General features: G+C 14.3%; 1 protein-coding gene across 1 annotated transcript; it reads left to right on the top strand.

Annotated features, from left to right (window-relative positions):
* Positions 1-159,885: 159,885 nt before the first annotated feature.
* HO133_000021 (uncharacterized protein) lies at positions 159,886-161,573 on the top strand (the record flags this gene model as incomplete). The annotated part of the gene is made up of 2 exons (XM_037290961.1): positions 159,886-161,332; positions 161,458-161,573. The coding sequence occupies 2 exons, from the start codon at positions 159,886-159,888 to the stop codon at positions 161,571-161,573; spliced, it is 1,563 nt and encodes a 520-aa protein (XP_037157835.1).
* Between the last annotated feature and the right edge of the window lie 126,785 nt (positions 161,574-288,358).

The following is a 288,358-nucleotide window of genomic DNA, read 5'->3' as shown; positions in this document are numbered from 1 at the left end:
TATTATAAATAAATTTATTATAAATAAATTTATTAAAATATAAGATAGAATACTTAGTTATATTAACTATAGAGTTCTATAGAAAAAAAAAGTAATTAAATATAAATATACTAAGGCGTATTATATAACTATATTATATAATTATTAAGATATCAAGAGTTATATAATTCGAATTCTAATATTCCTCTTTATATATATTCTTTTATACGCGAAATCTAATAAATACGAAGTTTAATACTAACGATATTAATATTAAGTAGATAAGATAAAAATAATTTAATTAATTTTCGCTAGAGTTTAGCGTTAAGTAGTTAAAGTAAAGTTTAAATTAACTAATTAAAGTAAAATTTAAATTAAATAATTAAAGTAAGTTTTAGTATTAAGTAATTAAGATAAAGTTCGAGTTAAATAGCTAAAGTAAGTTTAGCGTTAAATAATTAAAATAAAATTTAAATTAAATAGCTAAAGTAAGTTTAATATTAAATAATTAAAGTAAAGTTAGAGTTAAGTAATCCAAGTAAGTTTAGCGTTAAATAATTGGAGTAAAAAATTAAAATCTAAAAACGACTATATTAAATCCCAAATTCCACTTTTATTAAAAAACGGTTTTTCGAAAATTTTATTTTTAGGTTATTTAATATATATTAAAAATCGATTAATTTAAGATTAAAGGATATTTATAGAGATAATTAAATAAAATAATTAGAAGAAATTCTTTATTTTATATATTATAATTAACTATAAGACTTTTATAAAGCTATTTTAAATATTTAATTTTTAATAATAGTAGTTAATAGTAATAGTAATATAGATAAGAGTATTTTAAAAAAGCTTTAAAGATTTAATAGCGATAATAATAATAGTATTAAAGAAATAACTATTTTAATATAAAATAGCGAGTTTATATTAAATCTAAGACTCGATAAGCGATTTAAATAAATTATAAAAATTATAAAAATTAATAAAATAACTTCTTTAAAGTCGAAGTTAGCTTCTCTAAATAGATAATATTATAAATAATATTTTAATCTAATTAATATATAAAACTTTTTAAATTTATTTTTAAATAGTATCTTAATAAGTTTATTAGCTATTTATTATTTAATAAAAATATATTTAAAAATGATAATATTAATAATAACTTATTCTTATATATAATAATACTATATATTAATATATTTAATATATATATAAAATTAAAGATTTTTAATAAAAGCTATAATATTCTAATTATTATAATAAATAATAATAATTTATATATATTTAATACTAAAATTAAGTTAATTAAAAAGTTTATATAATTAAATTATCTTATTAATAATCTATATTTAATTAATATATTTAATTCTATAAAAGAATAGCGCTTTAATAGACTATTATTTCGATAATTAATTAATAATAATATTATCTATATTAAAAATATAATTAAAAATAAAATATCGAATATTTTAATTATTTATTTAATTCGCGTTTATATAATTAATAAATAGTTTTAAATCTCTTTTAAATATTAATTATTAATTCTTAATATTATTTAATTATTAAAAAATAGTCTTTTAATAATATTTATCGAGATTTAAAATATATCTAAAAATTATTAATATAATAAATATAAGATTAAATTAAGTATCTAATATTATATATATAAATAATTTTATAATTAATTAATAAATATAGTAAGATTAATTAATAGAAATAAAAATATCTTTAATAATATAAAACCTATTATTATTAATAAGAGTAAATAATAGTATAAAGTTTAATATATTATATTTCTTTAGAAATTTCTTAATATAATTTTTTTAATTAAGATATAAAATTCGATTAATATAATTTTTAATAATTATTATATTAAAATAATAGATATAAAATTCTAAATTAATTATCTTAAACTTCTTATTAAATTTAGTCTTAATAATTTATATTTTAATTTTATTAAGATTTATAAATAAGATATTATTTATATAAATAATAATAATAATAATAATATTAGTATATATAGAGAGATTAATAATAATAAATTTAAAATCTAACTTTTTTAAATAGATTATAAAGATATTATATTAAATTTTAGAGGATTATTTTAAATTATAAAGTATCTTAATAAGCTTATATATCTTATTCTTTTAATTTTTAATTTTAAAGTTAATAAATTAAATAATATAAATTATCTTTTTAATATTACTATATAAAAAAATAATTTTAATATTTATTTATTTAAGCTTCTAATTTAAAATAGTTATTAATATAAAAATTATTTTATAACTTATAGATTTAATAATAAAAATAAATTTTTATTAAAATAAATTTCTTCTTATTATTTAAAATTATAAATAATTTAGCGAGCTTTATATTATATAATCTTCTCTATAAAATTATACTTCAATTTATAAATTTTTTAATTTTTTAAAATATATATATTTAATAGATTATACTTCAATTTATAAATTTATTAACTTTTTAAAATATATATATTTAATAAAAGATTTATTAAAGTTTAAGTCTTATTAATAATAAATAAATAAATTTCTTTTTTTATAATAAATTTCTAATATATTTTATAGTAAGAGTTTAATATAATTTTTTTATAAATTTAAGCTTAGTAGAGTTTAGAAGAGAAGGCTTTTATTAATAACGTTAGAGGATTTAAAAAGAGTTTTTTATATATTTTTAAAATATCGAATAAACGATTTATCGCTAGAATTAGATTATAATTATTTATAAAATAAATAATAGATTTAAAAAGTATTATTATAGAGATTATAGAGAGAATTTTATTATTAAATATATTAAATAATTATTCTTTTAAAGATTTTAAATTAACTAAAATTATTAATTGAATTCTTTTAAAAATTTAAATAAAATTAAATAAATTATTAATTTTATTTTTAATAAAAATTATTTATCTCTTTTAGCGATTTTTCTGTAAAAACATAAATAAAGAGAGAAGATAATTTTTAAAATAATTAATAATTTTAATAAGTCGGCGATTATTACGATAGATCATTATTTTATTATTATTATATATATTCTCTTTTAAAATAAAGAATATAGATTTAAAAGAAATATTTTTAAATTATTTAATATTTAAAATAATAGTAATTTTATTATTATTTAAAAGTATATAATAGAAATAATTTTAATAGTTTATACCTTACGGGAGCTACTACATATGGAAATTTACTATTAATAGAAAATAGATAAACTATTAGCGATAATAATACGATTTGTATAATAAGGACTCTACACCGGATATATTCAGATTTTACGTTCTATATAACGTACGTCGAATAGAGTTATATAAAACTTTCTATTTACAGAAGATTAAGTTGAATTTATTATCAATGGATAGTTAATGGATAGTTAATGAAATATAAAAAAGATATCGATTTATTATTATTTTAATACGACGCTATAATGTAATACATTAATATATTACTAGTAGAGAATTAATGAATAGCGGTAATTTATGAAATTTTTCGAAAATTTCTCTAAGTCCCACAGCCCTATAGGGCTATATATCTTACTTATATATTAAATTTCGCGAAAAATCGAAAAATCGAAAAATAAATCACGTGACGTTGATGAATAGGCTATTATAAGCGAAGCGAGATACTCGAATTAGTGTAAACCTTAATATATAATAAGGGAATTACTAAATAACTATCTATTTATTTCGAATATCAAATAATTTACTATTATAGAAAATTTAGTATTAATGAAAAGTTGATTGAAAGTTGATTGAAAGTTTTAACAAATATCGAGTTGACGATATAGTCACGTGACATACCCTAATCATATATTTCCTCTAAGGTAAGTTATCTTTTAATTATATAATTTTAATACTTTTTTTAATTAATAACTTTAAATATAATTTAATAAAAGTTTATTTATCTAATATAGAGTAAAATTATTTAAAAAGATAATTATAAATATATAATCGTTATAAAAAGTATTAAATAATCTCTAAAGATTAATATAAATTAAATTATTTTTTTATCTTCTAAAAATAATATAATATTTATAAAGTTTTATTTTAAGATTAGCTACGAAGTATAACTTATAAATATTATTAAAAAAAGATTTAAAGAAATTTATTTCGATATATATTTTAATTATCTTTTTAATATTTTAAGTATTTATATAATTTATATAAATATATTATATATATAAAATATTCTTATTAATTTAAGACTCTTATTTATTAGAGAGCTTTATAGATTTAATAGGAAATTTATTATAAGTAAGAATTTCTCTATTAATAATATTTAAGATTAATTTTTTTTTTTAAATATTAAGCGTATAAAAATAACTTTAAATATATTTAAAGAAAAATTATTATTTTCTATAAAAAAATCGCTAAGAATAAAAGAAAGCGAGTATTATTATTTTTTTAATTATTTTTTAGAAATTAGATTAAAGCTATATTTAGATATATATTAAATATTATTAAAAGTCTAAATATACTTAATATTTTTTATTTTATATTTAAAATTAATATTATTAAAATTAATAATTATATAATTATTATTAATAAGTTTATTAATAAAATAAAATTTTTAAAATTTAAAAAAGATTTTAAAGATTAAGAAATTATAAATAATATATTAAATATAAATATAATTATAAAGCTAGAGAGATAATATTATTATTATAGTAAAAAGTATAATAATAAAAACTCTATTTAAAAAATTTATTTTAAAAAATTTATAAATTTTATTATTTAAAATTTAAGAGTTAATAATAAATATAATAGCGATATAAATAATAAAGTAACGCGTTATTATAAATTAGATAATTATAATAATTATCTTAATATTAAAAAATTAATTTTTCTTTTTTTTTAAATTTTTTAGATTTAAATTTAATATTAATATTATTATCTTTTTAATTACTTTTTTTATTTTAATTATTATAATCTTTATAATCTTTATATTTAGAGATTTAAGATTCTTCGTAAATACGCTTATACTTTAACTATTTAAGATACTTTTTAATAAAATAAAAATTCTTATTATAAATAATATAGAATTTATAAATTTATATTTAGATATAAAAGTTAATAGAATTAATATTATTTTAAATATAATATTTAATTAATATAGATATTATAGAAATAAAGATATAAATATCTATTTCGATATAGATAGCTATTATATAAATATTAAAGAACTTAATAAAAATAGTAGAATTAGAAATAGTATTAAGCTATTATATTTTAACGTAAATTAATATAAATTTAAAAGATTTATCTTTATTATAAGATTTATAATTCTAATTATAAATTTTATAATACTAAATATATTAATTATTTAAACTTTTATAAAAATAATAAATCTTTTAATTCTTATTAATAATAAAGATTTTTTTTTTAAATAAGCTATTAATCTTATATAATAGATTAATAAATAAATTAATATATATTTATAGTTTATTTTTATAGATAGTAAGAGTAAAAGACTTTAATCTCTAAATAATAAAGCTAAAAATATCTAATTTATAAAATTTAAATTTTTTAAATTTTTTTTTTAAATAATTATAATATTAATATAGCTTTTAAAAAAATTATATAAATTATTTTTATAGCGAGTTTTTATTATAATATAGAGTTTATAATATACTTTAATTTATATTATAATATAGAGTTTATAATATATTTTAATTTATATTATAATATTTATATTAAATAATAATCTTAAAAATATTTTTTATAAATTATTAATTAATTATAATTCTTATAATAATCGCTAGAAAAAAATTAATTAAATTATATTAATTTTAATATAATACTAGAGATCTAATAAAATAAAGAAATCTTATATATCTCGCTTTTATTTATAATAATTAAATATATTTTTAAATATAAGAATTTAATAAAATTAATTTAAATTAATTAAAAATTTAATATTAATATATTTAGATATAATACTATTTATAAAAAATTAATTTAATTTTTAAGATTTAATAAAATAAAGTTTTAATAAAAATTTAAATTTAAAAATAAGATTTATAATATAATAGAGTTTAATAAAAAAAATAAAAAAGATAAAATTAATAAAATTAGTTTTACTATAAATTTAAAAAGCTTTTTATTTAAGATTAATTCTAATAATAATTTAAGAATAGATTAATCTAATATAATAATAAAATTAATATAAAAAATTAATATATACTTACTATCGATATTATTTATATCTAAAATATTAAAATATATAAAGAAAGTTTTATTAAGCTTTAAAATTAGCTTAATATAATTTAAAATATAATTTAAAAAAGAATTTTATATTATAATTTATAATATAATTAATAATACTTTAAAGTTTTAGACTTTAATTTATAAATATTAAAAAGAAATATAATATAAATATATAAGAATTTAATAAAAAATTTTTTTTTTATACTTAAGAGAGAATTTAATTAAATTTTATTTTTTATATTATTATCGCGATTATCTTAATCGCTCTCTATTATATTTATAATATAATATTATTTATTAATTAGCTCTTTTATTAAAAAAATTAATTAAGATTAAATATAAGATTATTTATAATTTTACTTCGCTCGCTTATTAAATCTAATTAAAACTTCTTTATAAAATTATCTTATTTTTATAAATATAAAAAATAATTATTTTTTAATCGCTATAATAGAGGGTAATTCTTTTTTATATATTAATATACTTAATATATAAGATATAAGTTATTTTCTCTTTTAATATTACGCTATTATCTTAGACTAGATTTCAACCTCTATTATAGAAATTATATAATAAAATATTAAAGTTTAATCGCTTATTATTAATTTTTAATATAATAAAATATAAAAATAAGAATATATTATCTTTTATCTTTAGCGTATTTTATTTAATATAGAGAAATTAATAATATTTTAGCGATTATAGCGATTATATAATAAAAAGATATAAATATATAATACTTTATTATAATATATAATAATTTTAATATATAATAATTAAGTATAATATACTTTAATTTATTTAAAATTATTTTATATTAAAGATAGCGCGGAAGTTTATATATTAAATTATTAATATAATATATTAATATATTAATAATTTCGATATAGCCTCTCTTACTTATAATTCTTATTCTTTTTATTAAAAATATATTTAATATATATTATCTAATTAGAATAATTATTTTAAAATAAAAAATATTTATATTATAAAGATTAATAAAAAAGATTCTTCGCGATTATAATTATTATTATTTAATAGATATTAATATAATAAATATATTAAAAGTAATTATAATTATGATAAATAATAGATAAATCATAAAATAATTAAAATAGTTATCGAGTAAAGTTTAGACTTATAATTTATTAAAATATAAAATAAAATACTTAATTATATTAATTATAGACTTTTATAAAAAAAAAAGCGATTAGATATAAATATATTAAGGTATATTACGTAATATAATTATATAATTACTAAGACGCTAAGAGTTATATAATTCGAATTATAATAAAATTTATTTAGATCTTTAATAGATATAATAAAATTAATATAGATTTTTTTTAAATAATATATAATATAATATTTAAAAGTATATTTTTTATAATATTTTTAATAATATATAATATAATATTTAGAAGTATATTTATTTATAATATTTTTAATAATATTCAATGAAATATTTAGAAGTATATTTATTTTTAATATTTTTAATAAATCTATATCTATCGCTATAATTAAAATTTATTTAGATTTTCTTAACTTAAATAATTTATATAAATATATATTAGAGTTAATTAATTACGTTTAAAAAAATTATATATTATTAATTTATTATATAAATTATTCTAGAGGTTAAGAAATTATTAATATTTAAATTACGTAATTATTAGTAATTTTCATCTATATTAAATTACTCTCTACTTTTATAAAACTTTATAATAAATATAAGATAAGTAAATATATTTTATTTTATTTTTATAGATTTTAAACTCGAATTATATTATAATTGTTATTTATTTTTATATCTATAACTATTTTTAAACTTTTAAAATTTATTTTATAATATTTAAAATTTATTATATAAAAATTAGAATCGCTATAAATATCTTCTTTTAATCTTTTTTTAAATAACTATAAATTTAAGCGAGTATAATCTATTAATAATAGAAAAAATTAAGAATTACTTTTATCTCTATATTAAACGAATTAAAATATAATATATCTAAATAAATTTTAAAATTTATAAAATTTATTAAATATATAATTATATAATTGTGAAAATATAAGATAAGATACTTAGTTATTTTTAACTATAGAGTTACTATAAAGAAAAGAGTAACTAGATACGAATACGCTAAGACGTATTACGTAATCATATTACGTAACCGCTAAGAGTTATATAACTCGTATTTTAATACTCCTTTTCGCATATATTCTCTTATATACGAAATCTAGTAAATACGAAGTTTAATACTAAAACTAAATAAATAAGATAAAATAATTTAATTAATTTTCGTTAGATTATTAAAATATATTAGCGTTAAGTAATTAAAGTGAAATTCGAGTTAAGTAGCTAGAATAAGTTAGCGTCGAGTAGTAAAAGAAAAATTAATATTAAATAGTTAAGGTAAGTTAGTACCGGGTAGCTAGCGTGAAGATATACTTTTTATACTCTCTATATCTTCTTTATTCCTACCCCTCTCATATAAACGAAATTAAAAAATATAAGATTTAAAGTTTATAACGTTTAAAATAGAATAGATAAAGTAAAAAGTCGAAATCTAAAAACGACTATATGAAATCATAGCCCCTATCAAAATTTGACTTAAATTCTACTTTTTATTAAAAAGTAATTTTTCGAAAATTTTATTTTTAGATTATCTAGTATATATTAAAAATTAATTAATTTGATATTAAAGAATATATATAAAAATAGTTAAATAAAATAATTAAAAGAAATTCTTCTAGCTATATATCACCGGCTATAAAACTCTTTATAAGAGTTATTTTAAATATCTAATTTTTAATAATAATAGCTATAATAGCAATAATTTAAGAATATAATATTTAGAATATTGATAATAAATAGATATAGATTTTTTAAAAGAGTTTTAGAAATTTTAATAGCGATAATAATAATAACGCTAAAGAAATAGCTATTTCGATATAAAATACTGTCCTGGCCATTATTAAAGATATATTACCGTTATATAACGATTCTATAACTAATAACCGATAAATAACCGATGTATCACCGATGTACAACCGACATGAAACCCTATTCATACTCGTTAGAAGAATTATTCTAACTCATGATATCACATCGGTTGTTCAACGGTCACGTGACGGTCACGTGTCGTTCACGTGACAGTTGTCGAACGGTTGTAGAACGGTTATACGATTCTTATAGAACTATAAATAATCTATATAATAACTAAAGATAAATTTTAAATTTTAAAGTTCTTTATAGGGCTAAAAATTCGCTTAGTATATATAGGCTTAAATATCAACGCTAGTAATTTAAAATTGGTTTTTTTCAAATTTTTACGAAATTTGTATATTAGAAGATATATTATATAATACTACTAGCCTATTCGAGACTTAGTAAAAAAATTAAAATTAAAATATATTATTATAACGGTTATAAAACGGTTGTAGAACGGTTATAAAACTATAACCGTAGTGGGTTCTAAGGGAAGAGGTCTATAGTTTACGACGGTTGTAAAACGATTATAAAACGGTTGTGAATCGGTTCTAGAACGGTTTTCCAACTAGCATAGAATCGTTATAATACCGTTTCATAACCGTAATACGCTAGTTCTATAACTTTGCAAACGGGCAGGACGGTAGCGAGTTTATAGAGTATTAAATCTAATATAGCGACTCGATAAGCGGCTTAAATAGATTATTTATAATATAAAAATTAATAAAATAATTTTTCTAAAGTAATTAATAGTAGATAACTTCTCTAGATTTAGATATAAATATTATAAAATTATTTTTCTATTAGATATTATTAAATTAAGACTATATTAAAATAGTAATAAAATTAATAATAATTAAGAAAATAAATAGATATAACTTTTACTCTAAAGATATTTTAAAAAATAATAGATTTATCTAAATAAAGAGTCTTAATAAATTTATAAATTATTTATTTATTAATAAAAATATATTATATATTTATAGTATTATTATTAATCTTTTTTTATATAAAAGAATAAGTAATATTAATATATTTAATATAAATATAAAATTAAATCTTTTTTATAAAGATAATTATATTTTAATTATTATTAATTTTTTTTTTAGATTTATATTATTAAGATAAAGAAATTAATTAAATAGAGTCTTTAATTAGATTACTTTTTTAATAATCTATATCTAATTAATATACTCTATTTTATAAATAAATAATATTATAATAATTTAACGCTTAGATAACCAATTAATTATATTATTTTTTATATTAAAAAAATAATTAGATATAAATTTTTAAATTATATTATTAATCTAATTAAAATTAAAATAATTAATAAGTTCTTAAAGAGAGCCTTTATATACAAATTTATAGTATATTATTATCTTTTAAATATTAAAACATTTAAATAATTATATTCTAATACGCTAAAATTAACTTAATTAAATAATAATTTATTAATAATATTATATAAATAATATTAACATAGATATCGAATACAATATATATAAGAGATTCTATTATAGATTAATAGTTTTTTTATAATTTTCTTAAAGCGATATAGCCCTCTTTAATTAAAATTAATTTATAACTAATTTTAAAAGTCGTTAATATCGAGATAAAGTTTTAATAGTTAAAATAGTTTAAAAATTAAGTAGTATAAGTCTCTTATCTTAAATAAAGAATATCGCTATAATAATTTCTTTTAATAATTATATCTAAATAATAAATATATAATTTTAAATTTAATATATAAAACTTTATATTAAATTTCTTTTTAATTTATTAAATCTTAATTTTATTTAAATTAATAATTAAGATATTATTAATATAAAGCGCTATAATAATATTCTTTTTAGAATTTATAAATATATTATTATTCGATTTAATAAAAAGAAAATCTAGCTTCTTTATATACTTCGAGAAATATTAATATTAAATTTAAGAGAATTATTTTAAATTATAAAGTATTTTATTTAGCTTATAAATCTTAATATTATCTTTATTAAAGCTATTAAATTAATATATATAAATCTCTTTTTTTATATTATTATATATAAAAGAATAAGATAGAATTAAATTAGAAAATCTTAAATTTATATATATAGCCAATTATAAATTCGAGTCCTCTACGCTTTTTAACTAGATCGACTGAGTTATCGCGGGTAAATAAATTAGCGTCCGCAACTATCAAAATGTCGCCCTCCCGCGCTTTCTTATTAAAAATTAGATATATATTATTAACATATAAAATAACTTTTTTATTTTCTATAAAAACCTTGAGATTCTTTTTTTAATTATAGAACGAAATATGGGCTTTTAGATAAAAAAAAGAATGCTTAAATTTAGTCTTATAATTATTAAAGCGTAAGGAATTCAAATATCGCTCACTAAAGTTCGCTCGACAGCCGGATAGCTCGCTCACCAAAGTTCGCTCACTAAAGATCGCTCATCTATTTACTCGATAGTCTTGATTAAAAAAATGATTATAAATTTAATTCATAGGTCTTTACTCGTTACTATATAGAAAGATAATTTTAATATCTATTTATTTTAGATTCTAATCTAAAGCGATTATAAATATAAAGATCGTTTTATAATTTATAAGCTTTATTATTAATATAAAAGTATTATAATAATTATAACTCTTCTACTATTTAAATTCTTAAATAATCTAGTATATCTTATAGCGAATAATTTCTTTATTAAGATTTTATTTTAAGATACAAATTTATTTATTTCTTAGGATATAAACCTTAAAAAGCGCTTAAATAAGATATTAAGTATTATTATTTGTAAGAGATTTATACTTATTTTTTATAAAAAGTTTTTAATTTATTTAGAATAGCTAATTAGATATAATTTATTTATAAATAATAATTTTAAACTATTTAATTTATTAATATAATTTATAAATAAGATAAATATTATAAAGATATTTAAAAGAGGATTAGAGAATAAATTTTATAGATTTAAAATTATAAAATTTAAATAATTATATAAATTTTTTTAAAATAATATTTAATTTATAATCTTTATAAATAATTTATATAATTTTAATAATAATAAATAATAAATCTAAGTTTAAAGAAATTTTTTATATAAATAATATAGATCGAATTATTAATATAAATATAAATATAATATTTAATTAAGTAATTTATATTAAAAGAGTTTAAATTAAAGACTATCGCGTAATTAATTTAATATATTATATTAAAGATTTTTATATAAATCTTTATAAAAATATCAACTTATTAATTAATTACAAAAAATTTAATTTTAATTTTATAAATTTAAAAAATTAATAAATTATTAAAGATTTAATAACTATTTTAATTATAAATATAATATCTTCTAATACTTTTTTAAATTTAATATCTTTCAAAATATTAATAATATATTATTTATTTAATATTTTCTTTATAGCGAATGTTAATATTATTAAATATTATTATTTATTTAAAAGTTTATAAATCTTAATTCCTTCTTTAAAGTCTATAATTAGAGATTATTTTTTTATAAAATATACGCTATTAGTGTGAATAATTATCTTTTTAATAAAATTATATAATTAGAAGATATACTTTTTTTTATATTTTAATAATATATACTTTTTACTTTAATTTATAAACTTTTTTTAAATTTATTTTATTATATAAATAATAAGATTAATTATATATAAATAGAAATTAATAAAAGATTTTAAAAGAGATTATAATAGTTTTAATATTAGATAATTATATTATTAAATAATTAATAATAATAAAAATTTTAAATTAAAAAGATTTATTAAAATTAAAAATTAATAAAATAGAATATATTTTATATAATAGAGTCTATCTAAAATATTTAATTATATTATTTATTTAAAAATTATTAAAAATAATATCTTATTATTAGCAGTGGCCCTAGGCTCTATTTAGATTTAAATAGAAGTATCTAGCTATTAAGCGTAAATACTCTCGAAACTAGCTTTTTTAACTAAGTTACTAATAATAGTATTCACACTTTATTTCGAGTTAATTATAGTCTAAAGAATTTAACTACTCACCTTAAAGCGATATTAGTTATTATTAAGAATAATATACTTAATTATTAAAAATTAAGGGTTAAGAATTCAAAAACACTTAGATCCTATTATGAACTAAGTCATGATGTGGAAAGAAGATTTTATTATAAAGAAAAGAGTAATTAGATAGTAATACGCTAAGGCGTATTACGTAACTATATTACTTAATCGCTAAGAGTTATATAACTCGTATTTTAATAATAATTAAATAGTTAAATGAAATAATTAATTTTTTTAATTTTTTTTAATTTTCGCTAAATTAATATAATTAATTTTATATATTAATTATTAAATTAAAGTAATAATATTAGTTAGAAAGAGCTTTAAAAAATAATAAAAGTTATTTAATATTAGTAAATATATTTTCTAAAAATAAAAGTAATATTATATAATTAGCGAATTAGCGTTATATAGAATTTAGATTTTTTAAATTTATAATATCTAATACTAGCGTCTAATATTATTTTAAAAAAAATTATTATTAATTTAATAAATATATAAATATTATATCTAAAATAATAAAATTTAATTAATTTAATTTTTAATTTAATATCTTATAGACTTTAATAGTAATAAGAATTTTAAATCTATTATAACTAGATTATTTATATTAATTAGTTTATGTTATATATAATATATTAATATAATATATCTATTATTTATATCTATTATTAATTTAATATAAATTATTATCTTTATTAGCTAGTACTTTAATAGATAGTTAATAAAAAGTTGATAGTAAAATAATATTATATTAATTTTATATTAGCGATTTATTTCTTCTTAATATATTATAAATAATCATATATAAATAATATTTAATATCATTAATTATATATATACTAGATCGTATATCTAGATAATAAATATTTATTAAATTTATTTATTTAATATCTCTTAAGTTTATTATCTAAATAACTAAAATAAATATTATATTATTAGTATATATAATAGAATAAGATAGAGCTGAACTAGAAAACCTTGAATTTGTATGTGCAGCCAATTATTAATTCGTTAGGTCTACGCTTTTTAGTTAGATACCGCGGGTAAATAAATTAGCGTCCGTAATTATTAAAAAAATAGGTATATATTATTAACATATAGAAAAACTTTTTTATTTTCTATTAACTTTTTAAGATTTTAAATTTTCAATTATGGAGCGCAGTCTGCGCTTTCCGAATTTTTAAGAATTTTGAAATTTGGTCTTATAATTATTAAAGCGCAAGGAATTTAAATATCGCTTATCAGAGTTCGCTCGACAGCTGGATAGCCCTAATTAAAAAAAACCAGATACACATTATTTAATTTTAGAATAACTTTTTTATTTTCTATTAAAATTTTAATTTTTTCTTAACTATAGAGTATAATGTGGGCTTTCAGATAAAAAAAAGAATTACTAAATTTAGTCTTATAGATATTTAAAGATAAGGAATTCAGATATCGCTCATCAAAGATCGCTCACCAAAATTTACTCGACAGCCCCGATCAAAAAAAATGATTATGAATTTAATTCATAGGCCTTTACTCGTATTATTGATTAATATAATATTTTTATATAACGCTATCTCTACGTTAAGCTTTATTTATATATTTATCTATATATTAAATAAGTATCTTATAGAAAATATACGATTAGAGTATATCACGTGATTATATCATTAACTCGATATTTGTTATAACTTTTAATTAACTTTTAATTAACTTTTAATTAACTTTTAATTAACTTTTAATTAACTTTTTATTAATATCAAATTTTCTATAATAGTAAATTATTCGATATTCGAAATAAATAGATAGTTGTTTCGTAATTCTCTTATTATATATTACGGTTTATACTAACTCGAGTATCTCGATTCGCTTATAATAACCTATTTATCAAGGTTATGTAATTGATTTTTCGATTTTTCGATTTTTCTTCGAAATTGAATATATAGATAAGATATATAGCCCTATAGGGCTATAGGACTTAAGAAAAAAAATTAAAAAATTAAATAAATTACCTCTATTTATTAATTCTCTACTAGTAATATATTAATATATTACTTTATAGCGTAGTATTGAAATAGTAATAAATCGATATCTCTTTTATATTTTATTAACTATTTATTAACTATTTATTAATAATATATTTAACTAAATCTTTTATAAATAGAAAGCTTTATATAACTCTGTTTAATATACGTTATATAGAATATAAAATCTAAATATATTCGATATATAGTTCTTATTATATAAATCGTATTATTATCGCTAATAGTTTATTTATTCTTTATTAATAGTAAATTCTTATATATAGTAGCTTTCGTAAGATATTATATAATATAAATAAATATACTTAATCTATTAAAAGAAAAAATAATATTATATTTAATAGATATACGCTTAGAATAAATAATTTATAATACTAACGCGCTACTCTTTTTTTAAATAAATCTCTATTAAGATTAAAATAGCTTATTATAATATTTATATATTTTATAATATTAGTATATAGAAAAGAATAAGGTAGGGCTAATCTAAAGAATCTTAAATTTGTATGTGCAGCCAATTATAAATTCGAGTTCGCTACGCTCTTTGATTAGATCGGCTGAGTTAGCCCGATAGCCCTTTCGAGCTCCCTTATTAAAAAAATAGATATCTTAGAGGAAATATACGATTAGGGTATGTCACGTGACTGTACTATCAACTCGATATTTGTTATAACTTTCAATTAACTTTTAATTAACATTTTACTAATATTAGAATTTCGATAATATTAAATTATTCGATATTTGAAATAAATAGATAATTATTTCGTAATTTCCTTATTATATATTAAGATTGAAACTAGTTCGGGTATCTTACTTCGCTTATAATAGCCTATTCATTAACGTCACGTAATTTATTTTTCGATTTTTCGATTTTTCTCGAAATTTAATATATAAGTAAGATATATAGCCCTATAGGGCTATAGGACTTAAAGAAATTTTCGAAAAATTTCATATATTACTACTAGCCATTAATTCTCTACTAGTAATATATTAATATATTACTTTATAGCGTAGTATTAAAATAGTAATAAATCGATATCTCTTTTATATTTTATTAACTATTTATTAACTATTTATTAACTATCTATTAATAATAAATTTAGTTAAATCTACTATAAATAGAAAATTTTATATAACTCTATTCGATATACATTATATGAAACGTAAAATCGTATTATTATCGCTAATAGTTTATCTATTTTTAATTAATAGTAAATTCTTATATATAGTAGCTTCCGTAAGGTATATATTATTAATATACAAAATAACTTTTTTGTTTTCTATTAAAATTTTGAGTTTTTTTTTTAAATTGTAGAACGAAATGTGGGTTTTTAATAGAAAAAGAATTTCTAAATTTAGTCTTGTAATTATTAAAACGCAAGGATTTCAAATATCGCTCACCAAAGTTCGCTTACCAAGCTTCACTCGACAGCCCTAATTCAAAAACAGGTGCACATTATTTAATTTTAGAATAACTTTTTTGTTTTCTATTAAAATTTTGAGATTTTCTTTTTAAATTATAGAACGTACTGTGTGATTTTAGAAAAGAAAAGAATTTCTAAATTTAGTCTTATAGATATTTAAAGGCAAGGAATTTAAATAACGCTCATTAAAGATCGCTTACTAAATTTACTCGACAGCCCTAATCTTAAAAAATGATTATGAATCTAATTTATATGCCTTTACTCGTATAATATAATAATATAATAATATATTACAATAGTTAAATAGAATAGTTAAATAGAATAGTTAAATAGAATAGTTAAATAGAATAGTTAAATAGAATATAAAATTGTTATATAACTTACTTTAATACTTGATTACTTAATATAATTATAATCTATTAAGTAAAATTCTTTATATTCTTTTATTATCTAATTAAATATACTTAAAAGTACTCTAAAAGATTATTCGCTATTATTAATATATATTAATTTCTTATTTTTATACTTAATATAAAGATTTAAATTAGATAATAAAGTATTATATAATTAATACTAGCGAAAAAACAGAAATAGCGCTAAATATCGAAATATATTATCTGACTAAATTAGAAGGATAGCCGAGGCGAGAAAGATTTATCGAGGTTTAACGATATATATATTTATAATACTCTTTATAATTAGATCTAATTAATTAAATATTTTATCTATTATTTTTAATAGATTATAAATTTAGATTATAAAATATTTATTTAATATATTACTTATAAGCTAGCTAGTTTATTAATTAAGTATTTAAAAAATAAAGGAAAACTCTATTATAATATTATATCGTTTAGTAATATTATTATAATATTAAATATTTAATTAATTTACTTTAAGATAATTTAATAATACTCTTTACACTTTATTAATTTCTAAATAATAAATTATACTTATTATATAATAATTATAACTCTTATAAAAATCTCGCTATTATTATCTCTAGTCGCTATATTAAAAAGTAGAGAATTAAAATAAAAAGCTTAAATATTAAATTAATTAAAAATTTTATTAAACTAATTAATTAATTAAGTATTTTAAATAATATTAATTTTATCTATAAAATACTAAATCTATAAATAAAAATAATATAATTATAAGAAATAGTATATAAAGAAATACTCTTATTTTTTAATTAAAATATAATTATATTAATTAAATAAATTATAGCGAAATATTATTATATTAATATTATTAATTACTTAATTAACGAATTATTAAATTAATAATTAAATATTTAATTAATAAAAAATATAATTATTATATAAGATAAAGAGTATAAATTTTTTTTAAATTTTTTATTTAATATAGACTTTATATCTATCTAATTATCTTTAAATTTAACTATATTTTAAAAAAATTCTTTATTTAATTATATTAATTAAGATAATATTATATATCTTAAATATAATTATATATTAACGCTTTCTCTTAATTAAGATAATATTAAATACTCTAGATATAATTATTTATTAATACTTTTCGCAGTTTAAAATAAGCTTAAAAATTATTATAAATTATATACGCCTATTATATCTTTAAATATTTTTTAAAAATAATTTTATATATTATATAATAAAGTATACGCGGATAGATATATCTTTAAATATAACTTTTTTTAATATAACTAAATATTAAATAAAGTCTAATATTAATTTAAAAAGTATTTAAAAAATCAAAAATATAATTATATATTTATCTATCTCTCTAATAACTTTATAACTCTTAATAATTTAATTTATAAATTATCTCTTAAATTAATTAATAATAAAAATCTTTTTAATATTATTATATAGTCTATTAAATTTATTAAATTTAATCTCTTTATAAATTCTTAATCTCTTTATATTTTAAATAATATATTAAAATTAAAATTATATTAGAAGAAATTAATTTAAATATAAAATTTAATAAGTTATTTCTTTATATTATTAAATTTAAAAAATTTAAAAATCTTTAAATATAATAATAAGATATATATTAATATCTTATAATATAATATTTTATTAAATTTATTAAAATTAAATAAAAAAATCGCTTTATTATTTTTATCTTAATTAAAAATATACTTAATATTAAAATTATAAAGTTTATTAATATTATTAAAAATAAAGTTATTAAATATAAATTAAAATATAAATTAATTATTAATATTATTTAGAGTTATCTTAATAATAATCTACTATTAAATTTAAAAAGTAAAATTAATATTTATCTCTTATAAAAGATTATTATTATTAATAATAAATTTAAAAATTTTAATACTTTTAATAATCTCTATTATTAGTTATTTAAATTAAATCTTAATTAATATAAAGATATATTAAATTTTATAACTCGCTTTAAAAGTATTTATATTAATATTATTAATATATTATCTAAATTAAAATTAAAAATTAACTTTTTTATTTTTCTCTTTTATATTAGATTAGATAAGACTTATAATATCTATTTTATCTATTATATTTAAAATTATAAGTCGATAAATAAGATAAATATAGAGTTTATCTTCTTATTAAAGTATATTATTACTCGATTTATTTAAATAATTATTAATCTATCTTCTAAACGTATTAAATTTAATTATATCTTTATTATTTAATATCTTTATTATCTTATTTTAAATAATTTAAATTTTATTATTATTATTAAATTATAAAAAAAAATTATATTTAATTTTAATAATTATATAATTTAAAAATAAATTAAATATTATATTTATTATAAGAAGTATTATTATATTAAAATTAAATATAATTAATTTATTAAAAAGAGTTAAAATAAAAATAATAGCGATAATAATAATAATAAGAATAATATTTATAATAATAATTTTAAATTTAATAATAAAAAAATAAGAATAAAGATTATAAGTTTAATAAAAAGTGTTATTATAATTTTATTAATATTAGAAAAAATATATATATATTATATATATAGCTAAATTTAATAGCTCGTCTATATAATAAACTTTAGATTATATCTATTTATAATACTTTATTTCTTATTAAAATATCTTTATTAAATATTATCTTTTTAATTTTATAATTAATAATATTTATCTAATTAAGAATATTAAAAACTTTTTTATCTTTATTAATATTAATAAAGTATATCTTAATATTATTATCGATAATAAAAAGAAGAAATTAATTTTTGTTAATATTCTTTATCTTTTTAGATTATCTTTTAATTTAATTTTTTAAAAATAATTAATATATAATAGCTTATCTATAAAATTCGTTTTTAATAATATTAAAATTAATTATCGCGATATTATTACTTAGCTATAAAAAAATAATCTATATATCTTTTATATATAGAAATTAAAATCTATATTAATATCGTTTAAAGTTAAATTAATATTTATATTAATATCTAAATAATAAAATACAAAATTCGCTATACTTTAAATTATTTTAAAATATAAAAAAAAAGTTAATTCGATAAATAAAGATATTTTTATTCTTATTAAGTTTAATATTTTTAATTCTAATTTTAATTCTAACTCTAATAAAATATCTTATAAAATTAATAAAGAAACTTTTAATCTTTAATATATTTATATAAATTATTTAAAATATTAAAATATTTAAAAGCTCGCTAAATTATTTAAAAGTATAAATCTTATTAAAAAAATTATAAAAATGAAGCTTTACGCTTTATATACTATTAAAAAAATAAAGAATATATTATATAAATCTTATATTCGCCTTAAGAAAAGATTAAATAATTTAATTTATATTGATATTTATAGCTTTATTATTTCGCGTAGTTTTAATAAAGAGAAATACTTTATTATCTTTCTAAATAATTATAATAAATATTTTAAAATTAAGATTATCGAATAAAAGAGCGATATCTTTATTACTTTTAAGCGCTTTTAGCTTTGGATTAAATATAATAATTTTATTATTAGATATCTATAAAGCGATTATAAGAGTAAATATAAAAATTATAATTTTGATATCTATTATACTAATTATAAAATTACTTAAAAATTAATTTAATTAGAGAATCTTAAATAAAATAAAATCGCTAAATAATTTAATTAAATCTTTTTTAGTATTATTAATATTATTATAAAGAATATTAATATTAATTAAAAGTTTTAGCTAAAGCTTATAATAGTAATAAAATATTTTTATAATTATAACTCTATTATAAGCTATAAACTTACTTTATATAAGATTTATATTAAATATAAATCTTATCTATTATATATTAAGCGTATTAAAATTAAAGATTTCGCTATAATAAGAAGATTAATTACTAAATAAAAGAAAGAACAATATCGCGCTTAAGAAAGTATTCTTATAAATTATAATAATAATTATTTTTATTAAATACTACTATTAGATAATAGTATTATATATTTATTAAAAATTATATAAAATAGAGAAAAGAATAAACTTTTACTTAATTTAATATCTTTCTAATTATTAAATAATTTAATTATAAGAGAGAATATATTTAGATCTATAATATCTCTCTTAGTTAAATTTTTTTTTAATAAATATAATAAATATAGATAAACTTATTTAATTATTTAGATTTATTTTAAAGCCTTTAAAACCCATAATAATTTCTTTTAACTTCGATATATATATTTCTATTATTACGCCTCGATCTATCTTAACGATATAAAGTAATATATCTTTATATCTTAATTATCCTTATTTAATCCCTCGAAATCTCTCTTTAAATTTTCTTATACTCTATATTATAGTTATTTAAATCGTAAATATAAAATTATATAAATCGAAGATCTATAAAGAGATTATTATAAATAATTCTTTTTATAAATAATAAAAAGATAGTATAATCGAAGAATTCGAGTCGCTAAAAGAGAATAATATTTAGGCTCTTATCGATTTATTTTATAGATATATTATATTTTATAATAGATAGATTTATATCTTAAAATATAGATTTAATAGTAAAGTTACTCGCTATAAAACTCGTCAAATAATATATAATTTTAAATAATATAAAGGCTTAAATTATAATAAAATCTTTATTTTAATAATTAAGTCTATATTTTATAAAGCTATTTTTATCTTAATTACTATCGAAAATTAAGATCTAGAATAAATAAATATTAAAATTATTTTTCTTTATAAGAATATCGAAGAGAAAATCTATATAAAATAATTTATTAATTTTATTTTAAAGAAATATTTTTAACGAGTTTATAAGCTTAATAAGGTACTTTATAGTTTAAAGTAATTCTTATATATATAATATAATATCTTTATTAATTATATATAAGAAATCGATCTTATTCTTATTAATATCGATTATAATATATTTATTAATCTCGATATTAATATTATTATCGCTTTTTATATAAATAATATTTTTATTATCAACTTTTCTTAGTCTAATATTTAATAAATTAAAAATATATTTAATATTAAGTTTAAAATAAGCGCTTTAAATTTTTATAGCTATTATTTAGATATAATTATAATTTATAATTATATTAATTAAATATTATATTTAAATTAATTAATCTATATTAAATAATTTCTTAAATATTATAAAATTTAAAAATTTAAATTATAATTTACTTTTATAAAAATTAATATATAATTACTTTTTATCGAGAATAATTATATAATATTTATTAAATTATTAAAAATTTATTAATTAGCTATTAAATCTCTTATATATATTATACTAAGTATAAAATTTATTGAATATTATATTTACTATATTAATAATCTTATAATATTTTTTAAACTCTATTAAAGCTTATTATATAGCTATTAAATATATCTTTTAATATCTTAAAATAATTATTTATTAATATCTTATTTATAAAGATTCACTTTAAAATCTAATTAGCTATATCGATTCCGATTAGATTAATAATTATAATATTTATAAATTAATTTTAAATTATATCTATAATTTAAAAAGTAAAATAATTAATTAATCTTTTAAGTAATAAGTTATTATTATATTATCTATTTATAAAATTAAATATATTAATTAGACTTAAATTATAAAGAAAGTTATTTAATTTTAAAAATTATTTAGTTAAATGTATCTTAATAAACTACTTTAAATAATTATTATCTTTAATAATAATTAAGATATAATCGCTTTAATAAAAAATCCTTAGTATTATAATCGTATTAAATATATTAATATTTAATATTATTAAATACGCGGCTAAATTACTAATGATAATATAGATTTTAAATATATTTTCACTAATAAGTAGATAGTTGATAGGCTTATTAAGGCCCTATATAGGGATAAATTTAAGCTTTTTCGAGAACTTATTAGGCTAAAACCTCGTCTATAGAATAACTATTTCTTATATTCCAGCGATACGCTTATTATTAAGAAAGAGTTGACTTTAATACTTTAAGGGGTAAATGAATTTCGAGTAAATTAAGTTTTTCGATCTTATTACTTATATAAAAGCTTATTTTTAATTAATTCTTATATCTTAAATAATCTACTTAAACTATTTATCGAGTCGCTATATTAAGGTAAATACTTTATAAACTTATTATTTTATATCGAAATAGCTATTTCTTTAGCGCTATTATTACTATTACTATTAAATCTTTAAAACTCTTTTAGAATATTTTTATCTATATCTTATTCTGTTAATATATTATATATTAGATATATATTATTATTAGCTATTATCGCTAAGAACTAGATATTTAAAATAACTCTATAAGAACTTTATAGTCGAATATATATATATATAAGACGAATAATTTCTTTTAATCGAATTTATTCTATTTCTACGAATATTCTTTAATCTTAAATTAATCGATTTTTGGTGTATATTAGATGGCCTAGAAATAAAATTTTTAAAAAACCGCTTTTTAATAAAAAGTGGAATTTTTATATAGGGTAAATAGAACTTTTTCTATATATATATTTTTTTTATCTTTATTACCCGATATTTAGATATAATTATTTACTCGAATAGAGAGAGTAAGAGAGATAAAGATATTTTTTTATTTTTCTACTTATTTAATTTAAGCTGTATTTCGAGTATATAAAAGTATCGAAATATATTATTTAATTGAATTAAAAGGTTAGTTAAGGCGAGAAAGATTTATCGAGACTTAGTAATATATATATTTGTGATGCTCTCTGCAGTTAGATCTAGTTAATTAAGTGTTCCACCTACTACTTTCAACACTAAAAGCATATTTTCTAAAAATTTCTCGATATTCAATAACCGCCTAGACCGAGATAATAAATTAGCGTAATTTTTCTCCGCGTCTTAACTACGCGACTTTTTTTATTCTTTATAATAACTCTACTATATTAAATCTAATATAATTAAAATCATTATTCTATTTACTTCTAATAAGAAAGAATTAAATTAAATTATAAAATATTAGAAAAAAGATATCTAGATTAATATAAGAAAGAAGAAATTTAAATAGCGTAATATTCTTCTTTAAAGTATATCTCTATTATTAGAGTATTAATTAATAAAAATTAAGTATTATATAACTATTAATTATCTTTTAAGCGATATAAAAATTACTTTATATATAATATTTAATTTTATATAAATTACTATTATCTAAAATATACTTTATAAAAATATTAATTTATATATTTCTCTATAGAGTACTTCAAATTCTATTTAAAAGTCTATCGATATTCTAAAGTTAAAATTTTTTATTATTATTATAATCTATATAAGAATCTTTTATTTTTTTATTTTTTATAATTATTAAAGAACTAATAAAATTACTTTAATAGTTTTATTAATTATTAAGAATATAATTCGAAATCGCTATATTCTTTTTCGAAAATTTATTTATTACTTAGATTCTATTAAAGAGAATTTTAGAATTATTAAAATAGATAAATATAAATAATCTATATAATATAAAAAGCTTTAATTATTTATAAATAAGATATAAAGTAATTAGAAGAAGCTTTATACTTTAAATTTTTATATTATAATTAATAAATATATAATTAAAAAGATAAGATATATATATTATTTTATAATAATTTATAATAAGTTAATTAAAAATAAATATAAGTTTTTTATAATTAGCGATAAAGGCTATCTCTATAATTATATCTAATATTTTTCTATATAAAATCTTAAAAATAGATTAAAAATTAAGAATTTTAGAGATATATTAGCTATAATATTTAAATTAGCTATTAATATATTATTTTATAACTCTATTCTCTTTATAAATAATTATTTTATTAAATTTAAGCTAACTATAGCTCTAAAAGATAGAGAAATTATAATATATAAAATTATAAAGCTAAATTAATTAAATCTTCTAAAATTACTTATAAAGATAAAATAACTTTTTATAAGAGATATTTTATACGAAGTTCTCGCTATAGTAATTTAGAATAATATATTAATAATAATTTAATAAGATAATAATCTTATTTTAGCTTTAATTATTATATATAATAATAAAAAAATAACTTTATTTTTAAAAAGAGAAAATATTTTAATAAGATTAATATAAATAGTTATATAGTTCTATCTACTTTTAAAAAGAATAATTAGAATATATAAAAGAAGAAGTTTTAAGTTTTTAAGCTTTTCTACTATTATAATAAATATATAAGAGAGATTAATTAATTTAATACTTTAATAGCTATATATTCTTCTTAGCGAGTTTATAATTAAAATTAAATATCTCTACTTTATTAATATTTAAATAAAAGTTTTTTAAATATCTTTAAGCTTTATAAATTAATAGAAATATTTTATTAGAAGTATTAGAAGTTTTTTAAATTAATAATAATAAGATTACAAAAAAAGATATTTAATTTTAATCGTCTTTTATCTCGATTATTACTCTATTAAAATTACTATAAGATAATTATAATTAATAAGATTTAAATACTATTTAATAATATCTTATATATTATTTTAATATTTAAAAGAGATATTTTAATAGAGAAATTAGTAATAATAGTAAGAGAGTATTAAAGATTAGAGGGGAATACGCTATATATAAAGTCTCTTTATATTATAAAGGAAATTATATAAAATAATTTTATAATAGAAAGAATTAAATAGAGTCTATAGAATAGATTTAGATTATTAAATATAGATTATATAGTAGTTATAAAGTAATAATATTAATAATAGTAATAGAAATCGCATTTATTACCTTCGGGCGATTATCGAATAGATATATTATCTAATATTATTTAATTTAATTTAGAATAGCTATTAGAATAAATATATAGTATATTATTAATATATAATTAAAATAGCGAAGAATATAACGTAATTATATATCTAAAAATAGAAGAAATCTAATAAAAAAAATTTAATATTTCGAATTTAATATCTATAATATCTATATTAACTATATTATTCTACTTTCCTCTCTATTATAAATAATTTTATATTATTATCTTATTCTAATATTTTATAAGATTTTTTTTTTAAATTATATCGTCTTTCTTATATTTATATTATTATTATTATTATACTATAATATAATATCTTTTTTAAATTAATAATAGAATATATATTACTTTAACGATTTATGTATTTAGCTTATTTATTCTATCTATCTACTTTAACTAATTATAAAAAAATAGATATATACTTTCTATTTTATCGTCGTTATTATTATATTAATTTAAAATTCAAAATTCAAAATTCTAATTAATCTAAGATTAAAAATTAAATTATTATTATTATAGATAAAATTTATAAAATTTAAATATAGATTAATTAATATATAATTAATAAGAAAACTAAAGAAATCTAGAAAAAGTAAAAAGAGTTAAAGATATCTATTAAAATATAAGATAGAACACTTAATTATATTAACTATCGAGTTCTATAGAAGAAAAGAGCGACTAAATATAGATATACAAAGGCGTATCACCTAACTATATCACGTGACCACCAAGACGCCAAGAGTCACGTAATTCGAATTTTAATAATATCTTTAAAGATAAATTAAGATACGTAATATATAAAAATATTACACTATTATTAAAATCGTTAATAATATTTTTATAAAGCTTCTATATTTTTTAATAAGAAAATATATATTATTTTAGAATATTTAAAGATATTATTAATTTACGAGTAAAGGTATATGAATTAAATTTATAATTATCTTTCTAATTAGGGCTATCGAGTAAATTTAATAAGCGATCTTTAATAAGCGATATTGAAGTGCCTTATCTTTTAATAATTATAAGACTAAATTTTAAAACTTTTAAAGTATTTAATAGCGCAATCTACGCCCTATAATTTTAAAAAAAATTCTAAAACTTTAATAGAAAATACTAAAGTTATTAAATGATTAAAAATAGAATAAGAGATTTTAATAATTGCGAACGCTAATTTATTTACCCGCGATAACTTAGTCGATTTAATCGAAGAGCGTAGTAACTCTAAATTTATAATTAACTATATATATAAATTCAAGATTTTATAGCTTAGCTCTACCTTATTCTATTATATATACTAATAAAATTATAGAATTATTTTATTAATTAATTTTTTTATATACTTTACTACTAAAAAAAAAGCTCTATAATTATATCTAATATTTTATCTATATATATAAATTATACTCGCTAGATTTCTATCTTTTAAAAAGATTATAGTTTAAATTATAGTATCTAAGAGATAAGTATTTATATTACTTTTTATAAAAAAAAAGAATATTATTATCTATTATATATAAGTCTTTAAAGAATATAGAGTTTAATATATTTAGAAGAAGATATTATAAATAGAAGAGCTTTCTAGCGTTTAAATTAATATAATATATTCTTATAATAATATCTCTACGCCTCTAATATAGACTTTATTTAAATATATCTCGCTTATTTTTTTTCTAGATATATTACTATATATAAAAGAGATCTTCTATTTATTTTCGCTATCGATACTATTTATTTAGCTAAAAGAAAACTATTAGCTTAATCTAATATTTATATACTATATTAATTATCTAATTTAGATTATTATTATTATTATTAAATATTCTATTATATTAATTTAATAGATAAATAAATAATTATTTAATAGTAGAATTATAATTATATAATTTAAAGTTAAAAATCTTTTAATAAACTTTCGTAAAGCCTATTTATTATATATTTTAATATTTTTAAATCTTATTTATCTAATCTAGGTCTATACTATTCTAATTTATATTATTCTTATACTCTATTTAAAAATTAATCTAATCGCTACTCTTATAAATATATTTAAAAATATTATTATAAATTTTAATATTAATATAAATCTTTATATTAATATAAATCTTTATATTAATATAAGTATTATACTTAGTTAATAAATAAGAATTATAAAATATTATTTAATAATTCTATTTAGATTTATTATCTAATATTTTAATAGACTTATATCGATAATATATAAAATACTTAAAATCTAATTTAAAGATAATATAATCGCTAAAGTCCTTCGGAAATCGCTTATTATATATATTTTTATTTAAGTCTTAATAAGATAGATAATATCTATTCTACTAATAATATATTAATTATAATTTTTATAAAATATATATCTAATAATAATTATATAGAGATTAAAAAATAGACTTTAATTAGAGATTTTAATATTAATAGCGATATTTATCTTAATAATATTAAAAAATTAATCTTTAGAGTATAATATAATAAGAATATAGATATATAGTAAATTTAATTTTTAAAATTCTATAATATAAATATAGGTAAGAATTCGATTTATCATCTATAAAGTTAATTAGAATTAAAATTAATCGATATTTTAATTAATTATACTTCGCCTTTATAAGAGTAAAGAAATTTTTTAAACGATATTATAAAGCTAATTAATAGAAATTACGATATATAGAAAATTAAATTATATTAAAAGTACTTTTAAAGATTATTATTTATATTAATTATCTAACTAATATATTATTTAAAGAGTTATTCTATTAAATAAAAAGAAAAAGAATTATTATATTATAATAAAGAGTAAGAAGAATAAAAGTATATTTAATATTTTTTTCTTTAATATATTATTTATAAAAGCCTTTAGCTTTAATCTAAATACTCTAATAATTAGATTAAATTGATTAATAGCTTATCTTACGAAAGCTACTATATATGAAAATTTACTATTAATTAAAAGTAGATAAGTTATTAGCGATAATAATACGATTTATATAATAAGAACTATATATCGAATATATTTAGATTTTATATTCTATATAACGTATATCTAATAGAGATATATTAAACTTTCTATTAATAGAAAATTTAGTCAAATTTATTATTAATGAATAGTAAATAAATAGTTAATAGAATTTAAAAGAGATATTAATTTTTTATTATTTTAATATTACGCTATAAAGTAATATATTAATATATTACTAATAGAGAATTAATAAATAATAATAATTTATGAAAATTTTCGAAAATTTCTTTAAGTTCTATAGCCTTATAGGGCTATATATCTTACTTATATATTAAATTTCGAGAAAAATCGAAAAATCGAAAAATAAATTACGTAACGTTAATGAATAGACTATTATAAGCGAAGCGAGATATTCGAATTAGTATAAAGCTTAATATATAATAAGAAAATCACTAAATAATTTTCTATTTATTTCGAATTTCCGATAATTTATTATTATAGAAAATCTAATATCAATGAAAAGTTAATTGAAAGTTGTAATAAAGATCGAGTCAATGACATAGTCACGCGACATACCCTTATCGTGTATTTCCTCTACGATATTTACTAGATAAGAGATTTTTAATAATCTTAATTTATTTTAAATTATAAATAAAAGTTATAAAGAGATTTAATTAATTAAATTTAATAAATAGAGTAATAATATTTTAATAGAGTTATTTTATAAATTATAAATTTTTTTAAAAAAGAAAAAAAGAATCATATATTATTTCTTAATTTATTTATTTATACTAATTTTATTAATTTAAATATTAATAACTATTTAATAGATTCTAATTTAGATAATCTTCTAAATTATCTTTAATTAATAAAATAAATTAATTTTAATAGTTATATAAATATTATAAATAAAATATTATAATAATCTATCGTAATAAAAAAGATAATTAAACTTATTAAAACGACTTTATATTATATATTTATAAGAAATTAATATTTAATAGAATAGAAGAAATAAATAATATAGATTTATAATATAAAAATAATATTATTTATATAGAGTTATCTTAATTAATAATTTCTCTAACTTATAAAACGACTTTATTATTTTTATTTCGCTTAATAAATTCTTTTTTATTAATATAATATCTATATTAGATATATTATTATTCTATACTAATTTATTAAATAAAAAATAAGAGAATAGCGTAGAGATATATAGATTAAATATTAATATAAAATACTAAATTTATTATAATTTTAAGTCTTTATTAATATATTTCTAATTTTAAATATATCTAATAGATTATTAATATTATTTTTCTAAAATAATAATAATTTTATTTAAAGTAAAATAATTATAATTATATAGATTATAATACTATAAACTCTTATAAAATAACTTATAATCTTATATATTTAAATTAATCTTTAATCTTTTAGATATTAAATTAAAATTATTAATATAAAAATTAATATTTTTAAAAATTATATTTATTTTATAAAAAAGTAAATAATAAATATAATTATAATAGCTATATCTAATAAAATAAATATAAAAAACGTAATTAAAAGAAAATTATATCGTATTATAAATTACTTTAAAATATTATTTATAATATAGATTTCGTTAAAAATCGATTTTTCGCTCTTTAAAGACGCGAGAGTAAATATATAAATAATTATTATTTTCTAAACTTTATATATATATAAAAAGCGATTAAATAAATAATTATAATTTATTATATAATTATAAGAATTATAAGAATTATAAGAATTATAAGAATTATATTATTATACTAAACGCTATAGCGATAAAATTCTTTATAATTGTTAATAAAATTTAAAGTTTCTTATATTAAAGAATAGAAAATTAAATTTATAGTATACTCGCTAAGATTAATTAAATAGATTATAATTATTTTATTATCTTTATATCTTTATTTTATATCGTCTACTTTTTAATTAATATCTATTTTAAATATATTAATTTTAATCTTTTTATTATTATAATATTATAATATTATTTTATCTTTTTAAAATATAATATTATAATAATTATAAAATTATTTTATAAAATTTAAATAATATTATATAGATTTTATAATATATAGATAACGCGCTATATAGTTAATAAACTATATTAAGAATTAACTAGAGTTTAAATAAGAGTTAAAAGATAAATTAAAATTATATAAGATATTAAAAGAGTTATTATAAAAGAAATCTATTAATAAATTTTATAAAAGAGAATCTTCTATAGCGTCTTTCTCTTATTTAAAAGCTTCTTTTTAATAATATTTAGAATATAATACGCGGTAAAAGATTTTAAAATAAGAAAAAAAAGAATAGATAAGAAAGAAAAGCGTATTTTAAGAGATAATATCGCTAAATTAAAAGATATTATTATTAATTTAAAAGAAATATATATAGAAAAATAATAGCTATAAATTTATTTAAGTTCTTTTTAAAACTTTATTAATATATTTATAAATAATAATAGATAGCTATTAAGCTCGCTTATAATCTCGATTACTAATAATAGCGAATATATTAATAAATAATTTAAAAACGTTAATAAAGACTCTAAAAGGCGAATAAAAGAGATATATATATTTTAGATATTTAATAATCTTTAGACGAGGGATATCGATAATAAATATATTTATATTAATAGAATTAATAGAATAAATAGAAAAATAAAAGAATAATAATCATATAAATAGATAAAAGGATTATTCGATTTTGAACGCGTTTTATATAACTATATTTAAATATTACTTCGCTTTATAAATAGTAAATTAAACTTTATAATTTTTATATCGTTAGAAAGCGTAAAGCGAGTATCTCTTTCTTATTCTTTTATATCTATTAATTAATAACTGAAAAGAAATAATTTTTAATATAAAATTTAAATAATTTTCAAGATATTATTTTAAAAGATATAAGATATTTCTAATTTAAGTCGATATTTTATATATAACTTATAGTATTTTAAAATAGTCTCGTATAAAATAAACTAGTTAAGTTATAGAGCTTAAAGAATTAGAAAATTCTATAAATAGATTATAAAGATATAATTTTTTTTAAAAAAAAATTTAAAAATTAAAGATTTAAAAACTTTTATATCTTTTCGACTAGTAGCTTAGCTCTATCTTATTCTTTTATATATACTAATAATACTTCTTTATAAATATAATTATTTTCTTAAATAAGATAATAAGAAATAAGTTTATTAATCGAAAAAATATAATATAATATAATATATTAATTTACTATATTATAATATAATATAATATAAAATATTAAGATTTATATAATTTTATATCTAATACGATATAATATCTTAACGATATATATTACGAGATAATATATTTATATTATTACGAGTAAAGGCCTATAAATTAAATTTATAATTATTTTTTAAATTAGAGCTGTCGAGTAAATTTTAATAAGCGATCTTTAATAAGTGATATCTAAATTCCTTATCTTTAAATATCTCTAAAAGCCTATATTTCGTTCTATAATTTAAAATAAAAATTTTAAAATTTTAATAGAAAATTAAAAAGTTATTCTAAAATTAAATAATGTGTATCTATTTTTGATTAAGGCTGTTCGACTGTCGAGCGAACTTTAATGAGCGGACTTTGATGAGCGGACTTTGGTGAGCGAACTTTGATAAGCGATATTTGAATTCCTTGCGCTTTAATAATTAAAAGATTAAATTTAGAAATTCTTTTTTTATCTGAAAGCCTACATTTCGTTCTATAATTTAAAAAAGAATAAGATATTTTTAATAGTTACGAACGCTAATTTATTTACTCGCGATAATTTAATCGATCTAATTAAAGAGCGTAGTAACTTTAAATTTATAATTAACTATATATATAAATCTAAGATTTTTTAAGCTTAACTCTATCTTATTCTTTTATATTTATTAATATTATAAAATAGTATATATATAGAATATCTCGATTAGAATTTTTATATTTAAAAGTATAATTAGTTATTTTAATTATTATTCTAGTTAATAATAACTATTATTATTATAACTATTACTATTATAGCTATTAGTACTATAACTATTACTACTATAGTTATTATTATTATAACTACTATTATTATTATTATTATTACTATCTTAACTATTATTAAAATATAATCTTCATATATCTTTATTATCGTATTTTTTAATTACTAAATTTTATATTATATTTAAAATCTAATCTTTAAAAGATTCTAGAGAACTAATCTATTTATTTTATATATTATATATCTAATATTTTAATAGCTATTAATATTTACTATTTAAATAATTTATTATTATATAATAGTTATAATAATAATAGCTATAATAGTAATAGCTATAATTAATTAGAATAATAACTAAATTAACTATTTATACTTCTAAATATAAAAATCTTAATCGAGATATTTTATATATATATTATTCTATAGTATAATATTCTATAGTATAATATCTTATAATATATATTACTAAAATCTAGAATCTAGATTAAAAAAAGATATTATATTTAACTTTATTTATATTATATTTAAATATAATATAATATTACTTAATATAAAATATTTTATAAAATATATTATATCTTTTCGACTATCTTAGAGAAAATATACGATTTAGATATATTATATAACTATATTATTAACTCGATATCTATTATAACTTTCAATCGACGCTTAATTAACTTTTCGTTGATGTTAAATTTTCTATAATAGTAAATTATTCGATATTGAAAATAAATAGATAATTATTTAGTAATTCTCTTATTATATATTAAGATTTAAACTAGTTCGAGTATCTCGCTTCGCTTATAATAGTCTATTTATCAACGTTACGTAATTTATTTTTCGATTTTTTAATTTTTCTCGAAATTTAATATATAAGTAATATATATAATTCTATAGAGCTATAGAACTTAAAGAAATTTTCGAATAATTCATATATTATCGCTACTTATTAATTTTCTATTAGTAATATATTAATATATTACTTTATAGCGTAGTATTAAAATAATAATAAATCGATATCTCTTTCGTATTTTATTAACTATCTATTAACTATTTATTAATAATAAATTTAGCTTAATTCTCTATAAATAGAAAGTTTTATATAACTCTATTCGATATACGTTATATAGAATATAAAATCTAAATATATTCGATATATAGTTCTTATTATATAAATCGTATTATTATCGCTAATAACTTATCTATTTTCTATTAATAGTAAATTCTCATATATAGTAGCTTTCGTAAGGTAATAAATAAATAATAATTATTATTATAAAGAAATTTTATTAATATATATAATAGAATAAGATAAAGTTAAGTTATAAAATCTTAAATTTATATATATAATTAATTATAAAATTTAAAGTTATTACGCTTTTTAATTAGATCGACTAAATTAGCTTACTAATTCTTCTAAATTTTCTTATTAAAAATTTATATATAGAAGTTTTATACTTTAAAATAATTAGCTTTTTATAAATATTATTATTTTATAATTTCGTAAATTATAAAGCTTAATTTACGCTTTCTAACGATATAAAAATTATAAAGTTTAATCTATTATTACTAATAAAAAAAATATTTAAATATAATAATTATATTTAATATATTCGAGATTAAATAATAATTCTTTTATCTATTTATATAATTATTATTCTTTTATTACTTTATAATTAAAGGCCTATAAATTAAATTTATAGAGTTAAATTTTTTATTTTTCTAAGTTAAATAGAATTTTAGCCTTAGCCCTAAGTTAAATCGAACTTTAATCGCTTACTATACATTTTTAATCTACTTCTATTATTACGAAATTAATAAAAAAGATAAAATCTTAATTTTAAATTAAGTCGAACTTTACTTACTTTCTATACGATATTTAATTTATTTCTATTATTATAAATTATTAATTAATTATATTCTTATTTAAAAAAAGAGTATCTACTTAATAATTTTATTTTTAATATATTTTATTAACTAAGTAAATTATTTTTTTAATAAATAGTTTAAAGCTATAATTAATAAATCGACTTTATTAATAATTCGACTTAGAGTTATATATAATTAGTTATAAATAAATTTTTTAGAATATAAATATAAAATAATTTATTATAATAATTAGCTTTAGAATTTATTAATTATTATATTAAAGATTAATTAAATTAAAAATTAAATATATTAAAAGAAAGTATATAAATTATTAGAATTAAATAAAGCTAGAGAAATATATAATATATAATATATAATATTATTATATTCGTCTTTAAGAATATAATAATTAAGTATTTTAAATCTAATATACTTAATTTATAAATATATTTTATTATATAAATTTATATATTATTTTAAATTTCTTAATAATATTATTATATAATTCTATTTTAATTTTAAATAATAAAATAAAAGTAAAATTAATTTAAAGATATTTATTATTTTAATAGATAGAAGAAAGCTATCTTTCTTATTAATAACTTAATTTCTACTTTTATAAATAATTTTAATTTTAAAAAAACTTATTAAAAATTTAATTATTAAATTAAATAATATTCTTATTAAAGATATAAAGAATTATTTTAAATATATAGAAATTAATTATTTAATATAAATTAAAATTATTATAAATAATATTAATTAATTAAATAATAAAGTTATCTAATAGTTACTCGATAGATTAATTAATACTCTTTTATTTTTTAAAACTTATTAAAATATTATTATCTATATCTAATAGTTTTTAAATAAATTTCTTTATATTAATTTAATCTTAATTAATTAAATTAAAACTTTGAAGTTTTATATTTTTTATAAATTTAAAAATTTAAATATAATTTTAAAGATAGAATATTTTTAATATAACTTAAGTAATATAATCTAATTTAATACTCTTAATAATTAAAAAAATTTAATAAAAGTTATTATAGAAGTATATAACTATATTATTAAAAGAAGTAGAGTTTTTTTAAATATTTTAAAATATATAATCAATAATCTTAATATTATAGCGATTTTATATAAAGATTTTATTTTAGAAAATAAGCTTAATTATCTCTAATAATTAAGTTAAATTAAACTCTATTAATATATTATAATTAAATTAAATAATAATATTAAAAGAAATTTTAAAGTAAGAATAAATAATAATATTATTTTAAAGAAGAATAAAGATAATATTAAATAAAGTTATAATAATAGCTATTTTAAAATTATTTTATATTTTTTATAATATAATATTCTAAAATATAATTTTATTAATATCTTTATAGTTATTAAGAAAAAAGAGTTAGTTATTAAAATAAGAGATCGCGTTCTAAATAGCGTTAATTATAATAATTTAATTATTATTAAAATTTATTTATATTTAATTCTAGATATTAATTTAATAGCTATATATTTCGTATAGAAATCGATTTTAATTATTAATATAATATTATTTATAATTTTATTAAATTATAAATAGATTAAAGCTAATAATAAGATTTTTTTTTATAAAATTAATATTATTATTTTTTAAGCGAATTTAAATTAAATAAAGATAGAAGTTTTTAATAATAATTTATTTATATTATATATTATTTAATAGAAAAAAAGTATAATATTAAGTTTAAAGAATATAAATAAAATTATTAAATAATTTAAATAAAGAATAATAAGTATTAGTTAAGAAATATATATAAAATATAAATAAAGAATTAAATTATTTATAAATAAAAAAAGAAAAAATATATTTAGCGTGAAAAGTTTTAATAATTAAAAAAAGAATATTATATTAAAAAAAATTATAATATTTTAAAACTATTATTAATATAATAATCTTCTTATTTTATAATTTAAAATATTTTAATTTATTAAAGAAATTATTAAGAAAAAATATATCTAATATAAAAAGTTTTAATATATAAAAAAAGAAATATTATATTAAAAAAAGTTATAATATTTTAATATTATTATTAACGCGATAAGCTATTTATATTATATTTAAAATATTTCTATTTAATAAAAAAGAAATTATTTATATATCTTAATTTATAATTATTTTATAAATTTAGAGAATTATTAAGCTTATATTATAATAGAATTATTATAATTTTTTTTATAAATAATATTCTCTTTTTTAAGTTACTACTTTATTTAATATTTAATTCTATTTAATATTATTATAAAGTAAATTTTTTATTATATAAATATTATAATAAAATAAAAGAATATTATTATTTATTATATATAAATCTTTAAAGAATATAGAATTTAATATATTTAGAAGAAAATATTATAGATAAAAGAGTTTTTTAGTATTTAGATTAATATAATATATTTTTATAATAATATCTCTATATCTCTAATATAAACTTTATTTAAATATATCTTTTTTTTTTTTTTAGATATATTATTTCGATAAATCGATATAGAAAAAATCTTCTATTTATCTTCGCTATTAATATTATTAATTTAATTAAAAAAAGATTATTAGCTTAATCTAGCGTTTATCTATTATATTAATTATTTAAAATAAATTATTATTATTATTAAATATTATATTATATTAATTTAAAAGATAAATAAATAATTATTTAATAGAAGAATTATAATTATATAATTTAAAGCTAAAAATTCTTTAATAAACTTTTATAGAGCTTATTTATTATATATTTTAATACTTTTAAATCTTATTTATTTAATTTAAATCTATATCGTTTTAATTTATATTACTTTTATACTTTATTTAAAAATTAATTTAATTATTATTCTTATAAATATATTTAAAAATATATTTATAAATTTTAATATTAATATAAATCTTTATATTAATATAAGCGTTATATTTAACTAATAAATAGAAATTATAAAATATTATCTAATAATTCTATTTAAATTTATTATTTAATATTTTAATAAATCTATATTAATAATATATATTAATAATATATAGAATATTTAAAATTTAATTTAAAAATAATATAATTACTAAAGTCCTTCGAAAATTATTTATTATATATATTTTTATTTAAGTTTTAATAAAATAAAATAATATTTATTTTATTAGTAATATATTAGCTATAATTTTTATAAAGTATATATCTAATAATAATTATATAGAGATTAAAAAATAAATTTTAATTAGAAATCTTAATATTAATAATAATATTTATCTTAATTATATTAAAGAAGTAATTTTTAATATATAATATAATAAAAATATAAATATATAATAAATTTTATTTTTAAAATTTTATAATATAGATATAGATAAGAATTTAATTTATTATTTATAAAGTTAATTAGAATTAAAATTAATTAATATTTTAATCGATTATACTTTATCTTTATAGAAATAATTTTTTTTAAATAATATTATAAAGTTAATTAATAGAAATTATAATATATAGAAAGCTAAATTATATTAGAAATATTTTTAAAAACTATAATTTATATTAATTATCTAATTAATATATTATTTAAAAGATTATTTTATTAAATAAAAAGAAAAAGAGCTATTATATTATAATAGAGAATAAAAAAAATAAAAATAAATTTAATATCTTTTCTTTTAGAATATTATTTATAAAGATTTCTAGCTTTAATCTAAATACTTTAATAATTAAATTAAATTAATTAATAACTTATTTATCGAATAGAAGATTTTTAATAATTTTAATTTATTTTAAATTATAATTATAAATTATAAAGAGATTTAATTAATTAAATTTAATAAATAGAATAATAATATTTTAATAGAGTTATTTTATAAATTATAAATCTTTTTAATAGAAGAAAGAGAGAATAATATATTATTTATTAATAGCTTTATTAATATAAATATTAATAATTATTTAATAAATATTAATTTAAATAATTTTCTAATTTATTTTTAATTAATAAAGTTTATTACTTTTAATAGCTATATAAATATTATAAATAAAATATTATAATAATTTATTATAATAAAAAAGATAATTAAATTTATTAAAATAACTCTATATTATATATTTATAAGAAGTTAGCGATTAATAGAATAGAAGAAATAAATAATATAGATCTAGAATATAAGATAAATAATATTTATATAAAGTTATCTTAATTAATAGTTTCATTAATTTATAAAATAATTTTATTATTACTATATTAATAAATAAAAAGATTTTTATTTAATATAATATCTATATTAAATATATTATTATATTATAATTATTTATTAAATAAAAAGATAATAAAGTAATATAAGAGTATATAGATTAAATATTAATATAGAATATTAAATCTCTTACTACTTTAAATCTTTATTAAGATATTCTTAGCCTTAAATAAATTTAATAAATTATTTATATTACTCTTTTAAGCGATAATAATTTTATTTAAAATAAAATAATTATAAATATATAAATTATAATATTATAAGTTTTTATAAAATAATTTATAATCTTATATACTTAGATTAATCTTTAACTTTTTAAATATTAATTTAAAAGTATTAATATATAAATTAATATTTTTAAAAATTATAGCTATTTTATAATAAAGTATTTAATTAATATAATTATAATAGTTATATTTAATAAAATTAATATAAAAAACGCGATTAAGAGAAAATTATATTATATTATAAATTAATTTTAAATATTATTTATAATATAGATTTAATTAAAGATTAATTTTTCACTCTTTAAAGATATTAAAATAAATATATAAATAATAATTATTTTCTAAATTTTATATATATATAAGATAATTAAATAATTAATAATAATCTATTATAAGATTATAGAGATTATATTATTATACTAAACGCTATAGCGATAAAATTCTTTATAATTATTAATAAAATTCGAGATTTTTAATATTAAAAAGTAAAGAATTTAATTAATAATATACTTATTAAAATTAATTAGATTATTTATATTCATTTTAATACTCTTATAATCTTATTTTATATTATCTATTTTAAATATATTAACTTTAATCTTTTCGCTATTATAATATTATTTAATTATTTTATCTTTTTATAATATTATATTATAGCTATTATAAATTTAATTTATAAAATCTAAATTATATTATATAGACTTTATAATATATAGATAACACGCGATATAGCTAATAAGTCTTATTAAAAGCTAAATAAAATCTAAATAAGAGCTAGAAGATAGATTAAAAGAATATAAACTATTAAAAGAGTTATTATTAAAGAAGTCTATTAGTAGATCTTATAATAGAGAGTCTTTAATAATATCTTTCTCTTATTTAAGAGCTTCTTTTTATTTAGAATTTAATACGCGTTAAAAGACTTTAAAATAAGATAATAAAGAATAAGTAAGAGAGGAAAACGCGTTTTAAAAGATAGTATCGCTAAATTAAAAGATATTATCGCTAGCTTAAGAGAAATCTATAGAAGAAAATATATTTATTTAAACTCTTTTTAAGAGTTTTTTAATATATTTATAAGTAATAGTAGATAGTTATTAAGCTCGCTTATAATCTTAATTATTAATAATAGCGAATTCGTTAAAAAATAATTTAGAGAAGTTAGTAGAGGCTCTAAAAGATAGAAAAAAGAGATATATATATCTTAGATATTTAGTAATCTTTAGACGAGAAATATTAAGAGTAAATATATTTATCTTAATAGAATTAATAGAATTAATAGAGAGATAGAAGAATAATAATTATATAAATAGATAAAAGAATTATTCGATTTTAAACGCGTTTCGTATAATTATATTTAAATACTATTTCGCTCTATAAATAGTAAATTAAATTTTATAAATTTTATATTATTAGAAAGCGTAAAATAAGTTTTATAATTTAAGAAATTATAAAGTAACTATATATATTATAAGCTAAGTACTTTAAAGTATAAAACTTTTATATATAAATTTTTAATAAGAAAGCTTAAGAGAATTATTAAGCTAATTTAGTCGGTCTAATTAAAGAGCGTAGCGAACTCGAATTTATAATTAACTATATATATAAATTCAAGATTTTCAAGCTTAGCTCTATTTTATTCTATTATATATACTAATAAATAACGATTTATAAATTAAATTTATAATTTTTTTTTTAATTAGAGCTATCGAGTAAATTTAATAAGCGATCTATAATAATCGAACTTTAATAAATAATATTTAAATTTTTTACGCTTTAATAATTTTACTCTATATTATATATATAAGTTATTATATTTAAAAATTATCTTATATAGAATAAACTATACTCGTTAAAGAATTTTAAAAATTATAAAATTCTATAAATAGATAATAAAGATATAAATTTTTAAAAAAAGAAGTAAAAGTTAAAAAATTTTAAGTTTAAAGAATTTATATTTTTTCGATTAATATATACTATATTACTATAATTACTTTCTTAGTTTTAACTTTAATTTTTAAATCTTTATATATAAAGATTTTAGAATACTTTTTTTTTATAATCTCTATATTAAAAGCGCGAATAATTAGAAACTTACTTTATTCGATTTTTTTTTAATTATCTTTCTATAGCTAGAAAACTTTAAGATTTCTTTTTACTTTTAAATTTTAATATAAAGATTAAATAGATAATTATTTAACTAATTATTTATGCTATTAAAAAGATTATTAAGATTTATATTATTATTTAGATAAATTAATTTAATATATAAATTAAGATTACTATCTTTATATAATAATAATATAATAAAATCGCTATTAAATCTAATTATAATAAATAATATATTACTATTAAATTAAATTAAGATATATAAAATAAAGTAGTTATAAAATAAATTATTAATAAGAGAAAGTATTTAATTTATAATAAAATGCTAAAAAAGAAAGAAAGAGAGAATATCTATTTATTATTTTAATATTTTAATATTTATCTAGCGTTTTATTAGCGAAGTCTATTTAATTTAATTTATTAAAATACGCTATATAATATAATAATTATACTTTTAATTATTATTATAATTCTATTAATTAACTTTAAAGATATTTATCTTTTAACGATTATATTAACTCTATTATAGTTTATATTATAATTTTTAATTTACTTTTTAAATTATTATATCGAATAAATTTAATTAAAATAATATTTTTTAATATATTAATTAATATAAATTAAGACTTTTTATTAATATATAATATTTTTTAAAACATTTATATAAGTATAATTAAAGATTAATTTTTTTTAAGCGTTAAACGCTTAGTATAAAGTATTAGAAGATTTATATCTATCTTATAACTATATATTAGAATTTACTTACTTTAAATTTTAAATATAAATATCTTTATTTTTAGATAAAATAAAGAAGCTATAGATTTAAAATCGAATATTATTAAGAATTATCTATTATTTTCTATTATATTTTAACTATTTATAATTATTAATATACTCGCTAATAAGAAAAATGCACTATTACTATATAAACTTAATCGCGATATTAATACTAAATTTAAAAATAAAAGCTATTAAATATAGAGATATTCGTTAATAAAAAAGATATAATATTATTATATAAATTTAATCGCGATATTAATAATAACTTAAATATTCGCTAATAAGTAAGATATATTATTATTATATAAATTTAATTACGATATTAATAAAATTTTTAATAATTAAAATTATTAAATATAGAGATATCTATTAATAAGAAAGATATATTATTATTATATAAATTTAATCGCGATATTAATAATAACTTTAGAAATTAAAGTTATTAGATATAAAAATATTCGCTAATAAGAAAGATATACTATTATTATATAAAGATAATCGCGATAATAATAATAATTTTAAGAATTAAAATTATTAAATATAGAAATATATATTAATAAGAAAGATATATTATTATTATATAAATTTAATTATAATTTTAAAAATAATTTTAAAAATAAAGATATTAGATATAAAAATACTTATTAATAATAAAAATATATTATTATTATATAATTTTAATTTTAATATTAATAATAATTTTAAAAATTAAATTTATTAAATATAGAAATATAATTTTAATTTAATATCTATTTTAAAATAAGAAACTTCTTTTATTAAAGTAATAGCATTTTTATAAATATATATTTATATTTAAATCGATTTAAAAAGTTTTATTTTATAAATATAAAATATATAAAGTTATTAGATTAAATATAATAGTTAAATATTATTAATTAAGCGTAATAAATAAAATAATAATTAAAATATCTTACTCTTAATCTAGAATAGATTTTCTTTTCTTTTATTATTTTTTTTCTTTTTATAAAAACTATATCTAGACTTTAATAATATTATATTATTATTTAAAAACCTATTTTTTATTATAATTTTTTAAGAAATTATAAATTTTTTAATTATAAAATAATTAAATCGCTAGATATTCGTTAATAATTTTCTTAATTTTTTATTATTAATAAATAAATTATATTATTTAAATTACTTATTAATTTTATTTTTATAACTTCTATTAAAAAAAGTTAGAGTTTTCTTTAAATAAGATAAGACTAAAGTCTTAATAAGAAATTACTTACTTAAAAAATAGTTTCTTTATTAATATAATTAGATTATATTATATTAAATAGATTATTATTTCTAATAACTTCTTAAAGTATAATTAATATAAAATAGTAAGTTTTAAGCGAATTAATTAAATTTAAAGCTATATAAATTAAGATCTTCTTTATTATTTAAATAAAAATAACTTAAAAATAATTAAAATAATTAATTTTTATAATTCGCGAATTTTTCTTAATATATAGACTTTAAAACCTATTTAATAATAATATAATAATTATATATAATTAATTTACTATTCGATTTAAATATATATAATTAATAAATTTATATATCTTTTTATATATATCTATACTTTTTAAATCTTACGTATAATCTTTAAATTCTAATTTTTATAAAGTTTTATTTTTACTTCGCTTTAATAATTTAAATAAATTTAAATAATTAATTATTAAAGTATTAAAAGCTTTTTAAATTTCTATAATTATTAAATTAATAGATTTAATAGATAATAATATTATATCTAAATAAATTATAATTAATATTATAGTAAATTATTATATTAAAAAATATATCGTTTTTAAATATATACTTATATTATAAGAAAAATTATTATTTATTTAATTTAATCTAATTATAAAATACGAGTAAAGGTCTATAAATTAAATTTATAATTTTTTTTTAACTAGAGCTATCGAGTAAAATTAATAAGCGATCTTTAATAAATAATATTTAAATATCTTACTTTTTAATAATTATAAGATTAAATTTAAAAATTATTTTTATATCTAAAAGCCTACTTTTTATATTATAATTTAAATTTTTTTTTAGAATTATAATAGAAAATAAAAAAGTTATTTTAAAATGAAATAATATATATCTATTTTTTAATTAGAGCTATTCCGCTATCGAGCGAACTCTAATAAATAATATTTAAAATTCTTACGCTTTAATAATTTTAAGACTATATTAAAAAATTATTTTTCTATTTAAAATCCTATATTTCGTTCTATAATTAAAAAAAAATCTTAAAATTTTAATATCTTATAGGGGCCGATAGTACGAAAGACGATATATTTATATATAGTTCATATAGCATAGATAACTCGTTTTTGAAATCTATCGTCCTTACTATTTAGTTATAATAGACATTTTCTCGACTAGTTAATAGACTATTTCGTGTAATATATATCCCTTCAGTTAGAGAGTCGAATAGGTTATTTTCAAAAACCTTCTATTGAGATAAATTATTCGTCTTAAATAACTCTCCGTTTTGTTTGACTCTATAATTTATATAACTCTATATTTAAATAATAGTTATCGACTTATCAAATATCATTTAAAAATCTATTAAAGATCTATTGAAAATCTGTTAAAGATCTATTAGAGATCGTTTAATTCTATCTTCGCAGATATCGAATTATTTAAATTAAGTGTTATTTTTATTTTATATAATAAATTAGATCTAATCGATATTAATTTATATACGCATCTTACATATTTATAATAATTGCTATTATTTATAAAATACATTATATAGATAAAAGTAGTTATTCTCTTCGTATTCCTCTAGTCTTATTTATTTTATTTTCTTATACGCCTTATAATATTTATCTAATCTCTAGCTATCGTAAATTAATTAGTAATCTTTTATTAATAGAATACTTATAAAGCGATATATCTAGAATTAAAAAGTGATATATATTTAATAATATTTATATATTTTTTATATTTACTAGATTAAGTAGTTAGTAATATTAAAGTATATATAATAAAAGCGTAAATAAATTATATATTTTAATTATATTATATTATTTATATTAAATAGAATTTTATCTATAATTTAATCGCGTTATAATTAATATATCTCTTCTATTTATAATATTAACTTATTATATATTAAGAGACTCTTTAAGCTTTAAATAAAGGCGCGCTGAGAATAATAAGATAAAAAGGAATATATAATAGAAATATAATATTATTAAATAGGCGATATACTAAAGAGAGAGCTAATTTAGAGAATAAATAATTTAATATCTCCGTCTTATCTATTAATTTAATTCTTATTAATAATATAAAAAAATATATCTACTTTTAAGTAAGTAGAAAAGAGAAAAAAAGCTAATCTATTTATAATACGAGATTAGCTATTTAGATTATTATATCGTATAGACATTTTTAATATATCTATAAATTAGGCTTATAAGTTATCTAATATTATATAGATATTTTTAACGTATTTATAAACTAGACTTATAAGCTATCTACGTCTTCTATATCTTCATTATAATTAATCTATCGCTATTATATAATCTAGAATAAAGAATATTTATATATAAGTCTATTAACGCATCGATATTTATCGCTATAAATATAAATTATAATAACTAATATCTCTAATTATCGCTAATTTAAGAGAAATATTAATTTAGATATAATAATAAAAGATATAAAAGTTAAAAGCGTAAGAACGCTATATAGCTATTAATAAAATATAAAAATATTATTATATAATAGAGTATTATTAGCGAATATAAAGATAATATAAAAGAGTAAGAATAAAAGAGATATCTTAGAGATAACTTGGGAATAACTTATTATACGTTAGGAATATCTTATAACTACTTATTATATTTATCTATATAGCTAGATTATAAATTAATTATATCTAATTTTTATTATTATAATATTAGAAAATCTAAAAAAGAGATAGCTTATTTCTCTAATATCTTCTATTTTAATTTATATTAGAATTATTATATAACTATAATATTTTATAATCTATTATCTTCTAATTAGATAGTTTACTTATTCTTAACCCTATCTAATAATATACTATACTCTCTATAAATTTCTAAATAATATTTTTATATCTAAAGATAATTAGATTAAAGATATCTCTATTAAAGTATTAATATTCTATTTTAAAAAAGCTCTCTTTAAAATAGATTATATAAATTTATAATTTCTACGCTCTAACTATCTTAAATAAACTCTTCATTATTATTCTTTAAATAATTATTAAAAATAAAATTAATAGTAGAATAGAGACTAATAGATAAACTTTATAGATAAAATAAAAAGTTAATAATCTAATACTATAACTCTATAAAGATAATAACTATATTTTAAAAATATCTATATATATGTATATATATCTAGAGAGATAATAAATTTAATTTATTAATTATATAAAGACGTTAATACTATAATAACTAGTTTTTAAAAAAAAGAAATATCTTAGAAAATCGCATTACGCTCTTCGTATATCTAATAAAAAACTATTTAAAGTTGGCTCTATTCTTATAAGTCTAATATTTTAAGCCTGTTTCTTTGCTAGATTAGTTAGTTTATAGTAGATAAAGTATAAATATAAGATAGAAATATAGAAAATTAATAAAGGGCTTATTTATTTATATTATTTAATTTATAATATACTTAATAACTAAGATATATTTAGTAACTTCTATCTTCTTACTATTCTTATCTCTAAAATATCTTATTTAAAATAAAGTATTATCTAAGTTAATAGCTAATTAAAATATTTAAAAATAAAATATTTAACTTATATATTAATTTAAAAATAGATTTATTAGCTTATATAAATTAAATATTATAATTATAATTTAATAAAAGAGCCTAACCACCTCTCTTTAAGCCTCCTTTAGTTTTATTATTATACTTTTTATAATTTATATATAAAATATAATACTTCTTTATATCGATATTTAAAAATTTAAAAATTTATATTATCTTCGATAATTTCTAATAAAAAATTTTAAAAATAAGATTAAGCTTTAATTCTTTAAAGTTTTATATTATAATTACTCTAATAAATAGTCTAATATATAGTCTAATATATTTCTTAAAAGTTTATATAAAAAGATATTATTAATTTAAATTAAGTCGAAATTTTAAATAATAATAAAATCTTTAATACTAAATATAATCTAATACTTAGATACTTTATTATAATTTATTAATAACTATTTATTCTTATAATTATTATTAAGTCTATATATATAGATAAAAAATAGAAATATAAAAGCTATCGAAATAAGGAGAGTTAGATATTTTATTAATTCGTAAAGTTAAATTTTTAATATTTTTATAATTTAATATATCTAAATAAAATAATATTAGACTCTTTATAGTATATTTTATAAATATTTTATAATAGTATTAAGAATAAATTATTAGGAGTAAGCTAATTAAATTATAAAGACTATTTTAAATTCTTTATAATATATCTATAATCTAGATATCTTAGCGTTAGCGATTTTTTATAAGCTATATTTCTAATAATTATTATTTAAAATTAATTTCATTTTTTTTTTTTAGTATTTAGCTTAGAGTAAAGTAGTAAGTTAATTAGAAGAATAAAATATTTTAAATATATTCTTATTATCTTTATAGTTAATCTAGACTTAATAAATATATATAAATTAATAAGAATAAAGTGTAAAGTTTAATATAAACTCTTTTTATTAAGTAAAATCTTTTTTATATCTAAAAAATTAAATTAATTTATTATTTTTTTAAAAAATCTTTTTTATTAAATTAGTATAGAGATAATAAATAAAGCGAGTTTTATATATATATCTATATTTATCTTTATCGCTAAAAATAATATAATTATTAGAAATAATATATTTTATTATTATATTCTTATAATATAGAGTAATATATATATTTAGATATATTATAACGTTATAAAATATTATTATTTACTTTATAATATCGCCTTTAATCTTAAAAGTCTTTATTAAATGTTTATATTCTAAACGATTTAAGTGCTATAACTCGCTATTCTTAAATATGCTTTCTACTTCGAAATTATTATTTAAGAGATTAATTAATATTATTTACTTAAAGGAGATAAAATAATTATTATATTTAAAGTTTTTAAAGTAAATAAGAGTAGTATATTAATAAAGTTTTTAAAATATCTTTCTTAATTATAATAATAGCGATATTATATTCTATCGATTTATTTAGTTTATATTTTATATTAAAATTATAATATTACTTTTAATTATAATAATATAATATATAATAATTAAATTAATATTATTAAGATTTAATATTAGAGATATTATTACTTCTATAATTTTTAAATATATAAAATTAATTAATTTAAATTATAGTTAAATTTATAAAAATAAAAATAGAATAATTAAGAGTTTATTATATTTTTATATTTAATAATTAATAAAATAATATTTAAATAATTATAATTAATTTTAATTAGATAAAAAGAGAAAATATTAAAATTTAATATAATAGATATTAATATTAGCGTTAATAAATATAATAATAAATAATATATATTACGCTTATTTAATAATCTTAATATATTTCGAATATATTATATCTTTAGATTAATTATATATAATATTTAGAGATAATATAATAATAATTAGCGAAGTCTACTTAGATCTCATTTCTATACTTTAAAAGAATTTAATATTATTTATAAACGCGTTATTTTTAATTTATTTATATAAAACTCGATAATAATAGCGAGTATTAAGTATAATATTAAAAGTTAAATTTACTTTTTACTTTTTTATAATTAGATATTTTAAGTATTCTCTATTAATAATTAAAGATATAAAGTTAGAATTCTTCTACTATTATTTTATATCTTCTATAAAAGCTATAGTATAGATATATATAAATATATTTACACTATTAATATTAATATTAATATTATAATTTAAAACTATTAATTTAAACTCTAGAATTTTAATTATATTTTCGAAGTTATTAATATATAAATTAAATATTAAAAATAATATATTAGCTCTTTATTTCCTCTTTTACTAATTTAGGCTAGCGATTATAATATAGACCTCTATTAGAGATTAATATATATTTCGATATAAATTAAATATATTAATAAAGATAAAAAGAGAAATTAAAAGATATAAAGATATAGTAAAGCTAGTTAAATATATACGCTTATATATATTTAACTTTAATATTTTATAAATAAACAAGTAAAGGCCCATGAATTAAATTCATGGAGTTGGATTTTTCTAAGTCAAATCGAATTTTAGCCCTAGCCCTAAGTCAAATCGAACTCTGATCGCTTGCTGTGCGTTTTTGACCTACTTCCATTCCACCACTATAAAATTGATTTAATCTATGTGGTATATAGGCATATATGTGCGGAGAGAGGCGCGCTAAGGCCTAATTAGGAAGGTGTATTGAGTGTGGAGGATTGATCCGTAATAATTGCCCACAAAAAACAGAGAAAGGCCATATCCTTATGGCAAGAAGTATCGAAATACCGGAAAGAAATGGAGACAACGTGCTAATTAGTGGTGTGAATCCCACAATATCTCCTGCCGCAGTGAAATTTTTCGAATAATGAAATAGCTGTAGATATCGGACGGTTTCAATTCGTCTAAATATGCATCGTTCGATGTTCCTCCTATAGAGGCCTAATTGGCTGTGATCGTCGCAGTAGATCCTCCTCTTGTGACGTTATTGTAGTGATGTATTATATCAATATAGTGGGGATGACAGGCCAAGTTGCAGTGGTGTTCTCCGCTTGCTGAGTGATGATTTGATGTGGAACCGTGGAGAGCATATGATGTGGGATCTTGGAGAGCTGAGCCGTGTTCTTGGTGCTGGGGGCCTTGTTGCCGCTTGGTTTCTCCGCAGTGTTCTCCATAGTGTTCTCCGCAGTGTTCGTGATGATTTGATGTGGAACCGTGGAGAGCATATGACGTGGGATCTTGGAGAGCTGAGCCGTGTTCTTGGTGCTGGGGGCCTTATTGCCGCTTGGTTTCTCCGCAGTGTTCTCCGCATTTGCCTGTTGTAGTTCCTCCTCTTGCTCCTCCTCTTGTAGAGTATCAGACTGAGTGGCTAGCTGAGTGGCTGACTGAGTGGATGACTGATATAACGTGGGATCTTGGAGAGCTGAGCCGTGTTCTTGACGATGGTGGCCTTGTTGCCGCTTGGTTTCTCCGCAGTGTTCTCCGCAGTGTTCTCCGCATTTGCCTGTTGTAGTTCCTCCTCTTGCTCCTCCTCTTGTAGAGTATTAGACTGAGTGGCTAGCTGAGTGGCTGACTGAGTGGATGACTGAGTGACTGGCTGACGATCTAATTGAGTGGATTACTGAGCTGATAGGGTAGGTAGTGTTGATTGAGCGGCTGGTCGAGTAGTATGTAGGGGAGGACGATGGCTGTGAATCCGTTCGGGCTCTTTTTGAGGGCTTTCTAACGCGTTTATGAGCAGTAGTAGGTAGCTGTTGGGCTCGCTTGCGGCCTCGATTGCCAGCAGTAGCGGATTCGCGTCAGTAGGGGCTCTAAGAGGCGGGCAAAAGGGGTGTACGTGCCTGAAGCGTTTAGTAACGTTTCCGCGAGGGGTACCGAGGACGATTGTGTTCATATTGGTGGAATTGATAGAATTGGTAGAGTGGTGGAAGAATAATGGTTACACATCCGATCCCGGACGCGTTTGGTGTGACTACCATATTTGAATGTCCATTTAATCCACCAATAGTAGGCCAAACTTCAAAATTTTTACATCGTTAGAAAGCGCAAACTGAGCTCTACAATTTACGAAATTATGAAGTAACAGCATCCGTAGGGAGCTGGTTATTTCAGAGTGTAAAACTTCTACACACAAATTTTTGATGAGGGAGCTCGGGAGGGCTAGCGGGCTGACTCAGCCGGTCTAACTAAAGAGCGTAGTGACCCTAAATTTATAATTGACTATACATACAAATTCAAGGTTTTCAAGCTCAGCTCTATCTTATTCTATTATATATACTAATATAAAGAGCTATAATAAATAAGTACTTTTATTATTAAATTTAAAGATTTAATATATTATAAATCTTAATTAATATATTAATATATTTTTATTTAATTTAATATTTAATTTTTTATAGTAATAATTAAAATATATATTAACTTTTTTAATATAAACTTATTCTTAATTTAAATAAAGAGTTTTTTATTTTAAAAGAAATAGTTTTTTAGCTATTAAATATATCGATATTAAAAAATTTAATTTTTTTAATTTAAAAATACTTATAATATAGAGCGAATTTATAAAAATTCTAATTTAATTAATTATTTTTTTAATAATTTTTTTATTTTTATTAATCGCAGCGATATGAGCTATATAATATTTATAACCATTTTAATAGAAATAGTTCTCTTTCTTATAATGATAGTAGATAATATTAAAAAAAAAATCGAAGTTTAATTAAAATAGAATATTTTTTTTTTTAAATAAGATTTAATAGAAGAAGTTTATATTAAAGAGTAATAAAGCTTAAAAAGTTAATTAATAAAATATATTATTTTTATATAAATCTTAACGCGAAATTTAGTTAATAAAAGTATAATTTTAAATAACTTAATAAAATTAAAGAAATATATTATATTTTTTATAATTTAATTTTTTTTCTACTTACTCTATATTAAGAATTATTTTTATATTATATTTATTTTCTAACGTTATAGTTATATTAGTAATAGCTATATATTAATATATTTTTTAAGAGTTATAATAAAATAAGAATAATCTTTAAATATTTATAAATTTTTAAGAAGATTAAATATCTTTAATAAATTTTAATAATTTTATTAACTAATACTAGATGTCTTATATTATAAATCTAATGTTATTAAAAATATTTTTATTTTTTAACTAGCTTACTTATATAATACTTCTTTTAATAAATCTATTATTAAAAAATAATATAAAAATAATAATATACTTTTATTAGAGGATATAGTAAGCTCGTTCTGAGCTAGCTTATCGAAGTTATTTAAAAATTCTTATTAAGAAGATTTAGAAGATAAGAGGAGACTAGATAGCGTATTAATAGAGATCTCTAAAAATAAAGAGTTAAGATTACGATATTAACTAAAGCTTTATAAATAAAATCTTTTACTTTTATATTTTTTATATATTTAAATAAATTATTAATAATAGAGATAGTATTTTTAAAAATTAATAAAAGCGTATATATTAATATTAAAAATTTATATTAAAGTTATTATTAGTAATAGTCTTAAGTAATATAGATATCTTATCTTATAATATAATTTTTATAAACTTTATAAACTTTATAGACTTATTAGACTTTATAAATTTATTAAATCTATTAAATATATTATTATTATATTTCTACTCTTCGCCTTTATTCTCTTATTTAAAATTATTTAATCGTTATTTAATAATATCGAATTTAAATTTTAAAATAGAATAATATAATTAAAGTTATAGATTCTTACTTAATATTATAAACTAAGTTTATATTTTTTAAAAATTTATATTTATATATATAATAGTAATAAATTTTTAAGATAAAGAATTATAATTATAAAAGCGAAGCTTAAATAAATAATACTATTAAAATTATTAGAAAAGTTATATAAAATATTAAGAAGACTTAAAATAGCGAAAAAGATTAAGAGAAATAAAGTAAAATAGAAGATTTTAAAAATATTTTAAAAAATATTAAAAAAAGTCTATAGATATTTAAGCTATAAATTAAAATATTAAATATTAATATATATAAAAGAATAAGGTAGGGCTGAACTAGAAAACCTTGAATTTGTATGTGCAGCTAATTATTAATTTAGGTTCGTTACGCTCTTTGGTTAGATCGATTAAGTTAGCCCGATAGCCCTTTCGTACTTCTCTTATTAAAGATTTATATATAGAAGTTTTATACTTTGAAGTATTTAGCTTACGATATATATAGTTACTTTATAATTTCTTAAATTATAAAGCTCGCTTTACGCTTTCTAATGCTATAAAAATTATAAAATTTAGTTTACTATTAGTGAATTAAATAAATATTCAAATATAATAGTTATGATAGTTATATTAGACGCGTTTAAAATTAGATAATAATCCTTTCACCTATTTATGTAATTATTCTTCTTTTATTATTCTATTAATTCTACTAATTCTATTAATTCTATTAACGTCTTCGATATCTCTTATTTAAAGGTTACTTTAGATATGTATACCTCTTTTATCCGTCTTTTAGAGCCTCTATTAACGCCCTTAGATTATCTCTCGATAAATCTACTACTGCTAGTAATCGAGGCCGTAAGCGAGCTTAATAGCTATTTATTATTGCTTATAAACGCGTTGAAAGGCCCTTAAAAAGAGTCCGAATAAGTATATTCTTCTTTATATACTTTTCTTAAGCTAGCGATAGATGGATTAAACTAATATTTAAATATTATAATTATATTAAACGCGTTCGATTTAGATATATATATCTCTTTTATTCGCCTCTTAGAGCCTCTATTAACGCCTCTAGATTATCTTTAGACGAATTCGTTATTATTGATAATCGAGGTCGTAAGAGAGTTTAATAACTATTTACTATTACTTATAAACGCGTTAAAAGACTTTTAAAAAGCCCGAACGGATATATTCTTCTCTATATACTTCTTCTAAGTTAGCGATAGATAGGTTAAACTAATATTTAAATATAAATATTGTAGTTATATTAAACGCGTTCGGGATCGAATAATAATTCTTTCATCTATGTGTGTAATTATTCTTCTTTTATTATTCTATTAATTCTATTAATTCTATTAATTCCAATATAAATATATTTATTCTCGGTATCCTCGCACTCAGTTAAATAAGAGAAGGATCTATAATAGATATAATAACGTTATAAGAGAGAGATCTACTACGATAATTATAGCTAATTAGGCCTCTATAGAAGAAATATTAAACGATATATATTTGAATAAATTAAAATCATTTAATATTTATAGCTATTTTATTATTCGAAAAATTTTACTACGGTAGAAGATATTGTGGGATTCATATTATTAATTAATACGTTATCTTTATTTCTTTTTAGTATTTTAATACTTCTTGCTATAAGAATATAGTCTTTTTCTATTTTTTATAGATAATTATTACGGATTAATTCTTTATACTTAATATATCTTTCTAATTAAGTCTTAGCGCGTCTCTCTTCGTATATATATATCTATATATTATATAGATTAAATTAATTTAATAGTAGTAGAAGTAGGTTAAAAACGTATAGTAAGCGATTAGAGTTTAATTTGACTTAGGGCTAGGGCTAAAATTCTATTTAACTTGAAAAAATTCAACTTCATGAATTTAATTCACAGGCCTTTACTTATATATTATAAATAGATACTATTATAATATTATTAATCTATATTTAATATTATTATAATATTAAAAAAAATAGAGAAAATATAATTTTATATTTTAATCTCTAAAATCTAGAGATATTTATATTTTATTTTATAATTATAGAAATTTATAATATCTAATTATTTCTATAGCTATTCTACTTATTATTAATCTCTTATAATTATATTTTATATATCTAATATCTTTTCTAATAATAGATCTAAAATAATAAATAATAAAAATAATTAGATTTTTATAATTCTATTTAAGAAATAGATTTTTAAAGTTTATATATAATAGTTATACGTAGACTATTAATATAAATACTTCTCTACTCTTTAAATATATTAGATCTTACTTTTTTTAGATATATATTAAATAATAAAAGATATTATTTTTAATAGAGAGATAATAAAATATTAGAAAGCTAATAGAATATAATTAATAATTTATATAAAAATATTAGATAGCGCTAGAATAAGAGAATAATCTAGATATTATATAATAATAATATTAATAATATAACTACGATAGATAAAAAGATATTAACGCTATTAGATATAAGAAAAAAGCTAATTATATATTTATATTTAAATTTATTAAAATAAAAGTAAGTAAAAAATATTCGAGTTTTTTTATCTCTCTAACTTCTTAATTTATTATTTTTATTCTTTAAATAGAGCTTATATTACTTATTTATATATTTAAAATTTAATATATAAAATCTTTTATTATCTCTATTTTAATATATTTATAATTTTAAATATATTAATAAAGAATATAGTAAGAAATTTTTTTATTTAATCTTAATCTTAGTTAAATCTTATCTTCTTTAAATTAATCTCTAATAAGAGGCGTTAGAAGAATATATCTAAGATTAATACGAAGAAGTAAAGAATTTAAACTTTAGATTAAAAGAATAAATATTTAATTTTATAAAAAAATTATTATATATTTTTATTATTTTATTAGTAGAAGATAGATTCTAAGAATAAAAATAACGATAATAACTTTAAGTATACGCTTCGGAATTTTACTATAAACTACTTAATTTAATTATATTATTAATAAAAATTAATTTAAATATTTAGAATTATAATATATTATTAAATAAAAAAAAATAATAAGTTTAATAAATTTAAGATAAAGGTCGCTTTATTAAAAGATAGCTCTACTATTTAATCTTTAATATTTATCTTTAATTTTAAAAAATATAAATATCTTTAATAATTTTTTTAAAAAAACATTAAATAAAGTTAATAGTATCTCCGCTAATATATATATAACTTTTAATAAATTTAAGATTCATTATCAATTTATATATCTAGTAAAATTTAGAATAACTTCTTATATTTCTATTATTAGAGCTATATAAGAAGATAATATTATAAAATAAAACTAAAAATAAAAGAAGAGTAATAATAAAATTAATTGAAATAAAAGTAATTAAAAGATTTATTTTATTTAGAATATATAGATATAATTCTTAGCTTTATATTTATTATAATATTTATACTAATAATTTATAGATTAAAAATTAAAATTATATTAAAAATAATAAAAATTATACTTTTAAAAATATTTTAAAATATATATTACTTATTAAATTCTTTATTTTTAAATATTCTTTTAATATATTTAATTAAGTCTTCGATTTTATAAATAAATATATTAATATTATAAAGTCTAATATAAAACTAATACTTTATTTTTATTTTAAAAATAAATTCTTTTATTTTATTTTCTATTTTTTCGCTATATATTTATTTCTAATATATCTTAAAATATATAAATTAATTTCGCTATAAGAATTAAGCTTTATATAAATTAAGTAATAAATTTATAAATTTTATATACTTTTAAATATAATTAAAACTTTTTTTTAGCGTAGATCTTCGTTATAGTAAAGTCTAAAAAGTATTATATTAATATTAAAGATTTTATATATATTAAATTAAAGAAATATTATTCTAAATATAAATTTACTAATTTAATCGAATTAAATAAAAATATTAATTATCTATTTTTAAAAACTTCGCTTTTAAAATAAATATATTTATTTATATTATAAACTCTATCTTAATTTAAAAAATATATAATTTCTATTTTTTTATATTCTATATAACTCTATCTACTTTCTTATTATAATTTTATAAAAATATTATATTTTATTATATATTATTATTCTACTAAGTTAAGAAAATATTAGATTTTTAATAAAAATATAATATTATAATATCTATAATATATAATATTTACTTTATAAAATAGATATTTCTTAAAATATATATTTAGATCTTTTTTAGATAAGTTTAATTTTATAATATCTACTTAGTAAAGTAAGTTTATAATATATATAAAATTAAAATATTAATTCGAAAAAAAATTATTTTTAAAGAGTATTCTTATAGATTAAGTAATTTTCTTTTATTATCTAATATTATATTATAGAACTATATTTATTATAAATTAATTAATATAATAAAATATATAATTATTAAATCTTTTTAGAGTAAGATTATTAAATATATTCTAATTATTATAGAATTATAAAGAGTATTTATTTAATATTATATTAGTTAATATAATATATTTAAATAATAAGAACGTCCTTTATAATAGTAATGTATTTTATCTCGCTATCGTTACTATAGAATTATATCTAATATCTATTAATCTTATCTATTAATCTTATCTATTATATTTACTTAAATCTTATCTTTAAGCTTTAATATTCTCTATACATTTCTATAGATATTAAATTTCTTTTTTCTATATAAAAAGATATAATATAGATATTAGAGGAGTATATACTATTATATATTTTAACTTTAGTATATACTCTATTTTTTATAATTAATTTATTCTAAATAGGTATCTAATATAATAAGATAGATTATTTTATAAGAAACGTCTCTTCTATAGATAATATGTTTATATAATTAAAAGTACTCCCCTATATTAGAGATAACTCTTAGAATAACGATCTAAGAGTATTATTCGTATCTCTATCTACTCTATCTCTATAAAATAATCTTATAATTTAAATTAAGAAAAATATATAAAGCTAGTTATAATCTTTATTTTTTCTTTTAATTAATTACTCTAGCTAGATCTAGAGATAAAATCTATTATTATAAGCTACTACTCGCTTAGCCTCGATTAACTTACTATATATTCTTTATTCTACACTATACGCTAATAGAGATATATATAAGGATAGCACAATAATATTCAATAATATATTTTTCAAAATTATATCTTAATAATATATCTTATTTAACGTTCTATTAATATACTATTTAATTAAAGATATTATTATATAAGATATAATATTAATAGACTTCGAAAGTAACTCGAGAAGTCTAATAGATTTAGAATAGATTTCGAATAGATATACTCGGCTAATCTTTCTTATACGAATTATTTAGTTTTCGCCTTATATATAGATAAGCCCTCTAAGATAGAAAATAAAAAAGTTATTTTATATATTAATAATATATATTTAATTTTTAATAAGAGGATATAAAAGAGCGAGATTTTTATAATTATAAACGCTAGTTTATTTATTTATAATAACTTAGTCGATTTAGCTAAAAAGCGTAGCGAACTTAAATTTATAATTAGCTATATATATAAATTTAAGATTTTCTAATTTAATTCTATTTAATTCTTTAATATATATTAATAGATATATTAATTTTATTATCTTTAGATAAAAATATTATTATAAAAATAAAAGATTTTAAAAAAGAAGAGAGTAAACAAGAAAAGAATAATATTAAATATTTATTATTAAATTAATTAATAGTATATAACTAAAATCTTATTAGAATAATATATTATTTAAAAATAAATTAAATTTAAATATTAATTAGAAAGTTAATTAGAGAAAAAGTTTTTTATTATTAATATATATCGTAAAGCTATATATATATACTTCTTTTTATATTTTAAATATACTTTAAATATCTAAAGTTATATATATATACTATCTTATATTATATATATTTCGATATTTTATATATACGTAATATACTTATAAAAGAGAATCTTATTAATTTAATCAATTTCTATTTAATCTTATATTTATCGATTATAAAAAAAAATTTTAATTTATTATTTTAATTTTATTAATCTATTATTTTTAGATCTTAATTTATTTATTAATATATATAAAAGAATTAAATAGAATAAAGTTAAAAAATCTTAATATTATATATATAATTAATTATAAATTTAAATTCGCTACGTCTTTTAATTAGATTAATTAAATTATTATAAATAAATAAATTAACGCTTATAGTTATTAAAATCTCTTACTCTACTTTTAACTCTTTAATAACTTTATTATTTTTTATTAAAGTTTTTAAATTATTTTTTAAATTATAATCTATAACTTACGCTTTTTAATATCTTAAAAATTTTAAAATTTAATTTTATAATTACTAAAAGGTAAGACACTAAGAAATCGCTTATTAAAGATCGCTTATTAAAGATCGCTCATTAAAGATCACTTATTAAAAATCACTTATTTAAGATTACTTATTATATTTATTTAATAATCTTAATTAAAAAAAGATTATAAATTTTATTTATAGGTTTTTACTTATAACTTATAATTAATTAATAAATTTCTTTTTATTCTTCTATTATAAAGATTAAAGATACTATTTCTTTTTTAACTTTATCTTTAATTAATATATTATTAATTTTTTAAAAAAAGATATTAGTTTAAAGATAAGATTTTCTAATTAAAAGTAAAGAATATAATATTTTATTAATTTATCGTTTAAATAAAAGATATTATAATATTATTTAAATAAAATAGAAGCGTATTAATAAGAAAGATTTAAGAATTTAAAAATAATTCTAATATAATAAAGATTTAGTTTTTATATATAGAAAGTTAAATAATAATTAATCTAATTAATTAATTTATTAAAGTATTTAAATTAAGATTTAATTCTATATTAATATAAAAAAAATTTAATTTAATAGTTTAAAAATATTAATATATATTTTTATTAATATAGCTAGTAATTAGAATATTAATTAAAGAGATTTAATTTTTAATTCTAATATTAATATATAAAATAGAATAAGATAAAGCTAAATTAAAAAATCTTAAATTTATATATAGTTAATTATAAATTTAAGATTATTACGTCTTTTAATTAGACTATTTAAACTAGCTCGCTAATTCTTTCGAGATTCTTTATTAAAAAATAGATATACGTTATTTATAAATAAAATAACTTTTTAATTTTCTATCAAAATTTTAAGATTTTTTTTTAATTTTAAAGAGTAGTTTATTAAAATTCGATTTTATAATTATTAATAGATAAGAAGCTTAAATATCGTCTATTAAAGATCGCTTATTAAATTTATTAATAGCCTTAATTAAAATATATATATATATTATTTAATTTTAGAATAACCTTTTTATTTTCTATAAAAATTTATTAATTCTTTTTTTAAATTATAAAATATAATTTTTACTTTTAAATAAAGTAAGAGTTATATAGTTTTATCTTATAATAATCTAAAGATAAGAAATTTAAAAAAAATTAAAAACTAATTTAATTTATAAATTTAAAGTTATTTAGAATAATATAATAATAAATAAATAATATTAAAGTAAATTAAGTATATTTTATATTAAGTAGAAAAGCGTTAATAGCTAAGCTAATTAAATTATTAAATTAATTAAATTAAATATTTATTCTATATTAGCGTTATTATATTTTTTTAAATATATAATTATTAATTATAATATTAATTAGAAAAATTAGTTTTTAATTTAAATATTAGAAATAATATAGCGATAGTTTATTTAAATAATATAAACTTCTATTATAATAATTTATATAATAGAAGTTAATTTATATATTGAATATTAATCTTATTTTATTTTTAATATTTTATATATATATATATATATCTCTTTTAATTTCTATTTAAATTTTTTAATTTTAAAATATTATTTAAAACTTTATCTCGCGTAGTCTTAGTTTTTTTAATTAATAATATTTAATATAAAATATTAATTAATATATTTTAATATAAAGTTAATAAAAATCTTATTTTCTTTTAAATATTAATAATAAATACAATAAATATAATAATAGATAAAGAGAGTATAAAATATATATAATTAGTTTAGATCTAATAATAATTATTAGCTTACTTATTAATACTTAATAATTAAAAAATCTTAAATATAAATATAATTTAATAAATATATACTTATCGATTTCGAGATATTATTTTTTATTTATTATTATTATTATAATAAGATTTTAATTTATTTAATTATAGATTATATAATAATTAATATAAGAGTATATATTAAATTTAGAAAATATATTAAAAAATCTAATTTAAATATTTTATAATAAGTTAATTTTATTAATAATTATTAAGATTAAATATATTTTTAAGTTAGATATTATAGATTATTTTTTAATTTCTTAATAAATAACTCGCTTAATAATAAAAGATTTATATTTTTAAAAAATTTATAATATAATTATTACATAGTATATATTATTTAATTAATCTTAAAAAAAACTTCTTAATAATATTAGATCTATTTTAATAAATATCTTTTTTTCTAAAAGTTAAAATAATAAAGAAAATAAGAATTAAGTTTAAATAAATATAATTAATTTATTAATAACTCTAATAAAAATATAATATTTCTTATTATTATTGTAATTATTATATTATTAATTATTTTAAGAGTTAAAAAAATATTATATATATTAATATTAGCGAGTAGTATAAGAAAGTCTTTTTTTATTATAGATTAAACGACTTTAAGATAAAAATACCTTAATATTAAACGAATATTAAACTTCTAAAAAAAATTATTAGAAATATTTTTTTAAGCTTTTTTAGAATATTAAGACTCGTTAAAATTTAACTTATTAGATATTACGCCGCGCTCTACTTCTTTATATCGATATTATATATCTTTTAAAAAATAATTAATTATCTACTTAAAATTAAAAAAATTAAAATTTATTATAAATAAAGATAATAATTTAGATATTTAAATAAATTTTAAATAACTATTAATAGATTTAATATTTAATTTAATTTATTAAATTTTTCTATAAGTTTATAAAATAATTAAAAAGAGAAAAGAAGATTATAATTTAGTTTATTTTTAATATTTAGAGTTATCTCTTTAACTATATAAATAAAAAGCTTAAAAAATTAAAAAGTATAGCGAACTCGAATTTATAATTAGTTATATATATAAATTTAAGATTTACTAATTTAGCTTTATTTTATTCTATTATAAATATTAATAATAAGCTTATTAAAAGTACTTCGATAAGTCTAATATTTATTAATTTATTAAGATATTTTAATAATACTTTATAATATTATAAAAAAATAATTAATAGATTTATAATTAAAGAGAATTAATAAATTTAATTAAATAGATATAAATTTAAAATATTAAAAAAATCGCGATATAGCTAAGTAGAAGAAGAGTAAAGAAATCGAGAAAAGAATAAATAAAAAGTTCATTAAGTTTATCTAACGCGATAAGATAAATATATAAATAGAGTTAATTATAGAATTTTATTCTTATAATATTTAAAGATTTAAAATTTTAAATATTTATTTATATTAAATATTTTTAAAAAAAAGAATAAAAACGCTTAAAATTTTAGTTATTATTATAATTATTACTATAAATAAATAATTAGATAGTTATTTTAAATTACTTTTTATCTTCTCTCTCTTTTAATAAGAAATAAATATATTATATATATCTACTTTTAATATTTTCTCTCAATTAATAAAGAATAATAAATCTATTCTAAATATTTTAGTCGAATTAATTTATAAATATAGAAATTCTAATCGAAATAGTTTATATATATATTATATTATAATATAATAATTTAAAAATATTATCTTATAATATTTATCGCTAAGATCTTAAATTTATATTAGAAAAAAATATAATATTTAACTCTATTTATATTATACTCGAGTATAATATAATATATCTTATAAAATATAATATATCTTTTTAATTAATAAAAAAGACTTTTTAACTTTTTAAACGTATATTTTATATTATTAAGTTATAAAAATAATCTTAACTTAATATCTTTTTAACTCTTTTTAAATATTTTATTAAAGAATTTATAATCTAAAAATAATAATAAATAAATTTTTAATAGAAATTTATAAATCTTAGAAAGACTTATATATTATAATAGTCTTTTTATTTTAACTACTCTTAAATTATAATTACTCTATATTTATTTATAGCGATATTTATAATAAATATTATAAAGTCGAGATTACTTACTTTAATAATTATTTATTTTTCTTTTAAATTTATATAAAGGCTATATATTATTTAAATTAATTAAATACTTACTCTATATAATATAAATATCTCTTCTTTATATTAAAATAGATAAGACTATTATTTAAATATATTATATAAAAATATTTAATTAATTTAGCTAAGATCTTATTAATATAAGCTTAAAAGATTATTAAGATATTAATTAAGTTAAATAATATTACTAGATATTTAAAGTACTTATAATATATACGAAATAATATCTTTTCTTATTATCTTTATAAATTTATAAATAATAATAAGTATTCTTTAAATTAAATTTTATATATTATTTAAAGTTATTTAAGCGATTAATCGTCTCGCTAATTAAGAATAAATAATAATAGATATCGACTATTAATAATTATTATATTTAGTTTTCTTAGAGACTTAATAATATATATAATAACTCTATATTATAGTATAAAGAGAATACTATTTATATAGAATTATTATAAGTATAAGTTTTATAATAAGATAGAAAGATCGAAAGGCCTTAATACGCTAAGTTTAATTAAGTTATAATATAAATAAAATTATTAAAATCGTAATATTACCCTCTCCTTTAATTTAAAACTTTAACGATAATTACTATATAATAGATATCGATCTTATAAAAAGTATATCTAAATATATATAAAGTAATATTCTTAAATATATTAACTTAGTATTTCGTAATAAGTTTAAAATCTTTTTATAAGTTAATATAATTACTATAAATTAATAGCGCTAATAGAGAAGATTATTCTAAAGATCTTTTAAATAATAAATAAGAGTTAATAACCTCGAAGTAATAATAATAAAAGTCTACTATTAGATTCGAATATTCTATTATATTTATAAATAATTATTAAAATAGATTTTTTAATCTTAAAGTCTCTATATTTAATTTTATATATTAGATATTCTCTCTTACTAGTTAAGAGATTATTCTTTTATTTATCTAATTTAAATTAAACTAATATTATAAATTTTATTCTCTTTATTAACGTTAATAGATAGCGGCGAAGACTCGATCTATTCTAATAATAGGTTATTATTATTAAAATATAATAGCTATAAATAAAAGATAGAGTAGATATTATTTATAAAAGTTAAAAATTTTAATTTATAAGCGAAATTATTTAAAGCTTTAATAATTTTAAATAATTTAAAATTCTTATAATCTAATACTTTATTAAGACGTATAATTTTAATATTTCTTTTATTAAATATAATTATATCTTTAACTCTAAATTTTAATATCGAAAGTTAATAATAATTAGCTTACTTTTTTTATAAAGCTTATAATTATTTAAATTAACTTCTTAGATAATTTCTTATAATATCTATCTTTTTAATAAATCTATTAACTAATTTAATATCTCTCTTTACTCTTTAATTAATAAATTAATTCTAAAAAATAAAGAATTTTATTTTTAAGTAGAGAATATATTCTTTAATAAGAAGAAATAATAATATATTTAATAAAGCGTTCTTATTAAAGTTAGCTTCGAACTCTAAAATAATAAATCTATTTAATTATCTTAATTATAATTAATATAAGCTCTAAGATATTACTTTAGAATAGCGTTAATATTCTCTATTTATTTATTAATTTTAAGATAAAATATAATAAAAAGTTTAGATTTAATCTTAATTCTTTTATATAATCTTCTTTAGAAATATATTATAAATTAAATATCTTAATCGAAAATAATAATAAATAAATATTCTTTCTCTCGTTATATAAATTCGATAAAGACTTATATTATTTTCTTTACTTCTAGAAAGTTTAAAAAAATAAATTTCTTCTTCTTATTAAGTCTATTTATAATTGTTATAATATATTAATAAAGATATTTATATTTAAGATAAATGAATAATAGTATAATAAAGTTAATAGAAATATTTTATTAGTATTATTTAGAAATAGAAAGAGATTTAAATAAATCTTATTCTTTTTATAAGTTTTAAATTTTTATAAATATAATAGCTCTTAATAAAGCGGGTAATAAAATCTATTATTCTTAATTAATAGTAAATTATATTTACTCTATTAATATAATTTTTAAATAAAGAGTTATAAATATCTCTAATAATTTTAATTTATAATTTAAGAATATTTAATATATATAATCTATTATTAATATATAAGAATCTATTATAAAGATAATAATTATTTAATTTTAATTTAATATTATTTTTAATTATTTTAAATAATAACTTTCTCTATTTAGATATCTTTAATTAAATAATATTTTAAGCGATAATATTATAATTATAAGTATTTTTTATTTAATATAATAATTTAAAAGTATTAAAAATAAAGACTTCTCTCGATTCTTCTAAAGATTTCTCTTAAAATATATATAATATTATAGTTAGAGAAATAATATTTTCTTTTATATTATCTAGAAATATAATAATAAAATATATAATATTCTTAATATCTTCGTTAAGATTATTATTTTTAAAAATTATATAATATCGATAATAAGTATAATCGTTATTCTTATTTTTAGATAAATCTTTTACTTATCGAATAAGACTATTAAATTTAATATTTTATTTCTCTAGACGTTAAATAATATAAATATTAAATTTAAAAAAAACTTTATTTATCTTATTTAATAAGAGTTAAATTATATAGAAAATAGAAAATATTATAAATTCTTATAATTTAAACTAATTTTAATAAGATTCTCGATAGAGATATTAATTAGTTTAGAATATTATTTCTCAAAGATCTATATTATAATTATAAATTTCTTATTATAAATATTATAATTATACTCTATAGAAGATATCTTTTTAAAGAAAAATATTATAAATCTAAATATTTTATCTTTATTTTCTTATAATAGAATAATAATAATTATAAAATTAAACGCGTTTATTTCTAGCTATATCTTTTTATTTAAATTAAAATAAATAAATATAAAGATAGTAGTAAAAGCTTTCTTAAGTATTTTAAAAATAAATTATTTAAAATATTCTTAAATCTATAGATAGATAAAATCTTTTTTCTATTAAATATAAATAAGATTTATTAAAAATATAAAATTTTTAGAGTATTCTATAATAAACTTTCGATAGAAATTAGCGAAATTTAGAAATATTTATATTTTTTAATATATTTAGATTTCTTCTATTAAGTAATAATCTTAATTTTCTTTATATTTATTTCTACTTCTTTTATAATAATAATTAATTCTAGATATTTAATTTTAATAATATAAAAGTTATATTTATTAATATTAAGATAAAAATTAATTTATTAAAGTTTTTTTAATATCTTTTCTATATATTAAATATATTTATTTTTAATATTATTATAAATAAAAATATTATCTAAATAGATAATATAAAATATATCTAAATATTTATATAAGATATTATTAATAAATATTTAAAAAGTAAAAAAGATCTTATATAATTTAAAAGATATTATTATATATTCGAATAAGCTATATTAAATAAAGAATATAATTTTTTTTATAACTCTTTTTTACTCTAATTTCGTTAAAAGCGATTATAATATCGAATTTATTATATATTCTTATCGCGTATAATTTAGCGAGAATCTCTTTAATTAATAAAGAAGTATTTTAATTAAAAATAATAAGTACGTTAAAGATTCTATAATTTATATATACCTCAAATTCTCTATCGAGTTTCTTTATAATTAAAATAAATATTATATAAAAAGAAATACTTAATCTAATATAGTCTTTCTCTAATATCTTATTAATATATTTTTTTATAATTAATATCTAATCTCTAGAGAGTCTATAAGCCCTTTTTAATAGTAAGATAACTTCTTTTTTAAAATTTATTTTATAATTAATAGAGCGATAAAGAGAAAAAATTTTAATTTTAATAGAATTTTAAATAATTAGTTATTAATAATATATTATAAAAATTTATTTCTATAACTATTTTATAGTTAGAGATTTCTTTTTTAACTTATAAAAGAATTTTTTATAATCTTCTATTATAATAATAACGACGTTAATAATAAACTTTATTTTCTTATTAATAAAATTAGAAAATTATTTAAAATCTTAAGATTATATAATAATAATTTAATTTTTTAATTTTTTAATTATCTTAATAAAGATATAGATAGAGATTTTTATTATATTCTTTTTTTTTAAATATAATCTTTACTATATAATTTAAATTCTTTTTTAAAAATTTATTATTATTTTAAATAATAATAGATTTATTATATAATAAATAGTTAAATATATAATAATTTAAATTAAATATAATAATTCTAGATTTAAAATATATATAAGAGTTATATTATTCTAATTATAATATATTTAAAATAATATTAAATTATTTTAATAAGATAATTAAGTATTAAAGTTCTTCTATATAATCTTTTAAGGCGAGTTTTATTAAGATTATATATATAATATTAAGTATAAAAATAGATTTATTATTAATTAATTATAATTTATAAAGTTATATTAATACTACTTTAGATAATTTATTTATTTTAATAAAAAATATATTTATAAAGCTTAATATTAAAGCTTCGATATTTAAAAGATAATTAATTTTAATTTATCTTTTTAATATAATTTTTTTTTTATAAAAGTTTAATTAGTATTTAATTTATAAAGAGACTTTAATAGTAATAGTATAAGCGAATAGAGAGATAGAAGCGAGTATCTTTTCTCTTTCTAACTCTTTAATCTTTATATATAAGATTTTTAAATCTCTAACGACGACTTAATTAGAGATATTTAGTTTTTTAAAAATATTTAGTTTTTTAATTCTTATAATAAATCGATAGAGATATTCTTTTTAATAATAAAAACGTTTAGAATTATATTAACTTATTCTTTTATTAATAAATCTATATTTTTATATAAGATATTATTATTATTAAAATAATATTTAATCTTTAAATATTTAAAATATCTATCTTCTTTTTAAATTCTATTTATTAATAATTTAAAATATTTATATTTTTATATATAGAAATTTTCGATAGTAATATTATTATTTATTTTAATAAAGAAAGTATTACGCTAATTATTTAAGAAAGTAAAATTTTTAAAATTTTTATTACTTTTATTAATTTATTTTTTATTTTTTAAATTTAATATATTATTAATAGTCTAAAAATTTATATTTAATATTTATAAAAAAATAATTAATTTTTTAAAAGTATTAGAAGATTATTTTAAAATTTGATATTTTAGATATATAGAGATTAATTATTTTAAATTAAATTTTTTATAAATATTAGTAAATCTTAAGAGAGTAATAATTATAGAGAATTATACGTAGAAGTTCTTAAATAATTTCTTTTTATTTATTACTTCTATATTAAATTTAGAATTAAATATCTTAATATTTAATTTAATAATCTTATCATATATTTCAAATATATTATTTAATATATTAATTATTTTTTAAGTAATTTAATATAGATCTAAAATATCTTTATTTATTTTAATTTTAATAATATTTTATATAGTAGATTTATAATAATCTTATATATAATATATTTTTTTAAATTTAAAAGAGAAGATTATAGCGCTTTATTTAAATTTTATTTTAAGATATTAACGCTAACTATCTTACTTATTTCGATTATTAATATTATAAAAATTTAAAATATTAAGATATTATTTATTTAATTTTTAATTTTTTATATAATTCGTAATATAAGTATAATATAAGTTTTAATAGATATTATTAATAGAAATACTCGACTAATAAGATATAATCTTTATATCTTTTTTATCGAAGTTTTTTAAATTAGCTAATATATAAAATTATTACTTTTTTAACTATTATTCTTTATACTTTAAATCTTATTTAAATTTCTTATTTTTTTTAATAAATTCTATAATATTAATATAATATCTATTATATAAATCTTAAAATTTATTATTAATTTCTTATTTATAAAATAATTTATTATTATTATTATTTAGCTAAATAATAATTATTAATATCTTTATTTTAACTTAAATAATATTCTAATTAAATTCTTTATTTTATTATTAAAGTATCTTAATATTACGATTAATAGTTCGAAAGCTCTCTATTAAAGTTTTTAATCTATTATATTAAATATTAATAGCGCTTTTTATAAAATTCTATAAATTAATAATAGATATAAAGATTATAATTAACTCTTCTTTAATAATATTTATAAATAATATTTTAATATAATTTAAATTAAATTTAATAATATATCTTTTAAAGATAGAATACTTTTTTTTATATTATATAAATAATATAGTAATATTTAAAACCTTCTTATTAAAGTTCTTAAATTCTTCTAAATAATAATATATTTATAATTTATCTATAATAATTTAACTTTAAATATTAACTCTAAATATTAATAATTAATATAAAGAATTTTTTTTTATATTATAAATTAAATAACTTTAAAATAAAAATATTTTAATATTAAATAAATATTAATCTTCTAAAAAAAAATTATTAATTTTTTTTTTTAAATTCTTTTAAAATATTAAAATTTATTAAAATTTAATTTATTAAATATTAATTTATATTTTACTTCTTTATATTAATATTATATACTTTTTAAAAAATAAATTAATTATCTATTTAAAATTAAATAATAAAAAATAATTATAAATAGAAATTATAATTTAAGCGTTTAAATGATTTTTAATTAATTTTTAATAAATTTAGTATTTAATTTAGCTTATTAATTTTCTTTATAAATTTATAAAATTAATAAATAAAGAAAAGACAATTATAATTTATTATATTTTTAATATTTATAATTATTTATTTAATTATATAAATAAAAAACTCGAAAAATTAAAAAGAAAGAGAGTTTCTTAAAAAAAAAACTTTTTAAAACTTTTAAAATAATTTATAAAAAATTAATTATTTATTATAATTAAATTTAATTAAATTTAAATTATTTATATAAATAAATTATACTTTTATATTTAAATTATAATAATATAAAATTAAAAAAATTAAATTAAAAGATTAATATTTAAAAAAGATTATAAATAAAGATTTATTAAAAAATATTTAGAAGAATATTTTAAAATTATTAAGATATTAATATAAATAGTTAATTATAAAGAGTTAAGTAAATAAATTAATTAAATAAAAATATATTTAATTAAATAATAAAATTTAAGATTAAAAATTTAAATAATAAGAATAAATATAATTAATTTTAATAATATAAAAATAATAATAAATTTTTTAATTATTATTCTAATTATAATTCTACTTCTAATTTTTATAAAACTTTTTTTAATTTTAAAATAATAAAAAAAAATTTAAATTAAAATATATTATAATCGCTTAAATAGCTTATAATATTTTTTATTTTTTTATAAAAACTATTATATATAAATAATACTTTTTAATAATTAAAAGATATTATAATATTTAGAAATAATATTTATTAATAATATTTTATATTTTAATAATAATTTTTTATATAAAATAATAAAAAAATAAGTTTAAATAAGTTTAATTTAATTTTAAAGAAGATTTTAATATATTAAATTAGATTAAAAAAGTTAATAATATTTTATATAAAAATTTAATTAATAATTATAATAATTATATTAATAAAAATAATAAATTTATAAAAAGTATTTTAATAAATTTAATATTTATAAATTTATAAAGATATATTATTAATATTTTATAATATATAGAGAGATAATTAATAGATTTATAATTAGAGAGAATTAATAATAATAAATTTAATTTTAATAAAAAGATTTTAAATAATTTAAAAAGTAAATTTATTTATAAATAATTAATAAATTTAATTAAATAAAGATAGATTTAAAATATTTAAAAGAATTATAAAAAAAATAGAATAGAAGAATAATAAGAATTTAAAAAAAAAATATAAAGTTTATTAAGCTTATTTAACTTATTAAAAAAAATATCTTTTATTATAATAAAAATTTTTAAATAATAAAATAGTTATAAATATTAAAAGATTTTAATTTATTTAAATATATATTATTTAATATTTCTTTTATAAAGATTTAATTAATTAAGATAAAAATAATATATTAATTAATAATATAAATTCTATATTATTTTTTATTATAATAAAATTTTTAAATAATAAAATAATTATAAATATTAAATAATTTTAATTTATATAAATATATATTATTTAATATTTCTTTTATAGAGATTTAACTAATTATAATAATTATAATAATTTTTCTTTTATAATATTATTATAATAATATATTATATTAATATAATAGAGATAATAAATTAAATTATAATAATATTCTTTACTTATTAAATAATAATTTAATATAAAATTATAAAGAGTATATAATATAAAATTTTAGAGAGTTAAGTTATATTTTTAATAATATTAATTTTATTATTATTTAATTTCTCTATAATATATTCTTTATATTTACTTATTATAATATCTTCTTTTATATTAATTAATTAAATTAATATAAAATTATAAATAATAAATTTATTATATTATTATTATTATTAATTATATTTATAATAATTTCTTTTTTTATTTAATTAAATATTTTAATTAAATAGCTAATTAAATAGCTAATTAAATAAATAAATAATTAAATAACTTAGTAATTAGTTAATAATTTAATTAAATAAATTATTAAGCTAATAAAATAGATAGTATTAATTAAATAGCTAATCGAGTATTATTAATTTAAAAAAAATATATAAAATAATAATAATAATTATAAATTTTTTTAATTTTTTATTAATTTTTAATATATTTATAAATAGTAATAAATACTTATTAAGCTCGCTTACGATCTTAATTATTAATAATAATAAATTTATTAAAAAGTAATTTAAAAGTATTAATAGAGACTTTAAAAGATAAATAAAAAAAATATATATATTTAAAATATTTAATAGAATTTTCGCGATAGATATTAAGAATAAATATATTTATATTAATAAATTAATAGAATAATAAAAATTATAAAAATTATATAAATTAGTAAAAGAATTCTTAATTAATTTTAAATATATTTTAATATAATTATTATATTTAAATATTTATTTAATTTATTAATAGTAAATTAAATTTTATAAATTTTATAATATTAAAAAATATAAAACGAGTTTTATAATTTAAAAAATTATAAAAAAATTATATATATTATAAACTAAGTATTTTAAAATATAAAATATTTATATATAAATTTTTAATAAAAATATATAAAAAAATAATTAGATTAATTTAATTAATTTAATTAAAATTATAATAAATTTAAATTTATAATTAATTATATATAAATTTAAAATTTTTAAATTTAAATTTATTTTATTTTATTATATATATTAATTAATTATAAATTTAAAATTATTATATTTTTTAATTAGATTAATTAAATTATTATAAATAAATAAATTAATATTTATAATTATTAATTATTAATTATTAAAAAAATAAATATATATTATTTATAAATAATATAACTTTTTTATTTTTTATTAATTTTTTTTAAATTATAAAGCGTAAATTATACTTTTAAATATTTTAAAAATTATAAAATTTAATTTTATAATTCTTTAAAAATAAGAAATTTAAATATTATTTATTAAATTTACTTAATAATATTAATTTAAAAAAAAATTATAAATTTAATTTATATATTTATATTTATTAATTATTAAAAAAATTATAAAAAATTAAAATTTTAATTAAATATATTAAATATATTAAATATTTATTTAATTTATAATTTAATAAATAATATAAATAAAATCTATTATATAATTTTAGATATTTTTAATTTTATTAATTATTAATATATTTTTTTTTTATTAAATTTCTATTTAAATTATAAAATATAATTTATACTTTTAAATAATATTAAATTTATTAAATTTAATTTTATAAATATTTAAAAATATTTAAATAATACTTAAATAATACTTAAATAATCTTTATATAATACTCGATTAATACTCGAATAATACTCGAATAATATTCGAATAATATTCGAATAATATTCGAATAATTTTTTAAATAATTTTTTAAATAATTTTTTAAATAATTTTTTAAATAATTTTTTAAATAATTTTATAAATAATTTAAATTTTAATAATAATAATAATAATAATAATATTAAATATAATTTAAATAATTTAAATAATTTAAATAATTTAAATAATTTTTAAATAATACTTAAATAATACTTAAATAATATTCGAATAATACTTAAATAATATTTAAATAATACTCGAATAATACTCGAATAATACTCGAATAATATTCGAATAATATTCGAATAATTTTCGAATAATTTTCGAATAATTTTCGAATAATTTTCGAATAATTTTCGAATAATTTTTTAAATAATTTTTTAAATAATTTAAATTTTAATAATAATAATAATAATAATAATATTAAATATAATTTAAATAATTTAAATAATTTTTAAATAATACTTAAATAATACTTAAATAATACTTAAATAATACTTAAATAATACTCGAATAATACTCGAATAATACTCGAATAATACTCGAATAATACTTAAATAATTTTTAAGTAAATTTTAAGTAAATTTTAAGATAATTTTTAAGATAATTTTTAAGATAATTTTTAAGATAATTTTTAAGATAATTTTTAAGATAATTTTTAAGATAATTTTTAAGATAATTTTTAAGATAATTTTTAAAATAATTTTTAATCTTTTTTTATAGATTCTATAAATTCTATAAATTCTATAAATTCTATAAATTCTATAAATTCTATAAATTTTATAAATTTATTTTATTTTATTAATTAAAAAAAAATCTTAAAATATTAATAAAAAATAAAAAAGTTATTTTATATATTAATAATATATATCTATTTTTTTAATAATTATAAATATTTAATATTTATAAATATTAATTTATTTATTTATAATAATTTAATTAATTTAATTAAAAAGTATAATAATTCTAAATTTATAATTAATTATATATATAAATTTAAGATTTTTAAATTTAACTTTATCTTATTCTATTATATATATTAATATTTCTTTTATAATTCTATTAATCTATTAATTATAAATATATTTATTCTCTAAATCTATTATAAATATATTTTATATTTTTAATATATTATTTAATTTTCTTATATATTTAAATTTAATATATCTTAATAGAGATATTTATTTATTATTTAATATTTTTCTTTTATTTATATAATTTAATATTCTAATTATCTTATTTAAAATATCTATATTAATATTATATTTATATTAATTTTAATATTATAATTAAAATTAACTTATTTATTTTATTTTTATTAATAAATAAATTTAAAAAAATATTTTAATAAGAATTTTAATAAGAAATTAAGTTAAATTATTATATCTCTAAATAAATCTATTAAATAAATAATTTAATTTTAAAGTAAATTAAATTTAATAAATAAAAATTAGAAGATAAATAAGATATTAAATTATTTATATAATTAATAAATTAAAAAAATATAGCTAATATTATTAAAATATTATTTATAAATCTTTTTATATATAATTTTTTTATAAGATAAAAAACTTTTTAAATAAAGTAAGTATATTTAAAAAAGTATTATTTAAAATATTTAAAATAATTTTAATATCTTAAATAATTAAGAGATAAATATATTTAATTTTTATAAAAAAATATCTCTTAAACTTTATAATAGATTTTTTTTATTTTTAATATTAAATAATTTTAACGCGTTTTAAAGAAATTTTATTATTCTCTAATATATCTAATATTTCTAATATCTATTTTTTTAAAGTATTTAAATTTCTCTTTATTTTATTTTAAATTTTCTTTTTTATAATAAAGTTTAATATTAAAAAAATAAATTAAATTTTAATAAATATTATTTTTATTAGATAATATAGTTAATAAGATAGATTTAATAAAAATATTTTAAAATATTATTAATATTTTATAATTATAATATTAAATTAAATATTAATTTAATAAATTTATAATTATATTAAATAAGATTTATTAAAAATAAAATAATTTTTAAAAGATTATTATTTAATAATATATCGCTATAATAAAAAAGAATTTAATTATTAATAATTTATTTTAAATTTATAAAATAATTAAAAAGATAAATTAATTAATTTAAAATTTTTAAAAAAATATAATTTCTTTATAATAAAAAGTTAATAATTTTAATTTATAGTTAATAAAAGATTTATAATTATTTTTAATTAAGAAAAAATATATATTTAGATATTTAAAAGAGAAATTAATTAAAATCTTAAATTTATCTCTATTTATTAATAATATTAATTCTATTTAAAATAATTAATTTTTTAAAATAAAATAGAAATTTAAAATTAATAGCGATTATTATTTTATAATTTTTTTTAAAATAATTTATATAATCTTATAATTTAATAATAAGATTATATAATATATTATATATAAAAAAATTTAAAATTTTAAAATTTATATTAATTTATTAATAAAATTATAAATAAATAAATAAATAAATTAATATTTATAAGAATTTAAATTAATATAATAATATATAATATAATATATATACTTTATAATAAGAAATTTAACTCTTTATTAATTTCTATTTAGACTTTATTTAATTAGATATTATTTTTAATATTAATAAAATTATTATAATAGAGTATTATCTCTTAAAAAAATTAAAAAAAAATAAAGAAATTTATAAAAAATTATAAGAGAATTTATTATTTTAAAAATTATAAAGAAATATTTTTAAAAATTAAATGACTTATATTATATTAAATATAAAGATAAAAAATCTATAAAAATTATTATTAAGTTAATTATTATATAAATTATAATTAATATATATTTTATATCTATTATTATAGTTATAATTATTATATTTTTAAATATTAAAATTAATTTAAAATTAAAAAAATTAATATATTATAATTATAATATAAAAGATTATTATTAAAATAATTATATAATAACTACTTAAATTAAAATTAATAAAAAATCTTTAAAAAAATATAATTTTATATAATAGATATAGATAAAGAATTTAAAATTAATAATATTAATATTATAAATAATAATAATTTTTTATTAAATTTAAAAAATAAATAATTTCTTTTAAAATATATCTAATAAATACTTCTAATAACGCTTTAATATATTATTCTTTTTATATATAATATATACTTTCTTTATAAAGAAGAATTTATTTATTTAAAAATTCTTTTATAAATAATAAATATATTAATATTTATATAATTATAAATAAGTTTTTAATCTTAGTAATATATAAAGTTTTATATCTAGAATTAATCTTATTATTATAATTTAAATTATTAAAAAATTATAATAATTAAATTATAAAATAATTAATTATATATTATTTATTCTTTATAATAATAATAAAAAAATATTAAAAAGAAATATATCTAATATTAATTATATTATTAAAATATAATATAATAATTAAAAAATTTTAGATGAATAAATATAAGATAATTTTTAATATATTATAAGATAAAATACTTTTTTTATTTAATTAATATAATTATAATAATAATTAAATATTAATAATAAATAAATTTCTTTTTCTATTAATTTTAAAGCTTTAATTATTTATATTATTTATTTTTTTATTTATTATATTAAAAAAATAAAGTCTTTTTCTATTTACTTATAATAATAAAATTAATTTAAATATCTTTTTATTAAATAAAAATAAAAATAATTAAAAAATAGAGTTTAAATTTATTAATATTATTAAAATTAATATAGTAATTTACTACTAATTAATTTATAAAAAAAATAATAAACTATTTATATTAATAATAAATAAGATTTATAATAACTCTCTATCTATATTATATATATTTTTTATTATTTAAATATCTTATAATTTTTATATATTAATTAATAAATCTTATTTTTATAATTTAGAAAAGAAATATAAAAAATATTATAATTTTAATTACTTTATTTAAATTAATAATATAAATAGAATTAATTTTAAAAAGATAAAATTAAAATTATCTACGAAGTATTATAATTATCTTAATATTTTTAATAAAATTAAAATAAATATATTTTTTTTATATTATTTTTATAATTATAAATTAAAATTTAATAATAATTTTAATAAAATAAAAAATTTAAAAAATAAAATTTATCTAATATTAAAATATAAATTAAAATAAATAAAAAAGTATTTAAATAAATATTTAAAGAAGAAATTTATATTATTAAGCTATATATTATTTACTTTATTTATATTATTCGCGAAAAAATAAAATAAAAAATAATTTTTTATATAAACTATTAAAAGCTAAACGCTATTATTAAAAAAAATTAATATTTAATTTTATTAATAAATAAGATTTTAATAAGAATTTAAGAATATAAATATTTTATTTAATTAAATATTATAGTTATATTTAATAAATTATATATATATCTTAATAATAAAAATTTTTTTTTTTTTTTTTTTTTTAAATATATAAATATTAAATTCTCTTCTTTAATCTAATTAATAATTTAATTATATATTAATAATATATAAATAATATTTTATTTAAATATCTAAATAATTTCTATTAAATTTATTTTAATAATATATTTATTTATAATAAAATATTTAATATATTAAATATATTTTCTAGAAATTAAAAAATATCGATTTTAAATAAATATTTTTAAATATAAATTTTATATTTAGAAAATTAAATTTTTAAATTTATTAATATCTATAAATAAGTTATAAATAAATTTTATTAAAATTTAAATTATTATTAAATAAATTATATTTATTTATTTTAAAAAAATATAAATCTTTATTAAATTTTATAATTTTTATTAATAATTTATTAGAGATTTTTTTAAAATAGTTAAATTTATAATAAAATTTATTATAGAAGAGATTATATTTAATTAATCTCTAATATATTAAGAGATTTTTTATTTTCTAAAAATAATTATTATTAAAGTCTTAGTTCTATATTATTTTAATAAAATAAAATAAATTATTTTAAAAATTAATTTTTTTAATTATATTAATAAAGATATTTTCTTTTAATATAATAATAAAAAAATATTTTACTCGATAGTTTTTTATAATAATTTTTAATTCTAATTAAGTATAATTATTAAATTTATAATAAAAAATTATTAATAATTATTCGCTATTTAGAATATTAATATTTTAAATTAAAATATATTAATATCTTTATTAAGATCTTTACGAATTATAAAAATTTAATATACTTTATTAAAGAAAAAGATCTTAATTATTATTAAATTCGCTATTTAAATATATTATTTAAATTTAATATAAAAATTATTTATTAATTTAGATTTTAGAATATTAATATAAATATATTTATATAAGTAATTAAATATAAATTAATTAATTTTAGAGATAAATAATTATATTAATAATATTAAATAATTCTTATCTTTAATTAATTAGAATTAAATAGCGAAAGTATTAATATATATATAATTAATAATTTTATTTATTATAAAATAGTAAAAGTTAATAAGAAAGATAATTATTATATAAAAATTTATAACGCTATTATTAAAGATAAAAATAAGTTTTAAGAAATTATTTTTAATAAGTACTTTATATAAAATAAAGTATTTTATTATAAAAATCGTTTATAAATATTTAATAATATATATATTAATATTATTTAAGAGATTTATAATTAATTATTTTATAAATATCTTAAAATAATATATATTTATAAATTATTTAATAGAAAATATTATTAATAAGATATAAGAGTTACTATAGTTATTTATATTAAAAATTATTATATTTATTAAAAAATTAAAATATTTTATAATCAATAATATAATTTATTATAGTCTTTATTAATTTTATAAAAATAATAATAAAATATATTAATTAATTTTATTATAGATTTATTTATATCTAATAATTATAATACTATTTAAATAATAATTAATTAATTTATTAAAAAATATTATTATATAATCTATTTTAATATTAATAAAGATATTATTACTAAAAAAATAATTAACTTATTATTTAAAGAAGTATTTCGCTTATATAATCTATTAATCTTAATAATATTAAATTAAAACTCTTAATTTATAAATATTATATAAAAATCTTTTTATAAATAATTAAATATTATAATTAAGCTATTAATAATTTTTTATTTTAAAATTAATAAATAAATTAAATAAGTAAATTAAAATATAGAGTATTATTTTTAAATATATTATAATTATATATAAGATAATTAAATAAGATAATTATTTATTATTAAGTTCGCTAATAGTAATACTATCTTAGCGATTATTAATATCTTATCTTTTCTTATAAATAAAAAATTTTACTCTTAAATAAGTTTTAATTTAAATATTATTAATTATAAGATTACTTATAAGTATTTTAATACTATTTAAATAAAGAATATTATAAATTATATAAAATAGATTTTTAAGTATATTAAAAATAATATAAATTATATTTAAAAGATTATAATTATATAAGCTAATAAATATTAATAAAAGATTACTTTTTAAATAAATAATAAGATCTTTTTAAATAGTAAGAATATTATCTTTAATTAATCTTTTTATAAATTAAATTATAAAAGATTTAATTTATTTAAGATTATAGATTTTATAAAATTTTTATATTATCTAGAATTTTTATTAAATATAAAAATCTATAATATCTTTTATTTTAATCTTTTAAATTTTATAATAAATAAATTTTTTACTAGAATATATTATTATTAATAATTAAATTAAATAAATTATTAAAAAAATATTTATTTTTAAATTTATAAATAATTATTTTAAATATAAAAGTAAGTAGAAAAGTTTTAATAATAATTTTATTTAATATAATATAAATAACGATAAATTTAAAAGTTATTAAAATCTAGCAAATAATTTCTATAAGAGATATTTTAAAATATCTTATTTTTAAAAAATTAATTAATAAAATAAAAGTTTTTAATAATAAAAAATTCTTTAAATTAAAACTATCTTAAATATCTTATTTTTAATTAAATTAAAATTATTTAATATCTTCGCTATAATCTTATTTTTTTATATTTATAAATTAATTTCTTAAATTTATATTACTTAATAATAATACTATATTAATTTTATTAAATAGATTTACTTATTAATAAATATTTAAATATCTTTTAAATCTATAATATATTATTTATAAATTTTATTATTATTATTAATAATTATTATTAATATTAATTATATAATATCTTATAAAGAAATTTATTATATTAAATTAGAATTTTTAATATTTATAACTTAATATTATAAATATAATATACTTTAAAGAATTTTTACTATTTAAATAAAGATTTATACTTTTTTAATATTTTAATATAATTATTAATAATAAAATACGTTTTTTTATAATAAATAATAATAATATTAATTTAATTTTAAGTATAGCTTAAATAGTTTGAATAAATTATTTAATATTTAAATTTAATAAAAATTTAATAAGAACTTATAATTCTTATATCTTTTCTTATATTTTTTCTTATATAAAATTATAAATAGCTTATAAAATTATATTCGAAGAGTTTTTAAATATAATATACATATAAATTAACGTATAAAGATATATATTATTTTTTAAAATATATAATTATTATAAATATAATATTATAAGCGTATTTTATATTCTTAATATATTACTTAACTCTTTTATTTATTTAAATTTAATATATTTTAATAAAAATATTTATTTATTATTTAATATCTTTCTTCTATCTATATAATTCGATATTTTCTTTATTTTATTTAAAATATTTATATTAATATTATATCTATATTAATTCTAATACTATCTTTTATTTTTATATTATTAAATTTATAAAATATATATATTTTTTTATTCGCCTCTTAGAGTCTTTTTTAATATTTTTAAATTATTTTTTAATAAATTTATTATTATTAATAATTAAGATTATAAATAAATTTAATAATTATTTACTATTATTTATAAATATATTAAAAAAAATTTAAAAAAAATAAATAATTTTTTTTTTTTTATAGATTTCTTTTAAATTAATAATAATACCTTTTAATCTAATAATATTATTTTTTAAAATATATTTTTCTTTTTAATATATTTTTTATTATTTTATTTTAAAATCTCTTAATATATATTAAATTCTAAATATTATTAAAAAAAAAATTAAATAAAAGAAAAATAATATAGAAAACTCTTTATTATAAAATTTATTAATAAATTTTTTTAATAATAATTCTTTTAATAGCTAATATTCTTTAATTTATCTTTTAATTTTTATTTAAATTTTATTTAATTTTTAATAAGACTCGCTAGCTATATTATATATTATTTATATATTATAAAATTTATATAATATAATTTAAATTTTATAATTTAAATTTATAATTATTATAATATTAATATATATAAAAAAATAAAATAAAATTAAATTTAAAAATCTTAAATTTATATATATAGCTAATTATTAATTTAAATTCTTTATACTTTTTAATTAAATTAATTAATTTATCGTAAATAAATAAATTAGCGTTTATAATTATTAAAATCTTATTCTTTTATAATCTCTTTTATTAAAAAAATAAATATATATTATTAATATATAGAATTACTTTTTTATTTTCTATTAAAATCTTAGTTTTTTTTTTTAAATTTTAAAGTATTATTTATACTTTTTAAACTTTATAATTATTAAAGCGTAAGAAATTTAAATATTATTTATTAAAATTCACTTATTAAAAATTATTTATTTATTTATTTAATAATTTTAATTAAAAAAAAATTATAAATTTAATTTATAAATTTTTTTTTATAATATTATAAAAAGATAAGATAATTAAGTAATATTATAATAATAAAAAAATTAAAATTAATATATCTAAAATAGATAAAATAGATAAAATAGATAATATATAATAAAATTATAAAAGTATTAAAATAAGTATAAATAATTTAATTAATCTTAGCGAGTATATTATTAATTAAATTTTTTACTCTTTAATATTAAAAATTTTAAATTTTATTAATAATTATAAAGAATTTTATTATTATAATATTTAGTATAATAATATAATCTCTATAATTTTATAACAATTTATTATTAATTATTTAATTATTTTATATATATATAAAATCTAGAAAATAATTATTACTTATATATTTATTCTAATATTTTTAAAAAATAAAAAATTAATTTTTAATTAAATTTATATTATAAATAATATTTAAAGTTAATTTATAATATAATATAATATTTTTTTAATTATATTTTTTATATTAACTTTATTAGATATAATTATTATAATTATATTAATTAAACGCTTTATTATAAAATAATTATAATTTTTAAAAATATTAATCTTTATATTAATATCTTTAAATTAATATTTAAAAAATTAAAAATTAATTTAAATATATAAGATTATAAGTTATTTATTAAAGATTTAATAATATATATAATAACTCTATATTATAATATAAAGAGAATATTATTTATATAAAATAATTATAAATATAGATTTTATAATAAAATAGAAAGATTAAAAGATCTTAATATATTAAGCTTAATTAGATTATAAAATAAATAAAATTATAAAATTATTAAAATTATAATATTATTCTCTTTTTTAATTTTAAAATTTTAGCGATAATTACTATATATTAGATATCGATCTTATAAAAAATATATCTAGATATATACAAAGTAATATTCTTAAATATATTAATTTAATATTTTATTATAATATTAAAATCTTTTTATAAATTAATATAATTATTATAAATTAATAATATTAATAAAAAAGATTATTTTAAAGATTTTTTAAATAATAAATAAAAATTAATAGTCTTAAGATAATAATAATAAAAGTTTATTATTAAATTTAAATATTCTATTATATTTATAAATAGTTATTAAAATAATCTTTTTTAATTTTAAAGTTTTTACATCTAATTTTATATATTAGATATTCTCCCTTATTAATTAAGAGATTTTTTATTTATTTATTTAATTTAAATTAAACTATTTCTTTAATATTATAAATTTTTTTTTTATTAATATTAATAAAAGATAATAAAGATTTAATTTATTTTAATAATAAATTATTATTATTAAGATATAATAATTATAAATAAAAGATAGAGTGAATATTATTTATAAAAATCGAGAGTTTTAACTTATAAGCGAAATTATTTAAAATCTTAATAATTTTAAATAATTTAAAATTTTTATAATTTAATAATTTATTAAAATATATAATTTTAATATTTTTTTTATTAAGTATAATTATATTTTTAATTTTAAATTTTAATATAAAGAGATAATAATAATTCTTTTTTTATAAAGCTTATAATTATTTAAGCTAACTTTTTAAATAATTTTTTATAATATCTATTTTTTTAATAAATTTATTAATTAATTTAATATCTCTCTTCGCTTTTTAATTAGCGAATTAATCTTAAAAAATAAAAGATTTTATTTTTAAATAAGAAATATATTTTTTAATAAGAAGAAATAATAATATATTTAATAAGATATTTTTATTAAAATTAATTTTAAACTTTATTATTAATAATAGATTTATTTAATTATTTTAATTATAATTAATATAAATTTTAAAATATTACTTTAAAATAGCGTTAGCGTTTTTTATTTATCTATTAATTTTAAAATAAAATATAATAAAGAATTTAAGTTTAGTCTTAATTCTTTTATATAATTTTTTTTAGAAATATATTATAAATTAGATATTTTAATTTAAGATAATAATAAATAAATATTTTTTCTCTCGCTATATAAATTTAATAAAGACTTAAATTACTATCTTTACTTTTAAGAAATTTAAAAAAATAAATTTTGTCTTTTTATTAAGTTTATTTATAACTATTATAATATATTAATAAAAGTATTTATATTTAAAATAAATAGATAATAATATAATAAAATTAATAAAAATATCTTATTAATATTATTCGAGAATAAAAAGAAATTTAAAAAGATCTTATTTATCTTTTTTATAAATTTTAAATCTTTTATAAATATAATAACTCTTAATATAATAGATAATAGAATCTATTATTTTTAATTAATAGTAATATCTACTTAATTTATTATAAATTAATAATTTATTAATATAATTTTTAAATAAAAAGTTATAAATATCTTTAATAATCTTAATTTATAATTTGAGAATATTTAATATATATAATCTATTATTAATATATAATAACTTATTATAAAGATAATAATTATTTAATTCTAATTTAATATTATTCTTAATTATTTTAAATAATAACTTTTTCTATTTAGATATCTTTAATTAAATAATTTTTTAAGCGATATTATTATAATTATAAGCGTTTTTTATTTAATATAATAATTTAGAAGTATTAATAATAGAGACTTCTCTTAATTTTTTATAGACTTCTCTTAAAAAATCTTTATTAAAATCTCTAATAATAATTCTTTATTAAATTTCTTATTATTAATATTATTTTATTTATTAAGTTTATATAATATTATAATTAGAGAGATAATACTTTTTTTTTATATTATCTATTAATAAAATAATAAAATATATAATATTCTTAATATCTTCGTTAAAATTATTATTTTTAAAAATTATATAATATTAATAATAGATATAATTATTATTCTTATTTTTAGATAAATCTTTTACTTATTAAATAAAGTTATTAAATTTAATACTTTATTTTTTTAAGCGATAAATAATATAAAAATTAAATTTAAAAAGAAACTTTACTTATTTTATTTAGCGAAAATTAAATTATTTAAAAAATATAAAATATTATAAATTCTTATAATTTAAAATAATTTTAATAAAATTTTCTATAGAGATATTAGCTAATTTAGAATATTATTTTTTAAAAATCTATATTATAGCTATAAGTTTCTTATTATAAATATTATAATTATACTCTATAGAAGATATCTTTTTAAAGAGAAATATTATAGATCTAAATATTTTATTTTTATCTTCTTATAATAGAATAATAGTAATTATAAAATTAAACGCATTTATTTCTAATTAAGTTTTTTTATTTAAATTAAAATAAGTAAATATAAAAGTAATAGTAAAAGCTTTCTTAAGCGTTTTAAAAGTAAATTATTTAGAATATTTTTAAGTTTATAAATAGATAAAGTCTTTCTTCTATTAAGTATAAATAAGATTTATTAAAAATATAATAATTTTAAAATATCTTATAATAAACTTTTAATAGAAATTAGCGAATTTTAAAAATATTTATATATTTTTAATATATCTAAATTTCTTCTATTAAGTAATAATCTTAATTTTCTTTATATCTATTTTTACTTCTTTTATTATAATAATTAATTTTAAATATTTAATTTTAATAATATAAAAATTATATTTATTAATATTAAAATAAAGATTAACTTATTAAATTTTTTTTAATATCTTTTCTATATATTAAATATATTTATTTTTAATATTATTATAAATAAAAATATTATCTAAATAGATAATATAAAATATATCTAAATATTTATATAAGATATTATTAATAAATATTTAAAAAGTAATAAAGATATTATATAATTTAAAAGATATTATTATATATTTAAATAGATTATATTAAATAAAAAATATAATTTTTTTTTATTTTAATTTCGTTAAAAGTAATTATAATATTAAATTTACTATATATTCTTATTATATATAATTTAATAAAAATCTCTTTAATTAATAAAAGAATATTTTAATTAAAAATAATAAATATATTAAAGATTCTATAATTTATATATAATTTAAATTCTTTATTAAATTTTTTTATAATTAGAATAAATATTATATAGAGAGAAGTATTTAATCTAATATAGTCTTTCTCTAATATTTTATTAATATATTTTTTTATAATTAATATCTAATTTCTAAAGAGCTTATAAGTTCTTTTTAATAATAAAATAATAATTTATTTAAGATATATTTTATAATTAATAAAGCGATAAGAGAAAAGTTTATTAATTTTAATTAAGTTTTAAATATTTAATTATTTATAATATATTATAAAAATTTATTTTTATAATTATTTTATAATTAAAGATTTCTTTTTTAATTTATAAAAGAATTTTTTATAATTTTTTATTATAATAGCGATAATATTAATAATAAACTTCGCTTTTTTATTAATAAAATTAAAAAATTATTTAAAGTCTTAAAATTATATAATAATAATTTAGTTTTTTAATTTTTTAATTATTTTAATAAAGATATAGATTAAAATTTTTATTATATTCTTTTTTTTAAATATAATCTTTATTATATAATTTAATTTTTTTTTAAAAATTTATTATTATTTTAAATAGTAAAAAATTTATAATAAAATAAATAATTAGATATAGAATAATCTAAATTAAATATAATAATTCTAAATTTAAAAAATATATAAAAGTTATATTATTCTAATTATAGTATTTTTAAAATAATATTAAATTATTTTAATAAGATAATTAAATATTAAAGTTTTTCTATATAATCTTTTAAAATAAATTTTATTAAGATTATATATATAATATTAAAAATAAAAATAAATTTATTATTAATTAATTATAATTTATAAAATTATATTAATATTACTTTAAATAGCTTATTTATTTTAATAAAAAATATATTTATAAAGTTTAATATTAAAATTTTAATATTTAAAAGATAATTAATTTTAATCTATTTTATTAATATAATAATTTTTTTATAAAAATTTAATTAATATTTATTTTATAAAGAGATTTTAATAATAATAATATATATAAATAGAGAGATAAAAGCGAGTATTCTTTTTATTTTTAACTCTTTAATTTTTATATATAAGATTTTTAAATTTCTAATAGCGATTTAATTAGAAATATTTAATTTTTTAATTTTTATAATAATTTAATAAAGATATTCTTCTTTATATCGATAACTTTTAGAATTATATTAATTTATTCTTTTTTTAATAAATCTATATTTTTATATAAAATATTATTATTATTAAAATAATATCTAATTTTTAAATATTTAAAATATCTATTTTCTTTTTAAATTCTATTTATTAATAATTTAAAATATTTATATTTTTATATATAGAAATTTTTAATAATAATATTATTATTTCTTTTAATAAAAAAAAGATTACGCTCAATATTTAAGAGATTAAATTTTTTATAATTATTATTAGTTTTATTAATCTCTTTTTTACTTTTTAAATCTAACGCGTTATTAATAATTTAAAAATTTATATTTAATACTTATAGAAAAATAATTAATTTCTAAAAAATATTAAAAGATTATTTTAAAATTTAAAATTTTAGATATATAGAGATTAATTATTTTAGATTAAATATCTTATAAATATTAATAAATTTTAAGAGAGTAATAGCTATAGAGAATTATACGTAGAAATTCTTAAATAATTTTTTCTTATTTATTTCTTCTATATTAAATTTAAAATTAAATATCTTAATATTTAATTTAATAATCTTATTATATATTTCGAATATATTATCTAATTTATTAATTATTTTTTAAATAATTTAATATAAATTTAAGATATTTTTATTTATTTTTATTTTAATAATATTATATATAATAATTTTATAATAATTTTATATATAATTAATTTTTTTAAATTTAATAAAAAAGATTATAATATTTTATCTAAATTTTACTTTAAGATATTAATATTAACTATTTTATTTATCTTAATTATTAATATTATAAAAATTTAAAATATTAAAATATTATTTATTTAATTTTATATTCTTTATATAATTTATAATAAAAATATAATATAAATTTTAATAAAGATTATTAATAAGAATACTTAATTAATAAGATATAATCTTTATATCTTTTTTATCGAAGTTTTCTAAATTAATTAATATAAGAGATTATTACTTCTTTAATTATTACTCTTTATATCTTAAATCTTATTTAATTTTTTTTAATAAGTTTTATAGTATTAATACGATATCTATTATATAATTCTCGAAGTTTATTATTAATTTCTTATTTATAAAATAATTAATTATTATTATTATTTAGCTAAATAATAATTATTAATATCTTTATTTTAATTTAAGCGATATTATAATTAAATTCTTTATTTTATTATTAAAATATTTTAATATTATAATTAATAATTTAAAAGCTTTTTATTAATATTTTTATTATTAAAATATCTTAATATTATAATTAATAATTTAAAAGCTTTTTATTAATATTTTTAATCTATTATATTAAATATTAAAAGTTTTAATAATACTTTTTATAAAATTTTATAAATTAATAATAAAGATAAAAATTATAATTAACTCTTTTTTAATAATATTTATAAATTATATTTTAATATAATTTAAATTAAATTTAATAATATATCTTTTAAAGATAAAATACTTTTTTTTTATATTATATAAATAATTTAACTCTATTAATATTTAGAATCTTCTTATTAAAATTTTTAAATTCTTCTAAATAATATTATATTTATAATTTACTTATAATAATTTAACTTTAAATATTATCTAGATTTAAAATTAAAAGATTTATAGTTAATATTAAATTAGTAAAAGTATAAAGAAAATTTAATTTAGAGTTTATTTCTTTTAATATATTAATTTTAAATTTTTAAATTTTTTTTTAATTTAATTAGATTAGTCTTTATATAAATAAAAGATTTTTTTTAAATAATCTTTTAAATAGTAAGCTTCTTTAACTATAGCTATTAACTTTTTAATAATATACTTTTTTCTTAACTATATATTTAATATAATTAATAAATAAATTATTATTACTTTAAAAGAAAAATAAATAATATTATATTAAAGACTTAATAATATATATAATAACTCTATATTATAATATAAAGAGAATACTATCTATATAAAATTATTATAAATATAGATTTTATAGTAAGATAGAAAGATCGAAAGGTCTTAATATACTAAGTTTAATTAGACTATAATATAAGTATAATTATTAAAATCGTAATAAGTTTACGATAGTTAATATAGAAATATAGATTTTTTTATAGTAAATAAATAGAATTAGAGTTTATATTAGACTCGTAAAATATTTACTCTAACTCTTCGCTAAGACTTTATTAAAATCTATTCTTAATAATATAACTTTATATTAAATAAATTATATAATAAGTTCGCTATAATTTCGATAATATATTTATAATCTTTATATAATAATAATCGATCTACTTCTTTTAATAAGAATATATTTTTATATTTCTTTAACTTATTAGAAAATTTAAAATTAACCTTTACGCTATTTATATAAATACTTTATATTTTCATTATTTTAATTTTATATCTCTTATTTATAACTAATATTTAAATATTAAATTTAATCTTTTATTCTTATCTTAATTCGCTTATTAATTAAAATAAAAAGATTTAGTATTATTAAGAGACTTTTATTATTAATAATATAGAAAATATATTTTTAACTATCTTATAAGCTATAGATAATTAAATAGATATTATAATAATAAATTTATATTATATTTATTTATATAGATTTTAATAAGAAACTATTAATTTTAATTAGATTTTACTTAATTATATAATATTAACTTAATATATTTACCTCTATTCTATTATTAAAATAGATTTTAATAGAAGGTTATAAATTATCTTAAGTATTTAAACTTACTCTATTTTTATAGATTAATAATAAAATAAATACTATTTCTATCTTTATTCTCGTCGTTAAAAATTATTAATAGAAATTTCTTTTTTTTATTAAATTAATTATATAAAGCTTGTAATTATTAATTAAATTAGTTAATATTCTATTAATTCTATTTATTTTCTATTTTTTTAATTTAATATAGATATTAGTATAATAAGCTTTTTCTCTATAATTATAATATTTTATATTATTTAAATAAAACTTATTATTTATAAACTTATTCTTAGATTTATAATCTTAAGTCTATTTATTTTTTAGATTAAAATTATTCTATCTTCGTAATAACTACGATTTATTATATTTAGAATTTTAATTTTTTTAAAATTAACTTTTTTATAAAGTAGAAATATTACTTACTTTATACTATCTCGAAAAATCTTACTTTTATTATTATTCTCTAAATATATTATAAATATAAAAGCTTATCTAGTTTAATTAATATAATCTAAATATTAATTAATTAATAGCGAAGATTTTAATAAAGCTTTATAATTAAGTTATTAATATATATAAAAAAATAAAATAAAATTAAGCTATTAAATCTTAAATTTATATATATAATTATTTATAAATTTATTAAATTTACGCTTTTTAAAAATATATCGCGAGTTAATAAATTAATATTTATAATTATTAAAATCTCTTACTCTATTTTTAATCCGTTAATAACTTTATTTATCTTTATTAATTTTTTTAAATTTCTTTTTTAAATTATAACTTATAACTTATAGTTTTTAATATTAAAAAAACTATAAAATTTAATTATATAAATTTTTAAAGATATAGAATTTAAATATCGCTTATTAAAATTTGCTAGCTAAATTTACTCGATAGTTAATAATCTTAATTAAAAAATAGATACATGTTATTTAATTCTAAAATAACTCTTTCATTTTCTATTAAGATTTTAATATTATTTTTCTAAATTATAGAATATTATTTAGACTTCTAAATAAAATATAAAATAGTAAATTTAATTTTATAAATATTTTTAGATAAAGAGTTTAAATATAGTTAATTAAAAGCTTATCTATTTTATTAAGAACATTTTTTAATATAAATATAGATAATTAAATAATAATAAATTTAATAAAATTTAAAACTATTTCGCTTTATTCTAAGTTCGAATTTATAAATCTCTCTTATTATAAAATTGTAAAAATTATAAAATTAATAAAAATTAAATAAAGTAATATAAAATAATAATAATAGATAATAAAACTAAACTCTTATTAATTAAATCTAAATTAATTTAAAATTAATTAATTTCTTAGAAATTTATTATAAATATAACTTTCTCTTTTTCTATTAAAGTTTTTAAATTATTTTTTAAAAATATAAAGTGTAACTTACGCTTTTAAATAGAAGTAAACTTTTTAAATTTAATCTTATAAATATTTAAAGATAAGAAATTTAAATATTACTTATTAAAGAGTTATTTACTTTATTTAGAATATCTTTTAATATAAATTTAAATAATTAAGTAATAATAATTATAATAAATTTTAAAACTATTTTATTTTATTCTACGCTTTTTAATGAGATAAAATAAATCGAGATTTTAATAAAATAAGATAAGATTAAAACAAGGTTTTTTCATCGAGATAATAAAGTATTTTTTTTATTTTCGTTAAGTTTATTAATTAGATTAGCTTAAGATTATTATTTTTATAAAATCTATTAACTAAATTAGCTTAAAAGTATTATCTTTATATTATCTCTATAATCTTCTTTTAAATATAATCTTATATATCTTCTAATTATCTTTTTAACTATTTATATCTTATACTCTAATTTAATTTATAATATTATATTTTATATTCTATTTAAAAAGACTTAAAATTTTCTAAAACTATTAAAGTATATATTAAAATTATAATTCTAAATCGAGACGAAATCGAGATTTTAAGAAAATTCGAAATCTTAATTTAAAATCTTAACTCTATCATAATTCCTTCTTAAAATCTTATTAAGATTTCTTATCTTATTAAGATTTCTTATCTTATTATATAATACGAGTAAAGGCCTATGAATTAAATTTATAATCATTTTTTTAATTAGGGCTATCGAGTAAATAGATGAGCGAACTTTAGTGAGCGGGCTGTCCGGCTATCGAGCGAACTTTGGTGAGCGATATTTAGATTCCTTGCCTATTAATAACTATAGAATCAAATTCTATAATTCTTAAAAATTTAAAAAGCGCAAACGACGCTTTATAATTTGAAAAAAAAATCATAAAATTTTAATAGAAAACAAAAAAGTTATTCTATTCGTGAATAATGTATACCTATTTTTGATGAGGGAGACGCGGGAGGGCGAGATTTTGATGGTTGCGGACGCTAATTTATTTACCCGCGATGATTGAGCCGGTCTAACCAAAGAGCGTAGTGACCCTGAATTGATGATTGGCTGTATATACAAATTCAAGGTTTTCTAGTTCAGCCCTACCTTATTCTTTTATATATACTAATACTTTATTTTTAATTTAAATATATTCATCTCTCTTATAAAAATATTATAAAATTAATTAAAATTCTATAAACTATAAAAATAAAAATAAAAATAATTAATTTAAGATAATTTTTTATTAATTAAATTTCAATTAATTTAAAGTTAATTAACTTTTTAAAAAACTTATTAATAATATAAATTCTCTTTTTTCTATTAGAATATTTTAGTTTTCTTTTTAATTTTTAATTTTTAATTTATTCTTTTAAATAATAAGAAAATAAGTTTTATATTTAGCGCTTATAAGCTCTTTAACTAAAGCGAAATCGATTTAAAAATTATATATTTAAAAGTTAATTAAATCTAAATCTATTTAAATAAATTTTAAAACTTAAAAAAATAACTTAATTAATTAATACTTAGTATTATATTTTTAAAAGTAAATAATATTTAAAGAAATATATAGCTTATCGCTTCTTCTATATTCTTTCTTTTTAAATAATTTTTTTATTAATAATTAGAAAGCGTAATTATCTATTTATTATTTAATTCTTTTTTAATTATTCTAGAATTCTACTATTACTAAAATCTTTATCTTATAAATAAACGCTAAATATCTAATTAACTAATTCTCTCTCCGCTACTCTTTTAATTCTTTTATTCTATAATAAATAGATTTATAAAATAAATTTATAATCTATTTTTTTAATTAGAGCTATCGAGTAAATTTAGTAAGCGATCTTTAATAAACGATATTTAAATATCTTATCTTTAGAGAATTATAAGATTAAATTTTAAGAAAAATTTATAATTAAAAAGCGTAAATTACGATCTATAATATGAAAAAAAAAAATTATTAATAATACGAATATTAGAATTAGAACGTATATTAAATATATTTAAAGATATTTTAAAGAAAAAAATTATTTAGTTTTAATAGAAGATAATAAAGTTATTAAATAATTAAAAGTAAAGAAAGAGATTTTAATAGTTATAAACGCTAACTTATTTATATTTAAAAAGCGTAAATTGCGATCTATAAATTGAAAAAAATTATTAATAATACGAATATTAGAACTAGAACGTATATCAAATATATTTAAAGAGATTTCGAAAAAAGAAAATTATTAATAATATGAATATTAGAATTAGAACGTATATTAAGTATAATTAAAGAGATTTCGAAAAAAGAAAATTATTAATAATACGAATATAAAATATTAGAATTAGAATATATATTAAATACGTTTAAAGAGATTAAAAAAAAAGAAAATTATTAATAATACGAATATGAAATATTAGAATTCGAACGTACATTAAGTACGTTTAAAGAGATTTCGAAAAAATACGAATACGAAATATCAGAACCCGAACGTATATTAAGTACTCGTACTATCTAAAAGTAAGTTCTTTAATAGAGCGAGGATACTAATAAATTCTTTCACTTAGTCGAATATTAATTAATCTATTAATATCCTCGCTCTATTAAAGAACTTACTTCTAAATAGTATAAGTACGTTTAAAGAGATTTCGAAGAAAATACGAATACGAAATATCAGAATTCGAACGTATATTATGTACTTTTAAAGAGATCTCGAAAAAATACGAATACGAAATATCAGTACTCGAACGTATATCAAGTACGTTTAAAGAGATTTCGAGATTGAAAGTTCTACACATACGCTAAAACTCTTAGCATTCTTGATATTTTTCGACATTTAATAAATTTCTTAAATAGCTTTATTTTTTATTAATAATTCTTTATATAACTATATATATACTTATTAGCTCGCTTATTTAAATTATATAGTCGTATATTCTCTTTAAAACGATCTTTTCTATACTTATTATCGTCTTTTAAATAAATAACTTTAATAATATATCTAAGTATATATTCTATCTACTTTTAAATCCTCTCTTATAAAAGCTTATATTTTTAGCAATAAGTCTATTATTTTTTTAGCCTCTTTTTAAATTATTATTAGATTATTTTATCTAAGATTAATATAGCTTAATATAATTTAGATTTAATAAGTTTTCATATTATAATAATCTAAGTATATCTATAAATATAAAGATTAATTTTTAAAACTTTAAGATATAGATTAAGGCTTTATCTTCTATAACTACTATATTAAATCTATTCTCTTTATATTTCTAGATAAATTTTAAAAGTAATAGAAGAAGAATCTATATCTAATTAGCGAAAGAAGTTAAAGAATTTAAAGAAATATATATAAATAGATTTTCTTTTAATAACGATACTAATTAATTTCTTCTTTCTTCTCTATAATAATAACTTTTCTAATTTCTATTATAAATCTTTATTAAGACTTTATACTGGAAAGATTATATAAGTCTATATATCTTATATCGCTCTAAAGTTCTTACTATAATTTAGTCTTAAACTTTAAAATCTTATTTATAGTAGCTAGTTTCTAAATATATTCGTTCTTTTTAATTATTATTTTAACCTTTTAAATATAATATAAACTCTTTTTATTATATAAGAAATATCTTTAATATATAAACTCTATAGCGTTTATAAAATAACGTTAAATAGCGAACTTAATATAAATCTTAGCGGGCTAATATTATTATTATATTCGTTTTTATTAAGAGTTTAAGATTATATTAGTCTTATCGATTTAGATTATATTCTTTTAATTCTCTATAATTTAATCTTTATATCGTAAAGCGAATTAATAATAAGCTTTTATTTAGATTATTAAAAGAGGCGATTTTTTTAATAATTTTAATTAATCGAAAGTTATTATATTTAAATACTTATAAAATTATTATTAAGAAGATTTCTTATTCAATAATTAATATAAAAGAGATTTTTTTATAATTATAGCGATTCTTTTATATAGTAATTAAAATAATACTTTTAAGCTTAGACGTAATAATAGAGAGCTATCTAGATTTAAAGATATCGAATATATACGATAATAATAGCTTTTTAAATATAGTAAGATTATATTCTCTATTATAGACTTATTATTTTAAATAACTAATAATTTAATAAGAGACTTCTATAATAGCTATAACGATCTTTATTATAATATTATATTTAATTAAAATAAATATTTAGAATCTAATTTCGTTATTATAATTAATACTCTAAGTATTAAATATATTAGAATTAAAGAGTAATAAGAAGATATTTACTTACTATATTAGATATATATTAAATATATATTAAAATTCTTTATATTCTTCTTCTATTTCTCTATTCTTCTATTAGCGTAAGTATATATAATATTAATATCGCTATTATATAAAGTATTAATATTTAAAATAATAAGAATATTTATTAAGAATACTAAGAGTTTTAGTATATATATAAAACTTTTAATATAGATCTCTATACGTTTAAAGAGATTTCGAAAAAAATACGAATACGAAATATTAGCACTCAAACGTATATTAAGTACGTTTAAACATATTTCGAAAAAAAACGAATATCAAATATCAGCACCCGAACGTACATCAAGTACGTTGAAAGAGATTTCGAGAGAAAAGGATACGAATACGAAATATCAGCACCCGAACGTACATCAAGTACGTTGGAAGAGATTTCGAGAGAAAAAAATTCGAATACGAAATATCAGCACCCGAACGTATATTAAGAGATTTCGAGAAAAAAAATACGAATATAAACTATCAGCACTCGAATATATAAAGATTAATATTAAAAGTTCTAGATAGCGTTAAAATACTTAACACTCTTAATATTCTTAACATTTTCTATATAGTTATATTTATTTAATAATAATACTTTATATATTTATATATATACTTATTAGCTCGCTCGACGAAGTCGTATAATCGTATATTATCTTCTCTATAATCTTTTCTATACTTATTATTATCTTTATAATATATCTTAATATTTACTTTATTTACTTCTAAATTCTCTTTTAAATAAACTTATAATTTTAATAATATAGTTATTATCTTTCGACTTTCTTATAATTTTAATATAACGTTTTATTTATAATTAATAAGACTTAATAAATACTTTAATTTAAATTATATTATTATAATTAATACTTTAAGTATTAGATATATAAATAAAAAATAATTAAAATAGAGAATAATAAGAAGATTTCTATTTATTATACTATATAAATAAGACTTATATAAATAATACTTTATATTCTTTCTCTATTTCTCTACGCTATAATTAATATTTTAATATTATCGCTATTATATATTCTATTAATATCGCTATTATATATATACTTTATATATATATATTACGTTACTCTTATATAGAGTATTAATACTTATTAAAATAAAGAATAATAATACTATTTATAAATTTTAAAAGTATATTAAATACTTAGTTCTATTTAAATTTCTATCTTAATATACTATTTAGTCTATCTATAGAGTTTTATTTTAAGTAATTAATAGTTAAAGATCTAACTAAGTAGCGATTAAGTAATAATTAAATACCAATTAAATAGCGATTAAATAACGGTTAAATAACGGTTAAATAGTTAAATAGCGGCGAAATAGCGATTAAATAGCTATAGAATAGCTAGTTTTGTAATTATTACTTATAGATTTTTAATCGTAGACTAATCGTTAAAAAACTTATATCGCTTCTCTTAAAATTATTAGCGATTAAATAACCTTAATAATATTTTTAATTATTCGCTTATTAAAGAATAAATAAAGGCGATTATTTAATAGGCGAATAATCGTCTCTATTCTTATATAACTAATTATAATTATATAGTCTATCGTAGTATCTTTATCGTATATTAATATTATAATCTCTTATAATCTCTCTTACTATAGATAATTAGTGACTTGTTTGTTCTTATATATATATAAGTATATAATACTTCGTTGAAGCCTTTAGTAATATAAGTAAGCTTACTCGTCGAGCTCTTATAAGTATATTACTTTTTATATATATTTTAAATAATACGATTTATCTAGCTAGTCTAATTTGTTAAAAATATCGATTATATAAATAGTATTATAATGTAAAGCTGGTAATTCGTATATATACTAATTTATTTATTATCTATATATTAAAAGATCTAGCACTATATTTAGTATTAAATTATTTTTAATATTTTTTAGATCGCTTTAATATAGCTCTATTATAATATATACGATAAGAAAAGCGTATTTCTTTTGGTAATAGATATACGTAAAATATTATAGTAGTTAATTCTTTCTAATATTAATTTATATATAATTATTAATACTATATATATATCGTTGATTAGCTCTATAAAAGACTTCGTTAATCTATTTAAAAAGTATATATTACGCTTTACTTATAAATCTATATAAATAATTCTATGATATTATTTTAAAGTAGCTATATTAAAGTTTAATATATTAAGATTATATTTATTTTTATAGGCGGCTATAAAGTGCTAAATAAAGCTATATTATAGATTAAATCTTATTAGATTAATTATTATCTTAATATAAAAGAATTTATTAAGTATAAATTCTCTAAGCGAGATCTATATAGAGTAATACTCGCTATCTCTTATAACGCTATAAAAGTCTTTTATATTATTCTTATCTAGATCTTACTTATCGATTAAAAGAAAGCTCTATATTAATATTATATATTAATTATTAAATAATCTAAGTGCTTTTATTATATCTAGATAGTTATAATCTTAAGTATCTATTAAATTTAATTGTAATAATTATTATATTATATTCTTTATGAATAGATAATCTATTAAGTTTAATAACGTCGTAATATCTACTATATTTTTAAAGACTCTAAGAGTAATTATTAATAATTACGATTATAAGAAAAATAGTATAAATAACTTATACTTTAATTCTCTCGCTAAAATATTCGAATTTATAACTATTATATATTCTCTAATATTATCTATAAGATAAAGATTTATATAAATATTCGAAAGCTTAAAAAGCTTCTTAAATTTATTATTATAATTCTTTTTTTATTTTTTTATTTTTTTTCTTTTTCTTTTTTTTTCTTTAGTCTTAATTAGCTTAGACTTTAATATATACTATAATATTTCTATTTTTAAATTACTATATGCTACATTCGAAAAAACTTTCTTTAAAGCGCTTTTATCTTCGAAATTATTTTTATTCTTATTAAAGTTATTAAAGTTTTTTATAATAGGCGTTATATATATAATTAGCTTTTAATAAACTTTATATATATTTAGAATTTATTAATATAGTATAGTTAACTTAGTATATCTTTAACTATTAATAACGATATTAGATTAAATAATAAATTTAAATATCTATACGATAGTCTAAAGTAACGTTATTTCGAAGGTTATAATTTTTTCTATAGTCTATAAAAATAAGAGATAAATTTATTTAATTATTACTTTACTATATAGAATTAATAGCGCTAATAAAGTAGCTTTATTTATCTTTAAAAGTAATTATAATTAAATATAAAATATTAAGCTTTAAATACGCTTTTATTTAGAAGAGAAGTAAAATTTCTAAAATATCTTAAAATAGATAGTAGATTTACGCTTAATAAGAATCGTAGTTATTAAAAATCTTTAAAGAATTCTCTTTAAACCTCTTTACTTTAAGTAAGAAATATTATAAATTTTAGATTAAATAAGATTTAAAAATAGCGCTAGCTTCGCGATTAAGGGAGTATCGAATTATATATTAATATCTTAAATAAACTTCTTAAGTTCGATATTATCGAGATCTTAAGTAAATTTATATTATTAAATAATCTTTTAATAATATCTATTATTCTCTATAATATTAAAATTTAAATTCGCTTTTTATTTTTTTTAAGTAATAGTAAGTGCGATAGTTTATAATAGCGATATATCTTATAAAGCTATTATTATTTATCTACTAAGATATATCCTTAAGAAAAATTAAGGCGAAAGTCTAAAATATATTTATAACGCTATTAACTTTAAGCTTTATTTTATAATTTAAATTCTATATAAATTTATAAAAAGCTTTTACTACGTTCTTAATATTAGTATTATAAGATTCTAAGAATAGAGTAAATATATTTATAAGTTTTCTACGCTCCGCGTAATCTAGATATATTAAAATAAAATAAAATACTTTAAGTATATAATATATATTTCTATAAATATTAAAATTATTAATAAAGAGAAGATAGAGAAAATTAATAGAAGATTTTATAATAATAACTTCGAGATAATTATAATTAAAATATATTATCTCGAGCTCGCTATAAGTTAAATATAATTAACGTAGAGGCCGTATAGTAAATAAATTAAAATTAAAATTCTTTTAAATAAAATAATAATTATCTAAATAGATAATCTTTTCTTTATCTTTTTTAAAGTTATAATTATAATAAATATTAAGATATCGAATAATAGATTATAAAGTTTACTCTAATAAAATATCCTCTATAAAAAAAAGTTTATACTTATTATTTAGATTTAAATTAAAGTTATTAAAAATAGATATTTCTTAATCTATAACTACCTATAATATTATAATAATATATTCTATTATATCTTATCGATAATCGCGATTAATAAATATTATATATTCGATATAATATAGAGATAAATAGATTTATATTAGATTTCTAGAAATAATAAATATTCTTTTTTAAGTATAATAAACTTTCTCTAATATTAATTAAATAAAAGATTTTTATATATATAACTATTAAAGCTCTATCGACTTATTTATATACTATATTATCTCGAAGAATATTTTTTTATATAAATATATCGCTAATAGTATAATATGTATAAGATTTAAGAGTTTATATTAATATTACTATACTTAATATTTAATACTTTATTATTATATATTCTTCTCTTATTATAATAATAATAGCTATTTCTCGATTATAACTATAAGAGGCTTTTATAATAGTTATAATAAGAGAATATATTAATAAATTTATTGCTTTAATATATCTAGCTTTAATAGAAGGATATATATATCTAATTTCGAGTTTTTATTCCCTTTCTTAATTATAAAGCTCTTTACTGCTAAAGACTTTAATAGCTAAAAAATCTCTTATAATCTTATATAGTTTACTCGCGATTTACTCGACTTCTTAAATTATAGATCTAATATTAGATATAGTAGTAGAGATAGAGTATTTTTCTTATCTTATTAGATAATTATTTTAAATAATAAAATTAGAGAGAAAGTCGATAATTAAGCTTAATAAGAAAGAATTAATAAAGATATTTACTCTAAATTCTACAATTTTAGACTTAATAATAAAAAAGCTAGTTATTTATTCTTATCGCTAAAAATATTAAGGTTTTTAAATAATTTAAGAAAGATAAGTAATCGAGATTCTTAAGGTATTCTACTAATTTTTTCGATAGGCTATATAATAATTAATACGACGATATTATATTTTAGGGAATTAAATATAATAAATAAATCCTTATTATCTTTATCGTCTAAATTCTTATTACTATTTATAGCTATATATATCTATCTCTATTTCTATCTATATATCTCTTTGTCGGAATCGTAAGATAGTAAATCGATGTTTATATTGTTATTTATTTACTTATTACTTTCGTAGTTACTAGAGATTATAAATAAAAGTATCTTATTATAGAAGTTTTTATTAGGCTATCTAAAGGGATCGCTAGAGGCTATAAGTAAAAGTATCTTATTATAAAAGCCTTTATTAGACTATTTAAAGAAATCTTAATTATCTTAGAAATATCTAGTAGAAAAGTTATTTATAAGAGTAAAGTTATTAATAGAAGAAAGATTATTAATAGAGGAAAAGTTATCGAGAAAGCTAGTAGATATCTTATTATTAATTATATTATCGCGGATATAATAGATAAAATTTAAACTTAAAGATAATAAAGATTAATTATTATCGTTAATATTTTAATTAAATACTTATAATTAATTTATCTTACGAGATTAAGATGTTATTCTTTAATAAGGAATTAATAGAATAATTCTTAATAGGTAATTCTAGATAAATATAGATTTACTAAAGACTTTAAAGAATTAAAGAGTTATATAAACTCTATTAATAAGTCTTAGCGTATCTCGATAGACTATTAATAATAATATATAATTTAAATTTATAATCTTTAATTAGATATTTAGTTATAATAGAAATATCGATTATTAGTTTAGATAAATTATATAAATTATTAAGCTTCTTAGATATAGTACTAGATAGTATATATTATATTTTTAATATAGATTTTTTAGACTTAATTAATAAATTTGCGAGTATAAAAAGTTCTAATTAAATTTATATTTTTGCGACCGCTATATATATATATAATAAGAATTTAATATAATCTATATTAAAGTTATTAATTTTTTCTTTAAAGATTATTATAGTAGTTTTTAATTATTATTAAAGTATATAGATTATAATTATAGATTATAAAAAGAAAAGAAGAGTCTCTCTATTAGAAGCTTTAAAGATATATTATAATTAAGTAATTACTATATCTTTAATTAAAGATATTACTATAATATATTTTCTATTATAGATTTTATATTATAGATTTTTATATATTATTTATAGATAGAGAAATTAATAGAATAAAAGCTTTTAGTAGAAGGATTTAATATATCTAAAGAAGGATTTTCTCGCCTTTTCGCTATAATAGAATATATTAAAATATCTTATATAATAATAAGATATAAGATCTATCTTACTTATTTTATTTAATTTAATTATATCTTATTATCTTTCTCTTCTTAAATATCTATTCTTTAAAATTAACGATAAAGTCTTCTATATTATCTTCGTCGTTAAAGATTTATTAATTTAATTTCGCTATTATCTACGATATAGCCTTTTTAATATTTCTCTAAATTATTTAATTATTAAAATTATTAATAATATAGTATTTATATAATTATATTACTACGCTTAAGTTTTTTATATATATTATATATTCGAGAGCTTAGGTCTAGATATTTAAATTATATATACACTCGATTATATAAACTCTCTAATATATCTATTATAGATTTAAATTAGTTAATCTTATCGCGTATATTATAATTAGAATTTAAGTCTAATTAATATACTTAATAAACGTTATAATAATAATATCGTATTCTTCTATCTATTAATAAATATTAAGAATTATATAATTAATCGCGAGAAGTTAAAAGATTATAATAAGAAGTATTATAATAATTAATAATTAATAGAAGATTAAGATCTTCTTCTAGTTTCTTACAATCTATGGCGAAATTAGCATTTATGAAAGATTACTATAGAGAGATATCTATAGGAGACTATTACGGAAGTCTACGGTATAAAGCTTATAGCATAAAATCTATTATAGAAAGCCTATTATACACTTATAGAAATAGAGATTAAAGTATATATATATCTAATTGCGAATATTGCGAAGTAGAGTATATAGCTTTAGCGTACTCTTAAGCAATTTCTAAAATAATAAACTCGAGTTCTCTATACTCGATTTTATATAAGTTATAAACCACTTAAGAAAGAAACGCTTTTTATTAAAAGTTCTTTTTATATTAATAATCTTTAGATTCTAGATCTTATTTAAATTAAAAAGATTAATTTATATCGTTAATAATAGTAATTTACGCTATATCGCTAGCGATTACTTTATTAATTTTATCTCTTCTCTAGAGATAAAAAGCTGGCTAATAAGTTTCTTTTTAAATTTAATATATTATCCTCGCTCTTTTTTATTAAATAAATAATTAATAATAGCGACTTTAATACGCGGTAGAGAATTAATAATCTTACGATCTATTTTGAAAGAAATTTGACTTTATAAGATATAGCGAATTACTAGCTTTTTTTATATCTTAACTATTTAAAAATCTTACTCGATAAAATCTATTCGATAAATAAAAATCTAATTCTTTATAGCGCGAATTATAAACTATAGCTTAACTATTAAATATTTATTAGAAACGAAGAATAAATCTTCGTTATTTCTAAAGTATATCTTTATAAATAATCTCTCCGACTATTACTTATTAGCGTTAAATAATTAAATAAAGAGTATATAATTTAATTAATTATTAATATTATTAAGAATAAAAGTAATATTAATTATAATATAGCGTAAAGTATTTAATTATAATATCGAATTAAAGATATTAATAGAGAGAGATTTTAATAGATAGTATTTATTATTAATTATTAAGTTAAAGTAATTTTCTAAGCTTTCTTTTTAAAAAGTATTTATTTTAAAATAAATTTTATTAGTCTTTATCTTCGATATAGTTAATTTATTAATTCGATATTTTCGAATAGTTATGGAATTATAGCGAATTGCGAATATTATATAATTACTTATAATTATAGCTTTAGAACGCTACTTCTTTTTATCGAATAGCTTATATATATAATAAAGAGTTTTTATAATTACGCGCTTATTTATAATAAACTTCGAATATCGAGAATCTCTATAATATTTATATATTTCGAAGATATTTAGAGTAATAAAGTTAATAGCTTTAATCTACTACGATATAAGAGCTTTAGATATTAGAATAAAAATTAATTTTATAAGAGATTAATTCTTAATAGAAATATCCTTATAAAATTTCTAGAGTTAAATTAATAGTTAGTGAAAGCTTACTACGAAAGCCTATTATGAAAGTCTATAGCGAAAGTCTATAGTAGAAAGCCTATAATAGAAAGCTTATAATAAGATATATATATTAAAAGAAAGAGGCTTACTTATAAGAGATAGCTAATAATAATCTATATTTTCTCTAGATCGATATAATCTACTAGAAAATAAGCTTATAAATAAGACTATAAATAAAATTTAATAATCGCCTTTATCGCTATTAATTACTAAAACTTAAGCTATTAAAATAAATTTATATTAGATATATAAAAGATAATCTTATTATTATATTAAGATATATAAAATAAATAATATAAATTCTTAAGATCTTTTTATTAATAGTCTTTACTATTAAAGTATAACTACTATATATTAAAATTCGTTATTATTATATTATTTTATAATTAATATTAAATAATATCTATTTCTTAATTATATATAACTTTATTAAATTAAATCTTTTAATTATAATTTATAATATAAATAATAATTTATTTAGCTAGTTTAAGACTTTCCTTAAAAGCTCTTATATTATTATTCTTTCGAATTAACTCGTTAATAAGCTATACTTTTTAAAATTACTTCTTAATATTAAACTTTCTAGCTCTATTCTTAATCGCTATTATTTAAATATTTATTAAAATCTTAATCTTAATACTATCTTTATTCTTTTTATTAATATTATAATTAAATTTAAGTTTTTAATTATTTAATTATATAACTTTTATTTATTTATTAAATTATAATATCTCTTAATTATAAATAATATTTAATAAAAAATTAGTAATAAGCTTAATTCGAGTAAATTGCTTATTTTTAAAAGATTTAGAACATAAAAGTAATAAAGAAGTAAGTTAGAGAGAGGTTATAGGAGGCTATAATAATATATTACTCTACTCGAGATTAGTATATCTATAAAAGAATACTTTCTAAAGATTATTATTATAATTAAGTATTTATCGAATAATCTAATAGATTTAAAGGCTATAATAATATATTATTCTATTCGAGATTAGTATATTTATAAAAGAATATTTTCTAAAGACTATTACTATAGCTAAGTATCTATTAAATAATTTAATAAATTTAAAGGCTATAATATTTTATTAATCTATTATAAATTAATTAAAAGTTTATATATAAATAAATACTCGCTAAAGGCTATAATAGCTAAATACTTATTAAACGCTCTAACTTACTCTCTATAAAAGAGTCTTTTATATCTTTTAATAGACGACGTCTAGAGAGAACTTAATTATACTTCTTATATTTAATAAATAATTAAACTCTTAAGTTAATTTACGCCGACGAAAGTTCTTTATTAAAGAATAATCTCGAAGTACTCTTAATATTAATATAATAAATATTATATATTATATAGATATAATAGTTTATTTAATCTTAATTAGATTTATTAGAAAATAAAGTTAAAAATTTATTAGACTCTAATTACTTTTTAATAAGTATATACTTCTTAACTATAATAAATTATAGCTCTTATCTATAAGATATACTTATATATTTTATAGCTTTTTACTACGATAATATTTAGATATAAGCGTAGATTTCGAAGTATAATCTAAATCGATTATTTTTAATAAAGCGTTTTATTTTATTTATATCTATAAATTCTAGTTCTATATAAAGATCTTTATACTTATAAAAAGCTAGCTCTTTCTTATAAATTTCGATTAATAAAAATATTATTATAATTATAGAAGGTTTTAGATATAGAATAATAAAATAGGCGGGTTAATTTATAGAGTATTTATCTATCTATATAAGACTTCGATTAAACTAGATTATAGTCTCGTATAGAGCGAGTTATAATAATAATATTAAAGTAAGATAATTAAGGACTTATAAAATTAAGATTTTAAGAATTAATAAAATTTATTTTATATCTTTTTTATAAAGAGTAAATTTATAACTAAGATAGATATAGAAATTAAGTAATATATAAATAAATAATAACTCTTATTTTATATATATAGAGAGAGGCTCGTAGTTATACTTTTATAATTTTATAATAATATTTAATTTAATCGATAGACTGCTCTATAGTAGCCTTCTATAATAAAATCTATATCTTTAAATATATTATTATTTATTAATTTACTTATTTTTCTTAAGTTATAATTAGAACTACGAGAATTAAAGAGGATATAAAGATATATTTATTCTATAAGAGAGATAGAGAGATTAGATAAATTTTAATATTAAAGTCTATCGCGAATATTTAATTTAGCCTAAAGATACTTTAGATAGCTTCTTTTATAACGAGATATATAATTTATTTAAGTTCCTCTCTTCTTTAATTATTATAGCTATAAGAATATTTTATTAATTACTTTTATAATAATAGATAAATTAGCTATTTAGCGTAAATTATAGATATTAAGCTTTTAGCAGCTTAAGTCTAGATTTAGAATATATAATATTATATTTGAGAGATCTTTTATTTAAAATAGCGAGTCTAGAGATAAGCTAGTGAGAATAATATTTTAATATAATAAATGTCGATATAAATAATCTCTTAACGAGTTAAATATAGAAGAGATTAACGATATATTTTTATATAGTAGCTTTACTAAAGTAATACGTTATTTAATACTTCTATAGCTCTCTAAATTAATAATTTTTTTAAATTAAGAAATTTAGTATTTAGACTATATTATAGACTTTTAAGTATTTATATATAAAGTCTTTTATAGCTACTATATAGCTTATATTAAAGACTTTAAAGATTTTATATCTAAAGTCTCTTATAGCTACTACGTAGTCTATATCGAAGACTTTAAAGATTTTATATTTAAAGTCTCCTATAGCTACTATATAGTCTATATTAAAGACTTTTAAACCTCTATATATAAAGTCTATTACGATTATTATTAAGTCTTCTATTATTAAGCTTATAAATATAACTTTAAAGATTTTAGTAGAAAATATATAATATATTATAAGTATAGAGAATAATAAGACTCTTAATAGGGAGGAGAGAAGTTGAAGTAATTTAATAATAATGTTAATATTTAGAAGTAATTCGTAAAGTTAGATAAATAGATATAATATTATTATAAGTTAGTTTAGTATTATAAAAAGAAGAATTAAAGACTCTACACACTCGTTAAAGTTTAAAGTAAAGATCTTCTCTTAGTTAAATCTATTAATTAAACGCTATTTTCTTATTTTTCTATTAAATACTTATATAAACGAACTCGTTTAAACTATCTTTTTAGATATAAAAAATAATTATTAAGTATATAGAGAGGTTAAGTATTATATTTAACGTTTATATAAAATATAAAAAAATAAGATTTTTAAGTAAGCGCTATAGTAAATATAGCGATAAATTAAGAGTATTATAGATCTAAAGCGTTAAGCGCTACGCTCGAAATTATCGATATTTATAGATATTAAAATAAAGGTCTATAAGAAATATAATTCTAAATAGCTAAAGAGTGTATTTAGATTTAGAATTAAAATAGTAGATTTCGAGATAATTATCGAAGATAAGCTGAGATTTCTTAAATATAAGTTCTCTACTATATCTATTTATAGGTCTATCGAAGTCTACTACCTAGATATCTTTCTATAGCTTATTATATATTTCTATTTAATAAAGCTATATCTTAAGAATTTAATTAATTTATTATTAATAAAGTATATATGTAAGTACCTTCTAGATTTATTTAACGCTCTTTATTAGAAGAGTAGATTCGAATATTAATCGCTCGATTTTTATTTTAAGTATATAATATCTCGTAGTATATAATATAAAAAACGCTTGAAGATTAATATTAATTAGAATTTAAACGTAATTATAAAAGAATTTAATATTAATATAAGTGAGAATTAGATATTAGATATCGACGACGATAAGAAGAACAATAAAATAATCTCTAATAATAGAGAAGATGATAATAGCGGTTAGTGATGGTGTGTTGAAGGCTTTAGTAATCTATATATAGCTTTACTATCTATAACTTTACTATCTATAGCTTTACTATTTATAACTTTACTATCTATAACTTTACTATCTATTACTTCACCTATGGCTTTAATTAATATATATTTATTTTCTAGCGTAATATTATATATTTTAATATTAATTTAAGACTTTATAGAAGGACGTAGTAAGATATTATATATAGAGAGTATTATAGCTTTAATCTATATAGAGTATAATTATATATATTAAAGACTTCGATAAATTATATTATCTATAGATACTATATTAGACTATTTATAATTATAAATAGCTTTAAAAAGTACTTTATTAACTTTAATATTAAATCTAATAATTAATTACTAAATAACTAATAGATTATAATTAAGAAATTATAAAATTTTATACTTATTTTTTAATTATTAATTAATCGCTAATTGATCGTTGACTAATAATTATATATCTTAAATAGTTATTAAATCGTTATATAACCGTTAATTAATAGATTTAGATCTACGCGAGAGGCCTAGATAATATCTAAAACTTCTAATATCGACCTTCATATATTAAATACATTTAAAGAGATTTCGAAAAAAATGAATATAAAATATTAGTATTCGAACGTATATCAAGTACGTTTAAAGAGATTTCGAAAAAATATAAATACGAAATATCAGCACTCGAACGTATATCAAGTATATTTAAATAGATTTCGAAAAAATATAAATAGAAAATATCAGCACTCGAATATATATTAAGTATATTTGAAGAGAATTCGAAAAAATACGAATACGAAATATTAGCATTCGAATATATATCAAGTACGTTTAAAGAGATTTAAAAAAAATACGAATACGAAATATTAGTATCCGAACGTATATCAAGTACGTTTAAAGAGATTTCGAGAGAAAAATACGAATACGAAATATTAGTATTCGAATATATATTAAGTACGTTTAAAGAGATTTCGAAATAATATAAATATAAAATACGAGAACTAGAACGTATATTAAGTACGTTTAAAGAGATTTTAAAATAATATAAATATTAAATATTAAAACTATAACGTATATTAAGTACGTTTAAAGAGATTTTAAAATAATATAAATACGAAATATTAGAACTAGAATATATATTAAATATATTTAAAGAGATTTCAAAATAATATAAATACGAAATATTAGAACTAGAACGTATATTAAGTATATTTAAAGAAAATTCGAAAAAATATAAATATAAAATATTAAAACTAGAATGTATATTAAGTATATTTAAAGAGATTTCGAAGAATAAAATTAATAATAATACGAATATAAAATATTAGAATTAGAACGTATATTAAATACGTTTAAAGAGATTTCGAAAAAATAAAATTATTAATAATACGAATATCTATATTAAAACGTATATTAAGTATATTTAAAGAGATTTCGAAAAAAATATTATTAAATTTTAATAGAAGATAATAAAGTTATTAATAGATTAAGAGTAGAGAAAGAGATTTTAATAGTTATAAATATTAATTTATTTATATCTAGAAAGCGTAAATTATAATTTATAATTTAGAAAAAATTATTAATAATATAAATATTAGAACTAAAACGTATATTAAATATATTTAAAGATACTTCGAGAAAAAAAAATTATTAATAATATAAATATTAGAATTAAAACGTATATTAAATATATTTAAAGAGATTTTGAAAAAAAAGTTATTAAATAATTAAAAGTAGAGAAATAGTTTTTAATAGTTAGAAATAATATTTATTTATTTATAATATTTAATTAAAAAGTATAGCGAACTTAAATTTATAATTAATTATATATATAAATTTAATATTTTTTAATTTAGCTCTATTTTATTTTATTTTATATATTAATAAAAAAATTACTTATAACTTATTAAAGATTTTAATATATCTCGACTATTAGAGTATATATTTATTCTATAAATAAAATTATTATATAATTTATAAAATAAGAGAATAATATACGTATTATAAGATTTAGAGAATTATATTTAAAAAGAAAATTAAGTTAGATAAATATTAGAAATAATAAAAATAATTTTAAAGTTTTAAAAAAGTTTAATATTATCTAAAAAGTGAGATTATAGCTTCTATTTATAATAAAAATATAAATTATTAAAATAAATCTCGATCTTTATTTATATTAAAACTTATTACGTAATAATATAAATATTAAGCTTCTTTTATATTATCTTTTATCTTAAACTTTATAAATTCTTATTTAATATATAGTTAAAAAGTTATAAAGATATAATTAATATTAATTTTTAGAAATATAAATAATTAATAAAGTAAAATAGTAAATTAATTATATTAATCGAAGTAGCTTAATAATATATTATCGCTAAAATAAAGAAATTTATAAATAATATAATATTATAATAATAGTTATATTTAAAAAGTTATTAGAAAATTATTTTAAGCGAAGTATTAAATATAGATAGAGCTTTTTAATTAGTTTTTAAAGTTATAGATTACTATATTAAAGATAAATAGAATAAATAGAATAATTAAAATATTATTATTAATATAAACTTTCGCTACTATATTAATAAGATTATTATAAAAAATATATTTAAAAATTATAAAGTTTTTTATATTATTTAAAGCTAAAGAGAAAATAATTCGATTTATAAATAGTCGAATAAAGAGATTTCTTAATTTTAGAGAATACATCTAATTTAGAGATATTTAAAATATTTTAATAATTAAATAAAAGATTTTATTAATCTCTATCTCTTTTATAAGCGAGTTACTTAATAATATTAATAATAAATAAAAGAAAGAAAGAAGATAAGATTATTAATATTAGATTATTTATATTAAAACTTTTCTAAATTTATTAAAATAGATTATAATTAAGATTAAGATATAAATAAAAAATTGATTATTAATAAAAACGAAGTTATTAATACTTTATTAGAGTTTACTTTAATATTATTAAATAAATTCTCTCTTTCTTACTCGAAATTATTAGAAAAAGATATAAAAGTTAGCTCTAAAATAAATTGAATTTAAAATATTAATTTTTATTAAATAATATAAATAGTAGAGATTATATAATAAATAATTTTTTTATATTATTATTTAATAAGTAACTATTATTAAAGTTATTATTACTCTTCGATAATATTATTTAATAAAATCTTAATAGATATAATTTAACTCTATAATACTCGTTTAATAAAATTTAAAATTTTATCTTAAATTTCAATAATTTTTTTTTATTCTTTAAATATAATTGTTTAATTTAAAGCGAATTTATTTAAAAGAACTATATCGATTAATAATATTATTAATATATTATATTCTTTACTTTTAAATTAATAATTTTTAATAAAAATTATTAAATTTATATTAAATTTATATTACTAGATTAATTTAGTAATATAATTTAAGATAATAATTTAAAAGAAAAAAGTTAATAATTTAATAGAATAATTATATAGAATAATATTTAGCGTTATCGATTATTTATAAATTAAATTACTATTTTATATTATAAATTAATAATTTAATTAAGTTTTTATATTATAAAATTTAAAAAATCTTATCTTTAATTTACGTTAATAGATTTTTAAATTAAAAGAGAATTTTTTAAAATATAATCTCTTAAAATTCTTTAAAAGCTATCTATTAAATAATTACGTATAATATCTTTTAAAATAATTTACTTTCTTATCTTATTAAGTAATTTTATAAAACTATAAAATTATTTTTATTTTAAATTATTCTATTAAATTATATTACTAAATCTATTTATTAAAATAATTATTAGATTCTTAATTATATTTATTTGTTAATAAAAATATTTAAAAATCTTATTAGAGAAAGAGTAATTATAATTAAATCTTCGCGTAAAATAATTACTTTTTAATATTATAGTAATTATTAAATAGTAATTATTATTAATTTAAAATAAGCTTATATTAAATAATGAATTTTTTTTAGAATTAATATCGCGCGTTATAGAGAAGAAGTTAAAATAATATTATATATATTAATAATCTTTTTAAGTAAATAAGAGAAACGCTATATAATTTCGAAATAGTTTTTTTAATATAATAATAAAGATAACTAAATTAATAATTTTAATTTTAATATTTATATTTTAATATAGCTTATAATACTTATCTTTATTTATTTTATAATATTTATATATATTATAAATAGTAGCTCTTAAATAATATATTATTCGAGATATTATTAGAGAATTAAAAAGTTTAGAATTAAAAGAAGATTTTATAAAGATAAGTTCTTTATTTATATATATAGCTATATTTCTATATTTTAAAAGCTTATTTTATAAAGAATTATTAGAGAGAGAAGCGCTTTATATCGAGTTAATATACTTATATCTAAATTATAGATTTAAGACTTATTATTAAAAATAATTAATAATTAAAATTAAGATATAACTTATAAAATATTATAAATCGAATTAAAAGAACTATAAACTCCTCTATAAATAATTATCTTTTTTATATAAAATCTATTTATAATTATTTTTCTCTTTATATAACTTATTTATTAAAATTTAATTAAAGTAGATATTTAGATTATTAGATAAATATAAATACGCGTAATTATATATTAAAGTTTACTTTATTTTATATTATAAATCTCGAAAGTAATAAGATATTTAATATAATTTATAAATATAAATATTAGTATTTTATTTATTATAGAATATTTTAAATAGAAATAAATAATAAAGATTATTAGAATATTATAAAAAGCGATTTATAGTCTTATAAATAAATTATATTTAAGTATATCTAATACTATAATAATAATAATCTCTATAATTATTATAACTCGAAGTTAATTTATTTAAAGATAAATAAGTAAATATAGTAAAACGTATTTTATATTAGATATCTAAATATATATAATTAATAATTAAAAAGATATAATTTTTAATATAGAATTAAAATAATTTTTAAGATATTATTTTAAAAGATATAAGATCTCTCTAATTTTACTCGATATTTTATATATAAATTATTATATTTTAAAATTATCTTATATTAAATAAATTAATTTTATTTTAAAGCTTTAAAAACTATAAGATTTTATAAATAGATTATAAAGATATAAAATTTTAAAGAAAAGAAGTAAAAGTTATAAAATTCTAAGTTTAAATTTTTTATATCTTTTTAATCGCTATATATAATATATATAATATAAATAATATTATTAAATCTATCTAAGAATATTTATTCTTTAAAAAAAGAAGAGAATAAATATAAGATAAATAATAATTATTGAAATTATTAAAGAATTAGAACTAGTTTTAAAAAGAATTAAAAAAATATAATTTATAAATAAAAGTAGAAAAAAAGACGTTAATAAGTAAGAAAATCCTTTTTTGAAATTTAAATTTATTAAAATTTATAAAAATTATTATATCGAGAATAATATTATATTAAATATAAAATAAACTATTAATTATATTCTTAATATCGATAAGTTAAACGCTAAATCGATCTTATTTAAAAAGTATTTTTAATTATTATAAAATCTTTATAGTTCTATCGAATTTCTAAAATTTTTATACTATAAATCTTAATTCGTTATATAATAAAATAAGAAATCTTAATAAAATTTTAAGATATATCTCGCTACCTCGACTAGTTTTTAATATTTATAAATAATTTTCTAAAATTTTAATACTATATATTAAGAATAATAATAAAATCGAGTATATAATATAATATTAGTATATATAAAAGAATAAGATAAAGCTAAGCTTAAAAATCTTAGATTTATATATATAGTTAATTATAAATTTAAAGTTATTACGCTCTTTAAGTAAATCGACTAAATTATCGCGAATAAATAAATTAACATTTGTAATTATTAAAAAAATAGATAAATATTATTAATATATAATAATATAGAATAACTTTTTTATTTTCTATTAAAATTTTAAGATTTTTTTTAAATTATAGAACGAAGTATAGACTTTTAGATAAAAGAAGAATTTTTAAATTTAGTCTTATAATTATTAAAGCGTAAGAAATTTAAATATCGCTTATTAAAGTTCGCTCGATAGTCGAATAGCTCGCTTATTAAAGATCGCTTATCTATTTACTCGATAGCTCTAATTAAAAAAACGATTATAAATTTAATTTATAAATCTTTACTCGTTATAGTTTAAATTAAAGTATAAGATATAGATATCTAAAAATATAAGAAGATATATTAGATTAGATTTAAAGAAATATTATAAAAGCGCTATAGAAATATTATAAAAATATTATGAGAGTAATAGATATAAGCTAATAGAATTAAACGCTTAATAAAAATAATAGAATATCTTTATTATTCGATAAAAGAATCTTAACTTTACTTCGTTAAAATCTCATTTTAAAGCGAGATAATATTAAGCGTTTAAAATTTTATCTTATCTCGCTTCGTTACGTAACGTATCTAGATATTAAGAATTAATCTAAATTCTAGAAATTAGATCTTCATTTAAAAGAATAGTTAGCTAGAAGTTTTATATTATATAAAATATTTATTATTTAAAAAGATAAGAATAATAAGAGATTTTTTATAGTTTAAAATAATTATTAATTAATATATATAAAAGAATAAAATAAATATAAGTTAAAAAAATTAAATTTATATATATAATTAATTTAATATTATTATATTTTTTAATTATATCGACTAAGTTAGCTTACTAACTCTTTCGAGATCTCTTATTAAAAAATAGATATTTATTAATAGAATAAGTTTTATATTTCTATTAAAATTTTAATTTTTTTTTAAATTATAATACGTATTTTACGCTTTTTAACGATTTAAATATTTTAAAATTAAATCTTATAATTATTAAAAAATAAGAAATTTAAATATCTCTTATTAAAGTTCGCTCGATAGCCTTAATTAAAAAATAGATATATATTAAGTTATTTTAAAAATACCTTTTATTTTTTATAATTTTTTTTAAGAGATTATAGAATATAATTAACGCTTTTAAATAAAAAAAGAATTATTAAATTTAATCTTATAAATATTTAAAAATAAGAAATTTAAATATCGCGTATTAAAGACTTATTAACTTTATTAAAAATATTAATATATATAATAAAATAAGATAAAGCTAAGCTATAAAATCTTAAATTTATATATATAATTAAATTAAATTTAAAATTATTACGCTTTTTAATTAAATCGACTAAATTAGCTCGCTAATTCTCTTAAGCTTTATTATTAATAATTTATATATAAAAGTTTTATATTCTAAAATAACTAACTTTTTATAAATATTATTATTTTATAATTTCGTAAATTATAAAACTTAATTTACGCTTTCTAACGATATAAAAATTATAAAAATTAATTTACTATTAATAGATTAAATTAATATTTAAATATAATAGTTATATTAGACGTATTTAAAATTAAATAATAATTCTTTTATTTATTTATATAATAATTCTTCTTTTATTATTCTATTAATTTATTAATATAAATATATATATACTTAATATTTCTTATAGAAATATTATTAAATTCTTTAGATATATTTATTTCTTTTATTCGTCTTTTATATAGTCTCTATTAACGATCTTAAACTATTTCTTAATAAATTTATTATTATTAATAATTAAGATCGTAAGCGAGTTTAATAGTTATTTACTACTATTTATAAATATATTAAAAAACTCTTGAAAAGAGCTTAAATAAATTTATACCTTTTTTTTTATATATTTCTCTTAAACTAACGATATTATCTTTTATTTTAGCGATACTATCTTTTAAAACGCATTTTTCTTCTTTATCTATTCTCTATTACTCTATTATAAAGTCTCTTAATATATATTAAATTTTAAATATTATTAAAAAGAAGCTTCTAAACGAGAGAAAGATCTTATCGAAAACTCTCTATTATAAGATTTATTAATAGATTTTTTTTATATAATAACTCTTTCGATAGCTTATATTCTTTTAACTTTTATTTAACTTTTATTTAACTTTTATTTAAATTTTAATAAAACTTATTAGTTATATTACGCGTTATTTATATATTATAAAATTTATATTATAAAATTTATATTATAAAATTTATATTATAAAATTTATATTATAAAATTTATATTATAAAATTTAAATCTTATAAATTAAATTATAATCGCTATAATAGAATATTATAAAAAAAAAAAAAAATAAAAATAATACTATAATAGCGAAAAAAGTATAATAAAAATATCTAAAATATTTAAAATATCTAAAATATCTAAAATATCTAAAATATCTAAAATATCTAAAATATCTAAAATATCTAAAATATCTAAAATATCTAAAATATCTAAAATATCTAAAATATCTAAAATATCTAAAATATCTAAAATATCTAAAATATCTAAAATATCTAAAATATCTAAAATATCTAAAATATCTAAAATATCTAAAATATCTAAAATATCTAAAATATCTAAAATATCTAAAATAACTAAAATAAATAATATAAATAATATAAATAATATAAAATAAGATTATAAAGATATTAAAATAAGTATATATAATTCGATTAATTTTAACGAGTATATTATTAATTAAATCCTCTACCTTTTAACGCTAGAGATATTAAATCTTATTAATAATTATAAAGAATTTTATCGCTATAGCGTTTAATATACTAATATAATCTCTATAAAATTATAATAAATTATTAGTAATTATTTAATTATTTTATATATATATAAAATCTAGAGAGTAATTATTATTTATATATTTACTTTAATATCTTTAAAGAGTAAATAATTTATTTTTAATTAAATCTATATTATAAGTAATATCTAAAATTAATTTATAATACGATATAACTTTCTCTCGATTATATTTTCTATATTAATTATATTAAATATAATTATTATAATTTTACTAATTAAACGCTATATTATAAAATAACTATAATTTTTAAAATTTATATATTAATACTCTTAGATTAATATTTAAAAAATTAAAGATTAATTTAAATATATAAAATTATAAATTATTTTATAAAAATCTATAATATTATAATTTATATATCTATAATTATTTTATTTTAAATAAAATTATTATCGTTTAAAAGAATAATATAAATAACTTAATTAGAATATTTAAAATTAAGAATATCTTAATAGAGCCTTAAAGTAATAAGAGATTTAATAGTTTATATACTCTCTTATCTTCTAATTTAATAAATAATTATAATATTTTATATACTCTCTTATCTTCTAATTTAATAAATAATTATAATATTATAATATACGAGTAAAGATCTATAAATTAAATTTATAATTTTTTTTAATTAAGATTACTATTAGGCCTAATACTATTATAGGCCTTAGCGCTACTTACGTTAAGATATCGATATCGTATATATTATATTAGAGTTTCTTTTAAAATCTAGTTTTAATAATATATCTTATATATTTAGAGGCTTAGCGAATATAGATTTACTTTATATATCTTAAAGTTTTAATATTTTTTAGAGATTAATTCTATTATTAAATATACTATTAAACTTTATAATAATACTATATCTTTTATAGTCTATATTCGCTAGCTAATCGCTAATAAACTATATCTTTATAATTTTAATCTCTTTATCTTTTAAAGAAAAAGATTTATTATTATTATAATATTAAGTTTATCTTTAAATTATATAATAAATAATAAAAATAATATCGATAATCGCTATAGCGCTAATAACGAGTTTAAAAAAAAATTATTAATAGAAAATCTTATTATAAAATAATATCTTATAATTATTAAAGTCGAAAATCGTTATCTAGAATAAGAATAAGAGTTAACTACGTTAAAGGCTTATAATCGTAAACTTTATAATATTAGCTTATTATTTATAATTAATAAAAACTTATTTATATTAATTATTATTATATCTTTAATAAATATATTAATTAAAATAAAAATACTTTATTTTAAAAGAATATATTTTTATAAGAATATTAATAAGAGAAAGTATTTATATTAATTTCGCGAAGTTAAAATTAAGTTTTTTATAAGTTTTAAATATTTTACTATCGATTAAATTAGAATTATTTATTATATATAATTTTTAAAAGATAATCTTAATATCTAATAATATAAGTATTATTAAATTTATAATCTAAAAAATATAATCTTTAAATTCTTTAAGTAATTTCTATTTAATTTAATTACGAATTTAATAAATCGTTATCTTCTTATCTATAAAAAATAAAAAAAAATTAAATATCGCTTTAATTAGAAGATATTTATTTTTAAGATTTATCTAGAGAAGCTAAAGATCTATTTATCTCTATTTTCTAAAAAATATTAAGCTAATTTCTTCTTAATTAAATTTAAACTAGAGTTTAAAAATAAGATTTTAAATATTAATAATATATTGAGATAATAAAAAGAAATTCTTATTTAAGCTATTATATAGAAAAAGATTTTAAAATATATACGCTTTAGTAATAGTTTTTATTTAAAGTCTTTAGAGTGGTTTATTAAGAATAAGCTCTTAAAGAAGCAAATTTTAAAGTCTAAATTAGTTTTAAATAATAATATTAAAATAGCGCGTATTTAAGAGCGTAATATAAAATATAAAGTTAAATTCTTTAACTCTAATTATAAGAAGAATAATTATTTTTATTATAATAAATAAAATTATTAAATATTTAAATATCTAGATCTCGATAAATCGTTTATTATTAATATCGATATAGTATTAATAAAAAAAGATTAGATCTTATAATCGTTTTAAAAGTAAGATAAGAATAACGATTAATAGAGATAATTTATTACTTTACTCGATACTAGAATATATATTAATTTAATTTTATAAAAGTTTATAATTTAATAAGACTTAAAATTTTATAATATTATTTTATTATAATTAAAAGCGCTAAGTGATTAAAGTATATATTACTATAGCGCGTATTAGCTAAACTATTAATTAATAAATAATTAAAATTAAAATAAAAAATATAATATACTCTTCTATACTATTAATTAAAAAGACTTTAATATTATATTAAATATATTTAAATTAAATTAATTATAAGTATTATTAAATTTAGTAATAAAGTAATAATAATTTAAAGTTAACGCTAATAAATTATAGATTAAAAAATTAATTAAATTTATTTAAATTATTAAATAGAAATTAAATATATTCGCGATTATATATATTATAATAATATAAAATAAATTAAAAAATAAATATAATTTAAAGCTCTTTTAGAAGTTATTAGAGTTTAATAATATTTTTTCTAATAAAAAAGTAGAGATCTTATTTATATTTAAATAGAGAGATTATATTATTAAAATCGAGAGCGATAAAAAGTCGCTATATAATCTTTTATATAATTTATTTTAAATAAAGTTAGCGAAGCTATAACGCTATTTAAAGAATTCTTTTTAGAAAGATTAAATCTATTATTCGACTTTTTTAATCGAAATATTAATTCTTTTTATTTTTAAAAAGAATAAAAAGCTTTATTTTTATATTAATTATCGAGATCTAAATATAATAACTATTAAAAATTAATATTTATTATTTTTAATTATTAAAACTTTAAATCGCTTATATAAATTTAAAATCTTTATAAAACTAAATCTTAAGAATATCTATTATTAAATTTAAATTAAAAAAGATAATAAATAAAAAATAGTATTTCGTAGTTACTATAATTACTTCGAATATTTAATTATATCTTTTAAGCTCGCTAATATATTAATAACTTTTTAAATATATATTAATAAAGCTTTTATAAATCTAATAAATATAATATATATAATATATTTAAATAATATTTTAATTTATAATATTAATTTAATAAAGTATTAATAATATATTAAGTAAGTATTTAAGTATTTATACTAGTTCTAACTATACGCTAATCTTAAAAAATATTAATTCTATATTAAATAAATTAAATTTTTAGAGTTTATTATATTTATTAAAGATATCGCGATAAATTAGAAATATATCGCTATTATTAAAAAGTAATTAAAATTAAAAAATTATTAAGATATATAAGTCTTTTTAGATTTTATTAATTTCTATCGATAATTTATCTATAGCTATTTTAATATAATAATAATATTATTTATTAACTTATTTAAAGAGAGTAAAAGTAATAAGAAATTTAAATTATTAAAGTAAATAGATAACGCTAAGCTAGCGTTTTAATAGCTTTAAAGTACTTTTATAACCGCGTTATTTCTACGCTATTATAATTTAAATTTAAAATTATATTTTAAAATTAATACTTTTAACTTCGATATAAGAGTTATACTTTTATAATTAAATAAAAATAATTATTAATAATTAGTAATATTCTAATCTAGAAAAATAATTTCTATAAAGTAAAATTATAAGATCTATAATTAAGAGTTATTCGCTATTATAATATTTATAAAATAATAATATTATTATTTAGAAGATAATATATTTTATATTAAGATTTTAATAAATTATAATAACTTTAAAGATTTTATAAAGTAGAAGAAATTAAATTTTAAATAAACTCGTTAAGCGCTAAAGTTAGCTATTTATAATTTTAAAATTTTTTATTAAATAGATAAATTAAATTCTATTAATTCGCTATCGCGGTATCTTAATTATAAAAAAACTTTATTATTAAATATTAAATTACTATTAATATTATAAAATAAATTTATATTTTAAATTAGTAATAAATAATTATAAAGAGATAAAGAGATTATAGCGGCGATAGTATTTATAATTTATATTATCGATATTTAGATAGTTATCTTTAGAAGAGAGTTTAAAACTATATAAGAGATTATTTATAGCGTATTTTAAAAATTAATAAAAAAATTAATTTAAGATTTATAAGTCTATAATAATTAGATAAACTTTTATTAAATTAATATTAATAAATTAGTAATTAAATATTACGCGTATAGCTAAGTATAGATTTTAAATTTTATAAAATTATTAAAATATAATAATTATTTTTATATCTCTAGAGATAAGATTTTAAGAAAAGAGCTTATTAGTAAATACTATAATAATCTATTATTCGAATACTTTAGCGCTATAAAAATGTATAAACTACTTATTTATAAATATTATTAAGATGAAAGCTTAAAGTAAGTTATCGATTATATTAAGATATATAGTATTTATTAATAAATTAAAATTTCGCGATATTATCTTTATAACGAATTAAATTCGCTTCCTATCGCTATTAAGCTATAAAAAAGAAATTCTATAGACTTTATTATCGACTTATTAACGAGTAAGTATAAAGATATTATTTATAATACTATTCTAATTATAGTAAATCGATTTATAAAAATAATAAAATATATTTCTATATCTATTATAATCGATATCGCTTAATTAAAAAAAGTATTTTATTCTAAAATAATATATTACTATAGTATATTAAATAATATTATTAATAATAGAGACTCTATATTTATTAATATCTTTTAATTCGCTATTTACTTTTATTTTAAAATTAAATATTATCTAAATATTATTTTTCACTTATAAATCGATAGATAAATTAAGCGTTAAAATTAAATACTGAAATATTTTTTATATATATTTACTAATAATAAGTAAAATATTTAAATAAAATAACTATTAATAATAGAGTTCGCTTATATAAATAGTTAATATTTCTTTATTAAAATAATATTATTCTTTCTAATATATAAATATTATTTTAAAATTTATTAAAAGATTAAAAATAACTTTATTAAGAGAGAGATATTTATTATAAATAATAGAGTAAAGAAGTTATAAGTATTAAGAGATAAGATAATAAAGTATTTTTATAGCGTTATTATAGCTTAATTTAAGTATTATAATAAAATATATTAATTTTAAAGTTATAAGATAGATAATTTAATAATATTAGCGATTAAGAATTTAAAGTAAAAACGCTTAAATAAGAAGTTATCTTATAAATTTATAGAATTATTTTAAATTATAAATAAAATAGAAGTATAAATATACTATCTAGTTTTACTCTTAATATATAAAATTTATAATATCTTTTATATATCGTTATTTAAGTTTTATTATAATCGCGATTATAATAATATAGCGAATATCTTTATATAAATCTTTAAACTTATTAATAATAATAAATTTTAGAAGATTAAAGAAATTATTAATAAGATTAAGTATAAGAAAGATATTTAATATAAAATTAAATAGATTAATTAAGATAAAGAGTATAATTAATAATTATTAGATAATAAACTTATTAATATTAGCGAGCTAATTTAAGTTTATAAATAAATAAATAATAAGCGAAAGTATTAAATAATAGATAATAATAAATCTCTTATTATTAAAGAGTTTATTTAATTATATAGATTAACGACGAATAAGTAAATATAATAAAATAAGATATAAATATCGATTAAATTAGATATATTTCTAGATAATACTTATACTATATATATATTTCTCTATATTTACTATTATTAAGATATAAATTAATTAAATAATTATATTATTTAGCTATCTATTAAACTCTATTATAAAAAAGATATATTATATTAAGATATATATTATTAATATAGATATATTTTTATTTAAGATAATTATTAAAAAATTATCTAAAGACTCTATATTAGCGCTATTATTAAAAAAAAATTATTACTTAAATATTCTTTACTATCTTATTATTAGATTTTAAATTAAATTTATTAATTTATTACTTTAATAAAAAGATAGTTAAAATATAATTATCCAGTTAATATCTATTAACGTTTATTATATATTAATAAAGACTCTTAAACTTCTTCTTTAATTATTTTTTTAAACTTCGCTATACGCTTATTTATCGCTATAAATTAATTTTAAAAATTTATAATTATAATAAAGATAATCGAAGTTATCGCTATTATATATTTTTATAATTTATATTATTAAATAATCTTTTTATTAAGCTTAGCTTATTAATAAGATAATTTTTAAAATTATTTAATATAATAATAGCGTCGTATTAATTTTCTTATCTATATTTAAAGATATAAAGAGATTTTAATATAGCGATTAATATCGCGCTTTTCGATCTTATAATTATTATAAAGAGAAGACTTATTTTAAATATATAAATCGTTATTTTAATAAAAATAGGTTTTATATAATAAATTAAATATTAGAATTTATTAATAGATATATATATAAAGTAATAGTAATAGAAATAGTTAAAAATTAATAATCGCGTCTATAAAGCGACTATATATTTACTATTAAAGTTATTATTATTATTAAAAAAGAGTATTATAAAATTATTAATTTATATATTAATACGATTAATAATAATAAGATATTTATAATAAAGAGAAGTAGATTATTAATATAACGAGATATATTATATTTATATTAATATCGATATTAATATTATAGCGTTAAAATAAGTACTTATAAGAAAAATATTAGAAGTTATAAAGAATAAAAATAAATAATTTAGAAGAGATTTTTATATTCTTTATTATAGCGCTATTACTAGCGAATAATACTTAATAATATAGATAGTAGTAACGCGATAATATTTCGCTATTATCTATAGAGTCGCGTTATCTAACTATTATTATTATTTCTACTATTATTATTAATTAATAATCGAGAGCGTTATTATAAACGCGTCGCTTTATTAATTATTATTTTTAAATTTCTATAATAAAGATTATTATTATATTATTTCGCTATTAATATAATACGCTATAGAAATAACGTTATTTATAAAAAAACTCTTCTACCTTCTTTTACTTATTAAGTTTTTAAGATTTTATTATAAATTTTTAAATCTAATATTATTCGCTATAAAGGCTATTAATTAGCGCTATAAAAATATTAATATTAAGCGTATTAACTTATTATAAATTATTATTAATTAATATTATAAAAATAATATTATTCTTAAAAATAGTATTAATATTATTATATAATATATTAATAATACGCCTACGGCGCGTAATAATTAATTCTATTATTTTATTAAAATAATATTATAATAGATTAACTCTTTTCTCTTATTTCTCTATTAGAGTTTAAAGGTTTTTTAATAAATATTCTATTTTTATTTAGATATTTAGAGATTAAAATTTAGAAGAGAAGATAATTATTAGATCTAATACTATTATAAACCTTAGCGCTACTTATATTAAAGCGTCGATATTATATATATTATATTAAATTTCTTTTTAGAATCTAGTTTAATAATATACTTCGTATATTTAAGAGCTTAGCGAATATAGATTTACTTTATATATCTCGAAGTTTTTTTTTTTTTTTGGGATAGTTCTACTACTAAATATACTATTAAACTTTATAATAATACTACGTCTTTTATAGTATATATTCGCTAGATAATTATTAGTAAACTACGCCCTTATAACTATTAAGTAAATTTAATAAATAATCTTTAATAAGCGAACTTTAATAAGCGATATTTGAATTTCTTACGCTTTAATAATTATAATACTAAATTTAGAAATTCTTTTTTTATCTAAAAGCCCAGATTTTATTCTATAATTTAAAAAAAAAATCTTTAAAATTTAATAGAAAATAAAAAAGTTATTTTATATATTAATAACGTATATCTATTTTTTAATAAGAGAGATATAAGAGAGAGAGATTTTAATAATTATAAACGTTAATTTATTTATTTAAAATAATTTAATTAATCTAATTAAAAAATATAGCGAACTTAAATTAATAATTAATTATATATATAAATTTAAGATATTTAAGCTTAGCTATATCTTATTCTTTTATATATATTAATTTAATATAGATATTATATTAAATAAGAGTCTTCTTATCTATTAATATAGTAATAATAAAATTACTCTATAAGTTAGTAAAATTATCGACTAAAATAACTCTATATAAATAATACTTATTTTATATTATAAATTTATATATTATGAATTTCTTCTATTCTATTAATCGCTAATTTTATATATATATATAATATTAATTTATCTTAATAAGTTTAATTATCTTCTTTATTATAATAAATTATTATAATATTTTATTTATAATATCTATATAGCTATAAAAAGTAATAAATTTTATTAATTAAAGATTAATTAAAAAATTATTTAAGTCGATATCTATTAAGTAGTTATTAATATTTATATTAATAAAGCTATTATAAACAATTAAGCTAATAAATAATATATTATTCTCTCTTTCTTCTATTATAAAAATTTATAGTTTATAAAATAACTCTATTAGAATATTATAATTCTATTTATTAAATTTAATTAATTAAATCTCTTTATAAATTTTATTTATAATTTAAGATAAATTAAGATTATTAAAAATCTTCTATTTAATAAACGCGTAAAACTAGCTAAAAAGATATGAGATTTTTTAAACTTAGAATTTTTTAACTTTTACTTTCTTTTAAAAAAAAATTATATCTTTATAATCTATTTATAGAATTTTATTATTACTAAAATTCTATAATAAGACTACTTTATATTATATAAAACGTTTTTAAAATATAATAATTTATATATAGAATATCGAGTAAAATTAGATATATTCTATATCTTTATTTCTATAATAGCTTAATATTTATTAATTAGCGTATTAATATCGTTAGAATTAAGTTATAATAGCGCTTATAATTAAGTTTTTATATTAGACTTTTAAATAGCTTAAGAGATAAAATTTATTTAACTATTAACGTATATAATAAGATTATTCTTAATATTTATATTTTATTTAATTTCGATATTATTTATATTCTTCTAATTTAAACTCTTATCTTTATTTATATATATAATAATTTATATAATAAATAAAACTTTAAACTTTCTTATAATTACGCTCGCGTATTTTTTATCTTAATATATATAAAAGAATAAAATAAGATTAAGCTTAAAAATCTTAAATTTATATATATAGTTAATTATTAATTTAGAGTTATTACGCTCTTTAATTAAATCGACTAAATTAATCTATTAATTCTCTTAAACCTTCTTATTAAAAATTTATATATAAAGGTTTTATACTCTAAAATAATTAGCTTTTTATAAATACTATTACTTTATAATTTCGTAAATTATAGAGCTTAATTTACGCTTTCTAACGATATAAAAATTATAAAGTTTAACTTACTATTAATAAATTAAATAAATATTTAAATATAATAGTTATAGTAGTTATATTAGACGTATCTAAAATCGAATAATAATTCTTTTATCTATTTATATAATAATTCTTTTTTTATTATTCTATTAATTCATTAATATAAATATATTTATTCTCGATATATTATTAAATACTTTAGATATATATACCTCTTCTATCTATCTCTTAGAGCCCCTATTAATACTTTTAAACTATCTCTTAATAAATTTATTATTACTAATAATCGAGATCGTAAGCGAGTTTAATAGCTACCTACTACTACTTATAAACGTATTTAAAAACTCCTAAAAAAAGCCTTTTTTTTTCTTATATATTTCTTTTAAGCTAGCGATAGATAAATTAAACTAATATATAAATATTATAGTTATATTAAACGCGTTCGGTTTAGATATATATATCTCTTTTACTTATCTCTTAAAGCCTCTATTAATACTCTTAAACTATCTTTTAATAAATTCGCTATTACTAGTAATTAAGGCTATAAGCGAGCTTAATAGCTATCTATTACTACTTATAAACGTATTAATTTTTTTTAAAAAAGAGTCTAAACGAATATATTCTTCTTTATATACTTCTTCTAAATTAGCGATAATATCTTTTAATCTAATAATATTATCTTCTAAAACGCGTCTTTCTCCTCTATTTATTCTTTATTACTCTATTTTAAAATCTCTTAATAAAGCCCGAACGAGTTTATAATTATTATTCTTTTTTATATACTTTTTTTAAGCTAGCGATATTCGAATAATTATTTAATTAATACTATCTACTCTATTAGCTTAATAATTTACTTAATTAATTATTTAACTAGTTATTTAATTTAATACTCTATAAAAAAAGAAGTAAGAGAAGAAATTATAATAGATAAATACGGAGAATATTACGAAGAATACTATAAAGAATACTATAAAGAATACTATAAAGAATACTACGAAGAAATTAAGTAGTAATAAAATTATTATTATTAAGAATACGACTTAGCTCTTTAAGATCTTATATTATATACTCTTTATAATTTTATATTAAATTATTACTTAATAAGTAAAGAATACTACTATAACTTAATTTATTATTCTTACTATATTAAGAAGTAAGAGAAGAAATTATAATAAATAAATACGGAGAATACTATAAAGAATACTACGGAGAAATTAAGCGATAATAAGATTATTATTATTAAGAATACGACTTAACTCTCTAAGATCTCACGTTATATACTCTTTATAATTTTATATTAAATTATTACTTAATAAGCGAAGAATATTATTATAACTTAATTTATTATTCTTATTATATTAATATAATATATTACTATAATAATATTATAAGAGAAAAATTTACTATAATAATTATAGCTAATTAAGCCTCTATAAAAAAAATATTAAATAATATATATTTAAATAAATTAAAATCGTTCGATATCTTACTCTAATAGCTATTTTATTATTTAAAAGATTTTACTACGATAAAAGATAATATAAGATTTATATTACTAATTAATATATTATCTTTATTTCTTTTTAATATTTTAATACTTCTTATTATAAGAATATAATCTTTCTCTATTTTTTATAGATAATTATTATAAATTAATCTTTTATACTCGATATACTTTTCTAATTAGACCTTAACGCGCCTCTCTTTATATATATATATCTATATATAAATTAAAAACGTATAATAAGCGATTAGAGTTCGATTTAACTTAGAGCTAAAGCTAAAATTTCATTTAATTTAAAAAAATCTAACTCTATAAATTTAATTTATAGGTCTTTACTTATATAATATTAATAAAATATAAGTCTATTAAAATAATAATAATAATTAGAAATTAGTAACTTAAATTACTTATTACTTATTACTTATTATATCTTATCTAATTTAATTAAAAGCTTACTTTTATTTTAATAACAATATATTAATATATTTAATTTTATACTTTTTATAAATTATAATATAATTAATAATTAAAATATCGACCTTTTTTTTAATTTAGTCTCTTTTTAGATATAAATATATTTATTAGCTATCGCGAACTCTTAATATTTTTATTTTTATTTTTATTTTTATTATTTAATTAATCTACGTCGAGACTTTTTATTATTATTATTATTATTTAATTAATCTACGTCGATACTTTTTATTATTATTATTATTATTATTATTATTATTATTATTATTATTATTATTATTATTATTATTATTATTATTATTATTATTATTATTATTATTATTATTATTATTATTATTATTATTATTATTATTATTTAACTTTTATTATAATAAACGAGTAAAGATTTATAAATTAAATTTATAATTATTTTTCTACTTAGAACTATCGAGTAAATAGATAAGCGAACTTTAATAAGCGATATTTGAATTCCTTACGCTTTAATAATTATAAGACTAAATTTAAAAATTCTTTTTTTATCTAAATACCTATATTTCGTTCTATAGTTTAAAAAAAAATTCTAAAGTTATAATAGAAAATAAAAAAGTTATTCTAAAATTAAATAATGTGTATCTATTTTTTTAATTAGAGGCTATCCGGCTATCGAGCGAACTTTAGTAAGCGATATATAAATTCCTTACGCTTCAATAATTATAAGACTAAATTTAGAAATTCTTATTTGATTTAAAAGCTCATTTTTCGTTCTATAATTTAAAAAAAAATCTTAGAAATTTAATAGAAAATAAAAAAGTTATTCTATATATTTATCTTAATTAATAACGTATATCTATTTTTTTAATAATTATAAATACTAATTTATTTACTTATCGTAAGTTAGTTAATCTAATTAAAGAGCGTAGTAAAAGCGTAATAAACTCGAATTTATAATTAACTATATATATAAATTCAAGATTTTTAAACTTAACTCTATCTTATTCTTTTATATAAATAAAAATCTATAAATTAAATTTATAATTATTTTTTTAATTAGAGCTATCGAGTAAATAGATAAACGAACTTTAAGAAATAATATTTAAGTTTCTTACGCATTAATAATTATAAGATAAATTATTAAATAACTTAAAAATTCGAAAACCGTAAATAGCGCTTTGAAATTAAAAAAAAAAAATCAAAATTTCAATAGAAAATAAAAAAGTTATTACTATTATAAATAATATATACCTTATTTTTTAAATAAGAAAGATACGAGAGGGCGAGATTTTAATAATTATAAACGTTAATTTATTTATTCGCGATAATTTAATTAATCTAATTAAAGAGCGTAGTAACTTTAAATTTATAATTAGCTATATATATATAAATTTAAGATTTTTAAGCTTAACTCTATCTTATTCTTTTATATATACTAATATATTAATTCGATAATCTTATCTTTCTATAATATCGCGCCGTAACTATTATAAATCTAATATATAAAACTTAAATTATATTATATAGATTTTATAATATATAAATATCGCGTAATATAGCTAATAAGTTTTATTAGAGATTAAATAGAATTTAAATAAAAGCTAAAAGATAGATAAGAAAGATATAAACTATCGAAAGAGTTATTATTAAAGAAATCTATTAATAGATCTCATATCAGAAAATCTTTAATAGCGTCTTTTTCTTATTTAAAAGCTTTTTTTTAATAATATTTAAAATTTAATATATATTAAGAGACTTTAAAATAAAGTAATAAAAGTAATAAAGAATAAATAGAGAAGAAAAACGCTTCTTAAGAGGTAGTATTATTAAAATAAAAGATATTATTATTAGCTTAAAAGAAATCTATAAAAGAGAATATATTCGTTTAGACTCTTTTTAAAAATCTTTTAATACGTTTATAAATAGTAATAAAAAGCTATTAAGCTCGCTTATAACCTCGATTATTAATAATAAGAAATAATCTAAAGACGTTAATAGAGGCTCTAAAAGATAAGAAAAAGAAATATATATATCTTAAGTATTTAGTAATTTTTAGATAAGGGATATTAAGAGTAAATATATTTATATTAATAGAATTAATAGAAAAATAGAAGAATAATAGTTATATAAATAGATAAAAGAATTATCTAATTCTAGACGCGTTTTATATAACTATATTTAAATATTATTTTACTCTATAAATAGTAGATTAAACTTTATAATTTTTATAACGTTAAAAAGTATAAAGCGAGTTTTATAATTTAAGGAATTATAAAGTAATTATAAATATTATAAACTAAGTACTTTAAAGTATAAATCTTTTATATATAAATTTTTAATAAAAAGAGATAAGAGGATTATTAGATTAATTTAGTTAATCTAATTAAAGAGCGTAGTAAATCTAAATTAATAATTAGCTATATATATAAATTTAAGATTTTTAAGCTTAACTCTATTTTATTCTTTTATATATATTAATAATATTATTATTTTTTTAATATTTCTTAATAATTATATTAAATATCTTAATTAAATATTAGATTTACTAGAAAGAAATAAGAAAACTCTCCTATTTTTTAAATATTATTTTAAATATTTAAGTATTATCGCTTTTAAATATTATATTTTTAGATTTAATCTTAATATTATAAAAGAAAAAATTAAAGTAATTTAAAAAATAACTTTCTCGAAAAATTTAGATAATTAAAAATTAAGTTAAATTTCTTCGATTATTATTATAAATTTATAAAATATTATATAACTATTATTAGATCTTTAATAAAATACAAAATTAAAGATTTTAAAAAAAGTCTTAATAAAGATAGATCTTAATAAAATTATATAAAAAAGAAATAACTTTTAATTAATATTAATCTAGATTTTATAAAGATAGTTAAAACTTTTAAATTAAATAAATTTATTATTAAAGAATTAAATCTATAAGCGAGTTGAGAATCTTATAAAATTTAAATTTTTTTAAAATATAAATTATATATTGTATTAATACTCGTCTTCTCGAATTTTAATTAATTATTTATATTATATATTAATAATAATAAAAAGAAAGATTATAGAATAATACTATATTAAGTTAATATTAATAAAATTAAATAATTAATTTTATTTTTATTATATAATATTAATAATATTAAGACTTAATAATAGATTATAAAGTTAAAAGTTAACACTCTAATTTATATATTAATTAAGCTTTTTTAATTTTTCGATAATAGAGATTTTACGATATTTATTAATTATATTACTTTAAAATTTATTTTTTAAATAAAATTAATAATTAATAATTTACTTAATTAAATAAGTAAACTCTATACTTATTAATTTTTTAATTTAAAATAAAAATTATATATAAAGTCGAAAAAACTTATAATAACGCCGATAAATTATTTTAGCTTTTTATTAAAGATTTATTTATAAAACTAGTATTAATAAAAGATTTAAATATAACTAGCGTTTTTTCTATAATAATATTATAAATTAAAAAAAATCTTAATAAAATTTCTATAACTTTATTTAATAATTTATATTTTAATTATATATATAAATAAATTTAAAAATAAATAAAGAAGATTAAAGATTTAGAATTCGATTTATAAATTATTTATTAGTTTTATTATTTTAATATTAACTCGAAATTACTCTATATATTAAATAAAAAATTAAATTATTTATATATCTTCGAAAAATTAATTTATAAAGTTTTAGAATATAATTATAATTATTATATTTATAAGAATATATATTAAATATATAATCGACTTCGTAGTTTTATCTACTTTTTAAAAATAGAAAAAATAATTTGAGAATATATTAATAGTTATTTAATATATTAATTATTAATTTTTTTTTAGCGATTATTATATAAATAGCTTTAATTAATAAAAAGTTTTTAATAATTATTAAAAGAATTATTTATAAACTCTATAATTAGATTATTTTTAATTCTTAATAAATATAATTATATTTTAATAATTATTAATAAATTCTCTAAATTTATTTAATTAATATTAGAAAATAAGAAAGATATAATAGAAATTTAAATAATAAGATATTTTAATTAGATCTATAGATTTTAGAAGATTATTTTTAAAATATAAAGTAATATTAAGAATAATAGTGATTATTATTTTTTAATAAATAGATATATAAAATATATAAATTAAATAATTCTATAATATCTACTTATCGATAAATATAAAAAAAAATTAAAATGTCTTATTAACGAAAGTTAAGTATTTTTTAAATATCGTAAAAAATATCTTAACTTTTATTATCTCTTTTTAAATATTTTATAAAATTAAATTTAGAGATTTTTTAATAAGTATAATTTTAGATAAAAACTTAACGTTTATAGACTTTATTAAAATTTAAAATATAATTTATAATAATATTTTTAACGTTATTAAATTAATATAGATTAAGATAATTATTAGATATAATATTAAATATAAAACTCTTAATTTAATTAAAAATATATATTTTAAATTAATTAAATTTAGAGATATAAGCTATTATATTCTTTAAAAATTCTTTATTATTTATTAAAAAAGTTGATTTATATAAATTTTTTAAAAAGATTAATATTTTAATTTATAAGCTAAAACTTTTATCTAATATATTTAAAGTTTATTTAATTATTTTAATAATTTATCTAAAATAAGTTAAGCTAGATTTTTTTAATAGAGAAATATCTCTATTTATATTTATAATTATTAAAAAATATAAAAAATATATAATAGAGAAAATTATATATTAGAAGAAATAAGAGAAGAAGAATAAATATCGAGTACGCTAGAAAGACTACTTCGAAACTATTTAAAAATTAGCGAGTATATTTTAAGAGGATATATTAGAAATAATCGAGAAATTCGAAAAGTTAAGAATATAAAAATAAGATTTTAGATTTTTACTTTTTAAATAACTTAATTTATACTTATTAATATATATAAAAGAATAAGATAGAGCTGAGCTTGAAAATTTTAAATTTATATGTGCAGCCAATTATAAATTTAGGGTCACTACGCTCTTTAGTTAGATCGGCTGGGTCATCGCGGATAAATAAATTAGCGTCCGCAACCATCAACTATTAGAAAAATAGGTGTACGTTATTAACACATAGAATAACTTTTTTATTTTCTATTAAAATTTTAAGACTTTTTTCTTAAATTATAGAACGAAATGTAGGCTTTCAGAGGAAAAAACAATTCTTAGATTTAGTCTTATAATTATTAAAGCGTAAGGAATTCAAATATCGCTTACTAAAGATCGCTCACCTATTTACTCGATAGCCCTAATCAAAAAAAAAAATTATGAATTTAATTCATAGGCCTTTACTCGTAAAGTAAGAATAAACTAAGATAAATTTAAATTTTATTATTATTATACTTTTATCTTTATTAATATAAATATAAATATATTTTATCTTAATTTAATAATATTCTATTTTAATTATATTTTATATTTATTAATATATAAATATTATATATATAAATATTATTGTAAAAGTAGCGACGCTTTCGCGTTTTTTTATTAATATAATTTATTAAAAGTTTAAATATAGATATAAGAATATTTTTAAAAAGAAGATTAACTTTTATCTAGTTAATTAATTTTAAATTAAAATAAATAATAATTATATCTAGCGTTTTCTAAGTATAAACTATTACTATCTAAAACTTATCTAGAAAAAAATCTAAAAAAATATTTTTAATATTTTTACACTTTTAAAAATTTAGAGAAATATTATAACTCGTATTTTTTATATAAACGACTTTAAAGATTATTTAATATTAATTTTATAATACAATTTTTTTTTTTTATCTTATTAGATCTAAATTTAGAAATCTTTTTAAACTCTATAATAGAATCTTTATAATCTTAAATAATTAATATCTCTATTTTTTAATCTAGAATACTCTATAATTATTAATTTAAAAAATACTTTATTATATTATAAATAGAGTCTCTTAATTAATTATCGATAATATTATTAAACTTTTAAATTTTAGCGAAAATCTCTACTAGATAAAGAAAAACGTTAATCGCTATTCTTTTATTTATTTATTTATTTATATTTTTAATTATAATAATTATAATCTATTTAATACTTTTTAATTAATTTAAATTAAAACTCGCGTGAAGACGTTAAAGTAATTAGAAATCTTAAAAGCTTTTTAGATTTATTATTTATAAGATTACTAAAGAGATATTAATTCATAAAATAAGAATAAAAATTTCTTATTTTTAAATCTTAAAAATTGTATATAAATTTATTATAAAGTATTATTAGTTATAATCTTAAGAATAGATTAGATCTCGAATTATTTTAGAAAAATAATTAATATTACTTTAAGAATAGCTTTAAATTATATTAATCTTTAAAATTTTTAATAAACAATTTTTAAGAATATAGATAAAGTATTTTAGTACGTTTATTACGATCTAAAAAAATTATTAAATATTAATTAAAATTAAAATTAGAGTAACTTTCTACTATATTTCTTATTAATTCTAAATCTAATAATATTAGCGTTATAAGTATTATATTATATATTAATCTCTAATTTATTATTATTAATAATATCTTTATTAATATTAATATCGAGTTACTTATTAACTTCTAATTTATTAGTATTAATATTAAGTTATTTATTAATCTCTAAATCGCTAGTATTAATATCGTAAGTCTTAAATTATTTATTTAGTATAATATTTATTATTTTAGAGAAATTTAGAATTCTAATAATCGATATAAAGAATCAGAATATCTTTATTATTTATAGAGATCTCGATAGATTAATAAATTTTTAAATTTTTAGTAATTTAAATAGCGAAGAAAAGTTTAAGAATATTATATTATAGCTTTAAATTAACTATATTAAAAAATTAAAATAATTTATTATTAATAGATTTTTTATCTATATTATTAATATTATTAATAATATTACTAAAGAAAAACTTTTTTATTATTATAAAATCTTTATAATTTTATTTAATTTTTAGAAGTTTTATGTAATAAGATTATATATTAAAAATAGATTTAAGTTTTAAAAGTTTAACTTTAATTTCGAAGAATAGCTAATCTAAAACTTTATATTTTATAAAATATTAATTATATAAAAGAATAATAATAGCGTTAGACGCTTTATTATATAAAATATCTATTAATTATATAAAAATATTAAAGAATATATAAAGCTTATTTATAAGCTCTTTAATATTATTTAAAAGAGTATAAAAAATAGAATATACTCTAATAAGTTAGTAAAAGATATTAAAAAAAGACGATATAATACTATTATTTAGAAGATATTTATTTAAATAACTATGAGATTCTAAAAGACTAAAATATTTTAAAGAATTTTTTAATAAATAAATAATAGAGATTTAAGAAATTATAATTTCTCTCGATATAATTTAATTTAACTTTATATCTTAATTGAATATTTATTATAACTTTAATATTAAGCTCTCTTAGATAGACTTTATTAAAAACTTTATTAATTAATAATTATTTTTCTCTATTATTAAGCTCTATTTTAAAAATTAGATATTTTAAAAATAAGATATTAATAGAGTTAAGAAGCGAGGCTATATTATTTATATAAATCGCTAAATTATTTATTATTATTATCTTTATTAATTATTAGATTTAAGTTTTAAAATTTTTTGATTTATATTAAAATAACGCGATAATAATTTTAGTAAATAAATTCTTAATATTAAAGATAATAATTATAGTAAATAGAGAATAAATTAAATAAAATATTAATATAATTTTATAAAAAAGCGATAACGCTATTAAAACTCTTATAATTAAGTTTTTTAATTTAAAATTATTAGTCGCTTAATATAAAGATTAGAATTTTAAGATTAATTTAACACTCGATAAATAAATAAGTCTAGAAGACTATATTTAAGCTAATAAAATCTCTAGTATTCGCTAACCTCTAATATTTCTAATATCTAAATTCTTCTTTAACGCTTAAAACGAGCTTTTCTTTAAGAAGGAAAGATATTATAACTATAGCTATATCTATCGATATTATAGCTTAATATAGCTTAATACTTAATATAGCTTGATATTCGATATCTTAGTAATAGCTTTTCTTAAAGAAATTATTATAACTTTTATTATTAAAATCTTATATCTATACTTATAATATAATATACGAGTAAAGGCCTATAAATTAAATTCATAATTTTTTTTTTAATTAGGGCTATCGAGTAAATAGATAAGCGAACTTTGATAAGCGGGCTATCCGGCTGTCGAGCGAACTTTAATAAGCGATATTTGAATTCCTTGCGCTTTAATAATTATAAGACTAAATTTAGAATTTCTTTTTTTATCTAAAAGCCCTTAGATTTTATTCTATAATTTAAAAAAAGAATCTTAAAATTTTAATAGAAAATAAAGAAGTTATTCTAAATTTAATTGATATAAATCTATTTTTAAATTAAAGCTATCCGACTACATTTTTTTAATAATTACGAATACTAATTTATTTATTTATAATAACTTAGTCGATCTAATTAAAGAGCGTAGTAATTCTAACTTTATAATTAACTATATATATAAATTTAAGATTTTCAAGCTTAGCTCTATCTTATTCTTTTATATATATTAATTAAATAAGATTATTTATTAATATATATAAAAGAATAATTATTTAATTAATATATATAAAAGAATAAGATAGAGCTAAATTAGAAAATCTTGAATTTATATATATAGTTAATTATTAATTCGTTACGAAGATTATTATTAAAAGTTTTAAATATACGTTAAAATTCTTGATATTCTTAATATTTCTAGCATTTTAATAAATTTCTTAAATAGCTTTATAATCTATATACGATGTTTTATATAATTACGTATATACTAATTTCCTCGATTAGCTAAATTATAGAGTCGCTTATTCTCTTCTTTACGATCTTCTCGATACTCGTTATCGCCTCGTAAACGAATAACTTTAATAATATATCTAGATATACGCTACTATCGCTATTATATATATAGTAATATCGTAATTATATACTTCATATATATATAGTAATATCGCTACTATATACTTTATATATATATACTCTATATATATATACTTTATATATATATACTTTATATATATATACTTTATATATATATACTTTATATATATAGTATTAATATCGCTACTATATAAAGTATTAATATTTAAGATATTTAAGATATTTATTAAGAATATTAAGAGTTTTAAAGCTCTAACTCTAATATTTAGAACTTTCGATAGTAATCTTCGTAGGTCTACGCTTTTTAATTAGATATTGTAGGTAAATAAATTAATATCCGCAATTATTAAAATCTCGCCCTTCCGCGTCTCTCTTATTAAAAAAATAGATGTATATTATTAACATATAGAATAACTTTTTTATTTTCTATTAAAATTTTGAGATTTATTTTTAAATTTCAAAGCGCTATTTATACTTTTCGAAGTTTTAATTTTTTTGAAATTTAGTCTTATAATTATTAAAGGCAAGGAATTCAAATATCGCTTATCAAAGTTCGCTTACTAAAGATCGCGGATAGTCGAATAGCCCTGATTAAAAAATAGATATACATTATTTGATTTTACAATAACTATTTTATTTTCTATTAAAATTTAATTTTTTTTTTAAAAATTATAGAAAGAAATGTAGGCTTTTAGATAAAAAAAGCGTTATTAAATTTATTCTTATAGATGTTTAAAGGTAACGAATTTAAATATCGCCTATTAAAAGTTCGCTTATCAAATTTACGCGATAGCTCTAATTAAAAAAAAAAATTATAAATTTAATTTATAGGTCTTTACTTATATCTTATATATAGTTATAGTTATAATATAATAACTTTATTATTTATAAGAAAGAATTTTATAATATCTATAGGTTTTAGTATTTATAGTTCTCTATACTTAATAATTAAGTATATTTTTTTTATAAATATTATATATTTTAATTAAATTTACTAGCTTAAATCTAATATTAAATACTTTATTATATCTTAATTTTAATTATTTAATTATAAACTTAAAGCTATATACTCTAACGCTTTTTTAAAAAATAATTATAATCTTATTACTTATAACCCTCTTAAACTTCTAATATCTTATCTAGAATTTTAAGTCTTTAAAGTTTTTTTATCTCTACTATCTATAAAATTAGAAGATAAAAATTTATAATATTTAACGATATATATAATCGCTAAATTAATATAAAAGCTTTGATTTTTAATTTTTTTAACGATTATAGAAGAGTAATAATATATTATTTAATCTTTAATATTATAGAGTTCTATTAATATTATATTTTTAAACTTTATAATTTCTTTTAATTTCTTAATAATTTATTTTAGAGTTAATTTATTCTATTTTTTTTATAGTTTAAATAATATTTTTAAATAGAGTTATCTATTATTTCTAAAAGTCGATATTATTAAAATAATAATATCTTCTTCTTTCTTATTATAGTAAATAAATGCTATCTTATTCTTTTATATTAATATATATAAAGATTATAATATAGATTTAGATTTTAATTATAATTTCTCTTAATATTTTACTTTTTATTATTAAAGATAAAGTATAAATTAAACTCGTTTTCTATAATTAAATCTTTTTTATCTTTTTCTTTATTAATAATTAAAAAAAATTAAAAAAATTAATTTGTCTTTATTTCAAGATTAATATTTTAAATAACAAAGATAAAGGGGCTATTTTTTTCGTTAATCTATTATAATTTTATAATTAATAGTTTTATTTATAAAATTTATAAAGTTAAGAGAGATCTTTATCTCTTAATCTTATCTCCTCTACTATCTTCTATCTCTTCTTATATTACTTATTCTTTTTAACTCTCTTTTATTTTCTTCTCTTCTTTTTCTTTAATATATATTAATTAATATTCTCTTTTTTAGTAATTTACCTCTCTAGAGAGCTTAAATTAAGATATTTTTTATATTAAAAAAAAGATTAATAGAATTTAATAGATATTATATCTACTTTATTATTAGATTATAATTTATTTAAAAATAAACTACGTTTTAATAATATATTATTTTCTTATATTACTTTATTATTTAATTAATTCTTAATAAATTATCTATTAATAATTTTAAATTATTAATTTAAAAAAGATTTTTTTATAATAATTTTAATAGAGTTAGATATTAATATTATAGTATTATATTAATAATTAATATAATATATTAATTATCTATATTATATTTTAATTTAAATTTTTTAAAATATATCTTTTAATAAAATCTATAATATTTAATTTTTAATTATTATCTCTTTTAGCTATTTCGTTTTAATAAAAAAGTTTTCTATATTATAATATATATACGCTCTAAAGAATAATATAATAATAGCGAGATATTAAGTAAAGTAGTCTATTAAAGTAAGAAGAAGACTTCATTTATTATATAGTTATTTTATTTCTTTTAAATATTTAATAGAGATATAAAAGTATTTTATTAGAAAATAATTAAGAGCTTATAATTAGATTTCTTAGATATTAAACTTTTAGAGTTATTATATTAAGATATTATATATTAACTCGAATATTACTAGTAAGACGCCGCTATTAACGCTCTTAGAATATATTATTATTATTAATAATATCTTTAAAAGATATATTTTAAAATTAGAAGAGATAATTTTTTATATAATATTATTTAAAATAAAAGATATTATTAGAGAATAATAAAATAAGAAAATAATATTAAGAATTTATTTTATAAAAAATAAAAATTTTTATTTAAAGAATAGAAATTAGAATTAAATCTTTAATTATTATAAAGCTAATATTATATCTTAATTTAATTTAATATTATATCTATAATACTTTATATTTAAAATAATAAAATGTTAAAAAATATTATAAGACTTTTTAATAATTATAGTCTTAAATAAAAAAAATAAGTATATTCTATTTAAAGCCTTTTTTGATATTTTAATATCTACTAAAATAATCTTAAATATAAAATTCTATATTTATATTTAATCTTAATTATTATTTAAAATTAGATATAAATATAAATTTATATTATTTATTTTAAATAAATAATTTTTAATTAAATAATTTTATTCTACTTATTTTTAAACTATTAAAAGAGTTTTTAATTATAATATAATAATATATATTAATACTCTAATAAATAATCAAAAACATATTTATTTATCTAAATTATATTAAATTATTATTAAAAAAAATAGATTTATAAAGATTTAATAGTTTATATTATATAGATTTTTTTTATAAAGATATAAATAAGGAAGATAATAAATTTAATAAATAAAAGAAGATTAATAAAGAGATTATTATATTACTTAAGATCTTTTTAGTTATTAAAAACTCGAAAAATTTAGAAATTTAAATTTATTTAAAAGAGTAAAAAAGATATAAAATTTAAAAGAATAAATTTAAAAAGCTTTTAATATTTTTAAATATTTTTAAATATTTATATTTTATTAATATAGCACGCGAGTATAGAATAATAATAAATTTAAATAAATATTTATAAATAAATTAAAGTATAAATATATTCTTTAAATAAAATATATATTATTAATATTATATTTAAAATATTTTAAAAAAAATTAAATCGAGTAATATTATTATATATAATAAGATATTTATTCTCTCGCGATATTATTATATAATCTTTATAATTAAATTTAAAAAATATCTAAAAATATTAATTATTTAGAAATTATTAAGAAATTATTTATCTTATATTTATTTAAAGCTTTTTATTAATAAATAAATAGAATATTAATAAAGAAATTAATAGAAAATATATAATAGTAGAGAATAAAGAATATTATTTAACGTAATTATTATATATAAAACTTTAATTAAATAGATAATTATAAATTATATTTAATATAAAATAAATAAAGTTATTAATATAATATTTATGTATATAAAGATTAATAGATATATATAAGAGATATTAAAAGATATAGATTTTAGATTTTAGATATGAATTTATAAAATAATATTAAAGAATAGCCTATATTAATTTATATATTAATTATCTTCTTAAAAAGTATTTAATTAATAAAGTTTTTAATAGTATTATTAAACGCTATATATATAATATTAAAAACTATATTAAAATTAAGAAAATTAAAATATATCTTATATAATAATTTTTATATATATATCGATATAAAAGATATAGTTTTATTATTATTAATATTATTTAGATATATCTTAATAATAAGAATATATTAAAATTTCTTATAAAATTTATTCTTATTTTTTTAATATATAAATATATATTAAAGTATTATATTTATAGTTTATTTAAATTATTATACTAAAATATCTATATAATTAAAACTTTAAATAGATTTAATTAATAAATTAATAATAATAAGTAATATTTATTAAAATATAATTAAGAAATTAATTATCTATAAATATATAAATAGCTTTTAATAAATTATCTATAAATATATAAATAGCTTTTAATATTTATTAAAGTATTATATAAAGTTAACGATTTATAAATATATATATATCTATTATAAATAATTATAGATTAATAGTAAATTAATAACGATTTAGAAATAGTCTACTATTAGCTATAAGACATTTATTTTAAATAAATAGTAGTTTTAGTAAAGAATAATAAGTTTTTTATTAATTTAAAAATCGTTCTTTAGTCGTTAGATAATTATTTTTAACTTTTAGCTAATAAGTATATAGTCGATATTTAGTAAGTATCTAGTTAGAATATATTCGCTATATATCTAGTAAAAAATCGATAATATACTTATTAGAGTTATAGAATAGTATTTTTAATTTAAATTATAAAATAATAATAAGATTTAAAGAGTTATATATAAGATAGATTATAGAGATAAAGATAAAGATAAATATTATATATATTTTATCTATCTATCTTATTTTATATTATAATTAGTTATTAAAAATTTATTAATATTATATTATTCTCTTATCGAATTACTATAATATATTAATATATTATTAAATTAATATTTTAATTAACATTAATATTAGAAAATTATAAAAGCGAGCCTTCTATTTAAAGCTATAGTATTTATTTTATAGAGATAAAATAAATAAAGATATAAATAATATTTCTAGATTATTATTCTAAAAGATATCTCTAATATAAAGAAATATTTTTAATTATATAAATATATTATTTATAAAAGAGATATTTTTTATAAAATAGTCTATCTTATTATATTAAATATCTATTTAGAATAAATTAATTATAAGAAATAAAGTATAAATTAGAGTTAAAATATATAATAGTATATACTTCTCTAATATCTATACTATATATTTTTATATAAAAAAATCTAATATTTATAAATATATATAGAGAATATTAAAGTTTAAAGATAATATTTTAATAAGTATAATAAATAAAATTAATAAATAAAATTAATAAATAAAATTAATAAATAAAATTAATAAATAAAATTAATAAATAAAATAAATAAATATTAGATATAATTTTATAATAATAATAATAAAATAAAAATTATTTTATTAAAAATAATTTATATTAAAAAAAAAATCTTTAAAATATATGTATTAATCGCTTTATATACTTCTATAACTCTTTTAAAGTAACTATTTTAAATTATTTTTAAATATCTTATATTGCTTTTTTAATTTCTTTAATATATATTATATTATTATTATATAAACTATTATATAAATTATTATTAATCTTATTATAATATTATATATTTATTTTATTTTATTAAATATAACTTTTTAAATAGATATAATAATTATAAATAATATTTTATATTATAAAATTATTTTTACTCGAATTTTTTAATATAAATCTTTTATTTAAATTTTTTTATTAATATAAATACGCTACGTAATAGAGCGAGAAATTTTAATAAGATTTTAAAGAAGGGTTAAGATTAAGATAGAGTTTTAAATTAGAGTTTCGAGAAAGCTTAAAATCTCGACTTCGCTTCGATTCGGAGCTAGGATTTCGAGATATATTCTATTAACTCGATAAACTCTAAGTATCTCTAAGTAATCTCTCTAAATTTTAATTAGTATATATAAAAGAATAAGATAGAATTAAATTAGAAAATCTTAAATTTATATGTATAGTCAATCATTAATTTGAGATTATTACGCTTCTTAGTTAAATCGACTAAGTTAGCTCGCTAGCTCTTTTATATCTTCTTATTAAAAATTTATATATAGAAGTCTTATACTTTAAGATACTTAGCTTATAATAAATATAATTACTTTATAATTTCTTAAATTATAAAGCTCGCTTTACGCTTTCTAACGCTATAAAAATAATAAAGTTTAGCTTACTATTAATAGATTAAACTAATATTTAAATATAATAATTATATTAAACGCGTTTAAGATTAGATAATAATCCTTTTATCTATTTATATAACTATTATTTTTCTACTACTCTATTAATCTATTAATTTCATTAATATAAATATAATCGTTTTTAATACCCCTCGCGAAAACGTTACTAAACGCTTTAGATATATATATCCCTTTTATTCGCCTCTTAAAACTTCTATTAACGCGAATTCGCTATTATTAATAATTAAGACCGTAAATAAGTCTAATAGCTATCTTCTACTACTTATAAACGTATTAGAAAGCTCTTAAAAAGAGCTTAAACGGATTTATAGCTATCGTTCTCCTCTATACTACTTAATCAGCTATTTAATTAATACTATTTACTCTATTAGCTTAATAATTTACTTAATTAAATCGTTAGTTAATTACTTAATTATCTATTTAATTAACTACTTAACTAATTACTTAATTTAATACTCTATAAAAGAAGAAGTAAAAGAAGAAACTATAATAGATAAATACGGAGAATACTATAAAGAATATTATAAAGATAGTTATTAGCAATAATAATATAATAAATTTACTCTCTACGATCTTATATTAATCTATTTAACTAATATAAGAGAAGTTAATATAGTAAACGAATACGAAGAATACTACGAAGAAATTAAGCGATAATAAGATTCTTAATATTAAGAATACAGCTCAGCTCTTTAAAATCCTACATTATATACTCTTCACGATTTTATATTAATTTATTATTTAATAAGCGAAGAATACTACTATAATTTAATCTATTATCTCTACTATATTAAGAAGTAAGAGAAGAAACTATAATAGACGAATATAAAGAATATTACGAAGAAACTAAGCGGTAATAAAATCTCTAATATTAAGAATATAACTTAGCTCTTCAAAATCCCATATCACATACTCTCCACGATTTTATATTAAATTATTACTTAGTAAGCGGAGAATATTACTATAACTTAATCTATTATTTCTATTATATTAAGAAGTAAAAGAAGAAACTATAATAGATAAGTATAAAGAATACTATAAAGAATACTATAAAGAGTACTATAAAGAAGTTAAACGATAATAAAATCATTATTATTAAGAACACGACTCCACTCTTTAAGATTTCACGTTATATACTCTTTATAATTTCATATTAAATTATTACTTAATAAGCGAAGAATACTTCTATAACTTAATCTATTATCTCTATTATATTAATATAATATATTACTATAATAACATTATAAGAGAAAAATCTACTACGACGATTATAGTTAATTAAATCTTTATAAAAAGAATATTATAGAAGAAGAAACTATAATAGATAAATACGGAGAATACTACGAAGAATATTACGAAGAATACTATAAAGAAACTAAGTAATAATAAGATTATTATCTTTAAAAATACGGCTTAACTCTTTAAGATCTTACGTTATATACTCTCTACGATTTTATATTAAATTATTACTTAGTAAGCGAAGAATACTACTATAACTTAATTTATTATTCTTATTATATTAATATAGTATATTATTATAATAACGTTATAAGAGAAGAATCTACTACGACGATTATAGTTAATTAAATCTCTATAGAAGAAATATTAAACGATATATATTTAGATGAATTAAAATCGTTCGATGTCTATAGCTATTTCATTATTCGAAAGATTTTACTACGATAGAAGATATTATAGAATTTATATTATTAATTAACACGTTATCTCTATTTTAGTTAATTAAGTCTCTATAGAAGAAATGTCGAACGATATATATTTAGACGAATTAAAATCGTTCGATATCTATAGCTATTTTATTACTCGAAAGATTTTACTACGGTAAGAGATATTATAGAATTCACACCACTAATTAACACGTTATCTTCATTTCTTTTCGATATTTTAATACTTCTTATTATGAGAATATAATCTTTCTCTATTTTTTATAGATAATTATTACGAATCAATTCTTTATACTCGATATACCTTTCTAATTAAATCTTAGCGCGCCTCTCTCTATACATATATATCTATATATTATATAGATTAAATTAATTTTATAGTAATAGAAGTAGATTAAAAACGTATAGTAAGCGATTAAAGTTCGATTTAACTTAGAACTAGAGCTAAAATTCGATTTAACTTAGAAAAATTCAACTTTATAAATTTATTTCATAGGCCTTTACTTATATTATATAATAGAAATAGAATAAAATAGAGTATAAAATATAATATTATAATTTAAATTAGAGTATAAGATATAAATATTTAGAAAGATAATTAGAAGATATATAAGATTATATTTACGAGATATTATAAGGGTGTTATAAGGGCGTTATAAGGGTAATAGCCTTAAGCTAACTTAATTAATAGACTTAATAAGAGTAATAAAGTACTCTCGTTACTTCGATAGAAAATCTTACTTTAATTTACTTTATCTTATTAAAACTCTTAACTCGTAGCGAGATAGTATTAGATATTTAAAATCTTATTTAATTATACTCTATTACGTAGCGTAAATATAAAGATTTCAAATTTCAAATTTCTTTTTAAATTTTTTAAATATAATTTTTAAATTAATAAAGCTTTTATATTAAATATTTTTTAATTATAAATAGTTTATATTAATTTATACTTTTTAAAAATAAAGTTATTTTATATATTTTTATTTATTTTAATTAAATTTTATAAATTTTTAAAAACTATATAATTTTTTTTACTTAATTTCTTATATATTAATAAATAAATATTATTTATAAAAAGATTAATCTATAATTAAAGTTTAACTTTAAAATATTTTTTAATAAATAATATAGTAAATAATAGAAAGAATATTAATAATATTAAGAAGTTTTATAGAATATTAATTTTCGCGAATTTTATTATATTGATTTTTTTAATATAATAAATATAGCTTTATCTTTTAAAAGCTCTTAATCTATTCTATTAATAAATTAAAAAAAAATTAAAATTATAAAATAATCTTTAATAGAAGATATTATTTAAAAAAAATTATATTATTAAAATATAAAATATTAGCGATATTATTTCTATTATAATTTTAAATTATATATATAATTTTAATTATTATTTTTAATATTATTTTTATAAATTATTTTTTTAAAAGATTATTATTTTTTATATAATTATTTACATATTTAATTATTATTATTTTAAGCGTTTTTTTAATATATTTAATAAGATTATTAATTTAAATAATTTAAATTCTATATAATTATCTTTCGTCGACTTTTTTAATATTATCATATATTTATTTTTTTAAATTTCAAAAAATAATATTCTCTTTTTAAATAAGTTTAAAAGAGATAGATAAATTATAATAGTAATTTCTCTATTATTATTTATAGAAATTAATTTAATATTTTATTAATTTTTAAAGTCTTATTAAATTTTAATTAAAAGATAATTTATAATATCTCTCTATATATAAGAGTATTATTTATCTATTTTAAAAGAAAATATATTATTTTAATAATATTAATTAATTTTATTTAAGATAATTAAGAGAAAAATTATTACTTATAATATTATTATTATATTTTTATATAACTTCTTTAAAGAGAGAAATTAAAAAAGAAATCTTAATTTTATATTATTATTTCTTATTTATCTTATTTAATTCTATATTTTCTTTAATAATTATAAAATTTTATAAATCTTATTTTTAAAATTAATAGTCTTCGTCTTTTATAGAATCTTATTTTTATCTTTTCTTATTTTACTTTATCTTTACTTTTTTTAATATTATAATTTATTTAATACTTATTTATTAATATTTTTATTTTTTTAATAATAGCGTTATATTTTAAAATTTAAAAAGAATTAGCCTTTATTAATAACTTAATTTATATTATTATAATCTTAATACTTTTTTATAACTCTTCTAATAATCTTTTAAAATATTTATTAATTTATTTTAAATTCTCGATTAATAAGAAAAAAAGAGTTTATTTTAATTTGAAAATCTCTTATTTTATTTTATTTCGCTATTTTTTAGACTCTTTTAGATATTATTAAGAAATAATAAAAACTATATTATAAATTTAAGAAAATATAATATTTTTATAATATTTTTATTATTTTTAATATAGCGAAAATAAGATTAATAGCGCTTTTATATTATTATATTTTTTATATTATTATATATAAAAGAATAAGATAGAATTAAGCTTAAAAATCTTAAATTTATATATATAGCTAATTATTAATTTAAGTTCGCTACGCTCTTTAATTAAATCGACTAAATTAGCTCGATAGCTCTCTTATATTTTTTTATTAAAAATTTATATATAGAAGTCTTATACTTTAAAGTACTTAGTTTACGATATATATAATTACTTTATAATTTCTTAAATTATAAAGCTCGCTTTATACTTTCTAACACTATAAAAATTATAAAGTTTAATTTACTATTAATAAATTAAATTAATATTTAAATATAATAATTATAATATAATAGTAGTTATATTAAATACGTCTAAAATCGAATAATAATCCTTTTATCTATTTATATAATTATTATTCTTTTATTATTCTATTAATTTATTAATAAATTTTAATCTATTAATATAAATATAATCGTTCTCGATATCTCTCGCGGAAACGTTATTAAACGCTTTAGATATATATCTTTTACTCGTCTCTTAGAGCCTTTATTAACGCCTCTAAATTATTTTTTAATAAATTCGCTATTATTAATAATCGAGGCTATAAGCGAGCTTAATAGCTATCTACTACTACTTATAAACGCGTTAAAAAACTCTTAAAAAGAGCTTAAACGAATATATTCTCTTCTATAGATTCCTTCTAAGCTAGCGATAATATCTTTTAATCTAATAATACTACCTCTTAAAACCCGTCTTTCTCTTCTATTTATTCTTTATTACTTTATTTCAATTATATTCTTTCTATAATACTATTAATTTATTAATATAAATATAATTATCCTCGATACCCCTCGCGGAAATATTATTAAACGCTTTAGATATATATACTTCTTTTATCTATCTCTTAAAGCTTCTATTAACGCCTTTAAATTATCTCTTAATAAATTTATTATTATTAATAATCGAGATCGTAAGCGAGCTTAATAGCTATCTATTACTACTTATAAACGCGTTAAAAAACTCTTAAAAAGAGTCTAAATGAATTTATAGCTATCGTCTTTCTCTATATACTACTTAACTAGTCGCTTAATTAATATTATCTATTCTATTAATTTAATAATCTACTTAATTAGATCGTTAATTAATTACTTAATTATTTACTTAGTTAACTATGTAATCTAATACTCTATAAGAGAAAAAGTAAAAGAAGAAATTATAATAGATAAATGTAAAGAATATTATAAAGAAATTAAGCGATAATAAAATTATTATTATTAAGAATACGACTTAGCTCTTCAAGATCCCACGTTATATACTCTCTATAATTTTATATTAAATTATTACTTAGTAAGCGAAGAATACTACTATAACTTAATCTATTATCTCTATTATATTAATATAATATATTACTATAATAACTTTATAAAAGAAGAATCTATTATAACGATTATTCGATAATCGCCTAGATTAAGATAATAAATTAATCGAGAATTCTCCGCATATTAATAACGCGTCTCTTTTCTATTCTTCTTAAGACCTTTACTACACTACGTCTACTATAATTAAAATTACTACTTTATCTACTTCTAATAAGATTAAAATAGCTTAAGTTTTAAAGTATAAAAAAAGAGAAGTTTAGAATAAGATAAGAAAGAATAAATTCGAGAAATATAATAAGCTTCTCGAAGATATACCTAAATTATTAGAGTATTAATTAATAAAAATTTCATATCGTAAAATCGTTAATCACCTTTCCAAAGATCTAAAAGTTATTTTATATTTTATATTTTCTCTTATATAAACTATTATTATATAAGAAATACTTTATAATAATATTAATTTATATATCTCTTAATAGAGTACTCTTAATTCTATTTAAAAATCTCTTAAGATCTTAAAGTTAAAAATCTTTATCGTTATTACTATCTATATAAGAATCTACTACTTTTTTATTATTTATAATTATTAAAGAAATAATAATATTACTTTAATAGCTTTAATTATTATTAAATAAATAACTCGAAATTATTATATTCTTCTTTATAAATATATATATTACTTAAATTCCGATATAGAGAATAATTTTATTATTAGAAAAAATAGATATAAGAAGTCTATATAATATAAGAAGCTTCTTTTATTCGTTAATAAGATATAAAAAAATTAAAAGAAATTATATATATTAAGTTCTTATTATATAATCGATAAATATATAATTAAGAAGTCGAGATATATTTATTATTTTATTATAACTTTAGATAAATTAATTAAAAAGAAATATAAGCTTTTCGCAATTAATAATAAGAATTATCTCTATAATTATATATAATATTTATTTATATAAAACTTTAAACATAAATTAAAAGTTAAAAATCTCGAAGAAATATTAATTATAATATTTAAATTAGCTATTAATATACTATTCTCTAACTCTATTCTCTTTATAAATAAATATTTTATCGAATTAAAGCTTATTAGAAAATTAAAAATCTTAAAAATTATTATATATAAGACTATAAAGCTAAATCGAATAAATCTTCTAAAATTACTTATAAAAATAAAATAGATTTTTATTAAGAATATTTTATATAGAGTTCTTACTATAGTAATTTAGAATAATATTCTTATAATAGATTAATAAAATAATAATCTTATTTTAGTCTTTATTACTATCTACGATATTAAAGAAATTAATAATACTATTATTAAAAAGAGAAAGCGTTTTAATAAAATAAGTATTAATAATTATATTATCTTATCTACTTTTAAGAAGAATAAAAATAATATTTAATAAAAGAATTTCAATATTCTAAAAATATTCTTCTATTATAACTTATATATAGAAGAGATTAATTAATTTAATATATTAATAACTATATATACTTTTTAGCGAACTTATAATTAAATTTAGATATCTCTATTTACTTAATATCTTAATAAGAATCTCTCTAATATTTTTAAACTCTATAAATTTATAAAAAAGAAGTATTAGAAGTATTAGAGTTTTCTAAAATAAATAATAATAAATTTAATAAAGAATAAAGTATCTAATTAAAAGATTTTATCTTCGCTTATAATTATTACTCTTTTTAAATTATTATAAAATAATTATAATTAATAAGATATAAAAGATAGTAAAATATATATATAATATCGTATAGATATTAAGAATAGAGGTTTTAGTAAAAAAATAAGTAAAAATAGAGAAAATCTTTTTAGAATTAAAGATAGTTATATTATATATAATATCTTTCTATATTATAAAGAAAATTATATAAAACAATTTTATAGTAGAGAAATTATAGTGAAATCTAAAGAGTAGATATAGCGCTTTTTTAATGTATTATAATAGGGTGATAAAGTGTCATAGTATATTATAATAGAAAAAATTGAATTTATTATAGTTAAACGATTATCGAATAGCTAATTAAGTTCTATAGAAGAAATATTATAAGAGAAGAAACTATAAAGAATAAATATAGAGAATATTACGAAGAATACTATAGAGAATACTACGAAGAAATTAAGTGATAATAAGATTACTATTATTAAAAATACGACTTAGCTCTCTAAGATCCCACGTTATATACTCTCTATAATTTCATATTAAATTATTACTTAATAAGCGAAGAATATTACTATAACTTAATCTATTATTTTTATTATATTAATATAATATATTACTATAATAACGTTATAAGAGAAGAATCTACTATAATAATTATAACTAATTAAATCTCTATAGAAGAAATATCGAATAATATATATTTAAATAAATTAAAATTATTTAATATCTATAGCTATTTTATTATTTGAAAGATTTTACTATAATAGAAGATATTATAAAATTTATATTACTAATTAATATATTATCTCTATTTCTTTTTAATATTTCGATACTTCTTATTATAAGAATATAGTCTTTCTCTATTTTTTATAAGTAATTATTATAGATTAATTCTCTATACTTAATATACCTTTCTAATTAAATCTTAGCGCGCCTCTCTTTATATATATATATCTATATATTATATAGATTAAATTAATTTTATAGTAATAAAAGTAGATTAAAAACGTATAGTAAGCGATTAGAGTTTAATTTAACTTAGAATTAGAGCTAAAATTCGATTTAACGTAGAAAAATTTAACTTTATAAATTTAATTTATAAGTCTTTACTTATTATTATATAATTTAATAAATAAATATTTATATTTTTAATTATAATTATAGATATTAAACTATTTTTTTTATAGAATATTTTTTTTTTAAATTATTTTAATTAAAATAACATATATTAAAATTATTAAATAGAAAATAATCTTTTTAATTTTTTAATTATTTTTTAATTATAATTAAATTAAAGAGATTAATTTTATTAATTAAATTATATTTAAATTATAAAAATTTTATAAAAAAAAAAATTGAAATATAATTAATTCTTGCTATTATTCTTCTTTAACTATATTTTTAATATATACGAAGGTCGATATTAAAAGTTCTAGACATGTTAAGATAAGGGTCTAGATAGGGCTAAGTACTTGACATACTTTCAAATTTCATAGATAGCATCATTATTCTTTATTTTAATAAGTATTAGTGCTCTATATAATAGCGACGTAGTATATATATACGAAGTATATATATACGAAGTATAAATATGCGAAGTATATATATAATAGCGATATTAATAGAATATATAATAGTAATAATATTAAAGTATTAATTATAGTATAGAGAAAGAGAGAAAGAGTATAAAGACTTCTAATATATAAGTCTTATTTATATAATATAATAAAAAGAAATCTTTTTACGATTCTCTATCTTAATTATCTTTTATTAATATATTTAATATTTAAAGTACTAATTATAATAATAAGATTTAAATTTAAATACTTATTAAGTCTTATTAACTATAAATAAAATATTATATTATTTAAAAAGATATATTAAGAACTTATAAGAAAGTCGAAAGATAATAACTATATTATTAAAATTACGAGCTTATTTAAAAGACGATTTAGAAATAAGTAGAGTGAATATCGAGATCATCTGCAAATCTGAAAAGTTTCTACAAAATTTGAAATTGCTAATCGCGCGTATGTCGCGGAAATCACAAAATCCGTCGAATTAGTAAATCTGATTAGAATTTATCTAAATTCCGCCGATTTAGTAACTATCTTAATCTTTTTCGCTAATTCTATTAGTTTAATAGTAATATATATAAAAAAAGAAAAGTTTTAATAATCGACGTTGTGATGATAAGATTTTATAACGACGAGTATTAACGTTAACTTAAATTTGACTACGAAATTAGATAATTTAATAAAATTAGTCGCGTAGATAATACTCTAATATAGCGTATAATAATATATATATTAATAATAATATATATTAATATTATATATATATAGAATAATACTTAAAGTATATTAGAATATATTATATAAAAATTTTAAAGTTACTAAAAATTTTTAAAGTTATTAAATTAATAGAATTAGCGAAAAGAGTTAGATATAGATAAAGTTTACTTAATAGACTAAATCGTACTTATAATACGAACTCGACGAAAATCGTATGAAAATTCACTTTTTAGATTTATAGATAATATATTATAAAGGTAATATATCTTAAAGATAATAAGAAGTATAGAAAAGATTATAAGAAAGATAATATTAGATATATAATTATATAACTTTATCGAGCGAGCTAATAAGTATATACGTAATTATATAAAGTATTATCGTTAAATAAATATAACTATATAGAAAGTATCAAGAACGCTAAGAGTGTCAAGTATTTTAGCGCTGTCTAGGACTTTTGATGCCGACCTCCGTATAAATATTTTAATAAATATTTAATTTTCTATTAATTTTAATTAAGCTTTTTATTAATATAAAAACAAATTTAATAAAAAATATAAAAATTTATTATATTCTATAAAATATAGTTTCTAAATAGTTAGATTATTAATCTTTTAAATTATTAAATCTATAAATAAAACTATTATTATTTTCAATTCTTTTTTAATATTATATTATAAAATATTTATTTATTAATATTCTAATATAAGATTTTTAATTAGATTTTTAATTTCTTTATTCGCGATTTATTCGATTACTATAGCTATTATTATTATTATTATTATTATTTTAATATTTTAATAAACTTTATATTTATAAGAGTTTTTTAAATATTTTTAATAGAAAGTTATAAATAGTTTTAATCTCTTTATTTTTATTTTTAATTATAATATCTTATCTATTATAATATTAGAATTCTTATATTAATTAATTATATTAATTAATTATATTAATTAATATAAGTAAATATTTATAAATTAAATTTATAATTTTTTTTTAATTAGAACTATCGAGTAAATAGATAAGCGATATTTAAATTTCTTACGCTTTAATAATTATAAAATTAAATTTTATAATTATTTTATTTATTTAAAAGTCTATATTTCGTTCTATAATTTAAAAAAAAATCTTAAACTTTAAATAGAAAATAAAAAAGTTATTTTAAAATTAGATAATATATATTTATTTTTTAATTAGAGTTATTTAGCTATCGAGCGAACTTTAATAAGCGATATTTAAATTTCTTACGCTTTAATAATTATAAGATAAAATTTTAACTTTCTTAAAGATTCGAAAAGCGTAAATAGCGCTTTAAGATTTAAGAAAAAATCTAAAATTTTAATAGAAAATAAAAAGATTATTATTATTATAAATAACATATATCTATTTTTTTTAATAAGAGAGATACGAAAGGGCGAGATTTTAATAATTATAGACGCTAATTTATTTACTCGCGATAATTTAATTAATCTAATTAAAGAGCGTAATAACTCTAAATTTATAATTAATTATATATATAAATTTAAGTTTTTTAAGCTTAACTCTATCTTATTTTTTTATATATATTAATTATCTATTTCTTTTTAAATATGTTAATATAAAATTTATTTTAATCTTAGCGAGATTTATTAATAATTTTCTTAAATATTTATAGAGTAAGATTTTATTAATTATTCTTTATATTATCTTTTACTTTTCTTTTTAATAAATAGCTTTTATTTAAAATTATATATTTTTTCTTTTTATATAAAGCGTAGATCTTTAAATTTATAAATTATTAGCTTTTTATAATTTTATATTTTATATTTTAAAAATTTAATTATATCTTATATATAAAATTTTATTATTATATAATATAAATATATATTTTTATTTCTAATATTTAAATTATTAAATTAATAAAATCGTTTAATTATATTTCTTAATTCTCTTTATATTATTATTTATTATTTTATTATTTTATTATTTATTTATTTATTTATTTATTCTTTTTAAATTAGTAATATTAATAATTAGCGAGAAATAGCGAGAAATAGCGAGAAATAGCGTTTTTTTTCTTTTTCTACTATTATTATTATTTAAAAATCGCTTATTTAATATATTTTAATAATTATTAATATATATAAGAGAATAAGAGAAAGTTAAGTTAAAAAATCTTATATTTATATATATAGTTAATTATAAGTTTAAGTTTATTACGCTCTTTAATAAACTAGCTAAATTAGCTCGATAATTCTTTTATATCTTCTTATTAAAATTTAAATATATAATATTTATAAATAAAATAATTCTTTTATTTTCTATTAAAATTTAAAATATAGAGAGTAGTTTACGCTATCTAATGCTAAAAGAATTATAAAATTTAATATTATAATTATTAAGAAGTAAAGAGCTTAAATATCGTTTATTAAAGTTCGTTTATTAAATATCGCTTATTAAATTTACTCGATAGCTCTAATTAGAAAAAAATATAAATTTAATTTATAGACCTTTACTCGTTAATTTTAAAAAAAGAATTTTATTATTATATTTAATCTTTTTTTTTAATTATTATCTAATTCTTTATATTAAATATCGCGATATATTAATATATATAATAGAATAAGATAGAGTTAAGCTTAAAAATATTAAATTTATATATATAGTTAATTATAAATTTAGAGTTACTACGCTCTTTAATTAAATCGATTAAATTATCGCGAGTAAATATATTAGCGTTCGTAATTATTAACTATTAAAAAAAATATAGATTATTAATATATAGTATAACCTTTTTATTTTCTATTAAATTTTTAAATTTTCTTTTATTAAATAGTAATTTCTTTAAATTAATTAATTATATAAATTAATTAGTTTAATAATTTATTTATTTCTTTAATTAAATATAAGATCGTTATATAATCTTAATAGATAATTTTTATAATATATTATCTATATAATAGATTTATCTAGAAATATAATAACTTAACTTAATATCTTATTAAAGTCTCTATTAATAAATTTATTTATTAAATTTATTTATTACATTTATTTATTACATTTATTTATTACATTTATTTATTATATTTATTTATTATATTTATTTATTACATTTATTTATTACATTTATTTATTATATTTATTTATTACATTTATTTATTACATTTATTTATTATATTTATTTATTACATTTATTTATTACATTTATTTATTACATTTATTTATTATATTTATTTATTATATTTATTTATTATATTTATTTATTACATTTATTTATTACATTTATTTATTACATTTATTTATTACATTTATTTATTACATTTATTTATTATATTTATTTATTATATTTATTTATTATATTTATTTATTATATTTATTTATTATATTTATTTATTACATTTATTTATTACATTTATTTATTACATTTATTTATTATATTTATTTATTACATTTATTTATTAATTCGAATATAGTAAGTAAAATAATTTAATTATAATATTAGAATTAATATAAATATAATATAAATATAAATATATTAAATAATATAATTAGATATCGAATAATTTTAAAAATAGAAGATATTAATTAATAGTAGATAACTTTATTAAAATACGCTAGACTTTAATAGATAATAGAGTTAAATAATATATTTAAAAAGATATAGAATATATTTATAATACGAAAAGATAGAAGAAAACGCTATTATAGTATCTTATTAAATAATTCTTTCTAATAGATTTCTTTATAAAATCTTCTTATTTTATATTTAACTTATAAATTTATAATAATAATAGTAATTAATTTTCTACTATTATAATTAAAATATTAAAATTATAATTTAAAATATATTTAAATATAATAAGAGAAAAGAGATAAAAAAAAGATTAAAAAGATTAAAGTAATAAAAGAAATAAAAAAGTTAAAAGAAATAATTAAAGATAAAGATAAAAATAAAAATAGTTATATTAAATATTTAATAAATAAATTAAAATTAGAAAATAGTAATTTCTTATAGAGTCTTAATAGAATTAAAAGATAATTATTATTATATTTAATTTATTATATAGAGTTAATAAATAATAAGCGTTTTAGTATTACGTCGAATTTATTAAGTTTAAGAATATATTAATAAGAGTAATATATAAATAAGAGTAAAAATAATTATTCTATATAGAATTCTTACTAAAATTAATCGAAATAGAAAATAAATAGTTTCTTTTAAATATAACTTTTTACTACGTACTCTAATAAAAAAAAATCTCTATAAAATAACTATTTAAATATCGAAGGGTTAGATTTTTTTTCGATTTTTAATAAAATATCTACTGATCGGAAAGGTATGGTATGGTATAGGATATTGACCTGCCATACCATACTCTGATATAATATGGGATATTGATATTTGCATAATCCCATACCTGGTATAATATGAGATCTTGGCGGGATATCCCACGGTATGATATATCTATGATATTATACCATGGTATGGTATATGTATGAGATATCCCGACTGGGATTTCTATATTTAGAAGTATTCTCGTCATCATTCTGATCAACGGCTCGATAAATCCGACATAATAGCTACTACTACCATGGCTGCCACTACCATGACTACGACTACCATGGCTGCCACTACCATGGCTACCACTACCATGGCTACCTCTCCGAGGCCAGGTCCTAAATACAGTACAAAATCAGGTGGCTGAAGAACACGGTGGCTGGGATGCGCGGGGGTCACATTTCGACAGTAGCCATGGTAGTGGTAGACATGGTAGTGCCAGCCATGGTAGTGCCAGCCATGGTAGTGTCAGCCATGGTAGTGCCAGCCATGGTAGTATATCGAATGGGGGTAGATACGATTAGCCGTTGACCAGAATGATGATTAGAATAGCTACTTTATACTTCTAAATATAGAAATCCCAACGGGATATCCCATACATATACCATTCCATGGTATGATACCACAGATATACCATACCGTGGTATATCCCGCCAAGATCCCGAACCCATACCAGAAAAATGGAATGGTATCCGACCCTATCCATACCATACCCGGGTACGGTATGGTATCACTTGGTATGGAATATTCCATAAGATATATCATATCTTTCCGGCCAGTAAAAATATCTTAATTAATTATTTTTAGAAGATTTAAATTAGAGTTTTAAAAACTATATTTTTAATCTCTCTCTTATTCTTTAATATATATCGAGAAATTTTTAAAAATATTCTTAAAATATTCGTTATATTTATAAGTTTATTTAAGAATATTAATATATATAAAAGAATAAGATAGAATTAAGCTAAAAAATCTTAAATTTATATATATAATTAATTATAAATTCGAGTTCGTTACGCTCTTTAATTAAATCGACTAAGTTAGCTCGCTAGCTCTCTTAAAATCTCTTATTAAAAAATAGATATACGTTATTTATAAATGAAATAACTTTTTTATTTTCTATTAAATTTTTTTTTTTTTTAATTATAGAGCGTAATTTACGCTTTTTAACGCTAATTTTTTTTTAACATTTAATCTTATAGTTATTAATAAGTAAGAAGCTTAAATATTATTTATTAAAGTTCGCTTATTCGTATATACCCGGAAGTGCCCGATACCTGGTAATGCCCGATTTAAAATCCGATAAGTCCGGCGCAACACCAAAATGCCTACCTTTCACCAAAATTCTATGGCAACTCGGCATAATCATGAAGGATAATACTGGACTTCCATTGCTAGCAATATTGATGTATCTAAGAACCTAATTTATCGTTTTTTGGGCCTTATCGGTCTACCGGTTCGTGAAAAAACCGTCGCTACCTCTTCTTCTACCACGTCTTCTTCCACTACCTCTTCTTCTATTACATCTTCTTTAACTACCTTCTTACCTCTTCCGCCCCGCTGTTATTACTATAATGGAGCCTCTGGTGGAGCCTCTGGTGGAGCCTGCGGGGAAGCCTACGGTGGGGCCCGCCACTGTTGCGGAGCAGGTCTTCCTCCACCTTGCTGTTGTTGCTATGGTGGGGTGAGCGTTAGTAGTATCAGTGGGCCTGGTGTGGGAGGTGCAGTAGCCTTTAACTTGATTTACGTTTGTCGGGGTGAAGGGTATAGATATAGAGTCACCATTGGATGCTGTGATTGTTTTCTCTGGAGGTGGAGGCGTAACAGGCCGTGATTTTGGTGCCCTGAGTCCCAATTTGTCGAGAACTTTATGGTATTCCACTGCACCATAGGGCCTCGATGCAGCTCAACGTCTTATTCAGATAGATATGTAGTAAAATCAAAAACAATGCCCATATTTTGGTGTTGCGCCGGACTTATCGGATTTTAAATCGGGCATTACCAGGTATCGGGCACTTCCGGGTATATACGAATATCAAATTTGCCGCCAGCTCTAATTTAAATATATATATATATTATTTAATTTTAGAATAACTTTTTTATTTTCTATTAAAAAACTTTAATTTTTTTTAAAGTATAGAACGTAGTTAATACTTTTAAATAAAAAAATAATTATTAAATTTAATCTTATAAATATTTAAAGATAAGAAATTTAAATATCGCTTATTAAAGATCGCTTATTAATTCTAATTAAAAAGAATAATTATAAATTTAATTTATAGACCTTTACTCGTTTATATATATTAAGAATATACTTATAAATTTTTATAAAAAGTAATAGTTCGATTATCGAGTAATAATATATCGTAGTTATAGATTATTAAGTTTCTTTAAAATAATTTCGAGATCGCTTCGAGATAGCTCGCTTCGGGTTAAAGCTACTTCGAAATCTATTAATACTAATATATATCTAGAGATAAATATCTTATATCAGCCAAATTACCAAAAAAATGAGACTTAATAGAATTTTCTACTTAGATCTATTACGTAAAGCCTTTCTAAGACTAATAGTCGCTTTATTATTAATTTGAATTCAGCAAAAAGTAGAGTTGATCCTAAACTGAAACGCTAAATTTCGGACGGACAGTCATGTAATCAACGACCGAGGGCTTACGACCGTGCGTGGACCAGACAATTATCTCCGCTTACTCCGAGCTATCCCGACAATCTATGTCAGCCAATCATTCGTGCAGACGCCACTCGCCATAAAACCCGCTAGAGGTGGGGGCCAAGCATCGCTTGCCAACGCGTTCAACTACTTTTCACCCTTCTTCCATCTGTAACTCATTCCCCCTCCATATGTGAATACTATGCACCATCACAATGTCCTCCATCCGACGCCCGTAAGGAATCTCATGCGCACTCTTATCGATCTCGAAGTTGACCCTGAGCCCGCGAGCAAGCGCACCCGGCTGTCGCTAGACCAATTGCCAACTCCTCCCCACTCGACTCAAGACAGGTATCCTGAACAGCTCAGCTCTCTCTGCGACTCTTCAGACTGGCGAGAACGGCTCAAGTCATCGCTTCTCAGGCCTCTTGACAACCATTATCCGCATACTACCAAGCAGCTTACGGCCAACCCGCGATTGAGCGCCTGGCTCGACGCAGTTTCTCATCCTCGCGCCGATTCCTGTCCAGCCAGTCCTCATATATTTTCGCTACCGAGCTCCCCGTCTGGATCTCATTACGATCAGCTCAAACGTCCACAAAGTTGTGAAGCTCGTTTTGACCTTGTCAGGCATAAACGGCCAGCGAGCGGCTTAGACCCGAAATCTAAACGCGCTCGCTTGACTTTGACGGCACTCCAAAAAATGTCGCAGCAAGAATCACAATATGCTGAAAGCCTTGTACCTCGGTCCAACTCCTCGAGAAACAAGGCACCCGGTACTTCAGACGCTGCGTACGTAGATACGCTCTACAGCCACGGCATCGTTATGGACCTTTCAGGAAGGAAGATACCTAAAGAGCTTACGCCTTTGAAAGAGAGAATACTACAAAAGCGATCCTCACCACAACTAGATGACTCAGCTGTCTTCTCGGTCATGGACGCAGCGGAGGAGCTTGCGTATAATTCAGAAGGTCCAACAAACAAGATCCTTAGGACACCCATGTTTCCGCTCGGGTATGGTGGCTTGGTAGAGGGTGGAAACACTCAATGGAATACTGTCGCTATGCCTAACAACCCCCAATGTGACAACAAGCTCTCGGCGCCCAGACCCGATGCCTATCTGGCCTATCCGCGCGGTTCAAAATCTCCTTGGACGGTCAAACAAAACAACGTCATCAATCATCCTAGGGTACGGCCGTACTCCCAACCGGCAAAACGCAATACGTTTCCATCTCTCTCATTGGAGCTGAAGGCTGAATCCGCTGGTGGAGTGCTAACCACAGCGGAGGCGCAGGCTGCGGGCAGCGGATCTCATTCCGTCAATTCAATACTCTGGCTTCTTGAGGAGGCTAAGGCGGCTGGCCTCACTGAAGTAGACCTGATGCAGGACACTGTGTCTTTCTCGGTTGTGTCGTCTCACAGACAGGCCGTAGCCTACCTCCATTGGCTCGATCCCAAGGAGAGACATTTTTATATGTCTTACCTCCGATCATACTCAACTTTCGAGGCAGACGGCATTCGAGGGTGCAACAACACCATCAAAAACATGATTGATAACGCCAAGGGGCTTCGAAATATCAAGATTGGGGAAGCTCTTGTCACTCTAGAACCCATCAAAGATTCTTGGAATCCTCTACCTACCGTCACCAACCAACCAACGCCCAATAGCTCCTTTGTTGAAGACCCGAGATCCCGTAAGCGGGGGCGAAACGATTAGGCAAATTTTTGGTTGGACTGGCTTCCTCGGAGCCATCCATGGTGAGTATGTTCGCATGAGTATGTTCGCATCAGTCTCACAACATTCGGCTGACTTGCCTAGGGTATAAGTCGCTCCTTAAGGCTGGTATCCTTCACTGCGACATATCGATCGGCAACATCATGCTCACAGAGAATGAAGAGGACGGTTTCCTCATCGATCTTGACCTTGTTATCTGAATCAGCGATGATCATGCCTCTGGCGCACCAAGCCAGACAGGGACCAAGGTCTTTATGGCGATCGGTGCTTTACTTGGTGAGCCTCATAGCTTTTATGCATGATCTAGAGTCAGTAGTTTATATATATTAAATTACGAAGGTCGTAATGAGAAGGGCAAGTCTAAGCGTAGGATTGTTTCTAAATATGAGAAGTGAAACTACGCAAATACTGAAGAGCTAATCAAAATGAAATTAGATTAAATATCGAAACGCGGTTTCGATAATATGAATAAGAACTTTACCGAGCATTATAAATTACTAATTTCTTATATAAGAGAGTTATATAAGATGATATTTTCAAATAAAAATCTACGATTAAATAAACATCGAGAGCTTTATCTCGATATGAAAGAAATTTTAAAAAGACGAGAAATAATATAAATTTAAAGAATATATAGTAGCGCTAAGTATTATTAAGTTTAAATATAAATTAAGTTTATTAATCTTATCTTTTAAGAGCTTAATAATATTATCTTAATTCGATTATATAAGTTATTTTAATAATCTAATAGAAATTAAAACTTAAAGTATTAAAGTATTCTTTTATTTAAATTTATAGAAATATTACGTCTTTATAACTATTTATACTCTTATAAATAAGAACTATAGTTTTAAAATTATTCTTATAATCTACTACTTTATAAATTACGTAAATAGTTTATATTATAACTTATAAGTCGAGTATTATTTTAATATTACGACTCTTAATAGATATAAGTAAGATTTCTTAGAGAAGACTAAGTAGAAGAATATTAGAGAGGAAATATTAAACGAGATTAAGAGATTCTAGAGTGAAGAGTTTAATAGCAATCGGCGGGATATAATTTAGCGATAGAGAAAGCGATATTTATACTCGACTTTTACTTTCCTTCTAAATCGACTCTAAATATACGTCTACGCTAGAAATCGACTAAATAGAAACGCTTTTATAATAAGTTAATACGCGATATTAAGAGCTTAAGACGAATATCGTAATAGCTAAGAATTCTCGAATAATATAGTATATAATCGCTTTATCGAGTCGTAGATTATTACGCTAAATAAGAACTTAAAAAAGAGATCTTTAAAAAGAGATTAATATTCTACTATCTATAAAGATATCTACGATATATCATATTAATATAACGATTCTTACTTTTTTTTTTTTTTTTTTTTTTTTTTACTCTATTAAATCTTTAGAATATTATTCTAGACTTTCGCGTATTTAGAGATCGAATTTTTTTAGTTTAATATTAACTTCTTTAATATTTAATCGAATTACAAAAAAATTTAAGTCTTAAAATAGAACTATATTTTATTTTACTATTTTTTTAAGTTAAATTAAAAAATTTATAATATAGAGTTTAAGAATTAAAAGATTTAAGTATAAGTGTTAAAATTAGCATAGATACGATACTAGTATAGATAAGATAGAACTAGAATAATAAGGCTATCGAATTATATATATAGAAAGAAGATATAATATAGTAGAGAATATCTTCGTTAAGGCTCGCTAGTTATAGAGCTAAGTAATATATTAAGAATACGCTCGTAATACTACTCTCTCTCTTAAAGAGCCATAGCTTCTATAGCTAATAGATCGAAGATATACGCTTATTACTTACTCTATATCTCTAAATATCTATAGTTTATATAGGCCTCGATCGAAGAGAATTTATTAAGATATAGTAATATTAGTCGAAAATATTAAATCGAATATTAATCTTAATTATATTATTTATAGAGATTTTAAAGATACTAGCTATATCTTATTTACGTATTAATAAAATTCTTCGAGTTTTTTTTTATTATTATATCTATTAGAGACTTAATAATATATATAATAACTCTATATTATAGTATAAAGAGAATATTATCTATATAGAATTATTATAAGTATAAGCTTTATAGTAAGATAGAAAGATCGAAAGGCCTTAGTACGCTAAGTCTAATTGAGCTATAATATAAGTAAATAAGATTATAAAGTTATTAAAATCGTAATATTACCCCTTCCTTTAATTTTAAAACTTCGACGACGACTATTATATAGTAGATATCGATCTTATAAAAAGTATATCTAGGCGTATATAAAGTAATATTCTTAGATATATTAACTTAGTATTCTATTATGATATTAAAATTTTCTTATAAGTCGATATAGCTACTATAGATTAGTAGCGCTAATAGAGAAGATTATTTTAAAGGTCTTTTAAATAATAAATAAGGGCTAACGATCTTAAGATAATAATAATAAAAGTCTATTATTAGATTCGAATATTCTACTATATTCGTAAATAATTATTAGAATAGATTTTTCTCTATCTTAGGATCTCTATATCTAATTTTATATATTAGATATCCTCTCTCGCTAGTTAAGAAATTATTTTTTTATTAATTTAATTTAGATTAAACTATTTCTTTAATATCGTAAATTTTATCTTCTTTATTAATATCGATAAAAGATAATAAAGACTCGATCTATTCTAATAGTAAGTCGCTATTATTAAGATATAATAGCTATAAATAAAAGATAGAGTAAATATTATTTATAAAAGTTAAGAGTTTTAATTTATAAGCGAAGTTATTTAAAGTTTTAATAATTTTAAATAATTCGAAATTCTTATAATTTAATAATTTACTAAGATATATAATTTTAATATTTCTTTTATTAAATATAACTATATCTCTAACTCTAAATTTCGATACTAAGAGTTAATAATAATTAGCTTATTCTTTCTATAAAGCTTATAATTATTCGAGCTAACTTCTTAAATAATTTTTTATAATATTTATTTTTTTAATAAATCTATTAGCTAATTTAATATCTCTCTTCGCTCTTTAATTAGCGAATTAATTCTAAAAAATAAAGAGTTCTATTCTTAAGCGAGAAATATATTCTTTAATAAGAAGAAATAATAATACGCTTAATAAGACGTTCTTATTAAAGTTAATCTCGAACTCTATTATTAGTAATAGATTTATCTAATTATCTTAGTTATAATTAATATAAACTCTAAAATATTACTTTAAGATAGCGTTAGCGTTCTCTATCTATTTATTAATTTCGAGATAAAACGCAGTAAAGAGTTTAGATTTAGTTCTAATTCTTTTATATAGTTTTTTTTAAAAATATATTATAAATTAAATATCTTAATCGAAGATAATAATAAATAAATATTCTTTCTCTCGCTATATAAATTCGATAAAGATCTAAACTACTATCTTCACTTTCAGAAAGTCTAAAAAAACGAATTTCTTCTTCTTATTAAGTTTATTTATAATTATTATAATATATTAATAGAAGTAATTATATCTAAGATAAATAGATAGTAACGTAATAAAGTTAATAAAAATATCTTATTAATATTATTTAGAAATAGAAAGAAATTTAAGTAAATCTTACTTACTCTCTTTATAAGTCTTAAATCTTTTATAAATATAATAGCTCTTAATATAGTAAGTAATAAAATTCGTTATTCTTAATTAATAATAAAGCTTACTTACTCTATTATAAGTTAATAATCTATTAATATAATCTTTAAATAAAGAGTTATAAATATCTCTAATAATTTTAATTTATAATTTAAGAATATTTAATATATATAATTTATTATTAATATATAATAATCTATTATAAAGATAATAATTATCTAATTTTAATTTAAGATTATTCTTAATTATTTTAAATAATAGCTTTCTCTATCTAGATATCTTTAATTAAATAATTTCTTAAGCGATATTATTATAATTATAAGTATTTTTTATTTAATATAATAACTTAGAAGTATTAATAATAGAGACTTCTCTTAATTTTTCTAAGAATTTCTCTTAAGAAATCTCTATCGAGGCTTTTAATAATAATTCTTTATTAAACTTATTATTATTAATATTATCTTATTTATTAAATTTATATAGTATTATAATTAGAGAGATAATACTTTCTTTTATATTATTTAAAAGTATAATAATAAAATATATAACGTTCTTAATATCTTTATTAAGATTATTATTTTTAAAAATTATATAATATTAATAATAAGTATAATCGTTATTCTCGTTTTTAAATAAATCTTTTATTTATTAAGTAAGACTATTAGATTTAATATTTTATTTTCTAAATTAATAAATAATACGAAAGTTAAATTTAAAGAGAAACTTCGCTTATCTTATTTATTAAAAGTTAAGTTATTTAGAGAATATAAAATATTATAAATTCTTATAATTTAAAATAACTTTAATAGAGTTCTCGATAGAGATATTAGCTAGCTTAAAATATTATTTTTTAAAAACTTATATTATAATTATAAGTTTCTTATTATAAATATTATAAGTATACTCTATAGAGGATATCTTTTTAAAAAGAAATATTATAGATCTAACCCTATTTTATTTTTATTTTCTTATAATAGAATAATAGTAATTATAAAATTAGACGCGTTTATTTTTAATTAAGTTTTTTTATTTAAGTTAAAGTAAGTAAGTATAGAAGTAGTAATAAAAGCTTTCTTAAGTATTTTAAAAGCGAGTTATTTAGAGTACTCTTAGATCTATAAATAGATAAAGTCTTTCTTCTATTAAATATAAATAAAATTCGTTAGAAATATAACGATTTTAAAGTATCTTATAATAAACTTTTAATAGAAATTAGCGAATTTTAGAAATATTTATATATTTTTAATATATCTAAATTTCTTCTATTAAGTAATAATCTTAATTTTCTTTATATTTATTTCTACTTCTTTCGTAGTAATAATTAATTCTAAATATTTAACTCTAATAATATAGAAGTTATATTTATTAATATTAAGATAGAGATTAGCTTATTAAAGTTTCTTTAATATCTTTTTTATATATTAAATATACTTATCTTTAATATTACTATAGATAAAAATATTATCTAAATAAATAATATAGAATATATTTAGATATTCGCGTAAGATATTATTAATAAATATTTAAAAAGTGATAGAGGCATTATATAACTTAAAAGATATTACTATATATTCGAATAGACTATATCGAGTAAGAAATACGATTTTTTTCTTATAATCCTTTTTTACTCTAATTTCGTTAAAAGTAACTATAATATCGAATTTATTATATATTCTCATCATATATAATTTAGCGAAGATCTCTTTAATTAATAAGAGAGTATTTCAATTAGAGATAGTAAGTGCGTTAAGAGCTCTATAGTCTACGTATAATCTAAGTTCTCTATTAAGTTTCTTTATAATTAGAATAAATACTATATAGAGAGAAGTACTTAGTCTAATATAGCCTTTTTCTAATATCTTATTAATATATTTCTTTATAACTAATATTTAGTCTTTAAAGAGTCTATAAGCTCTTTTCGATAGTGAAATAGCTTCTTTTTTAAGATATATTTCGTAATTAATAAAGCGATAAGAGGGAAGTTTATTAATTTTAATAAGATTCTAAATATCTAATTATTTATAATATACTATAAAAATTTATTTCTATAGCTATTCTATAGTTAATAATTTCTTTCTTAGCTTATAAAAGAATTTCTTATAATCTTCTATTATAATAATAGCGATATTAATAATAAACTTTACTTTCTTATTAATAAAATTAAAAAGTTATTCGAAGTTTTAAAGTTATATAATAATAACTTAATTCTTTAATTTCTTAATTATCTTAGTGAAGGCATAGGCGAAGATCTCTACTATATCCTTTTTCTTAAATATAATCTTTACTATATAATTTAAATTCTTTTTTAAAAATTTATTATTACTCTAAATAATAATAGATTTATTATATAATAAATAGTTAAATATATAGTAATCTAAATTAAATATAATAATTCTAAATTTAAAGAATATATAAGAGTTATATTATTCTAGTTATAATATTTCTAAAATAATATTAAATCGTTTTAATAAGATAATTAAGTATTAAAGTTCTTCTATATAATCTTTTAAAGCGAGTTTTATTAAGACTATATATATAATATTAAGTATAAAGATAGATTTATTATTAATTAATTATAATTTATAAAATTATATTAATACTACTTTAAGTAGCTTATTTACTTTAATAAAAGATATATTTATAAAGCTTAATATTAAGATTTCGATATTCGAGAGATAATTAATCTTAATCTATTCTGTTAATATAATAATTTTCCCACGAAAATCTAATTAATATTTATTTTATAAAGAGACTTTAATAGCGATAATATACGTGAATAGAAAGACGAAAGCGAGTGTTCTTTTTATTTTTAACTCTTTAATTCTTATATATAAGGCTTTTAAATTTCTAATAGCGACTTAATTAAAGATATTTAGTTTTCCGATTCTTATAATAATTTAACGAAAATATTCTTTTTAACGCCGACGGCTTTTAGAATTATATTAATTTATTCTTTTATTAATAAATCTATATTCTTATATAAGATACTATTATTACTAAAATAATATTTAATCTTTAAATACTTAAAATATCTATCTTCTTTTTAAATTCTATCTATTAATAATTTAAGATATTTATATTCTTATATATAGGAATTTTTAATAATAATATTATTGTTTCTTTTAGTAAAGAAAGTATTACGTTAATTATTCGAGGGGGTAAAGTTCTTATTAATTTTATTAGTCTCTTTCTTACTTTTTAGATTTAATATATTATTAATAACTTAAAAATTCATATTTAGTGCTTATAGAAAAATAACTAATTCTCAGAAAGTGCTAAAAGACTATTTTGAAATTTGATATCTTAAGCGTATAAAGATTAATCGTTTTAGATTAAATATCTTATAAATATTAATGAATTTTAAGGGAGTGATAGCTATAGAGAATTATATGTAGAAGTTCTTAAACGATTTCTTCTTATCTATTACTTTTATATTAAATTTAGAATTAAATATCTTAATATTTAATTTAATAATCTTATCATATATTTCAAATATATTATTTAATTTATTAATTATTTCTTAGATAATTTAATATAAATCTAAGATATCTTTATCTACTCTCGTTTTAATAATGTTATATATAGTAAATTTATAATAGTTCTATATATAATCGATTTTTTTAAGTTTAGTAGAGAAGATTATAACGCTTTATCTAAATTTCGCTTTAAGATATTAACGTTAGCTATCTTACTTATTTTAATTATTAATATTATAAAAATCTAAAACGTCGAGATATCGTTTATTTAATTCTATATTCTTTATATAATTCGTAATAGAGGTATAGCGTAAGTTTCGATAGATGCTATTGATAGAAATACTCGGCTAACGAGATATAGATATAACCTCTACGTCTTTCTTATCGAAGTTTTTCAAATTAGCTAATATGTAAGGTTGTTACTTCTTTAACTATTACTTTTTACACTTTAAGTCTTACTTAAATTTCTTATTTTCTTTAATAAATTTTATAATATTAATATAATATCTATTATATAAATCTCGAAGTTTATTATTAATATTTCACTTATAGAATAATTAATTATTATTATTATTTAGCTAAATAGTAATTACTAATACTTTTATCTTAGTATAAGCGATATTCTAGTTAAATTATTTATTTTATTATTAAAATACTTTAATATTACGATTAATAGTTCGAAAGCTCTCTATTAAAATCTTTAATCTATTATATTAAGTATTAAAAGTATTAATAGCGCTTTTTATAAAATTCTACGAATTAATAATAAATATAAAGATTATAATAAACTCTTCTTTGATGATATTTATAAGTTATACTTCGATATAATTTGAATTAGATTTAATAGTATATCTTCTAAAGATAGAATGCTTTTCTTTACGTCGTGCGGATAATATAGTAATATTTAAGACCTTCTTATCGAAGTTCTTAAGTTCTTCTAGATAATAATATATTTATAACTTACTTATAATGATTTAACTTTATATATTATCTAAATTTAAGATTAATAAGTTTATTAATATTAAGTTAATAAGGGTACGAAAGAGATTTAATTTAGAATTTATTTCTTTTAGTATATTAAAGATATTTTTTTTTTTAAATTCTTATTTAATCTAGTTAGATTAACCTTTATATAAGTAAAAAACTTTCTTTTAAATAATCTTTCGAGTAGTAAGCTCCTTTAGCTATAGCTATTAACTTCTTAATAATATATTTTCTTTTTAGCTATATATTTAGTATAACTAGTAAATAAATCGCTATCGCTCTAAAAGAAAGATAGATAGTATTATATTAAGAATTTAATAGTATATATAATAACTCTATATTATAGTATAAGAAGAATACTATCTATATAGAATTATTATAAGTATAGACTTTATAGTAAGATAGAAAGATCGAAAGGCCTTAATACGCTAAGCTTAATTGAGCTATAATATAAATAAGTAAGATCGTAAGATTATTAAAATCGTGATATAGTCCTTCGATAGAATTAAAGAAAATTCAACGTATATATTTATCTTTAATATCTTTTAATAGTCTAGTCTAGAAGCTTTACTATAGATTTACTCTATATCTCTTATACTCTTATTATTAAAAATTATTTTTTCGTTTTATCTTCTTTATCTTAACTTATAGCTATCTTACTTCGTAATACTATTTATTATATCTATTCGCCTTATAAGCTTATCGCTTTAACTATCGATATCTTATAGATTTATTTATTTTAAGTTACTATAGTAAGTACTTAGTAGCTAATAATCTATTAATATAGATTACTTTTATAAACTTAAGTATTTATTAATTTATAAAATTTAATAGAGAGATAGAAAAAGAATTAAATATATTAAATACTATTTAATAGTAGGCTTTATTATATATATTATCGATATACTTAATAAAGAGATCGAATTATAGTCGTTTTAAAGCTATTCTCGTCGCTATTATAGTAGACTTATTATATATATTATCGATATACTTAATAAAGAGATTATACGTTTATTATTATTATAGTAAACTTACTACGTATAAGATTTATAATAATTTCTTTCTACTATTAATTCGCTAGTCGTATAAATAATCTCTATATATTATTTATCCCTCGTCTATAGTTTTAATAAGTTCGATTCGCTATAAAATCGAGTTATCCGTCTAATAGACTTATCTAGAAATACGATATCTTATTTATTTAAGACGTCTTAATAAAGCCTCTACTAGCGTATTTCTTTAAATTCGTTCACTAATTCGAATAAAGTGTATTTAATTATATTTCTCTTCGTCGAATATACGAAGAAATCTTATTATAATATTAGAATTAGTATAAGTATAATACTAGTATAAATAAGATAAATTAAGAATAATAAGGCTATCGAATTATATATATAAAAAGAAGATATAATATAATAGAAGATATCTTCGTTAAGACTCGCTAGCTATAGAATTAAATAATATATTAAGAATACGCTCGTAATAATAAGAATTAATTTTAAATATTAAATAAGTTAAGATAATACTAAAGAAGTTAGTCTTAGCTCGATTTTTTATTTTTTAAATAATAAATTTAAAGATTATTATTAATTTAAGACTTATTTTTCTAGAATATAAATTCTTAAATATAGAGTTTAAAAGTTTAAAGAAATCGAGTTAAGAATTAATTATTAGCGTAAAATATTTTAGCTTAATTATAAACTAATTAAATATAAATTAAATATAGATATATTACTAAATTCGAGATTATAAAAGAGAAAAAAATTATAAGAAAAAAATTTAATATTAGAAAAGGGGCTTTACGAGTTTAAAGCGAGAGAACTCTAGTTCGCTTAATTTATATACGTTTAACGAAGTTTTAGCAAATAAGCTTAAGTAAGTAATTTTCTCGAGTTTTCTTTACTTTCTTAAGAATTAATTTTACTATTAGATTTATATATAAATATATATATCTTTTACTTTTATATTACTATATAATTTTAAAATTCTAATTTAAAATTAAGTTTAATAATTTTAATTCTTTTACTCTTTTTAGAGATAGCGATTTAGAATTAATATAATAATTATAATTAGAGTATAGTTATAATTATTAAAATCGAAATAGATATAAGATAATTATAAATATATTAAATAAGATAACTAGATATCGAATAATTATATAAATAGAAGATATTAAATAATAATAGATATCTCTATTAAGATATATTAAATCTTAATAAATAATAGAATTAAATAGTAGATTAAGAGAGATATAATCGTCTCTTTATAGATCTTAGTTAGTTAGTTTATAATTTCGCTAATAAACGTATAGAGATTTATAATATCTCTACGTCTTTTCTATTAGAACTAGTATAGGTGCGATATTAGTATAGATAAGATAGATAGAATAATAAGGCTATCGAACTATATATGTGGGAAGGAGATATAATATAGTAGAAGATGCCTTCGTTAAGGCTCGCTAGTTATAGAGCTAAGTAATATATTAAGAATACGCTCGTAACATTTTCTTTAAAGTATAAGAAATCGCTTTCTTATCTATTCGTAATAGAAGATAGATAATTTAAAACGTATTAATAGAATAATAATTCTTATTACTTAATAACTTCTCCTTTATTTTAATTAATTAAATCTCTTATTCGAGATCTTTAATATTAATAAAAAAGAGAGAATTTAATAGCTTAATAAATTTTCTTCTTTATAAATAAAGAGTAAAATTTAAACGAACTTTAATAAGATTAACTCTTATATTTTAGTAATAATTTATAAATTCTTAAATATATCTAATTATAATATTATTAGCTACTATTAAAGCTTTTTATTCTATTTTTATAGTCTTTTAATCTTAATACTAACTTACTTTAAGCGTTATTAAATCTTATTTTATTAATCTATTATCTTATTCTTCTTAGTCTTAAAATCGAGATTTTATTTAATTATATCTTAAAACTAATTTCGTTAATAGCGAAGATCGCGAAGTATAATAAGAAATTAATTAGATTTCTTATCGATTTAATAGCGTAGTTAATTAATATGAATAATCTATTATAAGTTCATAATAGCCTCGATATTCTCTACTATATTATTAAATAATAAGAATTATTATTAATTAGATATCCAAATAGAAAGATTAATAACTCGATTTCTTTTATTTAATTATATATTTAATTTTTATAAAGAGAAAGAGAGTTAATTTTAAAAAAGAATAAAGAAAGTTATATTATTTCTCTCGAGTTTTTAATATTATAAATATTAAGTAAAAGAGAGAAAAGAAAAACTTCTTATAATATCTTTTATAAGACTTTACTATAAATTCGAAAAATAGTATTATATTTTTATTAAGTTAGATAATAATGTCTTTAAATTTATTAGTCGTATAAATAAATTAATATAGTAATTATTTTATTTCTCTAATTAATTATAAGATCGTTATATTATTTCGATAGATATTCTTTATAACGCGTTATCTATATAATAAATTTATCTAGAGATATAATAGCTTAACTTAATATCTTATTAAAGCCTTTATTAATAGATTTCTTAAATTTATTTATTAATTTAAATATAGTAAGTAAGATAATCTAGTTATAATATTAGAATTAATAAAAATATAATATTAATATAAATATATTAGATAAGATAATTAGATATCGAATAATTATATAGATAAGAGATTTTAGATAATAGTATATATCTCTATTAAGATATATTAGATCTTAATAGATAATAGAGCTAAATAATATATTAAGAGATTTATAGAGTACGCTTATAATAATAATATTTATAAAACGAGTTATTATTATTTAATATAATATTAAAATAAAGTATAATTATAGTATAATTAAAGATATTAGAGTATATTATAAACTTTAATAAAAAGATTTTCATATTAGCTATAGATAATAATTCTATAAAGTAATTAAGTAATAATAATAATAAGATTATTATTTTTATTAATAATAGCTAAGAGAATTTCTTTAATAAGAAATAAGATATTAATAAATAAGCTAATAAATCTATTTATACTCTAGACGATAAGATTAAATATATAATTTATTATAGAGATAAATTAATATAATAACGTTATTTTTAATTTCTAGAATTAAAAATTATATCGTTTAAATAAAATAAAATATTTATAAATCGTAGTTATAATAGTAATAACGATATATTTAAATTATTAATAACTTAAGAAATAAAGAGAATTATAATTAATATTAATCTCGAATATAATTATATTATCTAGCGATTTTAAAAGATAATTATATTAAAGAATTACTAATTTATTATAAAAAGAGTATTAGAAAATATTAGACTCTTATATAGAAAGTAAACGAAATTTATCTAACTTTAAAAAACTTTCTTATTAAAAAGAATAAGATTCTTTTAACTTATTAATTTCTTAATAATAATTAAAAAGAGCTATAAATTAATAAGAAGAAAAGATTTCTAAAATATAACTATATATAATAGAAGTTTATTAATTTCTTATTAAATTAAATTTAAAATATAATAAATTATAGATTTAATATTATCTAAGCGTATATAGATATTAATTAGAGATAAAATTAAATTATATATTAAATTAATAATTATCTTCGATTTATAAAGTCGTAAAGAGATTGATATATTAAGAATTAATAAGTATATTACTTATTTATAATACTTTATTTAAATCTTTATTATTAATTAGCTAGTATTTAAATTATATTAATTAAGCGAGATAAGCTTTTAACGCTTATAACTCGCTTAAAAAATAATAAGAAAAAATAAGATTCTATTAGAGAATATAAAGTAAAAAGTATTTTAATCTTATTAGAAAGCTAATAGAGAGGAGATTAAAATTCTTAATATAAAAGTAATAATAAACTATATACGTCGCGTAGATAAAATAACTTAAATTTAAGAGATAAATAGTCTAGAGATTATAGATCTAAGAATAATTTTAAGAATAATAAATCTTATTTAAATAGTATAAAATATTATAATTATAAAGCGAATAAATACTATATCTTTATTTATATTAAATTAAAATAATAGAAATCGAATAATTTTAATAAGATATCGATTAATTCGATTAGCGAATATAAGGTATACGCGATCGACTTAATAATTATAAGAGCTATAAGAGTTTAAAGAATCTAAATCGAATATAATTTAAGACTATACTAGATTCGAGAGAATTATTTCTTTAATATAATTATATAATAGTATTAGACGTATAATAAAGATATTAATAATAGAGATTTAATCTCTCTTACTAATATATTATCTAAGAGATATTTCTATTAAGTTCTCTAGAATTCAGTCTATCTTATATAGTAATAATTAAAATATTATTATTAAGTTATATACATTTAAATTTTATTATAATTCTAAATTCTATAATTCTTAGCTATTTATATTAGTAAAAGAGATATATTTAAGTTTTAATAATATTACTATTATAATCTTTACTATTATCTATAAAGTATTATATTTACTTTAAAATAGTTTAAACGGAAATAATATAATATCGAAGTTTCTAATAATAATATAGACGAAGAAAGTTTTTATATAAGATCTTTTAATTCGAGTAATAATAATATATAATATCTTATTTCTTAAAATAATAAGTTTATAAATACTCTTATTAACTTAATTAAGTTAGTGATTTTTAAATAACTCTAACTTATTGATATAATATATTATTAAATTATAAGATTTAGAGTTTATTAAAGAAAGATAAGTTAAGTCTAAAATTAAAAGATTTAAAACTCTATAAGAGAATCGATATTAAGAAATTAGATAGTTTTATCAATAAATATTAATAATAATTTATCTTTAAGAAATTCGAGCGAGATAAGCTCGTTAAAATTAATATAAAATTATAAATAATTAAATATAAGAAGTAAGCTATAAAGAAAATTATCTATATTAAAAATTATTTCGAAAAATAAATTAAAATAATTTTAAATTATAAAAACTTTAATATCTAGAAGAATCTTAATCGTAGATATATTTTATAGAATTACTTTATAAGTTTCTTAAATTAAAAAAAGGGTAAAGTATAAAATAAGAGTAATTAAAAGCTCGCTATTATTAAATAACGTAGATTTAATATTATTAATATCTTTTATAACTATACTTATAAGCTATATATTTATCTATAAACTTTAAATTAATTAAAATCTATATTTAATTAATAACTCTTTAACTACTTTCGCGTATAAGTATTATTAAAGTATTATATTAAGCTAAATAAGTTTATAATAAAATTAAAGATTATATAAGAGTTATTAACGTAGTTATATAAATATAAATAATTAATAAAACTTTAATAATTAAAGAATATTAATAAGAATAAATCTTAAGTTAAGGGGTTAATAAAGTTTTAAAAGAAAAAGAAAAATACTAAGTTTAAATATAAGGGGGCTATCGATTAGAAATCTAAAGATTATAATAAAGTTATTATCGAGTAAGAGAAAAAAAAAGAAGAAATTAAGAAATTTATAATATATAAAGATAAGTTAAAGAATAATATATAAAAGCGTTATTATAAGAATAGTATATATTATAAATATAGTATATATAAATATCTTACTCGAGATTATATTATTAAAGAATAAATACTCTTTAACTCTCTTAAGATATTAGAGTTAATAAAAAATAAGTAGATATAATAATAACTTCGATCGCTATATTTTTATAAGAGATAATTATAAATAATTTTAAATTAATAAATATTTTATTAGATAATTAAACTCGCGATTTAAGTATTAATTTATATAATAACTTAATCTCTCTATTTATAATTAAGATAGAATTTTTTATTAATATTAAAATATAGATAATAAAGATTTATACTATAAATTAGCGAATTAAAAAACTATTAAAAATAAATAATTTTTATATTAAGAATACTCTAATATTAAATATTAAATATAAGATTAAAAATTTTAATATATTAATACTAGTCGAAAAGATATAAGATATTTTATAAGATATTTTATATTAAGTAATATTATATTATATTCGAATATAATATAAATAAGATTAAATATTATATTATTTTTCTAATATAAGTTTAAAATTTTAATAATATATTTTATAATATAATATATCTATAATATTATATTATAAAATAATATATATATAAAATATCTTAATTAAGATTTCTATATTTAGAATTATAAGTAGTTAATTTAATTATTATTCTAGTAAATTATAACTATTACTATTATTTATTATAACTATTATTATTATAACTATTATTATTATAACTATTACTATTATAATTACTATTATTATAATTATTATTATTATAATAATAATTATTATAGCTATTATTATTATAATTATTACTATTATAACTATTATATAATAATAGATTATTTTAATAATAAATAGTAATAGCTATTAAGATATATAATATATAATATATAAAACGAATAAATTAATTCTTTAAAATCTCTTCGAGACTAGATTTTAAATATAATATAAAATTAAATAGTTAAAAAATATAATAATTAAGATATATAAAGATTATATTTTAATAATAGATATAATAATAATAGATATAATAGTAGTAGATATAATAGTAATAGATATTAATAATAGTAGCTATAATAGAGATAATTATAGTAGAAAGTTATAATAATAATAGTTATAATAATAATAACTATTATATTAAATTTATCGAATAAATATATCTAAATATAGAAATTTTAATCGAAAATTTTTATATATATATTATTTTATAAAATAATATTATAGATATATTATAACGTAATATATATTATTAAAGTATAAAATTTATATTAGAAAAATAATATAATATTTAATTTTATTTATATTATATTCGAGTATAATATAATATTATTTAATATAAAATACTTTATAATATATATTATATTTTTTCGACTAGTATAGCTAATAGTAATATTAAAATAAATATTATTAAAATAGCTATTACGCGTATAATCTTAATTTATTAAATATATAGCTTCTATTTATTAGATATATAATCTCTATTTATTAAATATATAACTCTTTTAATTAGATTAGCGATTACGCGAAAGCTAATAAATACTAATCGAAATTAATAAAGAATTTATATTTAATATCTTTAAGTTAAATATCTTTATAATAGAATATAATAGTAAGATTAACTCTTATCTTATTATTTATTTATATCTCTCGCTTAATAGTAATAGCTCTAGCTTTATCTCTTAATAACTAAATAAATATCTTATTTAATACGCTTATTCTACATATATAATAATATATATAATTTTAAAATTATATTATTCTTAAGAGATATATAATTATTTTTAAGAATATATTTATTAGAAAGATATAATTATAATATAATTATAGTAGAAAGTTAAAAAAGAATAATAAGAGTATAGATAAGTATATTATATTTAATTAATTAATAAATTATTTATTTAAACTATTACGTAACGTATTAAAATAGATAATATTTAAATATTTTATTTTTATAATTATTAATTTTACTTATAATTATAATTATATTTTATTTAAAATATATATAATAATATATAAAATCGCTATAACTTAGAATATTTAAAATATTATCGTTAATTAAATATATTCTAGAGCTCTATTAAAATAGATTATTTTATTTTTATAATTTAACTAAGATAAGAAAGATTTTATTTTAAAGCTATAAGATATTTATAATATTAAGATTAAAATTAAGAGTAAAATATTTAAATCTTTAATTTCTATATAGATCTTAATATAATAGCTATATATATAAGAGAATTAATTTATATATATAAAGAAGAATTAGCGAAAATAGTAGATTAAATCTCTTTTCTTCGCTAGAAAATTATTAGAATAGATATTATAATTTAATTTAAAGATATTAATTTTAGATATAATATATAAAACTAATAAATATAAGCTTTTTATTCTTATAATTATCGAAATTATTATTTTTAATATATTCTTCTATATAAGATTTATCTTTATTAAATTAGAATATATTAAGAATTATATATAGATAATAAAATAATTTAAAGCTTTATATAATAAGTTTAATCTTTTTTATCTAGATATACTTTTAATAAATATATAAAACGCTTTAATTAAGATCTATAAAGTTATCTTTTTAAAAGTTAAATATATACTTTATATTTAATATATTAAGAATAATATTATATTAAATTATAATTAATACTTTAATAAGTAAGAGAAATTAAATATCTTTAAAAAGAATTTTTATTATATTATATATATAACTACTAAGAAGTTATTTAAATATAAATAAAACGCCTTATAAAAGAACTATATCGAATATTATTTATTCGCTATTATCTATATTATAGATAATTTAATCTCTTAAAAAAAGAAGTAAATAATCTTTTAAATTAATTAATATCTATATTTTAATAACTAAGCTACTTTATAAAAAGAGTTAAATAATAATAAGCTTAAGAGATAGCTATATAATTAAACTATTTTAATAAAATTATTTCTACTCTATATAATAAAGTAATAAATTAATTAAATAATATTATAGATAACTTAAAGACTATTATAGACGCTATTAATTTAATATTTATAAATAAGTATTTAGATTATAATATTATACTTAATAAAACTTAAATATATATTTTAATCTATATTAAAAAATCTTTTTTTTAGATCTATATATTAAAGTTTTATTATTCGCTTTTATAAAAATATTATTTTATTATAATAAAGTAATTATTTATATTATAAAGTTATATATTAAATACTTTATTATAATAATAGAGCTATTATATATATATATTATAGAGTATTATATATTAAAGAGAATTAAGATATTATTACTCGAAGATATTTACTCTTACTAGCGAGTAAATAAATAAATTAATATATATTATTATAAAAAAAAATAAGAATAATAAGAATAATAAGAATAATAAGGATAATAAGAATAAGAAGAATAATAAGAATAATAAGAATAATAAGAATAATAAAAAGAAGAAGAGATAATATCGCGAACGCGCTTTTATATATTAATAAATTAGCTATAATTTAGCTTAAAGATTAATTAATAAAAGCTAAAAATAAAAATAAAAAGCGTATTCGCGAGAAGGTTTTCGAGAATTCTATTTAATGTAAGTTCTCTCGATTTAAGTATATATAGCGATAATAATAATTAGTAATTATAACGAGTTAGATAAAATAATAAGAGAAGAAGAATAAGATAGATATATTTTTTAATATTAAAGATTATAAATAAGAATTAAAGCGTATATTTATATTTATCTCTATATTTATCTTTATACTATAAGTATTATAGTAAAGAAATTTATAATTATTATAGTAATTATCTCGATAATTATATATTATATAAGAAGAATAATAAAATAAATAGATTAAATAAATAATAAGAGATAGATAGATTAGATAAATTATAAGAGAAGAATAATAAGATAATACTATATAAGAATAGCGAGATAGTACTATATAAGAATAGCGAGATAATATTATATAAGAATAGCGAGATAATATTATATAGATTTATATATAGAGTAATAAGATTATATTTAATATATTTTAAATATAAAAAGATTAGTTAATTAATAGATAGTAAATATTTAAATATAATAGATATATTTTTAATAGTAAATAAAGAGAATAGTTAGTTAATTAGCTATCGTAAAGATCTTACTAATTAATAAATTAAAATCGTTCGATATTATAAATCTATAGAGAGAGATAAAGAGGCTTATTCTACTATTATTAAGTATCTTTATAAGAATCTCGAAGAGACTAGATACGAGTTTTTTATTATTTTCGATTAATATTTATTAGCTTTCGCGCGGTCGCTAATCTAATTAGAGGGACTATATATCTAGTAAATAGAGGCTATATATTTATTAAGTAAGAGCTATATACGTAATAATAGTTTATTATTAATTATATAATCGCTTAAAAGATAAACTTATTAATATTTAATATTAATATTAAATTTAATATAATCTATAATAAGATAGTTAAGATCTATAAAATATATTATATTAAATTTTAATAGAAGAATAAATAAGATTAAATTTATTACTTTTAAAATAATTTTATTATTATTAATATCGATATTTAAATAATTCTTAAAATATTATAGCTAATTATAGCGAATTCTAATATTAATTAGATTAAGAGATTATTTTAATAAAGAATATATATCGCGATAATAGCTCTTATAGTTATATATTAAATTAATATTATTAATTCGAAGAAGTTTATTAAGCTAGCTATTAATAAAAAAGTATATTATTTTATTATATATATATATTAAATAATATTCGCTAATAAGTCTTCTATTTATAAAGATTATAAGTAAAATATTACTTAGACTAGCTTTATTATTATTAAAATTATAAAACTTTCTTTAAAATATTATAAATATTTTAATATCTTTTTAAATAGTAATACTATTAAGTTATCTAATTACGAACTTATAAACTACGCTATTAATCTTATAAATAAAAAATAATTACTTTATAATTTAGTTTATAATCTAAATAAGATAAAGCTCGAAATCTTATAAGATTATATTAAGATTAATCTTATAATTAATTTTATATAACTATCTACGTTATTAATAAAATTATTAATTCTCTTTATATAAAAACTTAGCGAGAACTTATATCTCTATATAAACTATTAAGAATTAAATATAATTATAATTAAAAATCGTTATCTTTTTTTTTAATTAGAGAATTTATTAATCGTCTAGCTATAGCTAAGAGATATATTTAATTAAATCTTATCGCTATATATTATCGCCTTTATATTAAAAATAATAATAAATAAAAGATTATATTTAGAATATATTACGATTATTACGAGTATTAAGTCTTATTATTCGAACTTATAAATATCTTTATAATATTTTAAATATATATTAATTAAGCGTTAACTAAGAAGCTAAATATCTTTTATATTATTTATCTTAATAATATTCTAATTTATATATAAGATATAAATATAAAATATATTAAGATTATAAAGTAAGTATTAAATTAATTAAAATAATATAAGCTATTTATTAATTTTTAGAAATATTATTTTAATATAGATAAGATATACTTTCTTAATTATATAATTATCTCTATTAAAGTAAATATAAAGAAAGATTAAATACTATTAATTAAGAACTAGTTAAAATTAAAATTATTATAAGATATTTAAATATTTATTAAATTTATAAACTTTTATTATAGATTTATTTAAGACTTTAATAAGATTATTATATCTTTTACGAAGTTAATAAAGTTATTATTATTTATAAGAGACTTATAAATTATTAATATATAAGAGAATATCTTAATAATATTTAATTTAAAGTCGCTTAAATTCTAATAGAATAAGCGTACTTTCTTTATATTTATTAAAGATATATAAAAGATAGTCTTTATAATTATATTAATCTTATAATATTTTAATCTTAAATTATTAATATAAGTAGAGATAAATATATTAAATTATATCTTAGAGAGTATCTTAATATAATTATATAACGAGAAGTAATATCTAATCGTCTATTATTTTTATAAATAAATCTTAATTAAGACTCGATATAATATTTATAATAAAGAGTTATTAGCTATTATAGAGTTATTTAAATATTAATATTATTATAATTATTACTTTTATAAAAAAAAGTTATTATAAAATTAAAGTCTTAATAGATTATTATAATTCTAAGAAGTTTATAAATATAATATATCTAAATAGTAGATAAATATAATAGATTTAAAAGCTTAGTTACTATAACTTTATAATTAAATATTAAAAGAAAAAAGATAATCTTATAGATTTTCTTAGTAGAATTTCGAAATATAAATAAGATAATTATACTATTTAATAAGAGAATTATTAATTATTAAGTAAGCTTAAAAAAACTTTATAAGAGTTTTATATAGTAGAAAGAATAAGATTTATATCTAACTATCTTCGAATACTTATTATAAAAACTTACGAAGTCTCTAATATATATTAATAATAGATATATATTTATACTATTATCGTAATTAAGAATTTTATAAATTTTTTTATTAATAATTAATCTTTTAATAATAAGCTTATAAAGCTAATTTATAAAGATAATTATATAAAAGAAATTATTATATAATTAAAATTTAATATAAATAACTCTTTAAACGATTTTAATAATTAATTTTATAATTACTCTAATAAAAGATTATATTATAATAAAAAGATCTATATTTCTAAATCTCTATAAGATATAATTTTAAAGAGATATTATAATAGTTTATTAGCGAGTTATTTTAATATTAAAAAAATTTAAATATTAATTTAATATAAATACTTCTAACTAAGACTTGTTATTAATATATAAAAAATATATTATATTATATTCTATATACGCTATAATTAAATTATTTAAATATAAGCTATATAGTAAATTAACTTTCTTATTAACTTTAACTTATAAATAAAAAGATATTTCTCTTAACTTTATTATTAAATTATCGCCTTCTAAAAACTAGTATAATTACTCTTATAACGCGATCTTTATAATTATAAACTATCTTATAAAGATAATATATTATATTTTTATAAATAAGATACTTAATATTAAATAATTTATATAGATTTTAATTAAAATCTTAATATAATATTATAAATTATTTAATTTAATAATAATAGATTATAGTTTATTATTTATCTCTTAGTTCTAATCTAATATAGCGTATTCTCTAAAGATAAAACGATATTTATTAATTATATATTACTCTTAAATTAATAATTAGATTAAGAGATAAAATAGTATTATAGAATAATACTTATAAGCCTTTATCTATTAAAAGTAGAATAAATAGATATAATAATTATTAATAGTTAATTTTATATATAATAATATAAAAATATTATAGAATAAGAAGATTAATTTTAAATCTTATTTTAAAGCTATAGTCGAGAATATTAAGTATCTCTTTATTTTAATAAATATCTATAAAAATATAATCTTAATAGTCTAGTAATCGTAAATCGAATACGTTAATAAATATTAAAAGTCTCGTAGTTATAAGATTAATAACTCAATATAACTAAAATATTAAATATATTAAAACTAAATATAATCTTAAATTAGAGTATAAAAATTTTAATTTCTTTATTATTATTAATATAATTAGTTTATAATTATTAAAATACTAATATATTTATAATATCTTTTATATATTCTTATTAGAAAAGAATTTTTTTAAAAAAAGAGAAGATAAGCTCGTAGCTAAAAGATATAAAATTTAATAAAGATAATATATTTAAGTATATTATTATTAATATTATAAATAATATAATTTTTAAACTAGATAAGAATAATAAGATAGAAATTTTATATTATTAAATTAATTAAAAAAAAAATCTTAATTTAAAAAATATATAAAAACTTTTTAAAGGGGTCTCTTATCTACAAAAGCTATTAAATAAGTTTTATTAGAAATATTCTAATAAGTTTATAGTAGAATTAATAGTAATCGAAAGAGGATTATAGTAATACGTTTTAAAGAAATCTATATTAAAGAATAAGAGTAATAAAAAATATTAATTTTCGTTATAATATTATAAATAATAATAATTTTTTATTTTATTTTCTATTTTATACGAATATTTTATAATTTTAATAAAACTATTTAGATATTATATATAATAAGAAAATAGAAGTTTAATATTAGAACTTTAAGCGTTTAATTAATAATATAATTATTATTTAATATTTATATAATTTCTTTTTTTAGATATAATATCTTATAAAAGTTTAACTTAGAAAAAAGAGAGGATAATTATAAGAGTTATAAGAGTTTAAAAGATTTAAATCGAATATAATTTAAGACTATACTAGATTTAAAAGAATTATATAATAATATTAAATATATAATAAAAATATTAATAATAGAAGTTTAATCTCTCTTATTAATATATTATTTAAAAGATTTTTTTTTAATTCTTTAAAATTTAGTTTATCTTATATAGTAATAATTAAAATATCGTTACTAAGTTATATATATCTAAACTTTATTATAATAAAAAATATAATTTTTTCTATTAAAGACTTTATAACGATAAGAATAAAAATAAAAATAAGATTTATTTTATTATTAATTTATAAAAGTAAAGTACTTTTAAATAATTAAAATAAGTTATAAAAATTAATTAAAATTTATATTAATAATAATATAAAGATAAATATATTAAGCTAGCGTTTTATAATTAAATAAAAATTAATAAAAATTAATTATTATTTATTTAAATTCGTTTAAATAAATAATAAATAAATATATTATTATAATAATTATTTAATTATATATTTTCTATAAAATAGTTAAAAGCGTATTAAATATTATAAATTTTTTTTTTATATTTTTAATAAGAAAGATTTTATTAATAGTTTTAAATCTTTTAATTTTAATTAATAAGCGAATTAAAATAAATATAAAAGATTAAATTTAGCGTTTTAAGATTAAAAGATAACTATTTAAAATTTTAATATTTAAATAATTTATAAATATTTTAAAAAAATATAAAATAATTTAAATTTAAATTATAATAGAAATAGTAATTATAAATAAAAAATATATCGCTAATATAATTAGAATATAGAGTATTTATATAAATAATATAAAGATTATTATTATATTTCTAAATAAATTAAAAAAATATAAAAATATATTCTTATTAGAAAAAGTAGATTAATTATTATTATATAAAAATTATAATTATATTATTAAAATTATAGCGAAATCTTTATTTAATTTATTATATAGTTTATTTAATATAGAATTAATAATATTAAAAATCTATTTTAATAAAGCTTTAATAAATAATTAAATTTAATATTTTATAAATTTAATAAATTTTTTTATTCTATTTATTTTAAAAAAGAATAAAAATTTATATTTATATATTAATTATTATAATTTAAATAAAATATTTATAAAAAATTAATATTTAATATTTTTAATTAATAAGATATTTAATTATTTAAATAATTTTAAATAATATAAAAAATTTAATTTAAAGAATATTTATTATTATATATAAATTTATAAAGATAATAAATAAAAGATAGCGTTTTATAAATTTTATAAATATTTTAAATATTTAATAATATTACTTAACTTAATTAACGTTTTAATAATCTTTTAAATTTATATTAATAAGACTTTAATTAGACTAGTTAATTAACTTTATATAATATATTTAAATAATACTCTTATTTATTTTAATATAAAGAAGAAGTATTTAGATTATATAAAATAAATATTTAATTAATTTAAATAATATAATTTTAATTTAAATTTAAAGAAATATAAATTTTTTATTATAAAAATAGAATTTCTTAGATTTATAATATTTATTATAGATATCGCTATAGATAAATATAGAATAATTTTAATTTAAAAGTAATTAAAATAAAAAGATTATTATAATATATAAGTTTTTCTAAAGTTTATAAACTTTTATTAAAGATTTATTTATTATTATTTTTAAATTATAAGTTTTTTAATAGAATTTCTTAAAAGAAATAAAAAGAATATTAAATTAAAATTATTTTTATAATTTAAAAAGATAGAGAATATATTTAAATAGTTAAAGAGTATCTTTATAATTATATTTTTTTTAAAATATTTTAATTTTTAATTTTTAATTTAAATTATAATTAATATTTTATTATTTACTATAATTACTAATTAAAAAAATATAATATATTCTATAAAATATTTTTATATTAAATAATATTATATTATATTTAAATATAATATAAATAATTTTTTTTTTTTTTTTTAAATATAAGTTTAAGATTTTAGCGATATATATTATAAGATAATATATTAATATATATAAAAAAAATAAAATAAAGCTAAATTAAAAAATCTTAAATTTATATATATAATTAATTATAAATTTAAATTCTTTATATTTTATAATTAAATTAATTAAGTTATTATAAATAAATAAATTAATATTTATAATTATTAAAATCTCGCTTTATTATTTCTTTTTATTAAAAATTAGATATATATTATTAATATATAAAATAACCTTTTTATTATCTATTAAAATTATAAGATTTTTTTAAATTATAAAATAGAATATAAGCTTTTAAATAAAAAAAGAGGTTTTAAATATATATTTATAATTATTAAAGTATAAGAAATTTTAATATTATTTATTAGAGTTTACTCGATAATAAAATAATCTAATTAAAAAATAGATATATATTATTTTACTTTTTTTTTAAATATAAATAATATTATAATAAATAGATATATTATAATATAAATATTATAATAATAAAAAGAATTTTTTAAAAAAAAAGAGTAAATTAGAAAAAAATAATATTAAATATTTATTATTAAACTAATTAATATTATATAATTAAAATCTTATTAAAATAAAATACTATTTAAAAATAAAATAAATTTAAATATTAATTAAAAAATTAATTAAAAAAAAAGATTAATTTTTTATTATTAATATATATTATAGAGCTATATATAAACGCTTCTTTTTATATTTTAAATATATTTTAAATATATTTTAAATATTTATAATTATATATATATATCTTCTTTTATATTTTATATATTTTAATATTCTTTATATACGCTATATATTTATTAAAAATAATATTATTAATTTAATTAACTTTTATTTAATTTTATATTTATTAATTATAAAAAAAACTCTTTATTTTAATATTATAATTTTAATATTTAATATTTTTAAATATTAAAATATTTATAATTTATAATTAATCTATTTACTTTCTTCTCTTTTTCTATTATAAAAATAAAAAAAGATATTATTTTTTATTTATTTTTATTTATAATAAATTTATTATTATTTTTATAAGATTAAAGATATTAATTTAAAGATATAATCTTCTAATTAAAAAAAAATATTTTAATATTTTAATATTTAAATAAAAGATATTATAATATTATTTAAATAAAAAAAATTTATATTAATAAGAAAAATTTTAAAGTTTAAAAATAATCTTAATATAATAAAAGATTTAATTTTTATATATAAAAGATTTAGATAAAGATTAATTTAATTAATTAATAATATAAATTTTATAATATCTTTTATTATAATAAAATTTTCTATAGATATTAAATAATTTTAATTTATTTAAATATATATTATTTAATATTTCTTTTATAAAGATTTAATTAATTATAATAATTATAATAAATTCTTCTTTTATAATATTATTATAATAATATATTATATTAATATAATAAAAATAATAAATTAAATTATAATAATATTCTTCGCTTATTAAATAATAATTTAATATAAAATTATAAAGAGTATATAATATAGAATCTTAGAGAGCTAAGTTATATTTTTAATAATAATAATTTTATTATTACTTAATTTCTTTATAATATTCTTCATATTTATTTATTATAATTTTTTCTTTTATATTAATTAATTAAATTAATATAAAATTATAAATAATAAATCTATTATATTATTATTACTATTAATTATATTTATAATAATAATTTTTTTATTTAATTAAATATTTTAATTAAATAATTAATTAAATAATTAATTAAATAATTAATTAATTAATTAATTTAATAATTAATAAATAATTTAATTAAATAAATTATTAAGTTAATAAAATAAATAATATTAATTAAATAGCTAATCGAATATTATTAATTTAAAAAAAATATATAAAATAATAATAATAATTATAAATTTATTTAATTTTTTTTTAATTTTTAATATATTTATAAATAGTAATAAATAGCTATTAAGCTCTCTTACAATTTTAATTATTAATAATAATAAATTTATTAAAAAATAATCTAAGAGCGTTAATAGAGACTTTAGAAGATAAATAAAAAAAATATATATATTTAAAATATTTAATAGAATTTTCGCGATAGATATTAAGAATAAATATATTTATATTAATAAATTAATAGAATAATAAAAATTATATAAATTATATAAATTAGTAAAAGAATTATTAATTAATTTTAAATACGTTTTAATATAATTATTATATTTAAATATTTATTTAATTTATTAATAGTAAATTAAATTTTATAAATTTTATAATATTAAAAAATATAAAACGAGTTTTATAATTTAAAAAATTATAAAAAAATTATATATATTATAAACTAAGTATTTTAAAATATAAGATATTTATATATAAATTTTTAATAAAAATATATAAAAAAATAATTAGATTAATTTAATTAATTTAATTAAAATTATAATAAATTTAAATTTATAATTAATTATATATAAGTTTAAATTTTTTAAATTTAACTTTATTTTATTTTATTATATATATTAATTAATTATAATTTTAAATTTATTATATTTTTTAAATTAATTAATTATAATTTTAAATTTATTATATTTTTTAATTAAATCGATTAAATTATTATAAATAAATAAATAAATATTTATAATTATTAATTATTAATTATTAAAAAATAAATATATATTATTTATAAATAATATAACTTTTTTATTTTTTATTAATTTTTTTAAATTATAGAGCGTAAATTACGCTTTTAAATATTTTAAAAATTATAAAATTTAATCTTATAATTATTAAAAAGTAAGATATTTAAATATTATTTATTAAATTTATTTAATAAATCTATTAAAAAAAATATATATTTAATTTATATATTTATATTTATTAATTATTAAAAAAATTATAAAAAATTAAAATTTTAATTAAATATATTAAATATATTAAATATATTAAATATTTATTTAATTTATAATTTAATAAATAATATAAATAAAATCTATTATATAATTTTAGATATTTTTAATTTTATTAATTTATATAAATAAATTGTAATAGATATTAAATTAAATTTTTTATTAATTAAATTTTATTAATTATTAATATAATTTTTTTTTTTATTAAATTTCTATTTAAATTATAAAATATAATTTATACTTTTAAATAATATTAAATTTATTAAATTTAATTTTATAAATATTTAAAAATATTTAAAAATATTTAAAAATATTTAAATAATATTTAAATAATACTTAAATAATCTTTATATAATACTCGATTAATACTTAAATAATACTCGAATAATACTCGAGTAATACTCGAATAATTTTCGAATAATTTTCAAATAATTTTTTAAATAATTTTTTAAATAATTTAAATTTTAATAATAATAATAATAATAATAATATTAAATATAATTTAAATAATTTAAATAATTTTTAAATAATTTTTAAATAATACTTAAATAATACTTAAATAATACTCGAATAATATTTAAATAATACTTAAATAATACTCGAATAATACTTAAATAATACTTAAATAATTTTTAAGATAATTTTTAAGATAATTTTTAAGATAATTTTTAATCTTTTTTTATAGATTCTATAAATTCTATAAATTCTATAAATTCTATAAATTCTATAAATTCTATAAATTCTATAAATTCTATAAATTCTATAAATTCTAAAAATTTTATAAATTTTATTTTATTTTATTAATTAAAAAAAAATCTTAAAATGTTAATAGAAAATAAAAAAGTTATTTTATATATTAATAATATATATCTATTTTACTAATAATTATAAACGTTTAATAATTATAAATATTAATTTATTTATTTATAATAATTTAATTAATTTAATTAAAAAGTATAATAATTCTAAATTTATAATTAATTATATATATAAATTTAAGATTTTTAAATTTAACTTTATCTTATTCTATTATATATATTAATATTTTTTTTATAATTTTATTAATCTATTAATTAAAAATATATTTATTCTCTAAATCTATTATAAATATATTTTATATTTTTAATATATTATTTAATTCTCTTATATATTTAAATTTAATATATTTTAATAAAGATATTTATTTATTATTTAATATTTTTCTTTTATTTATATAATTTAATATCTTAATTATTTTATTTAAAATATCTATATTAATATTATATTTATATTAATTTTAATATTATAATTAAAATTAACTTATTTATTTTATTTTTATTAATAAATAAATTTAAAGAAATATTTTAATAAGAATTTTAATAAAAAATTAAGTTAAATTATTATATTTCTAAATAAATCTATTAAATAAATAATTTAATTTTAAAGTAAATTAAATTTAATAAATAAAAATTAGAAGATAAATAAGATATTAAATTATTTATTCTAGTTATAGTATTTTTAAAATAATATTAAATTATTTTAATAAAATAATTAAATATTAAAGTTTTTCTATATAATCTTTTAAAATAAATTTTATTAAGATTATATATATAATATTAAGAATAAAAATAGATTTATTATCGATTAATTATAATTTATAGAGTTATATTAATACTACTTTAAATAACTTATTTATTTTAATAAAAGATATATTTATAAAGCTTAATATTAAAACTTTAATATTTAAAAGATAATTAATTTTAATCTATTTTATTAATATAATATTTTTTTTATAAAAGTTTAATTAGTATTTATTTTATAAAGAGATTTTAATAATAATAATATATATAAATAGAGAGATAAAAGCGAGTATTTTTTCTATTTTTAACTCTTTAATTTTTATATATAAAGCTTTTAAATCTCTAATAGCGACTTAATTAAGAATATTTAATTTTTTAATTTTTATAATAATTTAATAAAGATATTCTTCTTTATATCGATAACTTTTAAAATTATATTAATTTATTTTTTTATTAATAAATTTATATTTTTATATAAAATATTATTATTACTAAAATAATATCTAATTTTTAAATATTTAAAATATCTATTTTTTTTTTAAATTCTATTTATTAATAATTTAAAATATTTATATTTTTATATATAGAAATTTTTAATAATAATATTATTATTTCTTTTAATAAAAAAAGAATTACGCTAATTATTTAAGAGAGTAAAATTTTTATAATTATTATTAATTTTATTAATCTCTTTCTTACTTTTTAAATTTAACGCATTATTAATAATTTAAAAATTTATATTTAATACTTATAAAAAAATAATTAATTCTTAAAAAATATTAAAAGATTATTTTAAAATTTAAAATTTTAGATATATAGAGATTAATTATTTTAGATTAAATATTTTATAAATATTAATAAATTTTAAGAGAGTAATAGCTATAAAGAATTATACGTAGAAATTCTTAAATAATTTCTTCTTATTTATTACTTTTATATTAAATTTAGAATTAAATATCTTAATATTTAATTTAATAATTTTATTATATATTTCGAATATATTATCTAATTTATTAATTATTTTTTAAATAATTTAATATAGATTTAAGATATTTTTATTTATTTTTATTTTAATAATATTATATATAATAATTTTATAATAATTTTATATATAATCGATTTTTTTAAATTTAATAAAAAAGATTATAATATTTTATTTAAATTTTACTTTAAGATATTAATATTAACTATTCTACTTATCTTAATTATTAATATTATAAAAATTTAAAATATTAAAATATTATTTATTTAATTTTATATTCTTTATATAATTTATAATAAAGATATAATATAAATTTTAATAAAGATTATTAATAAGAATACTCGATTAATAAGATATAATCTTTATATCTTTTTTATCGAAGTTTTCTAAATTAACTAATATAGAAGATTATTACTTTTTTAATTATTACTCTTTATATCTTAAATCTTATTTAAATTTTTTATTTTTTTTAATAAATTTTATAGTATTAATACGATATCTATTATATAAACTTTAAAGTTTATTATTAATTTCTCATTTATAAAATAATTAATTATTATTATTATTTAGCTAGATAATAATTATTAATATCTTTATTTTAGCTTAAGCGATATTATAGTTAAGTTCTTTATTTTATTATTAAAGTATTTTAATATTATAACTAATAATTCGAAAGCTTTTTATTAATATTTTTAATCTCTTATATTAAATATTAGAAGTTTTAATAGCGCTTTTTATAAAATTCTATAAATTAATAATAGAGATAAAAATTATAATTAACTCTTTTTTAATAATATCTATAAATTATACTTCGATATAACTTAAATTAAATTTAATAATATATCTTCTAATAATAGAATACTTTCTCTTATATTATATAAATAATTTAACTCTATTAATATTTAAAATCTTCTTATTAAAGTTTTTAAATTTTTCTAAATAATATTATATTTATAATTTACTTATAATAATTTAACTTTAAATATTATCTAGATTTAAGATTAAGAAATTTATAATTAATATTAAACTAATAAGAGTATAAAGAAGATTTAGTCTAGAATCTATTTCTTTTAATATATTAAAGATATTTATTTTCTTTAGATTCTTATTTAATCTAACTAGATTAATCTTTATATAAATAAATTTTTTTTTTTAAATAATCTTTTAAATAGTAAGCTTCTTTAGCTATAACTATTAACTTCTTAATAATATACTCTCTTTTTAATTATATATTTAGTATAACTAGTAAATAAATCGCTATCGCTTTAGAAGAAAGATAGATAATATTATATTAAAGACTTAATAATATATATAATAATTCTATATTATAGTATAAAGAGAATACTATCTATATAGAATTATTATAAGTATAGACTTTATAGTAAAGTAGAAAGATTAAAAGACCTTAATACGTTAAGCTTAATTAGATTATAATATAAATAAAATCGTAAGATTATTAAAATCGTAATATTATTTTATAAGAATTTATAATATTATAATCTATATATCTATAATTATTCTATTTTAGATAAAATTATTATTATCTAAAAAAATAATATTAATAATCTATTAAATATATTTAAAATTAGAGATATATTAATAGAAATTTAAAGTAATAAGAGATTTAATATTTTATATTAATATTTAATCTATATACTCTATACTATCTTCTTATCTTTCTATTTAGTAAATAATTATAATATAATTATTTATTTAATATAGATATTATATTAAATAAAAGTCTTCTTATATAATAAAATAGAATTAATAAATTTATTTTATAAATTAGAGAAATTATTAATTAAGATAATTTTAAATAAATAATATTTATTTTATATTATAGATTTATCTTATTTATCTATTTTATTTTATTAATCGCTAACTCTTTATAAATATACGAGTAAAGATTTATAAATTAAATTTATAATTTTTTTTAATTAGAGCTATCTAGTAAATAGATAAATAATCTTTAATAAGCGATATTTTAATTTCTTACAATTTAATAATTATAAGATTAAATTTAAGTATTTTTTCTTTCTTTAAAGATCTATATTTTATTCTATAATTTAAATTAAAATCTTAAAAATTTAATAGAAAATAAAAAAGTTATTTTAAAATTAAATAATATATATCTATTTTCTAATTAAGATTATCGAGCGAACTTTAATAAGCGAACTTTAATAAATAATATTTAAATTTCTTACGCTTTAATAATTATAAGATTAAATTTAGAAATTCTTTTTTTATTTAAAAGTCTATAATTAATTCTATATTTTAAAAGAAAAATCTTAAAACTTTAATAGAAAATAAAAAAGTTATTTTATATATTAATAATATATATTTATTTTTTTAATAGTTATAAATACTAATTAATTTATTTATAATAAGTTAATCGATTTAATTAAAAAGCGTAATAGACTTAAATTTATAATTAGCTATATATATAAATTTAAGATTTTTAAATTTAACTTTATTTTATTTTATTATATATATTAATTTAAAATTATATTTATTAATTTAATATTTTAATAAGAAGATAATTAAAGTATAATCTTTAAGTTAATATTTGTTAATATCTATTATATATTAATAAAGACTTTTAAGCTTCTTCTTTAATAGCTTTTTTTTTAATTTCGCTATATATTTATATATTACTATAAATTAAATATAAAGATTTATAATTATAATAAAGATAATTATAGTTATTATTATTATATATCTCTATAATTTATATTATTAATTAATCTTCTTATTAAGCTTAATCTATTAATAAGATATTCGCTAAAATTATTTAATACGACGATAGTATTATATCGATTTTTTTATTTTTCTTTAAAGATATAAAGAGATTTTAATATAGCGATTAATATCGCGCTTTTCGATTTTATAATTATTATAAAAAAAAGATTTATCTTAAATATATAAATTATTATTTTAATAAAAGTAAGCTTTATATAGTAAATTAGATATTAGAATTTATTAATAATTATATATATAAAGCGATAAAAATAAAAACGATTAAAGATTAATAATTACGTCTATAAGACGATTATATACTTACTATTAAAATTATTATTATTAAAAAAGAATATTATAAAATTATTAATTTATTAATATATATAAAAGAATAAGATAGAGCTAAGCTTAAAAATCTTAAATTTATATATATAGTTAATTATAAATTTAGAGTTACTACGCTCTTTAATTAGATTAATTAAATTATCGCGAATAAATAAATTAGCGTTCGTAATTATTAAAATCTTATTCTCTTATACCTTTCTTATTAAATTATAAATATATATTATTTATAATAGTAATAACTTTTTTATTTTCTATTAAAATTTTAATGTTTTTTTAATTTTATTTTAAAGCGCTTCTTACGCTTTTCGAATTTTTAAGAATTTTAAGAATTAATCTTATAACTATTAAAGCGTAAGGAATTCAAATATCGCTTATTAAAGTTCGCTTATTAAAGTTCGCTTATCTATTTACTCGATAGCTCTAATTAAAAAAATATTATAAATTTAATTTATAAGCCTTTACTCGTATATTAATATAATTAATAATAATAAGATATTTATAATAAAGAGAGATAGATTATTAATATAATAAGATATATTATATTTATATTAATATTACTAAGTAAAGACTTATAAATTAAATTTATAAAGTTAAATTTTTCTAAGTTAAATCGAACTCTAATTCTTTACTATACGTTTTTAATCTATATATAAATATATATATATAAAGAGAGACGCGCTAAGGCTTAATTAGAAAGGTATATTAAGTATAAAGAATTAATTCGTAATAATTATTTATAAAAAATAGAGAAAGACTATATTCTTATAGTAAGAAGTATTAAAATATTAAAAAGAAATAAAGATAATATATTAATTAGTAATATAAATTCTATATTATCTTCTATTATAATAAAATCTTTTAAATAATAAAATAGCTATTAAAGTAAGATATCGAATAATTTTAATTTATTTAAATATATATCATTTAATATTTCTTCTATAGAGATTTAATTAATTATAATTATTATAGTAGATTCTTCTCTTATAATATTATTATAATAATATATTATATTAATATAATAGAGATAATAAATTAAATTATAGTAATATTCTTCGCTTACTAAGTAATAATTTAATATAAAATTATAGAGAGTATATAATATAAGATTTTAAAGAGTTAAGTCGTATTTTTAATAATAATAGTCTTATTACCGCTTAGTTTCTCTATAGTATTCTCCGCATTTATCTATTATAGTTTCTTCTCCTACTTCTTAATATAGTAAGAATAATAAATTAAATTATAATAGTATTCTTCGCTTATTAAGTAATAATTTAATATATAATTGTAGAGAGTATATAATATAAGATCTTAGAGAGCTAAGCCGTATTCTTAGTGCTAAAAGTCTTATTATCGCTTAATTTCTTTATAATATTCTTCGTATTCGCTTACTATATTAACTTCTCTTATATTAATTAAGTAAATTAATATAAGATTATAGAGAGTAGATTTATTATATTACTATTACTAATAACTATCTTCGTAATATTCTTCGTATTTATCTACTATAATAATTTCTTCTCTTACTAAGTATTAGATTAATATAAGATTATAGAGAGTAGATCTATTATATTACTACTACTAATAATTATCTTTATAATATTCTTCGTAATATTCTCTATATTTATCTATTATAGATTTTCCTCTTATTTAATTAAATATAAAAGTATTAAGAGTAAATATATTTATATTAGAATTAATAGAATTAGTAGAATTAATAAAATAATAAAAGAAGAATAATTATATAAAGAGATAGAAGAATTATTATTCGATCCCGAACGCGTCTAATATAATTATTATATTTTAATATTAATTTAATCTATTAATAGTAGACTAAACTTTATAATTTTTATATCGTTAGAAAGCGTATTCTAAATTCTATAATTTACGAAATTATAAAGTAATAATATTCTTAGAAAGCTAATTATTTCAGACTATAAAACTTCTATATATAGATTTTATAGATTTTTAATAATTATAAACGCTTATTTATTTATTTACAATATTTAATTAAAAAGTATAAATCTAATAAATTTATAATTAGCTATATATATAAATTTAAGATTTTCTAATTTAGCTCTATTTTATTCTTTAACATATATTAATATTAATATTATAAACTTTATAGCGCTAGAATAAATATTTATAAGAGAGATATTAGAAATTATAAAGTATAAGAATAAATAATCTAAGAGAAGTTTTTATATTCTTTATTATAGAGCTATTATTAGTAAATAATATTTAATAATATAAATATTAACGATATAATAATATTTCGCTACTATCTATAGAGTCGCGTTATTTAATTATTATTATTATTTCTACTATTATTATTAATTAATAATTAAAAATATTATCGTAAACGCGTTATTTTATTAATTACTTTTTTCGAATATTTATAATATAATTTATATATTATTTTACTTCGCTATAAGCGTAATACGCTATAAAAATATATTATCTATAGAGAAATTCTTCTTTCTTTTTTTACTTATTAAGTTTTTAAAATTTTATTCTAAATTTCTAAATTATATATCTATTCGCTATAAAAATTATTAACGCTATAAAAACGTAGTTTATTATAAATTACTATTAATTAATATTATAAAGACGATATTATTCTTAAGAATAATATTAATATTATTATATAATAGACGAGTAAAGACCTATAAATTAAATTCATAATCGTTTTTTTTAATTAGGGCTATCGAGTAAATTTGATAAGCGGTTTTTAATAAGCGATCTTTAGTGAGCGATATTTAGTAAGCGATCTTTGAATTCCTTACGCTTTAATAACTATAAGACTAAATTTAAGAATTCTTTTTTTTTCTAAAAGCGTAAGTTACGTTCTATAATTTAAAAAAAAAATCTTAAAATTTTAATAGAAAATAAAAAAGTTATTCTATATGTGAATAACGTATATCTATTTTTTTAATAAGAAAGCGCGAAAGGGCTAGCGAGCTAACTTAGCCGATCTAATTAAAGAGCGTAGCGAATCTAAATTTATAATTAACTATATATATAAATTTAAGATTTTTAGCTTAGCTCTATCTTATTCTTTTATATATACTAATTAATAATACGTCTATAACTCGTAATAATTAATTCTATCGCGTTATTAAAATAATATTATAATTAATTAACTCTTTTCCCTTATTTCTTTATTAGAGTTTAAAAGTTTTTTAATAAATATTATATTTATTTAAGTATTTAAAGATTAGAGTTTAAAAGAAAAGATAATTATTAGATTTAATATAATAATAGATCTTACTATTACTTACGCTAAGACGTTAATATTATATATACTATATTAGAAGTTTCTTTTAAAATCTAGATTTAATAATATACTTCTTATACTTAAGAGCTTAATAGATATAGATTTATCTTATATATCTCGAAGTTTTACTTTTTTTAGAGATTAATTCTACTATTAAATATACTATTAAATCTTAAAATAACTTTATATCTTTTATAATCTATATTTACTAGCTAATCGTTAATAATCTATACTCTTATATTTATATTATAAATAGATAGTTTATCTTAATTCTTTTTATATTCTTTATAAAATATTATAATGAAATAACTATTCTATATAATATAAAATTATTAAATATATATATTATCTAATAGATTATAATCTTAAAATTTCGCTATCGTAATCTCTATATTTTTAATTAGAAAAAGTTATCTATTTAATATATTAATATTATAAAATTTAAATAAATATTTTTATATTCTTATTTAATAGTTCTCTTTATTTTTTATTCTTTTATAAATAATTTTATAAGATAATTATTATATAAATATTTAATATATACGTAGTTATATTAATATAAATCTAGAATTCTCTAAAGTTTAAAGAGTAGAAGAATTATTAGTTATAATTAAAGAAGATAAAGAATACTTTAAAATATTACGATTTATAGAAAATAGTTAAATAAGAATTAATATTATTTTTAAATAATTTATTAGATAAAGTTATTATTAGAAATATATTAGCTAATAAAATCTTATATAAAAGAATTTTATATTAAAACTTATTAATTAATAGAGTAAACTTTATAAAATTAATATAAAGATTTAAAAGAATCTTAATAAGTAAGTATTAAAATTTATTTACTCGATATATAAGAATAAATTAATCGAAGTAATAGAAGATAAAAAGTAATTATAATAAGATAAATTAGACTTTAAACGAATTATATTAACTTCGAATTTATTCTCTACTTTATTAAATTATAGAAATTATAAAATATTATTATATCTAATAATAATAACTTACTTAAGACTTTTATAGTATATATATAAAATTTAAAAATCTTAAATATATAAGAGCTTTAATTAATTAATTAATTCTTATTATTCTATTATTCAATAATTTAAAATAAAAATATAAGAACTTTATATATCGTTTTATTATATAACTTAATAATATATTAAACTTTAATATTATTATTATAGTTCTTAATAAAGAAAATTATCTTTCTAAGTAAGATAATAAGAAATAAGCTATAATCGTTATTATAAACTTTTATATAAGAAATAAAAGAATAAGAAGATCTTTAGAGGTAATAATAATTTAGAATATAGAAATACTATTTTAGATCGAGGTTGAGATAATATTAATAATATTAATACGCTTTTAAAGAATTTAAATATTATCTATTATAAGAATATAAATAATATATATAAGTATTTAAAGTATATATACGCTACGTAGAGAGATAGAGTTTAAAGCGAGATTTAATTCTTAAAGAAAATTCTATCTTTACTTATTTTAAGATTTCTCGTCTTATTACGTAGTTTAAGTATATATTATTATTAAATAGAAATAAAAAGTGATATTAATTATTTAGCTATTAAACTCTTTATAATAAGAAGATATTTAATAGATTTTAAAATAATAATAATAATAATAATAATAATAATAATAATAATAATAATAATAATAATAATAATAATAATAATAATAATAAATTAGAATAATAATAATAATAATAATAATAGTAATAATAATAATAATAATAATAGTAATAATAATAATAATAATAGTAATAATAATAATAAATTAGAATAAATATTAAAATTAATTTATTATTAATTAAATTTAAATTAATAAATAAAAATTATAGAAAATATTTAATTTTAAATTTAATTTTAAAATTTAATTTAATTTTTAAAAAATAAAATAAAATAATTTAAAATCTAATTTAATTTTTAAAAAATAGAATAAAATAAAATAATTTTAATTTGATTTTTAAAAAATAAAATAATTTAATTTAAATTTTATTTAAAATTATAAATTTTATTTAAATTATATTATTATTAATTAATATATAAAGATTTATAATATCTTTATATTTTTTATTTAAAATATAAAAGATTATTTTTCTATTTATTTATAATAGAAGATAATTAATTTAAAATACTTTAATAGACTAATAATTATTATTATCTAATAACTTCTTCTATATTTTAATTAATTAATTTTTTTATTTAAAATTTTTATTATTAATAAATAAAAAAAATTTAATAATCTAATAAACTTTCTTTTTTATAAATAAAGAGTAGAATTTAAACGAGCTTTAATAGAAGTAATACTTATATTTTAATAATGATTTTTAAATTTTTAAATATATCTTATTATAATATACTTAATTATTATTAAAAAAACTTATTATATTTTTATAAGTTTTTAATTTTAATTTTAATTTATTTTAAATATTTTAAATCTTATTCTATTAATTTATTATCTTTCTTTTTTTAATTTTAAAATTTTAAAATTAATTTTTTTAATAATAAAAATTATAAAATATAATAAGAAATTAAATAAATTCTTTATTAATTTAATAATATAATTAAATAATAATAATTTATTATAAATTTATATTAAAAAAAATTATAAAAATTATTATTAATTAAATATTAAAATAAAAAAATTATTTATTAATTTTAATTTATTTAATTATATATTCGAGATTTATAAAAAAAAGGTTTTAAATAAAATAAAGAGAACTATATTATTTCTCTTAATATTTTATTATTTAAGATATTAAGTAAAATAGAAGAAAAAAATTATTATATCTTTTATAAGACTTTATTATAAATTTAAAAAATAATATTATATTTTATAAGATTCTTTATTTATTTATTTATTTTAAAAACTATAAATAATTTAAATATTATTTTTTAAATATTTTTATTTCGCTTAAAGAGTTAATTATATAATTATTAAATTAAATAATAATTTTCTTAATTTATTAATTATATAAAAAATTTAATTTAATAATTAATTTAATAATTTAATTAATTATAAATTTATTATAATATTATAATAATAAATTTATTTAAAATCTTATTAAATATAATTTATTTTATATATATATATTATTAATTAATTAAAGTAATTATAAGAGATATATAATTAAGAATTAATCTTAATAATTAATTTATTATATTTTAATTATAATAAGATTATTATATAATTAATTTAAAATATATAAAAAATTTATAAAATAAAAGAATAGAGAGAGGAAAAATTAAAAGTAATAGAGAAGATTATTGAATTTATTATTTATATTATATAATTATAATAATATTATATAATTATAATAATATTATAATATAAAATAAAGATTATAAAAAATTAAAAAATCTTTTATTTTAAATAACGTTTATTTTAATTATAAAATAAATAATTAAAAAAGTAATAATTTATAATATATTAAATTTAAAAAATAGTATATAAATAATTAATAAAATTAAAAAAAGAGTTTATACTTTTTATTATTATAAAATTAAAAATTTATATAAATTAAATTTAAAGATAATAAAATAACTCTTATATTAAATTTAAAATATTTTTTATTAAAGTAATATTATAATAATAAATAATTAAATCATTAAAAGATTTTTTTAAATATTTTAAATATATTATAAATAATAAAAAATATAAATATAATTTTAATAAAAAATAAATAAAGTTTAATATTTATTATTATAATATTAAATATAAGTAAAAATCTATAAATTAAATTTATAAAGTTAAATTTTTCTAAATTAAATCGAACTTTAATTCTAGTTCTAAGTTAAATCGAACTCTAATCGCTTACTATACGTTTTTAATCTATATATAAATATATATATATAAAGAGAGACGCGTTAAGATTTAATTAGAAAGATATATTAAGTATAAAGAATTAATTTATAATAATTATCTATAAAAAATAGAGAAAGATTATATTTTTATAGTAAGAAGTATTAAAATATTAAAAAGAAATAAAGATAGTATATTAATTAGTAATATAAATTTCATATTATCTTTTATCGTAGTAAAATCTTTCAAATAATAAAATAGCTATTAAAGTAAGATATTAAATAATTTTAATTTATTTAAATATATATTATTCGATATTTCTTCTATAGAAACTTAATTAACTATAATTATTATAGTAAATTCTTCTCTTATAATATTATTATTAGTATATATAATAAAATAAGATAGAGTTAAGTTAGAAAATCTTAAATTTATATATATAGCTAATTATAAATTTAGATTTACTACGCTCTTTAATTAGATCGATTAACTTATCGCGAGTAAATAAATTAATATCCGTAATTATTAAAATCTCTTACTCTACTTTTAACCCTTTAATAACTTTATTATTTTCTATTAAAATTTTAAGATTTTTTTTTTAAATTATAAAGCGTAGCTTACGTATTTTAATACTTAAATAATTTCGAATTTTAATCTTATAATTATTAAAAGGCAAGGTATTCAAAGATCGATTATCAAAGATCGATTATTAAAGATCGATCACCAGAGACCGCTTATCAAAGATCGCTTATCAAAGATCGCTTATCAAAGATCGCTTATCAAAGATCGCTTACTAAAGATTACTTATTAAATTTACTCGATAACTCTAATTAAAAGAAAGAGTTATAGATTTAATTTATAGATCTTTACTTCTAATAATATATTATATTAATATAATAGAAATAATAAATTAAATTATAATAATATTCTTCGCTTATTAAGTAATTATTTAATATAGAATCGTAGAGAGTATATAACGTAAGATCTTAAAGAGCTAAATCGTATTTTTAATAATTATAATATTATTATCGCTTAGTTTCTTTATAATATTTTTATATTTACTTATTATAATTTCTTCTCTTACTTTTTCTCTTATAGAGTATTAAATTAAGTAATTAATTAAATAATTAACTAAGTAAATAAATAATATAATATAAAATCTTAGAGAGCTAAGTTATATTCTTAATAATAATAATTTTATTATCGCTTAATTTCTTCGTAATATTCTTCGCATTTATCTATTATAATTTCTTCTCTTATTTCTTTTTTTATAGAGTATTAGACTAAGTAACTAGCTAAGTAGCTAACTAAGTAAATAACTAAATATTTAACTAACGATTTAATTAAGTGAATTATTAAGCTAATAGAATAGATAGTATTAACTAAGTAGCTAGTAGATTAATAAAATTATAGAAGAAATATAATTAAAATAAAGTAATAAAGAATAAATTAAGAAGAAAGACGCGTCTTAGAAGATAATATTACTAAGTTAAAAAATATTATTACTAATTTAGAAGAAGTATATAAAGAAAATTAATAACTATAAATTTATTTAAACTCTCTTTAAAAGTCTTTTAACGCGTTTATAAATAATAATAGATAGCTATTAAACTCGCTTACGATCTCGATTATTAATAGTTATAAATTTATTAAGAAATAGTTTAAAGGTATTAGTAAGGGCTCTAAGAGGCGAGTAAAAGGAATATATATATTTAAGATATTAAGTAATCTTTAGGCGAGGGGTATTGAAGATAATTATATTTATATTAATAAATTTAAAATATATATTTAAAAATATAAAAGAATAATAGTTATATAAATAGATAAAATAATTAATAGAATATAAATATAGTACTATTCTATTATAATATACTATTATTACTATTATTATATACTATTATAGTTATTATCTCTTTAATAATTATAATAATTCTATTATTATAATTATAAACGTCGCGCTAATAAATATAAAAGCTTTACTTCTAATCTAACTTTTATTCTTTTTAATAATAATATTAATATTATTATTATTATAAGTAAATATCTAATTTTTCTTTATATTTATTATTTTATCTTTATTTATTTCTATCGTAATATCGCGATAGCGAGTTACGTATTATCGTAATAGTATAATATATATATCGATTAAAGTAATAATTAAATAAGATTATAATTATCTAAATTAACTTTATATATAATAAATATATTAAAAAATACTTTATAATACTTTATAAATAGTATAAGAAATATATTAATATATTAATAATAATATTAACTCTTCGCTCTTATAGCTCTATAAACTACTAAATATTTATAATTATTATTATTTCTATACCCTCCGCTATAACTAATAAATATTTATATTTATTTTAAAGATATATTTAACTTAGAGAGTTTAATAACTTCTTTTATTACTATTTTTATTTTTATTTATAAGTAAAAGAGATATTAGATAATTAAGAGATTACGTTAATATATATTAAGACTTCTTTTACTTTTATTATATATATACTCTTATATATAACTCTTATATAGTTTATATTATATTTTCTATTAACTCGTATTAATATAAATATAAACGATATTTTTATAAGAGTTATATATATATAATAAACTCGATATTCTTTTATTATTAGATTACTATCTTCGCTATAATTTACTTTAATAAGAATATTTATATTATTCTTTAAATATAAAGCGATATAAATTTTAATTAATATATATTAGATTATATAGCTAATATATATAATAATTTATTATATTAAAAAACTTCGATATAATATCGCTATCTTTATTACTTCTTCTATTACTTCTTTTATTACTCTTTATATTAGATTTTTCTATTATCTAATAAATCTTTTAAATAAAAAATTATTTTTTAATATAAGAGAATAAATAGATTAATATTAAATTGTGATAAATATATATATAATTTTAATAATTATTTTTCTTATTATATATAGCGTCTTAATACTTTAAAATTAATCTATAAACTTTTTAATTATATTTATTAGATCTTTTAATTATAATTTTATTTATCTATTTAAATTCTCTACTATTACTATTTTCTTAATTTTCTTTATTTTTTAATTCTTTTTAATAATTATATTTTTAATTTTATCTTAAATATTAATTTATATAATTTCTTTACTCGCTTAAAGTTCTTAATTAAGTTTTTAATATTTTTAAGATACTTTATTAATTTCTATAAAGTTTTATAAGATAAAAAGTCTTTTTAATTAATAAGATACTTAATCTTACTCTTATAAACTCTTTTATCTAATATCTTATTAATCTCTTACTCTTCTTCTTTATTAATTAAGATTACTTATAATTTTAAATTATTATTATTATAATATTATAACTCTAATAGCGATATATAAAATATAAAATAATTTTTTTATATCTAATCGAAAGGTCTAGCTTATAAGTCTATATATCTATTTTCTCTAATATTTTAAAAAATCTAAACTATCTATAATCTAATTTCTTCTTTAATTATAAAATATATATATTTAAGCTTTATAATAATTTTTTTTTAAAGATTATAATCTTATAGTTACTATTATAATACTTTATTTACTACTTTAACACTCGCTTTTATAATTCTTTTAGATATAATCTTATCTCTTATAATTAATCTACTCGCTTTATAGTAAGTAATACTTTTCTTTTTAAATTTTTTTTTTTTTTTTTTAAATCTACTATATATCTTATTAGTAGCTCTTATAAGATCTTATTAATATTTATATATATATTATTATTATATATAAATATTATTATTAATAAGATTTTAAATTAATTATTTTACTTATAATTATAATATACTTATAAATAATATTTTAATATCTAATTTTATCTCTTAATCTAATTATTAATCTAAGAATAAAATATAATATTAAGTTTATATTTTATATCTAGATATTAATATAGTATTATCTAAAACTTACTTATAAATAAAAAATCTTAATTTAAAATTAAATTATATATTATATTATATAGTAATATAAATTTCTATTATAAGATATTAGTAAGATTATTAGTCTTTAGATTCTTTATAATTACTATATATATTATATACTTAATTAACTTATCTATTAAGACTAAAATAATATTATAAATTTTATTAATATATAAATTTCTTATAAATAATAGATTAGTAATAAAATTTAATATTATAATATAAAATAAATTTATACTATTTAGAGGAATTAACGCTAGCTCGCTATATAACTTATAATAATAAATTTATATTTTTTAATAATCGAGATAAATATAAATATACTTTATTATATTACTTATTATATTTATCTAATAATACTTAAATCTAATATTCTCTTTAATATACTTATAAATAAAGTACTTAATATTAAAATTATTATAATTTATATAAAGAATCTCTTTCTTTATAATAGAATTATTAGAAATATAAACTATAAGACTATAATATAGTAATTTATTTTTATTAGCCTTTTTATTTTAAAAGCTTATTCTATTTAATAATATATCTTTAGCGCTACTTCTTATTTATAATAAAAGTATTCTTATATTATAATTTAAATAGCTATATTACTATTAATTTCTATAATTTTAAATAAAATCTCTTTAATTTTAAAATTTAATAAATTAGAAATTAAGATAATATCGTAGTATTTAGAATATATATTTATCTATTAAATACTCTCTTATCTAAATTAATAACTTAGATATCTATAATAATAATATTATTTAATTATTTTATTAACGCTATAAGTTTAATTATAATAAATATATTATTATATTTTTATAAATTAAATTAATATTTCTAATTATAAAGCTTATTTCGTAAAATAAAAAGAAAATTATTATTATTATTCTCGCTATTATTCGATTTAATAATATTAAATCTTCTTAATAATATATTTATAGAGTTAAATTTTTTCTTATAATATTTAATTATAAAGTTAAATATAATTAATTTCTTAATCTAGCGAATCTACTTTATATTAAACTCTTTTATTATTATAAATAATATAAATTATTATAATCTAAAATTATATAAATAGAATATTTATTATTTTATAAATAATATTTTTAATTTTTAAAGTCTAATATAATTATATAGAGCTTTTTATTATATATATCTTAGTAAGACTTAATATCTTTAAATTTATAGCTAGAAAAAGTAATAGAATATTATTATTTATTCTCGCTTATTTAATTAAATATATTATTTATATTTATATTAGAAATATTAATTTTTATAATAAACGATATTTTTTAATTATAGTATTTTAATATAGATATAATAATAAATATTCGCTTAAGTATCTTAAAAGTTTTATATTTTTTTTTATTAAATATAAGTAAAGGTCTATGAATTAAATTTATAGAGTTGGATTTTTCTAAGTTAAATCGAACTCTGATCGCTTGCTATGCGTTTTTAATCTATTACGTATCTATATATAGATATATATATATAGAGAGAGGCGCGCTAAGGCCTAATTAGGAAGGTGTATCGAGTGTAAAAAATTAATTTATAATAATTGTTTATAAAAAATAGAGAAAGGTTATATTCTTATAGTAAGAAGTATTAAAATATCGGAAAGAAATAAAGATAACATGTTAATTAGTGATATGAATCCCATATTATCTCCTATCGTAGTGAAATCTTTCGAATAATAAAATAGCTATTAGAGTAAGATATCGAACGATTTCAATTTATCTAAATATATATCGTTTCGAAGTGATAATTTGATATAAAACCGTAGAGAGCATATAAGGTGAGATCTTAAAGAGCTAAGCCGTATTCTTGACGATAATGACCTTGTTACCGCTTGGTTTCTCCGTAGTGTTCTCCGCATTTACCTGTTATAGTTTCTTCTCTTACTCCTCAATGTAGTAGGAATGATAGGCCAAGTTACAGTGGTGTTCTCCGCTTATTAAGTAATAATTTGATATGAAACCGTACTTGATGCTAAGGGCCTTATTGCCGCTTGATTTCTCCGTAGTATTCTCTATAGTGTTCTCCGCAGTATTCTCCGCATTTATCTATTATAGTTCCTTCTCTTACTTCTTAATATAGTAAAGATGATAGACTAAGTTATAGTGGTATTCTTCGCTTATTAAGTAATGATTTAATATAAAATCGTACTTAATGCTAAGGGCCTTATTATTACTTAGTTTCTCCGTAGTATTCTTCGTATTCGCCTATTATAATAACTTCTCTTATATTAATTAAGTGAATTAATATGAGATCGTAAAGAGTAGATTTATTATATTACTGCTGCTAATAATTATCTTTATAATATTCTCCGCATTTATCTACTATAGTAATTTCTTCTTAGCTTATTAAGTATTAAGCTAATATAAGATCGTAAAGAGTAGATCTATTATATTACTACTACTACTAACTATCTTCGTAATATTCTCCGTAGTATTCTCCGTATTCGTCTATTATAGATTCTTCTCTTACTTTTTAATATAATAAAAATAATAAATTAAATTATAGTAGTATTCTTCGCTTATTAAATAATAATTTAATATAGAATAACTAAATTATAGTAGTATTCTTCGCTTACTAAGTAATAATTTAATATAAAATTGTAAAGAGTGTATAACGTGGAATCTTAAAGAGCTAAGTCGTGTTCTTAATAATAATAATCTTATTGCCACTTAGTTTCTTCGTAGTATTCTTCGTATTTATCTATTATAGTTTCTTCTTTTACTTTTTAATATAGTAAGAATAATAGATTAAATTATAGTAATATTCTTCGCTTATTAAGTAATAATTTAATATAGAATCGTAGAGAGTATATAATGTGGAATCTTAGAGAGCTAAGTCTATTCTTAATGCTAAAAACTTTATTATCGCTTAGTTTCTCCGTAATATTCTTTATATTCGTCTACTATAATAACTTCTCTTATATTAATTAAGTGAATTAATATAAGATTGTAGAGAGTAGATTTATTATATTACTACTGCTAATAACTATCTTCGTAATATTCTTTATAGTATTCTCCGTATTCGCCTATTATAAATCCTTCTCTTATTTAATTAAGTGCGAGGGTATTAAGAATAAATATATTTATATTAATAGAATTGATAGAATTAATAGAATAGTGAAAGAAGAATAATTATATAAATAGATGAAAGGATTATTATTCGATCTCGAACGCGTTTAATATAACTATAATATTTAAATATTAGTTTAATCTATCTATCGCTAACTTGAAAAAAGTATATAGAGAAGAATGTATTCGTTTAAGCTCTTTTTAAGAATCTTTTAATACGTTTATAAGTAGTAGTAGATAGCTATTAAACTCGCTTACGACCTCGATTATTAGTAGTAGCGAATTTACTAAGAAGTAATTTAGAGGCGTTAGTAAGAGACTCTAATTAGGCGAGGAATATCGAAAACGATTATATTTATATTAATGAAATTAATAGAATTAATAGAATTAATAGAATTAATAGAATAATAGAAGAATAATAAATAGATAAAAGGATTATTATTTAATCTTAAACGCGTCTAGTATAACTACTATAACTATTATATTTAAATATTTATTTTATTTACCAATAGTAGATTAAACTTCATTATTTTTACAGCGTTAGAAAGCGTATATCGAACTCTACAATTTACGAAATTATAAAGAAAAAGAAATAGCATCCGTAGGGAGCTGATTATTTCAGAGTGTAAAACTTCTATATACAAATTTTTAATGAGGGAGCTCGGGAGGGCTAGTGAGCTAACTTAGTTAGTCTAGTCAAAAGGCGTAATAACCCCGAATTAATAATTAGTTATATATACAAATTTAAGATTTTCTAGTTTAGCTCTATCTTATTCTATTATATATACTAATAAAGAATGATTTAATCTTATCTTTCTTTATTTTTTAAATTAAATTTATTAAAGACGTAGTTATCTATAAAAAACCTTATATAAATTATTAATAAAAGTTTATAAATCTTAGAAAAATTAAGATATTTTTAGTAGACTCTAATTTTAATTATTTAGTAATAGTCTTAATATATAATAATTTTATTTAAATATCGCGCTAATTTATTAAGAACTCTAGAAAAATAATCTTATTATAATTAAAAATATATTTCGATAATTTTATATAGAGTCGATACTTTAATAATACGCGTAGTATTTTATATATATACTTTTAATATAACTCTTTTATTTCGAAATAGATTAATATATTATCTAAATATATTATATAAAAAATATTAATATATAGCTTAAATACTTTATTTATATAAATCTAAAAAATTATAAAGATATTTATAAGATTAAAAGATATTATTTAATATTTAAACTAGCTATAATAAATTCGAAAAAAAAAATTTATTTATTTTTCTTTTATACTTATATTCTATAATATATATTATAAATATTAATTTTAATAAAATACTTTATATATATAAATCTCTTTAAAATCTCTAAAAGTAATAATAATAAGTAATTATTTTTAATAATTATCTTATTAAACTCTTAATAATTAATATATAATTATAGCGAGTTATTTAATTTTTTAATAAATAGTATTAGCGAGCTAATCTAATTAATTAAAAATTAAATTTATTTTCTCTTAAGCGTAATATCTAGATAATTTCTAATCGCTATAAGTTTATTATATAATATATTATAAATTAAATTATTTTCAAATAGTTTCTTAGATAGTAAATCGATAAAATACTTAATTTAATTATATATATTAAGACTATTAGATAATTCTTCTAAAAAGACTTCTAATAAATTCTTAAGTTATTTAGATATATTAAGATTATCTAGCTATATAATACTATATTATATAGCTTTATTATAATTATTCTTACTATTTTTAAATAAAATCTAATATAAAAATATAATAAACGCTTATTTTAAATTATATATAATTATTATATTAATGAATAATATAAATTACTTTATATTTACTATTACGATATCTACTTACTTTTTATTACTTATAAAAAAATCGTAATAAATCTAAAATTACTTACGCTAATAAATTTTCGAATTAATATTATAAATTTAAAAAAATTAAGAATAAAATTATATCTTTATATATCTATAATATATACTTTTAAGATTTACTCTTACTTTTTTTCTTAAAGAAATATTTATAAAATTAAAAATTATATTATATTTTCTATATAAGAATATTTAATAACTATTAATAATATATATTATTATTAATATATATTTCAATTTAGAAATTTATATTTTTTTAATAAAAGATTATAATATAAAGATTTCTTTATTATCGATATTTACGAAGATAATTATTTTATACTTTCTATTTAATATAATAATTTTATCTCTTAATTATAAAGAGCGAGATTATCGCTTAGTTAATAGCGTATTTAATACTATAATAATAAATATTAAACTTTATCTTTTTTCTTATCTAATTTATAATTATATACTTTATTATTTATAATATAACAAGTAAAGATTCATGAATTAAATTCATGGAGTTGGATTTTTCATTTTTCTAAGTCAGATGGAGTTGGATTTTTCTAAGTCAAATCGAATTTTAGCCCTAGCCCTAAGTCAAATCGAACTCTGATCGCTTGCTATGCGTTTTTAACCTACTTCCACTACTATAAAATTAATTTAATCTATATAGTATAGATATATATGTGCGGAGAGAGGCGCGCTAAGGCTTAATTAGGAAGGTATATCGAGTATAAAGAATTAATTTATAATAATTATCTATAAAAAATAGAGAAAGGCTATGTTCTTATAGTAAGAAATATCGAAATATTAGAAAGAAATAGAGATAACGTATTAATTAGTAATATAAATTCTATAATATCTTTTATCGTAGTAAAATCTTTCGAATAATAAGATAGCTATAGATATTAAATAATTTTAATTCGTCTAAATATGTATTATTCGATATTTCTTCTATAGAGGCCTAATTAACTATAATCGTTATAGTAGATTCTTCTCTTATAACGTTATTATAGTAATATATTATATTAATATAATAGAGATAATAGATTAAGTTATAGTGGTATTCTCCGCTTACTAAGTAATAATTTAACGTGAGATCTTAAAGAGCTAAGCCATATTCTTAATGATAATAATCTTATTGCCGCTTAATTTCTCCGTAATATTCTTTATAGTATTCTCCGCAGTATTCTCCGTATTTATCTATTATAGTTTCTTCTTTTACTTCTTAATATAGTGGGGATAATAGACTAAGTTATAATAATATTTTTTGTAGGATCTTAAAGAGCTAAGTCGTATTCTTAATGTTAAAAGCCCTATTGCCGCTTAATTTCTCCGCAGTATTCTCCATATTCGCCTATTATATTAACTTCTCTTATACTGGCTAAGTAGATTAGTATAAGATTATAAAGAGTAGATCTATTGTGTTACTACTGCTGATAACTATCTTCGTAATATTCTTTATAGTATTCTCCGTATTCGTCTACTATAGTAACTTCTTTTATATTAGTTAAGTGAATTAATATGAGATCGTAAAGAGTAAGCCTATTGTATTACTACTGCTAATAACTATCTTCGTAATATTCTCCGCATTTATCTATTATAATAATTTCTTCTCTTACTAAGTATTAGATTAATATAAGATCGTAAAGAGTAGATTAATTATATCACTACTGCTAATAACTATCTCCGCTATATTCTCTATAGTATTCTCCGTATTCGCCTATTATAGATTCTTCTCTTATTTAATTAAATGCGAGGGTATTAAGAGTAAATATATTTATATTAAAATTAATAGAATTGATAGAATTAATAGAATAATAGAAGAAGAATAATTATATAAATAGATGAAAGGATTATTATTCGATCTCAAACGCGTCTAATATAATTATTATATTTTCAGAAGCTTCTTCTTAACGATATTTAGGATCTAATATGCGTTAAGAGGCTTTAAAATAGAGTAAAGAAGAAAGACGCGTTTTAAAAGATAGTATCGCTAAATTAGAAGGTATTATCGCTAGCTTAGAAGAAGTATATAGAAGAGGATATATTCATTCGAGCTCTTTTTAAGGGTCTTTTAACGCGTTTATAAATAGTAGTAGATAGCTATTAAGCTCGCTTACGGCCTCGATTATTAGTAATAGCGAATTCGTTAAAAGATGGCCTAGAGGCGTTAGTAGGGGCTCTAAGAGGCGAGTAAAAGAGGTGTATATATCTGAATTAAGTAACCTTTAAGTGAGGGATATCGAAGACGATTGTAATTATATTGATAGAATTGATAGAATTAGTAAAATAATAAAAGAAGAATAATTACATAAATAGGTGGAAGGATTATTATTCGATCTCAGACGCGTCTGATATAACTATTATAATATTTAAATATTCATTTAATTCATTAATAGTAGATTAAACTTTATAATTTTTATAGCGTTAGAAAGCGTAAAGCGAGCTTTACAATTTAAGGAATTATAAAGTAACTATATATCTCGTAAGCTAAGTACTTTAAAGTGTAAAACTTCTATATATAAATTTTTAATAAGGGAGACGCGGAAGGGCTATCGGGCTGACTCAGCCGGTCTAATTAAAAAGCGTATAGAACTCGAATTAATAATTGGCTGCATATATAAATTCAAGATTTCTAAGCTCAGCTCTATCTTATTCTTTTATATATACTAATTTAAATATTTAAATAAATTTTTATAATATCTTAGCTATTTATAATTATAGTATTATATTTTAATAAAAAATATCTTAAACTTAATATAAAAGTTATTATCTTTAAATTTAATTCGCTTAAACTTTTAATCTTATAATATTAATAAAAATAAACTCTTCTTTTAATTTTATTAGCTTTTTATATATTATTTCTTAGACTTAATATATTATTAATTATTACTTTTCTAATTATTTATCTTATTATTAAAGCGAGTCTTATCTAAAATAAAAAACTCTTTTATTTTTTATAGTCTTTACTTTATATTTTAATATTATTATAATAATATAATATAGATAATAAATTAAATAATCTTCTTTATAGCTTTTAAAAAAAATCTTTATTACTCTATCTTATAAAGCTTTTATATATTTTAAATTAATTATATAATAATCTTATTATAATTAAAGTATAATAAGATAATTATTAAAATTAGTTATTAATTATATATCTCTTATAATTACTTTAATTAATTAATATTCTATATTATAAAATTTAATAATTAGATTATAAACTTAATTTAAATATTATTTCTTATATTCCTTCTAAATAAATTCTCTAATATTATATAATATCGCATCTTTAATATTTTTTTAAATCTACTTCTTAGTATTTACTAAGAGAATATAAATCTAGAAAATTCTTTTTTTATTTCTATAAAAATCGTTATAGTTTTAAAGAAATATAATTATTAAGTTATAATTATTAAGATATTATATATTAAATATTTTAATAATATTTATTTTCTTATAACTTAAATTATAATAATAATTATCGCTATACTTATAATAATATTTTTATATATTCTATATTTTAATTAGCTTAAATTTTTTAACGACTAGTTATTTCTTAATATTAAGCTCTAAAAGTCGATAGCGTTAAACTTAAATTAAGTCTATAAAATAAAAATCTTTATTTATAAATAAAGAGTTATTAAATATAATACTTTAATAATTATTATTTTTATTAATAATATTATTAGAATTTTTATTAATATTAAAATTAATATTATAATCGCTTAATTATATAATAGATATATTTTAATAAAAATTATTTATTAGATTAAAAATATCGCTAATTAATTATAATAAGATATTTTTACTTTATAAATTAATAGAATTAATTTATAAATTATTTATTATAATTAAATTAGATAATATTATATAAATAAAGTTATTAAAATTATAAGATAATAAGATTTCTTTTAATAAAACTATATAGTAGCTATATAATTATAAGATCTAGATATATAGTTAATAGAATAGATAGATTAATTATTAAATAAATTAATAATTAAAAAAAAAGAGAAAGAGAATTTATAAGTATTTAAGATTTTATTAAGTATATTAAATACTCGTTCTAGCGATATAGCTTATAATCTAATAAATAATTTAAGCGAGTCTATTAGTTTACTTAGAGTACTTTTACTTTTATATTTAAATCGAGAATAAAATAGTATTAAATTTAATTATAATTATATTTATTTAATTATTTAAATTTATATAAAAAAGTATTTTTAATAAAATAAATAAATTTTTAATAAAAGATATTTAGATTTCTTACGCTTTAATCATTTTAATATTAAATTTAAAAACTAATTTTTTATCTAAAAGTCTAAATTTTATTTTATAATTTAATAAAGAAATTTTAAAATTTTAATAAAAAAAATTTAAATTTCTTATACTTTAATAATTTGAAAATTAAAATTTAAAACTCTTTTTCTATTTAAAAGTCTAAATTTTATTTTATAATTTAAAAAAAAAATTTAAAAATTTAATAGAAATTAAAAAAGTTATTTTATATATTAATAATATATATTTTATTTTAAATAGAGCTATTTAACTATTATATAAATTTTAATAAATAATATTTAATTTTTTTATACGAAGGTTACTATCGAAAGTTTTAAATATTAAAGTTAAGACTTTAAAATTCTTAATATTTTTAATAAATATCTCGAATATCTTAAATATTAATACTTTATATAGTAGCGATATTAATACTTTACATAGTAGCGATATTAATACTATATATATAAAGTATATATATATAAAGTATATATATATAAAGTATATATATATAAAGTATATATATATAAAGTATATATATATAAAGTATATATATATAAAGTATATATATATAAAGTATATAGTAGCGATATTATTATATATATATGAGATATATAATTATAATATTATTATATATATAGTAGCGATAATAGTATATATCTAGATATATTATCGAAGTTATTTATTTATAAGACGATAATAAGTATTAAAAGAGTCGTAAAGAAGAAAATAAGCGACTTTATAATCTAGCTAATTAAGTAAATTAATATATATATATAATTATATAAAATATCGTATATAGATTATAAAGCTATTTAAAAAATTTATTAAAATATTAAAAATACTAGAAATATTAAGAATACTAAGAATTTTAACGTATATTTAAAACTTTTAATAATAATCTCCATACTTTAATAATTATAATATTAATTTTTTTAAAATTATATAAATTTTATTTTATAATTTAAAAAGAAAATTTAAAAATTTAATAAAAAATAGAAAAATTATTTTATATATTAATAGTTTTTTTAATAGTTATAAATATTAATTAATTAATTAATATTAATTTAATTTAATTAATTAAAAAATATAATAATTTAAATTTATAATCAATTATATATATAAATTTAAGACTTATAAATTTAAATTTATCTTATTCTTTATTTATATTAATAAATAATAATATATTATTATATTTTTAAATTATAAATTTAAAGATATTAAATTTTATTCGAATATATATAGTAAAAAACTATATATAAATATATTAAAATTTAAAATTTAAAAATATTATTTATAAATTAATAATTTTTTTTTTATATAAATTTAAATTATAATAAATTATATTATTTTTTAATAGTAAAAAGTTTAATATAATCTAAATTCGCTAGATTAAGAAATTAATTATATTTAACTTTATAATTAATTTTTTTAAAATATATTATTAAAAGATTTAAATTATTAAATTAAATAATAGCGAGAATAATAATAAAAACCTTTACTTTATTTTATAAAATAAATTTTATAATAAATATATTAATTTAATTTATAAAATTATAAAATTATAATTATTCTAATTAAATTTAAAAGATAATATTATTATTATAAATATTATTATTATAATATTCTTTTATTTAAATTTATAATAATAATATTAATAATATAATTTTTATATTATTTTTTATATAAAATAAATATTATTATTATAAATATTATTATTATAAATTTAAATAAAAGAATATTTTATAAATAAATATTTATTTTATATAAAAAATAATATAAAAATTATATTATTAAATAGAATAAACTTTTAAAATAGAGAGTTAAAGATAATAAATTATTATATTATAATTTTATAATTTATATTTTTAACGATAAATAAAGAAATTCTTTATATAAATTAAATAAATTTTAATATTAAAAAATTTATTTATCAAAAAAATTAAAATTAAAAATTATTAAATAAATATAATAAGCGATAGAATAAAATATATTTATATTTATCTTAATTATTAAAAAATATAATTTTATTATTATAAATTATAAAATAAATTAATATAAATCTTATTAAATAATATAAATTTATTTTATTTTATAATATTAAACTTTATTATAATTTTAACAAATAAAATTTATAATATTATTTTAATTTTAATAAATTAATAAATTAAGTATATAATAAGTATTATAATTATAAAAGATTTAAGAATTAATAATCTTATTAATAAAAGCTTATATTTTTATATAATATAAGTAAAGATATATAAATTAAATTTATAATCTTTTTTTTTACTTAAAATTATCGAGTAAATTTAATAAATAAACTTTGAATAAATAATATTGAAATTTCTTATCTTTAAATATTTATAAACTTAAATTTAATAAATCTTTTTTTAATTAGAAGTCTATATAATATTTTATAATTTAAATAAAAAATAATAAAAGTTTAATAGAAAATAAGAAGATTATTTTTAAATTAAATAATATATATATATTTTTTAATTAAAGATATCGAGCGAACTTAATAAAATAATATTAAAGAATCTAACTCTTTAAGAATTATAAGATTAAAATTTAAAATTTAAAATTATTAAAAAGCGTAATCTTTATCTTATAATTAAAAAAGAATTAATAGAAAATAAAAAGGTTATTTAATATATTAATAACGTTTTTTTTTTAATAATTAGAAGTTTTAATAATTATAAATATTAAATAATTATAATTATAGTTATTAATTAATTTATTTATAATAATTTAAATAATTTAATTAAAAATTAAAATAAATTTAAATTTATAATTAATTATATATATAAATTTAAGATTCTTAAATTTAATTCTATTTTATTTTATTCTATATATTAATAATATATAATTTAATTTTAAATTAAAATTTTCTATTTATAAATAAGTTTTAAATAATATTATATTAATAATTAAATATAAAATATAAATTTAATATTATATTATATTTTTTAATTAATAATTAAATTAAGAAAAAAAAAAATTATTTAATTTAAAACTTAATTAATAATTTTATTAATATATAATAATAATATATATATATAAATATTAAGATAACTTTATAAGAGATATTAATAAAATATATAATAAATTTAAAAAATATTTTTAAAAGTAGAATTTAAAAAGAAGAAATATTACTTATTATAAAATAAGTAAAAGAATTATAAGAAATAAAATTATATTTAAAAAAAATATAAAAGTAAATATGAAAGTAAAAAATATATTTTTAAAATAATAAATATAATATTATAATTTTTAAAAAAGAAAAGAAAATATTATTATAAAGTTTAAATATATATTTTTATTAATTAAAAAAAGAGTTTAATTATAAAAAATTTAAACTTTTTAAATATTAAAATAAATAAATTAAATCTTTTTATTAAAAATAATAAAATCTATTTTATATTTTATATATTATTATTAAAGTTATAATATATATATAGAAATAATTTAAAATTATAAATAATTTTAATTAATAGAAAGAGAAATAAACGATTAATAAGATATTAAATAAAAAAGTTTTTTAAATAAAATTAAATATCTTATTAATTAAAAAAACTATTTATTTTATAAAACTTTATAAAAATTAATAAAATATTTTAAAAATAATAAAAGTAAAAAGTTTAAATAAATAAGTAACTATAATTAGAAAATTTAAAAAAAATAATTAATAAATTAATAAAAATATTATAAAGAAAATAAAAATATTATATATAATACTATTTAATTTTAATCTATCTATTTTCTTATATTAAAAAAGTATTTTTTAATAACGAAATTATTAAAAAATAAGAGAATTTAATAATAGAGATAATAAAAGAGATAATAAAACAGATAATGAAGAGATAATTAAAGAAGTAATAATAAAAATAAAGATATAATATATTAAATAATTATTTATATTTACTATATATTTTAATATATAATAATTAGAATATTTTATCAATTAATATTTATAATAAAATAAGATAGAGCTAAGTTTAAAAATCTTAAATTTATATATATAATTAATTATTAATTTAAGTTCTCTACGCTTTTTAGTTAAATTAATTAACTTATTATAAATAAATAAATAAATATTTATAATTATTAAAATCTCGTTCTTTTATATCTCTCTTATTAAAGAAATAGATATATATTATTAATATATAAAATTACTTTTTTTTTCTATTAAAATTTTAAGATTTTTTTTAAATTTTAAAGCGCTATTTATACTTTTCAAATCTTGAAAAATTTAAAAATTTAATCTTATAATTATTAAAGCGTAAGGAATTTAAATATTATTTATTAAAATTCGCTTATTAAAGATCGTTTATCTACTTACTCGATAGCTTTAATTAAAAAAATAATTATAAATTTAATTTATAAATCTTTATTTATAGAGATTAAAAAGATATAAAATTTAAGTAATTTTTAAGATATTATTTTAAAAGATATAGAATATTTCTAATTCTACTTAATATTAATTATTATTTCTTTAATTATTTATTTTACTTCTAAAGTAAACTATATTTAGAATAAAAAACTTTATTATTTTCTATAATATCTATTATTTATCTTTATATTTTTATAATAATATAATATAAATAATAAATTAAATAATCTTCTTTATTATCTTTAAAGAAATTCTTTATTATTTTATTTTATAATACTTTTATATATTTTATATTTATTATATAATAATCTCGTTATAATTAAGATATAATATAATAATTATTAAAATTAATTATTAACTATATATCTTTTATAATCTTTTTAATTAATTAATAGTTTATATTATAAAATTTAATAATTTAATTATAAAATTAATTTAAATATTATTTTTAATATTTTATTTAAATAACTTTTTTAATTTCGCGTAATATTATCTATTTAATATTCTTTTAAATTTATCTTTAAATATTAATTAAAAAAAGATTAATAGATCTTTTTTTTATATTTATAAAAATTTATAATTATTAAATTATAACTATTAATATATTATATATTAAATATTTTAAATATTTTAACTTTTTTATAATTTAAATTTCGCTAATAATTATTATTATTTTTATAATATTATTTTTATATATTTTATATTTTATTTTATATAATTTTTATATATTTTATATTTTATTTAATATAATTTCTTTAATAATTAATTAATTATCTTTTAATATTAAATTTTAAAAGTTAAAATTATTAAATTAAATTTAAATTTATAAAATAAAATCTTTTCTATAAATAAAGAATTATTAAAATTAATATTTTAATAATAATTATTTTTATTAATAATATTAAAAATATTATAATTAATATTATAATAATTTAATTATATAATAAATATATTTTAATAAAAATTATTAATAAAATATAATAAAGTATTTTTACTTTATAAGTTAATAATAATAATATAAAATTTATTTATTATAATTAATTACATAGCTTTATATATTTAAAATTATTAAAATGTAATATAATAAGATTTTTTTTAATAAAATTATATAGTAATTAAATAAATATAAGATTTAGAAATAAAATTATAAAAATAAATAATTAATTAATTAATTAATTAAATTAATTTTTTTTTATAAATATTTATAACCTTTATTATATATTTTAAATATTTTATTTAATTATATAATTTATAATCTAATAAAAAATAAAAGCGAGCTTTATTAATTTATTTTAAATATTTTTATTTTTATAATATTATATAAGTAAAGACTTATAAATTAAAGTTATAATTTTTTTTTAATTAAGACTATCGAGTAAGTAGATTAATAATCTTTAATAAACGATCTTTAATAAATAATAATTAAATTTCTTATACTTTAATAACTATAAGATTAAATTTTAAATTTTTTTAAAATTTGAAAAATATAAATAACGCTTTAAAATTTAAAAAAAATCTTAAAATTTTAATAGAAAAAAAAATAATTTTATATATTAATAATATATATCTATTTCTTTAATAAGAGAGATATAAAAGAGCGAGATTTTAATAATTATAAATATTAATTGATTTATTTATAATAAGTTAATTAATCTAACTAAAAAGCGTAAAGAACTTAAATTAATAATTAATTATATATATAAATTTAAGATTTTTAGACTTAACTCTATCTTATTCTTTTATATATACTAATTAATTTAAATATTAAAAAACCTTTTTATTTATAGTATCTTTATTTAAATATATTAAATTTTTTAATTTTTATTAAAAATCTATATATATTAAATAATAACATTTTATTTATTTATTATAATATTTATATAATAAATAATATATTTTATAATAATATTAAATAAAATTAAATATTAAATAAAATAATAATTTAATAAAGAGAGAAATATTTATAATATTTTTTTATAATAAATATTATAAATTTTTTAATATATAAAATATATTAAATTTTTTTTATTAAATAAAAATATTTTAATTATAATATGAATAGTTTATTATATTAATAGTAATTTTAATTTTTTTTATATATTTTATTAAAAGTTTTTATATTAAATTTTATTTTTATTCTTTTATTTTTAAATATCTTATTTCTTATTTTATACTTTATATATTTTTTTTAATTAATATATATACTTTCTTATATAAGTTATTTAATAATTATAGTTATATTCTTTAAATTAAATATTATACTTTCTCTTTATTTATTAATATATAAAATTAATAAAAAATTAATAAAAAATTCTATTTTTATTTTATTTTATTCTATTTTAAAAATATTAATTTTAATTTTATAAAGAATATTAATTTTATTATTAATTTTAATTTATTAATAATTAAATATTATAATATATAGAATTATATTAATAATTAAAATTTATTTTTATAAAGAAAATAAATTAAATAAATTAATAATTAGAAGTAAATATATTTTATTTATAATAATAATTAAATTATTATTATTAATACTATTTAAAATATAATCTCTTATTTTAATTATTAACTCTTCTTTTTAAATAATTATAAAATATAAGATAAGATATAATAAATATATTAATTATAGAGTTATCTTAAAAAATTATTAATATATATATAAAAATAGATTATATAATTATATTATATAATTATTAAAAGTTATATAATTTAAATTTTAAATTTTTTCTTTATATATATTCTCTTATAAGCGAACTTTAATAAATATAAATTAAAATATTAATAATATTAAAGTAAAATAAATAATCTAATATAATTTAAATTATTTTATTAAATTATTATAATAAGATTAATGTTAAATACTTAAAAGAAATTTTAAATTAAATAATTAAATTACTATTAAATAATTAAAATAAAATAATATCGAGTAGCTAATTATATTCTTTATATTTATACTCTTTTATATAAATTAAATTTTAAATTTTAAATTTTAAATTTATAATATTTAAATTAAAGTAAATAGAATAAAATTATAGCTCTAATTAAAATATAATTTAAATTTTACTTTTTATTAAAAAGCTATTTCTTAAAAAAATTATTTTTTAATTATAAAATATATATTAAAAAGTAATTACTTTAAAATTTAAGAATATATATAAAAATAGATTTAAATCTATAAATTAAATTTATAAAAAGTTTTTTTATTTTTCTAATATCGAGATTAAATTTAATTTTTAAAAAGTAAAAATATTTTAATTTAAGATTTACTTAGAATTATAAATTAAATTTTATAAACTTTAAATTATTAAAAAGTATAAAATAAGTTTTATAGTTTAAAATAATAATAATAAAATTTTATAAATTTTAAATTATTAAAAAATATAAAATAAGTTTTATAGTTTAAAATAATAATAATAAAATTTTAATAGAAAAGAAAGAAATTATATTAATAATAGATTTTTAAAAAATTAACTAGTTTTAAATTAATTTAAATTTAATTAATAAAAAGTTAAATTTAATATTTATTATAATTTCTTTATTTAAATTATTTAAATTATTTATAAATTATTTTTTAATTTTATAATTTTTATAATTTATAATTTTTATTAATATATATAAAAGAATAAAATAAAGTTAATTTAGAAAATATTAAATTTATATATATAGCTAATTAGAAATTTAGAATAACTACGCTCTTTAATTAAATTAACTAAATTAGCTCGCGAATTCTCTCGAGCTTTCTTATTAAAAAATAGATATATATTATTTATAAATAAAATAACCTTCTTATTTTCTATTAAAATCTTTAGATTTTTTTTATTTAAATTATTTAAATATCTATTTTTATTAAATATATATTTTTTTTTAAATTTTTCTTTATATTAATTTTAATATTTTTATTAAATTTACTCTTATCTTTCTTTTTTAACTTTTTAACTTTTTATTTTTTAATTTTATAAATAATATCTTAAATTTCTACTATTATATTAAATTCTTACTCTTAATTTAATTTATAATTAATATTTAATTTATAATATTATAAAGTTTAAGAGTTAAATATCTTATTTTATACTTTTAATATATATATATAATTAATATTATTATTTAAAACTCTTTATTTAAAATAATAATTATTATATCTTAAATATTTCTTTATTTATCTTTTTTATATATATATAGTAAATATAATTAATTTTATAATTTAAATCTTAAACTTTAAACTTTATATAAAGTTAGAATAATATTTTATAATAAATAAATATAAATTTCTAATTTCTAATATTTAATTAAATTTTAAATATATTTTTATAAATTAAAAATTAATATTTATTAATAAATCTTTAATCTTAATATTTTTATAGATAAGGCTATTAACGATATTAAAATATAAAAATAATAAAAATCTTATACTCTTATAAATTATCTTAATAAGTTTTTATTAAAAAAAATATATTTATAAATTATTTAAACTTTTTTTTAATTTATAAATATATTTTATAATTCGATTATATTCTATTTATATACTAAAAAATATAAATTAATATTAAATATTATCTCTTTTTTAATAATTTACTTATTAGTAATAAGAATTATATTTAATTTTCTTTTTTTAATTTAGTTTATATTAAAATTATTTATAATCTTTATTTAACTTATAAAATTTTAAATTTTAAATTTTTAAATTTTTATTTTTTATATTAAAACTATTAATTATATATTTATTTAAATAAGAAATTCTCGCTAATAAAGAGAATATAAAAAGATTATTATTAAAAGAATAAATTTATATATTTTTTAATAATTAGAAAGATAATTAGAATTTTATTCTATATGAAATATTTTAACTCTTTTTTATCTTAATAAAATACTTTTAATTATTTTATTTTTATTTTTTATATACTTACTTTTATTATTTATTAACATATTATTTATATAAACTTTATATTTCAAATTATTAATATAATTCTTTTATTATAAATAATATAAAAATTATTAATTATATAATTTGTTAATAGAATAATAACTTAATAAAAATTAATATTTCTTAAATTTTAATATTAAAATCGCTTTAATAGCTTTTTATAATATATTTAATATAAAAATTTAAATTTATATAATATAATAAAATAATAATATTATATTAATAAAAGCTCTTTTTAAAAAAAGTAAATTAGTTAATTTCTAATATCTTTTATTCTTTTATAAAATAATAATTAAAATAATATTATTTATATTTATATATATTACTTATTAATATATTAATATTATTATACTTATTTTTTTATTTTTAATATTAGTTTTTAATCTTTATAAATAAAAATCTTAATTTTTTTTTTATAATTTTTATATTAAAAGTGCGAATAATTAAAGACTTTTTTTTTAATTTTTTTTAATTGTATTTTTATAATTAAAAGATTTTTAAATTTTTTTAAATTTAAGATTTTAATATAAAGATTAAATAAATAATTATTTAAATAATTATTTATATTATTAAAAAAATTGTTAAAATTTATATTATTTTTTAAATTAATTAATTTAATATATAGATTAATATTATTATCTCTATATAATAATTATATAATAAAATTATTATTAATATTAATAACTATTAATAATATATTATTATTAAATTAAATTAAAATAAATAAGATAGAATATCTATAAGATAAAATATCTATAAGATAAATTATTTATAAGATAAATTATTTATAAGATAAATTATTTATAAGATAAAATATTTATAATATAAAATATTTAATTTATAATAAATTATTAAAAAAGAAAAGAAAAAGAGAGTTTTTATATATAATTTTAGTATTTTAAAATCTATCTAGCGTTATATTAGCGAAGTTTATTAAATATATTAAATTAAATTAAATTATATAATAAAATAATTATATTAATTAATTTTAAAAAAATTAATTTTAAAAAAATTAATTTTTTAATAATTATATTAAGTCTTTTATAATTTATTTATTTATTTATTAATTTATTATATTAAATAATTTTATCTAAAATAATAATCTATTAATATATTAATTAATTCTTATTCTTCGTAAAAATATATATTATTTAGTTAATTTTATATTTTAATTTTAAAATTAAATATCTTTATTATCTAATTTTATTTATTTATTATATCTTTTAAATTCTATATTTTCTATTCTATTATTCTAATTTTAAAACTAAATATCTTTATTATTTAGCTTCTTTTATTTATTATATTTTTTAAATTTTAAATTTTTAAATTATTATCTTTATTATTTAAAATATTATTAATATTATTTTAAAAAAAGTAAAGTTATTAAAATAGAAGACTTTAATATTAAAATAAGAGATTTTAAATTTAATAAAAAATTAAAAAATTAAATAAAATTAAATAGAAGATTTTAAAGTTAAAAATAATAATATTATTATTATAGAACGAGTAAAGATCTATAAATTGAATTTATATTTTTTTTTAATTAGATCTATCGAGTAAATTTAATAAGCGATCTTTAATAAGCGATATTTAAATATCTTACCTTTTAATAGTTTATAATATTAAATTTAATAATTCTTTATTTTTCTAAAAGTCTATATTTTATTCTATAAATTAAAAAAGAAATTTTAAAATTATAATAAAAAATAAAAAAGTTATCTTAAAATTAAATAATATATATCTATTTTTTAATTCAGACTATCTCGCTATCGAGCGAACTTTAATAAACGATATTTAAATTTCTTACGCTTTAATAATTATAAGACTATATTTAGAGATATATTTTTTATCTAAAAGCTTATATTTTATTCTATAATTTAAAAAAAAAATCTTAAAATTTTAATAGAAAATAAAAAAGTTATTTATATATTAATAATCTATATTTAATTTTTAATAAGAAGACGTAGAAGAATAAGATTTTAATAATTATAAACGCTAATTTATTTACTCGCGATAACTTAGTCGATTTAATTAAAAAGCGTAGAGAACTCGAATTTATAATTAGCTATATATATAAATTTAAGATTTTCTAATTTAACTTTATATTATTTATTTATATATACTAATATACTAATATAAAATAATTTTAAATAAAATAATTAATTAAAATATTAAAGTAATTAATTTAAATATTAACGCTTAGATAAAGTAATTTATAATTTTTAAAAAAATAGATAAAAAAATAAATAAGAGAATAAATAAGAGAATAAATTTTTATATAAAGATTATTTAATTAATAATTATTATAATTAATAATTATTATAATTAATAATTATTATAATTAATAGATTATATTAAATAAAATAAATTATTTAAATTATTAATACTCTTAATTATTCTTTATAATATAAATTATTTTCTTTTTTATTCTTTTTTACTTTATAATTTTTACTTATTATATAATTTATTTTTATATTATTAAAATAGCGATTTTTATTATCTCTAAGATCGAAATATTTAAAAATTAAATTTTTTTTAAAATAATTAAATTATATTTAATAGATTTTTTAATATAAATAAAATCTTTTATACTTTTATAGATATAATTAATTTCGAGATATAGAGTAAAGATAAAGTTTACTATATATTTAGAATTTTAAATAATTTTTTTTTTCTAAATAATAAAGAAATATTAAATAATAGAGGCTATCAAAGTTACTTCTACTTCTTCTAGTTAAAAATATAATAAGCTACTAGTTCTTTAATAGCATCTTAATTATTTCTACTTATAGATAGTAACTATTTCTTCTTCTTCTTAAATAGTCTCGTAATAGTAGTATCGTATTAACTATATTCGATATAGGGCCTTAGCGAATAAAAACGATTCGAGAACGATTTCTAATAGTAACCTATTACATATAAAATATCTTATCGTAGTTATTATAACTTTTACTTTCGTCGCAATAATAAGTAGATAGCTAATATAGGCTCTTAGAATATTAGATATATAATGATGTAGAATAGACGAATTGATTCTCTAAAACCTCTCCGAGGCCAGATCCTAAATACAGTACAAAATTAGATGACGGGAAAACATGATGGCTAGGATACGCGAGGGCCACATTTAGGCGTCTGTCAGGGCGCGTTTAGACTTCTTTCTAGCCATAACGCCTGTAGAATCAGGCTTGATAAGAGATAGCGTGTTATATATATAGAAGGCTACTCTAGAATATGTAATAGAATACGTAATAAGTAGCTTATGGAGTTGAATAGCAGGTCCGGAGTTGCTATTTAAAAGTCGTTTTTTTTCTACTTATCGTAGGGCTGAAATAGGGCTATAGAAGTAAATAAGTAACTTATTTCATAAGTAGAAGTAATTTTAATAGCCTCTAATATATAAATTATCTAAATAAAGATAATTTAAAGTTTTTTTATAAAGAACTTTTAAATTCATAATTATATAAAATAATTATATTAAGATTATTATAAAAAAAAGAGTTAAAAATAATATATTAAAGATATTAATATATTATTTAATATCTACTAATAAATAATAAAATAATAATTTTTTTAAATTTTTTTTATAAATAAAGTAGTATTTAAAATTAATAATAATAAAAGAATTAAAAATTTTAAAAAAATAAGAAAAGTATAAATAATAATATTTAAAAAGATAATTAAAATTATCTTAGCTAAATATAGAATAAATATTTAATAATAATATATAATTTTAATATATTAAGATAATTAAAATAATTAATTTATTTAAATTATTATATCTTTATAACTTTTATTTTATTATATTAATAATAATAAACGATAGAAATAATATTATATTTTTATTTTATTTTTATTATATAATTATTAAATATTAATATAATAAAAATAAAAATTCTAATTTAATATTAAAAGACTTATTTTAATTTTTTAAATATCTTTCTATAAAATAATATTAGAAAAAATTTTATTTTATAATAATTTATCTTTTAAAAATAAATAAAGCTATCTTACTATTAACGCGTATTTTATTTATCTTAAATAAAATCTTTATAAAGTTCTTTTAATCTTTTAATATATTTCGAATTTTTATATTAATAAAAAATTTATTACTATTAAATCTTATAAAAATAAATATCTAATTTTAATAATTATTATTAATAGCGTCTTTAATAATAAAATTATAATTATGCTTATAAATATAAAAAAATATTTAAATAAAATATTTAAAAATATTATTTTATATTTAATATTTAATATATTATTATTATAATAATACTTAATTATCTTTTATATCTAGCTTATATTAGTTAACTAATAATTAATTTTTTTTTAATAAAATTTAAATTATTTTAATATAAAATAGATTTTAGAATATATAAAATAAGAAGATAAATTTTAACGAACTTTAAAAAAAGATAAATTTAGATATTTTATTAATATTAGCGAAAATAAGATTTCTAATTATCTTTATAATTAATTCTAATTATTAATTAAATATTATATTATAAATTCGAAAGATTACTATTTTTATTAATTTTAATCTACTTCGAAAAGAGATTTTTAATAATATTTAGAAGAAAAGAATTAAGTAAGAAAAGATTAAGCTAATTTATTAACTCTATAATACTTTTAAAAAAAAATTAATATTTTTAAAATTTTTAAAAATTTTTAGAATATAAAAATAAGATAAAATTTTATATTATATATACTTATACGATATCGCTAATTAAAATTAAATTTAAAGAATTTTTTATAAATTTAAATACTTTATCTTTAATTTAATAATTTAAAATAATTATAAATTAAATATTTAATTAATATTATTAAATTATTTTATATCTTTATATAATTAATTAATATAATAAAAAAATTAATTATATATTAAATTTTTTAGATCTATAATAAACTTTTTAATTATTTAAAAAATATTAAAAATTAATTTAAAAAGAAGTATGTATTATAAAAAATTATAATATATAAATCTCTAGATATAATATAGAATAAGCTTTTTAAATATTATAAATAAATTTAATTTTTTATTAAATATTTTTATAATAAAGCTATACTATTAAATTCTAAAATAAAAAATAAAATCTTTTATTTTTAATAAGAGATAATAAATTAAAGTAAATTCTATTAAAACGCTTTTAAAGAGAATTTTAATATATATAATAAAGATTCTATTTAAATAATATTTTAATTTATTAATTTTATAAAATAGTAATATAATTATTTTTAAGATTTAAATATTTATTTAAATATATCTTATAATAATAATAATTTAATATTATTTTTTAATAAATTTAACTAATATGAATCGAAAGATAAAATAATATTTTATATAATATTTTAAATATTAATCTTTAAATTAATAGGGAATAATATTTTATCTTATTAGAAATATTAATAAATATTAAAAAGAGTTTAATAAATATTTTTAATATTAAATTATATAGTTTATATAATCCTAATATTATTAATTATTAATATAAAAAATAAATCTATATTTAATATCGTTAATAATATTTATTAAAATAATTAATATTTTAATTTTAAATATTCTTCGCTATAATAATAATTAATTATTATTTCTTTAAAAAAATCTTAAAATATATTATTTTATAAATTTTATTAAAGATTATAATTTTATTAAAAAAAAGCTTAATATAGAAATTAAAAGATAAAAAAAGAAAATTAATAATTTATTTAAATATTAATATATTAGTAATAATAAGAAAAATAAGAGTAATATAATAGAATAGAAAATAAAAGATAATATATTATTAATATACTTCTTATTAATAAGATTAAAATTAAATTAATAAATTTTTGATATAAGCGTTATAGATAAGAAAAATAGAAAAGTATTACGATTTTAATAATCTTACGATCTTACTTACTTATATTATAACTTAATTAAACTTAGCGTATTAAGATCTTTCGATCTTTCTATCTTACTATAAAGTCTATATTTATAATAATTCTATATAAATAATATTCTCTTTATACTATAATATAGAGTTATTATATATATTATTAAATTTCTAATATAATATTATCTATCTTTCTTTTAAAGCGATAGCGATTTATTTACTAGTTATATTAAATATATAATTAAGAAGAAAATATATTATTAAGAAGTTAATAGCTATAGCTAAAGAAGCTTACTACTTAAAAAATTATTTAAAAAAAATCTTTTATTTATATAAAGGCTAATCTAATTAGATTAAAAAAATATCTAAAAAAAATAGATATCTTTAATATATTAAAAGAAATAGACTTTAGATTAAATTTTCTTTATACTCTTACTAGCTTAATATTAATAAATTTATTAATTTTAAATTTAAATAATATATAAAGTTAAATTATTATAAATAAATTATAAATACGATATCGTTTAGAAGAATTTAAGAATTTCGATAAGAAGGTTTTAAATATTATTATATTATTTATACGATATAAGAGAAAGCGTTCTATCTTTAGAAGATATATTATTAAATTTAATTTAGATTATATCGAAGTATAATTTATAAATATTATTAAAAAAGAGTTAATTATAATCTTTATATTTATTACTAATTTATAGAATTTTATAAAAAGCGCTATTAATACTTCTAATACTTAATATAATAAATTAAAAATTTTAATAAAGAGCTTTCGAACTATTAATCGTAATATTAAAATATTTTAATAATAAAATAAAGAATTTAATTAGAATATCGCTTAAGCTAAGATAAAGATATTAATAATTATTACTTAGCTAAATAATAATAATAATTAATTATTTTATAAATAAAAAATTAATAATAAATTTCGAGATTTATATAATAGATATTATATTAATATTATAAAATTTATTAAAGAAAATAAGAAATTTAAATAAGATTTAAAGTATAAAGAATAATAATTAAAGAAGTAATAATCTTATATATTAACTAATGTAGAAAACTTTAATAAGAAGAATATAAAGATTATATTTTATTAGCCGAATATTTCTATTAATAATATCTATTAAAATTTATATTATATTTTTATTATAAATCGCGTAAAGAATATAGAATTAAATAAATAATATTTCGATATCTTAAATTTTTATAATATTAATAATTAAAATAAGTAAGATAGCTAATATTAATATCTTAAAGCGAAATTTAGATAAAGCGCTATAATCTTCTCTATTAAACTTAAAAAAATTAATTATATATAAAATTATTATAAAATTATTATATATAATATTATTAAAATAAGAATCAATAAAGATATCTTAGATCTATATTAAATTATTTAAGAAATAATTAATAAATTAAATAATATATTTAGAATATATAATAAAATTACTAAATCGAATATTAAGATATTTAATTTTAAATTTAATATAAAAGTAATAGATAAGAAGAAATCGTTTAAGGACTTCTATATATAATTCTCTATAACTATTACTTTCTTAAAATTTACTAATATCTATAAAATATTTAATTTAAAACGATTAATCTCTATATATCTAAAATATCGAATTTTAGAATAATCTTTTAATACTTTTTAAGAATTAGTTATTTTCCTATAAGTATTAAATATAAATTTTTAAATTATTAATAATATATTAAATCTAAAAAGTAAAAAAGAAATTAATAAAATTAATAATAATTATAAAAATTTTATTCCCTCGAATAATTAGCGTAATATTTTATCTACTAAAAGAAATAATAATACTATTATTGAAAATTTTTATATATAAAAATATAAAAAATTTTAAATTATTAGTAAATAGAATTTAAAAAGAAGATAAATATTTTAAATATTTAAAGATTAGATATTATTCTAATAATAATAATACTCTATATAAAAATATAGATTTATTAATAAAAGAATAAGTTAATATAATTCTAAAAGTCGTTAATATTAAAAAAAACGTTCTCGTTAAATTATTATAAAAATTAAAAAATTAAAAATCTCTAATTAAGTCGTCGTTAGAAATTTAAAAGTTTTATATATAAAAATTAAAGAGTTAGAAAGAGAAAGAATACTCGCTTTTATCTCTCTATTCGCGTATATTATTATTATTAAAATCTCTTTATAAAATAGATACTAATTAAACTTTTATAGAAAAATTTTTATATTAAGAAAATAGATTAAAATTAATTATTTTCTAAATAGTTAAGTTTTAGTATTAAGCTTTATAGATATATCTTTTATTAAATTAAATAAGTTACTTAAAGTAATATTAATATAATTTTATAAATTATAACTAATCGATAATAAATTTATTTTTATATTTAATATTATATATATAATCTTAATAAAATTTATCTTAGAAGATTATATAGAGAAACTTTAATATTTAATTATCTTATTAAAATAATTTAATATTCTTCTAGATATATTATAATTAAAATAATATAATTCTTATATATTTTTTAAATTTAAAATTATTATATTTAATTTAGATTATTATATATTTAACTATTTATTATATAATAAACTTATTATTATCTAAAATAATAATAAATTTTTAAAAAAGAATTTAAATTATATAATAAAGATTATATTTAAAAAAAAGAATATAATAAAAATCTTTATCTATATCTTTATTAAGATAATTAAAAAATTAAAAAATTAAATTATTACTATATAACTTTAAGATTTTAAATAATTTTTTAATTTTATTAATAAGAAAGTAAAGTTTATTACTAATATCGTCGCTATTATAATAAAAAATTATAAAAATTCTTTTATAAATTAAAAAAGAAATTCTTAATTATAAAATAGTTATAAAAATAAATTTTTATAATATATTATAAATAATTAGATATTTAAAATCTTATTAAAACTAATAAACTTCTTTTTTATCGCTTTATTAATTATAAAATATATTTTAAAAAAGAAGTTATTTTATTATTAAAAAGAGCTTATAAACTCTTTAGAGATTAAATATTAATTATAAAAAAATATATTAATAAAATATTAGAAAAAGATTATATTAGATTAAATACTTCTTTCTATATAATATTTATTCTAATAATAAAGAAACTTAATAAAAGATTTAGACTATATATAAATTATAAAACTCTTAATATATTTATTATCTTTAATTAAAATACTCTTTTATTAATTAAAGAGATTCTTATTAAATTATACGCGATAAGAATATATAATAAACTCGATATTATAATTACCCTTAATAAAATTAGAAAAAAAAAATTATATTTTTTACTTAATATAATCTATTCGAATATATAATAATATCTTTCGAGTTATATAACACTCTTATTACTTTTTAGATATTTATTAATAATATCTTACGCGAATATCTAGATATATTCTATACTATTTATTTAAATAATATTCTTATTTATAATAATATTAAAAATAAATATATTTAATATATAGAAAAGATATTAAAGAAATTTTAATAAACTAATCTCTATTTTAATATTAATAAATATAACTTTTATATTATTAGAATTAAATATCTAGAATTAATTATTATAATAAAAGAAATAAAAATAGATATAAAAAAAATTAAGGCTATTACTTAATAAAAAAAATTTAAATATATTAAAGATATATGAATATTTCTAAAATTCGCTAATTTCTATCGAAATTTTATTATAAGATATTTTAAAATTACTATATTTTTAATAAATTTTATTTATACTTAATAGAAGAAACACTTTATCTACTTATAAGCTTTAAAATATTTTAAATAACTCGCTTTTAAAATGCTAAAGAAAGCTTTTACTATTACTTTTATACTTACTTATTTTAATTTAAATAAAAAAACTTAATTAGAAATAAACGCGTCTAATTTTATAATTATTATTATTTTATTATAAGAAAATAAAAACGAAGTATTTAAACTTATAATATTTCTTTTTAAAAAAATATTCTCTATAAAGTATAATTATAATATTTATAATAAGAAACTTATAGCTATAATATAAATCTTTAAAAAATAATATTCTAAATTAGCTAATATCTCTATTAAGAATCTTATTAAAATTATTAAGAATTATAAAAATTTATAATACTTTATATTTTTTAAATAATCTAATTTTTATTAAATTAAATAAGCGAAGTTTCTTTTTAAATTTAATTTTTATATTATCTATTATTTAAGAAAATAAAATATTAAATCTAATAGTTTTATTTAATAAGTAAAAGATTTATCTAAAAATAAGAATAACGATTATACTCGCTATTAATATTATATAATTTTTAAAAATAATAATTTTAACGAAGATATTAAGAACGTTATATATCTTATTATTATATTTTTAAATAATATAAAAGAAAGTATTATCTCTTTAGCTATAATATTATATAAATAAAATAAATAAAATAATATTAATAATAAGAAGTTTAATAAAGAATTATTATTAAAGATCTTAATAGAGACTTTTTAAGAGAAATTCTTAAAAGAATTAAAAGAAATCTCTACTATTAATACTTCTAAGTTATTATATTAAATAAAAAATACTTATAATTATAATAATATTATTTAAAAAATTATTTAGAAAAAATTATTATTTAAAATAATTAAGAATAATCTTAAGTTAAAATTAGATAATTATTATTTTTATAATAAGTTATTATATATTAATAATAGATTATATATATTAGATATTCTTAAATTATAAATTAAAATTATTAGAGATATTTATAACTCTTTATTTAAAGATTATATTAATAGATTATTAATTTATAATAAAATAAATAGACTTTACTATTAACTAAGAATAATAAATTTTATTATTTATTATATTAAGAGCTATTATATTTATAAAAAATCTAAAACTTATAAAGAGAGTAAATAAGATTTACTTAAATTTCTTCTTATTTCTAAATAATATTAATAAGATATTTTTATTAACTTTATTATATTATTATCTATTTATTTTAAATATAAATATCTCTATTAATATATTATAATAATTATAAATAAACTTAATAAAAAGAAGAAATTCGTTTTTTAGACTTCTTAGAAGTAAAGATAGTAATTTAAATTTTTATCGAATTCATATAATAAAAGAAAGAATATTTATTTATTATTATCTTTAATTAAGATATTTAGTTTATAATATATTTTTAAAAAAGATTATATAAAAGAATTAGAATTAAACTTAAACTCTTTATTATATTTTATCTTAAAATTAATAAATAAATAAAAAACGCTAACGCTATTTTAAAGTAATATCTTAAAATTTATATTAATTATAATTAAGATAATTAAGTAAATCTATTATTAATAGTAAAGTTCGAAACTAATTTTAATAAAAACGCCTTATTAAATATATTATTATTTCTTTTTATTAAAGAATATATTTTTTATTTAAGAATAGAACTTTTAATTTTTTAAGATTAATTTATTAATTAAAAAGTAAAGAGAGATATTAAATTAATTAATAGATTTATCGAGAAAATAAATATTATAAAAAATTATTTAAAAAGTTAACTCGACTAATTATAAGCTTTATAAAAAAAGTAAATTAATTATTATTAATTTTCGATATTAAAATTTAAAGTTAAAGATATAATTATACTTAATAAAAGAAATATTAAAATTATACGCTTTAGTAAATTATTAAATTATAAAAATTTCGAATTATTTAAAAATTTAAAAATTTTAAATAATTTCGCTTATAAATTAAAACTTTTAATTTTTATAAATAATATTTACTCTATCTTTTATTTATAACTACTATATCTTAATAATAATAATTTATTATTAGAATATATTAAGCTTTTATTACTATCTATTAATATTAATAAAAAAAATAAAATTTATAATATTAAAGAAATAATTTAATTTAAATTAGATAAATAAAAGAATAATCTTTTAATTAATAAGAGAGAATATCTAATATATAAAATTAGATATAGAGGCTCTAAGATAGAAAAAAATTTATTTTAATAATTATTTATAGATATAGTAGAATATTCGAATTTAGTAATAAACTTTTATTATTATTATCTCGAGGTTATTAATCTTTATTTATTATTTAAAAGATCTTTAGAATAGTCTTCTCTATTAGCGCTATTAATCTATAATAGCTATATTAATTTATAAAAAGATCTTAATCTTATAATAAAATATTAAATTAATATATTTAAGAATATTACTTCGTATACGTCTAGAATTATTTTTTATAAGATTAATATCTACTATATAATAGTCGTCGTCGAAGCTTTAAATTAAAGAGAGAGATAATATTATAATTTTAATAATCTTATAATTTTATTTATTTATATTATAGCCTAATTAAGCTTAGCGTATTAAGATCTTTTAATCTTTCTATCTTACTATAAAGCTTATATTTATAATAATTCTATATAAATAATATTCTCTTTATACTATAATATAGAGTTATTATATATATTATTAAGTTTCTAATAAGAAGAAATTATAGATATTAAGATTTTTAATTATTAATAATTAAGCGATAATAAAAAAAAAAGATAAGATATTAAAAATAATTAAAAAAATAAAATAAAAAATTTAAATTTAAATAATAAATAAAAATATAATTAAATTAATTAAAAGAGTAAAATAAAATAATAATCTAAAAAAAAAAATCTTTAAAATAGCGATCTTTAAGAATTAATAAGAAATATCTTTTTTATTAATATATTTATTTAAATCTAATAAGTAATATAAATATAATTTATTTATATTTAATAATAATTACGATAATTATAGAGAATAAAAAAAAATTATATTTTTATTAAGAATATTTTAGAATAAATCTATATTAATATTATTAAAGAAAAATTAAAATTAAAAGATTATAAGAAATATAAATAAAATCTTTTATTTATTATAAATATACGCTAAATAAATTTTTTAAAATAAATTTTTATATGAAAATTATTTTTAACGCTAAGTTATAATTATAGAATTAATAATATAACGAAATATATCTTAAAATCTTACTTTAAATTAAGATAAGATCGAGATTTTAAAAAAACTCGAAATTTTAATTCAAAATCTTATCTTAATCTTAATTATTTTTAAAATCCTATTAAAAAATTTTACTTTATTATATAGCGTAAATATAATATCTTCTAATACTTCTTTAAATTTAATATTTTTTAAAATATTAATAAAATATTATTTATTTAATATTTTCTCTATAATAAATTTTAATATTATAAAATATTATTATTTATTTAAAAATTTAAAAATTTAAATTTCTTCTTTTAACTTTATAATTTAATTTTTTTTAATAAAATATACGCTATTAATTTAAATAACTATCTTTTTAATAAGATTCTATAATTAAAAAATATACTTTCTCTTATATCTTAATTTATAAACTTTTTTTAAGTAATATATAAATAAAAAAGAATAAATCTTTAATACAAAAAATCTTTAAAGAGATTATAATAGTTTTAATATTAAATAATTATATTATTAGATAATTAATAATAATAATAATTTTAAATTAAAAAGCTTTATTAAATTTAAAATTTAATAAAATAGAATATATCTTATATAATAAAGTTTATTAGGAAGTTTAATTATATTAGTTATTTAAAAAGTATTAGAAATAATAAATTTTTATTTAATATTTAATAGAGTAAGATAATTTAAAAAAAAACTTTAAAGATATATTTATCTCTATTATTAAAATAAATATATAAAATTTTATAATTTTATAATTACGATAAATTTTAAACTATAAAAATATTAAAAATATTTTATTTTTATAATAAGTATAGTAAACTTTAAGATAAAAGATAAAATTATATTTAAATATTATAAAATATTTATAATTATTAAAATTAATAAAAAATAAAAACTTTATAAAATCGCTATAAATTTATTTAATTAATTATATATTAGATATAATAAAATTAATATAAAAAATAATTTTCTAATAATCTAAAATATAATATTTATAAATATATTTATTTATAATATTTTTAATAAAATTTATATTTATTATTATAGTAAAAGATTTATTTAAATTTTATTTATTTAAATAATTTAAATTAATATATTAAAATTAATAAATTAAATTACGCTATATAATAAAATAAAAGTTAAAATAAAATTTAATCTTTAAAAAAAATCTTATTTCGCTTTATTTTACGATTTTTTAATTTATTATATAGTTTATATACTATATAATAAAATAAAATTTAAAATAAAATTTGAACTTTAAAGAAAACTCTATTTTATCTTATTTCGAAGTTTCTTACTTTATTATATAATACGAGTGAAAATTAATAAATTAAATTTATAATTTTTTTTTTAATTAGAGCTATCGAGTAAATTTAATAAGCGATCTTAAATAAGCGAACTTTAATAAACGATATTTGAGCTTCTTACTTCTTAATAATTATAAAATTAAATTTTAAAATTCTTCCAGCATTAGATAGCGTAAACTATTCTTTATATTTTAAAAAAAAAATCTCAAAATTTTAATAGAAAAAAAAAAGTTATTCTATATATTAATAACGTATATCTATTTTTTTAATAGTTAATAATTGCGAATATTAATTTATTTACCCGCGATAACTTAGTCGATCTAATTAAAGAGCGTAGTAATCCTAAATTTATAATTAACTAAATATATAAATTTAAGATTTTTAAATCTAACTCTTTCTTATTCTTTTATATATATTAATAAATCGAGTTAAAAAAATATTATATATTTTTAAAATATTATTTAAATTATTTTAAAAATTAATTTTTTTTTTTTAATTATAAGTATTTATAAGCTTTAAATTATCTTTAATTAAAATATAATTAATCTTATAAAAAATAATTATAATATTAATATCTAAAGATTTATTAATAATAAAAAGAATAATGAATATATTAAATAGAGTAATATCTATATACTTATTTTAAATAAAATAATTTAAATTAATAATATTATAATTAAGAGATTAAATTTAATTATTTTTAATATCGCGAATAAGATAAAAATGATTTTCTTTTATTAATATTAAATATTAAATAATTAATAAAGAAATAGTAAAAGTAGTTATAATTTATTATTATATAAGAATATAAATTAATAAAATTAATAACTATTAAATTATACTTTAAATTAAAACTAATAATTATTAAATTAATGAATTTTTTATTATTAATTATAATAAAAATATTAAAAATATTAAAATTAAAACTTATATAAAATATAATTAAAATTAATTTTTTAAAAAAATTAATTAATATTAAAATCTTAAATATTTTTAAAATAAAAATATTAAAAAATGTCTTTGGAAACGCTTATATTTATTATTAAAACCTTTTTTATATTATTAAAATTAAATATAGTAATTTAAATCTTTTTCTTCTTTTTCTTATTAAGTATAAATTTTTTAGATATTAAATTAAAAAGTATAGTTTAATATTTAATAAAAAAATATTTATATTTATATTTAATAATTTTATATAAAAAGTAAATTTTATAATTAATTTTTAAATTATTAAATTTATAATATCTAGCGAGTTATTTATCTTTATCTTTATCTTTATTATTATTATTATAAATAATATATATTATAATATTATTATCTTTAAAAAATAATAAATAAATTACTTTATTTATCGGGATATAAATTATTTTATTAAATTTAATAATCTTATTATTATATAGTTTATAAATCTAAATATAATTTTTTTATAAAGATATTGAAAGAGTTTTAAGATTTTATAAAAAAGAGTTAAATTAGAAAGAGCTTTAATAAAATAATTAATTTATATAAATTAATAATTTTAATAATAATTCTATAAAAAGAAATTTATATTAATTTTTTTTTAAAAGTAAAAGTAATATTAAATAATTAATAAATTAACTTTATATAAAAGTTTTAACTTTTAATTTATAATATTTAATAATAATATTTAATATTATTTAAAAAGCTTTATTATAATAATTAGTTTTAATAAATTAATAATTATTATATTTAAAATATTAAAAAATAATTATATAACTTTTAAATTTAATAAATTTAATAAAGATTAAAAAAATATTAAAAATTAATTAATTCTTAATATCTTATTTCTATTTAATATATTTTATATTAAATCTTGAAATAGCGATAAAAATTAAAAAGAAATCTTTATTAAATTAAAATTATTTGTTAAGATTATTAATTAAAATTAATTATTAAAAATTATTATTATTAAAAGATAATTTAGATAATAATATATAAAATATTAATAAAGAGAATAATAGTAATAATAATAATAATAATAATTTAATTATTATTTTAAGCGAAATAATAAATATAAAAAATAAATTAAAAAGTAATTTTAAAGTAATTATGAAATAAATAAAATAGATAAAATAGATAATTTAATATCAAAATTAAAAAAATTAAATATTATTTAAAATATTAAATATACTTTTATTAGCTTTATATTTAAAATTTATTAAATTAATAGTTAATAAATTAATAATAAATTAAATTTTTTAATTATTATTAAATTTTTTAAAAATTATATTAATATTAATTAATTATTATTTTTAAATTTTAAATTCTTATATAAAAAATAAAAATAATTTATAAATATAAAATAATTTTTAATAGAATTATATATAATAGAGTTATTAAAAATATATAAATCTTCTTTTTAAAAAGAAGTAAGTATTTATTTTATATTATTTATTTAGAAATTTAGATTTAAAGAAATTATATTATTAACTATTATTATAAAATTTTAGAATATTTTAATTTTATAATTATAATAATAAAATAAAAATAAAAATTAATAAAGAATTTAATAATAAAGGCCTAATTTCCTTTTTTAAAAGACTTTAAAAAATTTAAAAATTAATATTAATAAAATATTTTTATTAATTTAATTTTAATTTTAATAGATATATAAATATAATAAAAAATAATAATTTTAATTTTAATATATTAATAATTATAATTAAATTATTAATATTAATATTTAATTATTTTTAATTAATAATTAATAATTTAATAATTAATATATAATTTTAAAATCGATATTAATATAAAATAATCTTATATTAAATTTAACGAGAATTAATAAAATTTTAGAATTTTAATAATATAATTATATATTTAAAAAATTAAAAAAATTTAATATTTTAATTAAGTAAAATATGTTTTAATTTATTTAAAATAAAGATAAGAATAATTTTTAATTCTTTATATTATTAATAAACTATATTTATATTAAATTTTAATTATTTTAAAAGAGAGAAATATCTTTATTAAAAAGATTAAAAGAATATTTTTATAAATATTATAATTTTTAAATAATAATTTTTAAATATTATTAAATATATATTAAAAATTCAAAAAAAATTATAATTATAAAAATAAATAATAATTATAATATAATAATTATTAAATAAAATTTAAATTTATAATTTATGAATATATAAAATAATATATTTAAAAATAATAACTATAGAGTTATTATTAAGAAAAAAACTATTTAATATAAATATATTAAAATATATTATATAATAATATTATATAATTATTAAAAATTATATAATTTAAATTTAAATATAATATTATATAAATTATTTATATTTATATAAATATAATATTATATAAATTATTTATATATTTTATATTAAAAATATTTAAATTAAAAATAATTATATAATTAATTAAATATATTATATTAAATTTTTTTAAATAAATCTTTATAAACTCGCTAGTTTATTAATTAAATAGAAAAACTTTAATTTTAATTTTATAAATTTTATAAATTTTAATATTATTAAAAATTTAATAGCTATTTTAATTATAAATATAATATTTTTTACTATTTTTATAAATTTATTATTTTTTTAAAATATAAATAATATATTATTTATTTAATATCTTCTTTATAGCGAATATTAATATTATTAAATATTATTATTTATTTAAAAATTTGAAAACTTCAATTTTTTTCTTTTAAATTTATAATTAGATTCTTTTATATATAAAATATATATTATTAATTTAATTAATTATCTTTTTAATAAAATTATACATTTTTTCTTTATATTTTAATAATATATAATTTTTTTTAAATTCTTTTTATTATATAAATAATAGAATTAATTATATAATTTAAAAAAAAAATTTAATAATAAAAGATTTAAAAAAAGATTATAATAATTTTATTATTAGATAATTATATTATTAAATAATTAATAATAAAAATAATTTTAAATTAAATAGATTTATAAATATAATATATTTTATATAATAATATTTATTTAAAATCTTTTTAAAAATAATAAATTTTTATTTAATACTTAATAGAGTTAAATAATTAATTTTTTTTAAAAATATATTTATATTTATTATTAAATTAAATATAAATTTTTTTATAATTTTATAATTTAAAATAAATTTTAAATTATAAAGATAGAATAGAGATTTCACTTTTATAATAAATATAATAAACTTTAAATAAAAGATAAAATTATTTTTAATTATTATAAATTATTTATAATTATTAAAATATATAAAAAATAATTTTTTTAAAAATTATTATAGATAAATCTATTTAATTATATATTAATATATATAATAGAATAAAATAAAGTTAAATTAGAAAATCTTAAATTTATATATATAGCTAAGTATAAACTTAAGATTATTATATCTTTTAACTAAATCGACTAAATTATTATAATTAATAAATTAATATTTATAAATATTAAAATCTCGCTTTTTCGTATCTCTCTTATTAAAAAAATAAATATATAAAGATTATTATCGAAAGTTTTAAATATTAGAGTTAAGGCTTTAAAACTCTTAATATTCTTAATAAATATCTTAAATATTTTAAATATTAATACTTTATATAGTAGCGATATTAATATTATATATATAAAGTATATATATATAAAGTATATATATATAAAGTATATATATATAAAGTATATATATATAAAGTATATATATATAAAGTATATATATATAAAGTATATATATATACTTTATACTTTTAAATATAGAAATCTTAATAAGATAATTTATATATATATTATTTTATAATATAATATTATAGATATATTATATTATAATATATCTCGCTAAAACTTTATATTATACTAGATATAAGATTATATAAATCTTAATAACTTATATTATATTAGATTATAAGATAATAGATTAATATTTTATATTATATTATATCTTTTCGATTAGTAGCTAATCGAGTAAATTAATATATATATAATTATATAAAATATTATATATAGATTATAAAGCTATTTAAAAAATTTATTAAAATATTAAAAATATTAAGAATATTAAGAGTTTTAGTATATATTTAAAAAATTTAATAATAATCTTTATATATTATTAATATATAGAATAACTTTTTTTTCTATTAAAATTTTAAGATTTTTTTTTAATTTTTAAAGCGTCGTTTATACTTCTCGAATTAAAATATTAAAATTAAATCTTATAATTATTAAAGCGTAAGAAATTTAAATATCGCTTATTAAAGTTCGCTCGATAGTCGAATAGCTCTAATTAGATATATATTATTTAATTTTAAAATAATCTTTTTATTTTCTATTAAAATTTTAAAATTCTTTTTTTAAATTATAGAACGAAATATAAGCTTTTAGAAAAAAAAAGAATTATTAAATTTAATTCTATAATTATTAAAGTGTAAGGAATTTAAATATCGCTTATTAAAGTTCGCTTATTAAAGATCGCTTATCTACTTACTTAATAGCTCTAATAATAAAAAAATAGATAAATTTAAATTATAAATCTTTACTTATTAAATATAATAAAATTAATATAAAAAATAATTTTTTAACATTTTATCATATAACGAGTAAAGTCTTATAAATTAAATTTATAATTTTTTTTTAATTAGAGCTATCGAGTAAGTAGATAAGTAATTTTTAATTAGCGAACTTTAATAAGCGATATTTAAATTTCTTACGATTTAATAATTATAAGACTAAATTTTAAAATTCTTAAAAATCCGAAAAGCATAAATAGCGCTTTAAAATTTAAAAAGAAATTTAAAATTTTAATAGAAAATAAAAAAGTTATTTTATATATTAATAATATATATCTATTTTTTTAATAAGAAAAGCGTAAGAGGGCGAGATTTTAATAATTATAAACGCTAATTTATTTATTTATAATAAGTTAACTAGTCTAATTAAAAAGCGTAGTAAATTTAAATTAATAATTAACTATATATATAAATTTAAGATTTTTAAGCTTAGCTCTATCTTATTCTTTTATATATATTAATATTTTTAATAAAATTTATATTTATTATTATAGTAAAAAATCTATTTAAATTTTATTATTATAAAGATATATCTAAGATTAGAGATATATTAATAAAAACTCGAAGTAATAAGAGATTTAGTATTTTATATTAGTATCTAATCTATATATCTCTACGCTATTCTCTTATCTTCTTATTTAATAAATAGTTATAATATAATAATATATCTAATATAGATATTATATTAAATAGAAATCTTTTTATTTAGCAAAATAGAAATAACGAAATTATTCTATAAATTAGAGGAATTATTAAATAAGATAATTCTAAATAAGTAACGCTTATCTTATATTATAGATCTATTTTATCTATTTCTTCTATTCTATCGATTATTAACTTTCTATAAATATATAATATAAAGTTATTTTAATAAATTTAATTATCTTTTTACTACGATAGATTACTATAATATTTTATTTACGATATTTATATAACTATTAAAAATAATAAACTTTATTAATTAAAGATATATTAGAAGATTTTTTAGAGTAATATCTATTAAGTAATTATTAATATTTATATTAATAAAGCTATTATAGATAATTAGACTAATAAATAATATATTATTCTCTCTTTCTTCTATTAAGAAGATTTATAATTTATAAAATAACTCTATTAAAATATTATTATTTTATTTATTAAATTTAATTAACTAGATCTCTTTACGATTTTTATTTATAATTTAAAATAAATTAAAATTATCGAAAATCTTCTACTCGATAAATACGTTATTAATTAATTTAATTTAATTATTAGAGTATTTAGATTAAAATTAAAAACCTTTATAAATAATATTCTAAAGAGAAAGATATTAGATATACTTTTATTCTTTTTATCTTCTATTATAGTATAATAATTTTTCTCTATTCTATCTAATAGAGTAATTTTTTAAATAATATATTAATTAAATAATTAATATAGATTATAATTTCTAAAAATACTTTTAATATAATTTAGCTTATTATATATCGTAATTTCTATTAATTAACTCTATAATATTATTTAATTTTATTTTTATTTTTATAAGAGCGAATTATAGTTAATTAAAATTACTAATTAAAAAAATATAAAATATTTTATAAAATATTTTATATTAAGTAATATTATATTATACTCGAATATAATATAAATAAAGTTAAATATTATATTATTTTTCTAATATAAATTCGAGATCTTAGCGAGATATTCTACGATATAATATATCTATAATATTATATTATAAAATAATATATATATAAGATATTCTTATTAAGATTTCTATATTTAGAAGTATAAGTAGCTATTTTAATTATTATTTTAATTAATTATAACTATTACTATTATCTATTATAACTATTATTATTATAACTATTTCTATTATAATTACTTTTATTATAATTATCTTATTATAACTATTACTATTATAACTATTTCTATTATAACTATTTCTATTATAACTATCTTTATTATAACTATTTTTATTATAACTATTTTTATTATAACTATTTCTATTATAGCTATTTCTATTATAACTATCTTTATTATAATTATCTCTATTATAACTATTTCTACTATAATTATTTCTACTATAACTATCTCTATTATAACTATTTCTATTATAATTACTTTTATTATAATTACTTTTATTATAACTATTTCTATTATAACTATTATTATTATAACTATTATTATTATAACTACTATTACTATAACTATTATATAATAATAGATTATTTTAATAATAAATAGTAATAGCTATAATAGTAATAGCTATAATAGTAATAGCTATTAGAATATTAGATATATAATATATAGAACGAACGAATTAATTCTCTAAAATCTTTTTAAGACTAGATTTTAAATATAGTATAAAATTAGATAGTTAGAAAATATAGTAACTAAGATATATAAAGATTATATTTCGATAATAAATATAATAGTAATAGATATAGTAATAATAGATATAGTAGTAATAGATATTATATTAATATAATAGTAATAGATATAATAGTAATAAATATAATAGTAATAGATATAATAATAATAGATATTAATAGTAGTAATTATAATAGTAATAGCTATTATATCGAATTTATTAAATAAATATATTTAAATATAGAAATTCTAGTCGAGATATTTTATATATATATTATTTTATAATATAATATTATAGATATATTATATTATAAAATATTTTATTAAGATTTTATATTATATTAGATATAAAATTATATAAATCTTAATAACTTATATTATACTAGAGTATTATATAATAGATTAATATCTTATATTATACTATATCTTTTTAACTAATAATTAAAATATTAATTAACTTTAATTCTAATTAACTTTATAAATAATAAATTAAGTTTCGATTTATATTTATATTATTAAATTTAAAATATAAAATCTATTATATATCTATATACTTATTATTTTATATTCTAAAAATTAATACTTTAGCGTTTCTAAAATTAATATTATTATTAATAATAAAATTTCTAATTAAAATATATTTCTTAATCTCTATATAATTATTATTAGAAATATACTCTATAGAAATTATAGCTAATATACTATTAATAGAATATATATTATTTTATCTTATTAAGATATAGATAAGAATATATATAATAAATAATTTTCGAAGAACTTTAATAATTATATTATCTTTAAACTAGATTTTAAATATCTTATATATTATTAATATAGATCTATTAAGATATTAGATAATAAATTTAAATAAAATTATTAGATAATATTTTATAGTTTCTATTTATTAATTAAATATAACGCTTATATTAATATAGAGATCTATATTAATATTAAAATCTATAAATATATTTTTAAATATATTTATAAGAATAGCGATTAAGCTAGTTTTTAAATAGAGTATAAAAATAATATAAATTAAGACGATATAGATTTAAATTAAATAAATAAGATTTAAAAATATTAAGATATATAATAAATAGACTCTATAAAAGTTTATTAAAGAATTTTTAACTTTAAATTATATAATTATAATTCTTTTATTAAATAATTATTTATTTATCTTTCGAATTAATAAAGCGTAATATTTAATAATAATAATAATTTATTTTATATAATTAATATAGAATATAAATATTAGATTAAGCTAATAGTCTTTTTTTAGCTAAATTAATAATATTAATAAAAAAAATAAATAGAAGATTTTTTCTATATCGATTTATCGATATAATATATTTAAAAAATAAATAAATAAGATATATTTAAATAAAGTCTATATTAGAGATATAGAGATATTATTAAAAGAATATATTATATTAATTTAAACGTTAAAAAGCTCTTCTATCTATAATATCTTCTTCTAAATATATTAAATTTTATATTTTTTAAAGATTTACGTATAATAGATAATAATATTAAATAAAATTAAATATTAGATAAAGTAGCGATTTAAAAGAGAGAATATTATTTATAAAGTTTCTTTATAATAATTCTATTATAATATAAGCTCGATAACTCTCTAGATTTATAAAATAATTATAAATTAAAATATATAAATAATTTTTTTTTTATTAAATAGAAATATTTTAAATATAATATAAATAGCTTATCGCGCTAATAATAATATTAAAATATTATAACTTTTTTTAATATAATATTTCTTTTTTTATATATTAAAACTTTTTATATTAAATGTTCTTTTTCTAAATAATTTCTTTAATAAATTAAAATATTTTAAATTATAGAATAAAAAGATTATCGCGTTAATAGTAACTTTAAAATATTATAACTTTTTTTAATATAATATTCTTTTTTTAGCTATTAAAATTTTTCGCGTTAGATATTTTTTTTTTTTTTTTATTTATAAATAATTTAATTCTTTTTTTATATTTTATATATATTTCTTAACTAATATCTATTATTCTTTATTTAAATTATTTAATAATCTTATTTATATTCTTTAGATTTAATATTATATTTTTTCTTTATTAAATAATATATAATATAAATAAATTATTATTAAAGACTTCTATTTTTATTTAATTTAAATTCGCTTAGAGAAAAATAATATTAGCTTTATAAAGAATATTAATTTTATTATTAACTTTAATCTATTTATAATTTAGCGAAATTATAAATAGTATTATATTAATAATTAAAATTAACTTCTACGCGAAATATATAATTATTAAATTAATATCTAAAATTAAATATAAATAAATTTTAATAATAATTAAATTATTATAGCTAACGCTATTTAAAATATAATTTTTTATTTTAATAATTAACTTTTCTTTTTTAATAATTATAAAAATATTAATAAAATTATACTTTAAAATATTATATTATAAAGAGTATAAAATAATTCTAAAATAGTTATTACTATAGCTTTATCTAATATTATATTTATTTTTCTTTAAAATAATTTTACTACTTATTCTTATTTTAAGATTTCTTTTAATATTATTATTTAATTTAATTATAATATATTAATAAAATTTAATTTAACTTAATTATTAAAGATAATTAAATTTATTTTCTAAAATAAGATCTTTATATAAAATTATTATAATATTAAAATTATTAATTATATATTTTAAAATATTTAAAAAAATCTTACTTCTTTTAATAGTATAATTATATACTTTTATAATAACTTTTATTAAATTCTTTTAATTATTAAAGATATTAAATTAAATTATATTACTTAAATTATATTAAAAATGTTTTATTTTTAAAATTATATTTAAATTCTTAGATTAATAAAAAATATTAGACTTTGAAATTTTAATCTAATTAATTAAGATTAAATTAATATAGAGAAATTTATTTAAAAATTATTAGATATAAATAATAATATCTTAATAAGCTTTAAAAAATAAGAAGTTATTAATTAATCTATTAATTAATTATTAAATAACAAGTAAAGGCTTATGAATTAAATTTATGAAGTTGACTTTTTCTAAGTTAAATCGAATTTTAGCCCTAGCCCTAAGTTAAATCGAACTCTAATCGCTTGCTATACGTTTTTGACCTATATATAAATATATATATACGGAGAGAGGCGCGCTAAGGCCTAATTAGGAAGGTGTATCGAGTATAAAGAATTAATTCGTAATAATTACCTATAAAAAACAGAGAAAGGCCATGTTCTTATGATAAGAAGTATCGAAATATCGGAAAGAAATGAAGATAATATATTAATTAGTAATGTGAATTCCATATTATTTCCTACCGCAGTGAAATCTTTCGAATAATGAAATAGCTGTCAGAGCAAGACATCGGACGATTTCAATTCATTCAAATATATATCGTTCGATGTTTCTTCTGCAGAGGCCTAATTAACTATAATCGTCGCAGTAGATTCTTCTCTTATAACGTTATTGCAGTAATATATCATATCAATATAGTAGGGATGACAGGTCAAGTTGCAGTGGTGTTCTCCGCTTACTAAGTAATAATTTAATGTAAAACCGTGGAGAGCATATAACGTGGGATCTTAGAGAGCTAAGCCGTGTTCTTAATGCTAAGGGCCTTATTACCGCTTGATTTCTCCGTAGTATTCTCCGCATTTACCTATTATAGTTTCTTCTCTTACTTCTTCTCTTATAGAGTATTAGACTAAGTAACTAGTTAAGTAACTAATTAAGTAAATAACTAATATAACGTAGAATCTTAAAGAGCTAAGCCGTATTCTTAACGATAGTAATCTTATTACCGCTTAATTTCTTCGTAGTATTCTTCATATTTATCTATTATAATTTCTTCTCTTACTTCTTCTCTTATAAAGTATTAGACTGAGTGGTTAGCTAAGTAATTAATTAAGTAAATAACTAAGTAACTAGCTAATAATCTAATTAAGTAGATTATTAAGCTAATAGAGTAGATAGTATTAATTAAGCGACTAGTCGAGTATCGCTAACTTAGAAGGAGTATATAGAGGAGAATAATAACTATAAATTCGTTTGGGCTCTTTTTAAGAGCCTTTTAACGCGTTTATAAGAAAAACGAATTAAGAAGAAAAATGTATTTTAAGAGATAATATCGTCTAAGAGTGTTAGTAGAGGCTCTAAGAGGCGAGTAAAGGAGTATATATATCTTAGATATTAAATAACCTTTAAACGAGAGGTATCGAAGATAATTATATTTATATTAGTGGAATTAATAGAATTAATAGAATAATAAAAGAAGAATAATTATATAAATAGATGAAAGGATTATTATTCGATCTTAGACGCGTCTAATATAACTATTATAACTATTATATTTAAATATTTATTTAATTTATTAATAGTAGGCTAAACTTTATAATTTTTATAGCGTTAGAAAGCGTAAAGCGAGCTTTATAATTTAAGGAATTATAAAGTAATTATATATATCGCAAGCTGAGTACTTTAAAGTATAAAACTTCTATATATAAATTTTTAATAAGGGAAGCGCGGAAGAGCTATTAAGCTGACTTAGTCGATCTAATTAAAGAGCGTAGCGAACTCGAATTAATAATTGGCTATATATACAAATTTAAGATTTTATAGCTTAGCTCTATCTTATTCTATTATATATACTAATTTTATTATTTAATTAATTAATATTATTTATAATAATCTTAATTTATATTAAATAATTAATTTCTATATATTTAAAGTAATTCTTTATATTTTTAATAAAAATATCGCTTAGTTTAATAATTAAGTTTTTAATAAGTTTTTTAAAATTAAAATTATTTATAATAATAGAGATTAAATTATTAATAAGGAAAATAGCTTTTTTTTATTTATTAAAATAATAAATATTTTTAAACTAATCTCGCTTTTATTTTATTATTTAAAATTAAAATAAAATTATATAATAATATTATTTAGAAATTTAAAATAATATATAAAGTTATTTAATAGAATATATCTATAAATTAAGTATATTAAATCTAAAATACTTAATTATTATATTTTTAAAGGCGAATATAATAATAAATAATATTATATTTACGAATTTCTCTAACTTCGTCTAATTCGAATAATCTATATACTTTCTTTCGATATATTTAATTCTTAATTTAATTAATCTTTAATATAATAATTAATAAATTTTAGAGCTAGTTATTATAGTAGATTAATTTTTATTTATATTTTAAATTTTTTATTTATAATTAATTATATATAATTCTAAGTCGAATTATTAATAAAATTAATCTATTAATTATAATCTTAAATGATTTATTAAAAAGATAACTTACATAATTAATAAGATATATTAAAAATAAGATTATTAAATAATTTTTTTTTTTTAGATAAAAATATAATTAGTTATTAATTTATAATAATAGAAATAAATTAAATAGACTAATTATTATATGAAAAATAATTAAAATCTAATTTAATTTAGAGTTAGAGCTTTTATCTTTTTTATCGATTTTATAATAGTAGAAATAGATTAAAAACGTATAGTAAGTAATTAAAGTTCAATTTATACTTAGAACTAAAACTAAAATTTCATTTAACTTAGAAAAATTTAACTTTATAAATTTAACTTATAAGTTTTTACTTATATAAATATATTAAAATTAATAAATTAAATTTAAAAAAATATTATATATTATTAAGATATTATTTAAATTATTTTAGCGATTAAAAAAAAATTAATTATAAATATTTATAACTTTTAAATTATCTTTAATTAAAGTATTATTAATTTTATAAAAAATAATTATAATTATAATATTTAAAAGTTTATTAATAAAAAGAAAATTAATATTTAAATTAAATATATATAAAATATTAAATAAAATAACATTTATATATTTATTTTAAATAAAATAATTTAAATTAATAATATTATAATTAAAGAGTTAAATTTAATTATTTCTAATATCGTAAATAAATTAAAAATAAATTATTTTATAAATAATTAAGATTAATAAATTAATAAAGAAATAGTAAAAGTAATTAGTATTTATAATTATATAAAAATATAAATTAATAATTATAATAATAAATAACAAATAATTAATAATTAATAATTAATAAATTAATAAATTAATAATTTTATTATTATTAATTATATTAAAAGTATTAAAATTATTAAAATTAAAATTCATATAATATATAATTAAAATTAATTCTTTTAAAAAGATATAATTAATATTAAATTACTTATTTTTCTTTAAATTTATTTTTAATACATTTATTTTTAATATTAAAGTTCTTTTTTATATTATTAAAATTAATTATAATAATTTAAATTTTTCTCCTTCTTTTTTTTATTTAATATAAATTTATTAAATTTTAAATAAAAAAATTAAGTTAATATTTAATAAGAGAATATTTATATTTATATTTAACGATTTTATATAAAAATAAATTCTATAAATTATTTTTAAATTATTAACTTTATAATATCTAATAAATTATTTATTTTTATTCTTATCGCTATTATTATAAATAGCGTATATAATAATATTACTATTTTTAAATAATAATAAATAAATTTCTTTATATATCGCGATATAATTAATTTTATTAAAATTTAATAATTTTATTATTATATAATTTATAAATTATTATATAAATTATTATATAAATTATGAAAGAAGTATTTAAACTTTATAAAAAAAGTTAAATTAGAAAAGGTTTTAATAGAATATATAATTTATATAAATTAGCGATTTTAATAATAATTTTATAAAAACTATTTTTATATTAATAAATATCTTTTTTTTTAAAAAAAGTAATATTAAATAATTAATAAATTGATTCTATATAAAATATAAAGCTCTTAAATTTATAATATTTAATAATAATATTTATTATTATTTAATAAAAACATTATAATTAATTTTAATAAATTAGCGATTATTATATTTAAGATAATAAAAAATAATTTTATAAATTATAAATTTAATTAAAGAATAAAAGATTTTAAAATATTAATTAATTTTTAATAATTAATTTTTATTTAATATATTTTCTTTTTAGATTTTTAAATAATAATAAAAATTAACAAGAAATTATTTTTATTAAATTAAAAATTAAAATATTATAATTATTTATTTAATCTAATTATTTTTAAAAAATAATTTAAATAAAAATATATAAAAAATTAATAAAAAGAATAATAAGGCTATTAATAATAATAATTTAATTACTATTTTAAATAAGATAATACTATTTTAAGTAAGATAATAGTTTTAAAAAAGAATTTAATTTTTTTAAATATAATTTTAAAATAAATAAAATTATTATTTAAATATAAATATTAAATAATTCAATATCGCTTAAAAAATTAAATATATCTTTTTTAATTTTTAATCTAAAATTAATAAAATAATAAAAATAAAATAGATATTTTAATTATTATTTAAGTTTTTAAAAATCTTATTAATATTAATTAATTATAATTTTTAAATTTTAAATTCTTATATAAAAAATAGAAAGTATTTATATATAAAGATATAAAAGATATAAGTAATATAATTATAATAAATGATATTTAATAATAAAAGTATTTTATAAATATATAAATCTTCTTTTTAAAGAAAGATTAATACTCTTTTTTAATTATTTATTTAAAAATTAAATTTAAAACATTTATATTGCTAATTATTATTAGGGGGTTTCAGACTAGGGAGTCAACCACAATTTAACTCCACCGTGTATACACTGCATTAGCTGTTTTCCCTGTATATTCGCGTGAGGACCCCACCTGATTTTCAATAGATTTATGTAGCTATGAGGCCTTAGTAAGCATAGCCTTCTCCGCAGAATAGTGGCCTTGATGAATACCTCCATTTGCCAGCCACGCAGCTATGCAATTGTTAGTAACTCAGCTAAAAAAGCTTGGTCCCGGGGGTGTCTGCGCTTGACAGCCAGACACCCCTATTTGAACTCAAATAGGGCCCCGTAGGGCCTACGCAGGGCCCCCGTGGGGGCTACTACTAACAATGCCTCCCCCTCTAGGGGGCTCGTCCTCGAGCTCCGAAGACAGTGCAAAAATCGCAATATCCCGAGGACTCTTCCCCGAAAGATCCACGATTTTAAGGACAACGTGCCCTGTGCTCCGGGGTTCACTCCCCCGAAGACTCCTAAATGCCCGCTCATTGCGGAGCTTCAAATTGCCTCTGGGGCTTTTATCCACGGGGCTATCAAGTGAAAGGCCTTTAACGCGATCGGTGATCTGGGAGGCGATGGTCTGGAGATCCTGAGTGGTCTGGTCCATAGCTGACAGGCGGGGTAGTGACGACAGCGTATGGGATAGCTAGGACATCTGAATACCTTCAAAAGACCTCCTAAATCGCAGGATCCATTAGCGCAATTCAGTGTATACACGTCTCTTAGCATGCCCAGACACCCTCGAGGGCTTGCATTAGCAATTCAATGTAGACACTGAATTGACTGTCTGACGGCTCTAAAATGTATAGAGTTTACCGCTAAATTAGAGCCTTAAGACAGCTAATTCAGTATGTGCAGGATGTAGATTCCCTAGTCTGAAACCCCCTATTAAACAGTTTTAAAAATTATTTTATTTTCATAATTATAATAATTAAATATAAAAAATTATAAATAAAAAACTTAATAATAAGACTTTAACTTTTTTTAAAAGACTTTTAAAAATTTAAAAACTAATATTAATAAAATATTCTTATTATTTTAATTTTAATAAATTTATAAATATATTAAGAGATAATAATATTAAGTCTCTAGATTATAATTAAATTATTAATATTAATATTTTATTACTTTTAATTAATAGCTATTAATTTAATAATTAATATATTATTTTAAAAATAAAATAAAATAAAATAGCTTTATTTTTAATAGAAAAAAGTATTTTAATTTAGCGAAAGTTAATAAAGCTTAAAGAATTTTAATTTTATAATATAATTATATCGCGATAGAATTTTTCAATTATATATTTAATATATTTAATATATTTAATATATTTAATATATTTAATATATTTAATATATTTAATATATTTAATATATTTAAAATATTAATTAAATATAATATATTTTAATTTATTTAGAATAAAGATAAAAGTAATTCTTAATCTTCTATATTATTAATAAATTATATTTATTTAAATCTATATTTATTTAAAAATAAATATTCTTATTAAAAAGATTAGAAAGATATCTTTATAGCTATTTTAATCTTTATATTATAAATAATTTAATAGAAAATAAAAAGATTATTTTATATACTAATAATATATTCCTATTTTTTTAATAAGAGAGACGCGAAAGAGAAGAATATTAATAATTATAAATATTAATTTATTTATTCGTAATAACTTAGTCGATCTAATTAAAGAGCGTAGCGAACTTAAATTTATAATTAGTTATATATATAAATTTAAGATTTTTAAACTTAATTCTATCTTATTCTTATATATATATTAATTATTTATATATATAATTTTACTTAGAATTATTTTCTTAATAATATTTAATATAAAGTTAATAAAGTTATTAATATAATATTTATTTATATAAGAAGTAATAGATATATATAAAAGTTATTATAAGATATAACTTATAATTTTTAAATATTAATATATTTAAAAAAATAAATATAAGAGTAAAAGTACTTAGAGTAAATTAATAGACTTACTTATATTACTTATTAGACTATAAACTATATAACTAAAATAGATAGTTAATATACTTAATAATATATTAAATATTTACGATTTTTTTTTTAAGTTATTAGTTTATTTAGTAAATAATCTATCTATTTTATTAATTATATATTTAAATCTTATAATTATATAATTATTATATAGTTTTATTAAAAGAAACTTTACTATCTTATAATTCTAATAATTTTATTTATATAAAGTTATTTAATTTAGTTATAGTAAATAATTCGCGAGTTACTTCTATTAATTTATAAAGTAGAAATATCTTATTATAATTAATTAGCGACGTTTTTAATTTAATAAGCGATTTTTATTATATAATTAAGCGATTATAATACTAATAATAATATTAATAAGAATTTTAATAATATTATTAATAAAAATAATAATTATTAAAGCGTTATATTTAATAACACTCTATTATAGATAAAGACTCTTATTTTATAAACTTAATTTAAATTAAACGCTATTAACTTTTAGAGCTTAATATTAAAAAATAATTAGTTATTAAAAAATTTAGATTAATTAAAATATAGAATATATAAGAATATCGCTATAAGTATAATAATAATAATTATTATAATTCGAGTTATAAGAAAGTAAGTATTATTAAAATATTTAATATTTAATATCTTAATAATTATAATTTAATAATTATATTTCTTTGAAATTATAATAATTTTATTACTATAATATTTTATATTAATTTTTATATAAATAAAGAAAAGACTCGCTAGTTTTTTATTTTTTTAAATATTAAAAAGTAAATTTAAAGAAATATTAGAAATATAATATTACGTAATATCGAGAAATTTATTTAAGAGAAATATAAAGAATAATATCTAAATTAAATTTATAATCTAGTTATTAAGTTTTATAATATAAAATATTAATTAATAAGTAAATTAGTAGACGCTATAGATATATTTATTATACGTTATTTATATAAAAATTTATTAAAATATAATTATCGCGAAGATAATTATAATAACAGTACTTTATAATTATATTTCTATTATTATTTAATATAATATTATATAAACGAATAGTATACTTAAAGACTTATTTAGTATAATAATAATAGATATTTTTATTTAATATCGATAAGAATTTAGCGCTATAAAGAATAAATATTATAAATTATAGCTATTAATATATAAAAAAAATATATATAATTATAAAGTCTTTAAAAAATTTATAATAATAATTATAACGTCTATATAATATACTTATTAAATATATATTTACTATATATTAGTTATAAAAAGCGTAAATTATTAAAAATAGTAAAGAAGTATTATTAAAATAAGAATTTTTTTAGAGAAAAAGTAAATACTATTATAGTTATATATTACGTACTTAAACTATAATATTAATAATTATTCTATATATTATTATAACTATATCTAATCTATAAAAGTATATTTAATATTATCTATAGACGTTATATACTATTTTATATATTTATAATAAACGAGTAAAGGCCTACGAATTAAATTCATAACCATTTTTTTTTATTAGGGCTGTCGAGTAAACTTTAATAAGCGATCTTTAATAAGCGATATTTGAATTTCTTACCTTTAGAGAACTATAAGATTAAATTTAGTAATTCTTTTTTTCATCTAAAAGCCCACACTACGTTCTATAATTGAAAAAAAAAAATTAAAATTTTAATAGAAAACGAAAAAGTTATTCTGAAATTAAATAATGTGCACCTGTTTTTTAATTAGGGCTGCGGGCTGCCGGCTGTCGAGCGAACTTTAGTGAGCGATATTTGAATTCCTTGCGCTTTAATAATTATAAGACTAAATTTAGAAATTCTTTTTTTATCTAAAAGCCTATATTTCGTTCTATAATTTAAAAAAATAATTTTAAAATTTTAATAGAAAATAGTAAAGTTATTAAAGGGTTAAAAGTAGGGTGAGAGATTTTTTGATGGTTGCGGACGCTAATTTATTTACCCGCGATAACTCAGCCGATCTAACCGAAGAGCGTAGATCTAACGAATTTATGATTGGCTGCATATACAAATTCAAGGTTTTATAGCTCAGCCCTACCTTATTCTTTTATATATACTAATAATATTTACACTATATTATTATAAGAAACTTTTTTCCTTCTTTTTTTATAAGATTTAAAAAATTTTAAAAAAATTTCTAATAATAAAAAAATATTCTTTTTATACTTAAATTCGAGAATAAATCTTTAAAAAAAAATTATTAGAAAAGAGACTTATAAGTTTTAAATAAAAAAACTCTAAATTACTTAGCTTATATATATTTAATATATACTTAATAAAGTTTTAGCGAATAAGCTTAAGTAAGGAACTTCTCTCGAGTTTTCTTTATTTTTAATTTTTTATAAGAATTAGTTTTACTATTAGATTGATATATAAATATATCTATCTTTCTAATTTTATTTTATTATATAACTTTAAGACTCTTTAAATCTAATACTTAGTATATTAATTATTAAAAAGTTTTTAATAGTTATTAAAATTATTATTTATAGACTTTATAATTAAATTACTTCTACTTTTTAATAAGTATAGTTATACTTTAATAGTTATTAATAAATTCTCTAAAAAAATTAATTAATATTAGAAGATAAAAAAGATATATTAGAAGTTTAAATAATTCGATATTTTAACTAGATCTATCGATTTTAAAAGATTCTCTATAAATTAATCTTTAATCGAGATTTTCAATTTATTAATATTTTCTAAAGAATATTATTTTTAAAATATAAATATTTATAATCTTTTATTCTTTAATAAATAAATAAATAAATAAGTAAAATATATAAATTAAATAATAAAGATAGCTTTACGCTATCTACTTATTAATAAATATAAAAAGAATTAAAATACTTTATTAATAGAAGTTAAGTATTTTTTAAATATCGTAAATATTATCTTAACTTTTATTATTTCTTTTAAATTACTTTATAAAGTTAAATTTAGAAATCTTTTAATAAGTATAATTCTAGATAGATAGAGACTTAAAACTTATAAACTTTATTAAAATAATTATTAGATATAATATTAAATATAGAATTTCTAATTTAATTTCTAATATATATTTTAGATTATTATATCTCTAAAAACTTCACACTACTTATTAGAAAAATCGATTTATATAGAATTCTTAAAAAGATTAATATTTTAAATTATAAGTTAAAACTTTTATATAATTATTTTATATAATTATTTTAAGTAGATTAAATCAAAAAAACTTAATAGAGAGATTTTTCTCTTTATATCTCTCGTTATTAAGAAATAAGAGAAGTATATAATAGAGAAAATTATATATTAAAAAACTAAGAAAAGAAAAACGAATATCGAGTATAATAACAAGAATATTTAAAAAGTACTTAAAAATTTACGAATATATTTTAAGAGAATATATTAAAAATAATTAAGAAATTTAAAAAATTAGATATTCGAAAATAAGATTTTAAATTCGCAATTAAAAATAAGATTTTAAATTCTCGCTTTTTAAATAACTTAATCTATATTTATTAAATAAGAATAAATTAAGATAGATTCAAATCTTTTAAATTTAAAATTATTTATTAATTATTATACTTTTACTCTTTTTATCTTTTTAACTATTAATATATATAAATCTAATTTTAAATTAATAATATTCTACTTCAATTTTATATTATAACTCTTTATTCTAAAAGATTATAATTTTCTATTTATATTACTTTTATTTAACTTATCTTATATTATTAAATACTTATTAATATATAAACTTTTCGCGAATAAATATTACTATTAAGATAATAATACTTTCGCGATTTTTTAATAATATTATTAATTAAAAGCTTAAATATAGATATAATAATATTTTTAAATAAGAGATTAACTTTTATCTAATAAATTAATATTAATTAAAATAAGTAGTAGTTATATTAAGCATTTTTTTACTATTAATTATTATTATCTAAAATTAATCGAGAAAGAAATTTAAAAATATCTTTTTAATCTTTTTATATTTCTCGATATTTAAAAAAAATATTATAATTATTAATTTTTAGATAAATAACTTCGAAGATTACTTAATATCGATTTTATTAATATATATTATAGAATAAAATAGAACTAAGTTTAAAAATCTTAAATTTATCTATATAATTAATTATAAATTTAGAGTTATTACGCTCTTTAATAAAACTAATTAAATTATTACGAATAAATAAATTAGCGTTTATAATTATTAAAAAAATATCGCTTATTAAAGTTCGCTCGATAAATAAATATATTTTATTTAATTTTAGAATAACTTTTTTTTCTTCTATTCAAATTTTTAGATTTTTTTTTTAAATTATAGAATAAAATATAAGCTTTTAGAGAAAAAAAGAATTTCTAAATTTAATCTTATAACTATTAAAGCGTAAGGAATTCAAATATAACTTATTAAAGTTCGCTCGATAGTCGAATAGTCTTAATTATATATATATTATTTAACTAAAATATATTTTTCTTTTTCTATTAAAATTTTAAGATTTCTTTTTTAAATTATAAAACCAAATATAGACTTTTAGATAAAAAAAGAATTACTAAATTTAGTCTTATAGATATTTAAAGATAATAAATTTAAATATCGTCTATTAAAAGTTCGCTTATTAAATATACTCGATAGCTCTAATTTAAAAAAAAGATTATAAATATATTTATAAATCTTTACTCGTAATATAATAATATAATACTTCTTAATTATCTTATTAGATTTAAATTTAAAAATCCTTTTAATTTTATAATAAAATCTTTATAATTTTAAATAAATAATATCTCTATTTTTTAATCTAAGATACTCTATAATTATTAATTAAAGAATTATTTATTATATTATAAGAGAAGCTATTAAATTAATTATTAATAATATTATTAAACTCTTAAATTTAAATAAAAATCTCTATTAGATTAAAAAAGACGTTATTTACTATTCTTTTATTTCTTTAATTATCTATTTCGTTAATTATAATAATTATTCTCTATTTAATATTTTTTAATTAATTTAAATTAAGACTTATAGAGAGATATTTTTTAAAATATAAAGATAAAATACTTAGTTATATTAACTATAAAGTTATTATAAAGAAAAGAGCTATTATAAGTATACTTTATATCTATCTTAATATATTATTTAATTCTATAATCTATTAAGGCCTAGCGTATCTTAATAGAGATATCTATTATTATTTAATATCTTCTATTTATATAGTTATTCGATATCTATCTTATTTAATATATTTATATTAATATTATATCTATATTAATTCTAATACTATAATTAAATTATATTACTTATTATATTTAAATTAATAAATAAATTTAAAAAATCTATTAATAGAGAGTTTAATAAGATATTAAGTTAAGCTATTATATTTCTAGATAAATCTACTATATAGATAATATATTATAAAGAATTTTTATTAAGATAATATAACGACCTTATAATTAATTAGAGAAATAAAATAATTATTATATTAGTTTATTTATACGACTAGTAAATTTAAAAAAATTGCTATTTAACTTAATAATTATATAATTAATCTTTTAAGCGAAGTAAAAGTATTTAAAAGAACGATATTTAGACTATTTATAATTTTTATAATAATCTAAATAATCTATAAATTAAGAAAAAAAGTCCTCGTAAAATATAATATTATTTTTCGAATTTATAGTGAAGCCTTATAAAAGATATTATAAGAAATTTTTTTCTTCTCTTCTTTATTTAATACTTATAATATTAAAGACTTAAGAGAAATAATATAACTCTCTTCTTTTTATTTTAAAACTATTATAAATTTTAAATATATAATTAAATAAGATAAATTAAGTTAGTAATCTTTTTACTTAGATATTTAATTATTAGTAATCTTTATTATCTAATAATATAGCGAAGAATATTGCGATTATTATAAACTTATAATAAATTATTAATATTAACTAATTATACTATTAAATTAATAAGAAACTTAATTAAAAAAAGAGAAGTTTATTAAACTATTAAATTCTGTCTTCTTTATTAATAATAAAAATCTCGAATAAAAGAATTAGTTAATTAAAATAAAGGAATAATTATTAGAGAATAAGAATTATTATTCTATCGAAATATTTTAAATTATCTATTTTCTATTATAAATAAATAAGAAAGCGATCTTTTATATCTTAAATAGAAGATATAGAAATATTATAAATTTTTATATATTAATTAGCGAGATTGTAGATTAGCTAGCTAAGATTTATAAAAAAATAAATTATTATAAAAAGATAAGATATAATTATAATTTTCTTTAATAGATAATTTAAATCTTTAATAGATTCTATATAAAATTTATTAGACTTAATTTTATATTTAATTATAATAAAATCTATCTAAGAAATAATTTAGATATTAAGTTATAAATATATATTTAACTTTATATTATTTTTATAAGCCTTTCTAGTCGAAAGTTTATATCTCTAAAAGATATTAAGAAATATCTTATAAATAATAATAACTTATAGCGCGTAAGCTATAAATAATATCTAACTTTAACTCTTAATAAGATTACTTCTAAAATTATTATAACTCGAATAAAAAAGATAATTATCGTTATAATTAAGAATTATACGCCTTTCGCTATTATATTAAATATTTATATCTTAAATACTTTTTAGAATATATTAAAAATAACGATTAATATAGATTTAAAGAATTTAATATATTTTAATTATAGAAAGACGAGTTATATAAGACGCGACTATTTAGTATAGAGATAGACTAATACTAATAAGAAGGCCTTATAAAAGATAAAAATCTACAAACTTATTATCGATAACGAATATAAGATTAATCTATTAGTCGACTTTTATAAAGTCTCTAAAAATTTAAAAAATAAATAATCTCTATTAAAGTTACGATAAGAGATATCTATAATATATATCTATTAAATACTTTAAATAATTTTTTAATATATCGTTCTTTTAGAATATAAGTTATGCTATTATTATAAGAATAAAAATATTTACTTTAAGACGTCTTTATCGATAGTAAGTATATCGAGATATATATAATTATTAATAAGTCTCTAATTTATAGAGTTTATAAGAAATTGCTATTAAAATTAATTTTACTATTAAAATCTAAATCTTTAAAAAATTACGATAGTCGAATCGCGAGAAAGTCTATTTTTTATTTTTTATTTTTTATATTAATAGTAAATAACTATTAAGAGAGAATATATCTTATACTTATCGCCTCTCTTATATATAATATAATTTTAAGAAAATTATAAATAAATAAGTATAGAGTACTTCTCGATATGATAAAGAATAAGATTCTTTTTATATTAGATCGCTATAATTATAATAATAATAAGATCTTAATAGCGGAGAATCTCGCTATCTTATTAAATTTTAAATCGAAATTCTCTACTTTATAATTATCTTAAAGAAAAAATCTTCTTCTTAACTCGTATATAATAATAATTTAAACTTTACTATTAACTTAGAGGCCTCTAGCGAAATAACTAATAGAAAGAGATTTATATCTACTTTTAGAAATATAAGATAAAAAAAAGATATAAACTTATAATCTATTAATATCGTCGAAATTAATATTATATTATACTATTAATAAGTAAAGATTTATAAATTAAATTTATAATTTTTTTTTAATTAGAATTATTAAGTAAGTAGATAAGTAATTTTTAGTAAGCGAACTTTAATAAACGATATTTAAATTTCTTACACTTTAATAGTTATAGTATTAAATTTAATAATTTTTTTCTTTTAAAAGTCTATATTTTATTTTATAATTTAAAAAAAGAATCTTAAAATTTTAATAGAAAATAAAAAAGTTATTTTAAAATTAAATAATGTATATCTAATTAAGGCTATTCGACTATCGAGCGAACTTTAATAAGCGATATTTAAATTTCTTACGCTTTAATAATTATAAGACTAAATTTTAAAATTTTTAGAAAATCGAAAAGTATAAATAGCGCTTTAAAATCTAAAAAAAAATCTTAAAATTTTAATAGAAAATAAAAAAGTTATTCTATATATTAATAATATATATTAATTTTTTTAATAAAAAAGGCGTGAAAGAATAAGATTTTAATAATTATAAATATTAATATAATAATAATAAGAATCTATGGTCGTAGTATATAATAAGCTTAATTATTTCTATCTAGAAATCTACTATTTATAATAGCAAGCTAGTAAACTTAACGAGATATCTACTTAATAAACCTATTTACTTAGCAAAGTAAATACCTTATTAAGGCTACTTATATTTCTATAATAGCATCTCTATAAATAAGAAGAAAGTATAGCAACCTCGCTAAAGTAAATCCGAGGAAATTTATTTTCGAGAAAATCTTATATTTAAAGAAACTTAATATATTTAAAGAATCTTGAAATCTTAATTATTAACTATTCTTCTACTTTTTTATAGAAATATTATTATATTATAATTTAAAGCGCGCGTAAAGTTTCTAAATATCGAAATCTCTATTCTCGCTAGATTCTAAAAAATAATATTACTTCAATAAAATTCTTAGCGAAGAATTTCTAATCTTTTCTAAAAAATAATATTATTTCTTAAAAATAACGTTATTTTCTAATCATTTTTAAGAAATAACATCATTTTCCTAACGCGAAGTTTATTAATAAATATATATATATTTTTTTATATTCTTTTATTAGATCGATAGCGTTATCGAGATTTTTAATATTATATTATCTATTAAACTTAAAACTATATCTTTTTTAGCGTATTAATTATTCTATAACGAATCTCTTTTTTTTTTTAATAATTCGCTTATTAAATAATCGCTTAATCTTATAATTTATAATATTATTTTTATTAATAGAAATTAATAAAATATATTATAGGCGAGATTATTAAAAGAGATTATTTTATAAATTAAAAGCTGGCTTTAATTAAGCTATTGTAAAGATTAAATAAACTCGTTAATCTTTAGAAATAATAAGTTTATATATTAGCTTATTAACTCCTTTAAGAATTTTATAACTTTTATAAAGACGAAGTAATATCTAATCTTTAATTTTAAGAAATATTAATTAATATTAATAATTATAATAGAATTTATTTAATATTTAGATAAAATTAATAGCGTTTTTAATAATAATATATATTATAATATAATCGATTTTTAGTAAAAAGCTTAATAGATCTAAAGGTTTATTTAGTATAAATTTATAGATTATTTTATTAGAGATAACTTTAACACTTATTAAATTATTTAAGATTATCTAAATATAATAAAGGATCTCGGGTTATATTAATAAATTATTAAGCGTATAAACGAAGTATTCTAAAACTATTTCGATTATTTAGTTTATATATTTATTAATATTATTAGTCTAAAAATAATAGATTATTAAATAAAATAAATTTACGTTAAATATTTTAAAAAGTTCTATTTATAATTTTAATAAGAACTTTAAATTATAATCTAAAATTAGAATTCTTAGAATACTTTAATTAACGATATTAAGGCGCTTAAGTAAAGCTTTTATTTATTTAATTAATATTTAAGTAAACTTATTAGATATTAATTAAATTTCTTTTATATATTTATAAATTATTAATATAATAATATTTAAAAAAAATCGCGATATTAGTAATATTAGAATAAAATTTAATATTAGAATATAGAATAATATTAGAAATAACGAAATAGACTAAAGACTATTATATAAAGTATATTAATAAGTCTATAAGATTAGATATTTTAGATAATAATAAATAAAATCGCGAAGTTCTTTAATAAAGTTATAAATATATTATAAAAATAAAACTATTTTATAATATCGCTAAAATTCTAGATAATCGAAATTATAGATAATAATTAAGATTTTTTTAATTAGATTTAAAGATATATATAAGCGCTAGTATTCTAAGATTTTATTTATATAAAAAATTAAGTTATTAATTTATAAAGTAAATTCTTAAGCATTTATCGAGTTTTTTTCTAAGAATTCTTTTAGCGAAGTTACTTCTTAAAAATTTAAGAAATAAGATTTTAAAGTTTTTTAAGAATTCGATAGAGTAAAAGATAAAGTTTCTAGACGTAATAAGAAATAAGAATTTAAATTTATAACTTAAAGATTATTTTCTTAAATAAAATATAAGAAGATAATAATTTTATTAAGTATATAATTATTATCTAATTACTATATACTTTTAATTCTTATCTTATTAATATCTAAATATATATTTATTATAAAAGTTTAAATTTATTTATATTAAAGCTATTATAAAGAGTATATTAAGTTTTAAATTATTTAAAGCGATAATAATATTCTTATTAAAACTTATTAGTCTAGATAAGATATCGAGAATAATATAAACTTTATTAAATTTATATCTTATCTCGAGATTAAATTAATAAAGAAATTAGAAAGCTCTTATAAATATTATATTTATTTATATTATTAAAATCGTTGATATAATAAAGCTTTATTTTATAATATCGAGAATAGCGAAGTAATTTATTTATACCTTTATTAAGTACTTAGATAATTTTACTATATATCTTACTTTTTTAAATATCTAAATAAATCTTATAATTTTAAATTTTATAGACTAATAGTTCTTTTTAGCGAAAATTAAAAGTCTTAATAGAAAAAGTATAAGTTTTATAATAATACAAAAAAGCTACTTATTAATAAAATTCTTATTTTTCTTAATATAGAAAATAATAATTCTAAAATTAAATTCTCTAAAAGTACTTAAATCTATTTATAATATTCTCTTATTATTAAAATATATAAAAATCGAAGAATAAGATAAGACTTTTTATAGTGATTAAAATATTATAAATTAAGACTTTATAAGATCTAGAAAATACTTTATAAATATAAATTATTTTTATTTATAATCTATTAAGAGAGCTTTTTTTAGAAATAGAGTTTTTAATTTTTATAATAGATCTAAAAGTTAAATATAGAAATATATGTATTATTAAAAATATTTTATAAATTTAAGATAATACTTAAGCTCGTCGAGAATATTAGAATATTAAAATTTCGAGATTATCTTTAATTTCTCTTCTAAAGAAATTAAGTTAAATAAATTAAATTAATAATTAAATAGATTAATATTAAGTTAATTTAAAAAAGCTTTAATTAACGAGATAATAATATTATACTTTATAAATAGCTTAAATTTTTTTTAAAGATCTCTTAAGTATTCTTAGAAGATAGTTATTTTAGTTATAATATCGTTAATATAAACTTTTACTCTATTTAATTATTATAAAATTTTGTTAATTAAATATTAAATATAAATAATTAAATTTATATAATCTATAATTAATATATTAATTATTTTTTAATCGCGATAAGTTATTATTATAAATATATATCGATAATTAAAATAAATATACTATTAATAGAAGAAAGATATAATATTAATTACTAAAATATAGCGATAACTTATAAATATATTAATTATTTTATCTTATAGTAAAATTAGATAGATATTATATAAAATTAAGTCGTTTAAATCTCTAATATCTATTACTAGTTAACCTTTATATTTATTTTCTAAAAGCGCTTTTTAAACTATAAAGATTAAGTATATAAAGAAAATAGTTTATTTAGTATATTTTAATTTACTCTAATATTAAAGCTTATTAAATATTTAATTAATTATTTTATAGTCTTTAATTTTTAATAGAGTTAGATCTTAGCTTTATCGCTAATCTTAGATTATTAACTATCTTATAATAAAAGTTTTATTTATTCTTTTTTAGAAATTTTTATAAATTTAATATTTATCTAGATATTAAAAAATTCTTTAATTAATCTCGCGAGAGTTTAAGAGTTTTAGATATTATTATAGACTATAACATCGTTAAATAGCTTTATTTTCTACTTAGTAGAAATTAAACTATAATCTAAAAATAATTCTTATAATTTATCTCGAGTATATTTTTAAATCTTAGTTTCTTCGAAATTTAGATAGAATTATTTATTTATTTCTAATAAAAATATTAATTATTAAATAATTTACTATATAGACGAAAAGAATAAAACTTATCTAAATAGTAGATTTAAATAAAAAATTAGAATTAGCGAGTAGATTAACATTTTTTATAAATAGTATTATTTTACTATATAAAGAAATTATCGTTATTAACTTTATATAAATCTTTTTTTTTATAAATTCTTCTTATAAATAAGCTGTTACGAGCGTACCCTTGACACACCACTCAGCCCTATAGCCTAGCGGGCCTTGGCAGGAGGCATCCCCTACTATATCATGCCTCCTTCCTATATACATAGTTCGATAGCCTTATTATTCTCGTTCTACCTCACTTATACTAATATCGCACCTATGCTAATTCTGATATAAGTAGAAACTTCGATTATAATCTTATAGCTTCTTATATAAATACTCTTATTAGTAATATTAATAACGATATCTTTAGAACTAATAATATCGTTATTAATTAATATCTTAATATAAAGATTATTAATAATATAAATTTCTCTCTAAAGATAGATAAGAGTTTTCTTATTTTAAGAATTAACTTTTAAAAAGTAAAGTTTTATAGTTATATATTCGTCGATTTTATACTTATTAATATTTACTTTATAAACTTTTAAAGATAAAACTATTTTAATAATCTTAATTTTAAATAATAAGCTCTTAAGCTATAATCTATTACTTAAGATTACGCTATAATCTATATTTAGATATATATTATTAATTTCTTTTTTTAATATTAAACGAAGTTCTATATAAGCGTAATCTCAATTATAAAATATAAATCTCGAATTAAGATCTTTACTCGAGAAATCGAATTTAATTATTCTTAAGATTTTCTTCGAAGAATCTTCTAGTAACGCTTTTAATAATATTATTTTATTATTATTAATTTAAGCGATATTAAGCTTTCTCGAGTAATTAATATAAAGATATTTATAAAGCTTTATTCTAAATAAAAAGATATCTTTATAAAGATAATAATAAGTTTTAGATTTTATAAAATCTATAAATTATTTATTATAGAAACTTAGCGAGTAGTTAATAATACTATAATATATTTTATTCTCTTATTAATCTTTACCCGCGAAGTATAATAACTCGATTTTAATATTTTCTTTCTAAGTATTATTTTCTTCGTATTAATAAAATTTCTTATTCTCGTTAATAGAAGCTTAATAGATAAATATCTTTAGGCGTTATTATTACTAAGGTCTTTAAAAGTCTTAATTTAAGAAAGTCTAATTATCGCGAGTTTTCTTTTTTAGAAAGCTTTCTTCTAATAAAGGTCGAGGATTTAAAAATATCGAAATATACTCGTTTAACGAAGTGATAATTTAAAGAGATTATCGAGTCTCGAATATATAAGACTAATATTATAGATTTAATTATTAATCGTATTAATTAGAATTCTACTACTATTAATTTAAATAAGTATTTATATTATTAAAATAATAAGGAAAAAAAGTAATAAGATTAATAAGATTAATAATTATAAGATAATTACTAATTAAATCTAGAATCTTACTATTATTAAGATTATAACTAATTATAATTATCTCTATTATTATTAATAAATCGAGATTATTAATATACTTAAAATCTAGAAATATTTCTAATATTTATACTTCTTTCTACTCTATACTTACTTATATATATCTATTAATTATATTTAAAATCATTAAACTTAATAAGAAATTTCTATAATTTTATATTTTCTTTAGAATATCTAATATCTTATCTAAGATGAAAATTAAGATTATTATAAATAATATTAATTTAATTACTAATATCTATAAACTTAATATCTTTTACTACTTAAAAAATTCGTTAAATATATTCTCGAGATTCTCTATAATTATTAATATTATAAAGTATATAGTATTTCTTAAAAATTAAGTTAATAGCTATATTAGTGAATATCTTAAATTATATAATAAGTAATCGTTTCTACTTATTAAATTTATTACTAAATTTAATAAGACGCTTATCATTATTAATAAATTTATTAAATTACTATTTTAAAATAAGATCTTTTAAATAAGTTTAAAGATTTATATATATAAAGTCGTTATTTTTAATACTAACTACGTTATAAGCGTGCTTAATAAAGAGATAAATATTATAAAAGTATATCTTCTTTAGCGTATATCTTATCGACGAGACTTTAGACGCTATTAATTTATCTTTATATATCAAGTTAAAGAAATCGATATCACTTAAATTTCATCTCGACTATAAAAAATCTTTATTATTTTCTAGAGTATTAATAATATCTAGCGAACTTAATAGTTTTAATATTTCTTATTATAATAAATTATTATATATATATTAAGCTATCGTTATAAAAGTAGCTATTATAATAATAACTTATACTTATAAATTATTAAAATCTATTCTATTTAGTAAATCGATTAGATAAGAATAAATTACTTCATTAGCAGAGGTTACTCTTATTATAATTTCTAAGATTATTAAAAAAAGCGTAATAGTTTTTAAAGATAAGATTAAGCTTATTAAAGAAAGTATAATAATTCTCGAAGATAAGAAACTCGATAAGTTTTCTAAGATAACTCTTATAGATAGAAGATTCTTAAGTCTTTATAATAACTTTACTTCTTCGTTAAATATTCTAAATATTATATAAAAATATAAATTATTAATAATCTAATTAAGAGATTAAGATAATATTTCGACTAAATTAAATTTAATATATAAATAATTATTTTTTATTAAGATTTCTCGAGTTATCGAGGGTAAATAAAAATTACTTTCGACGATATTCTTAATAAATTAATAATTCTTCTTATTAAGTAGATTTATAAACGCGTAATTATTTTTAAGAAACTCTTATAATTAAAATATAAGAATAATATTATTATAAGTAATTAGATTAAGTATTAAATAACTTAAAAAAGCTAGCTTAACTATTAATTGATAATATTAATAATTCTTAAAAGAAAGTAAAGAAAGATTAAGAAATCTTATAAGAAATTAAGATTTCTAAAAAAGAGATTTCTATCTCTTATAGATTCTTAGTTAAAATTATAATAAATATAAAAAATTCGCTATTAAAAGCGATTTTAGATAGTAATAGTATACTCGAAGAATTTGCGTAGCGGAAGCTTAAAATAAGGTTTTGAAAAATAAGCTTTCTTTAAAAATAAGCTTTCTTAAAAAATAAGCTTTCTTAAAAAATAAGCTTTCTTAAAAAATAAGCTTTCTTTAACTAGTCTAATAGAGAAATTTCTAAAATCTCTTAATAGTTAATTAATATTAAGAACTAATATTATTATTATATTATAATAATAATAAAAATCTATAATCGTAGTATATAATAAGCTTAATTATTTCTATTTAGAAATCTATTATTTATAATAATAAGCTAGTAAGCTTAGCGAGATATCTACTTAATAAATCTATTTACTTAATAAAGTAAATATCTTTTTAAAACTATCTATATTTCCGTAATAATTAATTTATTTACTCGCGATAACTTAGTCGATCTAATTAAAAAACGTAATAATCTTAAATTTATAATTAACTATATATATAAATTTAAGATTTTCTAATTTAGTACTATCTTACTTTTTTATATATATTAATTAGCGTATAGTAAAAAAAATTATCTATCTACTCTTAATATAAATAAAATCTATAACTTATTATTAAAGAAATTATCTTTTTAAAAGAAATTACGTAGTCTTTATATATCGATTAATAAGCTATACTCTTATAACTCGAGAAAAATATATATAAAATATTATAAATCGAATTACTCTATTTGAATTAGCGCTATCGAAGTTATTAATTCTAAAAATATTAAAAAAAAACTCTCTATTAAGTATTATAACTATTTAGATATTTTTAATAAAACGAAGATAGACGAATTACTATTATATTATTTTTATAATTATAAATTAAAATTTATTAAAATTAATATTATCGATTTATCGAAGAGTTAAATTTATCTTATATTAAAATATAAATTAAAATAGATTAAGAAGTATTTAAATAAATATTTAAAGAAGAACTTTATAATATCTAATTATACTTTATTTATATTCTCTATCTTATTTACTAAAAAGTTAAACTAAAGTCTACACTTTTATATAAACTATTAAAGACTAAATATTATTATTAAGAGAAATCGATATTTAATTCTATTAATAGATAAGATTCTCGCGAGAATTTAAAGCTATAAATATCTTACTCGATTAGATATTATAATTATATTTAATAAATTATATATATACTTTAATAGTATAAAGATTAATATTAAAAGTTCTAGATAGCGTTAAAATACTTAATACTCTTAATATTCTTAATACTTTCTATATCGTTATATTTATTTAACGATAATACTTTATATAATTATATATATACTTATTAGCTCGCTTAGCGAAGTCGTATAATCGTATATTATCTCTTCTATAATCTTTTCTATACTCGTTATTATCTTTAAAATATATTACCTCTATAATATATCTCGATATTCGCTCTATTTACTTCTAAATTCTCTTTTAAATAAACTTATAATTTTAATAATATAGTTATTATCTTTCGACTTTCTTATAAATTTTTAATATATCTTTTTAAGTAATATAACGTTTTATTTATAGTTAATAAGACTTAATAAGTATTTAAATTCGAGTTTTATTATTATAATTAATACTTTAAGTATTAGATATATTAATAAAAGATAATTAAGATAGAGAATAGTAAGAAGATTTCTATTTATTATACTATATAAATAAGACTTATATATTAAAAGTCTTTATATTCTTTCTCTATTTCTTTACGTTATAATTAGTACTTTAATATTAATATTATTATATATTCCATTAATATCGCTATTATATATATACTACGTCGCTATTATATAGAGTATTAATACTTATTAAAATAAAGAATAATAATATTATTTATAAAATTTAAAAGTATATTAAGTACTTAACTTCATTTAAACTCTTATTTAAGTATATCTAAAACTTTTAATATCGATCTCTATAAGAATTTTATTATATTTATTATCTTTCTCGATATATATAAGTATTAAATACTTCTCTTCGATCTAATTAATAATCTAATTATCTATTAATAATATATAAATAATATTCTATTTAAATATCTAAACGACTTCTATTAAGTCTATCTTAACAATATTCTTATTTATAATTAATTAAGAAAGAAATATATTATATATATTCGAAAGATTCTTTAAAAGTTATAAGAGATCGAATTATAAATAGATATTTTTAAATATAAATTTTATATCTAGAAAACGAAGTTTTTAGATTTTCTTATTTCGATTAATAGCCTTTAAATAAATTTTCTTAAATTTTAAACTATTATTAAATAATTTACTTCTATTAATTTAAAGAAGATATATATCTTTATTAATTTTTATAACTTCTATTATTAATTTATAAGAGATTTTTTAAAAATTATAAAATTAATAATAAAACTTATAGTTAAGAAAGTAATATTTAATTAATTATCGATTTATTAAAAAGTCTTTTATTTATTAAAGATAATTATTATAAAAGCTCTAATTCTACGTTATCTCGATAGATCGAAGAATATTATAATTAAAATAGATTTCTCTAATTATATTAATAATAGTATTTTATTTTAATATAATAATAACGAAGTCTTATACTCGATAGTTTTTTATAATAAGTATCTTATCTTAATTAAGTATAACGATTAAATCTATAATAAAGAGTTATTAATTATTATTCGCTATCTAAAATACTAATATCTTAAATTAAAATATATTAATATTTCTATTAAGATCTTTATAGATTATAAAAACTTAATATATCTTACTAAAGAAAGAGATTTAAGCTATTATTAAACTCGCTATTTAAATATATTATTTAAATTTAATATTAAAATTATTTATATTAATTGAAAAGGTATAATATAATATGAAATATTAATCTATTATATTATACTCTAATATAATATATATTATTAAGATTTATATAATTCTATATCTAATATAATATAGAATCTTAACGAGATATTCTACGATATAATATATCTATAATATTATATTATGAAATAATATATATATAGAATATCTCGATTGAAATTTCTATATTTAGATATATTTATTCGATAAATTTAATATAATAGCTATTACTATTATAGCTATTACTATTAATATCTATTATTATTATATCTATTACTATTATATCTATTACTACTATATTTAATACTATTATATCTATTACTATTATATTTACTATTATTATATCTATTATCGAAATATAACTCTCGTATATTTTAGTTATTATATTTTCTAGCTATTTAATTTTATACTATATTTAAAATCTAATTTCGGAGAGGTTCTAGAGAATTAATTCGTTTATTCTATATATTATATATCTAATATTTTAATAGCTATTACTATTATAACTATTACTATTATAACTATTACTATTATAACTATTACTATTTATTATTAAAATAGTTTATTATTATATAATAGTTATAATAGTAGTAGTTATAATAGTAATAGCTATAATAGTAGTAGTTATAATAGAGATAGTTATAATAGAAGTAGTTATAATAGAAATAATTATAATAGAGATAGCTATAATAGAAATAGTTATAATAAAAGTAATTATAGTAGAAATAGTTATAGTAGAGATAGTTATAGTAGAAATAATTATAATAAAAATAGTTATAATAGAGATAGTTATAATAAAAGTAGTTATAATAAAGATAGTTATAATAAAAATAATTATAGTAGAGATAATTAGAGATAGTTATAATAGAAGTAATTATAATAGAAGTAGTTATAATAGTAATAGTTATAATAGTAATAGCTATAATAATAATAGTTATAATAGATAATAATAATAATTATAATTAATTAGAATAATAATTAAAATAACTACTTATACTTCTAAATATAGAAATCTTAATAAGAATATTTTATATATATATTATTGATAATATAATATTATAGATATATTATATCGTAAAATATCTCGCTAAGATTTTAAACTTATATTAGAAAAATAATATAATATTCGACTCTATTTATATTATACTCGAATACGATATAATATTATTTAATATAAAATATTTTATAAAATATCCCATATCTTTTCGGCTAGTAATTATTTATCGCTTAAGATCTTAAGATATTAAGATCGATATATTTATATATATAACCGATTTTAAATTAAATAGCTTTAAGAATAAACGCTTAAAGTAGTAGTATTAGATAATATTTATACTTAATTATTTAGAACTTAATAATAGCGATATCGAGATATATATTATTAATAACTCTATCTTTTATAGAATAGTCTAAAAAAATAAAGCTAATAAGTTATATAATAAGATTTATAAAATAATTATAAAAGATAAGAATAAACTCTATAGAGTTACGCTCGATAAGTACTTTATAGAAAATAAGATACTCTATTATAAAAATCGCTTATAAATATTAGAAGATTTATATATCGACGTTATTCGCGAAGTATATAATTAGCTCTTATATAAATATTCTAATATAGTTTATATCTATAAGCTACTTAAGTAAGAATACTATTAGCGAGATATAAAAGCTATAGTTTTTATTTATATTCGAAATTACTACGCTTATTATAGATCTAAAATTTTTTATAATTAAAAATATAATTTACTATAATTATTATTAATTTCTTAAAAGCGATAATAAGATATCTTAATAGACTTCGTAATATATTTATCTATATCTAATAGATATAATATTATTTAGATAATAATAAATCGATTTATTAAGAAATAATATTACGTCGCTTACTCTAATATAGATAAAGAAACTATAGTCGAAAAAACGATTAATATATTATTTAAGATCTTTCGCTTATATAGATTATTAATATCGATAGTTTTAAATAAAAGCTCTTAATCTATATTAATAATATAGAAATTCTTCTATAAATAACTCGAGATTAAGGCTAAATTATTAATAGCTTTTTATCTTAAAATTAATAAGTAGACTAAACGAGCTAACTAGAATATAAAATATTATCTTTAAATGTATTATAATTATATATAAGATAATTAATCTAGATAATTATCTATTATCGAGTTTATCGATAATAATATTACTTATAAACGCTTTAACGCTATTTAAATAAAGAATATTATTAAATATATATAGTAGATTTTTAATTATATTCGAAGTAATATAAATTATACTTAAAAGACTATAGTAATCTAGATTAATAAGCGATATTAAAAGATTACTTTTAAAATAAATAATATAATCTTTCTTAGTAATAAGAATATTATATTAATTCGATTATTTTAAAAGCTAGATAATAAGAGATATAGTTTATTTAAGATAATAGATCTTATAGAAATCTTATATCGCTTAAAGCTTCTAATAAGTATAAAGATTTATAATATCTTTTATCTTAATCTCTTAATCTTTATATCGATAAATTCTCTATCTAAATAGATTAATTCTTTATTAAAATATATTACTATCGAAAGCTAAATCGAATAAATAATAAAGAAGATTCTTATTTTTAAATTTATTAACGATTATCTTAAATATCGAGTAAAATAAAAGAATTTTAATAAGAATCTTAAATGATATAACTCGAACGATAGCGAATTTAAAAATTATTAAGATATAATCGATAATTTTTATAAATAATATTCGTAAGTAGTTTACTAGCGTTAGATATCTTAGATATCGCATTTTTAAACGAATTGAAATTATTTTTTTGGGTAATAAAATTATTTTTACATTTATAAAATAATTTCTTAGATTTATATTACTTTATAATAGTCTTATATTAAATCTATTAAGTCGACTTTTCTTATTAATATAATTTATAACGTATTTTAAGATTATATTAGATTATATACGAATCTTACTATTATCGTCGCTAAGTATAATTAATATCGACTAGATAACTTACTATAAAGAGATTTATTCTAATATAATTTAATATTAAATTAAAGTTTAGCGTTTATAACTCGATTCGATTTAAGATCTCTCGATTTATTTAATTCGTATTATTTTATTATTATTCTTTACGCTAAAATATCGATTTAAAAATTATTATTACTTATTAAAGTACTTATAATTACTACTCGTCTATTACTCTATTAATTTCTTTTAAATTAAAATCTCTATACTCGTTATATTTCTAGCTAATAACGATATTAACTTAAAGATTAAGATATAAACTCTCGCTATTTATATTATTATCGAAAAATATTAAAATATTAAAGATCTTAAATATTAAAAGTTCTTTATTATTTTATTAATTTTTAAGCGAGCGTATATATATACTATTTCTACTACTCTTTTACTTATTAATTATAAAAGTATAATTCTATAATAGAGAGAAGATAGTATTATAAGCGTATTTTATATTTCTCTTAATATACTATCTTACTCTATAATCTATTAAGATCTAGCGTATCTTAATAAAGATATCTACTACTATCTAATATCTTCTATTTATATAGTTATTCGATATCTAGTTATCTTATTTAATATATCTATATTAATATTATATCTATATTAATTCTATTAAGAGCGATTAATAAAAAAATATTAATACGTATTACGTAATTATATTATATAATCGTTAAAAGTTATATAACTCGAATTTTAATACTTTTCTTTATACGTATTCTCTTATTAGCGAAATTTAATAAATATAAAGTTTAATATTAATTAAGCTTAATGTTAAAAAGATAAGATAATATAATTTAATCGATATCTATTAGATTAACTATTAAAGTAAGATTAATATTAAATAATTAAAATAAAGTCTAAGTTAAATAATTAAAATAAAGTCTAAGTTAAATAATTAAAGTAAGTTAATATCGAATTTTAAAAGTAAAACTAATATTAAATAATTAAGATTAATTAGTCTTAAAGAGCTAGCGTAAAAATATATTCTTTATACTTTTTATATTTCTACTCTCTTATACGAATAAATGTAAAAAATCGAAATTTAGAAACGACTATATTAAATTATAGCCTCTATTAAAATATAATTTAAATTCTACTTTTTATTAAAAATCGAATTTTTAAAAAAATTATTTTTAGATTATTTAGTATATATTAAAACTCGATTAAAGTAAGATTAAAAAATATATAGAAATAATTAAAATAATAAAAAGATTTTTTTAACTATATATTATCGATTATAAAATTCTCGAGAAGTTATTTTAAATAATTAATTTTTAATTATAATAATAATAATAGCGATAATTTAAAGATATAATATTTAAAATAGTAATAATAAATAAATATAATTTTTTTAAGAGAGCTTTAGAATTTAATAATAATAGCGATAGTAGCGTTAAGGAAATAGCTATTTCGATATAAAATAACGAGTTTATAGAGTATTAAGTTTAATATAATAGTTTAACGAGTAACTTAGATAGATTATTCGTAATATAAAAATTAATAAAATAAATTCTCTAAAGTAAACGACTTTATTATATTAAGATTATTAGATAATATTAATATTATAAATAATATTTTAGCTTAATAAGTTAAAAGAAATTTATTTTTATAAAGAGTCTTAATAAGATTATTAACTATTTATTAATTAATAAGAATATATTTTAAAGCGACGTCTTTAGCGATAACTTATTTCTATATATAATAATATTAAATATTAATATATTTAATATAAATATAAAATTAAAAGTTTCTAATTAATATTATAGCATTTTAAATATTATAAATAATAATAATTATTTATAATTATTTATTATTAAAATTAATTTAGTTTAAAAAATCGCGTAATTAAATTACTTTTTTAATAATTTATATTTAATTAATATATTTAATTTTATAAATTAAGAGTATTATAATAGATAATTTCTTTTATAATTAATTAATAACTTCGCTATTAATATTAAATATATATTTAAATATAAAGTAATAAATAACTTAAAAATTAATTTAATTAATATAAATATAGTTATTTAAAATTTTAGATATTCTTTAAAAATAAGTTAATAATTAATAATATATTTAAAATAGTAAAAGTTTCGCTTAATCGCTTTTTAATAAACTTTATTAAAATTAAAATCTTATTATAATCTTATTAAAATTATAAATATAATATCTAATCTTATAGTAAGTATTATATATATTAATAATTTTATTATTAATTAATATTTGATAAAAAAGCTTCGAAGATTTATATATTTTCTTTAAATATTTAATATCTTTTAATATTTATAAAAGTAGATATATTTTTAAATTTCTATATATTCTATTTAATTAAATTAAATAATATAATTAATATAATTTTTAATAATAATTATATTTAAATAATAGATATATTTATTTAAATTAATTATTTGAAAGTTATAATTACGTTTATTTTTATTATAAATATATTATCTAATATATTACTTAACTCTATAGCCTAGTATCTTAACGAAGATATCTTTTACTATATTATATTTTCTTTCTATATATAAAATTCGATAGTCTTATTATTTTATTTTATTTTATTTTATTTATATAATATATCTCTATACTACTTTTAATATTATAATAAGATTTCTTTATATATCTCTCGACTAAGAGAATTAAGAAGTTTTTTACTTTTTACTTAAAGTAAGTAATCGAGCTTAATAAAGAAAACGCTAGATATTTCTATTATATAGAAAACCTTTTATATATTATTCGAAAGAATCTATCTTAGACGATTTATATTATTAACGATAGTTTAATTAATTAAAAACCGAGTTCTCTATATTAAAAATAATATATCGTTCTCCACTTACTCGTCTTTATAACAACTTTATAAGTGTAAAATAAACTCTAAAGAAATCTTATAAATAGTATTCTCCCTACTAGGCCGCTATTTTACTTACTTATACTTTATACTCGCCTCTCTATCTCGTAGAATTAATTTTAACTTTTAACGATTATATTTTACTCCCTATCGACCTCACCGCTCGCTCTAAACCTCTAAAGCGATTTGAAGCGCTCGAAGTCTTTATTAGCTCGAGAAAATGATCTTACGTTATCTTTTATACGTAAGAGACTATATAACGCCGACATTAACTAGAGCTCTCAGATAGACTCTAACTATCTTTCTTTCTTCCACTCATTAAGCCTCTAAGTACTATATCTTTCGAAGAATTTAAAATCTCGGCCTAGACGAAGTAATACTATTCGATAGAGTTATATTTATAGTATTTAAAATTTATACGACGATCTAATTAATTAAGAAATAGATATATTAGACTCTTATAAAGAAATAATACTATTTTAGATATTATAATTAAAATTAAGCCCTTAATATAGAGATTTAATATATTTCTTAACTTATATATATCTTTATAATATTAAAACTCTAGAGATCTCTTCGCTTTATCTTTATTTATATTTAATATATTATAAATTTAGAATTACTACGCTTTTTAGTTAAATCGATTAAATTAACTTATTAGCTCTTTTAAGCTCTCTTATTAAATATTTATATATAGAAGTTTTATACTTTAAAGTACTTAGCTTACGATATATATAGTTATTTTATAATTTCTTATATTATAAATCTCGCTTTACGCTTTTTAACGCTATAGAAATTATAAAGTTTAATTTATTATTAATAAAGCGAAGTAGTATTTAAATATAGTTATATAAAACGTATTTAAGATCGAATAATTTTTCTATTTATTTATATAATTATTATTCTTCTATCTCTTTATTAATTTTATTATTTCTACTAATATAAATATAATTATTCTTAATATCCCTCGCGAAAATATTATTAAACGCTTTAAATATATATATTTTTTTTATTCGCCTTTTAAAGCTCCTATTAACACTCTTAAATTATCTTTTAACGAATTTATTATTAATAATAATCGAGGTTATAAGCGAGTTTAATAGCTATTTATTACTACTTATAAATATATTAAAAGATTTTTAAAAAGAGCTTAAATAAATATATTTTTCTCTATAGATTTCTTTTAAGCTAGTAATAAATTCTTTTAACTTAGCAATACTATCTCTTAAAACGCGTTTTCCTCTTTTATTTATTCTTTATTATTCTATTTTAAAGTCTCTTAACGCGTATTAAATTCTAAATATTATTAAGAAGAAGCTTTTAAATAAGAGAAAGACGCTATCGAAGACTCTCTATTACGAGATTTATTAATAAACTTCTTTAATAATAACTCTTTCGACAATTTATATTCTTTTTAATTTTTATTTAAATTCTATTTAGTCTTTAATAAAACTCGCTAACTATATTACGCGTTATTTATATATTATAAAATCTATATAATATAATTTAAGTTCTATAAATTAGATTTATAATAGTTATAATATAATATTATAAAAAGATAAAATAATTAAATAATATTATAATAGCGAAAAGATTAAAATTAATATATTTAAAATAAATATTAATTAAGAAGTAAATAATATAGAATAGAGTTATAAGAATAAAAAATAAATATAAATTAATTAATTAACTTTAGCGAGTATATTATTAATTAAATCCTTTATTTTTTAATATTAAAAATCTTAAATTTTATTAATAATTATAAAGAATTTTATTATTATAGCGTTTAGTATAATAATATAATCTCTATAATCTTATAATAGATTATTATTAATTATTTAACTATTTTATATATATATAAAATTTAGAGAGTAATTACTATTTATATATCTATTTTAATATCTTTAAAGAGTAAAAAATTAATCTTTAATTAAATCTATATTATAAATAATATTTAAGATTAATCTATAATATAATATAACTTTTATTTAATCGCGTTTTTTATATTAACTTTATTAGATATAATTATTATAATTATATTAATTAGACGCTTTATTATAAAATAGCTATAATTTTTAAAAATATTAATCTTTATATTAATATTTTTAAATTAATATTTAAAAGATTAAAAATTAATTTAAATATATAAAACTATAAGCTACTCTATAAAAATCTATAATATTATAATTTATATATCTATAATTATTTTATTTTAAATAAAATTACTATTATCTAGAAGAATAATATTAATAATTTATTAAATATATCTAAAATTAGAAATATATTAATAGAGATTTAAAGTAATAAAAGATTTAATATTTTATATTAATATTTAGTCTATATATCTTTACGCTATTTTTTTATTTTTTTATTTAATAAATAGTTATAATATAATAATATATTCTATATAAATAATATATTAAATAAAAGTTTTTTTATTTAACGAAGTAAAAATAATAAAGTTATTTTATAAATTAGAGAAATTATTAATTAAGATAACTTTATATAAATAATATTTATTTTTATATAAATAATATTTATTTTTATATAAATAATATTTATTTTTATATAAATAATATTTATTTTTATATAAATAATATTTATTTTTATATAAATAATATTTATTTTTTATTATAAATCTATATTATCTATTTCTTCTATTCTATTAATTATTAACTTTTTATAAATATATAATATAGAACTATTCTAATAAGTTTAATTACTTTCTTTATTACGATAAATTATTATAATATTTTATCTACGATATCTATATAATTATCGAAAATAAAAAAATTTATTAATTAAAAATAAATTAGAAGATTATTTAAATTAATATTTATTAAGTAATTATTAATATTTATATTAATAGAGTTATTATAGATAATTAAATTAATAAATAATATATTATTCTTTCTTTCTTCTATTAAGAAAACTTATAATTTATAAAATAACTTTATTAGAATATTATTATTCTATTTTTTAAATTTAATTAATTAAATCTTTTTATAATTTTTATCTATAATTTAAAATAGATTAAAATTATTAAAAATCTTTTATCTAAAAAATAGATTATTAAATAATTTAATCTAATTATTAAGATATTTAAATTAAAATTAAAAATTCTTATAAATAATATATTAAATAGAAAGATATTAAATATACTTTTTTATTATTTTTTTTATTATAATATAACAACTCTTTTTTTCTATTTAATAAGATAGTTTTTTAGATGATATATTAGTTAGATAATTAGTATAGATAATAATCTTTAAAAATACTTCTAATATAATTTAATTTTTTATATATTATAATTTCTATTAATTAACTTTATAATATTATTTAAAAAATATTATTTTTATAAAAGCGAAATATATTTAATTAAAATATTTATTAGTTTTAATTCTAACTAACTTTATAGATAATAAATTAAGTTCTTATCTATATCTATATTATAGAATTTTAAAAACGAGATTTATTATATATCTATATTTTTATTATATTATATTCTAAAGATTAATTCTTTAATATCGCTAAGATAGATATTATTATTAATATTAAAATCTCTAATTAAAATCTATTTTCTAATCTCTATATAATTATTATTAAATATATATTTTATAAAAATTATTATTAATATATTATTAATAGAATAAATTTTATTTTATATTATTAAAACTTAGATTAGAGATATATATAATAAATAATTTTTAAAAAACTTTATTAACTATTTTATTTTTAAATTAGATTTTAAATATTTTATATATTATTAATATAGATCTATTAAGATATTAGATAATAAATTTAAATAATATTATTAAATAATATTTTATAATTTCTATTTATTAATTAAGTATAATACTTATATTAATATAAAGATTTATATTAATATTAAAATTTATAAATATATTTTTAAATATATTTATAAGAATAGCGATTAAGTTAATACTTAAATATAGTATAAAAGTAATATAAATTAGAATAATATAGATCTAGATTAAATAAATAAAATTTAAAATTATAAAAATATATAATAAATAAGCTTAATAAAAACTTATTAGAGGAATTTTAGCTTTAAATTATATAATTATAGTTCTCTTATTAAATAGTTATTTATTTATTTATTAAATTAATATAATATAATAATAATAATAATAATAATTTAAATTAGATAATTAATATAGTATATAAACGCTAGATTAAGCTAATAATCTTTTTTTAATTAAATTAATAATATTAATAGCGAAGATAAATAAAAGATTTCTTTTATATTAATCTATCGAAGTAATATATCTAAAAAAAGAATAAATAAGATATATTTAAATAGAGTTTATATTAGAGGCGTAAAGATATTATTATAAAAATATACTATATTAATTTAAATATTAGAAAACTCTTTTATTTATAATATCTTCTTCTAAATATATTAAACTCTATATTTTTTAAAGATTTATATATAATAAATAATAATTTTTTTTTTCTATTATAATATCTATATAGCGAGAAATTTATTTTATAATAATATTAAATAAGATTAAATATTAAATAAAGTAGCGATTTAATAGAGAGAATATTATTTATAAGATTTTTTTATAATAATTCTATTATAATATAAATCTAATAACTCTCTAAATTTATAGAATAATTATAAAATAAAATATATAGATAATTTCTTTTTTATTAAATAGAATTTTTTTAAATATAATATAAATAGCTTATCGCGCTAATAATAATATTAAAATATTATAACTTTTTTTAATATAATATTTCTTTTTTTATATATTAAAACTTTTTATATTAGATATATTTTTTCTTAGTAATTTCTTTTATAAATTAAAATATTTTAAACTATAGAATAAAAAGATTTTTATATTAATAATAATTTTAAAATATTATAACTTTTTTTAATATAATATTCTTTTTTTAATTATTAAAACTTTTCGCGTTGGATATATTTTTCTTTTTTTATTTATAAATAATTTAATTTTTCTTTTATACTTTATATATATTTCTTAATTAATATATAATTTTCTTTATTTAAATTATTTAATAATTTTATTTATATTCTTTAGACTTAATATTATATTCTTCTTTTATTAAATAATATATAATATAAATAAATTATTATTAAAGACTTCTATCTTTATTTAATTTAAATTTACTTAAAAATAATAATATTAACTTTATAAAGAATATTAATTTTATTATTAATTTTAATCTATTTATAATTTAATAAAATTATAAATAATATTATATTAATAATTAAAATTAATTTCTACGCGAAATATATAGTTATTAAATTAATATCTAAAATTAGATATAGATAAATTTTAATAATAATTAAATTATTATAATTAATATTATTTAAAATATAATCTTTTATTTTAATAATTAATTCTTTTTTTTAATAATTATAAAAATATTAATAAGATTATATTTTAAAATATTATATTATAAAGAGTATAATATAATTTTAAAATAGTTATTATTATAGCTTTATCTAATATTATCTTTATTCTTCTTTAAAATAATCTTATTATTTATTCTTACTTTAAGATTTCTTTTAATATTATTATTTAATTTAATTATAATATATTAATAAAATTTAATTTAACTTAATTATTAAAGATAATTAAGCTTATTTTTTAAAATAAGATCTTTATATAAAATCGCTATAATATTAAGATCGTTAATTATATATTTTAAAATATTTAAAAAAATCTTACTTCTTTTAATAATATAATTATATATTTCTATAATAATTTTTATTAAATTTCTTTAATTATTAAGAGTATTAAGTTAAATTATATCGCTTAAATTATATTAAAAGCGTTTTATTTTTAAAATTATATTTAAATTTTTAAATTAATAAAAAATAAAAAATTTTGAAATCTTAATTTAATTAATTAAGATTAAATTAATATAAAGAAATTCGCTTAAAAGCTATTAGATATAAATAATAATATTTTAATAAGCTTTAAAAAATAAGAAGTAATTAATTAAATAACTCTATTACTTAACTAATTAATATTATTTATAATAATTTTAATTTATATTTAATAGCTAATTTCTATATATTTAAAGTAATTCTTTATACTTTTATTAAGATTATTACTTAATTTAATAATTAAGTTTTTAATAATTCTTTTAAAATTAAGATTATTTATAATAGTAGAAATTAAATTATTAATAAGAAAGATAGCTTTCTTCTACTTATTAAAATAATAAATACTTTTAAACTAATCTCGCTTTTATTTTATTATTTAAAATTAAAATAGAATTATATAATAATATTATTAAGAAATTTAAAGTAATATATAGATTTATAGAATAAAATAAATTTATAAATTAAATATATTAATTTTAAATTATTTAATTATTATATTTTTAATAGTAAATATAATAATAAATAATATTATATATTATATATTTCTTTAACTTCGCTTAACTTAAACGATTTATATACTTTTTTTTAATATATTTAATTTCTAATTTAATTAATCTTTAATATAATAATTAATAAATTCTAAAATTAATTATTATAGTAGAAAAATTATATTTATATTTCGAGATTTTTATTTATAGTTAATTATATATAGTTTTAAGCTAAATTATTAATAAAGTCGATCTATTAATTATAATTCTAAATAATCTATTAAAAAGATAATTTATTCGATTAATAAGATATATTAAAAATAAGATTATTAAATAAATACTATTTTCTTAAATAAGAATATAATTAATTAGCGATTTATAGTAATAAAAGTAAATTATTTACTATATAGAAAGTAAATAAAATTTAATTTAATTTAGAATTAAGACTTTTATCTTCTTTATTAATTTTATAATAATAAAAATAGATTAAAAACGTATAATAAGCGATTAGAGTTCGATTTAACTTAGAACTAAAGCTAAAATTTCATTTAACTTAGAAAAATCTAACTTTATTTAACTTAGAAAAATAAAAATTTAACTTTATAAATTTAATTTATAAGTCTTTACTTATCTATCTATATTAATACTAAGATATATATCTTTATATCGTTAATTATCTATATATCGCGAATAGTCTTATCTTATATATTACGATTTATATAGAAGATATTTATCTTTTAACTTATCGTTACTTCGTATATTATATATATAATAATCTCTATCTACTAACGACCTTTATTAGCGATATTATAAAATATTAAATAGCTATAATTCGTCTAATATTTTAACTTCTTTTTCTTTATAGAAGATATTAGAATAATAAAAAGAGATATAAGATTAAAACTCGACTAGTATTTCTACTCTTTTATTCTTATTCTTACTTTTACTAATATTACGAGATTTTAAAATACTAAGATTATATTAATATTAATAAATCTCGCTATAAATAGTTAGATAGTTACTTAGTATTAGACTTTTAAATTTACAATTATTTAATAATATTAATATTAATATTTTATTTAATAACTAAAAGTTAAGAATATAGAATAAGCTAACTTATAATTATTATTATTATCTTATAAAGATTTTAAAATTATTTATATTATAATATAATTAAAAGAAGAAGCTATTAAATATATAATACTTAGATAATAATAATATCTCTATTTCTTAATTAACGATCTTCTTAATTACTTATCTAGCTTCTACGAGATATTATTAGATATTATTTATTACGCGTATCTTTATACTTATTAAATAATTAAATAAAATAAAAAGTTATTTTCTAAGTTCTATATAAAGTTTATAAAATATATCGAATATAAGTATAAAAAATATATCGACGAAATTATAAAAGAATATCTAATATTAGATATTAAAGATAAGTTAAGTTATCGTCTATAAAATACGCTTTAAATATATTTTAAATTATATCTAAACTATTATTATTAGAATTAAAGAAATATCTAATCGATATAAATTATTATTTTTAAGTCTTAAATAAATAAAAGTAGAACGACTAATAAGTAAAAAAGTAAAGATATTTATTAAATAATATATTAAAGCGAGAATTGAAGATATAAGTAGATTATATAGTAAATATACTATTATTTCTTACTCTAATTTAGAGAAATATAGATAAGATAAATATATAAATATATTAGATCTACGAATAATATAGTTATAAAAACGTAGTAAACGAATATAATTAAGAACGTAGTAGTTCTATAAATATAGTCGAAATTAGT

The sequence above is a fragment of the Letharia lupina genome, assembly GCF_014066315.1.
Source record: "Letharia lupina isolate WasteWater1 chromosome Unknown contig_1, whole genome shotgun sequence".
Lineage (NCBI taxonomy): Eukaryota > Fungi > Ascomycota > Lecanoromycetes > Lecanorales > Parmeliaceae > Letharia > Letharia lupina.
Note: the sequence above shows the minus strand (reverse complement) of the source record. Positions and strands in the feature narration are given on the sequence as shown.